The sequence below is a fragment of the Euleptes europaea genome, chromosome 1 (assembly GCF_029931775.1).
Source record: "Euleptes europaea isolate rEulEur1 chromosome 1, rEulEur1.hap1, whole genome shotgun sequence".
NCBI classification, from domain to species: Eukaryota; Metazoa; Chordata; class Lepidosauria; order Squamata; family Sphaerodactylidae; genus Euleptes; species Euleptes europaea.
In genome coordinates this window covers 52,380,356-52,664,918 of record NC_079312.1, presented here as the reverse complement: position 1 = coordinate 52,664,918, position 284,563 = coordinate 52,380,356, and the positions used below count along the sequence as shown (strand labels likewise).

Below are 284,563 nucleotides of genomic sequence, written 5' to 3'. Positions count from 1 at the left end.
GATGGGATCTGAATATAATTCAGCATTGGGGAACCAATGTGATGCAGCGATTAGAATATCAAAAGTAATTGTGGTGTTCCCGTTTGCTTGTAAATCAGGAATAGTGCACTCATGGAGGTTCCTGCTGTTAGGTTCATCCAGCAGAGGTGGTAGTGTTCAACATAACATTCATTTATTAGCAAGTTGATTCAGGGATGGGAGCAACTGGTTTCAGGACAAGGGAGCTCAATCTACAGTACTAACCAACAACTAAGAACTAAGGAACAGGGACTCCACCCTGCGAGACTAAACCAACAGACACAAATATCAGAGAGGGGAACAGACTGTTCCATTGTAATGTATGCAATAAATACACAGCACTAAGAGCTGGGATACTCAGATTCAGATCCTCCATCTGCATGTTTTTCAATGGTGGAATTTGGGCAAGTCGTTCTTTTCCAGCCTAGCCTACCTCACAAGGTGGTTTTGACAAAAATTGGAGGGGGGGAATCACACTGTCCAAACCTTGTTGGAAGAAGAATGGGGTAAAAATGCCTTAGACACTTGTAAGCAGGAACTGTATAGTTTTATCATAGCGTGTATATTTTATATTTTAGGCTGGCCAGTATAGTGTAGTGGTTAAGAGCGGAGGTTTGGAGCAGTGGAGTTTGATCTGGAGAACCGGGTTTGATTCCCCACTCCTCCACATGAGCGGTGGGTACTAATCTGGTGAACCAGGTTGCCAGCTGGTGACCTTGGAGGGGAGGGTGTTTGTAAGCCGGTTTGATTCTCCCTTAAGTGGTAAAGTCGGCATATAAAAGCCAACTCTTCTAATAATAATAATAAAGATGCCCATAGGCACTAGGAAACATAATATGACTAAAATGTGGGTTCTGATCTATAATGGACCTTTGGTCTGTTTCAGTTTCCTGCCGATTCAACATGTTTTAACTGTACAAGCAGTGTCCTGTATGAGAGACTTTGCTTCTTTATACACTTGCTCCATACACCACCATATTGATGCCATTTTAGGATCTCTATTTACAATATCTAACATTGATTTGCCAACCTAGTGCAATTTCATCATGTCTCAGAAGCTAAGCACCACCATGCAGAGTGCAATGGCAAACCACCTCTGAACCTCTCTTGCCTTGAAAACTCTACACGGTTACCATAAGTTGGCTTTGACCACCACCAACATTGATTTGAATCCTTGTTTCTTCAGCTGAAATGACGGAGTGGTCATTCTTTTTTTCCACTTTACCTAGCTGCTAGTGAATGCTGGTAGTGTATGTTCTGCAGTCCATCTTGAGTAAAAGATCTCTCCCCCCTGCCAGAAAGAACATAAAGCAGAGTCTTCATGGGAGTGTACCATTTATGAATGAATGCACGTGGAGAAATGTTTCCCCAGGCAAAATATCCCTGCACCTGGACAGCTTACAAACCTTGTAAGCAGTCTACATGCAGGAATACTTGGATGTCCCCGTGGGCATTAAAAATCTTAGTGACTCAAAATGGCCGAGCACACGCTTACTTATTACCTGCCACTCAAAAGACAAAGAGAACCAATCTCTCTCTTATACCAGGATCCCAACAACCCACCTTAGTCAATGACTAAAACCAAGCCAGTGAGTAATCAGAGTTAAATATTTAAAGGATCCTTTTGGTGTTTAGAAGTTCTCTCCAGGACAATGAACAAATCTTCCTCCCATTATTTTGTTTTTGCAATGTGTCCAGCAAGTCAGCTTCCACCACTTCCTTTCCAGTGAGTCATAGTTATTCTTGTCCCAAAGACCAGCCTTTTTATCTCTTCTTTGATTTGCTGAAGGTGTTTGTGTAGTGTGAGATGCTTCCTTTGCTGGCCCATGGGAAAGTTTGCTATCTTGGCACATGCAACCCATGAGGATCTTGAAGGACAGAGACCAGAGTTCTTGCATCCTGCATAGATAAATGGAGGATTTTAACATAGGGATTAGAAGGAAGTCACATAGGAAATGCTCCTTTGCCAAAGGTCTAGTAAGAGCTAGAGTTTCCTGTCCCTATAAATTCCATTGACTGACAGTGCTGTCCTAAGCAGACTTAGACCCTTTTAAGCCTACTGATTTCAATGGACTAAAGGGTGTGGAGGCAAATTCCATGCTGGCCATAATTAGACAAGAAATAGAAATAAAACTGCTGCTATCATACTGCCCTTGTACAAATCTATGGTGAGACCACACTTGAAATATTGTGTACGGGTCTGGTCACCACACTTAAAAAAGGATATTGCAGAGCTTGAGAAGGTGCATAAAAAAGCAACCAAAATGATCAGGGGGCTAGAGCAACTGCCCTATGAGGAGTGGTTAAAACCCTTAGGGTTGTTTAGCTTGGAAAGAAGGTGGTTAAGGGGAGACATGATAGAGGTCTATAAAATTATGCATGGTATGGAGAGAGTGGACAGGGAGGAGCTTTTCTCCCTCTCTCATAATACTAGAATGCAGGGTCATCTGCTGAAGCTGGAGGGTGTCAGATTCAAAACAGATAAAAGGAAGTATTTCTTCACACAACACATAGTTAAACTGTGGAACTCCCTGCCCCAGGATGTGGTGATGGCTGCCAACGTAGAAGGCTTTAAGAGGGGAGTGGACATGTTCATGGAGGATAGGGCTACTAGTCAAAATAGTACAAAACTACCCATGGCTACTAGTCAAAATGGCTACTAGTCATGATGCATACCTATTCTCTCCAGGATCAGAGGAGTATGCCTAATTATATTAGGTGCTGTGGAACACAGGCAGGATGCTGCTGCAGTTGTCTTGTTTGTGGGCTTCCTAGAGGCACCTGTTTGGCCACTGTGTGAACAGACTGCTGGACTTGATGGACCTTGGTCTGATCCAGCGTGACTTTTCTTATGTTCTTATGCTTAGGATGACACTGTAAGCCTCTTTTGCTACAGGTTAAAAAAGGCTGCCATGTCTGATAGTGCTTATTAATGCTCTTGAAACTATTTAGTGTTGGCTCCAGAAGGCTGAACTGGATCCTTACGACCCTTTTACAAATCGCTGTAGAAGTATGCATATCCACTCAGTATGTTCCTGCCTATACCCTGTGATGTATGAAGTAGTGACCCAGACAAGCCTTGGTGGGTTCCCCACATGTAGAATTTAATTTGCTAACAGATTAAGTTCACAGTGGACCGTATTTGAACTTGAAGTCACTTTGCTGAAGTATGGTGACTTAGAGGTGGCAAGAGTGTCCAGGGACACTGAAATGTTATTACAGTGATTTCTGAATATTGCCATTTTAATATCAGATTTTTGAATTTTTTTTCTTTGCCTTGCTTTGATTCCCCCCCTCCCCAAGTAAAATAGCTGGTGAATTTGTCCTTTCCAGATAGGGCAAAAAGGGCACTGATTGGTGGAAAGATCCTACTGAAAGATGCGCCAAGAGAATGAACCCTTGATGGCATAACTGGCTTTATTAGATTTAGTAACAGTGTTGTCTGAGAAGATGTGGGGAGGAAACTGCCAATGGGGTCTTGTTGTGGGGCCAAGTTCTTATATTTGACTCTATCTGCGCACTATTGATATGCTGTAGATATCGTTTGAAATTTGATTTTCCTGTGTAGGCAATCCAGTTGCAAATGACTGCTATGCATAACAATAGGACAACATCAAATGATGAGTGGACGCAGCCTCTTTCTTTGACACCTGGTTGGCCACTGTGTGAACAGACTGTGGACTTGATGGGCCTTGGTCTGATCCAGCAGGGCCTTTCTTATGTTCTTATGTTCTTAAGTGATCTGCTGGAAGCTGATGAACTGTTGTCAAGAAACCGAACATCCAACACCATGCAGAAGAGGAAGGGAGGGGAGGAGTTGGTTTTTATATGCCGACTTTCTCTACCACTTAAGGAAGAATCAAACCAGCTTACAATCACCTTCCCCTCCCCTCCCCACAACAGACACCCTGTGAGGTAGGTGGGTAGGGTTGCCAGGTCCCTCTTCGCCACCGGCAGGAGGTTTTGGGGGCGGAGCCTGAGGAGGGCGGAGTTTGGAGAAGGGAGAGTCTCCAATGCCATAGAGTCCAGTTGTCAAAGCGACCATTTTCTCCAGGTGATCTGATCTCTATTGGCTGGAGATCAGTTGTAATAGCAGGAGATCTCCTGCCACTACCTGGTGGTTGGCAACCCTATAGGTGGGGCTGAGACAGCTTGAAGAGAACTGTGACTAGCCCAAGGTCACCCAGCTGGCTTCATGAGTAGGAGTGGGGAAATCAACCCGGTTCACCAGATTAGAGTCCACCGCTCCATACCACCGCTCTTAACCACAACACCACACTGGCCCCTTAGAGTGCTGTTGTAGAAAAACTCATACCAAACATGATTGAATGTAAGCTAGAACACTCCATGTGCCCCTAAAGCCTGAGGTTCAGTGCCTTGCAACATGATGCAGGGCCTTCTCGGTGGCAGTAACAAAGTTGTGGGCTGTCCTCCCAAGGGCAGCTCATATGTCCTCATTGATTTCATTTAGGAAACAGGTTGAGACAGCTGTGTTTTAGCAGGATTTGGCTGAATTTATTTTTAGCTGGATAACTGTTTTGGGGGAGGGGGTTTCTGTGTAATAGTTTTTTCCTATTTTATATTGGGATTTTAATTTTAGATTTTATATTGCTGTAAGCAGTCTTGAGGACCTGCTACATTTAGAAGGTGGGATATTAATATTTTACATACTGCCTACTCTGCCTGCAGCACTCCAGGGTCTCTGCCACAAATCTTTCCCAGCATCTGTTACCTGAGTTCCTTCAACAGGAAATGCCAGGGATTGAATCTGGGACCAACTGCATGCAAAGCCAACACTCTATCGCAGAGCTATTGTCTTTCTCCTCTGTGCCTCCAGTGGTAACTTCTGGGGGGTTGGTTGAGCTTTCTGCTCGTACAAATATGTCTCTTGTGAATGAAAAAATGGAGGGAAAAGTAACACCTGTGCTGCCATTCTTACAAATTATCGGGCAGTTGTATATTTTTAAAGAGGGAGAATGACTCAAAGCATGGGCAAACTTAATAGTGTGTGTGTGTGTGTGTGTGTGTGTGTGTGTGTGTTAAGTGTGTGTAAAGTCTCTTCAGACTCATGGCGACCCTATGAATCAATGTCCTCCAAAATGTCCTATCTTTGACAGCCTTGCTCAGGTCTTGCAAATTGAGGGCTGTGGCTTCCTTTATTGAGTCAATCCATCTCTTGTTGGGTCTTCCTCTTTTCCTGCTTAATCATAACAGGTATTATTTCTTAGAAATAATTCCTGCATAATATGGATTTAAACGCATGCATCCTTTCTCATATGGAGCTCAGGGCTTTGCCCTCCTCCATTTTATCCTTGCAACGACTGTAAGGTAGCCTTTAAGATGTCACAAAGCTCTTTGTTGTTTTAACTAACACTTATTGTAGCATAAGGTTTCATAAGCCAGCTCCCACTTTGTCAGATGCATGAAGCGTTATGTTAAGTTGGCAGCAAGATTTATACCAATGCTACAAACAGTGAAAGAACAGCAAAAGGGAGGGGGATAGCAAAAGGCCCGGTGTGTGATATTCCATTGCAGAGCACAGATGAAATCAAGAGCCAGTCAAATGAAATAAATGATTCACTCAGAGGGGTTGTGAACCATTCTCAACTGGTGATGAAATGATAAAGTAGGATGGGAAGCTTTGGTAGAAAACTCTCTGCCAAGCCAAAGTAGCACTGAATGTAGCATCTGATAAAATGAGCTCCAACTCTGGGGAGCTTATGCGGAAAGAAATTTCAAGGCCCAATTCTGATCGTGACTGTAGCATGACCCGAGGGAGAGTTTAAGCCTCCCACACACAGATTGATTTCCTGATCTGAAATGGCCCTGAGGAACTGCTATTTGCCCTGTTGGAGAAACATCTGGATGCCGATAGGGTACTTGTATATTTGCTGCAATGGGGCAAACAGTGCCTGAGGCCATTTCAGTGTAGAAAAAAAAATCTGTGAATGGGTGGCAAAGGGAAGGTTTAACCCCTCTTGTCACAGTGCAACATTAATTTTTTTTAATGTTGATAGTTCTGCTCATAGAACTTCCCATGTTACATTTAGCTTAGCTTTCTTGATCCTACATTTGAACCTAGGCCTCCAGAGACCACCACCACCCCAACCCCTACATCATACCAGCTCTCGCACATGCAAATATTATGCTAAGTAAGCATCTCTTATTTGGGGGGATTTGGAATCAGTAACCTGGCTGGTTGTTGACTGGTTCTGGGAGGTACAATTGCGAGGGTAACCATGCACCATCCCGAAACCTTCATGTATAAGCATATAATATAGTGCATTAAAAGAAAATCATGTTTTTTGATCCCAGGGAGTGATGAAGTATTGAGGAATTGTTCATCCAGCCATTTCCCTACGCATCAGACCACCCACATTTGCTTCTCTTAAACAAACTAGCTGCTTTTCTTTTTCCTTTTCCATTGTGTGTTTTCAAAGTACTGTGTGGGTATGTGGGTCCCAACGCTGTTAAATGCAGGTGGTCTGTTTATTGCTACCAAATGGAGCTTTCCATTGTCAGCCAATCTCTTTTCCTTATATTATTCCACTGGGGTTTAATATGCAGGTGCAACCGCCAGTTTCTTCAATTCTGGCGGAAAAACCTAGAAGAGAAATCTAAGCACACCTAAATCCCAGTGAAATCAATTGATATTAAGGGCCTGTTTTCTTTATTGATTTCAGTGGGACTTTGGTGTGCCTTTGTATTAATGTCTGTCCACCGGGCTGGCCATGTATCCCCTGAACTACTGTGGCATAATGTTTCAGACCTGGGAGTAGCCACCTGTTTAGAATTAAATTTGCAAAGAGTCAAAGGGCAAGAATCAAATACAATCCTATAAATATAAAAGCGACAGCACTGCTATGAAAACCTTAAAACAATTCCACCCTAAAAATAAAAATAAGGCATCTACCAAGCATGATGATCCAGGTCTCTGCCAGTCTGCCACCGCTCTTCGGTGAAACATACCAGATGACCTTAGGCAGTCATGCTCTCTAAGCCTAACCTACTTCACAAGGTTGTTGTGAGGATAAATGCCAAGGAGGACTAGGCCCGCCACCCTGAGCTCTTTGGAGGAAGGGCAGGTTAAGAATCTAATAAATAAATCATTGAGAAGAAGAGGAGGAGTAGGAGTTGTTTTGTATATGCCGACTTTTTTTACCACTTAAGGAAGAATCAAACTGGTTTACAATCACCTTCCCTGTGAGGTAGGTGGGGCTGAGAGAGCTCGAAGAGAACTGTGACCAGCCCAACATCACCCAGCTGACTTCATGTGTAGGAGTGGGAAACAAATCCAGTTCACCAGATTAGCCTCCGCCGCTCATGTGGAGGCGTGGGGAATCAAACCCGGTTCTCCAGATCAGAGTCCACTGCTCCAAACCACCGCTTTTAACCAATACATGCTAGCTCTCTTGACAACGGTTAGTACATGCTAATCACAAATTGGTTTCGGGGTGTTTTTTTCCCCTAGGAAGTGTAGCAATCTGGAATGCAACTCTGAGTTTTCTGTTTGCTCATTCATGAAAGGGAGAAAGAGAGACTTGAGCTTTCTAGAATGTCTTGCTTGTGGAGAATTGGGTAGACCAGCCGCTTTCTCACTGACCTCTGTGTTACCACTAACAGCAAGCTTCACAAAGTTTCCACCACATTCTCATGACACTTGCAAGTTCTTTATCTCGGAGGAAACAACCGGGCACCGCTTAGGAAGTCAGGAGCCAGGCAGCCCCTTTGCCTGGGCAGTGTGAATGGCTGATAACAGCAGTGAGAGTGATAACGGGTCTCTCTGGGGCTGGCAAGATAGCAGAGGGCGGCAGAAGGGCTGTTTGGTTTCATGCGGCAGTCCGAGAACAGCAATCAAAGGAAACAATCCTAGACAACGCTGCTTGGGGTCAGTTCTGCAGAACCACCAGTGCCACTTCTCAGAAATTAAGAACTTAGAAAAGTGACTTAACTATTCCACATAGCCCAAATATTAACCTCCCCACCCCCCAGGACAGGATGGATTAATATGAATTCAATTGAGAGTCAGTGTAGTGTGTAGAGGTTAGAGTCCTGGACTAACACCATCAAAATTGTGTTCAAATCTCAGCTTGCCATGAAACTTACTCAGTAACTTTGGGTCAATCGTAAGGCTACAATGGATGGAATGGTCATGTACATTGCATTTTATTTATTTATTACAACGTTTATATTCCACCTTTCCTTATGGTTCAAGGTGGCTGATAATACCCATTTAAAACATTTTCAGTTTGAAGTCAAAAATAATAATTAACAAACCCCATATCTAAGTGGAAGGGTGGGATAAAAATGCACTCAAGAAATAAATCCTGGTTCCTCTTTGGAATCATTGGTTCAGGAAACATTACTTATAGTGAAGAGGTTATAGTTTCCTTCACACAACATTGCAGGGACAATTAATATGTGTATTGGGGGGAGGAGCCCCCCATGGCTTAGAGTGGTAGGCTGCTGTATTGCAGTCAAAAGCTCTGCTCACGACCTGAGTTCGATCCCAACAGAAGTTGGTTTCAGGTAGCCAGCTCAAGGTTGACTCAGCCTTCCATCCTTCTGAGGTCGGTCAAATGAGTACCCAGCTTGCTGGGGGTAAAGGGAAGATGACTGGGGAAGGCGCTGGTAAACCACCCAGCAAACAAAGTCTGCCTAGAAAACGGTGGGATGTGACGCCACCCCATGGGTCAGGAATGACCCGGTGCTTGCACAGGGGACCTTTACCTTACCTTTATTGGGGGTGAGTGAGGTGGCAAGCTATATTCCTGGAATTTTTTTTTTTTTTTACATGTGGAGATGAAGCATCATTTTCTCCTGTTCTGCATCGGTGCCAAGGCATATGTGAAGCCTCCATTTTCTTCTGGGAAGAAATGTGTTCTGCACATTATAGGGAATCCCTGTTTGAATATAGAGCATTTTCTTTCACAGAAAGGAAGGTTAGAAAGTTTAGGAATCTGCCTGGTTTGAGTGCATAGAAGCCAAGGGCTCATTCAAAAGCTAGGAGATCTGGGGGTGGTTGGTTTGCTTTAAAAAACAACAACCCCAATAACACAGGTTTCTAGATGACGTGGTTGTGGGGGAAATGGTTTAGGAAAGTATAAACATGGTCCTATAAGGGTCAAATGCTAAGTGAGGTCTACATGGGGTTTCTCGTGGTCACAGACTGCAGCATCTGCATGCTTCATTGAGACTTCCTGTGACTTCACAGATCCTTCTTCCTTTTGGAACACACATAGTGATATACCACCCATTGTGATACACCCCCATTATCCCGCTTGTTATTTCAGTCCTTCTTTCCTTTTTAACTCTTTCTGGTCTTTCCAATACTGTCAAGCCACAGACATGGCATATGAGATAAATAACAAATCTGTGTGATGATTTTAATTACTGAATCGGGGATTTCAAGTTGTCACTTTGCAACACTGAAAATTAGACTTCTGGCTAGGGCTGCCAACCTCCAGGTGGCAGCCGGTGATCTCCCGCTATTACAAGTGATCTCCAGGAGAGAGAGGTCAGTTCACCTGGAGAAAATGGCCACTTTGGAAGGTGGACTCTATGGCATTATACCCGATTGAAGTCTCTCCCCTTCCCAAACCCTGCCTGCCTCAGGCCCCACCCCCAAAATCTCCAGGTATTTCCCAACTGGGAGCTGGCAACCCTACTTCTGTCATGCCTTAAGTATGTCATATGTTAGTGCAATGTTAAGAATGTGTAGAAAACAGAGGAAAGAAACCATCACCACTTATTGTTCATTCCAAAAACAAAAGTCATGTAATGAACTGGATCAGCCGAAACAGAATGGAAGATTTGAGTTGCCCAGAGCTCTCCCTTGGGCTTGCTGTTCAGGTCAAAAAAAAGAGGGGAGGGAGAAAAAGACATGTCAAGGCATGATGGGAAAGCTTCAGTCTGCAGTTTGTAAAGATGGAATAGAGGATGTGTTACATGTTGTTGGATGGAAATAGGCTACTGTGTCAGATAAAAAGAAGAAAAAGTCAGCAGTTAATTAGATCTCTTCCTGGTACTAACTAGAATGAGTGGATCTCTTGAAAACAGAGAGCAGGAAAGAACATAGTAGTCCTTATATTAACAGTTTAATTTCAGATGACTAAGTAAAAAGACAATAGAAGACAAATTAGCTAACATTATCTAGTTGTGGGAGGGCAAACACCAGAAGGCAAAGTAAGTTCCATTTGAAAATCATCTTCCAGTGGGCAGGATCTCTTCTTTGACAGCCAAATTCAGTACTTCCCAAAATGACAAAGATTGTATTGTCTACAGAAAAATTCCAAACACAGAACGTGTGTAATCTAAAAAAACTAAATCTGTTGGTTATAGCTGAGGAGATTAAAAAGCTGGTTTCACATGTGCCATTTCAAGTGATTTCCGCTTCTTTTCTGTTGGAATACATATGTGAAAAACAGGTAGGTTTACATGGGCAAGTGTTAAGCTTCTGAACCGACTGAGGCCCAAATAGCAAAGTTGGCTTACAGTGGCATTTCATCCTCCTAGCTCTTTATGATGTGTGTGTGATTTTGGTGTTTGACTTTGCTGGATAAGACCAAAGCTCATCTAACCCAGTATTCTGTTTCTGACAGCAGTCAACCAGATGTCTCTGGAAGCTCTTAAGCAAGACATGAGTGATGGCCATCTTTTGCTTTCTGTGACAGCCCCTGCAATTTAAAGGTGTACTTCTATGTAGATATTCCATTTTACTTCCAAAGGCTGACAGGTACTGATATATGCATCTTCTTGAATTTGTCTAATGCATGGTGTGGAATTTGGGCCCCTAAGCTGTTCTGTCTTAACACTGGAGCACATAATCCTTCTTTCATATAGTTACATATGGCTTATATATTATGAAATTGCATCAGCTGCAAGCCTCTTTTTTTGGAACAAAACAGAAGGCAGCCTCTTCTGGGAATCTATCTTTTCATCCTATTTCTGTTAACACTTTTATTACATGACATGCCTGCATGTTGTTTGGATACATCATCCCTTCTTTTCCTGATTTCTTTTTGTGCGGGGACGTGTAATCATTTCAAACTATTTGTGCTCTCTGAGGGTTGGTTGTGTGTTTGTGTGGTGTAGTGATTAAGAGTGGCAGACTCTGATTGCCCGCTCCTCCACATGAAGCCTGCTGGGTGACCTTGGGCCAGTCATAGTTCTCTCTTCCAGCCCCATCTACCTCACAAGGTGCTTGTTGTGGGGAGGGGAAGGAAAGGCGATTGTAAACCGCTTTGAGACTCCTTACAGTAGAGAAAAGCGGGGTATAAAAACCAACTCTTCTTCTAAATGCATCCTGCATTTTCTTAGCTGTATGCTTTTGAGGCAGTTTACAACAATTATTATGTTAAAAACATAATTAAAGCATTAAAATTAATTTAAACATGAAACAGTTAAAGATCACTAACAATGTGCACTTAATCAATCTGAAGACCAGACAGTGGCCGAGAAGGGAGAATAATCAATCCCAAGCCTACGGTGGATAAAGAAGATCTTCACCTGACCTTCAAGTCAAGTCAGGTGGAAGGCAAGCTGCTTTGGAGAAGGAGATCCACAAGCATGGTGCCACCACACCACTGGAAAAAGAAACGATCCTGTTGCTGGTAGCTACCCAGATGACTAAGTAATAGGGTTGCCGACCTCCAGGTGGTGGCTGGAGATCTCCCACTATTACAACTGATCTCCAGCTGATAGCGATCAGTTCACCTGGAGAAAATGGCTGCTTTGGCAATTGGACTCTATGGCATCGAAGTCCCTCCCTTCTCCAAACCCCGCCCTCCTCAGGCTCCACCCCCCAAAATCTCCAGGTATTTACCAACCTGGAGCGGGCAACCCCACTAAGTAAAGATGGAGGCCCACCGTGTAGAGTTTCTTTTTAAGGTATTAATAGACGGGGAAAAGATGCATGTGGGAAAAGATGGTCCTTTAAGGACCCTGATTCTGAACCATGTAAGGCTTTAAAGGTAATAGCTTGCACTTCAAATCATGCCTGAGAACAAATGGACAGTTTCCTTTAGAACCTCTGAGATGTATGTGTTCCCAGTGTTTTGTTCCAATCAGCAGTGCCTGAATATGTTCCAAGTGGCTGAAACATGCTGAGTGCCATGATATAGCCTTACTCTATCATCACATGGTACTTTCATCATCATGGTCACAGCGCAGTGCCCCGTGGGTACTGCACCTGCACAGGCCTGCCATGGAAGAAACTTCTAGAGGTTTGAAAGACTTGAGTGCTCCCTGACCCTCCCCTGCACTGGAGTTTTCTGCCATTTTCCAGGCGCGAGGAAGGGATGGGAAGTGGCATCCCTCAGTTCTGTCTCAGCCGCAGCAGAGAGCTGACACTTCTCTTCAAGCACTTTTTGTTTCTGACTTTTCCATATTTCCCTTTCTCTGAGGGAAGATATAACTCTAAAGACCTCCATGGCTGTCTACGATTCTTCTTCACCTCATTCTGGAGTCTGAGAATTTGTTTTTTCTTTAACGGAAAATATACTGAGGTTTTTAACTTTTTCATTATGGCAAAGGGAAGTCTTCAGATCATGTTGAAGATGGCATGATAGGGGCCTGACAGATTACCATTCTCTGTGGCCTGTCTGCCTGGAGAGTGAAAATGGAGCTATCTGGTTCTGTCTTGAGCTTACCCAGAAGGCATGATTGATAGAGCAGAGTGCTCTTTGTGAAAGGCTTTGGCTTTGCCAGCCTGATTATGGCATTCCTCCTCCAGCAGGTCAGAGCTGAGAGCCAAAGTAAACATGATGGTGGGACAAGGGGCACTTGTTTCCCCCCCCCCCAAATACTTTTTCAAATGCCAGAATACCCCTCCCCCATGGCTCTTACATGGGGTCGCCAGGTCCCTCTTCGCCACCAGCGGGAGGTTTTTGGGGCAGAGTCTGAGGAAGGTGGGGTTTAGGGAAGAGAAGGACTTCAATGCAATAGAGTCCAATGGCCAAAGCGGCTATTTTCTCCCGGGGAATTGATCTCTATCCGGCTGCCCTCTGCCAGGTTTTCTTTTTCTTTTGATATGATGATTTATCGTTAAATTGTCAAATATATAAATAAAAATTAAGACAGAGGCAGCCAAGACTAAGATCCCCTCCCCCCGCATTTGGGTGATGGGGTGTGTGAGGGAGCATTGGACCTTAGCCTCGACTAACTCTCTCTTCATTTTTATTTATATTTTTAATGATTTAACAATCAATTATAATATCAAAAGAAAAAACCAATGGAGGGCAGCCAGAAAAGTAAGCAGCCGCAAGGAGAAGAACTGAGAATCACATTACAAGAGCATCGGGAAGACCTGGAGAGAGTGCGAGGTGGGCGCGAGGTCAACTCTGAGGGACTGAAAACTCATGCCTAACTCCGAGGAACAACCGAGTCAGTCTGGGGGCGAACGTGAGTCAAAGTACCCATGCATAAAAGACCATAGTCTTAGCACACATTACTTTCTTTCTACCACTGAAGGACACTGACCCTCCCTCCCCTTAGCTGATTCTGTGGGAGAGTTCTGACTTTTCTATGATTCAGCTTGTTTCTGGAGTCATTGTAAACAACTTTGGCCCCATTAGGGAGAGATATGATGAATATTTACACTAAACAAATAAATGACTATTAACTCCATGCCCATTCTCTTTGAGGGACACACAAACACATGAACACATTAAGCTGCCTTAAACTGCCTGAATCAGATCTTTGGTCCATCAAAGTCAATATTACGTACTTGGATTGGCAGTGGCTCTCCAGGGTCTCAGGCAGAGGTCTTTCACTTGCCTAGTCCCTTTAACTGGAGAAGCCAGAGATTGAACTTGGGACCTTCTGCATGTGAAGCAGATGCTCTACCACTGAGCCACTGGCTTCTCCCCCACTTTATGTCTCTACTCAAGTCACCCAGCAAGTTTCCATGGCAGAGTGAGGGGTTCCCATATCCTAGATAATCCATGACACCACACAATGTAATATACTACTGTTTTTTTTTGTAGATCTGTTTCCCACAGACCAATATGGCTGCCTATTACTGTATCTATATTTTGAACAACAAGGTATTATGCTTCTCCTTTATCAGCTATAGTGCCAGAAGGAGAAACTATGTACATGAAGCAGGCGTGAGTTCACAGGCCTTTCCTCTGTTTCCGTCTGGGCACACCCAGGCAAGTCAAATTCCCTAGCTGAACCACTTCTCCTTGTTTATAATATGCTCTTCCTCTTGATGCAGCAGTTGTGAGACGAGAGATTACATTCTAGCCTTGACCCATTATGTTATCCAAACATCTTGCTGATATTGCCATAGGCCCCTTAGTCTCCTCACTTCTACAAACATGTCTGGAAACTCTGCTTCCTGTTGATTGGCCATGCAGGGATGTAGCCCGCAGCATGTGGGAGGGGGAACAAAACAGAAAGCATGAGCCATTTCCACTTGGCCCCCAGAATTCAGGGAGGTGTTCCACTCCTGCAGAGTGCTAATGTCTGGTCTGGGAGAGGAAGGGAGGCGGCAAGTGCATTATTTTCCATACTCTCAGAAATGGCATCCTTTCTGAAATAGACCGTAACACTGCCATTCTCAAAAATATGCTAATAACCATAAGAAGCAAACAAGCTATTACAATAGCACAGTCCATACGCTAGAATGAAGGTTGCCAGGTCCCTCTTCACTAGTGGCGGGAGGTTTGGGGGGCGGAGCCTGAGCAGGGTGGGGTTTGGGGAGGGACGTTAATGCCATAGAGTCCAGTTGCAAAAGCAGCCATTTTCTCCAGGTGAACTGATCTCTATCGGCTGGAGGTCAGTTGTAATACCGGGAGATCTCCAGCTAATACCTGGAGGCTGGAACCCTAGTAAGGAGCCCCAGGTGTCTATGCTTCTTGGGGTGTATGTGATACATACAACTCCCCCTGAATTGAAAGTTGGATTAGGGCTTGTACATTATCTTTCAAAAAATGAGTCAGATTCTTGAATACCAGAATTAAATTAGTCATTTCTGGATGGAATTCCCCCACCCTACCACCTTCATCTCGTTGGGATAAATTCCCAGAGATTTGCATCCATCACCAGTGGAATGAAGCAATGACAGGCAGAAGGTGGAAATGATGAGCACGAAACTCCAACTGGGCTGATAGTGCTCCTGTGTCCCTATCATGCACATATCTCTTGAAACTGAAGATCCTCTCCCCTCACTGCCTCCTATGTTTTACGGCCCAGGAAATGAAAACTAGGCTGCAAGGTACCAGAATAACTATTAGACAGGAGGGTCTGCTCCCTCTACTCTTCTCCCCTGTAGTCTGCTCCCAGTTGCCAGAATTAATTTTATTTGTATTCAGAACATTTCCGATATTTACGAATAGACAAAGGGCTCAAATCTTGATTTAGTTAATTCCCAGCTACACGTTCCTACAGGAAAATGGTGCCAGAGGAAAGGGTTAAGAAGCTTCTTCGCCCCCCGCCCCCTCCCTCCTTTCAAATCATGGCCTCAGTGGCTGAATTGCTTTTTTAAAAAATCCTTTAAATGCATCACACACACAACATGCAATTCCTTCTTGATCTGTTGCTTCTGTCTCAATCAGCCAAGCATGAGAGCCAGTGTGGTATAGTGGTTAACAGCGATGGACTCTAATGTGGAGAACCAGGTTGGTTTCCCCACTCCTCCGCATGAAGCCAGCTGGGTGACCTTGAGCTAGTCACAGTTTTCCCTGAACTCTCTCAGCCCCACATACCTCAAGGTGTCTGTTGTGGGGACAGGAAGGGAAGGCCATTGTAAGCCGGTTTGAAAGTAGAGAAAATCAGGGTATAAAAACCAGCACTTCTTTTTCTTCTTCCTCTTCTTCTTCTTCTTTAAATCCTGGCCTTCTCTGAATCTGTTTGCCCTTTCTATTCTTTACTATCTGTTGGATGTGTCCCTTGCACCTTCCTTCCCTAATGTACCTAATCAGCATGGTATAGTGGTTTGGAGTAGTGGACTCTGATCTGGAGAACCAGGTTTGATTCCCCACTCTTACACATGAGCGGTTGTCGCTAATCTGGTAAACTGGATTTGTTTCCCTACTCCTATACATGCAGCCTGCTGGGTGACCTTGGGCTAGTCACAGTCTCTCAGTCCCTGCTACCTCACAGGGTGTCTGTTGTGGGGAGGGGAAGGGAAGGTGACTGTAAGTCGGGCTGAGTCCTCCTTAAGTGGAACAGAAAGTCGGCATATAAAAACCAACTCTTCTTCTTCTTCTTCTTCTTCTGTAACTCATGACCCAAAATTTCCTACAGGTGCAATAGCATTTAGCAAGATCCTTTGATTCTTATTCACAGCATTCAAACGCCCTGCACACTGCAAGTCTGGGTTTCCCCTGTTGCCCCCTGCCACACAAGGCAAAGAAAACCCATGACATTAGTTTCCTTCTGCAGCCATCTGATATCCTGAGCATGGTGCATATTGGCTCTTACATAACTGTCATGCCTCATGCTACGCAGGTCCACAGCTGGAGATTTCCAGCATTGAGCAACTCATACAGTAGCGGCTACCCACGAGCTTCGGACCAATTTTTCATATGACAAGAACGAGAGATTAAAGGCTACTCCAGATTTTGTTCCTTTCCAGCAAAAGCCTTTCTCTGTTTTTGAAGAAGTTACAGGGGGTTGCTGAACCATCTACTCATTAGTTCATGTTTGGTTATGGTGCTGACTGATAGTTAGGGTTGCCAAGTCCCTCTTCACCACCAGCGGGAGGTTTTGGGGTTAAAGCCTGAGGAGGGCGGGGTTTGGGGTGGGACCAATTGCCAGAGCGGCCATTTTCTCCAGGCGAACTGATCTCTATCGGCTGGGGATCAGTTGTAATAGCAGGAAATCTCCAGCTAAGACCTGGAGGTTGGCAACCTGACTGATAGTGTGGCATTTGTGTTCCAGTTTCCAGCACATCCTTCCCATCCACTCCCCGCCCCCATTCTTGCTTTCCAGTGCAGTGCGTTGACTGTGGCAAACCTCCCATGAACTAGAGCCTGTCTCTTCAGGCTGTCTGTGATCCCAACAAGCTCTTAAAGGGAGACAGCTTTTCTGCCTACATACTTATACTCAACAGTGTCTGGCCAGCAAGTATTGGTGGGAAAGGCAGTCTTTTTGTATTCCTGCCTTCCTGATGAAATCAATACAATAAAGCATACTATCTGGGTTTAATAAATCCATGGGCCAGCTCCAACCAGCTTTTCCACTGGTTAAAAAAGGAGGACAAGTCCCCTTAGACACCAAAAACTATGCGGGGGATGGGGGGTTTCTGAGATGTATGTACAAAAATATAGGAGCTGTAATGAGGTGGAAAACTGGGAGAGAAGGGCACAGATATTTTTTGCCTGCATTGTAAAATGGGGTATCATTTAGTTCTGGGAAGAAAAAGTACACTAAAAGGATTCAGTGGTTTTCTATCTGTTAGAATGAAGATTTATCTTTCAGCTGCTAATGGTGGTTTCTGAAAGGTAAGGTTTCCCCACTTCTATGATTAAGGCATCAAAAGCAGTATTACAGCCAGTGGAAGCGATGCTGGCACCACCCACAAGCTGTAGCTTTTCAATAAAGAATACCACTGGTCTTCATAGCACATGGCCTCCTGGGAAGTATTCTGGCTGATGGTAGCTGCCCCAAGCATAACTCGCTTTATTTTGGGTGGCTGTAATTTATGTCAAAATCCATATCAGAGATACTCCCAAACCAAGTGTCTGCCCCCAATGAAATCACAAATTCCCCTGTTCTGATATTAGTGTACAAAGGATTTCAGAATTCTCAACAGACCTGGAGAGCCCGGGCTAGCCTGATCTTAGCAGAAGCTTAGCAGGGTCAGCCCTGGTGGTCAGAACTTGGATGGAAGACCACCAAAGAAGTCCAGCGTTCTGAGGCAGAGGCAGGTAATGGGAAACTGCCTCGGAACGTCTCTTGCCTTGAAAACCCTCCGGGGCTGCCATAAGTCAGCTGTGATTTGACATCAAAAAGGAAAGAAAAAATGCTTCTATACCTTCGATTCCTTCCTCTTAAATCATTTCTACATGTGCCACTGAAAAATCAGCTTGGAGCCACTCCCTTACTATTTGTGCCATTTGTGACTATTGTTAATGAGGGGAAGAGAGAGAAAGCAAGCGGAAAAGAGCTGTTTTAAATTGATTGTACTTTCCAGCTAATTAGGTTTTGCATATGCATTGCAGAATGTGGAAACACATAAAGCACTTTATTGTCATGTGTGAAAACACTCTTAATCTACACTGAAAGGTAGATCCTTGTTCCCTTTGATGGTGCAGCCATTACTGAAATGTATTCCTATCCCTCCAAAAAGCCCCTGAGGGAACAATACCAGGGATTAGAAACTGAAGGTTTCTAATGTTTCCATCCATTTCAGCAGTCGAGTTTATTCTGATTCTGGTATCCTCTTATTGCTGTGACCTAAAGACCCTCACAACTAGAGAACCTTCCAGTCTAATTTATAAGAACCAATGTCATTTTGAAAACAAAGCTATAAACAAAAGGAACTTCTCTGGCTTGGCTTCACATCACTGAGCTCTACAGCAGCATCAAGAGATTAAAACTCTGACTGGGGGGGGGGGATCATGAGTAATGTCCAAAACAAGAGCCCCATTGATAACGCCTGAGCAATGTTCAGCCTCTGAGAGTTCAACCCTTTGGTGTCTACAGGGGCTGGATGCTGAAGGAATCTTATCGCCAAGGAGACAGTGTGTTTCTGTGATAGCAGATAAAACCTTGCCCAGTCATTTACGGAAGACAGGGGATCCAAAAGGTCTCGGGCTCAATCCACCAAGGACAGCCATTTCACCCATTTCCAAGAACCCACTGAAATTAAAAGAATTTATGCATTCACTGAAAGCAGCATTTTGATAGATTATCCTCATTGCTAGTTACTTGGCATAAAGAGGACGAAAGGGGGAAGTCTGAGGTTGGGGATATAGTCATGTGAATGCTATTAGTTCTTTCTGTTGGAGACTGTTTACATAGGCAAGAGTATCAAGACAGGTCCTCAGGCAATCAAGGCGAGTATTGTCTACTATGACTGGCGGCAGGTTTTCAAGGGCGGTGGTCTTTCATATGACCTCCTACCTCAACCTTTTAGCTGGTGATGCTGGGGACTGTACTTAGGACCTTCTGCATGGATAACTGATTTTGATAGACCCCGTGGTCTGACTCAGTATATAAGGCAGCTTCATGTTCCACTGGCGGGGAAGAGGAAATTATCATAAGGATATCAAAGCACTGGGCAAGGTGAGCCAGAAATTATGGGGGAAAGGAGATGAGTATGCCGACGGCCATTTTTCATAATCAGTCTTGTGCTTTTTGCAAGAGCCAAACTGCATTGGCTGGAACATTGGGTTTGGATGGGAGGAACTCCAGTTCAAATCCTTGCTTGTGCTCAAAGTCCAGTGATTTAGGGGGGAGGATCACTTTCTTAGCCTCACAAGTAGGGTTGCCAGGTGGGTGATTTTGTGCACACAATGACATCACTTCCAGTTTTACTTCTGGAAGCACTGCATCACTGCAGCCAATTTAACACTCAACCCAAAAAATTGGAGGTTTGAGTGTTAAATCAGCCACGGCGATGAAGGGCTTCCGGAAGTAAAACCGTAAGTGATGTCATCATGTGTGAGCCCTCACTCATGCCCGCGGCCGCCCCAACCCAGCCTTCTAAAACCTCCTGCCGATGGGGGGGGGGGGGCTGGCAATCCTACCAAGGTTGTTCTGAGGTTTAAATGCCAAATTGCCAGACTGAGGTCCTGGACGGAAAGGCAAATACAAAGGCATCTAATAAGCAACACTTCCAGTTCCAACACTGAATTGTTTAGTATTTTTCCTAAGCTGCAGCACCTGGCAGGGTTGGTCCTTATCCTTTTTATTTTTAAACCTGGCTGTCTTGTTTCCTTCTCTTTAACGAATCTGACTGTGAGGTGTGCACGTGTGATGAATTGCAGCTCTCCTGGGCAGCGCTTCAGTTGGAAAATAACAGGTGCCTTAGGAATAAGTGCAAAGAAGGGGGGATTCATCTTTCATGTTAAGTTACAGCCAAAGATGAGAACTCATCTATTCATCATTGTGAAGCTGGATGACACCCCCCTCCAACATTCTCTTTATTGTTGCACAAGACGTTTATGCAACTTTGCCTCTGAAATAGAATCCAAATCTTGAGTTAGAGCTAAAGCAGACAAGCAGAAACTTCATGGGAGGTGTCTGATGTTGGGCTGCACCTCTGCAGATGGCAAGTGTGGGATTAAAAGTCTGAAGTGTTTCCCCACATTCTGAAAAACCTACTCACATAAACTAAACTAAAAAGCTAGCTTAGAATCTTTTCCCCAACAAAGACCTTTTCTGCACACTGGAGTTACTCCTGATTTTCTTGGCAGTCGATCCACAAGCTTTGGAATCGGTCTAGGCTGGGCTCTTCTGCACATTTGCCCTCTCTATATATTTTTACAGTTACAGGGTCAGTTTATTGTCTTCCACACATGGCTTAAATAACAAGGATTTTCCAGGGAGGGTGCTGTCGTCATCGGTAGGGCTGTTGATTCGGTTCGGCCCGAACTGAAAATCAGCCGAATTTCCCCTGATTCGGTGGTTTTTAGTTCGGGAGGAACCGAACTCAAAACTGGTGGGCAACCGGGGGGCCGAATTCAGCGAGTTCGGGAGTTCGCGAATAAATTCAGTGAATTCGGCCCCTTTAAAAAGATCTCTGTTCCCCCCCCCCCCAGTGCCTCCAGGGAGCTTCCCTGGAGGCGCGCGGCGGGCCCTTTAAATAGATTTGCGCCTCCCGCCCGGGAGGCACAAATCTATTTGAAGCCTCCCCCCCAGCCCTGCCGGGACTTGACAACCCCCCCACCCCCTTCCCCAGAGTCCCGGCGGACGGGGCGGGGGGTCTGGAAACCCCTGGCTGGGCACAGAGGTTTCCAGACCCCCCGCCCCGTCCGCCGGGACTCTGGGGAAGGGGGTGGGGGGGTTGCCAATCCCCTGTGCCCAGCCAGTGTTGGCTGGGCACAGGGGTTTCCAGACCCCCCACCCCATCCGCCAGGACTCTGGGGAAGGGGGTGGGGGGGTTGCCAATCCCCTGTGCCCAGCCAGTGTTGGCTGGGCACAGGGGTTTCCAGACCCCCCGCCCCGTCCGCCAGGACTCTGGGGAAGGGGGTGGGGGGTTGCCAATCCCCTGTGCCCAGCCAGCGTTGGCTGGGCACAGGGGTTTCCAGACCCCCCGCCTCGTCCACCGGGACTCTGGGGAAAGGGGTGGAGGGTTGTCAAGTCCCGGCAGGGCTAGGGGGGGAGGCTTCATAGATGTTTGCCTCCCGGCCGGGAGGCACAGACCTATTTGAAGCCCCTCCCCCAGCCCTGCCGGGAGTCCCGGAAGGGCAGGTGGGGGGCTGACAGGACCCTCTGTGCAGAGGGTTTCAAGACCCCCCCCCAGCCCTGCTGGGACTCCCGGCAGGGCTGGCGGGGGGCTGGCAGGACCCTGTGCGCAGAGGGTTTCCAGACCCCCCCCCAGCCCTGCCGGGAGACCCCTAAATCCTTGGCAACCCCCCACCCCCTTGCCCAGAATCCCGGCGGACGGGGCGGGGGGTCTGGAAACCCCTGTGCCCAGCCAACGCTGCCTGGGCACAGGGGATTGGCAACCCCCGGACCCCCTTCCCCAGAGTTCCGGTGGACGGGGCGGGGGGTCTGGAAACCCCTGTGCCCAGCCAACGCTGGCTGGGCACAGGGGATTGGCAACCCCCGGACCCCCTTCCCCAGAGTTCCGGTGGACGGGGCGGGGGGTCTGGAAACCCCTGTGCCCAGCCAACGCTGGCTGGGCACAGGGGATTGGCAACCCCCCCACCCCCTTCCCCAGAGTCCCGGCGGACGGGGCGGGGGGTCTGGAAACCCCTGTGCCCAGCCAACGCTGGCTGGGCACAGGGGATTGGCAACCCCCCCACCCCTTCCCCTGAGTCCCGGCGGACGGCGCGGGGGGACTGGAAACCCCTGTGCCCAGCCAACGCTGGCTGGGCACAGGGGATTGGCAAACCCCCCCCCTTCCCCAGAGTCCTGGCGGACGGGGCGGGGGGTCTGGAAACCCCTGTGCCCAGCCAACGCTGGCTGGGCAGAGGGGATTGGCAACCCCCCCACCCCCTTACCCTGATTCCGGCGGACGGGGCGGGGGGTCTGGAAACCCCTGTGCCCAGCCAACGTTGGCTGGGCACAGGGGATTGGCAACCCCCCACCCCTTCCCCAGAGTCCCTCTGCGCTGCCTGCGCAGACAGCGCAGAGGGGCTTGTTTAAAGGGTCCACCGCGCGCCTTCAGGGAGCTTCCCTGAAGGGTCCACCGCACGCCTTCAGGGAGCTTTCCAGCTGGGAGGCGCAGATCTGTTTAAAGGGCCCCCGCGCGCCTTCAGGGAATCCCCCTGAAGGCGTGCGGGGGCCGAATTTTCCCCCGAACTCCGGATCCCCCCGAATTTTCGGGGATCCGAAGCGGGGGAGTTCGGACTTCGGCACGGCCCGAATAAAAACGGGCCGAATTTTGCCAAAGCCGAACTATACCAAAAAAAATTTTTCAACAGCCCTAGTCAGCGGTGTTGTTATTGGTGGCATCAAAGCACCCCCTTATTTTTTCAAGGCCCTAAAATATCGATATAATGCTGTAGTGTTGTCATGATAGTTCAACCAGGTTCTCTGAATTCTCAGCATTCATTTAAAAAAATGTAGGTCTCTACCTCTTATCTCACGGAGATATGCCTTTTTCCTTATATCTCCGCAAGGGAAGGTACTAGAGACTTACTTTTTGTTGATGAAAGCTGGGAATCCAGAGAACCTGCTTGAAGTATCATTACAACACTATAGCATTATATCAATATTTTATGGCCTTTAAAAAAACTCATCTTGGGTGGGGGAGGGGATGGTTTAACAATGCTGACAGTCCAGTCTTTGAACAGTGGGCTGGAAATGCGGTGGGACAAAGAAAACCAATCGAAACATTTCGCACTAGGAAAAAGGCAACTCAAAATCAGCTTCCAGAAAAACATTGAGGTAAAAGTAGTCTCAAAAGAGCCACGAAAACCTGGGGAGGGAACAATAAAAAAAGAAGAAGGTAGAAGTCAGGGTAGAAGCCAGAACTAATAAAGCAGCAGAAGCAGCAGAAGAGTTGGTTTTTATACGCCGACTTTCTCTGCCACTTAAGGCAGAATCAAACCGGCTTACAGTCACCTTCCCTTCTCCTCCCCACAACAGACACCCTGTGAGGTAGGTGAGGCTGAGAGAGAATGACTTGCCCAGGGTCACCCAGCTGGCTTCGTGTGGAGGAGGGGGGAAACAAATCCAGTTCACCAGATTAGCTTCCACAGCTCAAGTGGAGGAGGGGGGAATCAGACCCAGTTCTCCAGATCAGACAATCTTAACCACTAAAGATTTGCACATGTAGAAAACACTGTGGATGGGGAAGAATGGGGCTGTTCCCAAGTAGCTGGCTTGGCAGCCTACCCATTCCTATGACCTGTGAAGTTCATGGCAAGCCTGCTTTCAGTTTGCACTCAACACTGGCCCATGGAGCTAATATAACCTTATATTAGGTACAGTCCTATGTCTTATAATGAGAATTGCAACACAGAGTGAGTGTGTTCATCTTGCTGCTTGACCACTGATTTACTGGTGGGTGTGTTCCTGCTGCTGTGTGGTTGACATATGATTGACTAGCAGTAGTTTACTGTTCAGTCGCAGTTGGAAGATGCATGCATAATAGTTCACTGCCGTTTCCCCTTGACTGCTAAAAAGAGTCCATGCAGTGGTTCAGGGGTAGAGACCACGCTTGCCTTTTCTTTTCAGAAATATGTTGTTTTGAGAAAAGCACAACAAGCACAATGCTTGGATGCTAAGGAGCCATTCTGTTGATGCAAGTGCTGCTCCTCTGGTAGAAGAAGAGTTAGTTTTTATATGACAACTTTATCTACCACTTAAGGAAGAATCAAGCCGGCTTACAATCACCTTCCCTTCCCCTCCCCACAACAGACACCCTATGAGGTAGGTGGGACTGAGAGAGGTCTAAGAGAGCTGTGACTAGCCCAAGGTCACCCAGCTGGCTAGGCTTCATGTGGAGGAGTAGGGAAACCAACCCGGTTCACTAGATTAGCGTCCACCACTCATGTGGAGGAGTGGGGAATCAAACCTGGTTCTCCAGATTAGAGTCTACCGCTCCAAACCACTGCTCTTAACCACTAAACCACACTGGCTCTCTACGCTGGAATGGAGGAAGGGGCCATAGAGCATATGCTTAGCAGGCAGAAGATCCCAGGTTCAATTCCCTCCATCTCCAGTTAAAAGGATTAGGTGGTAGGTGCAGATCCACTGCCCAACAGAGTAGACCATTACTGACCTTGATGGACCAATACTTCGATTCAATATGAGGCAGTTTCATACGTTCATGTGTATTCAGTGGCTTTTCCACTGGATACAGGGGCTTATTGTCAGTTCCCCCCTCCTTCTACAGACTCCCAGTTGGCTGTTTCTTTGGGTCCACTGACCTGTAGGAGCACAGTCTTGGGTGGTACAGAAGGTTGCAATGAGAGGGGGGTAGGCAGGGAAGTTGCATTCTTCTAGCGTAACCGCTCATGCTCCTTGGGATCCAAGCCAAAAACATCTTCTGTACTTAACCAGAGCTATTTACAAAAACTGTCTGGAAGAGAGAACTCACACTGTGAAATCAGATTATGAAACACACATCGTTTTCCAGCTTGCCCGTTTGGAGACCCAGGTCCCCCTATGTCCTTCATATGAAAACCCACTATATACAACTCAAAATAATCTCTCTCATATTGACTCATAGTGTTGATTTGTAGGGCACTCGGGAGAGACCAGTCACTCTCCAAGCAATTCAAAGTAGCTCTCCACCCCTCCTGCAGTGTTGCTGGAATCTCTTGATTATCCTTCCCTTAGCTACCGCAGCAGCTTCTTTTTCTCTCTCTTTCATGTGAAGTAGAAGGAGTTACAAACACACATGTGCACCTTTGTTCTGGTTGGGCAAATGACATCACCAGCACTCTTTCCCATTAGCCTCTCTTCCTCTGGACGAGAAAGGAGCGTGCTGTTGACTTTTCCCTCCTTTATCAAAGCCATAATTTGCTTCTTTTAGGGAAAACACAGAGGTAGCTGTAATTTCCCCCCTGCAGGGCAAGCAACAAATTGGGATGGTTCTGATTTGCTTTGGGAAGGGTTTCTCCATCCAAACACCACTATGGTTACCAACCTCCAGGTACTAGCTGGCAATCTCCTGCTATTACAACTGATCTCCAGCCGATAAGAGATCAGTTCCCATGGAGAAAATGGCTGCTTTGGCAACTGGACTCTATGGCATTGAAGTCCCTCTTCTCCGCAAACCCTGCCCTCCTCAGGCTCCACTCCCAAAATCTCCAGGTACTTCCCAACCCGGAGTTGGCAACCCTAAGCACCACTGTGAAACACTAAATTTTCCACAAGCCACCATTGAGTGACTGGCTCCATCCACTAAGCTGCCATTTTGCAAATGACTCCACCCACTGAGCTGCCATTTTATAACTGGTCGCTCCCAAAGCTTTTGAAAACTAAGTAGCTTCCAGAAACATAAAATCTGCCCTTCCCTGTCATAAGGCCCATCAGCGATCATGTCCTTTAAAAACAAAAACAGTGTTACATGTGTACCCCACTGCAAGGGAATTTTTGGCTTGAAGATGTAATAGAGCAGAACAACTTTGTTGATGGGGCAGCGCAAGCGGAACTTAACTGATGAATCCACCAAAGCAAGATGAACTTGTCAAGCAATATTGCTGCAGCTAAACCAGTGAAGTTCTTCTGTACACTGCCACAGTTGCATCCATCTCTAACATCATAATGCGCAGTTACCCCCATCCATCTCCTGATGACTGCTATAAAAGGAGCACGTTGAACATGTCCGTCACATAATTGCCATGCTCTTTTGACAAGAGGTATATTTCTGGTGCAGTCAATACTTTAGCCCTGAAAACTAGGGGTGAACTCTATTACAAGGGTGGTGTTCTGAGAAATGGAGAGACGGCCATAGTGGCAGAGGTGCCTCATCCTCATATTTTATTTTTGTTTACTTCATTTATACTATGACTTTTTCTCCAATGGGGACCCAAAGCAGCTTACATCGGTCTCCTCTCCTCCATTTTATCCTCACAACAGCATTGCTGTGAGGTGTGTTAGGTTGAGTGTGTGTGACTGGCCAAAGGTAGGGTTGCCAGCCTCCAGGTAGTAGCTGGAGATCTCCCGCTATTACAACTGATCTCCAGCTGGTAGAGATCAGTTCACCTGGAGAAAATGGCCACTTGGCAATTGGACTCTATGGCATTGAAATCCCTTCCAAAACTCTGCCCTCCTCAGGATCCGCCCACAAAATCTCCAGGTATTTCCCAACTCAGAGCTGGCAACCCTAGCCAAAGGTCACCCAGCCAGCTTCCATGACAGAGTAAGGATTTGAACCTCAGTCTTCCAGGTCCCAGTCTCGCTCTAACCATTACATCACACTGGTTTTCTGAAGTGGCGTTTAAACTTTGCCACACTTCTGTTTCCTCCATCTGTGGCATCTGTCTACTGAAGTGCCAGTTCAAACGGCTTTTCATCGTGTTGTTTTCTCATCTTTATTAACTTTTTGTTTTTGTTTTGGCAGTGATTCATTTCCTTCCTCATTGCTTTTCATTCTTTGGTGCATTTTAAAATAACTCCCATTGCAAATTTCCCATCCAAATGTTTGGCGGAGTACTTACTGCCTGACCTGCTATTATTTGTTGATCTTGCACTTCACAAAGAGATTAAGTAAGTACCCAGCAATTACTTAAAAGACGGGACCAGGATATCGCCAGTGTTCTCCCTACCTGGACTTCCAGAGTTCTAAAGCTGAGCCAGACTGCCGAGCATTGTGAGAAGCTTGTTGACTTCCTTTTCTTGTTGTCTTTGTTTTATTTTGTTGTGCATGTTGGCCCCGGATGTTTGCATTCTTCACAAAACCAAAGCATCTGCAAATCCTGAAAATTGCAGGCCAGGCAATTATTATTTTTTTCTTCATGTACGCATGGTCTTTTCTCACCTCACAGCTAGTATAAATTCTAAACTTGAAAGCAATTGTAAATACTTGTGTGGGGCCTGCTTCGAAGCAGAATCCATGCCTGGCCCCTGACATCCACTACAAGGCTATGTGTGATTCTAAGGTAAAAGAAAGGTACCGTGCATCTGGTCAGAGGCCCGCACGGATGTTGATGACAATCCAAGCCAACAAACGGGAACAAGATTCAAGATTCAGGCCCACGCTGGCTTTGGAAACAAATCCCACTCATTATTGTTCTGGCTAGGGTTGCCGACCTCCAGGTAATAGCTGAAGATCTCCTTCTATTACAACTGATCTCCAGCTGATAGAGATCAGTTCACCTGGAGAAAAATTGCTGCTTTGGCAATTATTGGACTCTATGGCATTGAAGTCCCTCCCCTCCCCAAACCCTGCCCTCCTCAGGCTCCACCCCAAAAATCTCCAGGTATTACCCAACCCGGAGCTGCATGTATGCTGGAAGTTTCCCTGCTTTCCAGACATGCAGAGGCCCAATTCGATGGAGACCACGGCATGCATGGAGAAGGGTCTTCAGCCTTCGCACGCATACACCCCGTGCTGTTTCTCCTGCCTGAAACAGCTCCAGGGAATCACTATTCAGATATTGCCAGTCTTCAAGGGAGTTGTTAAATTGTACTGTCTTACCACTTACTTTGACCCCCCCCCCCTTGAAAACAGGTGTGGGGAAGTCGAGGTAGGATTTGACCTGTTCACAATCTTCTCACACACGCTGATGGGATGAGGGTTTGGGGCAGGAATTGCTGTGGTTCTGTAGAGAATAAACACCAGAATGGATCTTGCTTGTACCTGTGGAGTGGCTGTGACATCCCAAAAAGGGCAAATGAAGCTGAACTCTGCGGGCCCGATGGCTGGTGACAACCCACTGCCATAGCTTGCTGCAATCCACATTGTACATTTCTTGTAGGCTCCTGTCTTGACCCTATGCAAGAAAGGAAGTATGTATACACAGCAGAAGATTGTTAAAAAAAACAACCCTGTGTAGAATGGAGAATTTTATCTAAAATAACGCCTTTAACTAGCTGGGGTATTTGTAAAATAAGTCCATTGTATCTTTCACACTACAGTCAACTACACTGTCTGTGATACTGAGGGCATTCCCAGAATATGGAGAAAACACCTTATATGCGTAGCCTTTGTGAGTCCTTTCCATGGCTGGTTCCAAGCTTTGGGGAGGGCTGCCAGTGCCCAGGGACTAGGGTTGCCAACTTCCAGGTAGTAGCTGGAGATCTCCCGCTATTACAACTGATCAGTTCACCTGTAGAAAATGGCTGCTATGGCATTGAAGTACCTCCCCAAACCCCACCCTCCTCAGGCCCCGCCCCAAAAATCTCCAGGTATTTCCCAACCCAGAGCTGGCAACACTACTAGGGTCCCCCTCCCTTCTTCCTAGGGTTGCCAACCTCCAGGTACTAGTTGGAGATCTCCTGCTATTACAACTGATCTCCAGCTGATAGAGATCAGTTCACCTGGAGAAAATGGTCGCTTTGGCAATTGGACTCTATGGCATTGAAGTCCCTCCCCTCCCCAAATCCCGCCCTCCTCAGGCCCCGCCCCAAAAACCTCGCACCGGAGGCAAAGAGGGACCTGGCAACCCTACTTCTTCCTTTGACCCCCCCCCCACTCACACCTCCCTTGCCCCATGCCCTCTGGCTTGCTTGAGCACCCTACTTCCTACACTCACAGCTGCCCACATGCCCTTTCTCTGGGTGGTGCGGACAGCTGGGAGTGCCACGGCCTGAGCCTCCAGGAGTGTTTTTGCCCCCATGCACAGCCTGCATGCCCTTCCCTGGCAGCACTGGATAGCACATTCACCTGAGAATATGGGGGGGCAGAGAACCACAAGCCAGCAGGCAGGGGAAAGGGAGATGGCAGGGGAGGTACGTAGGGGTGCAGGTTGGCAGTGCAGGGCCCACCAGAAGCTGTGGACCCTCACAGCTGCCTGACCTCAGGATATCCTGGCCCTGGCCCTTTCACAGGCACAACCTGATCTAAGGCTGCTGATTCGAAAGCAAATGGCATTGCTTTCAATAGCACATTTCTCAGCAAGTGGACTTAAGCTTGCAGCCATAAATGTTCCTACAGTAAAAGGTGACCACAGCTTTGCTTGTTCACCTTGATTTACAATCTGTTAGTACAAGGCTTGGTCTCCTGGCTCCATTCATGCCACCTGTTGGTTCTAAAGCACTTCATCAGGAGAATCAGTCTTCCTGGACAATGCCTTTATCGCAGGGCTGTCTTGTGTTGTTCTCTCTTCCTCTTGGTCTTTCTGTCATTCCTGGCTGCAGTGAGCTGTCTGGGAAGGACTCCAATTTGTTTCCATCTGATGTGAGCTTGTCCCACTTCAGTCCCCGTTGGCCTTCGGGTCACTATGTTTATTGAGCCCCTCCTCTGGCTTTCTAAATTCAGCCTTCAGTGCCCTTTGGTCTCTTTTCATGTCATGAGAGGCGTGGTGAATAGCCAGCTGTACAATAGCTGTGGAACTATTTGTTTCATAGAATCATAGAGCTGGAAGGGACCACCAGGGTCATCTAGTCCAACCCCTTGCACAATGCAGGAAATTCACAAATACCTCCCCCCCCACACACACACACACAGTGACCCCTACTCCATGCCCAGAGGATGGCAAAAAAGAAAACCTCCAGGATCCCTGGCCAGTCCAGCCTGGAGGAAAATTGCTTCCTGGCCCCAAAGTGGTGATTGGCATTTCCCTGGGCATGTAAGAAAGGGCCAAGAGAGCCAAACACCTTCCTGCCCATTTCATAATTGTTTGTCACGGTTGTGCTTGACCACAGATTAGACCAGCAGAGGGCAAGGAAGGTCACTGTGAACCGGGATTTTCTAATAACCTTCCCACTACACCGTGCCGGTGGAAAAATGTGAGCAATGTGTTAAGGTACAAAAATACACATAGCTACATGCCACCTGCCCTGACCTGGATGGCCCAGGCTAGCCCGATCTCGTCAGATCTCAGAAGCTAAGCAGGGTCACCCCTGGTTAGTATTTGGATGGGAGACCTCCAAGGAATACCAGGGTTGCTGAGCAGAGGAAGGCACTGGCAAACCACCTCTGATAGTCTCTTGCCATGAAAACCCCAAAAAGGGGTTCCATAGGTTGGCTGTGACTTGACGGCACTTTACACAAACACACATGCCACCTAAGGGGAAAGATCAGATATAAATTGAATAAATAAATAAATTGCAAGTCAGACATAGGTTTCCCAAGGGTTCAAAAACATTTGCAGGGAAGAGTTTGTGGGTGGGATAGAGGGGTTCCTCCCTTCTCTTGCCCACCAATTGTCCCCTGCAATCCGTCCCCTGTTCTCATTTTTACTCTCCATCCAACTCCCATCCCCAGACTGGCTTTAACTAGGGTTGCCAGGTCCCTCTTTGCCACCGGCGGGAGGTTTTGGGGGCGGGGCCTGAGGAGGGCGGGGTTTGGGGAGGGGAGGGACTTCAGTGCCATAGAGTCAAATTGCCAAAGCGGCCATTTTCTCCAGGTGAACTGATCTCTATTGGCTGGAGATCAGTTGTAATAGCAAGAAGTTCTGCATTTAGGTAGGAAAAATCAAATGCATAATTATAGGATGGGGGAGACTTGTCTGAGCAGTAGTGTGTGTGAAGAGGATCTTGGGGTCTTAGTAGACTGAACACTGAACATGAGTCAGCAGTCTGATGCGGTAGCTAAAAAGGCAAATGCGGTCTTGGGCTGCATTAACAGAAGTATAGTGTCCAGATCACGCGAAGTGATGGTATCGCTTTACTCTGCTCTGGTTAGACCTCACCTAGAGTACTGTGTTCAGTTTTGGGCACCACAATTTAAGAAAGATGTAGACAAGCTGGAACGTGTCCAGAGGAGTGCAACAAAGAGGGTGAGGGGTCTGGAGACCAAGTCCTATGAGGAAAGGTTGAAGGAGCTGGGTATGTTTAACCTGAAGAGGAGAAGACTGAGAGGGGACATGATAACCATGTCCAAGTATTTGAGGGGCTGTCATATAGAGGATGGTGCTGAGTTGTTTTCTGTTGCTCAAGAAGGCTGGACCAGAACCAACGGGTTGAAATTAAATCAAAAGAGTTTCCGTCTAGACATTAAGAAGAACTTTCTAACAATTAGAGCGGTTCCCCAGTGGAACAGCTTCCTCAGGAGGTGGTAAGCTCTCCTTCCATGGAGGTTTTTAAGAAGAGGTTAGATGGCCATCTGTCAGCAATGCTGATTCTGTGACCTTAGGCAGATGATGAGAGGGAGGGCATCTTGGCCATCTTCTGGTCACTAGGGGTGTGGGGGAGGGGAGGTAGTTGTGAATTTCCTGCATTGTGCAGGGGGTTGGACTTGATGACCCTGGTGGTCCCTTCCAACTCTATGATTCTATGAAATCTCCAGCTAGTACCTGGAGGTTGGTAACCCTAGCTTTAACATTTTAAAAAATCTGGCCTGGGAGAAAACTGCCTAAAGGAAAGAGTTGCAGGGGGAAATTCAGCTAAGCCAGTTCTCTGATGCGAATACCCCCCTTCTCATCATTTCTGTTACCTGGCAAATATATGGGGTTATATCCTATGGTTGCTTCATTGGAAGGATTTTCCCTGCCTTTCCCTGGAGAGCCAGTGTGGTGTAGTGGTTAAGAGCGGTGGTTTGGAGCGGTGGACTCTGATCTGGAGAACCGGGTTTGATTCCCCACTCCTCCACATGAGCAGCGGAGGCTAATCTGGTGAACCGGGTTGGTTTCCCCACTCCTACACATTAAGCCAGCTGGGTGACCTTGGGCTTGTCACACTCTCTCAGCCCCACCTACTTTACAGGGTGTCTGTTGTGGGGAGGGGAAGGGAAGGTGATCATAAGCCGGTTTGATTCTGCCTTAAGTGGTAGAGAAAGTCGGCATTTAAAAACTAACTCTTCTTCTTTCCATCTCCCAGCAGCCCCCATCCCCATTCACCCTGAAATCCCTCAGCTGAGAGTCATGGACATTTGTAATCAAAATGCCCCGTAGAATATTGGTCTGCACTAAAGAGGGAGAATTGTGCAAAACTGCCCCCATCTTCCCCCCCCCACCATTGTGCCTAGAGTTGCCAACCTCCAGGTACTAGCTGGAGATCTCCTGCTATTACAACTGATCTCCAGCCGACAGAGATCAGTTCACCTGGAGAAAATGGCGGCTTTGGCAATGGGACTCTGTGGCATTGAAGTCCCTCCCCTCCCCAAACCCCAACCTCCTCAGGCCCCGCCCCAAAAACCTCTTGCCAGGGGCGAAGAGGGACCTGGCAACCCTAATTGTGCCAAGTGTTCAGGCAAGGGTTATTCATTCTCCCATCATGGCTGGCTTTTAGTTGATAAATAGTGCACCTTTTTGAGCTACCAAAGGCAACATGAGAGGAGTTACAATGAAATGAGCAACCACTTTACTCACATTGTCATAGGCTGCCTCTAATATGTCTTTTAATTCCCCATTACAGTACCACTAGAACCAACATAGCCTCTCAGAAATTAACATATTTGCTGGTCACTTCCAGTTTCACCAATTAAAATTGCCCTGGTTTGTTTAAACAACTAAACCTTTAGTTGATTAATCTGCCAATTCAAACAAATTAAAGGTTGCAGCCCTGGTTTCCCCCCGCCCTAAATACACATCAAACTATCCAGTGACATTTTCATACATTTTAAGAGACAGACCGTGAAAGGTATTGCTATTAAAAGTAGTACTGGAAGGAGTCTTTGTTCATTCCAGGTGAAAGTTCTGAAGACCCTTTGATGAAAGTTGGTGGGATTTTACAAGGGGAACAGCTGCAAAACTAAGCCCAAACATAGCAGACTCTGTTGTTCCATCTCCCTGATTCTCATAGGAAGTCCCATGGCTCTGAGTCACATCCTAATTCTAAAAGGCCTGGGTGTTATCGGTCACAGGCCCTGACATTTTGCCAAGTAATCTGTCTGTTGGTTGAACTCTGGAAAGAAGAGGGCACTGCTCCTTTAAGGCTACAGTCCTAACTGGAGAACCTTGGAAATAAATCTTATTGAAATCTTTGTGAGACATTTCTAAATTAACGTGGATAAGAAAGGGCTGTAAGTGTGGCTCAGGCTGGAAGGCTAGGCATAATTATTGAGAAACAAGTCCCACCGGTGGACTTTTGAGGACTTACTTTTGAGAAAACATAATGGTTTCGGATTATTGTTTTCCAGGTTTGTAGGACAATCAGGGAAAAAATCTTCAACCTTTCATTATTTTAATCCTGTGGGGAGGGTGGCTGCTTGCCTGAGATACTGAGTATAGCCAAAACTACCAACCTTAAATATCAGGAAATGCTTCAGTATATTATTGATCTTACATGCATCTTGGTACTCCTACAATAAAGAGTCTTGCTTGTGGCAATGTCCACCTCTCCTACTTCTGACATTAGTCAACAGTTTTGAAAACCCACATTTGGATAAAAGTCTAGAACTAGATGTTAGGGGGGGGTACTATGTGGTTGCCACTGAAAGCTGAATCCCTGCATCATTGCCATTCTCTCTCCCACTGGAATGTATGATATCATGGTGACATCACTGTGGGTTTCCCCACCCCATAAGTAGCATCCAATGAAATGGAACGAGGGAAGAGAAGAACACAGATTGATAAAGGAAGTGTTGTATTACCTGGGGGAGGAGGAAATGCAAGGCATTTGGCAGCAACCACACGTCCTTCATAATGTCTAGTCCCATTAGGGATGCCAGATCCCTCTTCACAACCGGCAGGAGGTTTTTGTGGTGGAGCCTGAAAAGGCCGAGCTTTGGGGAGGGGAGGGACTTCAATGCCATAGAGTCCAATTGCCAAAAACGCCATTTTCTCCAGGTGGACGGATCTCTATCGGCTGGAGATCAGTTGTAATAGCAGGAGATCTCCAGCTAATACCTGGAGGTTGGCAACCCTAAGTCCCATCCCAATACGGTTTCCAGAATTCAAGAATGGAGTAAATGTGAAGCTGGCAGGAACCTTTGGTGAGTAAACTGAAGCCCCCGAATTGACCTGCGCTCAGAAATAAATGGGGAGCTGGTACAGATCTTAGAGCACAAGTATTAACAGCTCCCAAGATGATGAGTGGGTTGCTGCAGTCTGAACTAATTGAAATACTTTATAATAATATTTAGTATGTCTAGAGTACTTTCCCCTAAGTGCTCAAAATTCCTCACGTACAATTATATTAGCAATTGTTATGACCATTCCGTAAAGTGCCTTTTCTTTACTCATCTTGTTTTTTTTCCTTTCCAAAGCTAATAACAACACAGAAGATGGATGTTGGTTTCAACCGGTAAAACTGCACAGGGATGGAAAGGTTAAATCTCTCTCTCCTCCTCCCTTCCCCCTCATTCTCTGTTGTCCCAGTCTTAATTAGGACCTAATTAGTAGTCATTCGTCTTTTTAGAAATGCTGTGAAAAACTATGGATCTCCTAATTTGTTTTGGTCCTGAGAGCCAGACTAAATGTGAGTTGTGGTTGCCACCACAAAAAAATATGTATTTATGTATCTGAAACATTTATTAGCTGGCTTTCTACCTTGCAGAACTCAAGGTGGCTTAAAGGCAAAGGTAGCCCCCTGTGTAAGCACTGGGTCATTACTGACCCATGGGGTGATGTCACATCCTGACATTTACTAGGCAGACTATGTTTATGGGGTGGTTTGCCATTGCCTTCCCCAGTCATCTTCCCTTTACCCCAGCAAGCTGGGTACTCATTTTACCAACCTCTGAAGGATGGAAGGTTGAGTCAACCTTGAGCCAGCTACTCAGGTCGTGAGCAGAGCTTTTGACTGCAGTACCGCAGCTTACCACTCTGCAGCACAGGGCTCCCTCAAAGTGGGTAACAACATAAATAAAACAACAATTATAAAAACTTCTAAAAGACCCCAATTTAAAATCTCAGTTAGGACTACGAATAAATAAAAAACTAAATTAGTCAAATACAGTCCTAAATAAAACTGTAGCGAACAGTTGTGATGTCATTGTGGCAGGATGGGTCCTTCAGGCACCTCGGTGCTACCAAGATGATGTGGAATTTATCCTACTGGCCCAGGTCTCAAGTAACCAGCGCTCAATGAGGAGTTCCTCTTCCAACACCATTTCACTATCCTCAACAGAAATGAGAAACTTCGACTGCTTATCACCACCAGAAGCTTGTTCAGATGGACTAGTTTAGTCCTTCTCTGTTTGTTTCTTTTTGTCTCTTTAAAGACTCTTCTTCCGAATAAGAATGCCCGGCTTTTCCTGGCCACATTCCTTGTCCTTTAGGTAGTGCGGGACAAGTGAGGTGTTTTTATACAGGGGAACAATTGATCAGAATAAGACACCAACTTCATGAAAAGAAAATGTAGCTTTACTTGTAATTAAAGCCATCGATCACAAAAAGAAAACACACAGTAAGCAAAAAAAGTCCAACTACAGAGCCAGGGGGAAAAAGAAAAGAGAATATAAACACAATCATCTTTCCCTAGGTCTTAAATATCTCCCCTTTGGATGGTTATTGGAGAAAGAGGACAAATAAACATATAATTGCCCTGTTTGTTGCCATCTTTTCCTGTGCTGGTTCCGTCCAGGCCTCTGAAAGCCATGTTTGTCTCCTCGCCAATCAAGTAAAGAGCCAAAAAAAGGGGGGGCATCCCTTTCTGGCATTCCATGCAAAACCATCAACAAAGGCCCCTTTGCCCTTTTTTAAAGCACCGCAGACACTGTCCCTTACCTCGTAGAACGCCCTAATTTTCTGGCTCCATTTATGTAGAAGTAACCCCATTGAATAAAATGGAACTTACCTCTGAGCAAAGATACTTTCTTCTTTAATGATACTGCTCATTTAGCCTACAAGCCTTGAGCAATGACAGTGAAGATACACAGAACGGCACTGCAAGTGACCTTTTGCCTGTATGGTGTAGTGGTTAAGAGCAGTGGTTTGGAGCTGCAGAGTCTGATCTGGAGAACCGGGTATGATTCCCCACTCCTCCACATGAGCGGCAGACGCTAATCTGGTGAACCGGGTTGGTTTCCCCACGCCTCCACACAAAGCCAGCTGGGTGACCTTGTGCTGGTTCTCTCCAAACTCTCTCAGTCCCACCTACCTCACAAGGTGTCTGTTGTGGGGAGGGGAAGGGAAGGTGATTGTAAGCCGGTTTGATTCTTCCTTAAGTGGTAGAGAAAGACGGCATATAAAAACCAACTCTTCTTCTTCTTCTTCTTTATTTAAGACAGCTCTATTGTTTTGTGGGTTATTCACCATTAATATACCAATTTATATACCAAAATATACCAATATACCAATTGTAGCAGGCTGAAAGATAACGAGAGAGCCAAGGGGCCTCTGTCAATACATCAGTCCCACTGCCATAGTTCTATGAGGGGCGAGTGTGAGGATCCTTCAGTAGACAGAGTAATAATTTCCCCAGTGTCTCTTTTTTGATATGGTCTCTTGGGACTTCATGAAAAAAGTTTTGGGAAAAATGAACTTTGGTGAACGATTTATGAGAGGCATAACAGCAATATATACATCACAACAAGCTAAAATTTTGGTTAATGAATCTATGTCTGATAATTGTTTAATACAAAAAGGGACAAGACAAGGCTGTCCACTATCCCCATTGCTGTTTATTTTAGTACTGGAATCCTTGTGCTGTAAGGTAAGAGCAACAGAGGCCATCCGTGGATTACAAATAAAAAAACATGAATTCAAAATGAGAGCATTTGCAGATGACCTCTTATTAATTTTGGAAAACCCAACACAATCAATGGGCAAATTGATGGATATTTTGAAGGCGATTGGGCATGTCTCAGGGTTTAAGATTAATCAAGAAAAAACACAAATATTTAAGAATAAACCTGAAACCGAACAGAGAGACTTTGTATCATACACAGGATGGGAAAAGACTAATAAAGTTAAATACCTGGGAATTTGGATTTCTACAAAAAACAAAGATTTGATTGTAAATAATTATATTAAATTATGGGAGACTATTAAGAAGGATATGATATCTTGGTCAAATAAGAAACTCTCCTTTTTGGGACATATATCAACAACTCAAATGAATATTTTACCAAGGATACTTTTTAAATTTCAGAAACTGCCAATTGTTTCTCAGGTAAAATATTTTGATGTTTGGAGAAAGGACTTATTAAATTTCATTTGGCAAGGGAAAAAATCGAGAATTGCTTATAAACATCTTGTGGACTCTAAAGATAGAGGAGGTTTTGCACTCCCTAACTTTCAATTGTATGCTGAAGCGGCTGCTTTGGTATGGCTTAAGGACTGGATCAACTTATCAAATGCACGATTGCTTGACTTAGAAGGTTTCGAGAATATAAGTTGGATGGCATGGCTATTTATGGTATGATAAAATTAAGATACAAATATCATTTCGGAATCATAGAATTAAATCTACGTCATTTAGGGTATGAATGAAATATAAACATCTTCTTGAACCAAAGACACCAATGTGGATATCATCACAAGAAATGCTGACATTACACCCACTTAGACCAGAACACTTTGTTACATACCAGGACCTATTGAAATGGGATGGTAATAAATGTTACTTAAAAGATTACCAGGAGGTGAAAGATGTTTTAACCTGGTTTCAATACCATCAGATTAACTAAGTTTTTTTACAAGATATGAAAACAGGTTTTTCTAAAAACAAATAAACTTTTCACAAATCTCTACTGGATTACAATAACCAGCTTATTTCCAGGATATACAAATTATTATTGGAAATTTATTGTGAACAAGAAAGAATTAAACCTACTATGATCAATTGGGCACAAACTTTGGGTCATGATATTCCTTTGGATAAGTGGGAAAGAGTGTGGACTCGAGATTTAAAGGGTATTTATGCTCAATCAATGAGGAAAAATGTTTATAAAATGATGTATAGGTGGTACCTAACACCTAAAAAGATGGCGAAGATTTATAAGGTGATATCCCCGCAATGTTGGAAATGTAAAACAGAAATTGGTTCATTTTACCACATCTGGTGAACATGTGTTAAAACTAAAGAATTTTGGGACATGATATACAATAAGATAAGACTGATTATTCAAAATAATATATCTAAAACACCAGAGATGATGTTACTTAGTATGATACCGAATAACATTTTAACTCAAAGAACATTCCTGATCTATGCCACAACGGCTGCAAGATTGCTTTAGGCAGCTAAATGGAAATCGACGGATATTCCAGAGAAAAAAAATTGGATATTAAAAATGCTAGATCTGGTGGAGATGGCGAAATTAACTGCAATGATTAGCCAAAAAGACAATGTGCAATTTATGGGTGAATGGGAGGCTTGGAAGAACTGTTGTGAACAAGAATTGCATATGGGGAAAATGGAAAGATACTCTTTGATCTGATCCATAATGTAGTATTCATATAATTGATTAAAAGAAGATTTAGGTATATTATAAAGTAGTTAAAGGTAAAATGGATGAAATGATAATATTAGGATCAGAAGATATAATCGATAGAATATACAATTTTATTCTGAGGTAGAAGGAGGTGGTGGGGAAGTCAATATATTGGTTAATTAATTTATATTGTAACAATAATTTTTGGATTATTTTTTATTTTTATGCCTTATCTTTTTAATTGTTGTTAAATTGCAACATATATTTGAAAAATAAATAAAAATTATATTTAAAAAAAATTTCCCCAGTGTCTCTGAAGTGGCACTGTGCCAAGCTCAAGCCTATCATGCGCCATCATTCACTGCAGCTGCAAGTGACAGAAAGCAAACAGACGGCCTGTCTCCTGAAAGGTGCCTGCCTGCCTGCCCTTTTTGATTTGAGAGTGATGAAAGCAAAATCACAACAGCAATTTTGTCCCTGAACCTGTCACTTAATTAGCAATGATTGACATCCATTAGTTATAATCAACTATCCTAATGGCTTATCCATTATACTATTTACAGCTCTTTTTGATTCTTAAGATAACAGTAAGCAGACGAAGATCTTGTAATAATGTGTTACTGTTGGAAACACACAGGTCATTTTTCTTGAAATCTGAGTCACCCCAAAGATGATATTTTATGAATGTGCCTTACAATACATAATTTGCCAGGTGTTCAGAAAGGATGATGTCTCCAAGGATCTAAGACAAATGGCCATGTATTTCTAGCCTAATATTCTATTCAGCAACCAAGAACACCTTGTGAAGTAGGTCATAAAAGCTCTATTCAAATATGATACCAGGTGGGTAAAGAAACCCTTAGCCTTGCAGGTAAGAGCTGGTGGCGCATCGAAACTGGGTCGCTTGGGGGACATGCTGCGGCTCAGTAGAAGAGCCTCTGCTTTGCATGCCAGAAGGTCTCAGGTTCAATCCCCACAATCTCCAGTTAAAAGGATCAGGCAGTAGGTGATGTGAAAGACCTCTGCTCTGGAGACAAGAGCTGCTGCCAGTCTGAGTAAACAATACTGACCTTGATAGACCAATAATTTGACTTGGGATAAGGCAGCTGCTGCATGTCTTCATATGTTGAGGGGGGGAGGTAGTTGTGAATTTCCTGCATTGTGCAGGGGGTTGGACTTGATGGCCCTGGTGGCCCCTTCCAACTCTATGATTCTATGATTCTATTCTATGATTCTATGTACCTGGCTGTGTAGTGTGAGCACATTGGGGGTCTATTAAATGATATCTCCTTCATATTGGAGTGATAATAGCACTGTTTATTCATTATACAGCAACCACATGGTAACATTTGGGTATTTTTACACATCCACTGTCACATTTCAGCCAAGTAGCTGGTGAAAATGCAAGTAACATGAGCACATTATGCAGCGTTTTCAAAAGCTGCTTCCCAATTTTTGGACCACCCCACTTTTTAAGGTCCACTAAAGCCTCAGTATATTCCAGAGAAGATTTTTCTGTTGGTATGGGAATCTAGTGTCTGGTGATTGTAAACTTTTAAAAATTAATATATTTTAAGAGAGTGTGCTTTTCTAGGTATTTTTGATCTTCAGAATTCATCGAGGAGGCTTTTCTACGCAGGCAACAGGGTAGCACAAAGTTACCTGGATAAATGACTGGGGACTGGGAGGGTCTGTGGCTTAGTGGTAGAGCATCTGCTTGGCATGCAGAAGGTCCCAGGTTCAATCCCCAGCATCTCCAGTTAAAGGGACCAGGCAAGTAGGTGATTAGGTCTTCTGAGACACTGAAGAGCCGCTGCTGGTCTGAGTGGACAATACTGCTGGACCAAGGGTCTGATTCACTATAAGGCAGCTTCATGTGTTCATGGGACTGTGGTCTGTACCACTGTGTATAGTTTCCTGTGGGTTGTCTCCCATTGTGCAACTCTGCATCATTTAATGTGTCACGTTAACACTTATGCCTGCTTCAGTTCTGCTTTTTAGACTTCTGGTTTGTTCTACAACACAAATCTTATTTCGCTGTTGATCGAATGTCCCATCTTGTCGATTGTATTGGCTCCTTCTGCGTGATCCTCTTTGAGTCCCAGTGAGAAAGGCGGGCTATAAAGAACGTCAATGAATAAATAAATGTTTTAAATAAATACATTTGAACTGTGCTCACGTCTCCCTCCTCCACACGTGGGATGCGCAAGCACCACCTATACAAACCCAAGCCCTGGAGATGGACATTCGTTTCCTTTTGCCTTTGCCTTCTGCACAGCAGTGGAGCCGATCCATGTGCAGAAGCCTCTGGCTTTTCTGATTGGAGTAATTATATTCTGTGTTTTAAAAGGTTGTCATCCCCCCCCCCCCCGGGAGCTTTTGTGGATGGGCAGGATTACAGAGCTAAATAAAAATTATGAATAGTATGGGAATAGACGAGTTCTGCCAAGTCAGATCAGCCTGCTCTGAAAAACAAACAAACATTCTTTGCACAAGTCTGTGCTTCCGCTGTGCTCTATGGATGCTGCAAAGCTGCACGATCCGTTTGTTTTATGGAAGTGGATTGTCAACAACAAAAAGCAGGCTGGGCTATGAATCACTTGAGCTTGCACAGAGCGTTTGTTTCACACCGATCAAAAAGGCAAAAGCACAGACCAGAATGCCTGAAGCACAGGGGCTGTCAGACAGCTGTGCGCAACCACTGTCCTCTCATTCTGATACAGATGTTTTCTCTTCTCCAGTTAACAAATGGTTATAATTGAGCACGCTGGGACTAGCAACAATTATACACTGGCACGCACGCGCACACACACGCACATATATATACTTTCACATCAAAAATCAAACCCAGCCGTGCATCAGAATCTCAATTATTGGGGGTGTTATTAGTTGTACATGCTGACATTTTGTGAAAAGGTCTCTTTGCCATTCCTCTGTACTGTGAAAATGAAGAATGCCATTTCTTCTATTCTGTAATTTTTTTAAAAAAAAATGTTGCTTTGTCATAAAAAATCAGGAGAGTATTAAAAATCATTTTGATAACCCACTTCTCTGGCGACTTTGTGAGAAGGCACTGTAACCTGTCTCTAAAAAAAATCACTATGGATATTTACTGGCCAAGTCATAGGTTCTTTTTTCCTAACCCTTTACCAAAATCATTGATCCTTTAAAAAAAAAAAAAAAAACCTCTCTTTTTATCAATATTACGGTAAGTTTAACATTAGCTAGAACTGGTAAATTATGGGAGGCTCAGAATCTAGCCAGAATCTTTTCTTTTTTTTTTCTTTTTATATTGTATGGAATTATAACAACACTAAGTCAGAATTGAAATTTTATATTGTTATAGATGTTGTTTATAGCAATGGAAAATTTGTAATATAAAACCCAATAAAATTTATAAAAAAAAAAAAAAGAATCTAGCCAGACTTACCACTTGGGGTGTGTCCACACACTACAAGGAAACTTGTTCCTTCGTGCTATGCTACTAGCTTACATCGCTTACTGTGCCATCCTAAGCAAAGTTGCTCCCTTCTAAGCCTGCTGATTGTCAATGGACTTGGAAGAGGGAAACTCTGCTTAGGACGGCACTGTTAGAAGTTAGATAATATGGGAAATTGCGCGGGACCTGATCATTACAGAGGAATGACGGTCTGGTCAACTTCATACTTAAGAGAAACCCTGCACTTTCCCCCCTTCCTAACCATCTACATGAGCATATAGATTTTTAAAAAATTAATCCTTTTGCATATTACAAAAAAATTAATTTCATTTTTAAAATATTTCTCTAAGTGCAACATTGCTTGGAGCATTTCAGGGGAGGGGGAAATGTGGTAATCTGCAACAGCTATGCAGAGGCTGGTCCCATTTGTGATAAGGGGGGGTGTTTCAGAAAGTTGTTCCTGCTACGGCTTGAAATGTACAAATCTGAGACAACAAATTGACAAAAAACATGACAAGGATCCTACAATAACCACACCTACACTAACCACTACTACCTCCAAGTGTCTGAACAGCCATGAGCCACAATACAATGCAGATTGAAGCATGCAAATCCCATTCATTATAGGCCCTAATGTAATTGTATTTGAACTTTTTCCGTGCACCACTTTCCACCAATATAAATTGCCATATCAAGTTTCTCTTTGCTGAGCCAGCGTGGTGTAGTGGTTAAGAGCAGTGGTTTGGAGCGGTGGACTCTAATCTGGAAAAGCAGGTTTCATTCCCCACTCCTCCACATGAACGGCGGAGGCTAATCTGGTGAACTGTATTTGTTTCCCCGCTCCTACACACGAAGCCAGCTGGATGGCCTTGGGCTAGTCACGCTCTCTCAGCCTCACCTACCTCACAGTGTGTCTGTTGTGGGGAGGGGAAGGGAAGGTGACTGTAAACCGGTTTGAGTCTCCCTTAAGTGGTAGAGAAAAACAGCATATAAAAACCAACTCTTCTTCTTCTTCTTGTCATCATTAGGGCATCTACTGGTCCAACCTGTGGATGCCGATGCCATTTTAGAGCTGAACTTGGCTGTTTGAAAATGCCACGAGGGCCCAATATGCAGCGTGGCAGAACCACGCGAACTTGTTCCATCATCCCCATGAACCTTTCCGAGCACTGCAACAGCTGTAGGTGCAGGGGGTGGGGAATGAGAAGGTCACCTAGTCCCACCACACTGTGAGCCCCATCAGGATCGGGTCTTTGCATCATTTTTACATGGCATTGGCATTCACGGGTAAGAAGAAGAAGAGTTGGTTTTTATATGCCAACCTTCTCTACCACTTAAGGAAGAATCAAACCGGTTTACAATCACCTTCCCCTCCCCTCCCCACAACAGACACCCTGTGAGGTAGGTGGGGCTGAGAGAGCTATAAGAGAGCTGTGACTAGCCCAAGGTCACCCAGCTGGATTCATGTGTAGGAGTGGGGAAACCAACCCGGTTCACCAGATTAGCATCCGCCGCTCATGTGGAGGAGTGAAGAATCAAACCCGGTTCTCCAGATCAGAGTCCACCGCTCCAAACCACCGCTCTTAACCACTACCCCACGCTGGACCAGTGGATGCAGTAACGTCTAGTTTGGCCCTCATTGTGTTCGGGGGGGGGGGGGATTGGTGCGTATATTTTCCCATGAAGCAATTGGCAGCTGAGAACAAGGGTAATTCAGACCATGAAAAAAAAAACTTAAACGTCCACAGCCCCTGTTGCTTCCTCGGTCCAATTAAGCAAAACCACCCACACAAGGCTGCATTTAATTGAAACAAATATAAAGAAACCATTAATAGGTAACATGTAGTTTCTCTAGTTTTGTTGCATCTGACGAAGGGAGCTTTCTCAAAAGCTGCTTATGCTCAAAAAAATCTTGTTGGTCTGTAAGGTGCTACTGGACTCGCATCTAGCTGTTCTACTGCAGACCAACATGGCTCTACCCTCATAAACTTTCTCTAGGTCAGATCAGTGATTTTGATGGATCTGCTACAAGATTTCAACCGGATACGTTAATATTTGCAGCAGATATCAGGATTTGGAAGGGAAAAAACTGGCTTTAAGCTTTGACTTATATTGCCTCCTTGGAATATACCGACACCCTCCCCTCAAAATTTATACCAGCAGCTGATGTTCAGTGGCAGCAAAACGATACGTCTGCTGCTACTGCCTGTGGTATTTTTACTCTATGGAGAGAAGCTTCAGCCTCAGGGGCCTTCAGACTGGCACCACCAGCTCGCATGATATCCTTGCAACACCCACAAGGAACTGGCAAAATATTAATGTATTCTCCTTGCTCGTTCCATTCCCTAATTCTATCATTTTCTCAGCTGCTTCCTTTGGGACCCCTCTTCTCCCAGTGCCGACTTCCCTCTCCAATTAATGCCTGTCGAAGTTACAGCACACGCAAGGAAAGGTGAATTGGCTCTTGGGGGCTCTGAAATCTGGACCAGGGCAGCTGTGATTACAAGATTGCTCCCCAAGAAGTGAAATAGTAAAAGGGTAGAGAAGAAGACCCAATTGACATGTCCTCTAGGGGCATTCATTGTTCCTGGATGAACGGAAGGGGGAAAGGAAACAGGATATGTAATTATCTTGTTTTTCCTGTTCCTCCTGCTTATCTGTCTTGCCAGAAATTGATCATTCTTGCATATCCTCCCCAGCAAGCAGGTGCTTACCTTGGTCTGCCTCTGTGGAGAATGCTTGCAGGTAATTAGAGAGGGTTCACAGCTTTGCAAAAGTCAGGTCCCAGGATCGAGCCTGGCATCTCCAGATAAAGGACTGCCGCCGCAGACAGAGTCAAGGGAGAGACAGTGTGTTGCAATGGTTAGAGTACTGGATGAGGACTGGGGAGACCGGGTACAAATCCCTCCTGACTGGTGGCCCATCCGATATCACAGGAAGAGCTGCCTTAAGTGCACTGGTGGATGGGTCAGGGCTAGAGTTGCCAGGTCCCTCTTCTCCACCGGCGGGAGGTTTTTGGGGTGGAGCCTGAGGAGGGCGGGGTTTGGGGGGAGGGACTTCAATGCCATAGAGTCCAGTTGTCAAAGCGGCCATTTTCTCCAGGTGAACTGATCTCTATCGGCTGGAGATCAGTTGTAACAGTGGGAGATCTCCAGCTAGTACCTGGAGGTTGGCAACCCTAGTCAGGGCTAGGGTTGCCAGATCCCTCTTCGCCACCAGTGGGAGGGTTTTGGAGCAGGGCCTGAGGAGGGCAGGGTTTGGGGAGGGGAAGGACTTCAATGCCATTGGGTCCAATGGCCAAAGCGGCCATTTTCTCCAGGGGAACTGATCTCTATCACCTGATCTCTATCAATTGTAATAGCAGGAGATCTCCAGCCACCACCTGGAGGTTGGCAACTGTAATCAGGGCCCTTGATTCAGGAAAATTCACTCCCTGCACACATACTTACAAACATCTGAACTCCTTCCTTCCTTCTCATTCACCCAGACACAAATAAGCATCCCATCCTATGCTCTTCCTTCCTTTTTATTCTTCCCATTTCAACATGTGAGGATTTGTGAACAGCTTGGCCAAGCAGGAAGGGGCATTCAGATCAGAGCTACATGGGCGCAAGTGGGGTTTTAAACCTTTCTTTCTCCCCCCCCCGCCCCACTCAGTGTGCCATTTCTTGAACTGTCCCCTTCCCTTGGCTACCGTGAGTCCTGGGAGAGGTAAAAGTCAGGTTGTCAACTCGACAGGGATAAAAATGTCATGCCTCTATTAAAGGGGCATGACATTTTTATCCCAAGTGTGTGTTAGTGGGCAGTTGAAGGTTTTCATGGCAGGGAATTAAATCACATCATAATTGCTGCAGAACAAGCTGCAATTAAAGGGACAGCTAGAGGGATCAGTTTTAAAGTTGGCAACTCTAGGTAAAAGACAAGCAAAGAATGAGAGAGAGTGTGCCAGTCATTTTTTTCACCCTGTCAAAGCTAATAACGGGGGGGGGGGAGGCGGGGGGCAGGCATTGGTCTTGACTAGGGAAATAGCATGGGGAGGATTAAAATTCCTCCTCTGCACTAGGAGCCCGATCTACCCACCCACCCACTCACTATTGCTACTATTTCCCTTTCCAATTCACTGACCCAGATCTCCTAACATTTCCATATTTCTGTTTTTGATTAAAAGCAGCCTTGTAGGGAAGATCAGATCAGGACAACAGTGATGGTGGAAAAGAGAGCCTAACTTCTAATATGTATTCCCGGCTAGTTGACCCATCTAAGCAACTTCTAGTCCCCCCACCCCCGCCACAAAAAAACCCCTCAAACTAAAAATAGAGAAGTCAGCACTCCTTCCCTAATTCTTTGCAGCTTGGCTCTGCTCAGGTCATTCTGCTTCCAGCGTGCCTTCTGGGTAAAGGGCAGGCTGCAGCGCGAACACAGTTCCTTCTTGCCTCTCTTGCTTTCCTGCTCTCAGCTGAATGGAGGTCATAGTACTACACAGCCGCCCTCCACAGTTAGATAAGCAGACTGGGCTGGCAAGCAGGCAACCAGGAAGCAAGTCACAGACAAAACCCACAGACAAAAGGGATGTAGGGGCAGCGTTGCTGCTGGTATGTGTGTTAAGTGCCATCAGGTCGCTTCCGACTTACTGCGACCCTATGAATTAATGACCCTATGTATTAATGTCCTGTCATTAACCACCTTGTTAGAGGGGAAGAAGGAAGGAAGGAAGGAAGGAAGGAAGGAAGGAAGGAAGGAAGGAAGGAAGGAAGGAAGGAAGGAAGGAAGGAAGAAAGAAAGAAAGAAAGAAAGAAAGAAAGAAAGAAAGAAAGAAAGAAAGAAAGAAAGAAAGAAAGATGGTTTTTATATGTGCCGACTTTCTCTACCATTTGAGGAAGAATCAAACCGGCTTACAATCACCTTCCCTTCCCCACAACAGACACCCTGGGAGGTAGGTGGAGCTGAGAGAGTGTGACTAGCCCAAGGTCATCCAGCTGGCTTCATGCAGAGGAGTGGTGAAACAAATCCAGTTCACCAGATTAGACTCTACTGCTCATGTGGAGGAGTGGGGAATCAAACCCAGTTCTCCAGATCAGAGTCCACCACTCCAAACCACTGCTCTTAACCACTACACCACACTGGCTCTTATATGTTTTGTTGGCAGTGGGTGGTAGGCATCAACCCTTTTTGTCCACTGGCTACAGTGGCCTTGGACACAGCATCGTTGCGAAGATACAATGAAGGAGGAGAGAACTGCATAGGCTTCCGTGAGCTCCCTTAAATAAGGGCAGGATAAAATAAATGTCATGCTTTGGTGAATGAAGACCCTGATCTTCTTCTTGATGGCCAGGTGCCAATTCATCTGGGTGGAAAATGGATTGTTTTAAAATTAGACTTTTACAACCTGAAATTAAACCTTTTGGATTTATATTACATTTCAAAGCGTACACTTGCAATGTCTTTCTGAAACCACTGCCCTCTTTCAAGCATGTTGAATTTAAGGTTCCTTCTCTAAGTAATTAAACAACCATGAGGGGGAAATATCTGCCTTTTGAGGTCAAGCATTATCATTGAGGTATAGTAGGTTGTCTATTATTATGTTATTTAAAGACTTGCAAAATTTCACAGGTGGCTTTGGGTTATCTGGAGAGGAGGGTCTACCTGTATCAATGTGTCTCTAGGCGAAAACGCATGGTCGCTTTAGCCTTCTTTATTCCCTGTTTCAGCCAGGATTTAGCAAGGATCGAACGCACGTTCGGCGAAACGCATGCTGAATCCTGGCTGAAACAGGGAATAAAGGAGGCTAAAGCGACGGTGCGTTTTTGACCTCTGACACATGGAAATCAGTGCATGACACAGAAAGACTGCTGGAAACTGGATGGATTACTTGCTTTGGACATGATAATGGAATTCATGGTCTGACAGGATCTCACAGGAATACTGAGCCCCGGCTCCTGATACGAGCTTGCCTAGGTCAGGGGTCTGCAAACTGCGGCTCCCGAGCCGCATGCAGCTCTTTGGCCCGTTGAGTGCGGCTCTCCGAACTTAGTTCGGAGCCCCTGCTCTTGCACCCGCTCGCGCCAGCAGCCGGGCTGCGGAGCCAGCAGACCTGAAAGAGAGAGAGAGAGAGAGAGCGGGCGTGCTGTCTCTCTCCCCCCCCCCGCCCCCGCAGTGGAGAATGGCTGGGTCCCCCTTTCTCTTGCCCTCAATGGTTGGGAGGCTAAAGCCTCCCCTCTCCTCTAGCCGCGCGATTGCTGGGCGGGAGGCTCGGCAGTTCCTGCCCCCCCGCCTATCAGCTGTCGGGCAGGGCGGGCTTCCTTTGGTAGACCTGGCCTCCGGCTGAGTCCCGTTGGGAGGCCATGTCTACCCACTGGCTTTCTTGGCGGTAGACCTGGACTCCGAGGAGGGGAAAAAGTCCCCCTTCAGAGGCCAGGTCTACCCATTGGCTTCTATGGGCCTCCAGAGGCCAGGTCTACTGCCAAGAAAGCCAATGGGTAGACCTGGCCTCCCAATGGGACTCAGCTGGAGGCCAGGTCTACCAATAGGCTTTTATGGTGGTAGACCAGGCCTCCAGACAAGGACTCAAGATGGGGAGGGGGAAATGGCAGGGACTTACAATTTAATTTTTATCAATAAATAAGATCACTATTAAGTATGATATCAAGTTTTATTCAGTGTACCTATATAATTAAGACTTTAAACTTTAATTAAAGTTTATTAAGTTAATAAACAGTGTACCAACCTATATAGTTTAAGAAATTTGGCTCTCAAAAGAAATCTCAATCGTTGTACTGTTGATATTTGGCTCTTTTGACTAATGAGTTTGCCGACCCCTGGCCTAGGTGATCTGATGCCTTCTGTCTTATCTTGAACTCTGCAATGGTATCAAATTACAAATATATATATATATATATATATATATATATATATATATATATATATATATATATATATATATATAAACTTTAGCTATCTTAAAGACTAACAACATTTCTGGCAGGGTATGAGCTTTCGTGAGTCACACCTCACTTCTTCAGATACCTCCTTAGTACTGTAAGGGTTCTATTGAACTACAGGCATGCCCCAAGTCTCAGTCACCACATCTGATCAATCATGTCCCCCTCCCCCCAGTCCAGAACTAAACTCGAAATGTGTACAGCATGTCTTAAGCTGCCTGAACTATATAAAGACAATCTTATCCTTGCATTCCAATCAAGGTCTAGATAGTGCTAAACAATAAGCAAGATATTTACCCCCTTTCCCCCATCCTTTTCCATCGATAGAAACTGAACATTGAACAATCTGCAGATGAATTTACTTTCATTTACATAATATTTACCCATTGCAAAATCTATGATTTTGTTTCCATATTTGGAGTTGCTAATGGGAAAGGAAGAGGGGGGGATGCACAGAAGGCAATAAAGACACAGGATTAGGTGGAAGGGCGGACGTGAGGTCATGCAGGATGCAGGTGTTTGGTCCCCTTGCAATGGACCTGTCCACCCACTTCCTTTTTTATATCGGAGCCTTTGAATTGTGATTTTTTAGCACAGACAACTTTGCGCGTATTTCCAAGGTTTCCTCTTCAGTCTAAACTGGGAAGTGGCTTTGGCGATATGGTGTGGGTGGGCACTTTGTAATGAAAAAGATTCAGGATTCAGAAAAGGTCAGCAGATTCCATGCCAAACAAAAAATCCCACAATTAATAAACCTGATTGTCAAATACTTTCTGAGCCCAGAACATGAGAAAAGAAAAGAAAGAGGAGTGTAATATTTTAAAATCATCGTGACCAGAAAGCTTAAACTCCGTGATAAGGATGAATGTTTTTTTAAAAAAATATATCAGGGAAATTGAGATAATTGTAATTATTTTCCTATCAACACAACATCTGGACACTGAGAAAGTTTTTAGTGTGTGACTGCAGGGTAAAGGACAGGAAAGACTAGATAGGTTTTGAGGGGACAATAGATAGGTATGTATAAAGTGAAAGGAACTGGAAGCTGTAGGGCTGCCGAATACTGCCCTTTTGATAGAAGTTTAATGAGTGGAAATAGGCCGCTGAAGCCAGCATCGTGTAGTGGTTAAGAGCGGTGGACTCTAATCTGGAAAACCGGGTTTGATTCCCCACTCCTCCACATGAGCAGTGGACTCTAATCTGGTGAACTGAGTTGGTTTCCCCACTCCTACACGTGAAGCCAGCTGGGTGACATTGGGCTAGTCACAGCTTTCTCAGAACTCTCTCAGCCTCACCTGCCTCACAATGTCTGCTGTGGGGAGAGGAAGGGAAGGAGATTGTAAGCTGGTTTGATTCTCCTTAAAAGGTAGAGAAAGTCAGCATATAAAAACCAACTCTTCTTCTTTTCATGGCATGAAGTGAAATAACCTCACCTGATAAGTTGCTGCTGATATTAAAAGGATCAGTTTAAAAGTTGGCACCCCTTAAAGAAGAAGACCTGGGGCGAGGATGGCTGTCTAGTATCCACTGTCTCTCTCCCTTCTGAATGATCCTAGATGTCGGGTGAAAACATACAAATGTCTTCAGTTGCCCTGTAACAAACTTCATACCAGTTAGCTAAGCTGCTACTGAAAATGATCATAATGGGCCCCAATGGGGCCCATGAATGGAGCGCCACACGGAGTTCATCGCCACTAGGGTTGCCCTCTCCAGGCTGGGAAATACCTGGAGATTTTTGGGGTGGATCCTGAGGAGGGCGGGGTTTGAGGAAGGGAGGGACTCCAATGGGGTATAATGGCATAGAGCCCACCTTCCAAAGTGGCCATTTTCGCCAGGGGAACTGATCTCTGTCACCTGGAGATCAGTTGTAATAGCAGATCTCCAGCCACCACCTGGAGGTTGGAAACCCTAATTGGCACCCCTAGTTTTAGCTGTGGCCTGAGACTCTGGCCTGCAGAAACTGACTGCCGCTGCCCTGCCTTGGCTAGAAAGACACACACGCTTCCAGACACAGAGACCTTTCGCTACGTTTAAGAGGGCACAAGAATAAAAACGAATAGCGGTCTGAACTTCTCATGGTTGTGTGCCAGCCGGTTAATTTGGGAACAAACAACGTTTCTGTTCTGAGCGATGTTCACTGAATGACAGCCGAGCTGACTTTGTCCAGAAAAATACTGAACTCATGACTCGGACATCTTTTAGGAACATTGTTGCAAGGAAATATGAAGCTGGAGACAGGCAACTGGTTTGGTTGGGTTTTTTAAGAGAGAGACTTGAGTGGAGGGGGCGGGGGCGAGAGAGAAGCTCTGCTTTCCAGGGCCCTCGCAAATACTTCTCCAGTCCCACGGTTGCCTTGTCAAATAGGTTTTGCAGATTTCTGAAACAGCACAAAGGTGAGAGAGCGCAATGTGTGCACAAACCATAAGCCGCGCTTCTTCTCACCGCATTCGGCTTTTTGGAAAAGCTATTGTCTGTCTCCAGCCTGAACTACAAACTACTTTTTAAAATAACCAGTAAATTAGGTACACCTCTTTTCTCTCTTGCCCCTCATTTGCTCTTCGGAATCCTAATCGGGCGGAGAACAGATAAGAGCCAAACAAACAAGTCTGTCATTGAATTAGCTAATAGAGAGATGACTTTAAGCGGAACATGGGCAGGTAGGGAGACTTGCCAACAGAAATGCCCACACGCCCATTCTCTTTGTTTTTTGGGGGGGGGGTGTGCAAAGAGATGAGGCAAGATGCACATTTGCATTCAGTCTCTGACCCAAACTTCCAATTGCAGGAGTTCTCATGCACAGAAAGAGCTGGAGAGGGAAAGAAGTCAGGACAATTATACTCATTTGTCTGACTTGCTTTTACTGAAATCATTCAGACAAGGAAAATTGCATTACTTTGATTCTCTAAGGTATAATTTAGGCATGAGATGTTTACAATCAGGCCTCATTTACATCAGTACAGAGGGAGGAAATATGGGTTTCTGTGAGATATTTCAATTGGTGGGTAATTTGCCAGTCTACACACTAATGTTTACTTACATTGCTGCACTTAAGCAAATTATGGGCCTGATCCTGTATGCGTGAGCAATGTGAGCAGTCCCCATTAACATTTCATGTATGGAGAATAGTGAGTCCTTCTGGAGGACAAAGCATGGGAGCTTTGTGGAACTCCCTGCCCCAGGATGTGGTGATGGCTGCCAGCTTGGAGGGCTTTAAGAGGGGAGTGGACATATTCATGGAGGAGAGGGGTATTCATGGCTGTTAGTTAGAATGGATATTAGTCATGCTGCATACCTATTCTCTCTAGTATCAGAGGAGCATGCCTATTATTTTGGGTGCGGTGGAACACAGGCAGGATGGTGCTGCTGCAGTCGTCTTGTTAGTGGCTTCCTAGAGGCACCTGGTTGGCCACTGTGTGAACAGACTGCTGGACTTGATGGGCCTTGGTCTGATCCAGCAGGGCCTTTCTTATGTTCTTATGTAGTTTTGTGTGGTTGAGAAGGTAACAAACAAGCATGCCTACATAGGAAGGCAGAGTTATTCCCACTTCCAAAGTCACAGGTGCACCTCTGGAGGGCCCTCCCCTGAGCCCAAAATTACTCCCCATCTAGAGTTGCCAACTTGGGGAGGGAAGGCAGCATGGTACAGCCTGATCTCGTCAGATCTCAGAAGCTAAGCAGGGTCAGGGCTGGTTAGTATTTGGATGGGAGACCACCAAGGAATACCAGGGTTGCTATGCAGAGGAAGGCACTGGCAAACCACCTCTGCTAAGTCTCTTGCCTTGAAAACCCCACCAAGGGTCGCCATAAATCAGCAGCGACTTGATGGCACTTTACACACACACACACACACACAGTTGCCAATCTCCAGGTGGGACTGGAGTTCTCCCAGAATTCTACTTCCATTACAGTACCAATCCTATGCAGAGTTACTCTAGTCTAGGCAATGCATTTCAAGGGGCTTGGAATAGAGTAACTTTGGTTAGGATTGCACTATTAATGACAGTTTCCCAATGCATACTGTCCTGTCTAAATGATGAGACTTTGAAAGGGGAAGGATAAGAATCGTCCTCCTATTTTTCCACGTCACTTCATATAACCACACAAGTGTGCGAAACACTGCATTCATTCAAAGACAGACATGAAAGTGGGGAGGGAGGAAGATAGAGAGAGAGCGCGCCAAAAACTATTGCATGCATAGTAGGGATGCTATTGGGCAGGTTCAGATGGTTCTGGAGGTGTAGGAGAGGTGGTGGTTTGGCGACGTATTTGCTAAAGAAATGACTGTATCTTGCATGATTGAGAGGGAGGTAGGGAGGTAGGGAGGAAGCCTGAAGGATAAAGAAGAGGAAGGCCTTTGCAAGCATAGGGAACTGCAACCAACACTCAGCAGGGGGAAGGAAGGGATGAAGTTGGTCCAAAGGTCGACAGACAAACAGTGAAGGCGGGGGAAAGAATGACCACAGCAGCAGGAACATACAAAGCTGGCTTATAATGGAGTCATATCACCTTTCAGTCTAATGCAGCACTGTCTGCCCTAATTGGCAGTAACTCCTCATGTCCTCAGGCCTAGGTCTTTCCCAGCCCTGCCGTCTGAGATCCTAGGGATGTCAGAATTGAAACCCCAATCTTTGGGGTCCCTCTTTGCCACTGGCAGGAGGTTTTTGGGGTGGAGCCTGAGGAGGGCAGGGTTTGGGGAGGGGAGGGACTTCAATGCCATAGAGTCCAATTGCCAAAGCTGCCATTTTCTCCAGGTGAACTGATCTCTTATCGGCTGGAGATCAGTTGTCATAGCAGGAGATCTTCAGCTAGTACCTGAAGGTTGGCAACCCTAGAAACCAAGAACATTAGCAAAGGTGAATCAAATGAAGAGGAGATATAATACAGGAAGAAAGGCCAGCAAGGAAAAGTTTACAGTACTTTAAAGAGCGTAAGAGCACTAGAGAATGGACAAGGGTTTCTTTGCATCTGAGCATGTATGTGTGTATGTAGATACAGAGAAGTCTTTTTTTTTAAAAAAAATATTTTATTCATTTCAAAGTGGGAATACAGAGGGGGAAAAGAGGGAAAGGATAGGGAACCATCTGCTATTAAAATACATTTATAGAAAATAATGAAACGTTTTAACATAAAAAGGAAATACATCATGATTACCACAACTGTTTCTCTAATTGATTAGATAAAACAACTTGTTCCACTAAAAGATATTCATTTTGCCATAATCAGTAGTTGATCACCATGATTGGGTGATCATGGAAATCTGGGAAGAGAAAGGAAAGGGTGGATTCAGAGATGAAAACCCCATCAGTGATGCTGTTGGGAAGCCCAAAAGACAACGAAGACTTAGGGTTGAATCTGCAAGAGGGATATAAGGACTCAGAGATCAGAATTAAAAAAAAATTAAGTACAAGCTCCAATCACCATGTCAGGGGATTTCTGACCCAACATACTATCTTTTATGATATGTTTAAATTATTGTTCCCAATAATTGTTTTGTTTCCAGATTTCATGGCTTCTCCTTTATGACGAGAACATACCAGGCAGTTGTTGTTGTTTTTAAATCATATTTCATATTTCCCTCTGTAGCCCTGCTATTTTGCAAGTGGGCTTAGAGTGGTATGTCTGAGTTGTAAATATTGAGAAAAATATGGGGGAGGGATATCATCCTGCATTTGTATAATCACTTCACCATAAGACATACATGACTCATTCTTTAGAAGAACATCTATTGGATTAGATCCCACCAAACATTTCTACAGATGGAAGGGTATTCTTTCCATGGAGCACAATTTTCTCCCTTCCCACTGCAGCACAAAATACTTCCCAAATGTTGCTCCTGGGGAAGAGAGAACTCACAGGAACAGCAGCAGTGGGGAGTTGGAGGTCTGTAGTAGGAGGGGGGAAATCAGTGGGAATCACACGAGTTCCACCCATTGAAATTCCCTGCAGGATCCAAACCATGGTTTACAACCCAGACAATTTCTAACACTTTGTTTCACCTAGAAATAACAGATCTACAATTTGGTAATTAAAAAAAAAAGTTAGTGGCAAAACACCCAGACTAAGTTTAGTTTTCCAAATATATAATAATTTAAAATTAGCTGCAACTGGCCAAAAGTCACAGTTCTAAATCCTAGGTTGAAACCACATAAGATAGTTTAGTGTTAATTTTGCTCAGATACTTAGTGCTTTGACATTCTTTCCTGCTTTCAGCATGTATTTCATGGCTGCTAAACTTAATAGACCTTTACATCTAGGGTTGCCAACCTCCAGGTGGTGGTTGGAGATCTCCCGTTATTACAACTGATCTCCAGGCGATAGAAATCAGATCCCCTGAATAAAATGGCCTCTTTGGCAATTGGACTCTATGGCATTGAAGTCCCTCCCCTCTGTAAACCCCGCCCTCCTCAGACCACCTCCAAAATCTCCAGGTATTCCCAACCCAGAGCTGGCCACCCTATTTATATCAGATTTACAAGGGGATGGTCATGTCAATGTGTGGTAGCAAAATAAAAGTCCAGTGGCACCATTTGTTTGTTTGTTTGTTTCCCATCTTTCTCACTGAGACTCAAGGTGGATTACACAATATAAGTCAATACAGTCAATAGGATGGGACATCCAATAAACAGTGCAATAGGATTTGGATTACAGAAAATGTGGAACCACGCAGAAATCTGAACAGGGCTGAGACAAAGCATAGGCATTAACATGACACATTAAACAATGTCAAAATTGTTTGAGATCACACTTACAGCAACAGACAGTTTGAACCAGACACAGTCATACAGTCCAGAGCCCCTGTCCCTTCACAAAGCATCTTTCTGAACCATTTTGTTATAGTTCAGCCCTCTTACCTGTGGGAAAAGTCCTCCTGAATAATTCAGTTTTGCATAGTTTACAGAAAGCCAGCAAACTGGGAGCCTCCTAACCTTGTCAGGTAGGCTAGTTCACAAAGCGGAGGCCACAACAGAGAATGCATGTGTATAGTTGTTGATTTTGCCCATTTGAAGGGTAGCACCTACCAAGCTGCCATGGCAAAGCATAAGGGGATAGGCAGTCCACAGATATGAGACAGCAAGGCCATGAAGGGCTTTGTATGTGATAGCCAATACCTTGAATTGAGCCTGGTAACTGATGGGTAGCTAGTGGAGTGACTGCAGAATAGCAGTAATATGCACGCTTCTCCTAACTCCTAATAATAACTGAGATGCAGTGTTCTGCACCATCTGGAGTCTCTGAGTTGACTTCCAGGGGAGACCAATATAGAGTGCACCACAGTAGTCTAGTCTTGATGTTGCTGTGGTATGGATCCAGGTGGCCATGTCAGGGCAGAAGACCATCTTCTGGCCTAAACTGATTTGGAATAAAGTTTGGTGTGGTTTTTTTTTTTTTTTGCTTCTCCAGCAGTAATATTGGCTCCAGTATAGTTCCTAGGCTCTTAATTTGAGTCAGCAAGGGTCTGCTGAACCCCATCAAGAGTACGGTAAACAATGTCCTTCAAGACCTCTGCCTTCTCAACCAGCATGATCTGCAATTTCCCCAGGTTTACTTTCTATTTGTTCACTACAGACTAACAATATTTATTTTAGCACAAAAACATAAGAATATAAGAAAAGCCATGCTGGACCAGACCAAGGTCCATCAAGTCCAGCAGTCTGTTCATACCACCAACCAGGTGCCTTTAGGAAGCCCACAAACAAGATGACTGCAGCAGCATCCTGCCTGTGTTTCCTAATATAAGAAGCATGCTCCTCTGATACTGTAGGTAAGCATCATGACTAGTATTCATTTTGACTAGTAGCCATGGATAGCCCTATCCTACATGAACATGTCCACTCCCCTCTTAAAGCCTTCCATGTTGGCAGCATACGCTTTCCTGTGATGGAAATATCATACTTTATATCTGAAAAAGAGATCCGTGACTGATGAAAACTCATATTGAAATAAATGTTAGTCTTTGGAGCCAACTGAACCAAACACCACTGTACCAACAGCACCCTCATCATGTCCCCACCTCCCTGACTCCATCGGTTGCCAGTGGTTGGCTGGCAAAACTAGCCTTGCAGGATCAGACCAGTGGTCCATTTTGTCCAGCATCCTGTTTCACACAGTGGTTAATCAATTGCCATGGATGCCAAACGGGGCACAGGAGTAAGATCTTCTTCTGATGTTGATTCTTAGCCAATGATATTCAGAGGGTTATTGCTGCTGAATGTGGAAGTTCCCTGTAGTCACTATGTCTAATAGCTGTTGATGGACCGATCTTCCATCAGCTTTGGATGATGAAGTCTATGCCATTGGCATCACACCCCTAATGAGCTCCCTACAGCCCCCAAACTATGTCCTCCCCTAAATCTCCAGGAATTTTCCAAGCCAGAGCTGAAAACCTTATACATCCACTGGCAGTGAATTCCACATTTTAATTAGGTGTTGGATAAAGAAGTTATTTCCTTTTGTCTGTCCTGATAAGATATCAGGCTTGGTTTTTGGTCTGGTCAGAGCAGCTGCTCCTGCTTCTCCTCATCTTCACCTTCCTGTGTCCCTGGCCATAAATTACCTCATCTTTCCTAACCACTAAGGTTACCCACTCAACAAGAAAAAATGTCCTGTCCCATTAACAGAGGTTTAATGACTAGAAATGGGCAGTTGAGGTTTTTCATGGGACAGAGCTAAATAACGTCATCTGATCACTGCTGAAGACCAAGCTGATATTAAAGAGAACACTATAGGGACCAGTTTAAAAGTTGGCAACCCTACCACAACACAGAATCTAGCCTTTCTCAGAAGATGTTGGGCTTGACTTGGCAGAGTCCGGTTCTGACAGTCAGAAAGGCAGGGAGGGAGGGAGGGAGGGAGGGAGAGAGAGAGAGAGAGGGAGAGAGAGAGGGAGAGAGCGAGAGAGAGAGGGAGGGAGGGAGGGAGGGAGAGAGAGAGAGGGAGGGAGGGAGAGAGAGAGAGAGAGAGAGAGAGAGAGAGAGAGAGAGAGAGAGAGAGAGAGAGAGAGAGAGAGAGAGAGAAATATGCAATAAAAAATTAAAAGCAGGTCTCCTCCCATGTTGCTGGCTATGTTTAAAGGCATCTTGGGCCTCAGAAAGTTGCAGTTCAGCTAATCATGACATCAGCGATTTCAACAGAAGAACAATGTGGTAGGTAATCACTGTGACAAAATGAGAATTTTTTTTTAATGAGGTCTGACTGGATTTGGCAAAGTTTAAAAAGGGCACATAGTTAAAATGTGAAAACAAATCTGCCCAGAGGCACCCTGAAGGAAACATGCGCTAGATACTCAGTGGAATGATGTTAGCCCTGATGAACAAGGTTGAACCAGCATGTTTTTGGTGATAGAATGCAAAGCACAGGATGAGAGATAAGATCTTGACAATACATTGGGTCCGACCTCTACTCTGAAAACTTTGACACACTGTTCAGCTTGTGGTTCTGTCTGCAACAGTGGTAATTTATGCCAGCTGGAAAGGTCTGTGACAGTGTTGACATTGGTCCACTGGGATCTGACCTGAGGCCACCAACTAATTTCTCACCATAAAGAACTGTTTGAGCTGGTAACTAGCCAGGTTTTGAACTGTGATGGAAAGACTGATCACCAATATATGGGAAAGAGACTCTGTATTTCATTTTATGTTCACAAAGCAGCCATCCAAATGTGTATGTTATCATAATATTACCTCTGATATTCACTCTTATTCACTTCTCCACAGAATGTCTAGCATGACAAACCCATTAGTCATTAATGTCTGAAGTAATAAAGGGTTCAAACTAAAAACCAACAAAAGGGGTTTTACCACAGCTTTAATAGCAGCAAATGTTCTTCACTCATATAATTCTTAAATGTTTGCCTCTACAAAATGAGAAGGGGAGTGGTTCATATGTTACAGATCCTCTTTGAGATGCCCTACTTTCTGCCCTGACCTGGATAGCCCAGGATAGCTTGAGCTCGTCAGTTCTTGAAAGTTAAGCAGGGTTGGCCCTGGTTAGTATCTGGATGAGAGACCACCAAGGAAGTCCAAGTTCATAACACAAAGGCAGGCCATGGCAAAACACCTCTGAAGTCTGTTGCCTTGAACACTCTACCGCATCGTCATAAGTCGGTTGCAACTTGATGGTACTTTCCACCACCATCACCACCACCACCACTTTCTGGAAATCTGTGAACACATGTGTTACAGGCAAATATATTGTGTTAGCAAAGTAGCATTTTGGGTTGCTGGTCCAGGAGGACAAAAATGAGGCAGGAGGATCAGTCCCCATCACGACTAGAAGTATTGCACACAGTAGTCACTAAAACCAACAGTCAAAACAATGTTAGGGGTAGAAGCCTACTGGGCATAGGCCAAGTTATGTTCTTTATCAAGGCTGAGCAGGGCCGTATCTGGATCTATAAGGGGGTGGTCTATGGTTTCAGTCAGCTCAGTGTTCAGTTGGAGGCTTTGTGCTATTCCTGTTACCTTTTGCATCTGAGCAAAACACTGAGGCCTGAATGCAAACTGGCCCAGATAGTTTACTTGGCTAGATTCAAGCCCTACTCTCCCTGACAATGCCTCATGGGGAATTCCTAGTCTCCCCTCAACCATACAGCATCAGTTCTGCCAACAAATGTTGTAGACTGAGCTCGTAGTTCTCTCTTATTGCCCACCAGCAAGGACAATGATAGGCTGCCCTTGTGGATTGAACAGTTGGTACAGAATACCGTGGCTGGAATGCTCACTGGATATGGTTGTAGGAACCGTACAACTCCCGTCTTGTTCCACCTATACTGTTGCCAACCTCTAGGTGGGACCTGGAGATCTCCAGAAATTACAATTCACCTCCAGTCTATGGAGATCAGTTCCCCTGGAGAAAATGGCACCACTGTAAGTACAGTTGCCAGGCCCCTGCTGGGGGCAGGGGAACCCCTGCTCCAGGGCCTCTCCCCTGGTGCCAATCAGCTGGCCAGTGGGGGAGTTACTGGCAGCAAAAGGATGCCTAGGCCTGCATCATTGGCAACATAATGACGTCAGTTCCAGTGCACATTGGAAGTGATGTCATCACATCGCTGGCAACGCAGAGGTGCTCTGTTATTTGGGTGAAAACTCTATGGTAAAAATAACTTCTATCATAGAGTTGTTGCCCAAAAACCAGAGCATCCACATCGCCGTCAAAGTGATTATGTAATGCGCTGGAAGTGATGTTGCTGCATTGCCAGCAACGCCAGCCTAGGCCTGCCTTTGCTTCCGGTAAGTCCTCCACCCCCCACCCCCCACTGATTGCCAGGGGATACCTGGAAACCCTATTTGGAAGTAAGGTTGCCAGCCTCCAGGTACTATCTGGAGATCTCCTGCTATTACAACTGATCTCTAGCCAATGGATATCAGTTCACCTGGAGAAAATGGCCGCTTTGGCAATTGGACTCTATGACATTGAAGTCCCTCCCCTCCCCAAACCCTGCCCTCCTCAGGCTCCACCCCAAAAACCTCCCACCAGTGGCGAAGAGGGACCTGGCAACCCTATCTGGAAGGTGTCCTCTATGGCAATATACTCTGCTGAGATCCCCCCTTCCCCCAAACTCTGAACTCCCCAGGTGCCACCACCCCAAAATTTCCACAAATTTCCCAACCCAGAGTTGGCAGCCCTACTACACTGGCTCCCAATTTACTTCCAGGCTCAATTGAAGGTGCTGGTATTGACTTTTAAAGCCCTGTATGGCTTAGGGCCAACATACCTTAAGTGCTACTCCCTGACCACTTTGGTCATCTTTGGAAGGGCCTTCTCAGTCATGGCATTAAAACATTGGAACTCCCTCCCAAGAGAGATTGGCTTGTTTTTCACTATTATTGACTTCCCCCCCGGAGGGTGAAGACTTTTTTGTTTTGTTTGGCATTCCCCCACTAACTCTTCTAGCTCTCCCCCCTGTTTATGTGTTTTTAATGAGTTTAAATGCTTTATATTTTGTCACATTATGAGAAGACAAGAGTCACTAGAAAAGACAGTCATGCTAGGAAAAGTCGAGGGCAGCAGGAAAAGGGGAAGACCCAACAAGAGATGGATTGACTCTTTAAATGAAGCCACAGCCCTCAGTTTGCAAGATCTGAGCAAGGCTAGGACGTTTTAAAGGACATTGATTCATAGAGTCACCCTGAGTCGGAAGCAACTTGACGGCACTTAACACACACACACACACACACACACACACACACAAATGCTTTATTTAATTGTTTTAAATATTTTATATATTTTTGTATTTTAAATTATTTTGAATGTTTGAAACACTGCTTTGGGGGACCCCAAATTGGGTGGAATGGTAGCATACAAATGTTTTAAATAAATAAATGCCTTATCCTATACCAGTAATAGGCTATCTCTGGCCTCTTCTGTTTGTCGCACACCTCTCTGATAGGGCACTAGCCATTTAGTAGTGAAACTTCCGATTGTGTAGACTGAGACAATGGGATTACTGAAAGTGTGAATTCAATTTCCCATGCCTGCAAAATTTATTCCAGCCAGCTGTTATATGAAGAAGACGCGGAAGACTGCCAATCAATATATATTTGCCTGTGAGAAGTTTTGCCAAAGAGTGGATATTGGCATTTGGTAACTGCATATTTGATAAGGCCAAATGTACTTCCTTGATCAATAATAACACTGAAGGAGAAATAATTTTGGAGCAGAAGGGAGAAATTTCCCTTTGATAAGAAAATTCCCATTTATTACAGCTATTGAAACCACAGAGCCTTGTGTGACGGTATCCTTCCATACCTGGACTATTGGCACACCTGGACTATCTTACTGGACTAAGGGGGGATGCAGAGAAGCACACCGCAGCACTCCAAGGCACAGGAGCAACACAAACACTGCACTGGACTTTGCTGTACGGAGCCAGCAGGACCCTGCAGATGGCAAGCAGCACTTTGGACCCAGGAAAGGAAGTGGCCTGAACTCCATCTTGGATGTGGTTGCACAGCAGAGCAATGACCCTCTCCTGCACCCCTGCCTATGATTAACCTCTGGAAAGGTTGCCTTCATGGACGCTTTGTATAACCAAGAAGGTGGCCAGCATATCAAGATTCCCTTAACGACCTCCAAACAAGGACAATGGCATTCCCCTTCCACACCTTGAATTCCATCCCTGGGATAGTCTGAATTTAGGACTAATCCCATCTCCCCTATTCATCCTCTTCCTCCGCTCACACACCAGTTCCTGTTGGCTGCTCAATATCGCAATCACTCAATACTTGACAGCTATCAGTAATCCCATCAACTCAGCCCCCTGCCTTTCTCCTCAGAACTCCCCTCCACTTGAGAAGCAATCTTACCTTTGTGCCCCAAGACTCACATCACATGCCTGGTGAGTTAACCTGTTCAAAGAACTCCACAAACACGGACGTAGTCCTTTTGCCAATGAAAGAGTCCCTCCTCAGTTAGGACCTGACCTGGAGCTGATTCACAGTCTTGGACCACTGAGAGCTGGCAGCCAGGAGCTGGTACTGAAATAATCATCTGTTTCACTTGTTCTGTGGCTTGGTTTCAATTAGATTAGTCATATATTTTATGAACATTAACATGCACTTAAGTGCAGATAAGAACCAGTTGAATGTTTGTTTTTAGCTGAAAGGCACAGAATCATCACAATCCACATTTCTTGGAACAAAGGGAACTGGGTATTAACTGCTTCTAACCAGACCAAAATGAGCCACCAACATTGAACTGCAGGGAGCTGGTCAGTTGGTAACCCTCCAACAAAAAACTGATTGTGTTTCCGGGATAAATCTTTACAGTGGTCTTTATGACTAGTCAGACTGGGTTGTGTGTTCCACTGGCTCACAGTACCCCAGAAGGCAAAAGAAAATATAAAACGTATTGTTTTAATTCTTGCCATTTTGAAGGCAATCTCAAAAGTCATTTTCAATTTGTTTCACTAGAGGGATGGCAGAAGGGAGGGAAGGGCCGGTAACCATGGCTATGTGGGGCAAGATGAGCTTCCACAAATGGCACTGATCCAATTTGCTGCTTCGGGAAGAACAATCCAGTCTGTTCTCGCTCACAAAACATCAGACCCAATTCCCAAATCTGTGTGTGCTCAGCCTGCGCATACCTCAAGTCTTTTCTGTGGTTTTCCCATGGTTGCTTCCAGCCAGTATAAGAAGTATTAAAAAACAAATTAGGAGGATTTTCAAAAACCGCTTTCAGTTTGGTGACTGGGATCTGCTAAAGCAGAAAACTGCAGTATTGTTCAACTGTGCATGCACTATCTTCTTAAAAAGGTAAAGGTCCCCTGTGCAAGCACCGGGTCATTCCTGACCCATGGGGTGACGTCACATCCCGATGTTTCCTAGGCAGACTTTGTTTACGGGGTGGTTTGCCAGCGCTTCCCCAGTCTTCTTCCCTTTACCCCCACCAAGCTGGGTACTCATTTTACTGACCTCAGAAGGATGGAAGGCTGAGTAAACCTTGAGCCGGCTACCTGAAACCGACTCCCGTCGGGATCGAACTCAGGTCACGAGCAGAGCTTGGACTGCAGTACTGCAGCTTACCATTCTGCGCCACGGGGCTCCTATCTTCTTGTATATGTGCAATTAACTGTAGTTTAGAACACAAGAGGGGAGGGAGAAATAGTAATGTCTGACTGTGGAAACTTTTTCAGGAGCCACATAGACCTTACTCCACAGCAAAAGGAAACTCATATAGCAGTGCTATATTCACAGTAAAGAGCCTCAGGAAAGGTCACCCATCAGCACCAGAATCAGTCAAATGCCACAGCAGCAGACAGCTGAATCTTACAGGGAATGGCGTCAAGTTAAAATTCATACGTTTCAAGAGCCAACAACAATCCGGGCTGACAGATTTTTGAAAAGCTAATATGCTTTCCTAATCATTAAAGCGCCTTTCTAGCTTTTCTCGCTAGATGACAAAGCTACAACTAAGTGGAACATACAGGTCCATTTAGACATCCTTGAAATGCATGTGGGGGTACAGTCCTCCTTGAGGGTTTGTGATTTCAGGTATGGGCTGTGCATAGGTTTGCCAACCTCCAGGTGGTCCCCACAAACATACACTAAGTATACAATACCAGAAGGGGAGTGGTTCCAGGTACCAACCTCCAGGTGGTGGCTGGAGATCTCCCACTATTTCAACAGATCTCCAGGCAACAGAAATCAGTTCCCCTGGAGAAAATGGCCGCTTTGGCAACTGGACTCTATGGCATTGAAGTCCCTCCCCCTCCAAATCCTGCCCTCCTCAGGCTCCACCCCCAAAATCTCCAGGTATTTCCTAACCTGGAGCTGGCAACCCTAGCTGGGCATAAACGTTCCACACAACAAAAGCTCCCTACCTGCAGATACTCATGAATATATAAAGCAGTATCGCACCAAGTTAGATCCTTGGTCTATCAAGGTCAAATTTGTCTACTCAGTCAGGCAGCAGATCTCCAGGTTCTCAGGTAGAGGTCTTTCACATGACCTACTATCTGATCCTTTTAACTGAAGATGGCAGAGATTGACCTTCTGCATGTAAAGAAAATGTTCTGCTACTGAACTTCCTCTTCTCACATCACGAAGGGTTCTAGCCTAACCCTAGGGTTTGGTAAGGTACTGAAAAACCCCTCACAGAACTAGAAATCTTATAATGTCCTCAGACAAGATGAGGTCTCTGAAACTAATCTAAAACTACAGCATAGAAAACCCCTGAAAAGACACACAGCGGTGGTGTGGGAAGCCCACTTGTACCAACTGAGCACTGACAAGACTTATACCAGCTGTACTAACAAGGATTGGGCTTCCCATTAAAAATATAAAGGAAAACTAACCACTCTCCCAAGGTTTTATGGCTGTGATATAACAGAATGCAGAATTTCACCTTTAGTTTAGCCAGTTTTGAGACGAGGCTCTCATTGCTAGTCAGGCCCTGGGACATTCTTAGATTCACAGAAACAGTGGCTTTTGTGTAGAGGATGTTTGAGTTGCAAAAAAAAAAAAAAAAACCACAACCAACAACCCATACTTTTATGGTATACCTGTGAAATCTGCAAATATTGCACTTTAGCAGTTGTTCCTCATTGTACAGACAGCCGGGTGTGCTAGGCACTGCAATAAATGCACACAGCAAACCTTAATCCAATCCCATATGTTTTTAAGCTAATGCCACTTGGCAGTTTCCTGTTGATACCTCGCCCATTAAACTGCTGGCAGCCAATATGAATAAGTGTACAAAGCTCATGTTCTAGATATGATTCTAGCCACTGACTTAATCACAGAGGAGATGTCAAGGGAAAGATCAAGCTATTCAGATCTGTCAAAAAGATATGCAACGTTAGATGACACTCGACAAATGACATTACAATGTGGAACATCTATTAATGTGAATGCAAAACACATGCTGCCAGGACTTTGAAAGGTCAAAGATTTATCTCCATGCTGGAGACAGTGGCGTCTTCTAAGATTAGGTAGGAAAACATTTTGCTTGTCCTGGTGGAAGGAACAGCGGTGCACAGATTCATCACAAAAGCACATGAGGAGATTTTAAAGACCTCAAGCTTCTGGAGGTAGTAATTTTTAAAAACTTTCTTTATATGCACAATTAAAGGTTCTGGGTCTGAGGCAATTAAAGAGGGTTTATGGCCCAGTGGTACAGCACATACCTTGCATGCAGTTGGCGCTTGGTTTAATCGCTGGCTTTCCAGACCAAAGGATGAAAAAGACGCTAGAGCTTGACGGGACAAAGATCTAACTTGGCATAAGGCAGCTTCATACTTTCAGTCCTGTGGGGAGTAGAGGTAAGGCTGAGAGAAATTTATCAGCTGGGATTACATACCTGAAGAACTGCTTCTTCTCATGTGATTCCACTTACCAGTTACAGGACAGTAGGCCCTGTTGGTGCTACTAGGTTATGGTTACTCAAAGTGAGATCAGTGGTATCCAGAACCAGGCCTTTTAGGTAGAGTTGCCAACCTCCAGGTAGTAGCAGGAGATCTCCTGCTATTTCAACTGATCTCCAGCCGGTAGAGGTCAGTTCACTTGGAGAAAATGGCCACTTTGGCAACTGTACTCTATGGCATTGAAGTCCCTCCCCTCCCCAAACCCCGCCCTCCTCAGGCTCCGCCCCAAAAACCTCCAGCCTGTGGCGAAGAGAGACCTGGCAACCCTACTTAGGTCATGGCCCTACATTCAGCTCAGCATGTTTTTGCCGGCTATATTTGATCCAGGGGATTCGTTATTGCTCTTTCAGTGTGTTTGGCTGTTCTATTGAATTGCTTTCGATCCTGGCTGAATCTTGGCTGAAACAGGGAATAAAGGAGGCTAAAGTGACCATGCGTTTTCGCCCATAGACTCACTTTGTGGTCTCAGGCAAGCTGGGACACCTCCACTCCATCGTTCCAGCTATAAATAGCTGCCCACTCTCAGAGAATAATTCTGAAGACAAATACGAGAAAGATTTTCTAAATCAAAAGACATATAAAAGTAATAGCAAAGCATTAACAAATAGTGAACCTGATTAAGTAGTTCATGGTTCTTTCTTATTTGGCATGATATTGGGAGGTTCCTATTAGTAATGTAATATTTTTGTATCCAAATAGTGACCTCAGTCTCCATCCCCCACCAATACATTGTAATTACTTAATTATGCTTAGCACTTAGTATTAGCTTATGAATTACCAGCACTTTGCTCTACCAAGAAAGCATGCAGTTCCACGTAAGGATTCAAGAAGACAAATTGAGTCTGAATTCACCACATGGAAAGCATCTTTTAAAAATACAAAGTAATTTTAATGTAGTAACAAAAGCTATAAAAGCCCAACCATTGTACCTAAAGAATAACTGTCTGGTTTTCTGTTTACATACCCAATTTCAATCCTGTATAGTTATAAAAACGGCCAGTGAGAAATGACTGGCTAGTGCTGGAGCTAGAGTTCGTTTGGAAAAGACAGAACGTTTATCACTAAGCTTTGACCTTTTCCTCCTTTTGTTCGAACTACTTTTTCAGGATCTAATATTGCCCCTCAATAATACAAATTATATATTGTTCAAGCATAAGAGCACTTATTCATGAGTAATCCCACAGGAACATTATCAAGTAATTTTCATCAATGGCACCCTTCTGACTGGAAATACAGCATGGCTGACAACCTGATCCACAGCCTTGCAGTGCCAGCATAAAATGTATACTCCAACAGAGTGTCATGAAACGCATTCTTCTAAGTGTACAAATGATGATTTCCCAATAACCGAGAGGTCCCAGGGAGCACTGCTAAATTTTGAGAACATTCTTGATAGGCTGAAACACAGCTTCAGCAAAACTGTTTACTACACATTACTTACAGCGGTGTTTTTGTGTTGCTCTCCAGCCGATGAAGATTAGGATTGTGGAACTCTGAACACTTAAAGAAAGGATGCGGTATTGCTCTGCTTAGTTACAATGGCACGTGCCCAACCATGGATGGGCTTGGAGAATGGGGACTTTCCCACTTCCTTGCCCTGTTGTAGCCCACTGAGAGCCCTGAAATTTTGTTCCTCGGTGTCAGTGGGTCCTCAGGAACAATGTAAGGGGCAAAGCAGGGGTCTACAGTAAAAGGGAAAAGTTGCTGGGAATTGCTTCTCCTTCTTCCAAAGATTTAAGAACCATTAAGTCTTTGGAATTAGGGGGTTGGATAATATCAGTATTTAGACTGAGATTAGACTATGGATGCTCAAACACCCATCAGTTCAGCTCATGCCCTGGCCACCAGTTACAAACACGGAGACAACTTTTCGACAGACTGTTTGCCTGTTCGTCAAGTGTTCATGGCTCTTCTGCCTGGTTGTTTCACCATATTCCTTCCTAATAGTGCAGTACCGGCTTTTCCTGCCTGTGTGTTCTCACACAACCCGACTGATTTCTACTCCCCCTGTCCTTGATATGCTGCTTTTCTCACAAAGACTCAAGGAGGATTAAATACAGTGAGTCCGTACAATCAACAAAAATGAGATATTCAATAACCAATGCATTAGAATTTCAGAAGTCTGGAACCACCAGAAAGAACAGACACATAGCACAAGTATTCACATGACACATTAAGTGGTACAGAAATCACATAAATAGGATCCTCCATACAATAAGCTATACACAGCAGTAAAGACCACAATCCTTAATCATTTATCCAAGCAAGTTTGTAAAACCATTTTGTTCAGTGCAACCCTATTACTTGAGAAGAAAAGCCCTCTTGAATAGCTCAGTTTTGCACATTTTGCAGAAAGCCAGGAGATTCATGGCTAATTGGGATTTGAGCCCAGGCCTACTCTGGCTTTCTACCACCCTACCTCACTAGCTCTCTATTGCCACTCCCCTTTGTTAGTCTCTGTTTTCATAAAACACCTTCCCTGCCCATCTTCTTTGCAGGCTTCTGTCCTTCTGTCTACTCCTCTCTCGTATTCATGCATCTTACCGCTGTCTGATTTCCCCCCCCCCTCCATCCTTAAGTCGTTCTACTTCTTGGCTCTCTTGTCTATTTCTGGGACCTTGTTTCACACAGTTTTTCACTCTGCAACTTGTCCCACAATGTTACTCTTTCAGATCTATGTAAAGTTTCGAGCTCACACCAACTGACCAAACATTCTATTGCTGACAGTTTCATACCCTCCGTGAACACTCTGGCATTAAGTAACTCACTGATTGAGGTTTCACTGCACCATCATGCAAAACCTCTCAGACCTCTGCTGTATGGATATACTGAGCAAGTAGATCCTGTATTTTAATGCTTTTAACTAAAATTGGTGCTTTTTCATGGGGTCTTTTGAGGAGCTAATTTGAAAGTGCCAAGGGGGAAACAGATCCATTGCCACTCATTTACCAGATGTCTCTTATCACTCCTTTCCCCTAATTCTGGGAAACACCTCAATAATCTCTGAATCACAATAACTGGTTTTTAAAATGCCAAACCAATTAAAGCCACGATTGGCAAATTTCTTTCGAAAACAGCAAATTGCTTCTGGCATGAATTACCTACCGACTGGCATGTTTCAAGGCAGATGTTGCCAAGCTATCCTATTACAGTTCCAAAAATAAAGGTACTGTTCAGAAACAATAGCTAACTAGCTTGAGATACAGGATATATTAACTCTCTATCAGTGCCATCCTAAGCAGGATTACTCAGTCAATTCAGTAAGGCTTACTCTCAGGAAAATGTTTTTACGATTTCACTGTATAGCATTTTTATCCCACTCTTCCTTCAAAGGGCTCAGGGTGGCTTATATGGGTTTTCCCTTTTCTATTTTATCCTCACAAGCATTTTCTGAAGTAGGTTAGGCTGAGCCACAGAGGAAGTAACTGGCCCAGCATTACCCTCTGAGCTTCATAGCTGAGTATTTGAACCCTGAACGTCCAAGCAGAGAAATTCAGCATTTTTCAGATTTGGGTTTCATGGAGGGCATAATTACTGATATTTCGGGTTATTTGTGTCCCTAATACCAGGTATTAAGATTCGGTTTTTTACAGAATTCTGAAATTATTTGAGTCCATTATTCCCTATGGGTGTAGTGGTTAGGAGCCTGGTGAAGTGGTTAGGAGTGGTGGAATCTAATCGGGAGAACCGGGTTTGATTCCCCACTCCTCCACATGAGCGGTGGACTCTAATCTGGTGAACAGGGTTGGTTTCCCCGCACCTACACACAAAGCCTGCTGGGTGACCTTGGGCTAGTCACAGTTCTCTCTGAACTCTCTCAGCCCCACCTACTTCACAAGGTGTCTGTTGACGGGAGAGGAAGGGAAGACGATTGTAAAATGGTTTGGGGCTCCTTAAAGGTAGAGATAACCAGGGTATAAAAGCCAACTCTTCTTCTTCTTTCTGGGGAGCTGGAGTGGCTGTTTTTCAAGCAAATGACACCAAAATTACAGAGGAGGCAGTACTGCTTATCCTCTGAAGACTCCCCAAGTTTCAAGTACATTAAATCAAGGAGTTCAGTTTTATGGGCCCTTGAATAAGGTGCCCCCAGCCATTTTCCATTGTTTCCTATGGGGGGAATTCCAGGGCAAATAAGCCAATAGGCAAACAGACAAGAATAAGCAACTACTGGTCAAAAGCCTTCCAATGCAAAGAAAACTAACAAGCTCAACATAACTGAAAGCAAACTAGAGAATCCAAGCCAAACCAGCTTAAGCAAGGAACACCATTGCAAGCCCAACAGAACTAATGTAAAACCACTGGCAAAGGCAATCCAACCTGGCAAGCCAACACGAAGACCTGGCAAGAAAACAGTGACACAGACACATTATAACATTGAAGAAAAACAGTCCTGGGGGCCTGCTGCCCCCAGATATTTCTGGATATTCCTGAATATTTCTGCAATTTTTTGGCTTTAAAAAAATATTACATTTTCCAAAACTGAAAACCATCATCCAAGCAAACAACAATAACAACAACAAAAAAAACACCCCACCTTTAAAATACAAAATAGAAAGGTATTCAACATCTATCTAAGCCCTTCCTCAGATTATGGAAAAGGAATTAAGTACAAAATATATAAAGCATTATTTTTTTAAAAAATCCCCAATGCCATCAATTAATTTCTCTCTTATCTGTAATTGTAAGATACATTGAAAATGTGTTAAATACTAAGTCCTCTGTCAATAATTTGGTACAACTTAATTTTTTGTTATATTGTTTCTATGTTTCTGCAATTTTTTGGGACTTGTTTACTAGTCACTCGAAAAATCCTGGATACCATCTGGATACCCAATTAGATCAAAAAATACTGATAAGGTGGGTTTTGGATATATATCCAGACCAGAAATATCTGAATGCACATCCCTACTTCAGTTCAAAGTCCTACTCTTACAGCCTAACAACTAAACTACATAGGAGCCATACCGGCTACCATGTCACTGGCTCACAAATTGATTTTTAACAAGTCCCCTTATTCCTCGGTGTTCTAACCTCTCCAGGAGCCTTGAGTGTTCTGATCTCTCCGGGGGCCTTAACAAAACATTTTGTTTCCCAACACTTGTTCAGACATGATGAACTTTTTTTGGGGGGGGGGGTTAATTGGTTGCCCTCTACCTTGTTGAAGCTGTGGGCATGTTTGGAATTTGAGAACAGGGCACCACAATATAATGGCAGCCGTGGGAAAACGGAACCAATCACAAAATGACAGCCTGATGGGAAAACCTTGGGGAGTTCTACATAATGTTATGAAATTCCGAAAGAAGCATCCTCCTGTCATGGAGGTATTTGTTTCCAAATGGGTGTGCTCCCTGCAGATACATAAATGATAATGCCTGGGCTCTTCTCCTACTCCATTGAAGTGAAGGAAAGCAAGAATTGTCTCTTTGCTTTGATGAGATGTTTTAGGAAGAAGCAAATGGGTGCCAAGAAACACATTGGCAGGTGCCATCACGCCCACAGGCACCATATTGGGGATCGTTGATTTAAAGCATGATTTCTACAAAAAAAAAAACCTCTGGTAGTCTGCCCAATGTAATTAACAAATGCTACTTTGTGCATAAATCCCAGGTTATCTACTTTGTGCATCTCTTCCACCTCTCCAAAGAGTAGGGCGTTCTTCTTTTATTGCCATCTCTGTCAACAAGAAGTGGTACAGGGTGATGCTATTCAACCGACTGTGGTTTGTAAATCTGGACATTACAACAAATCACACTAACTGTAGCTAAAAAAAACTATCTGTAAATTCTAATTGGACATCCTGATTGTTTGTCTGCATTTTAGCCCGAAACATATTTACAAGGAAGTGAGTCCCAGAGATCTCAGTGGCATTTACTTCTGAGCACCATTCTTGGGACTGCAGCATTTATGGCTTGTTGTGCCTTAACGTCCTCTTACAGTACAGCGCTGAGCACGGTTACATCCTTCTCAGTCCATGGAAGTCAATGGGCTTTGAAGGATGTCACTCAGCTCAAGTTAATCTCTGACATCTTAAAAGTCAACAAAACAGTAAATGAACCTTGTTTTATGGAGATTAGATGAGATGGGAAACTTGTGTCCGGATGGGGAGATGTCGTTCAGTTTGCTCCCAGAGCATCTCATGGCTATGAACGTTAGTGTAAGACTTTTGTCCTAGCATCTTTGGATAAGATAGGTATTTGGTATGTGGCAAATGATCTGGGAAATCACCTGTGTGGTGTAGTGGTTAAGAGCAGTGGTTTGGAGTGGTGGAGTCTGATCTGGAGAATCGGGTTTGATTCCCCACTCCTCCACATGAGTGGCGAAGGCTAATCTGGTGAACTGGATTTGTTTCCCCACTCCTCCGCATGAAGCCAGCTGCGAGACCTTGGGCTAGTCACCGTTCTCTTAGAGCTCTCTCAGTCCCACTTACCTCACAAGGTGTCTGTTGTGGGGAGGGGAAGGTGATTGTAAGCCGGTTTGATTCTTCCTTAAGTGGTAGAGAAAGTCGGCATATAAAAACAAACTACTACTCCTCCTCTTCCTCTTCCTCTTCTACTACTCCTCCTCGTTCTTTACAAAGAATCCACAACCGGATCTGTGGTCTGCCTTGGAAAAATATTTTCAGGGTTGCGATCTGTATCTGTGCAGTCTTTTCCCCCGTGGCTAGATGTTTCCTTTTGAATGTATTAGAGCAATGTGGCCAGGAGACACGGCTCTGACTGATCCGCTGCATTAAACAGCTTGTAAGGCTCCTCGTTGCATCAGAAAAGGCTCATCTTTTCAACAGAAGGACTTTGGGGGGGGGGGAACCATGATTCCACTCAGAAATTTCCTCGGGGTCCCTATAAATCACCGTCTCGTTCAAAGAAGCACTCGCAGGCTGAGGCTTTGTGCCATTGGAACCACACTGATCATACGTGACTCCTCTGCCCTTGGAGCAAACATCTGCGTGATTTGTTTGTAACGAAGCCCGAGACCACACTTTGGAGACTGTTTAGAATGGAAACACTCTGGGAGAAAAGAAGCCTGACTAACTGTTACTGCTAAGTGCCTTGTGCACTGCTGGGGTTTATAAATCATTAGTATTGACAACTCACAAAATCTGCCTGATTTAGCTGTAAGTTAATGAAAATTCAAGTTAATCATACACTAGAATCTCTGTGATCAGCTGAAGAGTAGCAAACCAACCAATCAGTCAGACAGACTATTATATCTCTTTTATTTCTGGATGTCTGGTCATGTGTTACTTTTCCCCCTGACGTTTTTAATTGAAGGGATAGGTCCAGCTGCAAGGATGTTATTTTTTCTCAACCATGTTATAAGAGAGCACAGATGACAACGTTTTGGCATACAACCCTAATCCTATTGTATTGTTTATTGAATACCCCATCCTGCCGATTGTATTGACTCACTCTGCAATCCGCCTGGAGTCCAAGTGAGAAAGGTAGACTACAAATGACACAAATAAATAAATAGCTCTTGTGAAGGATGGTCTGAATGGGAAGATAGATTACAGGGCAGAAATACGGACTCGGGCATAGCCAGGACAATATTGTGGGTTTTGTTTTTTTGTTTTGCAAAAGCAATTAAGGAATGGAAGATTTTACCTCACACCGCGTCCTTTCCTCTTTGCATGCAAGAATCGCTTGCAGTGGCTGCCCACCACCCTGCATCTATAGGAGGAATGCATATATCCATTATATCTCTCCTTTGTAGGAAAGATTTTGGATGAAGGCCCACATCTCTGGGCTTTTGTGCTTTGGGAAAAGGTGCAGGCGATGTGGATGTTCCATGGCCACTACAAAGCAGCAATGAGAACAACACAGAGGCCATTTACGCAGGGTCAATTTTGACGCTCGCTCCAAGCTTTTTTGAAATGCGACCTTTAAAATGCCTATTCTCAGTCACAATGCAAAAGGAGAAATCCCACCCCCCACTTGCCTGCTCCTTCGTTCCTGTTTGCATAGCCATTAGCATGTGCATAGCTAACATGCAGCTGTGATTTTGCATGCTTGCTTGAGGGGATTCTTCGCAGTGGAGGAGGAGCAAACACAAAAGGTTGCATTAAAGGGGCTTTTAAGAAATGCAAAGCAGGTATGCGCCAGCTTCGCAGTCACTTCCTGAATGATGGTTCCTCGTGAAAAACTCAAAAAATATGCAGGGTAATTCAGCCTGGAACGCGCTGCTAATTACCAAGCATAAATGGCCAGACAATCATCCCAATGTGGAAGCAGCCCTAACCCTGGGTTTCTTATATGTACTTTTATGCAGCGTTCAGCTCTGAAAGGTATCCTATTCTCATTGACTGTTTAAATTCTCTGTGTTGTTACCATTGCTGCTTTGAAGTGGCAACGGGACATCCGCACCGCCTGCACCTTTTCCCAAACCAGACCCTGCACAGCTGTTGGTGAACAGGGATTGGGGAGGTAGGAATGGGGCTAAGTTCAGAATGCCACTCATGGGATCACAGTGGAATGCAAAAGACTCCCAGAGCTTGCAACTGGACTCCAATGTAACGTGTCACTCATTTATTTACCACAAAAACAATGGTATTTTTGCTAAAATTTAAATGAGATTTTCTCAGGAGGTCACATACCAACTCCCAAACCGTGTTTTGTTCTGGATTAAGAAATTGAAACTCAGGCAGATTCAGATGGCAGCGTCGCTAGGAAACTATTTTCAGGGCCGCTTTTCAAAATTGGCCTTGTCTTCCCTTTGAGGTCTACCTGAGTATTTTCTGAACAGGCGTTTGGTGGCAGAATTATTTGGAAGGGGGGGGGGAGCTTATTTTTCTACACCATTTATAGTTTTTTTAAAAATCTTTTAATAAACTATAAACTACCAGCCTTTTGGACAGGACTGGGAATAAATTCTGCATTAATAAATCTTCAGTTTTGTCTCCATAGATTCCAAGTGGCCTTTGAATGCAATATTCTTTTCTTTTTCTTTCCCTTTTTTTGTGGTAATATCTCACATGGATAGACTAAAGGGACAAAGTTAAAAAAAAGCAAAACGCCACACTGTTGCTTTAGCCACTCCAAATGTACCTTTTAAACTTGCTGGCGTGTGTCGGAACTATTCTGCTCTCCTTGATTTAATGCAGCTCATGCTGGTTTTCTTTTGTTGAGCATCTAGCACAACAAAGTGGAACCAAATTAGGCACTGCTGGGTGGCGTTTGGAGCTGTTAGTACTTAGGAGAATAAATGGCCTGCCCCCATGGTGTTCCCCCCTTCCAAGGCTCTGATGCATTGATTCTTCACATCTTATCCCCGTGAGCCACATAGCAATCATGTGCGACCTGTACTGTCCTCTGGCCATCTGAATGGCAGCCTTGAAGAATGGGGAACACATGGCACTTTGCCTTTAATGCAATACACATGGGGAAGGCCTGACATAACCCTGTGCAACATAGTTGTAGTACTCTGGGAAGCCTTGGTAGGAAACACTGCTCTACCACCACCACCACATAGGTACCACAGTGAAATTCACCTATTCAACCCCCGTCAGTTTTCGTGACAAAGGAGAAGGGGAATGTATATCAACCAGATGAGATAGGAGAACCATATGGCTTCTTTTCTTGTCTCTTCCCAGACAACAAATGAATTCTGCACATATTTATTTCAAATACCTGTTGCTATTCCTCCTTCTACATACTCACACTCACAGCAACAGCATTTAATTCAGGGAAACTGCCAACTACTTCCAGATTTCTTAAAAAAAAAAAAAAAAGCATGCCCTTGGATTCAGGTATAACATACTGCTCTGAAGAGAGCTGAAGCAAATTGTACTGAAATCTCCACTCAAGAAACGACAAACTCTATTCCTTTGTTGTCTCTGTGTATGTGAACCAAAGAAAGAGATGCAATCTATTCTACTGAATTCTATATACTAGGCTTCTATCATGCTTATTGACTTGTTAGATCAAGGAGCCAGTCTTTTCTCCCCTTCCCAACTGCAGGTGATTTAAAGTGCATATAAACAGATAGGCAAAGTAAGACTTGCTGCAGCTTTTTCCTCCTGTGGCCCGCACCCAGCTAATTAACACTCAAAATCAAGGCCACAGTATGGCCACAAGATAGGAACTGGAGCAAATCAGGTGTGCTATGTAAAGGCCCCTGCTGAAATGATACTTTGGGTGTCAAAACAAGTGAACCATTGGTGATCTTTCTTCTTGAATCCTTTTCACAATTAAAAAGAAAATTGCCTTAGTATATATGTCTTCTAACAGAAAAGCCAAACAAACTTGTTCTATATAGCGATATGGCAGGGGTGTCAAACATAAGGCCTGTGGACCATATCTGGCCCCTTGAGAGCTCTTATCCGGCCGGCCCACAAGCCAGCCGAAGTAGCCACCCTCTCCCACTCTCAATCTGGGCTTGCAAGGAATGCCTTGGCCCCCATCAAGTGACATTTATGTCATATCCGGCCCTCATAACAAATGAGTTCGACACCCCTGTGCTATGGCATTTGTCATCGTATGGAGACATTGCTGCTACAGGGAGATCTCAACCTTTCTCTAAAACAGGCCTTCTTCCTGCAGTATCATCATCACATGGAAGGCATTGTGGTCACTTTCTGACAGCCAAGTTCTGTATTGTCTGTCATGAGGCCGCTCAGCTGTTTTGCACACTGATTGGTGCTTTCTGAATGGGCAGTATGGTGATGTCATTGGTGACCAGCGTGGTGATTGGTGGCATCTCAATTTCCTGAAACACTAAGATTGCTTCAGCATAATGTTTCCATGTTATGCTTTGATTGCCACTGCAAATGCAAAGGCAATGATGCTTCCACACTGAGATTTGCTCTGAAATTTCCCCTCCCAGCTACCATTCCTCCCCTTGTCAGTGGTGGGTTTTTCACCTGGCTTTAGAAAATTATTGGTAGTTGGGCTATCACTGTAGGGTTTTAACACCACAACGATACCCTAACTATGGACAATTATTTTTACTTGCAAAATGCCGACTGATGGTGGAGGAAGGGAAATGGGGCCAAAATGTGGACATGGAAATGTGGAAACCCACACCTTCCCTCCTCACACATTTCAAAATCCGCTTTGGGTATGATCGTCTGTAAAAGATTGTACCAAAGCAGGTTTGGGGAAAATTACAGCGGAACTGCAGAAAAGTGGGAAGGCTGGCAGAAACGCAGCAATGTTGTTAAAAAAAGGTAAAAGTAGTCCCCTGTGCAAGCACCAGATCATCACTGACCCATGGGGTGATGTCACATCCCGATGTTTACTAGGCAGACTATGTTTACGGGGTGGTATGCCAGTGCCTTCCCCAGCCATCTTCCCTTTGCCCCCAGCAATCTGGGTACTCATTTTCCCAACCTCGGAAGGATGGGAAGGCTGAGTCAACCTTGAGCTGGCAATCTGAAACCAACTTCCGTCGGGATCGAACTCAGGTCGTGAGCAGAGCTTTTGACTGCAGTACTGCAGCTTAACACTCTGTGCCACGGGGCTCTTCTATCAATGTTGTGGGGAAGGCAAAATTAAATCTGCTGTGATGGGATGGAGAGAGAGAGAGCAAGATCTCTGTGCAGAAGAACTAAGTGTGTTGTTGGTGCTGCCATGTTTTGTGGGAGCCGGGGGTTCGGGGTCCCGGGTCCTCTGCTCTTCCGCTTCCCGCCCTGGCTGAGCCCAAGGAGCCTCCTCGGCCTCAGACCAGTCAGAGGGAGAGTCCGAATCAACCGCTCCCTCTGACGAAGCCAGAGTCCCGCCGCTGTCAGCTTCCAGCGGGGAGCCCTCTGACTTCTCTCCTCCCCGGCCTCCGCTCCAATGGCCTTTATAAAGGCCAGGCTCCTCCCTTTCCTCCTTCTGACCCCGCCCCCTTAGGCCATAATGCAGGCCATCGGGCTTCTCTCGCCCCTCCCCCGCGGAAGTAGGCTGTTCCCTCTTTGCCCTGCCCCTCGGTTGGGCTTGGCCCCTTGGCCCGCGCCTCTTCCCTGCTAGCGGGGTGGGCGAGGGACTGGCTCCTGCCGTCGGGCGGCGGAGGACCTCCGCGGCCTTGCCCGGGCCGCGCCCGCCCGCCTGTCAGCTGGGCCGCGGGGAAGTCCCCCAGGCCGCCCGCGGAGAAAGCCGGGCAGCCGCGTCTTCCGCGCCCGGCTGCTGCTCGGGCGTCTTCTTCCCTCCTCTGGCCCCGCCCTCCCTCCATGCGGCGCCAGCCGGCCTCCGCTTCCCCGCTCGACCCCCCGGCCCCGTCCTCCTCCCCAGCCGCCTCTTCTCCTGTCGACGAGCCTGAGGGAGAGAAAAGAGAGCCAGGTAAGGGAGCAGCCACTGGACCTCCCCCGTTTCCCTCCCAGGGTGTCCTCCCTTCCTGTGTGTCCCTGAGTCTGTCAGAGCCCGGTAGTCCCGGATGGGCCGGCTCTGGGTCCATCTCGGGACACACACCCCCTCTTAGAGTGTCCGTAGGGCTGGCTGTCTCATTGCCAAATACTCGCGACATGTAGTCGGCTAGGAGGTGCTTTTTTCCTGGGTTATGTTGGATTGTGAATTGAAAGGGTAACAACGAGATGTACCAACGGAGCACTCTGGCATTGTGGTTTTTCATCGTAGCCATCCATTGCAGCGGTGCGTGGTGGGTTACCAACACGAATGGGTTGTGGGTGAGATAAAACTGAAGAGCTCCCACGGCCCATTTCACGGCTAGGGCCTCTTTTTCTACCGTAGCATACCGTTTTTCTGCTCCTTGCAACTTCCGACTCAAGTATAAGAGAGGATGATCTTGACCGTTATGCTCTTGCAATAGGACGGCTCCCAGTCCAACATCTGAGGCATCCGTGTGCACTTTGAAGGGTTTATCGAAGTCAGGACTTTTGAGTACGGGCTGGCGCGACAAGGCTGCTTTTAAGTCTTCAAACGCTGCCCTTCGAGCCTCAGTCCATCGGAGTTGATTTGGTTCGTACTTTGTCAGGCAATCCGTCAGGGGAGCAGCTCGGCTGGCGAAGTGCGGGACGAATCGGCTGTAAAACCCGACGATGCCCAGGAATTGCCGTAGTTGTTTCTTCGTCCGAGGGCGCGGGGCTGCCTCCAATGTTGTTACCTTATCGGGAACCAGGCGGAGGTGGCCATTCCCCACGAGGTAGCCCAAATAACGGAGCTCTTTGAAGCCTATGTGACTTTTGGCCAGGTTGGCTTTAAGGCCGGCGGCGTGTAACGCCCGTAACACGGCCTCTAGGTGCTGGAGATGAGAGTCCCAGTTTGGACTAAAGATGACGATATCGTCAATATAAGCCAGTGTAAAATTCCGACAATGGGCTAATACCGTATCCACCATACGCTGAAAGGTGGCCGCTGCCCCATGGAGCCCAAACGGCATTACTCGGAATTGATACAGGCCGGAGGGGCTTGCAAAAGCCGTCTTCTCGCGATCTTCCGCTCGAATGGGTATTTGCCAATACCCCTTTGTCAAATCTAAAGCTGTAATGTACTTAGCGTGTCCTAGTTGTTCCACCAGTATATCTGTACGAGGCATGGGGTAGGCGTCGAACTCAGCCAGCTTGTTCACTTCCCGATAATCAACGCAAAAACGGACCGATCCATCGGGCTTGGGGACCAGGACAATAGGACTCCTCCATGCACTCCGGGACGGTTCTATGACCCCCATGCTGAGCATCTTAGTGACCTCGTTTTCTACGATCTCCCACAATTTCCGAGGTACGGGTCGCCACGGGGCGCGGGCCACTTTACCCTCGGGGGTGCGGACGGCGTGTTCTACCCACGATATCCGTCCAGGTTCCTTGTCAAATACTGGGGGACATTGCCCGATAAGGGTCTGTACCTGACCTCTCTGTTCGGGGGACAAGGTGTCATCAATGCGGGGGCCAATGACAGCGTTGGCAGTGTCAGTCCATGGTATTTCCCCCTCTAATAATTCCAGGGGTTCCTCTCCGAGGTGACAACTGGCCTCCGGGACGCTATGCTCTACCCACTCTTTCAAGTCGTTTACGTGGATTTGTTTTTTCTGTCGGCCTCGGGTCCCGCATTGTACTTCGTAGGTACAGGGACCTATTACGCGGGTCACTACAAATGGGCCCCGCCATGGGTCTCCCTCCCTTGTTCCGAAGATGCGAGCTTTTACAAGCACTTTACTGCCGGCCGTAATTGTTCGTTCGCGGGCTTTCCTATCGTAATAGGCTTTCTGGGCCTCCTGGGCCTGCCGGAGGTTACGCATGGCCACCTCCCGGGCCAAGGTCAGTCGTGCTTTCAGCTGTTGAACGTATTCGGAAGGCTCTTTCCCCTCCTCTATACCGGTGTTCCCCTTCCATTCTGCTTCTACCAAGCCCATTATGCCCTGGGGTCGCCTGCCGTATAATAGTTCAAAGGGCGCATATCCCGTGGATGCCTGCGGGGTTTCCCGTACGGCAAAAAGAACGGGATCTATCAACAGGTCCCACTGATTTGGGCGTTCACTCGCTACTTTACGTAACATGGTCTTCAGGGTTTGGTTGAATCGTTCAACCAGCCCATCGGTCTGCGGATGGGCCACTGATGTGAAGATTTGTTGCACCCCCAGTGTCTGACACAATTGCCTCGTGACGGTGCCCGTAAATGACGCCCCTTGGTCCGATATCAATTCTCGGGGTAACCCCACCCGTGCAAACAATTGAACCAACACCCTACACACCCCATTGGCCTGCATATTCCTGAGGGGAATGGCCTCGGGGAACCGTGTGGCATAATCTACGATTACCAGGATGAACCGGTTTCCCCGGGGGGTCCTGGGCAGAGGACCCACAAAGTCCATGGCCACTCGATCGAATGGGGTGGTGATCAGGGGCAATGGGTGTAGGGGGGCCCGTGGGGGTGTCCTATGGGTATACCTTTGACATTCAGGGCAGGAACGACAAAAGGCCTTAACGTCCCGCAAAATGGCGGGCCAGAAAAACTTTTCCTGGAGCCTCGTTAACGTATTCTTTACCCCCTGGTGCCCTGACCAAGAATGATCGTGACTTAATCTTAGCAACCTATCTTGATACTCTGTAGGTACCAAGAGTTGCTCCCTCTCCCCTCCAGCGTCCCTCACCACCCTATACCATAGCCCTTGCTTCTGCACTACCTGGGGCCACCGAAGGGCTCTACGGTCGTTGAGGACCTCTCCCTCTTTTATCGCTGTCATACCTCTCAGGGCCTCCAATGAGGGGTCTTGTTGCTGTAGTCTGCCAAACTCGGGGTCACCTTCCCACGATGTACGCGGATCTTTGTCGCCTGACTCGGGGTGATCCGGTAAGGTTTGTGCGGAGGTTCCAGGGACCTCGTCTTCCTCGTCCCCCATGTGGGTCTCATTTGTTGGAAGGAGCCGCCGCATCATTTCCTGGAAGCACGGAGCATCTCGCCCGATCAAGGCCTGATAGGGCAACTGCCGTACTCGGGCCATAAGGATCTCGTAGTCCCGTTGTTCCCACTGTACTCGCACTTTCACCACGGGCAGCTGTTCTACATGCTGGTGGAAACAGGCGACGGAGGCTATACGTATGACTGGGACATCCGGTGGTAACAGTGAGCTGAGGATCATGGAGATGGAAGATCCGCTATCGACCAGGGCTCGTAGCGGAGTGTTGTCCATCTGTAACTCAACCAGTAACGGGGCAGGCCGTCCACCCCAGGCGTCTGCTTGCATGGTCTGTTCCCATCCGAGGTCACATTCCATCAACGGACATTCACGCCGGAAGTGACCCCATTGGCCACACGTATAGCAGGGGCCCTTGCCGGTGATGTCGAGGGTGCTTCCTTCCTTCTTTAGACTTGTTCGGGGACCCTCGGCTGGAACGTTTCCTGGGGCGGCGTTGGCCTGAGGTGGGGCCCCCCTGAACCGGGGTCCCCCGCCTGGCAATACCCGTGGCGGGAGACGGGCTCGTCCTCCCCGGCTCCCTACCCCAGCGGGGGACCGATATTCTCCTTTTGGGGGTTCTCCCCGTGCTTCCAGCGCACAGACGTTATCCAGTAGCGTCATCGCTTCTTCCAAAGTCTTGGGTTTATTGCAGATCAGCCACTCCTGAGCCCGATGCGGTACGACTCGTACTAGCTGTTCTAGCACGACGCGTTCAACCACCGCGTGGCTGTTCAGCACTTCTGGTTGTAACCACCGGTTGGCCATGTCTTTCAAGGCTGTCACGAAGGCTCGCGGTGGTTCCCCCTTCTTCCATGACATTTGTCGGAACCTTTGCCGGTAAGTTTCGTCCGAAATAGCATATCGAGCCAATATAGCCGCTTTTAATTTTCCGTAGTTGGCACTATCTGCTTTGGGTAGGGACCTCAGGGCTATTTGAGCCGGACCGGTCAAGTGAGGCCCAATAATAAATGACCAGCGCTCCTTGGGCCACCCGGAAGCTTCGGCCGTGCGTTCAAACGCCTCGAGGTAGCCGTCAATATCATCCTCGGGGCCTAGTTTGGAGAGGGGGATGGGGGGACCCCTTGGGGTGCTTCCCCCTGTGCCGTCCCCGACCCCACCTCTAGTACCCTCTAGTGTCTTACACACATCTCGCAACAGACTGGCTTGAGCTTCTTGTTGTTGGAGAGACATTTCTCGTACTAGGCGGTGTTGTGCATCTTGCTGCTGCTGCCACATCTCTTTCATCAACTTCCCTTGCTGCTCCAGCATCCATTGGCTAAATTGGCCGAAATCCATAGCCGGCGGTGTGGTCTTTTCCGCCGGTTCCATGGGAGGCTTGGTGCTGGTCGGGAGCTTCAATAGGGGTGGCCTTAATACCGGCCAACTCGGCCGCCACCCAGCGGCAGCCGGGATTCGAGGAGGGGGTCGCTTGGCCCCTCCCCCTATGCCCGCATTCTCCACCACTGTGGGAGCCGGGGGTTCGGGGTCCCGGGTCCTCTGCTCTTCCGCTTCCCGCCCTGGCTGAGCCCAAGGAGCCTCCTCGGCCTCAGACCAGTCAGAGGGAGAGTCCGAATCAACCGCTCCCTCTGACGAAGCCAGAGTCCCGCCGCTGTCAGCTTCCAGCGGGGAGCCCTCTGACTTTTCTCCTCCCCGGCCTCCGCTCCAATGGCCTTTATAAAGGCCAGGCTCCTCCCTTTCCTCCTTCTGACCCCGCCCCCTTAGGCCATAATGCAGGCCATCGGGCTTCTCTCGCCCCTCCCCCGCGGAAGTAGGCTGTTCCCTCTTTGCCCTGCCCCTCGGTTGGGCTTGGCCCCTTGGCCCGCGCCTCCTCCCTGCTAGCGGGGTGGGCGAGGGACTGGCTCCTGCCGTCGGGCGGCGGAGGACCTCCGCGGCCTTGCCCGGGCCGCGCCCGCCCGCCTGTCAGCTGGGCCGCGGGGAAGTCCCCCAGGCCGCCCGCGGAGAAAGCCGGGCGGCCGCGTCTTCCGCGCCCGGCTGCTGCTCGGGCGTCTTCTTCCCTCCTCTGGCCCCGCCCTCCCTCCATGCGGCGCCAGCCGGCCTCCGCTTCCCCGCTCGACCCCCCGGCCCCGTCCTCCTCCCCAGCCGCCTCTTCTCCTGTCGACGAGCCTGAGGGAGAGAAAAGAGAGCCAGGTAAGGGAGCAGCCACTGGACCTCCCCCGTTTCCCTCCCAGGGTGTCCTCCCTTCCTGTGTGTCCCTGAGTCTGTCAGAGCCCGGTAGTCCCGGATGGGCCGGCTCTGGGTCCATCTCGGGACATGTTTGTTTATGCAGCTATCATATATGGCTACTGGATGGGCTTAGCTACATTAAACCAGCATTAGCCTTGACACAGTACCTGTTCATAGCACTGGGACCATAGTTTGCCTTGTTATGGTAGCTTCTTCTGGATTTCTTCTTGGAACGACAGTATTGCTTTCTAATTTAAAGCAATCTGATTTTTTCAGGAGACACCATATCTGAGCTAGTGTTGGTTATCCAGCAATGAAAACTCCACAAAGCACTAATGATATTTGAAAATGTAGGAGCTGGTATCTTACTGTTTTGTGAAATGGGGCTAATGATTCCTCTGTAGCTCAGCTGGGCATCGTAAAGTTTAATTAACTTATGCTTTAAAATTCCACTGACACTTCCCAATAAAAGGTGTTAAACATAAGGTGTTATTATCTTCAAAACACTAATGTTTATTTTCCGCACACAGTTGGACTTGAAACCCGGAAATTGAAAATATAAAACCACAGCAATTATATATATTTATAAAAAGTTAATAACTCTATTAGGAATGTGATTAACATGAACAATGAGGCAGAGGGGCAAAGAAAGGGAAAGGAAATCTGTTTTTAATTTAACACACATTTTCGGTGGACATGAGCTGGCCACTGCTGTTTTGTATTAATTAGTGCTCTGAAGAGAGAGAAAAGGCTAGGAAGAGGGTGAAGCAAGCTGGCAGGTGTAGAAATAAGATTAGACAACGGCAGAGGGGTATTTCCCCCTATTGTGAACACAAGTCATCCAGAATTCCTATCAGTCTGGCTGGTATGTTCTGTACATGTGAAATTAACTTTGGAAATGTGAGATTGGGGTAGGCACAGAGAAGACTTGGGGGCTGGAAATGGGTTTCAGCACTAGCAAGCTGACCGTTTGCAGGCAGGTGATTTAGTCCTAACATTGCACCAAGTATGATCCACAAAAGCAACTCTTGTCTCACTGTTGAAATCACAGTTTTCTGGAGCCATTTCTTAGCATTCCTCCTTTCAAAAGAACCAGAAATCTCAAGAGTGTGTGCTGGGAGTGGAACGTATGGGACAGTGGATATTACTGTGTCAATGTTCAAAAAGCCAAGAATAACTTCCCTCACACAGCAACAACATTAACACTATTCATGAATGTTGCAAGGAACACCCATTTTGGGGAATTGTGATTATTTTTATTTTGTTTCCGAGCCTTTAGGGGACACTGCTGTCACATTATTTTATTTTTTTCTCCACATGCCTCTGGAGAATTGAAATACTGTGTGAAAGCTGCACAGAAAACGTCCATGATTTAATACAGTTGTGATTTTAAGGTTAAGAAACCTTTCCAGTCATGTGACTTCTGATGAGATGCCATTGTTGGCAACTCCATGGGCCAGATAGGGCTCATGGCGAAAAATATGGGTCTAGTTTTTCTTCCTATGATCAAATCAAATAGTGAGAAAGCTTGATATGCCATCTACTAGCCACCTCCCATTTCCTAAAGGAGAACATTCTGGCCAAGTGTCAGCATTTGCTTCTCTAAATACAGAAGCTAACAGAAAAATGTGTTTGTGTGTGTGTTTTTCCAGGCCATGGAATCATAAAGTTGGAAGGGATCTTACAGGCCATCTAGACCTGATCGATGCAGATTAGCCTAGAGCAGGGGTGTCAAACATGAGGCCCATGGGCCAGCTCCGGCGCCCAGAGGGCTTTTCTCTGGCCAGTGAGCTGAGGCAGCCAGCCCCCCTCCCTTTATGGGTTTCCTGGGGCCGCAGTGGCCCCGCTCTGCAAGCCAGCGATCCTCCCCCGCCCCATTCTGAGTAGGGCAGCTCCATGCTCGCTTGCGCAGCTGGCAACCTCCCCCCATCATTTCTGGGTGCAGTGAGGCCCCTCGGGCCTTGTGCGCCCACCTACCCATCTCCCCTAGTCATTTCTGGGCACAGCGAGGCCCCTTGGCTCTCGTGCGCTTACCCACCCATCTCCTCCGTACCTTTCCAGGCGCAGTGAGGCCCCTTGTACATTACAAAGTCCATGTGTCCCCCTACATGGACTTTTTTTTTGACACACGTTCTGGGAGATATCTGCCATGAACTTAATTCTAAAGCCTTGCCACCTGTTTTTTTACCAACCTGAAATGGCCCTTAGGAGTTGTTATTTGCCCACTGGGGAAACTGATGCAATTTCTCAGTGGGGCAAATGCTGGTTCCCTGGGGCTGTTTCAGCTTGTCGAAACAGAGGAGGAAAGGGGGCTTAAGCCCCTTCTTCCCACACACCATGATCTTGATTAACCTGGGAATTAAGTTTCCAGTAGGGAACTCCCAGTGTATGTCTGACTTATAGTTCTTGTGGTGGCCATGGTGGTTATTTGGATGTGTAAATCATCCCAGATCAGTACTTTCCATTGAACCCTGAGCTATGAAGGGGTATTCATTGAGCTGTAAAGGGATACTGACTTGGTCAGCCTGTATGGCCAATTGTCAAGCTGAAGAGGGGCCATCGGAGATTGTGCATCTCTCCCCTGGACATCACAGACTCTTCTGCATATCACACCTAATCCCATCAAGCCTGCTATTCACATTTACATACTGTTCCTCTACTTAAAGACCGATGGATTCACATTCTAGCTGTATCTGAAGAAGTGAGCTGTGGCTCACGAAAGCTCATACCCTACCAGAAAATATTTTTGTTAGTCTTTAAGGTGCTATTGGACTCTTGCCCTTTTTGACTACTGCAAACAGACTAACACGGCTACCCACTGTGAATTAGCAGAAAGGGTTCCTGAAATCTTTCCATTTTTCTCCTTTAAAATTGTCCTCCATGCTGCTGTACCACGAACAGAAAAAAATATATGCAAGACTTTGTAAGTCCTGAGGGAAAGGCACAGGGAAAAGGTGGGCACAGAAATCTTTTAAATAAATAAATAAATATCTTTTTCACCAGTTAGAAAATCAGCTAGGGACTGATTCTGAACAGAAAAACAACCAGAGGCAAAAAGGGTTAAACAGCCCCTCTATCCTATCACTCCTCAAATTCAGACTCCCATTACTGCTTTTTTAAAAATAAGGTTTGTTGCCTCCAGCCATTAAATGTTACCTTAAACTATAGCTCAGTTTGATTTAAACTTATATTTGCTTGTGTTTATACGCTAGAGAGAACGGTAAGTTATTTAAACAGCACGCTCAGTACTTGTGCCTAAATCATCTCCATAGAGAAGAATGTAGTGATTTGTCTTTGTTTGCATGAATGCAGCCTGATGGTAGGGTAGAAAGTTATGCCGGAAACCGACAGGTGAGGCAAGTGAATGCTGGGAGTCTGGGAAAGTGGCATGAAGTGATGATAAGAGCTGAGAAGAAGAGTTGGTTTTTATATGCCAACTTTCTCTACCTCTTAAGGGAGAATCAAACTGGCTTACAATCACCTTCCCTTCCCCTCCCCACAACAGACACCTTGTGAGGTAGGTGGGGCTGAGAGAATGTGACTAGCCCAAGGTCACCCAGCTGGCTTCATGTGTAGGAGTGGGGAAACAAATCCAGTTTACCAGATTAGCCTCCACCACTCATGTGGAGGAGTGGGAAATCAAACCCGGTTCTCCACATCAGAGTCCACTGCTCCAAACCACCGCTCTTAACCACGACACCACGCTGGTGTGTGTGTGGGGAAGGGTAAATAGCAATTCAGCAAGAGGTCTGAAGCACACGAGAAGCATGGAATGTGATAGTTCCAAGCGCTTCAAAGATATCAATAACTTCTACAAGGGTAGTGTTTTAAAATACATATGTTGATATTATATTGGTATTCTACTTCTTTAAGCAGCTCCTACAATGCAGCGTACATGGCCTTTTCCCATATGAACCTCTCAACAACCCCAATAAAGTTAAGTTACAATAGCAGGTGACCCGCCCTGCAAACTATGTAGTTATTGGTGATTTGTATAGACGTCTGTCTGGTCTCTATCCTTATGCCATGGTAACTTTGAACCTCTATGGTAACAGATACTACCATGCTAACAATGTGGTGTAGTGGTTAAGAGCAGTGATTTGGACTCTGATCTGGAGAACTGGGTTTGATTCCCCATTTCTCCACATGAGCGGTGGAGGCTAATCTGGTGAACTGGATTTGTTTCCCCACTCCTCCACATGAAGCCAGCTGGGTGACCTTGGGCAAGTCACAATCTCTCAGCCCCATCTACCTCACAGGGTGTCCGTTGTGGGGAGGGGAAGGTGATTGTAGCCGGTTTGATTCTTCCTTAAGTGGTAGAGAAAGTCGGCATATAAAAACCAACTCTTCTTCACATGTATTTAGTGCCAACTAGTGTGTCAGGTACATCTGCTGAAAATGGGCACCCTGCCCTCAAAGGAAGGATGATCAAAAGGAGGTTCCTCTAACAGCAAGGAATACTGCTGGATCAACAAGAAGCAAACCCGGCCATGGAGTTTCTTGGGTGAAAGAAGATCCCAAGACTGTGAACTTGGCAACGCATAAACAAGGCAGCTGAGTACATTCTCAAGGATTAATTGAAGCACCCTCTCCGCTGTATGGTGCCAAACGACTGAAACACAGTGGGACTGAACTAATTCTCCCCTCCCTCATCTTACATGCTTGGCATACTTGTCCTCTTAATTTATTCCTGACCCCCAAACCCCAGACAGCCTGACCTCCCCTTCTTTGTTATCCTTTCTTGTAAAACCCTTTTTATGAAGAGGGCAGCACTTCAAGAGGATTGAGAGTTAACTTATTTTCATTGTGGGGTGAGAGGAGGGGGGGAGAGAGAACGGCTATAACCAAAAAACGCCAGTTAGTGCTGAAATTAATGTTGTTTGGTCAGATCTATTTTTACCCCAGCATACTGTTGCGTCCTTTAGGTCTGGAGGAGAAAACTTTCTATCTCTTTCTCACCCCCCCATGTGTCTTTTACCTTTTTTAATTTATACTAGTTTTACAGTTTTATTAAGTCAGATCATTTGATGTATCAACGTTTGGCTGGTCGAACAGACCGTATCCATAAATATATATAACCCCCACCCCCCAATCTAGTGGAGTCCTACACTCTCCCTTCCTAACATTAAAAATAAAATAAAAGCAAAGGCAACAGTTCATCGGTTCTTGTAGGTTATCCGGGCTGTGTGACCGTGGTCTTGGTATTTTCTTTCCTGACGTTTCGCCAGCAGCTGTGGCAGGCATCTTCAGAGGAGTAACACTGAAGGAGTGTCTCTCAGTGTCAAGTGTGTAGGAAGAGTAATATATAGTCAGAAAGGGGTTGGGTTTGAGCTGAATCATTGTCCTGCAAAAAGTAACAAAGGTAATGTGCTAATCATTGTCCTGTAAGTATCAAGATAATGTGCTAATGAGGGTGTGGTATGTTAATGTGGAACCATTGTACCCTGAAGTGATCTGTTAATGTGTGAAATCCAAAGCTAATCCGCATGGCTATTGTGGATTGTAGTCTTTGTTAGTCTGGAGGTTTCTAGGGCAGGAAGCCAAGCCTTATTATCGTCGAAGGCTTTCACGGTCAGAGTTCATTGGTTCTCGTAGGTTATCCGGGCTGTGTGACCGTGGTCTTGGTATTTTCTTTCCTGACGTTTCGCCAGGAGCAGTGGCCGGCACCTTCAGAGGAGTAACACTGAAGGACAGTGTCTCTTATTCATTCTTAAAGCCTTATTCATTCTTAAACTCTCTTCGTTTCTGCTAAAGTTGTGCTGCCGTTTATGAATTTCAAAGGCAAGAGTTGTTTGTCAGCAAAGAAGCCGGCTATCAAGAAGTGCCCCCTTTGTCTTTTTTGGCCGCTTCGATGACCGCCTTCTAGCTTGGGTGGGTGCGTGGGGGGAGCGGCTTGAACTGAATCACGTTCACATGACGAACCCTAAATAAAAAAAGAGTGATGCAAAAAAAAAAAAAAAAAAAAACCAGGACGTCGGAGAAGTCGGTTGTCCTCCGGCAGAGAGAGCGAGCGAGAGAGCTGTCAGACTTAGGGGAGGGCGCAGCTTTGCTCAGACGCGCAATTGTAACCCCGCTCGAGAGAGAGGGGCCGGTCCAGCAAGGAAGCCAAGGGCTGCCGCTCGCTTGCAACAAAGGCTCGGGACTTCCCTCTTGGCACTGGAGCCCAGGCGGGCGAGAGATCCGCGGCAGGAAACAGGTTCCCCCCCCCGCCTCTCTCTCGCTCTCTCTTCTCCCCTTCGGCGCGTCTCTCCGTCCCTTCCTTCCTTCCTCCCTTCCTTCCCGCCGGGCGGGCGGGCAGGCGGCGAGAGCCCGGCTTGTGCCCCATGCTCTGCGCCGAGCGGCAGCAGGATGGCTCCTCGGGAGCGGAGAGGCGCTGACCAGGTGCTGCCGTCCCCGCCCGCCGCCGCCGCCTCCTACCTGCGGCTCGTGCTGCTGCTGCTGCTGCTGGTGGTGGTGCCGGCGGCGGGGCTGCGGGTGCAGCGGCGGTTCGTGTCGGCCACGGCCACCAACAACTTCGCGCTGGACGGCGCGGGCCGGCGGCTGTACGTGGCGTCGGTGAACCGGCTGTACCAGCTGTCGGGCGGCAACCTGTCGCTGGAGGTGGAGGAGCGCGTGGGCCCCCGCGAGGACAGCCCGCTGTGCCACGCGCCCCAGCTGCCCCAGGCGCCGTGCGAGCACGCGCGCCGCCCCACCGACAACTACAACAAGCTGCTGCAGCCCGACCCGCGGCAGGGCGTGCTGGTGGTGTGCGGCTCCGTGTACCAGGGCCTGTGCCAGCTGCGCAGCCTGGACAACATCTCGGTGGTGGCCGTGGCCTTCCCGCCCGGCGGCGAGGGCGCGGGCGAGGGCGCGGCGGGGGCCGTCTTCCCCAGCATGCTCAACGTGGCGGCCAACCACGCCAACGCCTCCACCGTGGGGCTGGTGCTGCAGCAGGGCGGGCGCGGCACGCGGCTGCTGGTGGCGGCCACCTACACGGGCCTGGGCAGCGCCTTCTTCCCGCGCAACCAGAGCCTCGAGGACCACCGCTTCGAGAACACGCCCGAGATCGCCATCCGCGCCCTCGACGCCCGCGGCGACCTGGCGCGCCTCTTCACCTTCGACATCAACCCTTCCGACGACAACGTCCTCAAGATCAAGCAGGGCGCCAAGGAGCGCCACCGCCTCAGCTTCGTGCGCGCCTTCCTGCAGCGCGGCGGCCGGGCGGCGGTTGGGGCGGCGGCGGCGGCCGTTGGGCCCGAGGGGGCGCGCGACAGCGCCCCCGGCGGCCGGGGCGGGGAACAGCGCCCCCAGGCCCGCCCCGCCGCCTCCTACGCCTACCTGGCCCTCAACAGCGAGGCCAACGCGCGCGAGAAGGAGAGCCGCTCGCAGAGCCTGCTGGCCCGCATCTGCCTGGGCGACGCGGCCGAGGAGGCCCTCAACGGCAGCAGCGGGGGCGGCGAGGCCAAGAAGCTGACCGAGTCCTACATCCAGGTGGGCCTGCAGTGCGGCCAGGCCGGGCCCGCCGGCGGCGGGGACCTCTTCAACCGGCTGGTGTCCGTCTTCCCCGCCAGCGCCGCCCTGCAGGCCGCCGCCGGGAGCGCCCCGCCGCCCCGCCTGCAGGAGCTGCTCTTCGGCGTCTTCGAGAAGGCCTCGTCTGGGCCCGGCGGGCGGCAGGCCCCGGCCCCCGCGGCCCTCTGCGTCTTCCGCTTCGCCGAGGTCGAGGAGGCCATCCGCAGGGCCCGGCACTCGTGCTTCGTGGCGCCCGACGCCGGCCTGGTCGCCGTGCTCGACAGCGTGGTGCAAGGCACCGGGCCTGCCTGCGAGAAGAGGAACATCCAGGTAGGCCCGGGGCAGAGAGGGCCATCCCTGCGTGGGTGGCTGGGTGGGCAGGTGCGCTCAAGCCTCCAGGCTGTTCTTGGGCCTCATCCGGGCCAGACCTCGGCTTCCTTCCAAAGGCCACATAAACACACATGACTGAACCAGCCCCTTGGTCCATCAAAGTCAGTATTGTCTCAGGCAGAGGTCTTTCACCTACTCACCTAGTCCCTTTCACTGGAGGTGCCGGGGATTGAACCTGGGACCTTCTGTATGCCAACAGAGGCTCCACATGACGCTGCCTCATACTGAACCAGCCCCTTGGTCCATCAAAGTCAATATTGTCTACTCAGACCGGCAGCTGCTCTCCAGGGTCTCAGGCAGAGGTCTTTCACATCACCTACTTGCCTAATCTCTTTAACTGGAGATGCTGGGGATTGAACCTGGGACCTTCTGCATGCCAAGCAGATGCTCTACCACTGAGCTACAGCCCCTCCCCAGAGAGGCCTTCAGACACCCCCTCACCCTTCAGTTCCAAGACTCAGTTCTGATATTTGTGAGGGTCTATAAGAAAAGTGCCCCTGACAGCAAGCCAGTCGCCTAAGTGCAGCCATCCTCTAGGCAAGCTTGAGGCTTGGCATGGCTTCTTTTAAAATGTAGGTATTGAAGTGGGAAAGTCTGAGGGTGGGTGGACTTTGTTTATGGATTTGTTTAGAAATCTCTCTGTAGTTAGCAAACTGCGAGGTGTGAAAGGGATTTTGATGGAGACTGTTTCCATCGTAAGGCGATCAAGGAGGTTGATACTCCTTCTCTGTGAAGGCAGGCTAAAAGCCTCGGGACTTTTTGGTTTTGTAAAATGATGCCTTCTGTGAAACCCAGCACATTCTGGACAGGCGATAGAAAGTACTTCCTCACACAATGCATGATTAACCTACAGAATTTGCTGCCACAAGATGTGGGGATGAACACATGTTTAGGTGGTTTTAAATGAGGAACTCGACAAATTCATGGATAATGTGGACATCAGGTGCTATTAGAAACCTTCTGAGCATGCCCACAGAACTGTGAAAGCATTTAGAGGCACGTGCCTTTGAATACCTCTTGCAGGTGAGAAGAGGGCAAACAGAAATGGATGTTGCCTTCTCTATCTGCTTATGGGCTTCCCAAAAGCATTAGGCTGGTCATTGTTGGAAATAAGATGCTGGACAAGATGGACATTTGGTCTGACCCAGCAGGGCTCTTCCCTCAACCTTTAAGAGGCAGATTCCCGTCATAGATCAGGAGTGTCAAAAAGAACTGCAGAACTATCTGTGATCAGACTCCTACGACAATAACCACTACTAACTACTAACTAGATAAAGAGCAATGCATGGATTTTGGGGGGAATGTGGGTAGAACAGACAAACCTCTCTAATGTTCCTTGAAGCAGTCTTACTACTGATTGAACATCAAAAACATGGTATTTTGGGGGAATATTTTGCTATGTTTCCCTTGACTGGATGTGACTCTCCTGTGTTTTGTTCGTTCTACTATGCTGGTTCTGTAAAGCTTGCTCAGGCAAAATTCCCACGATAGTCTGTGCAAGAATTACATGTAGTACATGGTACTCAAAAGACCATCTGACTAACTTATAAAAGTTTCAAAATTTACATCAAGGGAATGTTGAATGTCCATAGTAGTATGAAAGTTAAAGATGGAAAGGACATGTTAACTCAGAAAGTCTTTTCTAGCTCGTTGTTCAGTACTTTCCTTGTTTTGATGTTTCTCAAAGAAGACTTTTTTGTATGTACTGACAGCATCCTTGACATGGGGCCCAAATATGCTTTCAAGGGTTGATTTAGATCTGAAGTACTTAACCCTTTATAGACTTGATTCTGCATCCTAAAATAATAGCAGAGTTTTCTTGACTTTGTGTTATTATCTCTTCTGGTTATAATTAAAGTTCAGATTCTTAAGCTGATCTCTATATGTTTGTTGGAGTATGCATTATGAGGATTACACTCATGACATTTATTTCTAATTTGCAATTAAGTCAAGCTAAAAGCATTCTCAGATGATATTTCTACCCTGTCCCCAGAACTGTACCTGAGTAAAAATTGGGTGTGGGCTGTACACTCCTTCGTTTACCCCCTCAGTGTGGAAGGAAATCAGTTACAAAACTGGGTTTCCTGCGTTTATTTGAATGCAGGATATCCCTGACCCTGTAACAGGGTGCCTGCTAGAAGGTGAGTTTCACAGTGCAATCCTAAGCGGAGCTACTCTCTTCTAAGCCAGCTGACTTCAGTGGACTTGGAAGGGTGTAACTCATGTTCTGATGGCACTGTCAGTTACAAATCAGGGATATCCCAAGTTCAGATAAACTCAGAATCATAAGCAGATCATTCACAGCCCTGCAAAAAAATTCAACACATGCAGTGGTTTCTAGAAGAATGGGAAAAATGATCCGTCCGGTGGTAAACTTTCCCCACAAGGTTTATATTCATGCAGTACTGCATCACGCACTGTGAAAGCCATTTGGATTTCTTTTCAGTGTACTGTGAAGCCAAATGTGCGGTAGTTATATGTGCACACATAAACAAAGAATTTGACCCTCTCTTTTATCAAGAAGTGCCTTTCTTCCCAAGTTTTCTGTCCCAAGTGAACCAGTGGTGACTCACAGTATTGTTCAGCCCTCCCCCGTCTGCTCTTTGGGTATTTCTCTCTGCACAGACAGTGAGGGAAGGAAGCTGTAAGAATGTGCGTTCCATTACAGTAGTTCTCTTCCCACATTCCCCTGCGTACTCATGCAGTGGGATAGTTCTTGATGTGTAGAGTTCAGAGAGAGGGGACACAGGCTGTCTTGTTTGACTGCTTGCCGAGTGAAAGTTTGCTATCGTCCTGATTTGTTACCAAGCACATATAAAATGTTAATGGCAGCTGAATGAGCCTATATTCCTTCCCCAAAACTTAAAATCAGCTCAGAGTAGGATTGTTCTGTTTTCTTCTCTGGGAAAGATGCAGAGCACATTTCTACTAGAATCATAAAACATCTGTTTGATTTAACAGGCAAGATAGACCATGAAAGTTTGGTCTCTGCTCTTTTGACTTTCTACTGGCAACGTTAGAAAGCCTTTCTGTCTGCTAAACAAAATGAATTTGGCATGGCAGATTCCATGCTGCGTTAAAATTTCTGTCCTCAGTGCAGTAACTCAAATATACGCTTTATGAATGTTGAACTCTTACTTATATACAGGTTTTAAGCTGCCAGAAAGCCCTCTCCCAAAACAATTGGTTGGTGTTTGAGTTAACTCCTTAGAGGAGAATGTGCTGAATATTGTGTCCTTGTACAGTCACACTGTACAAGTCCCACTACATCAAATTTCAGCTGTGGTTCTGATTTTTACAGTGGCTGAATGGTTGGTTTCAGCTGAGGCCATGGGTGCTTATCCTCCATCAGAACTGGGCCTCCAGTTCCTTTCAGCATTTTAAATGGGGCTTAATGAGAAGGAGGTGGACCATGCAACTGACTCTAGTGTTGATGCATAGTGGTCACAGCTATAATAATGAGGCATTGATAACTTAGATGAGTTTAGGCACATCATAGCCTTAATATACTGTATAAGAATGATGTGTGCATTAATTGTCATATACAGGGCTGGAAACGAAGTCACAGAGCTAAGAATACAGCCAAGATATAGAGAAATGTGTGCATGAACTGTTTATTCAGTCCATATTTCTTAGATTTTTTTTAATTCTAAAGAAATCAAAGCGGCTAAAAACACTTTGGTGTTTGGTACAACCTTAGAAGACATCTAAGAAAAAATGGCATGGCAGTTCTTCCTCAAAATTCTTTCACCAGATCTTACCAAATTCTTACCAATCTTACACCAGAGCTACAGACTTTTCTTTTTTTTTAACTCAAGGGAGTTTATTAAGGCACTTTAGAGAAGTATTCAGCTCTGAACTGGAAACTCTGAAATCAATTAGGGCACGCTTAATGATTGTGTTCCAGACCTTCCCTTTTATTTTATTTTTATTTTTTTGCTCATAGTCATTCAGTAGGTATCCCCTACTGCCCTTTTAATGTATAATGTATATAAACACACATTTTGTGACTATAGACTTTGTTAAGGATTAGATCAGGGGTGTGAAACATAAGGCCCGTGGGCCGGAGCCGGCCCCTTGAGAGCTCTTATCCAGCCGAGGCAGCCACCCCCACACTCTCAATCTGGGCTGGCGAGGCATGGCCCGGCCCAACCAAGAGACATTTATGTCATATCCAGCCCTCGTATCAATTGAGTTTGACACCCCTGGGTTAGATAGTTTGGATAATTGTTTGTTTAAAAATCAGTGGATATCTGCAGACTGCAGGACAGGTAAGTGCTTTTTGTATGAGACACTTATCCAATATTCATGGAAGGTTTTGCATTGGATTTGCCATTCTTTAGATGCACTTTCCCCCCATCCATATTCTCAAAACTCAACAATAAGCCGCCATGCAGAGTTTTGAGAATTCAGATGGGGAAAATGTGCATCTATAGAGTGACAAATCCAATGCAAAACCTTCCATGAATAAATGGCCACTAACTCCCATGCCAAAAGGCTGAAAAAGGAATACAGGACAGAGGTGAGGGAAGGACTGTACTTAGAATCATAGAGTTGGGAGGGACCACCAGGGTCAACGCACTTGATGCATTCCGATACTAATCATACTCAAAATAAGTGTCAGTACATCTTAAGGGCCAAACTGCACATTAGAAGAAGAGGAAGAGTTGGTTTTAATACCCTGCTTTTCTCTACTTTAAGGAGTCTCAAAGCAGCTTACAATTACCTTCCCTTCCTCTCCCCACAACAGGCACCTTGTGAGGTAGGTGAGGCCGAGAGAGTTCGGAGAGAACTGTGACTAGCCCAAGGCCACCCAGCAGGCTTTGTGTGGAGGTTTGTGTGGAGGAATGGGGAATTGAACCCCATTCTCCAGATTAGAGTCTGCCACTCTTAACCACTATACCATGCCGCCTCTCATTACATACAGTTGCATGGACTTTTCCCTGAACATTTATGTTTTAAGCAAAAAATCTACACAAGGCTGTAGTTGGGAGTGGAGGTTTGATAGGTGGTGATGAGATAATGCTTAAGCCTTATCCTCAGGGTTGCCAGGTCCCTTTTCGCCGCCTGTAAGAGGTTTTGGGGTGGAGCCTGAGGAGGGCAGGGTTTGGAGAGGGGAGGGACTTCAATGCCATAGAGTCCAATTGCCAAAGCAGCCATTTTCTCCAGGTGAACTGATCTCTATCAGCTAAAGATCAGTTGTAATAGCGGGAGATCTCCAGCTAGTACCTGGAAGTTGGTAAGCCTACTTACCCTGACAGGGGAAACAATGTGGATACCTGTATTTTTTTCTTAGTAGGTGGAACAAAAATGGCCGGGTGGAATTTTAAATAGGAGGGAAAGAAAAGGAATTAATTATATGTCCTCTCCTCTGCTTCTTTTCCAATCAAATCTGTAGATTCCTGCTACTGTGGGTTTTTTTTTTAAAGAAAAGAAAGTCTAGGGAAAGTTGCATGTGTGTAGTTTAGCCCTCAGTCTAAAGCTTGAATAAAAGAAGGAAGGAATGATCAGTTTGAAGTTTAATTTGTACATACTGTTGTGAGATGTGAGTAAATTTGTGTGCAGGGCAGGTGCTGCCTTTTGTGATTGAGTTGATTATGTTAAGAAAAATTTTAAAGCTCCAAAATGGTTTAGGGCCATTCTTATAGTTTATGGCCCATCATTTTTTATTCAGACCTAGAGCCCGAAGGCTGGTATACTAAGAGATTTATTTGAAAGTAGGTTCCATGGATATTAATGGGACCTATTTCCAATTCAATTGGTTTAGGAGCTGAATATAAGTTACTGTGAGGCCTTTGAAAATAACACCCGTAAAATTTAATAGATTTAAGAGCAGAACTCAGTATCTCATCTAGTTGTCATAGCAATTAGAAATTCTTTGACAATTACACAGTTTCATATGCAAGAGTCCTTAGCTTGTTTTCAGTACCTGGAAGAATTGTATTATTAGAATACAAATGTAGGCTTGTAAGATTCTGTGGAAAGTAGAGGGATGTCCACTACCAAGAACTGGAGCCACATTTGTATTTCAACAAGGAGAGCCCAATTTCAACAAGGCCAGCCCAATCCTAACACTCCATCTCGCATTGCCAATGCTGGCATGGTGCTGGCACACTACTAGTCTGTACAAAGTGCACCCTCCGCAGAGGGTAAATATGGGAAAGAAACACTCTTCAACAAAGTACAGAGAGTGTAGCAGTTGAACTGGAGTCCATAGCAACCACACTAGAAGCCATAAATCACGGAGTGGCTTTCTGATTAAACCCCCATGACAGGTAGATGGAGACAGTCAGTGTGCATGTGAATACAGCCACTCTGTCTCCCCAAAATCACACTGCTCATATGCAGAACACACCTTTTGTTCCTTCCATTGGCCTGTTCTGTGTATGGATGGTGATGGGTTGGCTTCAGGGAGGCTTGACCACATCAGCTCATACCGGTCGGCTGTCTCCATGGGTTTTGATCCTGCAAGACAGTAGGCATAAATGTTTCATCCGCACTAGCATAGAGTAGAGCTGCTGATAAGCCAACTAAGACTGCAGTTTTGCTTCCTGTGCCTCCCACTTGCAAGTGAGGAGCATGAGGTTGTGCTAACAGTGCGGTGATATAGGGCCAGCACACCTGCAAGCCCCAGCCCATCCCCCCTTTCTGTACTGCATACTTACTGATAGCAACTGTTGAGGGAGAAGCTTGTTGAGGACAAACACAAAGTAAATACATGAGGGAACAGTTACAGCAGCCACAATCTGAGGCAGGAGCTCCCTTCTCTTTGCTCATCTGTGCGGGGTCCACTGTCCTTTGCACCCTCAGCTGGAGTAGAGGCTCCCTTTTTGTTTCCCTGTCCTTTGGATCTGAGCAAAGCAGTCTTAGCAATATGCTACAACACAGCCCGGATAACCTACAAGAACCAATGCTACAACAATGTCTGTTCTCCCCTTAACCTCTTGGTACCTCTTGGGAGGTAGTTTGGAATTTCCTGCCTTGTGCAGGGGGGTTGGACTTGATGACCCTGGTGGTCCCTTCCAACTCTACGATTCTATGAAATGCTCCCTTTTTGTGCAAAGGATTTTTGTGACATGGATTCAGGTATAGCACCATGTCATACATGCCGTCATCTGCCCTATGGGTGTTCTGGCTGATGTTTAAATGGCACTTAGTAGGGCTGTGATACGCTAGGGACTTAGTTGGTCTCAAGCTGAGCAGGGCTGGAAGCAAAAGTGGTACAGTGGAGGAGGGGCTTGTATTTTTACCCTGCTTGCAGTCCATGTGAATGTTTAAAACTGCACCAGGGTTCTTGCTGGTGTGTTATGCCACACTAGGAGCATGGCTGGGGCTGGAGAGGCTTAAGATGCCAACACGTTTCTGACATCACCCAGGTTTATACTGGTGCTGGAGCTGCAGTGTCCAGCACAACACCATACAGCTTGGTGCTGGAATATTTCCATATATGCTAGTGTATCTTCAGGATATGCCATGGTAAGGCTTAGTTGCCACCTTAAGCCATGCTGAAACAAAGGTTAGGATACTGCTGTCAAACTATTAGGAAATAACATTGAAAACTTCACATTATTAGCAAGAAAACAAAATCCTCTGTAACTTTCCCATCATTTGAGATCAAAACATGAAGATGCGTATACACTGTCTATGTACAGAGAGAGGAGAGAGAGAGAGATGAGGGTCATGCCAAAGAGATGATAAATATGAGTCAAAGAATATTTACCTGGCCTGGAATAAAGCATGCTGGGAACTTCAGTATATTTTAGGGGAAAGTAACCAGAGCATTTAGAAATCAGCTGGACTAGTCTGGCCTCTGGCTACTTTAACCTAGTCAGTGGGCTTTTCCATGACTAAAATATTCTAGTCCACTTATTCTTACTGGAGAGATCCTTTGTTACCAGTATTTGTTACTAGTTTGACTGCTGTTAAAAGATACAACATTAAGTTGGCATACTGTGAGTGACAAACTGTGCCTTTGTATCAGAAAGTAAGTATAGTCCTGGGTCCTTGGAAACATAATATCCAACAGGCTTTCTAATTTTAATCAAAATAACACCCTCCAATATTTGAAACTTTACGGCAAGTCCATTACATGTAGTAGAGTGTACCTCTGTTCCTATAACCCCTGCACCATCGAGCAGTTCCACGCAATATAGCACATTGAGGCGTGGGCTGAAGCCCATTGGTAGCGTATCTGCTTTGCATGCAGAAGTACCTAGGTTCAGTCCCTGGCATCTTAAGTTAAAAAAGAGTAGGTGGGTAGATGATGTGAAAGACCTCTACTTGAGACCTGGAGAGGTGCTCCATTCAGAATGCCTCCTTCCATATACTTCCCCCTGTGCACCAAGATCCAGGGAGAGTCTCCTATGAGTGGTGTGATAGCTGAAGTATTATGGATGGGTACAAGACTTTGAGCTTTCTCACTTGTAGCACCTCACAGGGGAGCTCCCTGGCTCAGGAGGTTCACTTGATGCTTTCCCTACTGTGTTTCAGGTGGCAGGTGGAAACCTTTTCATCTCAAAGAGCTTTTAATTGAATTATGCTTTTGGGTGGGCATGTTCTGTATGTTTTTTAAAAAAATTCCTTGCTCATTTTGTTTTTATTTGTATATGTCTTTTTTATCATGCCCCTCTCAGTGAGCTCTGCTGTGGAGTCATATTCACATACAAAATAAATATATACATAGAAACAGTATAGTTTAACAGGGGTTCAGCATTATGAGTCAGCATGACTTCAGTTTAGCAATCATTTCTTCTAGAGGAGCTTTATGGCATTCTACTGCAGAAGTCTGTAGGGAGATATGAGTTGCCCTTTGTATGTCCTGAGTAAGCCTTCCAGAATAGAAGTTGCACAATAGAAGTTGCACTTCCAAGTAGTGTGAGGAATAGGGTAGGCTGCTTGAAGGACTGTGGCTTAGTGGTGGAGCATATGCCTTACATTCAGGATGAATCTCTGGTATCTCCAGTTACAGGTCCTTGGGTTGTATGGCTTGGAAACACCTTTCTCTACCTGAGAACCTGTATACTCTCTGCCAGTCACAGTAGATAATACTGAGCTAGATGAACTAATGGCCTGATTCTGGATAGGGCAGCTTCAAATATTTATATAGATATAAATGATGTATAGATATACAATGACAGGGAAGTCACCTTTTCTGTTTCTTTCCTGCCTTTGCAATGCTCTGATAGGACCTCTAGGGGTTCTGCAGGGGTTGGGGGGGGGATCAGGGGCTCAAGGGACCATAAGTGGCCTTGTTCATCTTTCTGTTTCTTTTTTATTCCCTTCCAAGCTTAGAAAAGGCCCTTGCTTGTGAGGAGTACTTCCCCTACCCCAAACAAGGTCAACCCCTGGAGCAAGAACTTTGGTCCATTACGTTTTCATCCTGCCTTCCCTTCAAGGAGCTCAGGGTGTCATGCATAGTTATTTTCCTCCCCCATTTCATCCTCACAACACCCTTTGAGATAGATTAGGTGGAGAGAATGTGGCTGGTCAGGGTGACCATGAAAACTTCTTGGCAGAGTAGGGATTTGAACCCTGGTCCCCCCAGATCTTAGCTCAACACTGCTATACCACATTACCCCAATTTAGTTCTGGATCTTGTGCTCTGCTACATATGATCAGAAGAGCACAAAATCGAGCAGTTAGACTTTGATACACAAACAGTGTACTTTAAACCAGACATATTAAAATTAGCTGGAATATTTTGGAGGAAGAAGGTGGTGAACATCACAACCTATCCTACTTGAGACTTTTTAAAAGAAAAAGCAGCCACATTCTCAGCATGCTCTGGTTCTCTGATCTGTTTGAATAACCATGTTATTATTACAAAGCCTGCCTCACTGGGTGAAGAGCATTATGTTTTGAAGTCTTTTGATGATTTTTAGATTGAAGATTTTGCAATGCCCACTGTGGAGTAAGCTATTTTTCCCCATTTCTTAATATATTTTTCTGTCCCATTAACTAGAACTCAGAGTTTTCAGAACCAGTGACCAGGTCCACTGGAAGCCCCTTTGTCCTCTGTCCGCTTGAAAAGAGAGCTTTTTTCATTTTTATCCCTATTTTTCTTAATGATCATGATTACCAGTGAGCTAACAAACTGCTTTTATTTCTGTCTCTTTGAGCTGCCGCAGGAAAAAGGGAATTGTAATGTTGTGTTTCTTTGCATTGAAGTGTCTCACATAGGTTTTCACCTTTGAGACAATGAAATATTCTAATTCATTTATTTTCCAGCTCTGAAAGCACAGCAGGAAAATATATTGCAATAGTAGCTGTCATGGCATTGCAGTTAAGAGTCTATCTGCCTTTCTATTATGTGCCATTTTTCAGCAGTTAAGGAGTTTCCAAGTTTTTCTTTGCCCACACACTATTTAAGTGCACACCTTTTTTTGAAAAACAACTCTGTAGGTTAGTTTGTTTTGCTTAATTAATTGAAAAGACTAGTAGATCTGCATCAAAATCTGTTTTAGGGTAAAGCAGAGATCCTCAACTGGATGGCAATCTTTGCATTGGACTGAGTACATTACAGGAGAGGGAAGGAATGAAGCATCCAGTGTAGTTTGTTTTCTTTTAGCAGGGATTCAAGACAGCAAAAACAGAGAGCTAATGTATTGACCCCAAACACTGGCAGTCACCATGCAATAGGGGCATTCAGCCCCCACCGTGTTCTGCTTGGCAAGTATAAAGGGAATGAGTGAACCCAGCTAATAATAAAAATGTGAGAACCTGTTCATTTCGCCCAGCAGGGGTCAAAGTAGCTCAGGAGTGGCTTTTTAAAATCAGAGCTGTTAAGTTTCCCTAATGAGGCAAATGCTGGTTTTCTTGGGCAGTTTCAGATTGGAAAAATGGTACTGGGGAAAGGCTTAAACTGTGTGCTGCAGTCCTGATCTTCACTGGGCTGGTGCACAGCTAAGGAATTAAGTTCCAAACAAGGAACTACCAGAAGATACCTGTTGCCAAGACACATGGAGTACTTGATGACTTTGTAATTTGTGATTAGGCTTAAAAGACAAGGGACATGTAAAAGTCCACCTTTTTATACCTGTGTAATTATTTTTGTGTAATTACATACAAGACTGGTTAAACACCGTCTGAAGGATCTTTGAGGATAGTTCATCTGTTTCAAATCTTGAAAATGCCCTCTAATGGCGTATCCAAACAATGGATTGGGTTAGTTTTATTTAACTGTTATTGGTGTTTCCCTCAAAGAATCCTGGGATCTGTAGTTTGATCTGCATGGTGTAAATTCTTAGTGAGCAATCTGCACCTCACAGAAGAACAGTTTGAGAAGGAGAGGGAGACTATTAAACTAAATATGTAGTATAGATATTCCAATATCCGGTACACCATTACTCTGCATGTACAATTGCAAGCAAGACTGCAGACCAAGACTCTATATTCTTGCACTTTTCTACCTATAAAACACCATATCCTTATAGCGATAAATAAATATCAGCAACGATCTTCATTTATGGAGAAAAAAAATGGCTGCTAGAAAGGTAGTAGTAAAAGGTATAATTTGCAGAATGTTGCTCCTGCTTTTAGCAAGCTACTTCAGCTTTTCCCATCGCTGGTGCTTATTAACTCATTGTCTGCCATATCTTTTACATAATCACTGTAATCACCATAGTATCCAATCATCACATTCACAATACACCAGTGACATAGAGGGATGTGGTTAATCCTATTTTATAATTGGGAAGCTCCTCGTACTCCACAGTAACTCCACTGAGTACAGTTGGTTTACTGTAGGGTAAGGTAGAAGTTGAAAAGCCACAGTTCAGGCCATTGGCCTACTGATAAAAGATGAATAATGAAATGGGGGATTGAACTTCATGATAACCTTTCAAAAAAATAAAAAAACCCAGCTCATTATTCTTTTGTTGCGCATTTTCTGAGAAACATTTTTTCCTATGCTTGATTTATGTTTGCGAATAAACTGATTGAAATTAGAATGAATTATAGGTTGGGATATTGGAGTAATGCTGCCGCTTAGCCTTGTTTGCCAGGGAGATAAGCTATTTCACAGGAGATAGAACAGTCTGAAAATTGCTCTAAGCAAGGGGCCATGCAGCGTTATCTTGTCAGTGTGGTGAGTCGCTTTTCTGTGAATGGCTTCTGCTTCGCTGGGGGGTAATATCTAGATTGCTCAGTTGCAGGGGCAGAGTTTGTTCGCTTGGGTCCTGACCATGGCATTGGTACCCTGTAGGAATTGCTGGGGGGGGGGGGATATTTACTTTGTGGGAAAGATAATGTGATTGACTTTTGCCCATATAGTTGTGTTGTATAAGCATTGTCCCAGCTGAACAAGAGCTTCACATGGACCTGCATGAAGAATTTATTTATTTATTTATTTGCTATCAAGAAGAAGAGTTGGTTTTTTTAGATGCCAATTTTCTCTGCTACTTAAGGAAGAATCAAACCGGCTTACAATCACTTTCCCTTCCCCTCCCCACAACAGACACCCTGTGAGATAGGTGGGGCTGAGAGAGCTCTTAATAGAACTGTGACTAGCCCAAGGTCACCCAGCTGGCTTCATGTGGAAGAGTGGGGAAACCAACCCAGTTCAGCAGATTAGCGTCTGCCGCTTATGAGGAGGAGTGGGGAATCTAACCTGGTTCTCCAGATCAAAGTCCACCGCTCCAAATTACCGCTCTTAACCACCACACCACACTGGCTGTTTCGCAGCTGACTTATGAGATTGGGCTAGGTTGGCCTATCCAAGTAAGGGCATAAAGGATTTAAAGGGCATAAAGAATTTAAACCTTACACAAAACAGTAGAATACTGAAAAGGTAAAGGTCCCCTGTGCAAGCAACCGGGTCATTCCTGACCCATGGGGTGACGTCACATCCTGACATTCTCTAGGCAGACTTTGTTTACGGGGTGGTTTGCCAGTGCCTTCCCCAGTCATCTTCTCTTTACCCCCAGCAAGCTGGGTACTCATTTTACCGACCTCGGAAGGATGGAAGGCTGAGACAACCTTGAGCCGGCCACCTGAAACTGACTTCTGTTGGGATCGAACTCAGGTCGTGAGCAGAGCTTGGACTGCAGTACTGCAGTTTACCACTCTGTGCCACGATTTGATCTTTGGTTTAAGAGGGAGTACAGAAGGATCCACCCTGACCTGGATGGCCCAGGCTATCCCAATCTCAACAGCTCTCAGAAACTATGCAGGGTTGGCCCTGGTTAGTACTTGGATGAGAGACCACCAAGGAAGTACAGGGTTGCTACCCAGAGGCAGGCAATGGCAAACTGCCGCCGATTGTCTCTTGCCTTGGAAACCCTATTGGGTTGCCATAAATTGGCTGTGACTTGATGGCGCTTTCCACCACTACAGTAGGATCCAGTACTGATGCCACTTCTGATACCATGTTGTTCATACCAATTTGTGATGAATTTCTTGTGTCGTAGTTGTGCATCAGCTACAGTTGTGTAGTTGTACAAATGAGAGTGTTCCTAGTATGCCTTGTGCAGGATTATTTACACTTTGGGATGTATTTGATTCTTGTAGCTAATCACCTGTTAGTTTATGTGTTTACTACCACAATGTAACAGATTAATTTTCCTTCTCTTGAGTAGGACATGGATTACTGAAAGTAAAGGTGTATCCCTATCCTAAATGAGAGAACTAAGTTGAAACAAAAATGTTAGTAAAGTTTCCCATTTGTATTTGGTTTCCGAGCTATGTTTTCAAATGCTAGAAATGTTTTCTAATGCTAGAATGGTTCAGGGGAATGGTGTGTGTGACGCTGGAGGCATTTTAGTAGCATCTCTGAATTTGATGGTTCTTGTGGTTCACTGCCAGGCCTTGCATATCATTTGAGAACGGTGTTCTGTGGTTGAATGATTGGATAGCCAATAGTGACTTTTACAGTAAAGAGTTGTTAAATAATGTGTATTGGTCTGGTAAATTGTATAAACATTTTCAATATAAGTCCATTTGGGTTTTCAAATAGAACCTAACCCCCCCCCCAAAAAGTTCCTAAAATAAAATGTCTCACATAGGAATATGATAGAGCATTGTGTGTGTAAAGTGCCATCAAGTCACAGCCGACTTTTAGCAACCCCTGTTGGGTTTTTCAAGGCAAAAGATTAAGCAGAGATGGTTTGCCATTGCATTCTTCTGCAGAGTCTTCCTTGGAGGTCTCCCTTCCAAGTACTGACCTTGATTAGATTCCGAGATCTGACGAGATCAGGTTTTACCATGCTGCCTTCCCTCCTGGGCATTTACTTACTGTCCAAATAATCTTAAACCTCTCAGCTGGACTGGGTTTTGAAGCAAGAGTGTTACTTTGAAGTGCTAGTTTATACTAATCCAGAAACTCAAAACATTAGGTTTAATTTACATTTCTAACTGAATTTCCAGGAAAAGGAAAATGGAAATTTACACTTAATTTAAACATAAAGAATAAAGCAATAATTCCTATAACACATACAGTTTCATGCTTTTGGAAAACTCATTTTTTAATGTTGCTGACATAGTTTCAGTTCACAATAAATATATTTTTCTGTTCACACAAATAAATAGCAGTGCCACTTTTCTGAAGTGTATAATTTGTAATTCTTAGTTCCAGAGTGAGTTGTTTAGATTGATCCTTCTGTTTGCTTAGATCAGATTGCAGGATCAAGATTCTGGAGTAAAAGAAAACTTTGAATCAAAATCATGGCTATAGCTGTTTCATATAACAAGAGTGGGAAACATTACTCTGTTTTAAAATCATGATTTCCTTCTGTTCATTTTTAGAAGATAGTCATAAAGCTGCAAACTTATGAAATGAATGGAAGTTCATCACTTTTGCATGATAAAGTTCCACTCTGACTATATCTGAAAACGTTTTGAATTTAGTTTGAAGCTTCAAATTATAATTTGGCCTAAAAGATTATATTTCACTTTTAAAATTAAACCTGGAATTCTTATTTGAAGGCAGAACTTGTTGGGTGCTGTAAAAACCATGTAGATACTCAAGTATTTTTTCTATGATTATACTGACCCAGTTGCTTGGATGTCCCTCAGGTATTACATTGCATCAGTAGTCCGCTAATGTTTCTCTGGGCATGAGAATACAGGGGCTAGAAGGACATGATGAGGTAGAATGTATTGAAATTATCAAATGATATTATGATGATATCTCTCATCCACCTCTCTGAGGAGAAGCATAACCATGCTTCCTTGAATAGTTGGCTATAACACCCCCACTGGCAGATTCTAAGTTCCATTCCTGTTCTGATGTCCTATGTTAGGATGGAAGGAACATGGCTGTTATTGAGCTGATTGTAGTTGAGAAGAACTGGGATTGTTGAGGCCCTTTGGTTTCTGCCAACTGAGACTTCTATAATGGGTCTTCTATTGGCGCTTGAGGTCATAGCCCTTCCTTGTCCTTAATCTCTACTACTATTTCATTCAAATTATTTCTAAAGAATTTGCTCCTCTCCCTCTGCCGCTGAAGGCAGGAGAGGCCAAATTTACTTTCAAAGGTTCCTGTGATTTTAACCATAAGTTAATCTAGCTACCATTTCTGACACCATGGATTTATATAAACTTGAGTGCGTCAAGGCTGGTGTTTGCTATGAATTTGCCAGTATTTGAAGACCGTTGTTTTATATTCCTTATAAGCTTCTTCAAGGTGTTTGTGAGACCATAAATAGGAAGTTCTAATAAATAGAATGGTGGGTGACAGTACTGTTATGGCAACTGAGGAAGTTTTGTGCACTTTACACAGCAAATTCACTCTTTCTTTGTCTTTCCCATCTCTTAGAGAAACTTCTCCATATTTTTGGCCCATGGCCCCAAGACTAATGACACAGAATCTGTCGCTGGGGTTTGAATCATATTTGGGTTGCTCTTGCCACCAAAATACAGTTTCTTAACCATCCTAGTGATAGATTTATTTGCTAAGATAGGTGCTCATCCCCTTCTTTTCTACTTCAAAAAATTCAGGAAGATGAAACATATTTTCTAATGCACTAGAGTGGGGAAAGCCCTCCTTGATGTAGGTCGTTTATGCATGGGAGTTTTACCTGAAGTTCGATTCTCGATCAACCCACACTTCTCTGTTGCAAATCCAAAAATTGCTATGCATCCATCAAAATCACCAAGCTCAAATCCAGAAGCTTCTGAGTCGCTGCCCCTTGTAAATGCTGCTTTGTAATTGACTGTAGGGCTTACTGTGAAAAAAATGTCACTCAGCCACTCCCCCAACTCCCCAGTGCCCCACTTTGGCTTAGGTATGGAGATGAGGACGATTTCAACCAGGCTCATCTCAGGGAAGATCGAAGAATCGGGTTTTAACAGGAGCGGGAATACCCGGAATTTTCAAGGGCTGAATGCAAGGTCATCTCTAATGGACGGAAAACTCATGCATAACTCCAAGGAACAACTGAGTCAGTCTGGGAGTGAACATGAGAGAAAGTACCCATGCATAAAGGACCTTAGACATTTTCCAGGCTGCCTGATTGTTGTGGTTTAGACTCTCATTTTCTTTGGATTTTTTCAGAGCTCCCTCACAGCTTTGTTTATAACATCCCTTGCTGTCCCGTGCTTTCCTCACTGTTTCTCAAGCCACCTTTCTTCTGATGCTTCCCACAGATAGACATTGGAACTGTGTTTTTATTTTTAGCTTTCATTCTGAAAGGTCTAGTCTTTTTCAGAAGGTTTCACCCGGTTTGTTGCCATTTTTAGTGGCGACGGGGGATGGCAGAATTTGTTTTTAAAAAATAATAATATTGACATTTAAAGAGGTTATAATGGGGCACATGTCTGCTTTTTAACTTTTAATATGTAAACTCTTCATTGTTGCTGCGCATGTGTGGTTCAAACAGGGGAGTGGCCCTATTTGGGGTTTAAGGCATGTCAGTCTGCTGGTTTAATTCCAGGATTTCTAAGGCTCTGCAGGGTAGAGGTTGAGAACCCACTTGCGGGAAAAGTTAAATGAAGGGATGTTCCTGCTGCAATATTACAATATCTGACAGTTCACTCTCCTTGTCTAATCTGGGCTCTGGCACCTCAGATTCAGCCAAGAAAACAACTCAACATCTGGGTTCAGAATAGGAATTTTAGTAGAACATTTCTGCTAGCTGACTTCTTTACTGGGTCAGGACAGCCCCTGTATTGCTAGACAGGGCCAACTGAGAATACTGCTGTAATTGAGAGGCAGTGGGAGGGGTTTGTTTCACTTTTAAAGTTTACCACATTTTTGTGTTGTCTACTGTTGCTGTTTGAGAAAGAAGGAACACATGAACACATGAAGCTGCCTTGTACTGAATCAGATCCTTGGTCCATCAAAGTCAGTATTGTCTATTCAGACTTGCAGCAGCTCTCCAGGGTCTCAGGCAGGGGTCTTTCACATCACCTACCTGCCTAGTCCCTTTAACTGGAGATGCCGGGGATTGAACCTGGGGCCTTCTGCAAGCCAAGCAAATTATCTACCACTGAGCTACAGCCCTTCCCTGGGAGCGGGAGAAGAGAAAGCATGGCATGGAGCATGGTCTCTTTTGCTTTCCTTTCTTTGACTTGCGGTGTCCTGGGCAGACACCCTATCCAAAACAATTAATATGGGCCAATCAGTAACATCCTGGGGGGAATGTGTGTGTGTTAAGTGCTGTCAAGTCACTTCCAACTCATGGCGACCCTATGAATTAAAGTCCTCCAAAATGTCCTATCTTAGACAGCCTTGCTCAGATCTTGAAAATTGAGGGCTGTGGCTTCCTTTATTGAGTCAATCCATCTCTTGTTGGGTCTTCCTCTTTTCCTGCTGCCCTCCACTTTTCCTATATGACTGTCTTTTACAGTGACTCTTGTCATAGCAGCATTCACCCTTGATACAGTGCTGGCCACTATTCTGCCTTCGATTAGACTGTTGCCAGGGCTGGACGTGCCCCTAAAAGGACCTTAGTAACGCTGATCTGAAACAGGCTGGCAGGACAGGCTGCCTCTACTGTTGGGATTTGGTAGCGTCCTTCTCAAGGTGCTTTTTGAGAAAATGATTGATGGAATCTTCTTGTCAGATCACCAGGTGCTGCAAAATGTGGCAAGGAATTCAGTCTCACTGTGCTTCTTAAGGGCAGGGAAGATAAGTGAAGCACAAATCATTTCATAGGTGTGAAACTTATTGATTTGAAAAAGAAGTAAGTTGTTTATTGCTCCATAAGGAGTGAGTGTCATAACTGAGGCTGTCAGAGCTCCCAGCTACCTACTCTGTGGATACCCCTGTTTAGTTCAATATAAATTATTGATGCTGGTGGAAAATGCTGTCAAGTCACAGCCATCTTATAATGACCCATAGGGTTTCCAAGGCAGACAAACAGAAGTGGTTTGCCATTGCTGGCATCAGTGTAGGAACCCTGAACGTCCTTGGTGGTCTCCTATCCAGTACTAACCCTGCTTAGCTTCTGAGATTTGATGAGATCAGGCTAGCCTGGGCCATCCAGATCAGGGGGGAAATTATTAATAGGTCAGGATATATAAGAAGAAAGCGTGGGAATCTTTAGGGCTGAGATTATTAACTTTCAGGAGTTGCTCTTGGTAAGCCTAGAATTAATTTCTCTATTTGCTGAGTTATCTCTCCTCTTCACCAACTGGGAAGAAAGAATTGAAAGTAACTAGTGTGTCTGAACAATCAGTTTGAAAAGATCCTGCTCTTACAGAAAGTACTGGAATTTACTGACATTTGACCAGAAGGAGCAGCAGTTTTGGTATTTTGTTGGGTTCTAAATGCAGGTAGCTGTCGGGAATCTCTGGAAATTTTTCAGCAGAAGATGTGGACTTGTAGGGCATATCAGTGAGTGCTCTTAAGAAGCACAGTGAGATTTAATTTATTACTGTTTGCGGAGGTAGAACCCATGTTTTAATAAATAACAAATACATAAAATAAATACAAAGTGAGGGAAGAATTGTGTGACTGCACCTTTCTTTTGGATTCTTTGTTCAATCTGTTGCTGTGCTGAGAGTAGGCGTGTGGACATTTTCTTTTAAATAAATTCCTTATAATTTTGAATGCTGGTTGTTCTCTGTACCACATAGACCTCCACTTTTTGAACATACTATTTAAAACAAGCAGGAGAAGGAGGGCGGTCAGTTGGCAATTGCTAATTCCCCAATGGTAAGCAAGTGCAGTAAGTTGTCCCTCTGGTAACCAGATGCTGGATAGCGGTGGCCTCAGGCACAAGGTGGTGCTTTAGAAAAGCAATGCAGGGAAGGGAAGCTGGGAGCTCTGGTTCTCTCAGGGGGTAATTCCTATAAAGGTTGTTTGGTGGCAGTGGTATCAAAAGAGGGAGAGAGAACCCCTGTCAGGGTGTGGAAAACTGGGAGAGTGGCACATTGCCAGGTGGAGACTCGGGTGACCACTGCTGCCTCGGAGGGCAGGATGGAGTAGTGCACACATGTCGGGGGCAGCTCCTCCACAAGTGGTACATATGAAAATATGTAGGCAACCCTTGGCAAAATGTCAGAAGGTAGACAAGGGAGGATTTCCAACGGGTAAGAGTCACTGCCTTGCATATTGCACCTGGTTGTTCTGTTTCTGCTACTCGTAAGGTAGACTTCTGTAAAAGCATAATATTTTATTTATGCCACTAAACCAATATGTACAAATTAGTTTCATTTCTGCAGTTGCTAAAACACTGCTATAGGATTGTTATAACTATGTTCAGGAGTGAGGCGATCTATGCTTCAGAGGATTCTAAAAATAGGTAATTCATATTCTGCGCCAAGAAAACCTGAATTTTGCAACGAGGGAGATAGCTGTACTAGAAGAAAGGTCTATGCTGTTCGTTTATCCTTTCTTTCCATATCTCTCTTCCAGTTCTGCTTCCTTGTGTTGTTTTCCTCTGTGTTCTTTGGTTGGAGGGACAAGTGATTTATTATCACTCATATTAAATATGTTGTCCGATAGTTCGTAGACTTCCAAACATTCAGACGAGGGACTGTTAGAACCATAAAATTTATCACTGAAAAAGAAGTGGAAGCTAGAGGTTGCCTATGAATGAATATTTGGAATAGATTCCAGATTATCCGAGGCCCAGTTTAGGAAGAACCCGGATTTGTATCTGTTAAGGTTGTTAAGGATAAGAGATGCCAAGAAAAAAAACTTACAGAAGATTGCAGATGCTATAAATCTTACAGCAACAAATCTTGTGTCACTGGCAGGTAGTTTGTCAGCAGAACTGATCATGGTTTTGGATGGAAAAATTATATATAATTAACATTTTAGTATATTTTTAATGAAATCACTTAATGTTTTATTTCAAATTCAGATTTTAGAAAAAATTGCGTTGACTTTGAGCTGTTTAAACTTAATTTTGATAGCAGAATGCCAAAGATATTCACACTTTGTTCATTTTCTGATGCCACAGATTTTTAAAAATTACTGTATCCAAAATTTACCAGAAAAAAATGAATATGGCTGGTTGTTTGCTCTGATATGGGAGCATTGTCATATTTTCTTAATCTGCATACTTATATACGTTAGAAAATAACAGCTCGGTTTCAAAAGATATGAGGCATAGGTAATGATTCTCATTTTAATTTATTTACCCATTAATTAAAAATCAGATGGGTTTGTTTTATTATAATAGGTATTGCATTAATTGCTGATCTTTATTGTTTTTTGGAGGACTTTCATTCATAGGGTCGCCATGAGTCGGAAGCGACTCTACGGCACTTAACACACACACACACACACACACACACACACACACACACACACACACACACACATTGTTATGACCACCAGGTTAATTAAAATGACTGGGAGAAACCTGGGCTTCTTAACCATGGGAGGGGGAAGAGTAGGGTTGCCAGGTCTCCCTTTGCTACCGGCAGGGGTTTTTTTGGGTGGAGCCTGAGGAGGGCGGGGTTTGGGGAGGGGAAGGACTTCAATGCTTTAGAGTCCAATGGCCAGAGCGGCCATTTTCTCCAGGTGAACTGATCTCTATCGGCTGGAGATCAGTTGTAATAGCAGGAGATCTCCAGCTAGTACCTGGAGGTTGGCAACCCTAGGGAAGAGAGAGCGAGAGCTGGAATATGGCAAAAATCTGTATCGCGAGCTCTGTGAAAGGAAGCTATAGTTAAACAAGCTTGCAGACAATGGCTTGGGTCCTGTACCTTCATTTTATGTATGCTTTTCCATCTGTTACAGAGGCATTCCTCTGCTGTGGAGCATATTCGTCTAGCTCTGGGCACTTTGGGCCTCCTTGAAAAACATTGGTCTTGTAGAAGCAGAAGTGTCTAGTGCCAGAGAATGTGTTCTTCACAGTGATGGACAGCCGCTGCAACAGAGGAAAAGAAGTGCACACACCAACAAAGGCATAGAACCCAAGCCATCATTGGCATGTGCTTGTCAGATGATGGAAAAGAAGGTCTTCTGCCCTTTCCTTGTACATCTTGCCATACATACACACAAATGCCTTTCAGTGCAATGGTGTGGCAGAATTCCTTCCAGGTGTGCTGTATTGTGGAGTAAAAAAGAGAGGGCCAGCATGGTATTGTGATTAAGAGCGGTGGACTCTAATGTGGAGAACAAGGTTCAATTCCCTGCTTCTCCACACAAAGCCAGCTGGGTGATCTTGGCCTAGTCACAGTTCTCTCTGAACTCTCTCAGCCCCACCTGCCTCACAAGGTGCCTATTGTGGGAGGGGAAAAGGGAAGGCGATTGTAAGCCGCTTTGAGACTCCTTAAGGGTAGAGAAAAGCAGGGTTTAAAAAACAACTCTTCTTCCCTTTTTCATAGCCCTGTTCACATTTTATAGTTATACCTTCTTTTTTTAAAGCCAATAAGTGTTCACTTTATAAATGAAACTGTGGATCAGTACCTGGATAAATGTAGAGTTTAGATCACACATTCAGCTGTAAATGCATTGATTGTAACATGGGAATTACTCAACGCATGTATAAAGAAAATCAGTGCATGGGTTGTACAGGCATTCATTGTAATTTGTGAAAGGGCTCACCTGACGGACAAAAGGGGGAGATTGCGTTGCACAGTTCTGGGGCAGCTGCCATTCAAAACTGGTGCTGCTTCTTGCCATGGAAGTCCTAAGGAAGAAAATATTTAGGGGCATTTAAGAAACCTTTGGTTTTTTAAAAAGTAACCATTACATGTTAAGATTGCAATACAGTGTAGACTATTCAGTTGGGATCACGATTCCCCTAGTAGCTTGACAAGGATCCTAGTTAAATAATAGGAAAAACCCAAGAGGCCTGTTTTTGTTCTTATGTGATTTATGTGGACTTTAACAGCAGCATGAGAATTTGAACAGGCAAAGTTCTCTCAATTCTGTAGCTCCATGGCAAGAAAAGCAAGTTCTGTTGAATTTCTGCCTTCCTTCCTATTGTTAGAGGCACACAAATGTAACAGGAAACTGAGGGCATAACCCTAGAAGGTCCTGATAAAATTATTATGAACTAATACATTTATTTTAGTAAAGCAGTACATTTTTTCCTGTAGTATGACTTGAGTTCTATCTCCTGGAGCCATCTAGGTGGGCTCCAGTTAGATTTGTTCTGCCTCAAGAATTTATAAACTGTAAATACCAACTTTAATGTGGACATGTTATCAGAAATCTTTAGTGAAACATTTGGTCTTCCTTATTTTTTCGGTAAAATAAGTGACTCTTCCTATGCTGTGATTTAAGTGACTGATCTATAAAGTTCTAAAGTATAGTATGTGAATATGAAATGGAACATTGCCTCTCATTCCTCTCATAAATTTCTCCTGATTTTATTGAGATCTCATACCAGAGAGATTCTGGTTTTCATGAACTTCTTAAAGATCCTTGAAAACATCTGGTTCTGTAAATCTTGGAAACAGCAACAGAGAAGTGCTGGGAAAATATGGAAAAAATGTTCATTCTCATCATTGTTGAATCTAACTATAATTATTCTTATTTACACAGACTTTCAACCAATGTGCTATGTGGTTTACAGTCTTTATCTAGTTTGCACTCACTACACGTTTTGTGAGTTGGTCAAGGATTGTTCTCATTTTACAGAAAGCAACCTTAAAACAAAGACAGCAATTTATCTTTCATTACTCAGCAAGTCTATAACTGAGAAATGATTTGAATCGTGGTCCAAGCCCAGTGTGCTGTTATTCCACTCTGGTTCTGTTGGAGACGTAGTTTTAACCAGTTTTAGGATGAAATAGCTAGATGCAGAAATAATACCTGTACATAATAGTAAGTACAATACCAAATAATGATACAATACCATTAAGCGGTCATGTCTGATTTGTGTACCCTGCAACGTTTTGGCTCGGTTGATCCATATCTTCACTACAGAGTACAGCTGGTTTAACAACCCTTTTATCAGAGATGCAAAATTTCTGGAAGCTGTAGAAACAATCTTGTCCCCCTCTCCCCCCCTTTCCAGGAAAATGTCCACAGAGTCTATACATATAAAATAACGTACGCTCCATCTTTGGGGTCAGGGATGTTAGAAAAGCAGCATTCCCAGTCACTGGGACAGAGTCTATACTACTGTACTTACTACTGTACTGTGAGGCATACATGTAGGCTGGGCGGTGGGGCCTGCTTCCTCAGTTCCTCTTTCCCTTTACGCAAATAGATCTGTATCCACATATGATATATACCAGTCCATGATGAGTCCCTCTTCTGTGGAAGCCTAAGGAGTGGCTATTCGTTTGTTTATTAAAACATTTATTTCCTGCCATTCCTTGTAATTCAAGCTGGGTTACAATAATGGTTAAAAAACATTTTCAGTTAAGACAAAAAATAAAATAGCAAACCCCAAATCTCTCCCCCTGCCCCCCTTAAAAGATGCCTGTCTTTCAAACCCCTCAAAAGCCCTGGCAGTGCCTCCTGAAGATCTCCAAGGAAGGCCCCCCCCCCCTCATCTCTTCAGGGAACCCATTCCACAATGGAAAGGCTCTGGCTCTGGTCGATGCCAGACGGGCCACCCTAAGTGGTGGGATAGCCAACAAATAGATTCCTGGTGGCTGTAGTTGGTCACAGGGACATAGGGAATGAGACAGTCCTTCAAATGTGTGGGTCCTAGGTCATGAAGTGTTTTAAAAGTCATAACCAGCACCTTGAATTGAAACTTTTTCAAAATGGGCAACATCCATTCCTGGTGGCTAACCCCTGACAATAGTCAGGCTGCTGCATTCTGGACCATTTGTAGTTTCTGGGTTGTCTCCAAGGGAAGCCCCACGTAGAGTGCATTGCTGTAATCCAGAGGTTACAGAAGCATGGATCAGCATGGCCAGATTGGCTGAGTCTAAGTAACAATACTGTCAGTTACTAAAGCAAACAGGGATTCTTTGGAGGAAGCTAGAGTGAGCTACTTCAGGATCATAGCGTAATGCAATTAACCACACAAAAGTCAGGGCATCAGAAATCTAATGCTGCTGTTTTACAGACTCATCATATGGCCTCAGGCAAATTATGTAATCTGTGTGTTTTTGTTTTGATTTTTTTGTGTTTCGTTTTTATAAGTCTTCACAATAAAAATACAATATATTTTTATTCACTTTCCAGTGCTTTTTCTTGTATTCCATATCACTTTCCACTCTTATACTCCTTTTATTTTTACCAAAGTATTGAAAACATGATAATAATGTGATAATTGATAATTGCAAATTAAGAAATTATGGAAGAATTAAAAGAGAAATCAATCCAGTTGTCAGCAACTAGTTCCCATTTGTGAATTGTGCCTCACCCCAGAATTGTAGTGTATTGCTCTTACCCTTCCTCATCCTTACTTTGGGAGTGTGTGAAGTGCTGTCAAGTCACAGCTGATTTATGGCGACCTCAGCAAGGGGCTTCCAAGACAAGAGAAGCAGAGGTGATTTGCCATTGCCTTCCTCTGCTGAGTCTTCCTTGGAGGTCTTTCTTCCAAGTACTGACCCCACTTAGCTTTCAAGATATATGAAAATCAGGCTATACTATGATGCCTTGCATCCCTGTCCTTACTTCAGTGTTTACATATTACTAATATTTTTCTTTGGCTTTTCTGATACTTCTCCTGCACCTGGGTATTCCCTTTCATGGGGTTGGATGCAGCCAGCTTTTTTACTCCATGTCACCCAATTGCCCTCCTTACTACAACCTTCATTCCACATCTCTTATGTACATGCAGGTCACAGAATCCCCAACATAGGATGTTGAGGGGGAGGAATGGTCAAAGGGTGTTCCCATTTTTCACCCTCAGAGAAACTGGTTGGTTTCACGCCACCATGAGTGGGGCAATAGTCTGGGTTCAAGTCTTTTTGGAGGTCGGCCCATGCTCTGGAAAAGCCTTCGAGAAGAGGTCAGGGGAACTCTTACTGGCTTTTCAGCAAGGTTGTAAAAATGCTCTTCTGGAGAGCGTTGGGGGCAGTCTGAGTCTGTGCAGAGGGGAATACCTGTGAGTGGGTGGCATAAGATGATTTTATACTGGTTTTAATCTTTTTACATCTTTTGTGCTTAATCTTTGTTTTATAAAATTGTTTTTTCATGGTTATTATCCCTCTTGGGTCCTAAGATACTCAAGAGAAAGGTGGGGATATACGTATTTTAAATAGATAAAATAAAAACTCGGGCAAAAGAGAAATATTTTAGCCTGGCACCTAAATGACAGTAGGATAGGCACCAGGCAAGGCATTCAGAGGTGAGGCCCCACTGAGAAAACCCTGTCTCTTGTTGTCACCTATGTCACTGAGAGCAAGGCTTGAGAGGAAGATTGGCAGGCTGGATAGCATAGGAGGAACAGTCCTTCCAGTATCCAAGCCCTCTGGGTCTTAAAGATATAAACCAGCATTTTGAATTATACCTGGAAACAAATGGACAGCTGGCCCAGATTGTTCAAGACAGGAGTGATAATGAACCCTGAATTAAGCACCCAGTATTAAATGTCGCCATAAGTCGGCTGCGACTTGAAGGCACTTTACACACACACACACACACACACACACACACACACACACACACACACACACGTTAAATGTTTATACGAACACGTTTATCCTTTCTCTTTTGTTGTCCGAGAAGACGATTTTGCCCCCTTCCCGCCTTCCAACTGCAGCCTCCTAGCTGTTAGAAAATGTGGGTCCTACAGCTACAGGAATAAATTTTCCCAGGGTTGGAATGGGTTGCTGCTGGGAGGGAAATGCGGGAAAGATCCTTGTATCTGTGGATCGTTGGATCCAACCCCAAGACGGGGATCAGTGAATGATTGGTTTGTTCTCCCGCAGGGATGTTGAACTCAGTTGTAATGAGGGCCAGATGTGACATAAATGTCACTTGGTTGGGCCGGGATATGCCTTGCCAGCCCAGATTGAGACTGGGGTGGGGGGTGGCTGCCTTGGCTGGCGGGCCGGATAAGAGCTCTCAAAGGGCCGAATCCGGCCCTTGGGCCTTATGCTTGACACCCCTGCCCTAAAGCCTATTGTTTTGCTTGCAAAAATAATGGGACTACATTATTAGTACTGTGAACTATTATGTGCGTTGAATGTAAAATACATGCTGTCAATCAGAAAAGAGGATTCTTGGTTTGCCATTTTCGCCTGTAACGGTAACGTTGATTTTCCTTCAAGAAATATCCTGCTTTTATTTTCTTTCAAATATATTGATGTATCTGAGGCATTTTTGTGTCTCACCACTGTGAAAAGAATCTGTCAAGAAATGATCTCACTAAACCCCTTGTGGTATCACTTCTCAGTATTTAATAAATGATATAGTTTGAGCAGTAATGAAATTTTGAATCTTTCCCATAACTCTGTTGATTGTGCAGGATTAGCCAGGAGAGATGTGCAAAGATGTGCATTTTACTAAACTAAACAACCACATGATTAAGTACAAGCAAGGAATAGTGCTCGTGACTACAAAGATGTTATTTGTACATGGGCATTTTTCAGAACAGAGCTGTACTTTATTGCTTCTGAAGCACTTTGAAGATCAGAGGCATAGTGTATTAGCTGTAGTATTAAGAATATATCTTCCAAAGTATAAGAAGCCAAGTTTACTGTCATTCTGAAATTTTGTCCTCTGAGAAACAAGATATTTTGATGTCTGTTACCAAAACTAAATATAAATGAGAAAAGCAGCTTGAACAGTAAAAGGGGATTCTCGTGAGAACAGAGCAGCTAAGAAAATACAGCCTGAATAATACAGTATAGCCTGAATAAATGAGATGACTTATTCCAAACAATTTCACAAATTACATTTTAGCACGGCTTTCTAAATTGGTAGAATGCCCTTGCTAAGTGGTGCTGTGACGTATAGTCTCCTGCCCCAGGAGAGCATGGGCAGAAAAACAGCGTTTTCTAGGAAGGGTGATTTCAGAGGACATACAGGATTTTGTTGCTCAAAACATACACTATTTTGGCTATAACTTCCCTGTTAGCGTCTGTTATTCATTAAACCATCAGTCTTTGTTGTTCAGATATTTCATTTGTATAATATGAAAAGTATTAATGGGGGTAAAGAATAATAAGATTGTCTACTCTGCATAGCAGTATGAAGGATACATTCCCAGGAAAGGGCAGTCTTATCCCCAATAGCTGTAATTATGTTGAGTACTGTGTTTCTTAGTTACACAGAGATGAAGTTCATCCTTCCTACTCCTGTGTATGCATGTTAAGTGCCTTCAAGTCACTTCCAACTTTTGGTGACTATATCAATTAATGACTTCCAAACGTTTTTTGTTTTTTAATTTTTTTAAAATAAATATAAACAGAACAGAAAAAAGAGAAAAACAGAGGCCCTTTCACAAACAACAATTACATCAAAGAGGGCCATGGCTTCCTTGATTGAGTCAATCCATCTCACATTGGGTTTTCTTTTTTTCTGCTGCCTTCAACTTTTCCTGGCCTTATTGTCTTTTCCAGTGACTTGTCTTCTCATAATGTGACCAAAGCCTCAGTTTAGTCATTTTAGCTATTAGGTAAGTTCAGGCTTGATTTGATCTAGAACCCACTTATTTGTCTTTTTGGTGGTCCATGGTATCTGTAAAACTCTGTCCAGCACCACATTTCAAATTAATCAGCTTTCTTCCTGTCAGCTTTTGTCAACTTTCATACCCATACATAGTAAGGGGGAATATTATGGTATGAATTATCCTGCTCTTGGTTGCCAGTGACACATCCTTACACTTAAGAATGTTACCTAGCTCCTTCATGGCTGTCCTTCCTAGTCTCCATCTCCTTCTGATTCCATGGTCTCAGTCTCCCTTTTGGTTGATGATGGAGCCAAGGAATAGAGATCTTTAACAATTTCAAGTTCTTTGTTGTAGACTTTGAAGTTGTGTGTCATTACTTTTGTCTTGTTGCTGTTCACCTGTAATCCTGCTTTGGCACTTTCTGCTTTAACCCATATTGGTAGTCATTTCAGTTCTTCACTATTTTCTGCCAGTAATGTGGTAGGAAAAGTTGAAGACAGCAGGAAAGAGGAAGACCCAGCATGAGATGGATTGACTCAGTAAAGGAAGCCATGGCAAGACCTGAGCAAGGCTGTTAACGATAGAATGTTTTGGAGGACATTAATTCATAGGATCACCATAAATTGGAAGCGAATTGATGTCACTTAACACACACACACACACACACACACACACACACTGTGGTGTCATCTGCTCTTTTATTTGTTTGTTTTGTCAATCTTATAGCCCAACCTCCCCAGGATAGCCGGGCTCAGGGTGGCTCACATAACAATAATTATACAATAAAACTTCATAAGCTCATAAAACCAATAAATTAAAACAGAGGCAAAGTTTTGCATCATGTGAATCTGTTTTTAACCTTTTGATGAAAAATATCTTCCCATAGGATCTCAACACTACTGTGTATTACTGTAACTCAGTCACTATGCATCACTGTAACTGTAATTCTTTCTTAATAAACCTTTAATTTTCATACTGTTTTGCACAAAATAATTTATATTCCATAAAATTTTGCAAACATATGCACATCATTTTTATTTCATTCTCCTGACTGAAAACAGTGGCTTATTTCAAATTTTGATTTGCAGGGATTGCCAGGTTCACATGTAACAGGGAACTATTGTGAGCCACAAAGGAAACTTATCTGATATATCTACGTGATCCTTTTTATTAGTTGAATTATCTTTTTCCCATGATTATTCATCCCATTAACATTTACAGACATTAATTTTAGTATCTTAATTTTATTAGGCTCTTAAGTTATTAGTATGTATCTAAACAGTGTTCTAAGAAGAAGATACTTGGACATAGAGTCCTTTACAGTATCTATTTTCTGTCTGACTTCAATATTTTTAACTTCATTTATTTCCTGTTTATATTATACAAGCAGTGTGAAAGACATCGTTCATCTGTAGCATATATTTTCTTCTATAAATCTGATTGTATAAAAGTTTAACTCTTTTTTACTTTTATTATTTTTATTAGCCGTCATATCTAAATCCAAATCTGATACACTCTCAATCTAATTTTTGTTAATTTTGTGCTTATTTCTATCCCATATCTCCTGTATTTAATTTTCAAGCCCAGATTTTTGTTATACGAAACCTAGTGTTGTTCTGATGTAATTCTCATAGAATCTGTTAAGATAAATCTCACAATTTACGATTCTAAAGGGGCTTATAAGCACTTGTCGGTGGAAGAAAGCTAATGAGAGAAGAAAAACAAACAAGAGAATGAAAGCAAACACTTTAAAGTCACTTCAGCAAATGGAATTCTTTCATCTATTAAGAAAGCTAGGCAGAAAATGGTGAACTGAAGAAACAGCTATTCGTTTTTCTCAACTAATTCTTCTGATTTTACTTCATGTCACTGGCTTTTGTACAGTGAATGCTCATTTGTAAATACAATGATGATTCATCAGCGACTGACAGAGGAAATTGGCTAATGATTTTGCACAAGCAATTACATTCTTGCAGTGAGCCATTAACTCTTCTGACTTGTATTTGTTAGCTCCCATTTTAAATATCTGTCATTTGCTTGTTTTTATAAGGTGGAATATAACCTTTATTTTGACAAAGGAAAACATTGTCTTTTGCTGGTAAAAATGTTATGCCGTGAATAATATTCAAAAGAAATGGGTGTTTGGTCCAGTAACACAGTTGATATTTGGGCTGTTTTTCATCATGTACATAAAGATTTCATTAACTCTTAGGGGTTTAAAATATTAGGTTATTGAAAGCTGAAATTCTTTATACCTTCCATCCAAGAATCCCCGTTACCTTGGAATACTTTGAATTATGGCTTGTTAATGGTCAAAACTTGGGGCATGAGGTATTTCATTTTTCTATACAGAGTGATACTGTAAAAGATTTACCTTGGCACTCTGTTTACTTTCTGGAAAATAATGTTTTGTAGTAAGTGAAAGGTCAGAGTTTCAAGTGAGAATGTGACTGCAGTTTATTTGGGTAGGAGGTCCCTGTTCTCACGCTTGGATCATCCTTGCATTGTTGAAGGGTTTTTTGCCATGGCAGGCAGAAAGGCTTTTATATTTCCAGAATGCAAACTCTGTTAATTCAAACCATGCATTAATGTTCTGAACTATCATTGCCCTCTCTCTTCTTTATTTCTGCTCTTGGCTGCCAGTATGGGCAGCTCTTTCCCCTTTACTCTTTCTTCCCTTGTTGATCACGGGGTAGGGTGGGTGGAAGAGTTAGAGAGTTAGCTTGTTGTTTATTTTTCCCACAGATTAGCATATGCAACATCTTAATGAAAAAAAAAACAATTATTCCACTGTAAAATTGTAAATCACTATTGTCAAATTTTGTATGATAATGAGAAAGCTGCTCTTTCTCACAGGGATAGGTAGAATACCTGGAGTTTTGGGCAAATCATTCTTTTGAGTTACAAAACCATTCTTCCCTCCCCCATCATTCTTTTAAGAAATATATTGTCTCCAGTTTAGTAGTCTTCTTGAATTGAACCTTAATTCCAAAGGTTTACATTAAGAGAGTCAAGAGATAAAATTTGGTTCTTTTATCATAAGGATTAATAGAAATGTCAGTTGAGTAGAAGCAACTGCCAAATATTGAACCTACGGAGTCTATAAGATCCCATAAATCTACAAGTTCAGAATAGATAATCTGATGCTAGTTGTGTCATTTTCCCAGGACATGAAGCATGCTGGGAGCCAGCAATGTAATCCTCTGATAAGATTAATGAGCAGGGCTAGAAACTCCAAGTGACTTGTGCATCATACCATTTTTTCCTTTGCAGCAATGGAAGAAAATGGCTGACCCAAACATATATGTGTAGGTTTCTCAAAGAAGCTTAGTTTTGGTTTGTAAATATACACACACCAAAGCATTTCAAAAACAGCAAGAATTCTTTTAAGATCAGAAAACACAGGAACTAAAAACATCTGTACAATTAATGTTTTATTCCTAGTGTTGTCTCCTCTTCCTTTCTGTGTTTCTTTCTGAAACTGACTTCCTGAGAACTAACCTTTCTTGTCCAGTTTAATTATTTCCCCCCATGGCAGCAATTCTGGTCTTTTGTTTTACTTTGAGATTTAAGAAAAAACAAATACTTGGTTCATAAAGGACCTTACACTTTTGATAGGATGAGCTTTTCTTCATCCCCAAAATCATATTCAGAAGTTAGATGCTTCACAATGGTGCCAGTCAGTTTGCACATTTTTGTTAACAGCAGCAGTGCTAAAAATCTTTGCCCAATTAATACTTTACTAAAAAGACAAATAAGAGGGTTCTCAAACAAATCAAGCCTGAACTCTCCCTAGGAGCTAAAATTACTAAACTGAGGCTGTCGCACTATCATCACATTATGAGAAGGCAAAACTCACTGGAAAAAACAGTAATGCTAGGAAAAATTGAAGGCAGCAGGAAACAGGAAGACCCATCATGAGATGGATTGATTCAGTCAAGGAAGCCATGGCCCTCAGTTTGCAAGACCTGAGCAAGGCTGTTAATGATAGGACATTTTGGATGTCATTCATTCATAGATTCGCCATAAGTCGGCAGCCACTTGATGGCACTAAACACACACAACAGGCTCTCTGTGTTTGTAGATGTGGCCAGCTGGCCCCGCAGGGCATGTGTGGTGGTAGGATGATTCCCTCAGCCTGTGGCGGCAGGATGATTCCCGTCTATGGAGAGATAGCAGGGGGATCCTGAATTCCAGCAGTGGCAAGCCACAGATGGCTCCTTGGATGGAGTGAGGGCTCAGGTTGCAGTCCAGGAGGGACAGGTAAGGGACCCATGTAAAGCCACCTGGGTACCCTGCTTTATACTAGAGGGGAAGGTTGTGGTGAATCACCTAGGGAACAGCCTCTGACCCCATGGAAGTAAGGCAGTTAGTAGCACGCCAACAGGCAAGGCCCTTATCCTTTCCCAAGCGCATTACAGTGCGTGGGCTGGGCACCTTGGCTAGGAAGAGATGCCAAGAGGTTCTTTTGGCCCAGAGGTTCTTTTGGCCCACAGTGATGGAGGACGTAGGTAATTATTGTAAAGTATGCCCACGCTATCAGCGGGAATCCCAGTGGGGTCCACTGCCCACCCCACTGGAACCCCTACCAATAATCATTGAGCCCTTTGCCCGAGTGGGAATGGACTTTGTGTGTCTGTTTGTGTTAGCTGATGAAGTGTCAAACAAACAGACCATCCCCCACTGGGATCATAGGGCTACCCCCCTACTGGAGATTCCATCAGACTCATTGTTGGCCATGCAACAAAAAGAATTGCTAGCCATGCTGGAAAAGCAGCAGGGACTCTTTTCACCCCTTCTGGGTATAACCCAATTGTTGTAGCATGCCATCGAAACTGAGACCAGAAAAATAATGTGAGAGTCCATGTGGCCTTTGCCCCGGAAAACATGGGAGGCAGGCAGCAAGAGAGAACAGTGTTCTCTCTTGTCAGTCAGCCCATGGAGGAGCCCCCTGGTACTTGTTCCTAAGCCTGATGGCTCTGCTTGCGTGTGCCTGGACTTTAGAGGAGTCAATAATTGTCCTGGTTTGATGTGTATCCATTGCTGAAGGTTCCCCAAATATAGGAGAGACATGATATTTAACGATACTGAATATGACCAGTGTACTGCCAGGTCCTTTTGAGGGCAGAAGATAGGGAGGAAAAGGCCATTGTGACCCTTGGGGCTTATACTAGTTCATCACCATGCCTTTGTGGTTCACAGGGGGGTTGGGCCTTCCAATGATTGCAGGACTGCCTTTTGGGACCTTGTCAAGAATATGCAGCAGCCTCTATTGATATCATATTCAGCCACTCCTTGGCCTACCATCTCTGGCACCTTGAGATAGTCCTCCTAGTCATAGAGAAAGCAGGCTTGCATCTGAACGTCTGCCGAAGTGTAATGGACAAGGGCATGCGTTCATTATCTAGGAGACCAGGTAGGAGGGGGTGCACCCAGTACAGGAAAAGGTGGAGGCGTTCCAATGGCTGCTCATCCCATAAACCAAGAAACAGACAGCCTTTGGTGCTGGCTGGCTACTACAGCCAGTTCGTCTCTCACTTCACCACCCTGCGTGCTCCATTGTTGGATCTCCTGAAGAAATGGATCAAAGAACCCCTACAACAGAGTCTGGGGTGTATATGTACGTTTCCTCAACAGGGTAAATAGCAGGTGCCAGGAGTCATTTGAGCTTGGGAATGTGGCACGGGGTGGGGAGGCTTAACCCCCATCGCCCTGTGTGCCACATTCTTGATCTGAATTGGGCCCACGTGCTATACTCCTGGAAATTCAGGCCCAAGCATGCAACTTTCAGATCATTTCTGATTGACGCAATCAGGATGGACACATGAGGAGAAGGGACGTGAGGGGTTTTTAATGTATGGATCAACTCTGAGATCATCATTGCAGGCTGTCCTCCATGTCCCTCTTTCAAGAGAAGTGAGGAGGGTTGCCACAACACAGACAGAGAGGGAGAGTCTTCTCTGTTGCTTTCCCCTGTCTCTGAAATGCCTTCCAGTTGGACGTGTGCGTGTCCCCCTTCCCTGACCTTTCAGTGGTAAATAAAGACAAACATTGAACTGTCTCAATTTGTTCTCTGGATTTTCTGACAGTGCTCTTATGCTGGTGATTATGGTTTTATTGATGGCGTTTTCACTGTTTGGTTTTATTGTAAACTGCCTCCAACACGTTGTGAAAACACCAGTGCTACCATCCATCTGGATAGAGCCAAAATATTAACAAAAGCATAAGAACTCTCAATGTGTGATTGGGTCACTTTCCCTGTGGTGTTCTTGCTGCCAGATATCAGCATTTTGAGCTTATCACACTGCCAGAAAATATTTCCCTGAGTTGCCATCATGCCTTCGTGGCTACAATTTTGCAAATCAATAAAACAAAAGAAATAATGTAGTCAGGCGGAGTGTCTCCACTCCTGCCTGTTTTTCAGCCAAGTCACCTCCGGTTCTACAAATGGCCCAAGCATTGCATTTCATGAGTTCTGTGTGAATGGCAAAGGCAGGCTGATCATGAACACAAGTGGGGGAAGGGGTGGGTGGAGGCAGGTTGCAACAAAATGGTGGCTTAATCATCATGGCAGTTCAAGGGTCTTGTAGCCTGCCTTCTGGGACTCATTGACATTAGGCAAAAGACATGTCCTATCAGTGGAGAGCCTTGTGAACTCTACAGTTTTGGAGTTAACCTGTAAAAGTTGTTGAACTAGGTTTGTTCCGCTAACTTTAATAGGACTAACCACTGTACGGAAATAATTTGGTTTAGTGGTGCAAGAGCCAGCAACCTGTTTGATGAGAAAAATCTCTGTAGCTATCACTGAAAGAACAAAATAGAAACTTGATTTAAATACATATACATATTTTGGCTAAATATGGGAAAGACCGTTAAATAAGAAAAATTAAGAGGTTTTGTGCATAGTAAAAGGGAATTGTGTTGCCCGGTTACAGGAAGAAATATAAATACTGCTTCGAGATTTTTTTTAAAAAAAGAGGGAATTAGAGAACACAGAACTGTAAAATACATTTTGCAAAGATCCTCATATTCATAACATACTATCTTTTCTGTTTATTGTCTTACAAATCGCCATATCCTTGAGCCGATGTTAGTCCAGTTTGGCACTTGTTCTAGCATTAAAGTTTTGTTTTTAAATCAGCCCTTTCCATCATCTCTTATTGTGACTTACAAAGTCAGAAACAAATGTTGTTTCTTTGGATAAAGCCTACACTTTAGTTTGTGGCGATAAATCTACATTTAAGCAATAGTAAAGAGGTTGTAGAAATCATTTGCAAGTTCTTAATTCTGACTTGGCAACGATTCAAGATCACAGCAGATTGTGTAGTGCATTTGTATATGAGGAAATAGCTTATCATTGCCATTCTTGGTCAAGGGCCACTGAAGACCTGTGTGAGCGGCTAGAATGATCTGTCTTGTTACAATTAACACCATAAACCACTTTTAAAAATCTCTTCGAAACCTTCCATGTGTTTATCCTAGTCCAACTCGGCAGTGTAGTAGAGCCAGTATCATAGAGAAATTGCTTTTGTGTTCTGCATTGACAAACTGTAAGCTTCAATAGATGAGATTTGGTTTGAGTTCATTCCTGTGTTATATTTGAATATGCAGGATTAATTTTCCTCTGACCACTGTTGCTTCTTCCCCTCCTCCCTGCCTCTCGCTGTTGCTGGCTCTTTCCTCCTGTGAGTTCTCCCTCCTTCCTCCACTGCCACCACAGCACCCCACCAACTCTCCTGCTGTTTTCTGTGCCCCCAGCCACTCTTTCTTTTAAAGCACCAACTGCGATCTCACAAGATTCAGTTGCCATTTGATTTTTAAGTTGTGATGCGTGTGTAGGTGCACACATTGCTTCTTCAGTTTTGTTTTAAACTCCCCCCCCCATTTTTTTTACTTTTTAGATACTCCTGCAAACCTGTGCCCTGGGTAGGTAAAAACATCCTCCCTGTCTGTTCCTGGCCTCATAGTGAAGATATTTTGATCTACACTCCAGAGTCTCATTCAAAATTAGATATTCAGATAATTTTACTGTTGTAGTTGCAGATAGGGTTGTCAACGTCCAGGTACTAGCTGGAGATCTCCTGGTATAATTTACAACTGATCTCCAGCTGATAGAGATCAGTTCCCCTGGAGAAAATGGCCACTTTGGCAATTGGACAGTATGGCATTGAAGTCCTTCCCCTCCCCAAACCCCTCCCTCCTCAGCCTCCACCCCAAAAACCTCCCGCCAGTGGCGAAGAGGGACCTGGCAACCCTGGTTGCAAAACAGGTTGTGACTATGCAGCTTGATTCTGGGCATGTTTACTCCGAAGTAAGTAACATGACATTAAATGGGGCTTACTCCAAAGTAAATCTCTGTTGGTTCACAGTCTTAAGTTTTTTTCATCCACTGAGACAAGTGTTATGCTTTGTTGCCTTCATATTGTGAATGAAACAGATAAAGTGATATAACTTATTAGAGAACCTTTTTTGATGCAAAGTTATGCAGTCATGTTTTACACTAAGCTTTCTCAGGCACAGTTAGAAAAACATATAATTCTCAGCTATATGTAAAACAGGATCATTTATCAATAAGACCCAATAAAAACAATTGAAGCACATCAAGCAATAGTATTATATAACATATTACCCAGCCTGTTGTCAGAAATTACATAATAGGATACTACATACAGCAATAGATAGTACATGCTCTACACAGTCTTTCCCTTTGTTAAAGCATTGTTCCTGAACCATTCCATTATAATAAAGCCCTATTTACCTTTGTAAAATGCCCTTCTGAATAATTCAGTTTTCTGTTATAGAGTGTGAAATATGGACTTGATTCTGTTTAGGGAGTTTATATTTGTGAGGCAGTGCTTCCTTCCCCCAATCTGTCTTGCTCCTTCTTTGCCCCTCCTCTTATTTCCCCCCTGGAGTCATCCCTGCTGCATTGTATATGTACAACATAGGGAACAGGCTATAAAACTTTTACCTTAATTTACAGGTTGGTTAAAGGCAGCTGCAGTGTCCAAGGCTGTGTTCACTAATGCGTCCTTTTCTTTTCAGTTGCAGCCAGAACAGTTGGACTGTGGAGCAGCACATCTCCAGCATCCATTGTCAATCCTGCAGCCTATCAAAGCAAGGCCCGTGTTCACTTCAACAGGCCTTACGTCAGTAGCCGTTTCCAGCGTCAATAATTACACAGTTGTGTTTCTGGGAACAGCAAATGGAAGACTCCTTAAGGTAAAATTTGCAGGGTCCCAAGGAGTTAATAAAGCACCTAAGGGACTCATGGTTTCACAATTAATGATAGGATATGGCATCTTTCATTTGTGAAGCCATTGGTAATAAACAGCCATGCTGGCAGTCTTTAAAAGCTCTTGGTAAAATGCCATTCTACCTTTATGTAGCTGTTGCATGTAGAGAGCAGGGTTATTCTGGCTGAGTTCCTGGATGGGAGATTACGAAAAGGCTCCTGAATTCAGAAGGAAGTGGTTTTAATGATTCATCCCTATCCCATTGTTATGGAGCACTGAACTGCTGAAGACATAAGTTTTTAGAGGAGATGGAAGAACTCCTGAGTGCTTGTGGTTGTTAAAGATCCCATGATGCTTTCCATAAACAGTGGAGTTGCTAATTTGTGCACTTTGGCTAAATAACAGTTTGTGTAGCTGTACTCCCTCTAAATCCCAAATTCCCCATGTGCTTTCTTTCCACGTACAGTAAAAATTTGATTATTGAATTCTGTTCCTTGAAAGTTTTTAGAGCAATTTCAGTCAGATCTTCCACCAGCCAGTTACTCTGTTGTAGCCTATGCTACCAGAATTAAATTGTAGAAAAGATTATCTGAGCATTCGGTTCATCTGAAACAATAGTTACCTTGACATGTTCAGGTCTGACTTGTCCATCAATCAATGTTTTCCCATAGGCCATTTGTTTTCCATTCTAGTTGTTTTATTTCTTATTGCAGTTTGATAGGATATTAACATTAAATTATATTTAAGCGATTTAAAACCCTCGTTTGGAAGGAGGTGCGAGATCACGTTGATATGATTATCTGAGAGATCTTAAATAACATTTGTGAAATCATTGTTAGAGGGAGATCCACTGAACATTATAAGGGAGTAAATTGCAGCAACCACAATTGGCATGCTTGTTGCCTGCCTTAGGAAAACTGTTGCCTGCCTATGGAGGAAATTAAAATGTTCTGTACTCTGCATTGGATTCTGCAGTATCTTGATTCTAGAAGAGCCCTTCCTCTTAGTTTGGTGATCCCAAGACACACAAGTGGTGGTATACTGAACCTGCACAGACTTCAATGGGCTGCACAAGCATGAATTACATTTATATGTCTATGGTAACATCCATAGTATCCAGCAGCTCCACCCTGCAGATATATTTTGTGTGGCTGCTGCATTAGGTGTCAGGGAGGAACTCAGCATCTACTTCTTCTTAGGCTGCAATGGTCCAAGCTTAAGTTTCTTCACTCTTCAGCTGCTAGCCTCCTGCTTCAGTTCTGCTAGTTATCTCCTGTCTGCAGTATTGGCTAATACGTATATAAACTCCCTGAATAAGATCATCTGCAGTTTTGGAGCTGATTATCGTCAATATGCTGATGATACTCAGCTTGATAAAAAAAGACTTTCAGATGCTGTAATCTGTTTTAGATCTGTTTCTGGATGCTACGGTCAAGTGGATGAGGGTGAACTTTTTTTTGCTGTCAAGTAACATCTGACTTACGGCGACCCTGTGGGGTTTTCAATGCAAGAGCTGTTCAGAAGTGGTTTGCCATGCCTACCTCTGCACAGTGACCCTAGTATTCCTTGGTGGTCTCCCATACAAATACTGACCCTGCTTAGCTTCCGAGATCTGATAAGATCGGGCTAGCCTGGGCTATCCAGGTCAGGGTGCATCCTACCGTACACCCTCTTAAATCAAAGATGGTGTGCAATAGTTAATCCCTTCAGTATTCTACTGAACATACTGAAATTGAATCTGGGCAAGGTGGGAGCTAGTTGGGAAGGCAGATTCTTTAGGGAAATTAGATCTGATCTTCTTGGATGGGCTGAAGTTGTTAGATTCTGTAAAGAGTTTAGGAAGGTACTCCATGATCCAGCTCTGTTGCTGGAGTAACGTATTGTAATGGTAGGAAGAATCACATTTACCACCATGGTGCAAATGCTGCTTTTGCTTTTATACTCTGTTGGACTTGCCACAGTTGTCTATGGATATGTAGTTTCTTGCTTGGATTACGGCTACTCCGCTCTAAAGCAAGTCTTTCCTTGAATGTACTTCAGGAAACAATTGGTGCAAAATGTGGCAGCCCACCTTTTGTCAGGTATCTTGTGCTGTGAGCACGTTATCCCAATATTAAAACAACAGCTTAGGTCAGAGGGGCTGGTTCTTATCTTTAAAGGCCTTCATGGTCTGGGACCCACATACTTGAGTAGCTGCCTTTCTCTCCATTTGCCCAATCACCAAATTGGATCTGCTGGCAAATTTCTCCTGTTAGTTCCATCAGTTCACCAGGTTATACTTGCCCTCAGTGAGGTCTCACTCCTTTACTGTGATGGTCACCACATGTTGGAACTATCTGCCAGAGGGCGGCCAGTTTGCTCCTTCCCTCCTCTCATTTTGGAGAGCCTGCCTGTAAATCTTTTTCATAGGATTGTAGTGTTGCCAGGTCCCTCTTCACCACCGACGGGAGGTTTTTGGGGTGGAGCCTGAGGAGGGCCGGGTTTGGGGAAGGGAGAGACTTCAATGCCATAGAGTCCAATGGCCAAAGTGGCCATTTTCTCCAGGTGAACTGATCTCTACTGGCTGGAGATTAGTTGTAATAGCAAAAGATCTCCAGCTAGTACCTGGAGGTTGGCAACCCTATAGGATTGAAAGTAACTCAGTGTTTTGAATGAGGATAATGCTGTTCTTTTTGTGGTTGTTTGTTGGTTTGTATACTTGATTTTTTTTTTTTGTGGTTATTATATTTTAACTGCACTGGCTGCAAGCCACATTGGTCTAATTTGGAGAAGCAGAATATATGTTTTAAATAAATAAATAAAATTCTTCCCTTTGCTTAGCCCCCCCAGTGGCCATTGTGTTATGACTCACTCAGCAATGTCTCCTGCGAAGTCCTGTCCTTGTCAGTCTCTTAAGGGAGCCTTGTGGTGATACTGAGACTAATCCCGAAGCATGTTCAGAGGATGGTAGGCCAGTGGTTCCCTAACTTTTTGTGTCATGGAGCACTTTTCAGGAGAGAAATTTGTCACGGAGTGCTAATTTTTACCTAGCACCTATATAATAAACCGCATGACAGTAGTATTTTTCTTTCCAATCTCTTCACAGAGTGCTAGGAGATGTTTCACAGAGCACCAAGTGCTCCGTGGAGCACAGTTTGGGAACTGCTGGCGTAGGCAAAGTTTGGCCTGATGGATCACAGTCCCTGCTGGGGATAAAACTAGAGAGAAATCATAAGACTGGCATGTCAATCCATGATTCTTTTCATTTAAACCAAGGGGGCGGGGGGAAGCATCAGTTGATAAGCTCACTGCCTCAGCTTTCATTCTTCAATAAAGAAGCAACTGGATGTTCCTTTAAAATGTTCAGTGATGTACAATATCTACTAATTCATAACTTTTAATCAGCATTCGAGGCTATAGTGCAATCAAGATTTCATTTAATATATTGTAGAAATAAATGTCTGTACTTGAAACGTTATAGCACAGCGTTTAGTTATTAACAGTCTTCTCTTATAAATTGTTCCTTGTCTTGATTGGTACTTGTGAACAGAAGTATACCCAGACCCACCCACCTCTTGGAATAAATACTTCCTGATTGGCCCTTGCTGGTGCTGAGCTCCACATAAGGCATGTGTCCATGTGTGTGATAATGCTCGTTCCATCTATGTTGAAACAATATATCAAGGACCAAGATTTAAGGCACTGTAATTTTCTCAGAACAGGAGCAGCCACCAGCTGCAGTAACCCACTAGGTGCCACTTGTTGAAGAAAGGGCTCGATATTAGCCCACCAGAGGAACTGTTCATTGTCGTTCCTGCAACAGTAGATGTTGACCCTCAAGGAAAGACGTGACTGGAATCTGCTTTATATCTGTCTGGAGATAATAACACATAATGTAGAAATATTAGATCAGCTTAAGGAGAGGACAGAAGGGAATCCAATTTCTTTCACTGCTTTCCCTAGCAGGAAGGTGGCAAAGATCTTGGTGGTCCTCCAGTTTGAAATTTGCCCCGAGGCACTGGTTAGACCACAAGAGTGCTAGGCAACTGCCATCAAGGGGTGGTATCTCTGTGGAGATACATTCCTCACACAGCTTGTGTTCACGCAACAGCTCTGCTTCCATTATCATATCAGGAAAGGCATCCTTATCTACTGAACCTCCATTAGAGAAAGGCTCCTGGCTGCTCTTTGCTGGGATAATTTGTTCAGATAGCCATAATCTAATTCTGTTACTCAGCTGTGCAACCAGATGCTTCATTTTTTTTTTTTTTTTGCCTTGGGGGCTCCTTGTTACTTGGCATGGAATATAGAATACTTGGTAGGAGTTATAATTCAGGTTTCCCATCCGAGACAAGATAGTAAAAGCGGCATAAGCAGTGTTCAGCCAGCTCCCAGTGCAGCAATTATGGTTTTCTGTCACCTAGGGAATTAATTTGATCTGGTAAAGTACACCTCAAAAGGGCATTTCACAGGAGCCATTATCAATGGTACATTCAAGAGAATCATTAATGGGAGAGCTGTAAGTGTAAAACAGCTATACTATGTATAAGAACAGCATATTAGAACACGCCATGATACAGAACTTTTTGGTCAAAGCATAGAGATGCAGTAATTTGCTTTTATTCCTGGAACAGTTCAGGCAACGTATGACCTACTTCCACCATTGGTTCTTGTAGGTTATCCGGGCTGTGTAACCGTGGTCTTGGAATTTTCTTTCCTGACGTTTCGCCAGCAACTGTGGCAGGCATCTTCAGAGTAGTAACACTGAAGGACAGTGTCTCTCAGTGTCAAGGGTGTAGGAAGAGTAATATATAGTCAGAAAGGGGTTGGGTTTGAGCTGAGTATTGTCCTGCAAAAGTATTGTCCTGTAAGTATCAAGATAATGTGCTAATGAGGGTATGGTATGTTAATATGGAACCATTGTATCCTGAAGTGATCTGTTAATGTGTGTAATCCAAAACTAATCTGTATGGCTATTGTTGAATGTTGTCTTTGTCTGGAGGTTTTTCAGGGCAGGAAGCCAAGCCTTATTCATTCTTAAACTCTCCTCTTTTCTGTTAAAGTTGTGCTGATGTTTATGAATTTCAATGGCTTCTCTGTGCAATCTGACAAAATAGTTGGTAGAATTGTCCAGTCTTTCAGTGTCTTGGAATAAGACCCTGTGTCCTGTTTGTGTCAGTCCATGTTCAGCCACTGCTGATTTCTCAGGTTGGCCAAGTCTGCAGTATCTTTCATGTTCTTTTATCTTTTAAAGACACAATCTCATTGATTAACCAGATTTTTCCAGAAGATATAACAGCCTTATTTCACCATTGTTTGACAACAAGTTATTTCCTATGGGATCAAGAATTTTATGAACAGATTGATGGAGTAGCTATGGGAAGTCCACTCAGTCCAGTAATAGCAAACTTTTACATGGAATATTTTGAAAAGACAGCATTAGAATCAGCACCTTACAAACCTACAGTCTGGTTCAGGTTCGTAGATGATACATTTACCATTTGGAGCCATGGTGAAGAAAAATTAATGGACTTTCTAAACCATCTTAATAATATCCATCCAAACATTCAGTTTACCATGGAAAAGGAAATTGAGGGTAAACTCCCATTTCTTGATACCCTTGTCATCCGTAAATCAAACCTTCAGTTAGGTCACAAGGTCTACCGGAAACCAACTCACACAGATCGCTACTTACACAAAAACTCCAACCACCACCCCCGACAGAAAAGAGGAATAATCAAAACATTAATGGACCGTGCAAGACGGATCTGTGAACCACAGTTTCTCAAGGAAGAAACTAACCATCTAAATCACGCACTGCTAGCAAACGGCTACTCCAAGAATGAAATCAGAAGGGCCATTGAACCAAACAAAAATCAGAAAACTCAAGAAAAACAGTCTCCCATAGGAAAGGTATTCTTGCCATTTATTAAAGGAGTCACTGATAGGATGGAGAAACTTTTGAAAAAACATAACCTACAAACAGTGTTTAAACCCACCAAGAAAATACAACAAATGCTACGATCAGCAAAAGACAAAAGAGACCCCCTCACCTCTGCAGGAGTATATCGTATACCTTGCAGCTGTGGAGAAGTTTACATCGGGACCACAAAACGCAGCATACAAACAAGGATAAAAGAACATGAAAGATACTGCAGACTTGGCCAACCTGAGAAATCAGCAGTGGCTGAACATGGACTGACACAAACAGGACACAGGGTCTTATTCCAAGACACTGAAAGACTGGACAATTCTACCAACTATTTTGTCAGATTGCACAGAGAAGCCATTGAAATTCATAAACATCAGCACAACTTTAACAGAAAAGAGGAGAGTTTAAGAATGAATAAGGCTTGGCTTCCTGCCCTGAAAAACCTCCAGACAAAGACAACATTCAACAATAGCCATACAGATTAGTTTTGGATTACACACATTAACAGATCACTTCAGGATACAATGGTTCCATATTAACATACCATACCCTCATTAGCACATTATCTTGATACTTACAGGACAATACTTTTGCAGGACAATACTCAGCTCAAACCCAACCCCTTTCTGACTATATATTACTCTTCCTACACCCTTGACACTGAGAGACACTGTCCTTCAGTGTTACTACTCTGAAGATGCCTGCCACAGTTGCTGGCGAAACGTCAGGAAAGAAAATTCCAAGACCACGGTTACACAGCCCGGATAACCTACAAGAACCAATGAACTCTGACCGTGAAAGCCTTCGACACTACTTCCACCAGTCTATGCCATTTATGTATGGCTGTTTCCTCATGGTCACCCCACCGACTACTTCGGGGCTTTGCTTTGACTATGCTTGCATTTTCTGTCCGTCAGAGGTTGCCTCCCTCGCCCTGCACATTTTCCTGCATTTTGCCCATGTTTTCTGGATGCTGGCTAAACGCAAATCCAAAAAGCGCAGGCAAAACTTCAAGAAGTTTCTTTGGCATTCTAAGCTGCATCCACGCATTGTAATGTTGGATATTGCACCAGAGCAATCATTCAGGGGATATTTTTTTCCTGTGGGGACAAAGCAATCCAGTTGTGAATTATTACTATAGTGCAACCATTTTGCAATAACCAGTGATGTAGGACTGCAACTCTGCCACAATGGAAGATCCAGTCTATGAAGTGAATCGTCAGCACCAACTTTGGTTCTTTTTCTTGGGTTTGCCACATTCTTACCTGCTTACCATACATGAAGATGGAAGAAAGTAATCAAGTCAAATCTGCACTGATTTCACATACATGGGATTTCATAGTTTTTGTGAAATCGGGTCAATTCAGTTATGCTCCCTAGGCCCCCGAAAATCTTTACATGATGGAAATGATTCATTTTTAAAGCTGAATTTAATCACACAAGAAGCATGCCATGTGAAAAATAGCTGTCAAACTGATCCATTTTTAAAAATCTAAACATCTCTAAGAAGAGTTTCTTTCTCTTCCTCAAAAAGCACTGATTGATGACCTTGTGAAATGTTTTCCTCTCTGACAGATTAATCTGAACAATGCTATGAAGGTGATCAGTAGAGAGTCGATTACTGTGGCTTATGGTGAACCTGTCCACCCTCTCATGCAGTTTGATCCTTCTGACTCCAGCTACTTGTATTTGATGACCTCCCATCAGGTAAGACTATTTTACAAACATACCTGCACTGAGCTGAAGAAATAGGTAGGAATAAAATATACTCTGGAGATCTGTGGAAATGAAAAAGTATATATTTTGATCATCAAATGCAGTCTTAAGTAGACTTGTTCTGAACTTCTCTGTCTAGCTCTTGATTGAGATCTCTCTGAATTTTTAGGATATTTAAGATGATTGCAACCCTCCTAGGAGGAGGTCAGTGGCTGTAAAGTTATTCATTTTGCATATTGGTTTCCCTGGAAATTTAAAGATAGTGGTATCTTTCACTTTTTGTTGAGTGGATCCTTAGTGAAAGCAAACAAGAAATTATTCTAGATGTCATTGGACATTTTAGCTCAATTCTGTTTTGATTTTAAAGTGTCATTATTAGATGTGGCTCTCAGTATGCATTTGATTGTATCTAGCCGATTACTTAACCCTGGCTCATGTGAGAGAACTATGAAACATAGAAAGAGATATATAACTATTTGCTTTCCTGTTGCATTTCAGCTAACTAGCTGAAGAGAAGCAAAGTTCAGCATTTGCTCCTAGCTGCAGTGGCTAACCTACATTCCATTTTAATCTACTGAAGCAGATGTGCACCCAGATATTTTGTACTTGGTGTTTAAACTCTCCAGCTATAATTCCCTGCAGAGTGTCCATTACCACTAAACAGAATTCAGGACAGATTCTTTTTTGAGCTATACATCAAGCCTTTTCTGTATCCAGTGAACACTTTGAATGACAACAGTTTACCTAATATATGCCTTGTCATGCTGTCACTAGTACTAAGCTTACAAGACATCAATTGACCTCTACTTTGGATGTCTCTACAAGTTGTTTCTTTCTCTCTCTGAGGTATTAGCTTTTTGTCCAGGCAAGTGTAGAGAATGCTCTAAACTGTGTATGTTTTTGACTTGAGTTCTGCATAACATAAACAAGAACAAAGCTCAACCATTGAAAACATGGCCAGTTCTTTGCAAATTGCAAGCAAATGTTAGCCGGATATTAGGGAAGTTGGCAAAATTCTGGAAAGTTTTGCAAAAGCCTGCAAAATTCCATGGCTGGGAGCTTTTACTATGCCTGATGTACTTCCATCTTTTTTTCCCCTTCCATAATTTTATAAACATCTCCCATGTCTCTCTTTAATCGTCTTTTTTTCTAAGTTAGCAAGCCAAACACACATTATATACTCATCCATACATGAGGGTGTAATCATGAGAGTATTCCTGGCTGATTTTAAAACATATGGGGAAAGGATTTCTCTTAGGTAGGTTATGCACAAGCAGTTGAGGATGTTATGGCTTCCAAACCAGTACTATGTTTTACAAGAAGAAGAAGAAGAAGAGTATTTTTTTATATGTTGATTTTCTCTACCTTTTAAGGAGAATCAAACTGGCTTACAGTTTCCTTCCCTTCTTCTCCCCACAACAGACACCTTCATAGAATCATAGAGTTGGAAGGGACCACCAGGGTCATCTAGTTCAACCCTCTGCACAATGCAGGAAATTCACTACTACTTCCCCACCCCTACCCCCAGTGACCCATACTCCATGCCCAGAAGATGGCCAAGATGCCCTCCCTCTCATGATCTAAGGTCATAGAATCAGCATTGCTGACAGATGACCATCTAGCCTCTGCTTAAAAACCTCCAGGGAAGGAGAGCTTACCACCTCCCGAGGAAGCCTATTCCACTGAGGAACCCCTCTAGCTTAGAAAATACTTCCTAATGTCTAGACGGAAACTCTTTTGATTTAATTTCAACCCATTGGTTCTGGTCCGACAACAGAAAACAGAAAACAACTTGGCACCATCCTGTACATGACAGCTTGAAGTACTTGAAGATGGTTATCATATCACCTCTGAGTCTTCTCCTCTTCAGGTTAAAATACCCAGCTCCTTCAGCCTTTCCTCATAGGACTTGGTCTACCTTGTGAGGTAGGTGGGTCTGAGAGAGCTCAAAGAGAATTGTGATTAGCCCAAGGTTACCCAGCTGGCTTCATGTGGAGGAGTGGGGAAACCAACCCGGTTCACCAGTTGAGAGTCTGCCGCTCATGTGGAGGAGTAGGGAATCAAACCCAGTTCTCCAGATCAGAGTCCACCACTCCAAACCACCGCTCTTAACTACTACATCATGCTGGCTCTCCAAAACTGGGATTCCTTGTATGGCTAGATAGTACTTGCTTCATAAAGGGTACCTATAAACAGCCTTCATATTCAGCAGCATTGGAGAAGACGTCAAGGCAGGCTGAGGTTCAGATCCTTGAAATTCCGTATAAGCCAAGCTGGTCAGCTACCTACATCCTGTTGACTCCTTTCCCAAAAGTGGGCTGACAATTTCACCTTTCTAGCCTGATAATTAAAAGTGAGACCACCATGGCGACAGACCCTGTTTTTGGTTCTTGTAGGTTATCCGGGCTGTGTAACCGTGGTCTTGGTATTTTCTTTCTTTACTTTTCGCCAGCAGCTGTGGCAGGCATCTTCAGAGGAGTAACACTGAAGGACAGTGTCTCTCAGGAAAGAAAATACCAAGACCACGGTTACAGAGCCCGGATAATCTACAAGAACCAATGAACTCTGACCGTGAAAGCCTTCGACAAGACCCTGTTTTATTTATTGCTTTTCTTAATGAAACTCAGTGCAGCTAATGAAACGTAATCAGGAAAAAACAATTCACAAAACAGCATAGAAATCATAAAACCAGACTACACCCAAATTTAAACGAAAACAGCGAGGGGATCAGCTCCTCTACAACACGCTAGCCATCAAATCCTTGTTGTGGCAAAATTGCTTTGCAGTCATTGCAGAAGGCATTAGAGAATAAGCACTCTGAAGAAGTGAGCTCTGGCTCTTGAAACTTCATGCCCATAAGATGAGCAAAGCCACCTAGATGACATAGTTAAATTGTGGAACTCCGTGCTCCAGGATGTGGGGATGGCTGCCAACTTGGAAGTCTTTAAGAGGGGAGTGGACATGTCCATGGAGGAGAGGGCTATCCATGGCTACTAGTCAAAATGGATACTAGTCATGATGCATACCTATTCTCTTTAGTATCAGAGGAGCATGCCTATTATATTGGGTGCTGTGAAACACAGGCAGGATGTTGCTGCAATCGTCTTGTTTGTGAGGCTCCTGGTTGGCCACTGTATGAACAGACTGCTGGACTTGATGGACCTTGGTCTGATCCAGCATGGTTTTTCTTATGTGCTTATGGTTAATGAAACATTGAGCTGGCTGTCATCATCACATTGATGACACCCAAACCCAGTCCTTTCAATGATCTTATTAAATGGCCAAATGCACATATTGAAAAGCATAACTGAGAACATATGTCCAAGGAGCTCCAAATCTCAGGTGTTACACTGCTGACTCAGCCTGTGTAATACCACAGTAATGTTGATAAAGATCTCCTTCTATTAACAGAGGAATGTGTTTCAGAGAGTTTGATAGTTTAGCAATTATTGCTGTTGTTTTCTTGGTTGCTCAGGTGGCCCGTGTGAAAGTATCTGCCTGTGATCAATACACCACATGTACTGAGTGCTTAGCTGCAGCCGATGCTTACTGTGGATGGTGCACCTTGGAGACCAGGTGACGTATTTTTTACCCGCCTCTCAGAACATTCTGAGGAGAAAATCGTTTTGTTCTGTATTGAGTGAAATTACTAGTCATGTCAATTTCAACACTCTGCTCTTGTGACAATGTTTTGGATTGTTGACACACATTTGAACAGCCATTTCTAATTTTAACAGCTTATTTTGAAACAGTAATTTTCATGGCTGAAATCTCAGCATTCACAAAGCATCTGAGAAGCATTTCATAAACAATTTGTTCTTCTTTGATAAACATAATTGTCTATGAAAAAGCCATTCATAAGTAATTGAAACAGTACATTATAAAAACAAGTGTTAAGAGATGGCATTGAATTTGACAAGATTTTTAAAAAGTCATGCAATGTAATTAAAAGCAGTACTGAATTACTTTGTGAGTTGTTTCTGTACCGTTGCGCTGTAAAACAGGTGTTCCACGAAGGAACCTATAAAGATCTTTTAAAGTGGCTGACCATTAAAGTAGGTGGTCTAAACAATCCTGGAAGCATTTCTGTGGTGATACTACGTAACTGACAATTAGGGTGATATAAAAACATTTACTAGGTATTTTAAAGGGACAATATACCACTGTAATATGTGGTTTAGGGGAAGGTGGCATGGTAAAGCAGGATCTCGACAGATCTCGGAAGCTAAGCAGGGTCAGTATTTGGAAGTGAGACCACCAAGAAAGACTCTGTGGAGGAAGGCAATGGCAAACCACCTCTGCTTCTCACTTGCCTTGAAAGTCCCTTGCCGGGGTCACCATAAGTTGGCTGTGACTTTGTCGGCACTTTACACACACAATCTCTGATTTAATTTTTCTTTTCTTTTTTTGTCAAATATATAACCCTCTGCAATAGACTTGCTCAGTGAAGCATACAGTCTTTTATTTCCTAGTATTTTTAAACTCCTATGCTAAACTGAAATTTAAATTGAATAATGGTAGAACTGTGCTTGTTTTAAATATTCAGGAATCTTGTGCACAGTGTAGAATCTTGACACTCCTGACTTTAAAAAGTTAAATTTGTGGTGTAGAAAACTTGAAAATCGGAAGTAAGCATTGTACAGAAACTTAGAAGCAAGAAAAGCAAAGCTTCTCATAGGTCCCAAGCACTGGTGGTATCGAGGGTAGCAATAGAGCTGCCATGTACCCCAGTAGTAGGTTTAGTTTACCAGCAGGAACAACAAGATCCTCCCAATTAGCAATGGCTTCTTCTGGCTATGTTCTGTGAGCAATCAGAATGGCTTGTAACAGCTAACCCTATCCACACAACCCTGCGCCTCATATTATCAATGATGAAGCAAGTTGCCTGGTAAAACACGATTGTGCTAGATGTCCCTGTCAGCATTAAGTTATAGATGGAGAGGTAAAATAGTGTGTCTGCCCATTTGTATATGCCAGCAGTCTGGTTGGCAAATTCAGCTGTGCCAACTCATTCTGCAGTTAAATATAAGGGCTATGCCACAGTGCCACTAAATGATGCGCCATCTTTTACTTATATAAGATACAAGTGGGGGGCTTGCTAGGCAAGGGAAATCCTCATTGCAGGTCCCTTCCTCATCTCCTCTTGCAGTGGCTCCGCCCCCACCCCCTTGTCCACTCAGTGGCTCCACCCCCTTGTCCACTCACCAGTTGTCCATTTCAGCTAGGGTTGCCAGGTTCCTCTTTGCCACCAGCAGGAGGTTTTTGGAGCGGGGTTTGGGGAGGGGAGGGACTTCAATGCCATAGACTCCAATTGCCAAAGCGGCCATTTTCTCCAGGTGAACTGTCAGCTGGAGATCAGTTGTAATAGCAGGAGATCTCCAGCTAGTACCTGGAGGTTGGCAACCCTACCCTCAGACACCCACCCGATTTTCCTCCCCCAGTTGTCTTTTCACTCTACTGTGAGGAAGCAGCCTAGAGTATAGTATAACAGCATAAGACTATGGAGCGGGTTTTCATGGGGATACTGGCCAGAACACAGTAAAGATTGTCTAAGCAGAGCAATCAATTTACTTTACTTGAACAAGGTATTTGTTTTAAGGGAATATCAGATGAACAGAAACAGAGTGAAATGAAAGGAGATTGCATAGTCGCTAATACACTGCTCTGAAGTTGTTAAGCCATTAGAAAGCTTAATTGGTGGTTTCCATGGGTTTAATATTCAATTTTTCTAAATCAAATATAGAATAAGAGTGTTTGGGAAATGTATAGAGAGACCATAAGGTGTGTACCAGCCTAATTTTTCTTGTGAACTTTGTTTTTGAAGGCGACATGCTGATATCATGGAGCATTGTGCTGATTATATAAAATGAGCATTGGGAAAGTAACAAATGAGGAGATGACTGCAATTCTTCAATAAAACAATTAGTAGTGTGAAGATCACATGCCATATATCTTTGTAATCATTTTTAGGTGTTCCATGCAGTATGAATGTGCTAATTTTGTTGAACCCAATTTCTGGATAAGTGCAAGTGAGGGAGTGCGTCAGTGCCCTTCGATGACCATAATACCCTCAGAAATAAACATTGATGAGGAGAACCAGGTATGTCAAATGAGAACAGCACTATGTAGATAACTAGAAGTCATAGATCTCATTCAGTGTGAGTTTAATACTAGATAATTAGGGGCCATTGTCATATTGCCATGTTACTACCTCTGGAAGCTGAGAATAAATTGGCCTTTTTAAGCACTGATATTTTGCAGTATGGAGGTTTTCAGACTTTTTTCTCAGTAAGGCAGCAAATTCATTCAAAAATATTTAATTAGGCACCAAGTAAAAGCTTTAGGGGTGTTTCTCTATTTATGAGAAGTCATGCTTTGAGAGCCGTCCCAGTTCTTAGATGAATAAGAATGAGCTGCCTAACATACCATAAAGAGCCATGCTTAAAGATCAGTTTTAAAAAGAATATAAGAACAAGGCCAAGACTAAATAGTTGGCAGGCTTAAAACTTGACCACAAAAGGCTAGCTATCTTGAACTATGAATATGGAAGGACACTGTTTCAAAGTTCAGCCACAGATAGAGTTTTCGTCCTTTTTCAGTGCCCAAAATGGTCTGTAATTTTTAGGATTTGTTTTGTTTTTAAATCATCATGCAGTTTTGAGAATAGGTCATTTGAACTTTGTTTGCATGCCGTTTTATTAACACAGCCAGAAAACAGACCAAAAGTCAGGGAGAGTCACTTTCTCTAGTGTCACTTCTGATCTAGGATCTTATTAGGTGCTACAAGGTCACTATTGTGATACCTTTCGTTGGACCAAATTCTGCGCATGCTTTGCTGTGCATGCTTGCCGGGCTCTTTCTCTTTTGGCTGACTTTTAGGGGAGTTACTGTGAGCCAAGTTTGGGTGGGCCAAAGATCGTCGCTATTTGCCAGCAAATTATGTAAGAGTTTTCTTTGTCTTCCAGAATCAAAATCCTCCCATGAGACAGAGGATTAGTTTAATGTAAGAGCCAGTTAAGAACATAGCCTTTCCCCCCTTAGAAACGACCATCGTAAAGCAACTAAATGAGTAACGTTTTTAAAAAAACACAACAAAGATTGTATGTTTTGTATATTTGTATATTTTGAAGCTTCTTTTCCAAGATTGGAGAGTTACTTTTTCTTTAACAAAGCAGACCTGGCCCTTCAGCGACATTACCTGTATGGAAATGTTTCAAATGAACACTTGGTACTTTCCATGGTGAAGTGCTTTCTATGTGCTTTGTCCATTAAAGGAGAATCCTCTTCCTTTAGCAATGCAAGTGTGCTAATGTGAACTAAATTCTGTGACCATTTCTGTACCCATAGAACAGTATTATTTTTGTGTCCTTCTCTTCAACTGCTATAAGCCACTATTTGACTGATGCTGTATCAGGGAAAGTGTACTTATGGGAGTGTCAGAGTAAGACCTGGGAGACTTGAATTAAATTCCCTACCCTACTGGGAAGCTCACTGGGCCCAGCTTGGCCCAATTACTCTCTTTTGGCCTCACCTGCCTCACCATGTTGTTGTGAGGATAAGGCATGAAGAAAAGAACCACGTGTGCTCCTCTGAGCACTTTAGTAAAATCTTTTAAAAATTAGTTAAAAGCTTGGGCTAGGAACTAGGAGACCTAGGTTTGAATCTCCACTCTTCCATGGAAGTTTGCTGAGTGGCCTTAGGCCAGTCACACATTCTCAGCCAGATTACCTCACATAGTTGTTGTGAGGATAAAATGGAGGAGAGGAGATCAATGTAAGCCACTTTGGTTCCCCCAGTGGGAAGAAAGCAGTAAAGTGAAGTAAATCTAATGACTTTTATAAAGACCAGTCAATTAGAAGTGCCCATTCCAGTCTACATTCCTTTGTCTTGTCTTTTTAGCACCTGAGCAAGTGCTAAAGCTTCTTCTTTTTTAAAACTAAAACTAGCCTGGCTACTGGATTTTTTTGTGCATTCTGTACTTGGTCTGAAACTGCTCATCACAGCTACTGAGCGCTCCTTCCCTTAGTTTTGGGGAGGTTGGCAACTTATAGATACTTTTATTTAACCCTCCCCTAGCATTCCCTTCCCCATTTTTCCCTGACTGGAAGAGATTCCCTTCCCAATCACCACATGAGATAGATTACATTCTCCAGACTGCCATCCAAGCTCCACTTTTACCCTTTGAGAATGTCTCTTACCATGTTATGTGTATGTCCATCCCCCTTTTTCACTGCTTCTAGTAAAGGTGCTACAACTGGTTGTTGCTACAGCTGGCAAGGAAATGTTGTAAGAAAGGTCCCAGCATCCAATGTTTTTGGTCTGAATCAATTAAAGTTTCTCACTATTCTCATAGGCTGTGTTTTAAAAAAATTATTGTTACTATTTGGGTTTTTTTTTTCATTTGGTAATTTGGTGGCAACTTATAGACACCCTTTTTCTGTCCTTCCCAGGTTTAAGTGGCTTCTAGCTTTTCCTTCCCCATTTTCCCCTGACAGTAAGACAGAGACTCCCAGTCTAAAGGCAGCCTGAGTAGCCTGTATGAGCCCAAGCTCCTCAGAGCTTGGAAACTAAGTAGGGTCAGCCATGGTTGGTACTTGGACGGGAGACCACCAAGGAAGACTTGGCTTGCTATACAGAGGAAGGCAATGGCAAACCACCTCTGCTCATTTCTTGCCTTGAAAACCCTACGGGGTTGCTGTAAATTGGCTGCAACTTGACAGCACTTTATTTTTATTAATTTAACAATAAATGAATGGATTGTAAGCCTTAAAATAACGAGCCAACAAACTCAATAAACATTTAAGAGAAATAAACTTTCTTCCCTGTGAGAATCGCTTCTTTTAACTTCCATTTTCAAACTTTAGAAATTATGGTACTCTAAAAAAATATAGACAGATTGGTCTGTTCTGTATGAATAAAAACACAAGTCATGCTGTGACACCTTAGAGGCTTAACAGATTTGTTGCTCTATGAAACCTTCAGATGCATGAAGAGCCCTGAAAAAGGTGGAGTGTGTGTACATTATATCCTGTTCACATGCTGTGTCATTAGATGCTTTCTTAGTCCATTTGAAAGATATGATAAAATAGCTTATTGCCCACTAACATTTATGCTACAACCCATTTGTCGTATTAGAAACCAAAAGCACGATCAGGCGCACTTTATTTGTTAATGTAAAATATCTATATCCCACCTTGTTTCCTCAAATTTAAGGCAGCTAACAAAACAGCAATGCTGTAAGGACACATAGGCTTGGATCTCATGAACGAGTTCCATACATGCTAGTCTCTGCTGCAGGGCGTGCTTCCTCTTCCACTAAAGCTTCCATTTGTGCAAGGGTGCATTGTGAAAACCATTGATCTTGGGGAAGCAGAAGTTATAGCAGAAGAGGAGGTGCACTCCATGGCAGAGACTATCTAGCATGCATGGAACTTATCCATAGGACCCAAGCCGGTATTATTTAATTTTGAGTGGTTAACCAAGTCTTGACACTGAGCTCATGTGGATGATACACTTGGAGGAAAACTCCCATTTATTTTAAAAGCGGTGGGTGAGAATACACAGAGCCCAAACCATTTTGGATTTTGTGTGCCAAGCAAGTTCTATGGCTCATGTCCAGGAGACTCAGGCGCACTGCTTCTGTCTGGAAACGCTGACGTGATATGTTTCTAGCAGCCCACCGATCAGGGAACGTACTACACTTTCTGACCACTATTCAGAGGCAGGCTTTTTAATTCTGAGGACAAGGCTTAGAAATCTGCATGGCTGCTTTCACACTTTGAAACAGCACAGTGGCTTCTTCACACTGAGGAAAATGCCATCTTTCACAATTTTTTAACATACATTAATTTTTTTAACATACATTAAATTGTATTAAATTGTTCTGGGAATGTTCTGCAAAAGGGACCTGATTGGGTCTGTAGTGGTGGGGCTAATTTGCTGTTCAGTATTCCAGATCCTTCTGTAGCAGTAGTTATGATATCACTAACCTTTCCTTGCTGAGTTTGCAAACTAACCGAGAGTTCAGGCACTTTTCAACTGTCAATGAACTTAGTTTGCTTTAAGTTGCTTTCATCTTGGACAGTTAATTGGAACAGTTACAGAAAAGTTAGATTAATTACTTTTCTATAGAGGTTAAGAGTTGAGATTGGTCTTCTTATCTTGCTATATCAAATGTAACTCATTGCATATGTGATTGGTTTATTTGTAATTACGTGGATTATGTCATATTTAGTTATGAACCAATCAGTTGTCTAGATGATAACCACATTATTATGATAGAACAGATTTAGAGACAGATAAGATTGATATGTTTCTATAAATATGCACTCCTGTGATAAGAAAATCACATTTCTCTGGGTGGAAGTCTCAAAAGTTGACTAGTCGAGGTTTTTTGGTGGGTAACTTGGGTTTCTGATAATCCCTAAAAGCAGCAAGACAACAAACTGAAACCTGATTTACTTTTAAAACTATTACTTGCTATAATATGATGAAGCAGTGCTAGGAACTTTGATAATTTTAGCATTTATCGTTACAGTAATTGTAGGGTTTCATGCATGTATTTTTTTCTGTCTTGCTCAATAAAAAGAATATTTTCTTTTCTCAATAAAAAGATAAACGTATCTACAGGTGTTTTGTCTGGTATGCTGGTTAATAGTTCAAGGAACCGAACTCAGGCTTACTCTTTTGTACTAACAGAATTAAAGGTTGTTTATCTCTTTTTAATAGATAAATCCTGGAGCTAATAGAGAAATCCTGCTGCTAAAAAGTTTTGCACAGGCAAAGCCTTTAAAAGTGTTTAGTGCAGGAGGGAGGATGAGGGAAAGAATCATTGTTACACTTCTTTGTAGTCCTATATGTAGTTTATTTCAGGCTGGCCTTCTGGTCTTAGAGTCTCAATACAGTGAATTCTAGATCCCCTGTATAAAAGTTGTAGTCGTTTATTCATTTTTTTTAACATACAGTCATCCTGACTAGAATGACACAAAATGGAAAAAAGTATTATCAGCCAACTACTCAGTATAGTTTAAAAGTCCTTTACTATCTCTTTTTTTGTCCCTACTTAGGCCATGATAATCCAGATACATGGGAATATTCCAAATTTGAACGGAATGAAGATGTCTTGCGATTATGGGAATGATGTCACCACTGTAGCTACTGCAGCTAAAGTTCCTGCAAATTCATGGAACCAATTTGTTTATTGCAACTTTCTTCCCAAAGAGAAATATCCAGCATTCCCATCGAATCAAGGTTTGTAGCAGAGAGAAGTATTAGCGTGCTGGAAAAAAATGTTGCTTTTCAACTGCAAAACTGACATTGGGGATGAAGTATCAGCTTTCCCCCAAAGTTATTCTTATTAAATTAAGTTGAGTTTATGCAGTCATGCAGTGACAAACATGGTGTAGGGGTTAGAATGTCAGGCCGAGGTTCAAATCCCCACTTTTCCATGGAAGCTCACTGGGTGACCTTTGGCCAGTCATTCTTTTAACCTAACCTACTTCACAGGGTGGATGGTGTCAGTTAAAAGGGAGGAGGATGTTGTAAGCCTCTTTGTGTCTCAACTGGGAAGAAAAGCAGCATATAAATATCAAGGAATGTATCATTAATTAATGCTAGGATTACTATTGTAGTCCCCTCCCCATATTGTGTTTGTGTTTGGGTACAAAGATGCGGCCAGGGGACTTACCCAAATGCCGACAGTTGCAGTCGCAGGGCAGTGGTTCCGCCCCGGAAATGGAGCCAGCAGCCAAGCATGAGTTTCCTGACTGGCTGTTCTGTCTGTTTCTCGGAGTCAGCCTATTGCGGCGAGGTAGACTGCTCGGGGGCTGGGGTATGGCATTATGTAGGCGCACCGACGTCGCCCCCGCCCCCCTTTTGCCTATCTAGGGCCCTCTCACCCACTGTCCGGCCTTGCGTGCCATCAACCGCCCTCCCTCCCTTTGTTCAATGGAGTGTCCTGCTCTGTTTCCTTCACAGCTCAAGGCAGTTTTTGGCATTGAGCCGGATCCATTTAGGAGGAAGATACACCTGTGTGCTTGCCTTCCCCCTTTGGGGACCCCCATAAGGGGTCTTGGGGTTGAGTCCTACTGCGGATGCCCAGCTGGGGGGCTGTCGTGTGGCTCCACTCTCAGCTGGCGAATGTACCACTTAGAGATTTATGCCCAAGTGGAACCACTAGTTCGCCACAGTTTGTCCCCCCCCCCAACACTTGGATTGGGGGATTGTTTCATCAGCCAACAGTGTGGTTGCCCAATGCCTCGATTTATTAATCGGCTGACAGGGTGGTCACCCGATGCCTGGATCTGTGCCCTATGCATCAGCAGTGCTCCATCTGCTGTAATCAATAAAGCCTGTGGCCTTTGTTAACCCATCTCTTGTGTATTTGTATTCATTCCTCCCCCCATTTCCTTTGCGATGCCGCTCATGCCCTTGGGATCACAAATACTGAGGTCTGTTTGGGTAACTTGCTTGGTTTTGACTTGTCTCTCGTGAATTTTTGCACTAAAAATTCCAAACGCATTAAATTTTTTTGAAATTTTACCAAAAGAAAACTAAATTTCCAAGTGTAGAGGAGGAAAAATTGTTTCAACATTATGAAATGTCATAGTGACAGAACTGTTTCTTATAGATGTGTGATACAAAATTTCTGTCTATGTCAAAAAGAGAAAACTGAGAAAGTACCTTCTTGGTTGTGACACTGAAATGTTGGAACTCCCTTCTCAGGGAGATTTGGCTGTCATTCTCTCTTGTCTTCTGCCAGCGAGTGAAGACTTTTAAAAATTTCTTTGGTGTGCTGTCACTATTCTTAGTGCTCCCCCCATTTGTGTGTTTATATATGTATGTGTTTGTTTGAAAGATTTTATATATATTTGTATTTTAAACATTGTTTCAATGGTTGAAATGTTTTAATGTTTGCTGCTGTAGGGATCATGATTTGGGAGGAAAAGTGGGATAGAAATATTTTGAATAAATAAATAAGAAATATTATTTAGTTGTTGTAATCCAATTGCCTGGTTTGGATAAATAGTTTAAAGCTATAGTTTCAAATGAGCAGATTCCAGTTCATTTCCTGGGGGAGAGGGGGAGAACTCTGAAGAGTTCCCTCCATTGGAGGGAAAAAACAGCAGTTTTGATACATTTTTTCTTCAGGCATTTATCTTGTCTTGAAAGCATGAACAAAGAACAATACGAAAGCAACTCTCTTGTGATCCAGTATCCTTTGGCTTTCTTTTTCTAGACCATGTGATTGTTCAAACTGCCGTGAGGGTCAACGGCAAAAGCATCGTGTGGGCCAATTTCACCATCTATGACTGCAAGAGAACTGGAAACATTTACCCAAAGACAGGGTAAGTGATCCCAGGGTCTGTAAATTACAGTGGAGAGGAGATGGGAGATTGCTGACAAACAGTAGGCTGTTTGGCTAAAAACTTGCATCAGAATCTGGGGCTGGAAAATCAAATCTATTTTCTGTTTTAGTTTCAGTAAGGGGAAGCGATTACCTAATTTGCATTCTTTAAAAGTGTGCATTCAACACCCGGGAGCCTTGATTGCAGTGGGTTAACTAAGCAAGAACCACTTTGTTGTCAACCAGATATTTCAGGCCCTGGGCAGGATTTGGCAGGGGAGACAATGCAGCTTGCCAGGGATTTGCAGAGGAAGGGTCTTAGTGCATTTCAGACCATCTGGACATTTTGATGTTTTTTGGCATTTTTTTCTCAAGTTTTTAAAAACATGAAATAACATTTTTTTTTAGTCTGAAAGCTTTTGAGTTAACCCTCAGAACTCTGTAATTATCAGAAGAAAAACAATCCCTATTTAAAGACAGATCAGTCTTTTGCACAGCAGAAGACAATAGCGGGGGATCCGGCAATGCACAAGCAGAAACATAAATGGACAGTTCCGCTTGCGCAAGTTCTTGTGCACACCAGTCACTTTCTTCCTTATATATTTTAATGCCCATAAATTGGCTGCCGAAGATCTTGCCCAAGCAGGAATGGAAGTGGGGATGCGATAAATGTAACTTAGCACAAGAGGATACCATAGTCTTTTTAAAATGTCTTCGTTTGCACTAGAGCTCTAGTGCAAGTAAAAATTTTGTGCTGGACCCAGCTCCGTGTTTGGGGATTCAGTAAATATACTGAATCTGAGGGCTATGCCCTTCTAATACAAACTTGTGGAAATAAGTAGAGTGTTCCTAGCATGTTAGGCCTCTGCACCCCCAACATCCCACTGTCATTACTCCGAGAAGTTGTCACTCCCACTTGCATGCACATCGTGCTATCAATCACAGTTACAGACAGCCATGGCAGAAATGCAAAGCATATTGCAGGAATTGGTCCCCCCTCTCCTGCGGGAGGTTTTTGAAGCAGAACTGGGGTGGGGATCGCGTGTGCGTAACTGTGTGCGACGCAAGTATGTCACTTCTGGTTTACACAGCATTTGGCGGGGGGGTTGAGTGGTAAAGCAGCCCGTCACGATGTGTCACTTCCGGGTATAAACCAGAAGTGACGTAATAGCGTCGCACGCAGCTGCGTGTGTGATCCCCACTCCTGAGCCCGCCAATGGATTGGCGGGCAATTGCCCACCAGTCCAAGTGACCTGGCAACCCTATGCAGGAAACAACCATGGAAAGAGTAAGTAAAGGCTTTATGGGAATAGGCAATTTTGGAGGTGCCCCGATGGGATGATATGGAATTGAAGAAGGCATAAAGGGCAAATGATTGTGTAGAATTAATTGGCTAGGAAATCGATCCAGGCTTGTTACCAGAGTAACTACTTAGCATGCTAATGGCGTAATTTTCTGCAAGTGCACGGGGAGGAATGTTTTGTGGCCACAAGAATGCCATTTGAGTTCATAGGTGGCCTTGTTAGCTACTTTTGAGAAATGTTACTTAAGGCCCACACTTGATTGATATACACTTTGCCTCCTACAAACCTCCTTATTTAAAAATTGCAGTTGATATTTTTCAGGTTTCTAGTGAGTAAATTGGTCCCATAAACATTGTTATCCAGGATGTCTGCATTATTTCTTTAATATTGGCTTTATGGTATGTAGAGGGGCTTGTTTGGAAATAGCAACAGTAGTCTCATTAGAAAAGAACAAGCCGATGTGGATAAATGGGGCAACTGCTTTACTAAGCAAAACTTGGCTGCCATTTTTCAGTCTGCGTATGTTCAAACTGTAGGTACTGAGGTTTAAAGTATCACTGACAGAAACAATCAGATACATTGTAATGTTGTTCTGTAGTTGCATCACATCCTGTATATTTTCTGAGTTGCTCAAGAGTAAACCTATAGCCCTCTGGATTTAATAGCCTCAGAGCGCTAGTTCTGCTCTGTGGAACTCAGTATAGATCAGAGGAGTTTGCTAATGCATCATTACAGTTCAGATGCCAACTTCCCAGTTACGGTAAGTAAAAACCACACTACTAAAAGCCACTTAAAAGCCACTGTAGCTAGCTAGCACCATGTGTCTGAAAGGAGGCACTCACATGCTGTAAAAGAAAAGGGTAATATGTTACATCCCATGTTAGCAGGAGGTTGGACAGCCTGGCTATAATGTTAGAACCCAGCTTCAACCATCTCTTTATCTGTCAATAAAAATATGTGGAGGGAAAGGGTGTTGATAAGGGTGTCCGGTTTCTACTCAAAGCCTGTTTGTTTCACTGCCTATTAATGGTGAAATTACGCCTTGTTAGCTTGAGAAAGCACTAGTCCCTGCAAAAGTCATTCCTGAAAAACAGGATAATGGAAGCAGCTCAAAAACAGATGTGGCACAATAGCTGATGGGTCAATGAATTAAAGTAGAATGACAGAAGAAAAGCCCCTAGGTCTCCTCACCACTCACAAAAAATGAAGTTTAGAGTCTTCCTTGGATGAACTTGTCATGTGTGCGGGCTTGTGCTGGCTGCTTAACTCAAGAGAATCATCTGTAAACTATGCTGAGTGCGTAAGCACATGCTTCTTTTATGTGTTTCAGGTGTATCAGCTGCCTCTCGGCTAAATGGAAGTGTTACTGGTGCACTCAAAGATATACCTGTGTCTCCAATGCCTCTGAGTGCGACGGTTCGATACAAATGAACGTAAGGCACATCTCACTGCTAGCTGTTAATTCAGTCCCTTTAAGCAAGACACTTCTCCTTTTTTATAGGTTCTTACCGTATATACTCGCGTATAAGCCGAGTTTTTCAGCCCCAAAAAAGGGCTGAAAAAGCTGAACTCGGCTTATATGCGGGTCAATACGGTAGGGTAGGGGAGGGGGGAACTTACTGCCGCCGCCGCTGGGCCTGCGCCGCTTCCTGCTGCCGAGAGCGGCCTGGGGCGGCCTTCTGCAGCTGCAGGGAAGCTGCCCCGGCCCTCGCCCGGCCGCGCCGCCGCTTCTCGCGGCCGAGAGCGGCCTGGGGCGGCCTTCTGCAGCTGCAGGGAGGCTGCCCTGGCCCTCGCCTGGCTGTGCTGCCGCCGCCGCCGCCAGGCCCGCGCCGCTTGCTGCTGGGAGCCCAGGTAAGCCTGGGGGGGAGGGGTTATAAGCTGACCCTCGGCTTATACGCGGGTGCCTAATTTTTCCCCATTTTTGGGGAGAAATTAGGCACCTCGGCTTATACGCGGGTCGGCTTATACACGGGTATATACGGTATCTCCCCGTGGGTACATGACTGTCAGTAGGAAAATGCAGATTCCGAAGTTTTACTAATATAAATTAAGTGGTTTATTGGAAGCCATTACTGCATAATACACTACAAAAGCCAACTGCAAACGGAATCAGATGCATGATATAGGAATACATATGAAAAAACACGAATACAAAACCATCAGAAAGATGCAGATGGCTACAGAAAATAATGTGAACAGATAAACACGCAGCGCGTAAGCATGAAAAGGTGTTGGTTGGGTTTGCGTTTGTCAGTCTTCATGCTTGGTCAACAGTCAGCAGTGCATTTTGGGAACTTCCAGTGATGAGGGTCAGACTGGGTTTCAAGGACAAATACTCCTGAATAATATGATTATACATGTAAACAGTTCAGGGGGGTTCTCTTCCCCTTTATGTGTGGAAGCCAGTCCTGTGAAATCTGGTTCTCATAACATCTCAGCAGCTGCTTCTTAACTCAGCCAGCAAAGTTAATATTCCAGTTGACACACCAGTTTCTCAGCTCCTTCAGCCGAGTGCACAGATTTCCCCAAAGCAGTTGAAACAATTTCGCAAAATAAGATAAAAAATCCAGTAAACCTATGCTTCTTCTCACCTCATAATATCATATAGGGTCAAACACAATTGAGATGGTGTGGTGGGAGGGGGTCTACTGTTGTAAAAATCCATTTGGACAAGTTTTAGGCACACACACCCCTGGTAACAAATGTCTTTTCTTAATAGTAAGAGGTGCCAGGTTCTGAAATCCATTTTGTTCAAAGATTGAGGCTGTAACTGGACCAATCCAGGGCTGAAAGGTTGCTGGATTAACACTAGCTCATGCTACTTTTTTCAGCTTAACAACACTTGGTTTGTTTCACCTTTGTTTTGGAGAAATAATGTAATATGATTACTATAGAAATGCCTGTATTGGGAAAGATGTTTGTGAAAAATGTACATGTGGTAGAGTGTAGTAGTTTCAGAAGACTAGGTCTTTGAAGAGGCAGATTTGAGTCCTGTAGCACCTTAGAAACCCTCAAGGTTTTGGGGAGTATAAACTTTTGAGAGTCAAAGTTTCTTTCATCAAATACAAGGAGGAATGGAGATTCCTGAGCCCTTATATCCCAGTCAGAAAGTGGGAGGGGTGTTGCTAAGAAGGGAGCCAGAATGCAAAGATACAATGCAAAATGTAATCAGCTTGATTAGAGCAAGGGAGAAATGCTTTGGAGCATTGAGATGTGTTGGGGAGTAATGTTGGGGAGGGGATTCGAGCACCTATTTAGCTAGAGGGCTAGACCTTTCCAGAGATGTTTTGTGCACTTGCACAAAACCCATATGTGTGACTGTATAGTTGACCACTCAAAGAATATCAGTTACAGATAAGCAACCCATTTTTCCTCATCCCTCTGGGCCTCACACTCAATATGTGTGAAATTAGCATTGTAATTCTTGATGCTTAACCTTGTGCTGTGTTGTAAGCTACTGTTGACATGCCTGCCTGCCTGCCTGCCTGCCTGCCTGCCTGCCTACAGAGAGAGAGAGAGCGAAAGAGCGAGCGAGCGAGCGAGCGAGCGAGAGAGAGAGAGAGAGAGAGAGAGAGAGAGAGAGAGAGAGAGAGAGAGAGAGAGAGAGAGCAGGATGTTTGCAGATATGGGAAGCTGGTTTTTAAAATAAATAACTGTTTGTATTTAATTAAGGTATTCCGTTTTCCTGATTCAGCAGGCTTTCTAGTCCGTTGTGGGACATTAATAAAATGGTCGCTAATCAGCTATCAGCAGTGAAATCACCACTTAGAAACAGACAATCACCTTTATCCCAAATGAATCTCTTAATAACAGAGAATCTTCTGCTGTTTGCTTTTTAAGTTTAAACTGAAGTTAAATTAAATAAATTGGTTTTCCAGAAATCAATGTACCAGGCTTTTATACTGTAAATTAGATACCTCTTTGGCACTGTGGTTCTGAAGCTTGAGTTGTAAATTATCCCCATTTGTTTTGTTCAGTAAGGACCTTGGGTCTTTGTGTTGTTCTTTTACTTTGTCAGTCACATCTCTGTGTATTACCCCTCCCTCTTTTTAAACACTGCCTCACATGAAAATGAAAATAATTCAGTCATGTCACATCCGTTGCCCTCAAAAGGAGCACTTTGCTGTGTACACTTCCCCCTTTGGCCCTCATCTTAGCAGGGGAGGGAGTTCTAGCACTCCTTTCCTCTTCTCTGGGTCCCACCGCTCGGCTGACCCTGTTGTCTCCTGGAAGGGCTGGAAAATTTGGCAAGCATGTCCTCCTATGCCTGGCGTGATGAGGGCCTAAATAGGCCTTCCAGGACTACTACCACCCTTCCCTCAGAAGTGTGGGAAATGTCTTCTACCTAGGGTTGCCAGCCTCCAGGTGGTGGCTGAAGATCTCCCGCTATTACAACTGATCTCCAGCCGATAGAGATCAGTTCCCCTGGAGAAAATGGCCTCTTTGACAATTGGACTCTATGGCATTGAAGTCCCTCCCCAAACCCTGCCCTCCTCAGGCTCCGCCCCCCAAACCTGGAGCTGGCAGCCCTACGTCTACCCCATGAAGCAGTTCTAGTGGTTCTCTTGGCTTCGTGCATCCTGGGCAGGTGCCATGACAACTGCCCTGACAATAACAACAAACCAGAAAGTTGGCCTCCGTCTCTTCTGGACACTGCTCCTTTGGCTGTGTCCGGACACAGCAGCCTCCTCAGTCAAATAAAAGTCAGCTCCTCAGGTGCCTCTCCGGCCTTGGCCCTGCCCGGTGTGCCAGATCCTTCTTCTCTGATGCTGTGGGTGGCAGGTAGATAAAACCCCATCAGAAGATCTGATGAGTTCCGTGTAACATTATTAAATATAGGCCTTTCCGTGTGAGCACTACATGGGTTCATAAAAAGCTGGTTCTAAAGTCGCTCTGATAAATTGCGTTGCCCTCAGTCTGTGTTAATTTCTCCCCTACTCCTGAACAGACAAGTAATTAATTGGTGTTTGTTTTTCAAGCCTGCAGATGAGCCAAATAATGAATCCTGTTTCTAAGCCTTTTCCTGAAAGGGAATAAATAGTTAAAGCAGGCACCATTTGTTTAGTTTAGCATGTTAGCAGTCTGAATGTGACATGTTGTGCCTTCACACTCATGCTTATCATGGTCCGTGTCAACTGCTTATGTCGTTCAAGTCTAAATGGGAGACAGGCTGCAAAGATGGCATTACACTGTTGCAGATGGTTAGGGCTGGACTATTACTTTGCATATTTTGATGTATATTACTGAGACTGAAGAAACAAAAGCAGGCTCCTGCAGGCTGTAGCTTAATTAATCGTATTCATGAAATGGGCCTCACAACCAGCAAGTATTTGAAAGCAGTTATTGCCACCCCCCACACACCCTTTTCCAAGTGACCCCTAACAGAGGACTCCCTTTTCAAATGGAAGTCCAGTCCTGTAAATCACATGTTACAGTGATCACTTAGGTTGAGGACAGCGACGGTTTCCATCTGGCTGGCCTCCCCTCCTTCTCCTTCTACCCGCCTCTGCTGTACATCCTGCTATTGTCTTGTTTTGTTGTTATTTTGCCATTTGGTAGTAGGTTACCTTTGCTGCTAAAATTGAAGGCATATTTTTTTTTATCACTGTTGAAATTTTATTGTAACTTAAATTGTTTTAAGTTACAATTTTAAATTATTTTAAATGGCTGTGAACCAGACTTAGTCTGGAAGAGCAGCCGAAAATTAATTAATTAATTAATTTGTGTGTGATAAACTAAATTCTGCCCATAATCCAAGCATGAATGCTTCTTAATTCTTTTCTAGGCTTGTTAACAGGAATCAAATAGATTTGCCACTGCTCAGTACAAGTCCTTTGCTGCTAGCAGCCAACAGCAGAGATCTGCTTTTAAGGAAGGTCTGTTAGATATGTCCAGAGACCTCTTCACCACAATGGGCGTGGATTTAAAATTATATTAAATAGAACTGTGGGTTCTACACCAGCTGCAGAAGGGCAGGAATAGCCAAAACCCAACTGTGTTGGCACAAATTGCCAGGGATTGCAGTTATTAGGGAACCTTTCCAGCTTGATTTGGATAACGGGCATTATAAGTAAATGCCTCATGTCACACTGAGAAATGCCGTAGGTGAAATGATTGTGATTTTAAAAGCCACAATAAGTACTCAACAGTGTATCTCATTATCCTGATAGAGATACAGATAATCACAAAACTATCAAATGTATGACATCTCTTTCACGATGTTGGTTATCACAGATGCTGCACCACAGCATTCATCCTGAAGTTAAACCAAATGATACTCTTGCATGATGTAGTGGTTAAGAGCAGTGTTTTGGAGCAGTGGACTCTGATCTGGAGAACCGGGTTTGATTCCCCACTCCTCCACATGAGTGGTGGAGGCTAATCTGTTGAACTGGATTTGTTTCCCCACTCCTACATGTGAAGCCAGCTGGGTGACCTTGGGCTAGTTACTCTCTCAGCCCCACCTACCTCACAGGGTGTCTGTTGTGGGGAGGGGAAGGGAAGGTGATTGTTAGCCGGTTTGATTCTTCCTTAAATGGCAGAGAAAGTCGGCATATAAAAACCAACTCTTCTTCTTCTAAATAATAAATCAGGGCTCCCCAACGCGTAGCCCATGCAGACAACACTTAAATTAAATTTGTTATTTCAATTGGGGATTTAAACATTTCAGATTTTAATGTAAACCTGGGGAGTCTCCCAAGTTTGCAGAAAAATTTGTTTAGTGTCTGTGTGGCCCTGATCCGCAGATTTAGCTATCCGCAGATGGAGGTCACATGTTTCTATTAGATATGTAGATTTGTGCTATTTATTTTACTGCACTCAAATGTGCTAGTGGACGTATTAAAGAATAGCTTCGATGCAGTGATGCGCAAATGGAAACCTAAACAGACTTAGCTCAGTTCTGCTTGTTCAAGATCTTGTACAACACCTGGCTCTTTTCACCTGTGTGTTATAGTGCCCAGAAACTGACTTCACAGCATCTTGTGCAAGAGAAATACAAGTGGGGATACAATATGTTTGACTTTTCTCAAGCAGCTACTGCAGTTATTTCTTGTATTTCCGCTAGTGCAAGTGGAAATTTTGTGCTGGATCCAACCCTGTAACATGAAGTTGGTTAGTCAAGTGTCCATTTCATAGCTGAAATGTGCATTAAACACATACACACACACATGCATCAGGCTGCTTCCACCAAACACATAGATCAGCACTAAAACAGACATGCAGCCCTTAGAGGAAGGGCCTTGGATCAATGGTGAGCATCTGCTTTGCATGGAGAAAGTACAACGTTCAAAAAGGATCAGGTAGTGAAAGACCGTGAGACCCCAGAAAGCTTCTGTCAATCAGAATAGACATTACTGACCTTGATAGACCAATGATCTGACTCAGTGTTAGGGAGATTCATATGTCCATGTGTATGTTCATTCACCTGAACATGCTTAAGTTATATTTACATATATCATTGGAAGTATGTCTTAAATTCTGTATCAGTAGAATATAATATGGGAATCTTTACTGATCTGGGTGACAAGCTGTAGTGAAAAATGCCCAGATTGAGCCATTATTTCAGTTGTATAGTACTTTTTGCTGATCCACCATGTCAATGAAGTTTGCTGAAAATAGGAATCTTGTACTTTGAGACTGGAGTTCTTTTCCTGCCTGAATAGCTTATTTGTGACCTTAAATGAATCATTTCGCTTTCCCCTGGTTTTTATGTTCCCTGTTGGATAATGAAAATCATATATTGCCCCCCCCATGCTGCCTGCAAGAATTAATGCCTTTTAAGAAAGCTGCTTCATAGCACAAGATTAAAGATACTGTTAAATGCATGGTTATAATAGATTTCCAAAGGATTGAACATGAAATGTGAAAAAGCCATTTCAGACTTAGCTGTTGAATATTTCAGGTACATTCAAGCAAACTATACCTGCTGTGCCGCCGAAGGTACCAGGTTCATCCATCTAGAATGTGTTTACTGGGCTGATTAAACATCAGGATGCGTGGGGCTGGACTGCAATATTCGGTTGGTTTTCTTGGATTGGAAACGAACGATAGGAACATTGAAAAGGAGGCAGCTGAGAATCAGGATTCAGTGGCTTCATAAATTACTCGCAATGATCGCTGTGTGCCTCTTACTCATGAGATGAAATTAGGGGCCCTGTTTTGTGAAATCTTTTGATCCCCTACCCTCCTGCCTTGGGGCCAACATCTGGGGAAAAGTGAATGTTTTTGCAATTGGAAGTGGCCCCTGCTACCATAAAGCAAGAAACCCACCCTTTTGGATAAAGCACTTGTCAAGAAAGGGGGAGGGAAAACTCTCTGCATTTTTTAAGTGCGAAAAGCGACGTTTTTGTGATCACTGGTTTGCCTTGTGAGATGATGTTTGCCCCTCTTCCCCCCCCCCCATGGCAACTTTTCCACTGAAAATCAAACTCCACTTTAGTCTTGCGGTCCATTGTGGGTCACGGGTGCCACTGCTGACACAGAGTTCAAGAAACAGTAGGTCCCCTATTTCTTTTAATGTCTTTGTCTGGGGGCACAGTAAAAAAACACTTTCCTCGGCCCTGAGGAGAACGGGGCAGTCCTTGCTCACAAGGGATCCAAACCATGAAGAACTTTGGCATGCATTATGTGCTTTGATTAATGTGTGATATATTGACAAATGATATATTATTATATTACCAGTGTCTTCACTTCTGCTGACAACTGTAAAATCCTACTGTGTCCTGAGATACTAGTTTGCTCTTTCTTGTGTCTAGAACAGCCATTAATTTGCAGGAGACAGCTAATGTTTTCTATGACTTAAGGAGATGGAAACTAAACAATAGAGGCGGCTCTGAAAAACCACTTTAAGCCCTCCCTTTCCTTTTTCCTTTCTGAGCGATTCTTTGGGAAATGGTTTTCCCTGTCATCTCCCAATTCTTATCCCCCCCCCCCAGCAAAGGTTTAATGGGAGAGGGAAGGAGGTGTCAGAATTATTATTAGGAAAATGCACAGACTAAGTACAAGAGTGGATGCATTATGGATGCCCACGCCCTTCCCTTCGACGCAGCAGCAAATGAGAGAAGCAGCTGAAAAGTTCGGTTTTGCGCACTACAAGGCTATGAGTTAATTGGCCTTCTGCTGTTTGTTTTTCTAGCAACCCGAACTGGCTGCATTGACATGCAAGGACATACAATGCTAAATTCAGTTCCCTTCTGAGACTCCTCTTACTCTTTTTGCTCATATTAAAGGGGGGGGGAGAGAGCATTGGCCATAATCTCCCGGCTCCTTCTTTGTTGATTTACTTCTCTCCTTGCATATCTCTGTAATTTAATCTCCGGCTGCCGAAGCAGCCCTGGAAGGTGCATGGTTAAGATCAATGTCCCGATAAACCCTGAAACATGTTTTCTCCCCTCAGACAAGCACTTTAAGATAATTGAGAAGCCTTGTAGAGGGTCTTAGGGGGAGTCCGGGGAGAGGCACCGTGAGTGCAAAGAGTTGCCACTGCTCGCAGTATTTGAGATATGGAAATGTTCTACTGTTTATCTTTTTAAGTGTTACAGGGGCCCAGTTTGTCAGCTGTCTCACTCTGGTATAAATCTGAAGCCAATCGATGACAAGAGATCAATCTTTGCACACTAAGGGACATGATGTTTCCTGAGTTTACCAATGCAATGTGTCAATGCAGATCGAGTTTATAGAACTTTAAAGTTAAGAATTTGATCTGATCTGTTTGAGAGAGACTTTAAAGATTTAGATAAACAGAATGGCTACATCATAAGGGCTGGGGATGTATAATAATATATGTCTACCAATTCTAAGTGATAAAATGTTGGGAGGAGTGAGAAAGAATTATCATTAAACTTTTCAGTATTATAGGTATAGTTTCTGTCTGTTTATTACATTTTTATTCTGCCCTTCCTCACAGGAGTGTATAGTTTACATGGTTCTACTCTCCCCTGTTTTAATATCATTATAACCTTGCCAAGTACTTGATTGACCAGTAGGCCCATTGAGCTTTGTGGTTGTGGGTTTCCCCAGACCTAGACTGACACTCTTAACTGGTTCACCTTATGCAGCCCACCAATGTTATAACAGCATAGTGAGCTAAGATCTTGGGCACCCACAACTTCACTTCCCAGCTTGCTTGTATCAAAAAAGAAATCCCAGCATCACTTATCCTTTCTCTGACCTCTCATTTTTCATTTCATTTCATTAACCTTTATTGGCATACCAAAAGACAGAGATAAAAAACAACAACAATATACCTCCAAAGGGCAATACATATAAGTTACAAGTCGGGTTAATAAAACTTTTCTTGTTCTTTAAGAGCTCCTGTAAGAAATTCAGCCACGGTAGCCGTAATTTTAGGATCATGATCACTCAAAAGAAATTTGCATTTCACTTCATTACTCCAGTATCTCTTGTACTGGAGCAAAGTAAATAGCAGTTTATCCCGCAGAGTCACATAGAAGGGGCAATCTAAAAGGATGTGGTCAATTGTATCCAACAAATTTAAACCGCATGTGCATAGGCGTTCATGCCTAGGGATCTGAAGGTATCGGCCTAAGAGCATTCTAGATGGGAATGCGTTAACCCTAGCTAATAGAAAAGTGCGGCGTTGAGAAGGTATCACTAGGTTATCTAGATACCTAGCCATTTTACCCGATCCATTATTAAGGCCTAGGGCCGCCGGAGAACAGATGGGGGGAAGAGCTGGGTTAAAATTCTGCAATTCTACATCAAGGAGACGTTGCTTGATTCTTTTAAAGATGTAAGATTCATTGGCCAGAGCAAGATTATCTAAATCAATTCCAATTTGGCAGAGTCTAGATCTAATCAATATGTCCCATGAGAAATAATGAAGTTCACTTTTCAAAAGATATAAAAGGGAACCTGGCTCAGTTTGAAAATATAATTTGAGCCAATATCTTATTGGTTCTTGTAGGTTATCCGGGCTGTGTAACCGTGGTCTTGGAATTTTCTTTTTGTTTGAATCCAGGCTTTGGTGGCAATCAAGTTTTGCCCGGTTTCAAGACAAATTGTAAAATATGAAACACATTTAGGTATCCCCAATATTTGTCTAAGAAATATGGCTTGAATGTTCTTCACTTCTTGATTAAGAGTTCCAAGCCATAAGGGAACACCAAACAGAAGTTGGGGGAATATTTTCAAATTCAGGATTTTGACCACTGCAGGAACACACTGATTCCCCTTCGCGTAGAAAAATTGCTTGAGTTGATTTAAGGAAATCCTGGTGGCTTTAATAGTAGTTTGTCGATGTATAGACCAATTGAGATTATAGTTATAAGTAATTCCCAAATACTTATAGCTTTTAACTTGTTCAATTGAATCCTTCCCAATATGCCATTTGTATAAGGACCATTTTTTGGAAAATACCACTACTTTGATTTGGAGGAATTAATAGAAAGTAAATTCGAATGGCAATAATTATTAAAAGCATCTAGATATCGTTGGAGGCCTACTTTGGTGAAAGAAAGAATGACGGTATCGTCCGCATAAAGAAGTAGAGGTAAAGACTGGGACCCTAATTTAGGTGGGTGACCATTAACTGAACCCAATGACTTCACTAGATCAGAAAGAAAAATATTAAAAAGTAGGGGAGCTAAAACACACCCTTGTTTAACGCCTCTTTGAATTAAGATTTTCTTAGTCAGTCCACCATTAAGTGAGTATTTAACTTGGCAGGTGGTGTTTAAGTGTAATTTCTTTAAAAGTATTAGCAGCCTGGGGTCAATTCCTAGATTTGAAAATTTGTCCCACAGTTTCTCTCTAGAAATAGAGTCAAAAGCACTTTTTAGATCTATGAAAGCTGCAAACAATTCCCCCCCCCCCATCTTCATGTATTTTTCCACAAGAAAGGATAAAACGAGACAGTGATCTAAAGATCATTTGTTCTTAGTGAATCCTATTTGCTCTGGGCCAATAATGGATTTAGCTTGAGACCACTCCGAAAGGCGGGTCTCAAGGTGTCTAGCATATAACTTGCCCAGTACTGATAGCAAGCTAATAGGACGATAATTTCCCGGTAGATTGGGGTCTCCCTTTTTATAGATTGTCATTAAGATTGAGTTCAGCCATGAATCAGGAAGGATACCATAATGATCAATTGATGTAAAAAGACTGGCTAGTAGTGGAGCCCACCAGTCAGCATATTTCTTAAAGAGTTCGACAGGGAGCCCATCAGGACCTGGTGCTCGACCGGTTTTTAGTTTCTCTGACCTCTCAGTTGTGCAGTAGTTTGAAGAATATTTTTTTTAAAAAGCAGTAGTCTTTTCCCATGTTTATTACTTTATTTAAACCTCAGTGGAATAAGAACGTGCCGGTTTCCTGCAGCTTCTCTAAACTAGAGCAAGGGAAAGAAGACTTCCTATCTATGCTGAGCCCACTGGCATGTATACTAATACTGTAGTTTGGAAAAAAGAGGAAGCAGCAGTAAGTTCTTGTGCTGTTTATTCTCTTCTTCCCATCTCCACCTCTCCCTGAGCTCTCTGGCGTACATACAGTGCTTGCAGACAGTGGCAGGGTCTTCTATCACGCTGAGGTTTTGACAAGATAAGAAACAGCAGGAGTCTGTCATGATTTATGTTATTTTCTCCGTAGCCTAGCACAAATGAGAGAACTCTGCCTCTTCCCCAGGTTCTTTGTGTGTGCCAGGGATTTGGGGCAGAGGTCAGTGTTGGTAGTAAGCTCAAGAGAGGCTAGCTAGTTAGTTACATCACTATTTGTGGACCTCTGTGTGATCTGGGTGTATGTTTAATGATTCAGATGATCTCTCAGATTCAATACTTGCCACTCATCACGTAATCCAGAGGTGACCACAGGAGCAGATTATTCTTCCTGCGGAACAGTGGGAGTGATTTTCCTCTTATTATTATGATGGCACTAATTCTCTTCCAGCCTCAATCAGCTTGAAAACTGTACAAATATGGGAGAGTCAATTTGCTCCATTTCCCTAATTGCAGCAGCTTAATCATGAAGTTGTGAATATTATGAAACCAGTTTATAAGAATCTTCTCCCCTAATTCATTTCTCTGCTGAGGAAAACTGGTTGTTGTTGCTGATGATGATGAAGATGGAGATCTGCATGGGTGCATACTATGAAGATGTGCATCCATTTTTTAAGAATTGAAAAAAATAGTTTTAAATAATTTTAAAAACAATCTGGGCAGGGAAGTGTGCGCTCCATGGGCACTGTCTAGTAGGTGCTTGCATAAAAAGGTACAGCTGCTTATGTATCAGCAGCAGTGCTTATTGTGCTTTTGGGGAGTTTATTTCAGCTTTTCTAGGCCCCTGCCGAAGTGCTTTGAAAACCTGGGAAACCTGGGAAACCAGTTTGACTCAGAGGTTATAATGGGGCACAAATAAATGCTCTAAGAGTAGCACCTCTACAGTACCACCTCCATGTTTTTTCAGGAGTTGTTGCCATATTTATACAATGGTGAAATGCATCAAAAAGTGCGCCCTAAAGCTTGAAAAGTTCTGTCTTTGGCGAGAGAAGCACACGTTCAGGATTTTAAGTTTCTCTACAATTTACTGTGTATCTTGTTAGTGTCATTTGGATCCTTTGGATCCTTCTAGTGGAATACTGGGTACAATAGCTACCGCAGAATGGCAGCTGATGAGAGCATATGGTTTTGCTTTCAGTTTGTGAGCAAATTAATTTCACTGTGAATCATCTCAGATTGATAACACCGTTGCTTGAAGCCCATAAGCGTCCTTGTTTATCCATAGGATAGAGCAGCACAAGCCTCACAAACTCATACCTCAGGGAAGGTGTTGGCGAAGCATCTTCTGTTTGCACATTAATATGTCCAGTGCAAATGACGGTGCTAGTTTGGGCTGATTATGGGGCTGGTGTCTGCCTAGTGAGTTCAGCATTGGCAATATTATTCTGTGTCGTACCAGCTAGCATATATTTGCTGAATCTTAACCAGTGATGCAGAGGTAAAAGACACAGACTTGTATTATTAAGTCTGTGAACCACAGGCTCTCCCACAAGACTATGTTGTAAAGTGGAATTAATAATCAGTAAGCTTCAGACTGACTTTATGAACCTTCTGGCAATGCCATTTTTTATGATGATGCTGTGTTGCCTCAGTGTTCAGGAGGTTCCATAGTCTCCATGTTAACCATTTTGTTTGTTTGTTTCCTGAAATACAGCAAAGTACTGATTGTCCACAGATCGTGTCTGCCTCTACAGCACCAGTGTCGACTGGGACTTCCCAGGACATCACCATTACCTTGAAGAATGCTGCTTTAGTAAAGGTAATTAAATAGGTGCTGCGGAAAAGTGTGACTTAGCTAAACAGGTGTATTCTACATTTGCATCGTGAGTCATAAAGTGGACCCTGTCACTAGAGTGGCGATCTCTGATTATAAGCAGAATGAAGTCAATTCATGACTCCTCATGGGGCAACTGCCTTATGAGGAGCGATTAAAACGCTTAGGGCTTGGAAAGAAGGTGGTTAACGGGAGATGATAGAGGTCTATAAAAATTATGCATGGTATGAAGAGACTGGACAGGGAGGAAGCTTTTCTCCCTCTCTCGTAGTAGAATGCGGGGTCATCTGCTGAAGCTGGAGGGTGAGAGATACAAAACAGATAAAAGGAAGTATTTCTTTACACAACGCATACTTAAATTGTGGAACTCCCTGCCCCAGGATGTGGTGATGGCTGCCAGCTTGGAGGGCTTTAAGAGGGGAGTGGACATATTCATGGAGGAGAGGGGTATTTATGGCTATTAGTTAGAATGGATACTAGTCATGCTGCATGCCTATTCTCTCTAGTAACAGAGGAGCATGCCTATTATTTTGGGTGCGGTGGAACACAGGCAGGATGGTGCTGCTGCACTCGTCTTGTTTTGTGGCTTCCTAGAGGCACCTGGTTGGCCACTGTGTGAACAGACTGCTGGACTTGATGGAACATGGTCTTATCCAGCATGGCCTTTCTTACGTTCTTATGACTTTTATAAAACTTTATTTAAAAAACCAAATAAAATAAAAAAGGGTCTAGAACAGAAATTACTAAATATATCACAACAAAATATACAAGCATAAACTAAACGTACATTCTAGACCAAAAAATTCCATTTTACAAACTTTTCAGGCTTTTGGCCATGTAAAAGACAGGTTAGTTTACTCAGACGAATGCACTCTGACAGCTTCTCCAGCCACCCCTCCTTCTTTGGGATTATATTTTTCTTCCAATTTTGGGCAAGCATTAACCTTGCCGATGTTACCGCATTAGGCACAAATCCATGGACTTCTTTCAGAAGAAAGCCACGCAATTGAACAAGAAAACCTTAGAGGATAATGGTAACTCTTTCTTTATACCTTATGAGAATTCACGACTTAAAAAAAAAAAAACCTCTATCATAACAGCAGAACTAGCTGTTGCAACAAAGGACCGTAATTGAAAGTGATCACTATGGCAAGTGACCAGGTCTGGGAGGGCATAATATGAAGAAGAAAATGTGCCTTCTATGCAGGCATTATCTAGGGATCTGTTACATGTAATGCAAGAACTTTCATGGGCCCGGTGCAGTAAGTAGATTTATAATATTGTAAAACTTCCATTTGAGCAGAATGTTTGGGAGGAAGGAAATGTGCTTCACATACTTGAAGACACTTTCCCCATATTTCACTCAGTGAGCTTTGCAGGTGCGCAGCTCTCACATAGAGCACACCAAACTATTTTCTCGCAACACCAAGAGCAAAACTTTTGAGAGATTAAATCAAATCATGTACTTTGGGTTGGCGTGTTTTGTTTTTAAAGAAAATGTGCGTTGCGTGCATATTTCTGACATGTGTATTAGATCAGGTAACTAATTGTAGAGTTATGGCTCCTGGAATGCATTCAGGATATATTCATAAACCATTCTCAAGCCAGTCTGAGAGGCAGCATGGCGGAGTACTTAAGGGTGGTGGCCTCTAATCTGCATAACGGGATTTGATTCCCCATTCCTCCACATGACGCCTGCTGGATGACCTTGATCTAGTGACAGTTATCTCAGAACTCTCAGTCTCACTACCTCACAAGGTGCCTGTTGTGGGAGGGGAAAGGGAAGGTGATTGTAAGCCGCTTTGAGACTCCTTACAGTAGAGAAAAGTGGAGTATAAAAACCAACTCTCGTTCTTCTTCAAGTATCCTTGGACTATAGGAAAGCAGGAATTATGGACATGCTTCATTAGTATCTTACTCTGTTCTGCTCTTCCTCTGAAGTATCTGAAAGAAGCTTTTATGCAAGGCTATGGAAAAATACCAGAACACTTGTACTGGGACAGACCAGCGGTCCATTCTGCCCACTGTCTTCTCACCTCCATACATCAGGGACAATTAAGTTGTTTCAGAACCTGTTGATTATGTGAGCAATGCCAGGCTCAGCCAGCAGGCAACCAGCAGCATTCTGTACTAGTTTGTATGCTGTAATACATGTTTCCAAATTAATTGAACCTTTGATGTTACTATTATTTTGTAATACGTTGGAGTAGCTACAAGTGATTAGATAAACGCCTTGTAACCTCTGGTGATTTGCATATTTTTTCTCTCTGTCTCTTATCAGAGGTTTCTCCCCCCTCTTTTTCTCTATGTTCTGGGAGCAACTGGCCTTGTACCAGTTGCACCTTCCAGGTGTCCTTGTACCAGTTGTGCCTTCCAGATGTTCTGGGAGCAGCTGACCTTGTACCATTCGCACCTTCCAGGTTGACTTTAAGGGCAGCCCCAGCCAAACTGGAAATTGCAGTGGCTTGAATCCACTTGGCCAGGTTCACTGCATCTAGAAGGGAGGACATGCTACCAGCCAGCCATAGATGGTACAAGGCAGCAGCAGCTGTTTCTCTCTCAATGAGGTTGAGACCAAGACCACCTCCAGGTTCCTCACCTGATTAGACAGGGTTAGTCACATTCCATCCAAAGCAGGCAAGGTCGGTTGCCCCAGAATATCAGCATTGCTGATTGCCATCCTTTCTGTTTTGTTTGATTTCAATTTCAACTTGTTTGAGATCTCATGTTGTTGTTTATTGTTAATCATCGTTGCTATTATTATTTACATTTTTATCCCAAGTAGGGTAAGTGTACTGAGTACCCTGCTTAAAGCGTCTTCTCTTCCTGATATCCCTGGGCTAGATAGACCACCATGCTTTATCAGTGTAATCAGGAAGTGCAAGTGGAATTAATAGAGAGGAAGAAATGTTTTGTTAAAAGCTAGTATTTGCAGAATGCTTCCATGTGTCATAGTGTGCCACATTTTTAAACAATCATTTGCAATTGCAGGCCTAATTTCCATGTGGGCTTGCCTGAAAAGCACTTCCCCTGTTTGTGGATGTGCATGCATATAGTTCTCCTTTTTTGTTCACAGCAAAACAGTCTATAAAAGCTTCTTGAAGGGCCTGTATTGACAGTTTTTGATGTAGTTGCAGTACCCAACAGTGGAACTTAACAAGTCTTAGACAAAGGCTCAGATTGCTTGCAACACCAGCAATGAAAACACTTTGTGCTGTAGCTTTATCACAGTTTCCTCCCAAAGGTCTGGCACTGGTAAATAAGGATGTGCCCCTACTCTGTCAGCAAAACATGGCTTCCTCTGAAATGCTGGAAGGTGACTACAGAGAACAGATTCTGTGTGTAACTCGGTAAGGGGTGGAATAAACAGGAAAGCTACTAAGATACTTTGGTTCCCAACTCCTGACATATACCTTCCAGTTGGCTTCCTCTCTCAGCCCATCTATAAGTACTAGATAAGATTACCAATACTGCATTTCTCTGGGGGAAAAGGTATAATTTATGATTACTTGGCTGGGGAGTTCATGCATTCTTGCAGTCAAAAATAATTGGTTGAAATTACATTAGATTGCTTTGGAATCTTCCCTCACTTCAGCTAATAGGCATGACCACAATTCACAAGTTAACACTTTTCCTGCTTTTTAAATGTCACTAAATCTTCTCCAGCTAGAGTGGAAGAAGACAGCCTCTTACTTTGCCTATTCTGCATGCTGGCCCATGCTACCCTCTCACTAGGCTCTGAGGCAGTCCCATCATTACCTGCTTGGACTCTCCCACTCCACCATTTCTGTCACCCTTTCTGGTCTCCTGTGAAACTGACAAGGTTGAGGGAAATGTTAGTCAATTTCATCAATGCTCTGCTCTGTTGTAATTTACATTTTGTGGGAAAGGTCTAAACAGTGGTTTTTTACCAGCTATCCCATCTTTTCTTCCAAAGGATGTGTATATGTGCACCAGTGGTTCTGTACATACTATTTTTTTTTAAGTCACGTTGCTGGAATTTACGAGGCTTTTCCACTGACTTTGTGAACTGCTTTGTCAGAAAGGCGAAGGAAATGGATGAGAGGTGATGCTCACAGTCATGAAAAAGGAAGAGGGATTCAAGAACAGCTGTGCCTTACCTGTTAAGAATGACTAAAGTCACTGTCATACAGGGAAGAGAGTTTAAATTTAAAGAGGGGGGAATCATTCTCAAGTGTGTCTGCCTCTATAGGAAACAATAGATATCAGACTAGAAATGAGCCTCTAAGAGAATGCATCTATTCCCAGGTGACACAAAAATACAGGAAAGCTGAAATGCAACTGTAAACGTACCTTTCCTGCATGGATTTCAAAACCTGGTATAAGCCCTTCTAAAACTGCATTTCTGTTTTTTTTAATATACAAACAACAATAGAGAGGCTCAAAAGAGATTTAAGTGGCAGGTGTGAAATCTATGCTGCTTGCTGCTGTTACGGCCAGTGAAGCTGTGTTAGTTTGGAAGCCAGAAACATTTGAGGTAAATTATTTGGAAAAGAAAGCATTTCAGCTGCCGGTGAATCAGCAAGCTCCTGCCATAAATCTGGAGTTCCTTTAACATTTAAAGATACTTTATAAAATCTGTTCATGGTTTTAAATGTTATTTTAAAATAGCATTCAAATGAGCGGGGAGAGGGTATGAATTTCAGCATAACTGAATTTGTCTCCTAGGGTAACCAGAGCAAAGGAAAATAGGTTTTGGTGCAGATGTTTTGTTCAGCACAACTGTGAGAAGGAAGCTGAAGTAATGACTATTTAGTTGTGTGGACCTTTGAGAGAAGTGGAGTATGCATTGTTAATTTTTAATTGTTAATTTTTAGTTATGCCATTTAGAATCAGCCACAGCTTTATTCAGGGTGTGATCTTCTTTCATTAAAGGGGAAACTGTCTAAACATTTCCTAATCCTGGAGACAGTTTTTTGTGCCTTTAAGAATAATCACAACAGTGACTAACTACGATGTAGTGTTCAAGATGTGTAATGCCTAAAAAAAGCTCACTGGAGCTCCTTTCATCAAGTTTATTTAGATAATCAACTGCGTTGATCATAGTTATTATTTTTGCTGTATATAGCAGTAAGTGAGACCCTTATACCACTCATTTCTTGTTCCTGATTGTGGGGGGGGGGACATCATGTCACAAATTCTTCCCTGTTTCTCATTGTCTAGGAAATGCCTTTGGAATGTCACTTTGGAGCTGACAGGATTTTTGAGGCCCAGTGGGTGAATGTATCGACTGTTCAGTGCAGCAATGTGCTGGTGAGTTCATTGCTAACGTGTGTATTTTTCTTCTCTTCTGAAGTCTGCTTTGCATGTGCTAGTAAGAGAGTCACAGGCCAGTCAGATAGTCCATCTCAATCCTTATCAGGATCTAGCCTCATACAACATATGACTGACAGTTCAGTTTTTTGCTCACATGAACATAGGGCACTGGATGATAAATTGTTCAACAGTGATTATCAAACTGCTGCCATACATTTAAGCTTTTCACAGTCACACTTAAGAGTCTTATACTTCAATCCTAAGGATATTATGTCAGAAGTAAGCCCCACTGAATAGACCTATGAGTACCTGCAGGACCGCCTCTCCTGGTATGCCCCCCAGAGAGCTCTGTGCTCGATGAATAGCAATGTACTGGTGGTCCCCAGCCTGAGGAGCGTGCGACTGTCCTCAACAAGGGCCAGGGCTTTTTCAAACCTAGCCCAAGCCTGCTGGAACAGCCCCCCTAATAACATCAGGGCCCTGCAGGACCTAAATGAGTTCCGCAGGGCCTGTAAAACAGAACTGTTCTGCCAGGCCTACGAATGAGGGCAGCCGCAAGTTTTTCCAATACCATCATTGCTGGCCTCCCCGCCCTCTCTCCCCAACTTAGGTTGGAGGTTACTGCCTGGCCTGGTTTTTTCAGTGGCTCTATTTCTTGAATTTTACTATTGCCATCTTGTTTTATTCGTTGCTGGGAAGTTGGTTTTAAGTATGTTTTAATCTATGTTTTTATATTAAATGTTGTGACCCACTCTGAGCTTGGCTTGCCGGGAATGAGGGTGGAATATAAATGTGAGGAAATAAAATAAATAAAAATATGTGGGTTTCTGAGTAGATCTGCTTAAGATGGTTGTCTTACATTTACAAACATCAGGCTGACCTTTTAGTTACCACACAGTTCTTGGATAGCAGAAATTTGCTTTCCTGGTTTTCACAAAAAGACTGTGTTTCTACAATGATTTCTCTGTTGCCAAGACTTAGTTAATGAAGATAGAACTATATCCGTCCTGCTGAAAATCTGAACCTCATATTCTAAGAAACATCTTCTGCTTTTGTGATAACAGCTGATTCTACCACTATGCTCTGGTTTTTTAGTAAATGGGGTAACTCTTTCTTCATACAGCTTTACACTTCAGAGAAAAGACACCTCTTTCCAGTAAACCTTCAACTGAAAGAAAAACCTGATAGATTTATCGACAGTCCACAGATTATGACAGGTATGCTTTAAAGCTATGTTTACCTTTTCTTATTGGGAGAGGGTGCTAAAATGAGCTAAAAAGATCTGATAAGCTTGTGACTAGTGGGATTTTTTAAAAACTCTCCTAAAATCTTCTTTGTGTATTATAGTAAAATCAGAGAAATGACAGATTTAAACTCATACAAAATATTGTCGAAGGCTTTCACGGTCAGAGTTCATTGGTTCTTGTGGGTTATCCGGGCTGTGTAACATACCACACCCTCATTAGCACATTAACATACCACACCCTCATTAGCACATTATCTTGATACTTACAGGACAATGAATAGCACATTACCTTTGATACTTTTTGCAGGACAATGATTCAGCTCAACCCAACCCCTTTCTGACTATATATTACTCTTCCTACACACTTGACACTGAGAGACACTGTCCTTCAGTGTTACTCCTCTGAAGATGCCTGCCACAGCTGCTGGCGAAACGTCAGGAAAGAAAATACCAAGACCACGGTTACACAGCCCGGATAACCCACAAGAACCATTAAACTCATACAGTTTGCACTCGCAAACATGACGTGACAATCAAATGTAATTTGTATTTTTGAAGACCATAAGAAAAGCCATGCTTGATCAGACCAAGGCCCATCAAATCTAGCGGTCTGTTCACACAGTGGCCAACCAGGTCTTTACTCATGTATGCAAGCATACATATTTTTGTACACAAACCAATGCAAGAGGGTACAAGTGGAGTTACATTGTTTACAAGCTACAAATACTCAAGAATAGGCTATACATACCACCAACCGACTCTTTTACTTGGCTGCAACTTAAATACACCCTGTTAAATATGCAAATGTGCAGCATATAAGTGCAGACAAATGTATCCATATAAGCCACACAGGTATACACATACACGGTAATTGTATAACACAGTGGCATGATCTACTGCTGTGTTCCTGAAGGATGGATTACTGTACAAGTGTAACTCAGAGATATTGCAGGTTTGTTTCCCGACCACTGCAATAAAGCAAACCTCTCAATAAAGCAAGTCACACGAATTTTTGGCACATAAAAGTTATGTTCACACTATACTGTAGTCTATTAAGTGTGCCATAGCATTATGTCCCAAAAAATGTACTGTAATAATAATGGAAAAGTTTGAAATATTGCGAGAATTACCAAAATGTGACACAGAGACACGAAGTGAGCACATGCTGTTGGAAAAATGGCGCTGATAGACGTGCTCAAAAACATAATACCTGCGAAGCGCAATCAAGTGAAGCACAATAAAACGAGGCGTGCCTGTACATGTTCTGTGTGGTGCTGCCGTTAAAGGCAACTTGGAAACTCCAGCTGGTGCAAAATGCAGCTGCCTGTTTGATACAAGTAGATTTGAGTGCCTAACACTAATTTTGAATAAATTATACTGGCTCCCAATTTGTCTGGTCTGATCCAGCAGAGCTCTTCTTATGTTCTTGTTTCTGGATTCAGTTCAAGGCGCAGGTTATTACCTTTTAAATCCTTTTATAACCTGGCACCCTCACATCTGAGGGACCACCTCTCCCATACTTAGGTCAGCCCATCTCTGGACCATCCCTTCTTGAACAGTATGGTTGGCCTTGGTGAGAGTTGGAGCCTTTATATAGCTGTCATCCCCCTCCCTATTGTGGAACAAGACCCTTTAACTAATGCACCTAATCCCAACCTTCTTAGCATTCAGAAAAGTCAGTAAGACCTGGCTATTCTAGAGTACCTTCTGATGACTGTTACTAGATGGTGAATGGACACTAATGTGTTGTTTATTTGAGTTATAAGATCTGCAACATCCTGAAGTTTGCATGTGGATGATGTTTTAATGTTTTATTATTCTGAGTCTTATTTTTTATTTATACATGGGTATAATAGTTGTATTTAATTCATGGTGTTAGATGTTGAGTTTTTGTTCCCCTGGAAGAGCAAGATAGGGGTGTTTGTTCCAGACTTTCCCCTTCAAATCTCTGTTTGCATGTTCAGAAGATCACTCAGGCAAAGTTCTCAAGCACCACACAGAAGATAAAGTAGCTGGATAAGACAGGGTAGTAGCAGTGTTAAGGGTGAATTGATTCCTCACCATCTCTTTTTGATACATGCCACAGCAGTGAGCAATTCTTTGGGGCCTCCAACGATGCTTGGGAAAAGAATAAGCTCCAGATAGAGTACTTATCCCCTTTCGTGCAGATTGTTCAGGCAGAGATTTTTAGCAGAGGCCACCCTATAGAATTCTAGAATGACCCCATCGTAGAGTATTAAATCTGTGGAATTCTACTCTTGTGTGTGTGCGTGTAAAGTTCCATCAGGTCGCAGTTGACTTATGGTGACCCCAGCAAGGGGCTTTCAAGGCAAGTGAGAAGCAGAGGGGGTTTGCCATTGCCTTCCTCTGCAGAGTCTTACTTGGTGGTCTCCCTTCTGACCCTGCTTAGCTTCCGAGATCTAATGAGATTGGGCTATACCATGCCGCACTTCCCTCCCATTTCACTGTTACACAAGTGAAATTGCTTCTAGCCTTTTTTTCTTTCAGTTGTGGTTTTGATTTTTCCAAACCTATGGGTGTTCAGTAGAAACTGTATCATATCCATACACTCCAAAATACTATGGGAAACAATGTTAACCAAGATAAATAAATCTAAGACAAAGCTCTCAGCAGTTCTTCTCTAATTAGAGCCGGGAAGAGCCTCTTAAATTTCATTCTCAGCTAACCCTTTACATACTTGCTTTTGGATTATGGAAAAGCAAGCAAGACTATAATCCTTCACTTCGGAATAATTCCGTTAGTTGTGATTTGCATATTTTATTATATGAAAGTTCTTTCTGCCTCTGTTTCTGAATGTCCTCTTGGAAACCCCCAGGAGTTTATTTTAAGGGTTGTGATTCTCTAGTACCTGTTTCAGTTACTTTTTTATCCTCCCCTTCCCCTAAAGGCCTCAAAACAGCATACAATATCCCAGCTTTCACACCCATACATAGTAATAGGGAATACTATGACATGAATTAACTTGATCTTGGTTGCCAGTGACACATCCTTACACTTAGGTCAATTATGCATGGCTGTTTTCACATTTGTTTGTCCCTGCCCTCACACCTTCGAATCCCACGTGTAAAAAATCGAACGCACGGGACAGGGACAAACAAATGAAGAAGGGGCAGCAGCAGCCCCTCTTTCTCCCCCTCTCCCTCCACTCCCGCTCCCTCCTCCGCCTCTCCCCACCACCAGGCAGCTTCAGCCCACCTCACAACCTGCAGCCTGCTACCCAAAGCCCCACGGTCTGAGAGTTGAAGCAGTGAGACGGCGACGGTGGCTCCTTCCAGTGCCAATGCTGCGCACTTCCAGCCGCCGCTTAGCCGCTTCAGCTCTGTGGGGCTGCAGGCTGTGAGGTGGGCTGAAATGCTGGCTGGTGCTGGGGAGAGGTGGAGGAGGTGCGGGAATGTGGCGGAGAGGGGGAGAGAGGGGCACAGGTGGGGGGGAAGGAGTCACCATTGCTGTTGTCATGGCCGGGCAGTCTTCTGGCTGGGAGTCGACCTGGGCGCCAAAAATGCACCGGCGAACGCCCGGAAGTGTCGTGCACTCCCCATTAAAAGTTGCAATAAGCCAGGACCTGGATAACCCGGAAATGTAGCGATAGGAGGTGGGTTGAGCGTGCGCGTGGGAGAAGGACGTGCATTTCAACTTCACGGATTTGCTACATTCCTGGGAGAATAGAGAGACAAAACAGCCATGCGTAATCGACCTCAAGAATCTTTTCTAGTTCCTTCATGGCTGCCCTTCCCAGTCTCAGTCTCCTCATTTTTGGGTTGCAGTCTCCCTTTTGGTTGATGATGGAGCCAATGAATTGGAAGTCTTGAACAATTTCAATTTCCTCATTGTCAACCTTGAAGTTGAGTAATTCTGTTTCGGAGGCCATTAATTCATAGGGTCAACAGAAGTCAAAAGTGACTTGACAGCACTTAACACACTTCTGAAAAGACCTGATCAGGATTGCTTCCTCTGTTGTCACTTAAAAGACAGCCTACCACAGAGCGAAGTTGGAGGGCTTCCTCCTGCCTAAGGAGCCTTCCTCCGACTTAATTGGCTCTTCCATTGGAGAAAGAGTTCCTCAAGTTGGAGGAAAGCTCCTTGGAGGATGGTTGGATCAACTCCATTGAGAAAGAGTTAAGTTCAACTGAAATCAGCCTTCTGATGAAAAGGCTGGAAGATGGCCAGGAAATGGCTGAATCGTTAGTCAATGTGTCTTGCCTAACAGCTTTTACAACTAGAGTTGTTCAATCTATAGAAGAATGAGGCTTGCCTCGCTGACAGAGAATCATCTGCAAGGATTGACCTTGCCAATTTTTTAGAATTTTTGTGTGAGTGTTAGCAGACATGTAGACAGTGGAAATCTGGTATCTATCAGATACTTAGATTTTCAAAAGCTTTTGACAAGGCACTCCACAAAGGATACTGAGAAATTTTACACAAAGTTCAGGGCACGCCCACTGCATAATTAGCCAATGGACACTGATTACCCAGAAGTGAGTACGGCTTAAGTCCCATGGAAATTAACCAACTTAATTTAATTACAGCTAATTAGTCTCATGAATTGGGGATCCTTCCATATTTATTGTTGCTTTATAAAATCTGTTCATTTGATTTCATTAGGACTTTAGTGGAAGCTAGCTTTCTCTGAATTAGAATCATAGAATTCATTAACACAGAATGTGGGACGGAGGCTAGGTGAGGGCTGGTTTCTGTCACCTGCAGCGTGATAGTGCCTTCTGTTGAGGAGCTTCTGCACAGTTGTTTCACACACCATTTTGATAACATGTCAAACGTTCTGTCCGCATGGTTCAGCCATATGGCATAATTATGCTGATACCAGTCACACACCACATAGCGCTGCAGGCATACCCATGCAGTGTGAGCAAAGCTCCTGGGCAGAGTGGCACGGGAACAAACTGCTGAAACAGCTTGGTGGCAGCAACCACGCTACTAGAGTAACGTGTAACTTGGCCCTCAAGGCACAAACAGACATGATGAAGATAACACATCTCCACTGGACGGTGAAAGCTAAATTGCATGCACAGCTGCTGTTTGAATCATGGCTGTCTGGGAAGGAGGGAAAGGGAATTAACTCTTCAATCCCCATTTAGTTTTGCTAATTGAAACTTGGGTCACTGTGCTATTTGTAGCTTTTTAAAGGAAAAGGGTTTTCTTTAAAATCTCATCTTCCCCCCTTTAACCCTGCCACACAAAAGCCCAGTTTTTATTAGGAAAACCACGGAGAGGGGGTTGAAGATTTAAACCTGAAGAGGAGAAGACTGAAAGGTGATATGATAACCATCTTCAAGTACTTGAAGGGCTGTCATATAGAGGATGGTGCCGAGTTGTTTTCTGTTGCCCTAGAAGGTTGGACCAGAACCAAAGGGTTGAAATTAAATCAAAAGAGTTTCCGTCTAGACATTAGGAAGAATTTTCTAACAGAGTGGTTCCTCAGTGGAACAGGCTTCTTCAGGAGGTGGTAACCTCTCCTTCCCTGGAGGTTTTTAAGGTTAGATGGCCATCTGTCAGCAGTGCTGATTCTATGACGTTAAGCAGATGATGAGAGGGAGGGCATCTTAGCCATCTTCTGGGTATGGAGTAGGGGTCACTGGGGGTGTGGGGGGAGATAGTTGTGAATTTCCTGCATTGTGCGGGGGTTGGACTAGATGACCCTGGTGGTCCCTTCCAACTCTATGATTCTATGAAATCTCCTCTCCCCATGTGGCCTCAGTCCATATGACAGCTATGTACCCAAGCAATTTACCTTTTATAGTCTGACAGAGAGATATCCATGTTCTTTGTCTCATCTTTTTGTGTGCTCAGATAGTCTGAAAAAAGAATAATCACATTCACAGAGGGCAAGCCTAATCAGTAGCTATGAGCCATAATACCTAAACAGAACTGCTATGTTCAGTGATCATGAGTTGCTGACGCCAAACTGTATGACATACAGTTCCAACACATTATGCTTCTGAACTTCCTACAGTCATTTGATAGGCCTCTGTTTGAGGCAGAATGCTGATCTAGTTGGTCTTTCAATTTGACCCAACAGGTTGATTCTCAAGTTTTCATTGATTTAGAGGCCCCAGTTTAGTTAAACACCCTCCCCCACATCAGTTGGTTATTGATTTCTATATTATTTAACTTTGTTCTGTAGCATGTATTGAAAATAATGTTCCCTAACACTATACACCATTGATTCATGGGTGAAAGGTATGAGACCGAGAAAGTCAAACGAACCAGTCATAAAAAGACAACATGACAGTGAAACAGGGACAGAAAGAAATAAGTTTTTTTTTTAATTCCAGGAAACTTGACTAAAGGATTATGGAATATTTGCTTAATTGTAACTAGCATGATTTGCCTTTCGAAAACTGAACTGATGTGACTCTCTTGCTAACTAAATGGAGTCAGCTGTACAGAGCTCCTAAATCAAGTTGAAGTCACTGGGTTTAGAAGGGAATAACTCTGCTTAGAATCACATTGTTAATCTCATCTGGTTATCTGGAATTTTTTAAAAAATGTAGAATAAATTGACAAAGGGTTTTTTAAAGTGCTAAATTGTGTTGCTGTGGGAACCAGCATCCAGAAATTCTGGGAATTGTTTAGGACCATAGCCAAAACTCCTTCAGTTTGATATATGTTCCAACTCTTCTGTTCCTCAGTTGGATTTTAAGTATTACATAGCCATGTGTCTATGTGTCTATGTGTATGTGTACACAAAGGTAAACAAAGTCATGCAATTCTCCATTTTAGAATATTTCTTTTTTTTTCTCCCACAGTGGAAATTTATAATTGTGCAACTGGAAGTGCTGATTGTTCTCAGTGTCTTGGGAGAGAAGATCTGGGTCATCGATGCATTTGGAGTGAAAGTAGTTCTAGTTGCAGACTAAATGCTGAATCCCTTCAGATACCAGGCATGTGCCCTCCTCCTGAAATTAGGAAGGTAAGGCCTCAGTGCAATGCAGAAAATTATACTCAACATCATTTTGCCACAGCAAGCTTAAAGAGCTGGGAGGTCTGAAAACAAAGAAAAAGTAATAGAGACACACTACCTCAGGGGACAATTGAGGAATCTGTTATCCTTGATAGAGGTTAAGGCGAGAACTTGCATACTAAGATAAATTTTAGGGTAACTGTAAACAATGGAATCGAGTTCAATTCAGGTGGGTACACCTGAGGATTACTTATTGAAGAATGAACACCTTGCCTGCAAACTCCAAATACGATATATCCTGAAGTCTGAGATTTTAAAATGGCGCTACACACTTTGTCATGTTATTCATGGAATCCTAGCTTCATTAAAATCTGTGTGAAATTGGCCATGGGCATAAATGGAACTTCAATTTCATCTACATATTTTATAGACATGTATGGACACCCCGTGCAGATGAAAAAACCTACACAATAGGGCCACCCGGGGCTGTGAGATAGGCTTCTGATAACCCAAGAGAAACCATGGGTTGCAGAAAAATAAGGAAAGTTTCAGGGCGGGGGTGCAAAATCCCCAAAAGAATCACTGTGCCATGTGCAGATGTAGCAGGCAAAAAAAGAAATTCAAACCAAAAGGGCTCCTGACAACCAGTCCCATGGTAAGCTTGTGAAAGGGGAAGCAGGAACAGGAAGATGCCAGAGGAAGAAGGAGACATTGCAGGAGCTGAGGATGGGAAAAAGAAAAGTGCAAGTAGGCAGGCAAACAGCTGAGGGAGGGAGTCCCAGTGGGTTGGTGGCCAAAGGGACGGGCAGGAAGGAAAGTTGGAGGGAAGGAGAAGAAGAAGAGTTGGTTTTCATATGCCGATTTTCGCTACCACTTAAGGGAGACTCAAACCGGCTTACAATCACCTTCCCTTCCCCTCCCCACAACAGACACCCTGTGAGGTAGGTGGGGCTGAGAGAGTTCGGAGAGAGCTGTGACTAGCCCAAGGTCACCCAGCTGGCTTCGTGTGTGGGAGTGGGGAAACAAATCCAGTTCACCACATTAGCCTCCGCCACTCAAGTGGAGGAATGGGGAATCAAACCCAGTTCTCCAGATCAAACTCCACCGCTCCAAACCACCATTCTTAACCACTACACCACGCTGGCAAGAGGAGGGGGAGCAAATCTATATCAAGGGAAGGAAGGAAGAGAAGCAGATCCAAGTGGGGACTGGCCAAGTGGAGGATTTTAGAAAAGAGCCCAAGTCATTAAAGTTATATCTAGAAAAGTACATTCTAAACACGGGGCTCATTGAAGTCATAATTAAGCATTTTAAGTCCCACTGATTTTAGTGGCATAGAATTCTATTATACAAGTAAAGTAAGTCATGTTTTAGAAGTGCATTCGAAAAATGCCTAAGAGCAACAGGATTCCAACATTTTTATCTCTTTAGCATAGTAAATTTTGTGTACACCACATACATATGATGATGAACATATATGTCTGTTTATCAATGCATGGTACAGTTGGGACTTCTCACCCCATATAAAGATCAGTGTACTTTCATCACTGCTGACAAGTCTACACTTGGAACCCACACAATATCCCACGCAGAAGTAATATCCACTTTTTCAGTTGTACTGTCAATAAGTCTCACAGTGGAAGAGAAACGCAAAACAAAAATAAACTAAAAGGCCTGCTCCACTCTATTGTGTAGAAGCCTTCCCTCCAGCTCTCTGCCAAAACAACTAGTGAGAAAAAAACCCCATAAGAATTACAGTTACAGCATGTCATGGGATTGAGATGCTATTTCCATAGCAGATCCTGTATATTCAGTCCAAATTCCCCATTTCAAAAAACAAACAAGCTTTTCTTTCAGTGCCTACACAGTTGTCTCAGGGAGGAGGAAGACAACTGCGAATCTATTGGGAAAGGGGCAGGGAGCTTAGCAAGAGGACATTATCAGCCCTCGCCAGCTTAGCGGAAGAAGGAGCCTCCGCTCTTGACCTTCTGCCCCTTGGTTGACGTCATGTGATGTTGGCAGCAGCTACAGTGAATGGCAAGCTGCAGCCTCTCTAAGTGCACTTTGAGGAAGGAAGGCGGCCGTTCCTGTGTGGCTTCATTGCCTTTGGTTTCCCCCCCCCCTCCTCTCCTCTTCTGAGAGGTTGTTTGCAATAAAAAGGCCTTTTCTAAATGTGAGGCATTAAGCTGGACCAGATGTCCAATGAAATCAAAGTGGCTTTGTGGCCGACTGCAGAACTAATGGTGACAAAAGGAAACCTCTCCTGAATATGCAGTAAAGTTATTGTTGCAGTCGTAACTCTGAACCACTGCTGCCCTCCTCCCAGTCCCATTTCAGCAAGTCCTGGGTAGCGGCATTTAAATGAAGAACCTCCAAGTCTAATTGGATGAGATGTTGGGAGATCTTCCAAGTACTTTTGAAATAGAAATTACAGCCACATGGGAAAAAATGTTTTTTACCTCCCACCCCTGTACGATTTTGTGAATTGAAATCAGTTTTCAGCCTGCCACACACACACACTTCCTGAGATTTGGAAGGGAAAAAAAGACAGGCACCCATCTTTTGCCAGTCTTATTCATTTGTAAGGCTAACAATAGCATGTGGGTGGATGGTCTGCTTTATTGAAACTGTGGGGAGATGGGCGAGTAAAACCTCCAAGGCCACACGGTTTTCGCCCAAATTGGGTATCCATAGGTTTGCTAATTCAGATTTTTTTTTTGTAAATAAACAACAACCCAGGAATATCTGATCATGGGTTTTACAGCGTCTCATCTAGTTAAGCTCTTCTGTGACAATTAAGCAGCCGTGTCTCTGAACTGGAACTGGGCCAGAATACATAAATGCAAAGTACTAGCATTCTGCTTATGACTATTATCATTCACATTATTAATTGTGGGAACATTAAAGACCTTAGTTGGAGGTTGATCTGTAGGCATTAATGGAAAGGTTGTCCCCAATACTACATTTCCCCCTGGTTTTATAGCGGTCACATCTTGTTTCTGTCCCTATTCCTAAAGTGTTGTGCCAAGTTTTAAGTACAGCTGGTTGTATTTTTCAGTGATGCATGAAAATTATATCTGTATGGGAAGAAAAGTACCTCTGAATTAAAAACTGCAATTAGCAATAACATTGAAGCAAGGAGTGCATGATAAGTCGATGGCTTGCTTATTGGACTTAGCAGAAAATGTAGGAGTCAGAGTTAATGTTTTTTTCTCTCCCTGTGTCTTTGTTTTTGCTCACCCTCATCAAATTCTCTTTAAACCTGTAGATTGAGCCCCTAAATGGACCCCTGGAAGGAGGAACTCTGCTCACAATACGAGGAAGAAATCTGGGCCGCAGGTTCAGTGATGTCGTTAATGCTGTCAAGTTAGGAAATGTGAAATGTTCACCGCTCCAGGACAGATATACAGTCTCTGAGGAGTGAGTAACTCAATCTGAATGATTTAAATGTCTGCAAAGGGAAAGGAGCGGGATCGTTTATTTCTTTAATGTTTCAGCTGATGGGTCCTTTCCAGTGGTCCTTCTTCAGAGATCTGGAACATGACATCCATGTGTGGATGTTTGCTTGTGTGTGTAAACTGAAGAGCGAGACTTTCAGTTAGCTGCAAGCCTCCCAGAACTTAATAGGAGCTGCTGCTATTTGCTTTCTGACCCAGTGAACCAACCTGAATGTGAGACCCGAGACAGGCTCTTCCATGATATATGAACATTACTTCTATGTAGGAAATTGTTCTCCATGTATAGACTGTCACTCGTCCCCTCAGCACTCCTAAAGGGTAGATAATTAAAAATCCCCATCTCAGAAGATTATGCCAGTGTGGTATAGGGGATGTAGAAACCATGGAGCATATTCTCATCCACCGCCATTACTGTGAAGATATTCGTGGCAAATTTATTCAGCCTTGGATTAACAGGCTCTCAGATTGGAGAGTTGGAGAGGACAAGGAAGTTGCTCTCAGATGAAAATCCAAGGGTTTCTGTCGACACTACTAAATTTTGTACCGCCGCATCCAAAATTAGGTGCAAATTGTTGGGATGACCTGCTTTATCTATGTATGTAGTAGTGTCCTTTTAGGATTTTATGTAGTATCCAGTGTATTTTATACTTGGAATTCCTGGTTTTAATGTTTAATGTTTTTTGTATATATCTGGCTATGTGCCATATCAATAAATGATTGACTGACTGTCACTAGTGGCAAGAGTGGAGCCCAGTAATGGCTGTGAGCTAAGAGAAAGTCATTACTGGGATCCCCCACACCCAAGAAATGTACTCCAGAGCAATAGATTTTGTAACCTTAAATTCAAATTTGAACGTTCATATTACTGGCACTCTGAGGTAGTTTTTTGAATTATTTCTTTTTCAGAGGGCTTCAGTCTGGGGTGGATTCTTCCTTCTAGTAAGCACAGAAATGACAGTCACTTAACTAGCCTAGTAGCTGCCTGTACCAAAGAGTTGAACTCCACAAAATGCTAATAAGATCTGTCTTGTCTCATACAAATGCCCTCAGCAGCTCAGGGTGACAAGTGTAATCAGAACTTGCCCAGCTGCTACCCACACAGTAGCTGTTTGGCAAACAATTGAGACCCTTCTTTACCACTATTGGGTACTGTCAAACCTTTCACAAACTTCACATACACGTTACTTTTTGTAAGGTCGTCTTTGTTATCACTACCAGGCAGGCTTCAGAGACCAGCTGAGGTGACTGTCTCAAGCCTTCTTTGCGATGAAATCATCCCCAAAAAGCCTAAGAGGCCTTCACAAGATAACTTCATATGGAAAAATCTTGCAAGCATGCCATGAATGATGCTTTACCACTGAGCTCCTCCCCAATATCTGCAGTATACATAGGAATTATCATCTTATATTTCAATAGCGAGGTTGGCCAAATCTGAGGATACTTAAATCTGGTGATGGGAGCTGTGAACAGGAAAGACAGATCTTTCTGCAAACCAGAAAAATGCCCCAGGTTTGCAGAAAATTGCAAACTCTACAAATATATATATTAGGATTCTTTTAAAAACCCAAAATGATAAAAGGAGCACCTGTAGCTTTAACAAACAGATTCCCTCAGTGGCCATTGTTAGGTAACCACAGCAGTCCAGGCTGGGTTTCTGCAAGTAAAAGTAGGGGTAGGGTGTAGGGTCCTTTCCAATGCTGTTTTGGCCTTTGAGGGAGGACTCAATGGGGCCAGGCCTGGCTAGGGTTACCAGCTCCAGGATAGGAAATTACTAGAGATTTGGGGGTGGAGTCCAGGGAGGGTGCAGTTTGGGGAGGGGAGGGGCCTCAGCCGGATTAAATGCCATAGAGCCGACCTGCCAAAGCAGCCATTTTCTCCAGGGGGACAGATCTCTGTCACATTGAGATCAGTTGTAATTCTGGGAGGTCTCCAGGTCCCCCCTGGAGGTTGGCAACCCTAGGATTGGCAGCAACCACTGGATGACTTGATACCACCTGATTTGCATCACTTAGCTAGCCCTAGCTGCTTGCTACTGTTCAACAGCAGCCACTCTTTGAAAGCCAGTGTGGTGCAGCAGTTAAAGCTTCAGAGTAGGGTCCCCATCTTGCTGTGGAAACTCACTGGGTGATTTTGGGCCACTCACATACTTTCAATCTAACCTGCCTCACAGGGTTGTTGTAAGGTTAAAAAGAAGTAGAAGAGAATAATGTAAATGGCTTTGGTCGCCGCTGTGGAGAAAGGTGGGGTATAAATGAAGCAAATAAATAATAAATATAGCTGAAGATGGGAGGTAAATAAAAAGTACCGTAGTTTGTTGAATGGCTGAGAAGGAGAAAATGAGGCAGGGACAGGGGAGAGGATATGGTGGTTGCCAGTGGGAGGGAAAGAGGAAATAGTGGGAGAGGGATATAGGGGAAAGGGGGGTGCCACCCCACAAGTTCTTGAGGGTTCCTTAGCATGCAAGTGGGCCTGGCCCAATGGCTGGCACCACACATCTGGGCTTTAGGAGGGGAAGAGTAAAGCTGAAGACAGAGGGGCAGAAAAATGTAGATTGGCTGTTGGGTGGTTAAGAGAGGTGGTTTAGAGCAGTGGACTCTAATCTGGAGAACCGGGTTTGATTCCCCCCTCCTGCACATGAGCGGCGGATGCTAATCTGGTGAACCAGGTTGGTTTCCCCGCTCCTACATATGAAGCTAGCTGGGTGACCTTGGGTTAGTCACACTCTCTCAGCCCCACCTACATCACAGGGTGTCTGTTGTGGGGAAGGGAAGGTGATTGTAAGCCAGTTTGATTCTTCCTTAAGTGGTAGAGAAAGTCGGCATATAAAAACCAACTCTTCCTGCTCCTCTTCCTCCTCTTCTTCTCCTCCTCCTCCTCCAAATATTGCTGCTCCTTGATTAATTCATGGAAGATAAGATAGACCTAGATTGTCTTACTGAAACTTGATAGATGAAGGAAGTGGTCCTGTTTTGGGTCAGCTTGTTCTAGCTGACTCTCATCTTTGTACTAGGGGATGGAGAGCAGATTGTTATGTTTTTTGTGTGGGGGGGGGGAAACGTCTGGCGCAATGTAGTATCTTTGAGTTAGTTCTGCAATGGTTTCAGTCAGCTTTCTTTGTCTGAAAGTACATGGGGACCCCAATTCTGAGGGCTGCTGCTGCGGAGGTGGTGGCCAGCTGCCGTCATAATAGCAGTGCTTCTGGTTGGATCCTGATGGACATTCTGTGGGGAGAAAAAAACAGCATGTGCTTCTCCACAAGGCACCTATCACATAGTGAGGGTGGCAGTATCCACTGCAATCCTGGCAACACCCACAAGTTAGGCAGCTGCCCCCAATGACATTCCTCTGAGTGGCATACGCAGGCATAACCAACCAATGCCGGCTGGAGTGGCCGCTACCCCTCAACGAAATTTTCAAAAATAGCTCTGTAGCTACAAATCAGTCCAAAGAATTACGCATGCAGCTTCCCTCTGTATCCCGATTCCAAGCTCTCTCCCATGGCGTTCAGGCTCAGTCAATCCCAAACAGGGAATAGTTAGTGAAGACTTGGTACCTTGATTATAGATCTCTTCATAGAAGCTTGCTTCATGCCGTGCACCAAGTAATATTGTAACATGAATATTTACATGAACATTTGGATTATGGACAAAGCAATGGGGGGAGAGGGTGATGAGGTCTGGACTGTGCTTAGTAGAAGGGAGTCCATTTTTATTGTGCCATGTTTGGGAGTATGTGCTTCCTTGACAGCAGTGGGAGCTTTCCCTCCCCAAACACTCAAGAGTGTAGCAGTCCTCTGATTCTTTAAGGCAGGCTAGTGAGAAAAGTAACAGAAATCTGCTTCTAGTGTGCATTAGTTCTGCAGGATACATGGGAATAGTATTCCTGTGAAAAGTTGTTATACAGTACCATGCAAAAAAATAATAAAAGGTAGAAGGGCTCTAGTTCCTGTTTGATCTTAATTTAAATTTGCATGTCGCTTTTCCTCCGGTGGTATTAGAACTTACTGTTTGACCCAGCCACTCGATCCATCCGTGATTTTATGAGGGCCTGCTTGCAGTCCAGACACATTTGTCTTCTGTTAATTGTGATCTTCATTTCACATAGAATTGTGTGCTGGACTGGAGAAGCTGCAGAAGAATTTTCTGACGTGGTGACAGTAAATGTGAGCAGAGAAGGAAGATCCAGGGAGCGATTCTCCTATGTGGTAAGTCATTTCCATTTCTTGCCTGAGTCATTAAGCTTGAGTTTGCTTCTGGGGAAAAAACTTCTGTTGTCTTCACTCACGCTACATACATACTGTCATATACAGAATAAGAAGGGGCTTAAGGCATTTTTTCAACTGTTACCATTGATTCCTTTTTTTGTTGAACACTAGAAACATTTAGGAGCACTATGGAGACCTGTATTTGAATCAGGCCCAAGTCTATTTTAAAAATCTGAAAAGTGCACTGCTGTGTGTGTGTATGTGTGCTAAGTGTCATCAAGTCGCTTCCAACTCATGGCGACCCTATGAATCAATGTCCTCCAAAACGTCCTATCTTTAACAGCCTTGCTCAGGTCTTGCAAATTGAGGGCCGTGGCTTCCTTTATAGAGCCAATCCATCTCTTGCTACCTTCAACTTTTCCTAGCATGATTGTCTTTTCCAGTGACTCTTCTCTTCTCATAAAGTGACCAAAGTACGACAGCCTCAGTTTAGTAATTTTAGCTTCTAGGGTCAGTTCAGGCTTGATTTGATCTATAACCCACGGGTTTGTTTTGTTGGCAGACCACGGTATCCGTAACACTGTCCTCCAATACCACATTTCAAAGGAATCTACTTTCTTCCTATCAGCTTTCTTCACTGTACCACTTTGAAAATACACTGCTGTCCCACTTTGAAAAGAAGTAATTTTTATACTTCATTTGTACTCTTGAGTTTCTCCTCAGTGGGGACCCAAAGCAGCTTGCCTTATTCTCCCCTCCTCCATTTTATTCTCACAACAGCCCTGTGAGGTGGGTTACACCGACTAGCCCAAGGTCAACCCAGCAAGCCTGCATAGCAGAGTGGGGATCTGAACCTGGGTTTCCCAGATCCCAGTCTGACACTCCATCCAATACACCACATTGGCTTTCAGTAAAGCCAGGGTCATGCATAGATGAAACCAAGTAAGGCAAGTATTCCTTATGCTTATATAATTGCCAGAAAAGAAGAAATCTGGAGTAATTAATCTCCAAACCACCTCCCCTCTTAACACAGTATAATTGAGGGCTGGGCAGGAGGGCAGTGGCATTCTGCTTGAAAAGAATGATATATGTACTGCTGCCAGAAGCCACACCGCTAAAAAAAAAGGCATCTGGTATGGAATCACTTTCCTAAGCCAACTATAATTCGATAACATAATACCAATGTGTATCATTTGGTGCTGGGCATTCTGCCAATATACCACTGTTGTTATTTTTCTTGGAGGAAGGGCATATAAAATATATGTATAGTGTAGCAGTACTTAAGAACATAAGAAAAGTCATGCTGGATCAGACCAAGGCCCATCAAGTCCAGCAGTGGTTCACACAGTGGCCAACCAGGTGCCTCAAGGAAGCCAACAAACAGGACAACTGCAGCAGCATCCTGCCTGTCTTCCACAGCACCTACCGTATATACCCGTGTATAAGCCGACCCGCGTATAAGCCGAGGTGCCTAATTTCTCCCCAAAAATGGGGAAAAATTAGGCACCCGCGTATAAGCTGAGGGTCGGCTTATAACCCCCCCCCCCCCCACAGGCTTACCTGGGCTCCCGGCAGCAAGCAGCGCGGGCCTGGCGGCGGCGGCGTCACAACCGGGCGAGGGCCGGGGCAGCCTCCTGCAGCTGCAGAAGGCCGCCCCAGGCCGCTCTCGGCTGCGAGGAGCGGCGGCGCGGCCGGGCGAGGGCCGAGGCAGCCGCCCCAGGCCGCTCTCAGCCGCGAGGTGCGCCGGCCCGGCCGGGCGAGGGCCAAAGCCGCCGCCCCAGGCCGCCCTCGGCCACGAGAAGCGGCGGCGCGGCCGGGCGAGGGCCGAGGCCGCCGCCCCAGGCTGCCCCAGGCCGCTCTCGGCCGCCAGGTGCGGCAGCCCGGCCAGGCAAGGGCCGAGGCCGCCGCCCCAGGCCGCCCTCGGCCACGAGGGCCGGGGCGGCCGGGCGAGGGCCGGGGCCGCTGCCCCAGGCTGCCCCAGGCCGCTCTTGGCCGCGAGGTGCGGCGGCCCGGCCGGGCGAGGGCCGGGGCGGCCGGGTGAGGGCCGAGGCAGCCGCCCCAGGCCGCTCTTGGCTGCGAGGAACGGCAAGCGGCCGGGCGAGGGCCGGGGCGGCCGGGCGAGGGCCGATGCCGCCGCCCCAGGCCGCTCTCGGCTGCGAGGAGCGGCGGCGCGGCCGGGCGAGGGCCGAGGCCGCCGCCCCAGGCCGGCCCAGGCCGCTCTCGGCCGCCAGGTGCGGCGGCCCGGCCGGGCGAGGGCCGAGGCCGCCGCCCCAGGCAGCCCCAGGCCGCTCTCGGCCGCCAGGTGCGGCAGCCCGGCCAGGCAAGGGCCGAGGCCGCCGCCCCAGGCCGCCCTCGGCCACGAGAAGCGGCAGCGCGGCCGGGCGAGGGCCGAGGCCGCCGCCCCAGGCTGCCCCAGGCCGCTCTCGGCCGCCAGGTGCGACAGCCCGGCCAGGCAAGGGCCGAGGCCGCCGCCCCAGGCCGCCCTCGGCCACGAGGGCCGGGGCGGCCGGGCGAGGGCCGGGGCCGCCGCCCCAGGCTGCCAGGCCACTCTCGGCCGCGAGGTGCGGCGGCCCGGCCGGGTGAGGGCCGAGGCCGCCGCCCCAGGCCACCCTCGGCCACGAGAAGCAGCAGCGCGGCCGGGCGAGGGCGGGGCGGCCGGGCGAGGGCCGAGGCCGCCGCCGCAGGCCGCTCTCGGCTGCGAGGTGCGGCGGCCCGGCCAGGCAAGGGCCGAGGCCGCCGCCCCAGGCCACCCTCAGCCACGAGAAGTGTGTCTACATATCCCATACTGGCTAGAACAAGATATTAGTGACCAAAACTTCAACTATTCATCATGGTTCTCCTTTAGTCAGGACTACTGTGTTTGCTTTGGGTAGCCAAGATAAGTTTCCAGCCAGCAATATCAAGATTGTTTGTTTAGTGTTAGAAATAAGCCAGTTTGGCTCAGCGCTTCTTAGCTGCCATGACATCTATGTGGCTGTTCCAGACATCTTGGGCCTAGCACATACCTTTGATTTGGTACTCTGCACAGTAGCAGAGTTAATTGTGCAGCAATGGAGATTCCCTCCCCCCCCCTACATTTTCCTCAAGAATGTGTACAATTTTCTTGGAGAGGTTTGATTTAACCACATCAGCCCTTGACTCTTATCCTTCATGGCCTATCCCATTTAGACTAAGGGATTTGCCCAGATGCGTCCAGGGGGTTGCAAATGCTTTAAAGGAGTGGGTAGCTCTGACTGCCTGAATAATATGGTCATGAAACCCTTTCTGAAGTGTTTCCCCCTGGGTTGTCTTATTAAACACTATCTGATAGTAACTATCCTGTTGGGACAAGGTGTGTGAGCTGGTGGTGGCTTGGAACTCCAGACTCCTATATGGGACATATTTCCTGGGCCCATTACCTTTAGGTTTGATTTTGGGACTGTCATGGTGGCCCTGATGGTTGATATTCACTGGGTGGGGTGGGGGAAACAGGGTAGGACTCTTTTTGTGAGTTACTTTATTGCATGCTCACGTCTTGTCTGGGATATTGACTTCTTACAGTGATTTTTAATTAACTGCATTCTGTTGACACAGCTGCTATTGTTCAATTTTATAAGCTGTTATCTGGTGTAATTGAATTCAGACAACATGCTGCTGCAATTATGATAGTTATTTTAAACAATTGTTTTAACAATTTATTGTTGCACTGTTATATTTTGTTATAAATTGTTATCCACTTAAGGAATCAATAGGCTGAGAGGTTTTTATTTAATAAAACAGAACTAAACAAAAGTTGAGCCTATGTACTATCTACTGAAAAAGTCAACTAGTATTATGAATTGTTCAATCTCAACAATCTCAACAATCTCAATTGTTCAAGTCAACATACATTGTGGTTAAACATACCCCAGTGAGGTAGTTATTTTAAATTGGAATAATGCATCCCCCCAAAAAAAGTAATCTTGTGACAACTTAATATCTACCGTAACTATAGTATGGACAGAACTTCATCAGAAACATGGCAATACATGAAGCACATTTTCAGTTTGTGCGTATACATATTGCTACTTTTTGGCGTTGGCTAGGCATGCTTTTCTAAGATTTTTTTTAGGACTCATGATGTAATTGTGTGAACATATATTTTAAGAAGTTAAAAGACCAGGCTGAAAATAGTGATACTGCCTAGGAGAAGCCGTTCCTGTTGGTTCTGGAAATTTCATAGTAATACAAAGTCATTCAGATGTATATCATGCAATAGATCAAATAAGAACTCAGAAAAAACAATAGTTGACAAATCTATTATGGTGGTGATAGAGAAATTAAAGAGGATGATTTAAAGTTGTTAATGGTGCTGGAGGAAATTACATCTTCAGGAAACACCTGCAGCGCTTATACCAAACAAAGAAGCAAAAATAAGTCACTGGCTTCAGTTTGAATGATTGGTTTAGCATTCACAGGCCTCTGCTCAGATTAGAAGACATATTCCTGAGGAGAGAAAACAAGTAAATGGATTTCCTATTCATCACATTAGAAAAACTTTTGGTAGCCTTGAACCACCGAGGAAAGGCAGAATGCAAATGTTTCAATAAATAAATAAATGCTTATTCCATTGTTCTAGATCTCCATTTTCCAAGCAATTATCACAAAAATGAGCAGATTACTGAAGATGAAGGCCAGGATGTATAGGAGAAGGCCTGGAGAAAGTGCCCATTTTAGTACTTAAAAAGATGGGGGTGGGCACACAGGAAATCTCCCCCATTGTGGACCCAATCCTTCATGGCATTTTTAAATGGCCAGATTTTTCTCTAAAATGGGTCAGACCCATGGTTGCTGTAACATCTACTTTTGCCCCATTAAATGCCTATTAAACCTTTGTCTTTGATTCAGTGACGCGCCAGAATCATTAACCGTTGGCTTTGAAATCCAGGATTTCTTTCCAGATTAAAACATTGTTGCTTATTTCTCTAATTTCTAACTGAATACATATATTTAGGTACAGGAATTTGATCCTACGTTGTTTTACTTCATATATTTGAACAATGTAGGATCAAATTCCTATAAAAATTTGGATCCTAATATGGATGGGGACTGTCAGCTGCTCTATTACATCCACCAGTCACTGGACAGCCCCCCCTTCTATATGCTCCCTTTGGTCCCCCTCCCCACTTACTTTGTGGAGGGTCTGTTATTCTTGGAAGTCAGCTCTGCTGGAAGATTAGGGGTCTTATTATTTGTTCTTTATGAATTTTAATCTTAATTGTTTCTGTTCTAAAATGTATATTTGTCTTGTTACCTGCCCCGAGTCCCACTGTAGTGGGGGAGAGGCAGGTTATAAATCTAAAATATAAATAAAATAAAATAAATAGTAATCTTTCCATTAACTATTTGACCCATTGGGCACATTCAGATGTCACAACAAACTTTATTTTCTCAAGACATGAACACAACTTATTTGCCATGCTCAGTTGCTCTCTCTCTCTCTTTCCTCTCCTTGTATGCAGAGCATGATGAAAAGCTTCTTGGTTTAATACGCCTGCAGTTGAACTCCAGCAGAGGTTTCTTTCTCAGACTAGGGAAGCTTTTGGTCACACTTCGAACTTTTCCATTCTTAGTGGAGGCCAGGCAATTCCAGGGAGGGAAGGTAGAGTGTGGAGGAAAGGGACAGGGAGGCGGAACCTGCGCTATGTGGTGGTGATGCTTGGAAATGGGCAGGACAAAATAGCCGGGGATTGAAGAACTCCCCACTAAAAAATCCAGCCAGTTGAAATCGACAAACAAACAAAAATTGAGGAAAAAACACATCCAGAAAAAGCGGGCAATCTCCACACAATCCCTGAAGCTGCAGTGAAAGCATCCAAGGCAAGTCTGGTTAGCAGAGCAAAGCCCAAAGCTTTAAAGGGCCGGATTCGCAGGGAATGCCTTGTGTGGAAACAGTCCTAGTTCACAAGTGAAAGAGGGAAGGGTGAAGAAGGAGAGAGCATAGGCTAGTGTCGCAAACAAGCTGTTTTTCTGCCCCTCATGAACAAATAAGATGTTTATTGGTTCTTGTAGGTTATCCAGGCTGTGTGACCATGGTCTTGGTATTTTCTTTCCTGACGTTTCGCCAGCAGCTGTGGCAGGCATCTTCAGAGGAGTAACACTGAAGGGTACTGTCCTTCAGTGTTACTCCTTTGAAGATGCCTGCCACAGCTGCTGGCGAAACGTCAGGAAAGAAAATGCCAAGACCACGGTCACACAGCCCAGATAACCTACAAGAACCGATGAACTCTGACCGTGAAAGCCTTCGACAATAAATTTGTTGTCATGTCTGAATGCAACTTATGTGTGGATTTATTTATTCTCCCTTAAAGAAACAGGAAAAAAGACTGGGAAAGTTTAGTTGACAAAAGTTCATTAGAGAGTTGACAGAAATACAAAGATTTACTTTGGGTTTCGTACACTCAAGACAACAAGAGGAATCAAACAGCTGTAACAGCTGTCCAAGAAAAATCAAGAGGACTGCTATAGTTCTTTAGTCTTCACTCATTTTCTGGGTAATTCTTTCTTAAGGTATAACACTGTAGCAAACAAATATTCAACCAGTTTATGAAGCACATTAAAAATAAGCATTGTATTATTACATAATATCAATACATATGCATGCATCCTGTCACCATAATTATTCATTACATAGAATTAATTGAGATACTAGCATTACCCAAGAAAAAGGTAAGTTTAAAAGTCTAGTTTATTTATTGTTTATTCATTATACTATTATATTCTTCCTCACTTCTGTGGTGCTGAATATGTAGAATTCCCAGGTTATCTCCCATCCAGACTCTGGCTAGAATTGGGATATTACTTTCTTTCTGTATTAGCAGAATTTTGGTCTCTTTCTAGAGAGCCAGCGTGATGTAGTGGTTAAGATCGATGGAGTCTGATCTGGAGAACTGGGTTCGATTCCCCACTCCTCCACATGAGCAGTGGAGGCTAATCTGGTGAACTGGATTTGTTTCCCCACTCCTACACACGAAGCCAGCTGGGTGACCTTGGGCAAGTTACAGCTCTGTTAGAGCTCTCTCAGCCCCACCTACCTCACAGGGTGTCTGTTGTGGGGAGGGGAAGGAAAGGTGATTGTAAGCTGTTCTGAGTCTTCCTTAAGTGGTAGAGAAAGTCGGCATATAGAAACCAACTCTTCTTCTTCTTCTTCTAGAGAACTCTTACATTACTTTTGATATGCACTAGTATGGTGCAAAATTGTCTGCAGCATGCCCTATGATGCAGAGGTGGTACTCTGTTGCGGTGCGTGTTCCCCCGATGATGAGCACTTTCTGGTCATTGCAAGACTCGGAGCAAAAAAACCTAGCACTCAAGGAGTACATTGTACCATAGAACATCACCACAATGGAGGGCGCACTGTGGAAATGGACAAAAGGATTAGGAGCCAAGCTTATATTTATAGGATGTCTGTATTACTGAACAATGTTACTGTAGGCTGAGATGCAAATCACATATCTATCTGATGAGGTGGGCTGTGACCCACGAACGCTCATATTGAAATAAATGTTGTTAGCCTTTCAGGCGCCACTAGATTTTTGTTTGGTTGAGAAACAAATTAACATGTCGCCTTGACATACCCCTTTTTTGCCTCTCTAGCTTCCAGTGGTTAAATTCATATCTCCATCAACTGGCCCTAAAGCAGGAGGAACCAAAGTAACCATCATAGGGAATAATCTCAATGTGGGGTCGGAGCTGCGAGTTCTGGTCAATGGCTCAAAAGAATGTAGAGACCTCAGGTAAGCAGCTGCCTTGGAGGGAACAATGACTGTGCTATGAAAGCTCAGCTGGTGCTAACTCTGCTATCTTTTAGGCACCAGCAAAAGCCAGTTTTATTCTCCCGAGCTTTGTGCTTTTGTTACTGCTGTTTTATTGGTTCTACTGTTTCATTAATTTTCATTGACTTGTATTCTTCTTGGATTGTATTGATTTCATTAACAAATAAATTGTTTGATTTTGTACTGGAAGGTAGTATAGAAAAATAAACCAACCTTAAAGTGAATAACGCACATTATTAGGTAACATGATGCTCATTGTAAAATAGCAGCACTGCCAAAGGTCACATAGGCTAGACTTGTGGTATTAATCCAATTTGCTAATAATTTTTATCTTCACTATGAAGATGAGCATCATAGCCCTGAGATTCTATTAGGTTTCAATCCAAACTGGGGGGAAAAACCCAGCGTGGTGTAGTGGTTAAGAATGGTAGACTCTAATCTGGAGAACTGGGTTTGATTCCCCACTCCTCCACATGAAGCCAGCTGGGTGACCTTGGACCAGTCACAGTTCTCTCTGAACTCTCTCAGCCCCACCTACCTCACAAGGTGCCTGTTGTGGGGAGAGGAAGGGAAGGAGATTGTAAGCCAGTTTGAGTCTCTTTAAAGGTAGAGAAAATTGGCATATAAAAACCAACTCTTCTTCCTCTTCCCTCGTTCTGACTCCAAGCTGCCCTTGACCCTGGTATGCAGTTGCAGCTACTGCTGTGGTGGTAGTAGAAGGAGGTCTACGTCTCTGTTTTCATCTCTACTCTTTGCAGCAGCAGCAGTGGAAGGAAGACAGAGTGAGAAGAAGTCATTGCCCTGATCACTGAGGTGGCACTGTTCAAGATGCCAGAGAGTTTGGGCAATGCACCTTTCCCCCTGATGTCCCAGCAGCATTCAGGACACCAGGGAGGAAGGGGAGCAGGAAAAGGAAGCCTCTTCCTCTGTTCCTCCCCACCACATCTCCTGCAGCCTGTTGGTTGGGAGTGGGGGTGGAGAAGCACCCCTCCCTCCCTTTCATTACTGCAGCCAGAGAAACAATGGCCACCACCTCCAGTGGCAAGTGAGTCGTTGGGGTGCACGGAGGGTAGGTGGAGAGCTCACAATGAGAGCCCTGCAATTTACAAGCAATTTTAGCACCCTCTGGGGGGGGAGCTTTCTCTGTGAGATGTCTCCAGTGTTTCTCACAAATTGCAAGGCCCTTTCCAGTCTTTGCTTTTGTGCCCATGATTGTTATAAATAGGCTCAGGCAGGAATCGGAGATATTTTCTGCATCTGTTCATCTGTTTTACTCAGCAGCTTGTTGTGTCTTTTCTTTTCTAGTCGTACTGACACTACCATTACTTGCACTATGCCAGGTGTGGAGATTACTACCACCGTGAGAGTTTGTGTCCAGTTTGAGAACAAGTCTTGCATCAGTGATAACTGTACTTTCACATACGAAAAAAATCCAGTTATTACCAACATCAGCCCCCAAAAGAGTCAGGTCAGGTAAGCCATTCCTCTCCTCTCTTCTGTGTGCTTAGCAAATGTGGACGGATCCTCTAGAAATGGTAATATGTCTAGCAAGAATTTGCAGGAGTGTCTCCTTGCAGATGAATGGTAGAAGGTTTGAGACTGTATATTCACAGAGGCCTGCATGTTGTCTACGGGCTGGAATGGGGAAATAGACAACGTTATACTGTCATCAGCCGGCATCCTGATTTGATGTGGCAGGGAAAACAGGTAGAGCATTGATGGAAAAAGGAGCACTGGACCTTATCACAGGCTAGAGCCCGTTTTAATGTCTAATCATCACAGTGATGACAGTGCAAAAAATGTCACTTTGTTGCCACTTGTATAGTTGCCCAGTGTTTTCTAGCTGAGCTTTCCTGAGAGGTTAGGGGGGATTACACACTGGCTCTCAGGAAGAAGATAGATTGGGCTTGGTAGTCTACTATGACATCTATGCTGAATGTTTCGTGAGAAAGATCATTTACATTTTCTCCAGCTTAGATGCAGTTGTTTTGTTGGTTGGTCTGAGAGGTACTAACGGTAAAGGTCCCCTGTGCAAGTACCAGGTCATTACTGACCCATGGGGTGATGTCACATCCCGAGGTTTACTAGGCAGACTATGTTTATGGGGTGGTTTGCCGTTGCCTTCCCCAGTCATCTACACTTTACCCCCAACAAGCTGGGCACTAATTTTACTGACCTTGGAAGGATGGAAGGCTGAGTCAAGCTTGAGCCAGCTACCTGAAACCGACTTCGGTCGGGATCAAACTCAGGTCGTGAGCAGAGCTTTTGACTGCAGTACCGCAGTTTACCACTCTGGGCCACGGGGATCTGAGAGGTCCTGCCACTTCTATATTGTCCTAGATTGATTGATGAATGTGTCTCATTTTCTGCTACCTGAAAATGTCATTTGGTGAGATTCTGCTTCTTGTGCCCCCACCATCAAGTTTGGCAGGTGGGCTACATATGAGAGCACTGAAATTACTCATTTCCCCCTTCCCCCCATTGAAGCACATCAGGCATCCTCTCTGCTTTCTTTCTCATCTGGATTGACCTGGATCTCACTGTCTTCTGCTGGTTGTTTTTAGGCCATTTTGTTCTGATCTTATCCTGGATTCCTAGTTTCTTGTGGTGATGAAAATGTACTTTAATAAAGTATACTTTGTAAATGAGATTCTGTTATGATGTAAGATTGTTTGGTGGGATTTTATACCAAAATAGACAAGATTGTTTTAATAAATAAAACGAGGCAGAGGTCATGAAGAACGCTTGTAAATAAAATCCTAACTAATAATGAGGAAAGAATGTAGAAATTCAGGTTATTCTGAGTTGCCCTGACTGCTGATGCAGAAGATACCGTTTGGAATTATTTATTCAAAAGAACCTGTGGGGCCGACATTTTTAATTTTAAAAACATGTTGCTCTCCTTGAAGTCCATGGGGGCTTCTTTTCCTTTTTGAATTTCTCCAAGACGTCACTCGTCCTGACTATGGACTTGGAATGTAGCAATGTGATATGAACAAAGACATATGAGAAACCAGAAAGTGCACCTTCAGCTCAAATTGCTTAGGAAGCACATATTAACAGTCAAGGCTTATGCAGTATTCTCAGCAGAAACTGTAATTTTATGATCACAAAGGCCATACCAAATTATGAGATGAGAGGAAAATGTTGGCAAATGAGCAATGGTAATACAGCTCGTTTTCTGCGCCAGATGTGCAGTTCTATCAGCCTTACGACTGTGATGAAGGAGAGAACCTCAGCTAAGAGGACAATACTAAGCAAAGCTATAAGTCCACTGATTCCAATTCACTTAGTATAACTCTGCTTGGGTCTGAGCTGCCTAATGCATAGTGGCTGCTTCAGGATGTAACCATTTAAATCAATCAGAAATTCCAAGCTTAACCTTTAAAGTAAATGTCATTTATACTTTGGTATACACATAGTACTTCTCCTGTAGAGCATCCAAGGAAGGCGTAGGAATTTGTACTGCAGGATTCCAAATTATCACTTCACCTTTCCTTTTGCCGCTGTAACGCTGCTTGTGCTCATTGTGGCGCCGAAGTTTGGCTCATCAAATTGATAATTGGATCTAGCGTGACTTTTCGGTAATGATCAAATACAATTCAGATGGAATTTCTTCTCGGAAGCTATGGACCGCAAACAGTGACAGGAGCTTCAGAAAGCCTATGAATATGCATAACGGCAGCATACTGAGGCTTTAGAGAGACCTAAATGACTTGTGAATGCTCTGCTTATCAGAGCCCGGTATGCTAAAGCTCTGGTTTTGAGTGTCTTTTGGAGGCAAAGGGGATAAATCTCTCTCTCTCTAAACTCCCTGATGAGCTACCTGATGTTGCAATATAATTAAAGCAAGTAGAACATGAAATGGTTGAAGTAATGAAAGGCCACATGCAGGGTAAAGTCTGGATGTAGTTTCTGGTAACCAATGGAGACAAGCCACTCCTCCCTCAGCACCAGTGACATGTGCTAGAGCCATCTCATTATTTTATTTAATTGATTTCACATTGGTAATGCCACATTTAGCATTCATCAGACAGCTTTCCCGGGGTGGGGGGGACCCTGCCCAAACCTTTCACTGTTCAACTGCAAGCATTTGAAAGATCTGGGATTCTTGTCAGTAAAACTACTTGGTAGTGTTGCTTTGAGTTTTCGGCGATAAAATAGATTCACAGTTTGTCTCAGTTTTAAGCTTGATGATGAAATAGTTACTTCGTTAATAATTAGCTGACTGGTTTCACTAACTTGTTTTCCCGAAGTCTGTTTGGGCAAGCTAACGAAACACGAGGCTTCCTGTTGGGCCCAAACTATAAATCATGGGCACCACAGATCCACATTGCTCTGGTAATATGTAGTGGTCAGGCCCAGGGTGGGTGACGGGTCAGACAAAATGATAATCTCCCTAGTCAAGCCAAGAGTCAGGCAGCCAGAGGGTCAGATATAGGCAACAAAACCATGTGGCATGGTAGAAGCATGTCCCTAGAGATAAGAACATAAGAAAGGCCATGCTGGATCAAACTAAGGCCCATCAAGTCCAGCAGTCTGTTCACACAGTGGCCAACCAGGTGCTTCTACAAAGCCCACAAACAAGACGACTGCGGCAGCATTGTCCTGCCTGTGCTCCACAGCACCTAATATAATAGGCATGCTCCTCTGATACTAGATAGAAATCCACAAGGCAGCCAAGGGCAGAGGCAAGACACAAGCTCAAAGAGGCAAGAACCAGCAGCAGCTTTATTCTCCTAGGTTAGATCTGATTGGACCGTTCAGTCAGCTGTTCCTAGCAGCTATTGTGAGGTCCCTCCAGGCAGGATGTGCTTCCTCATAAGAACATAAGAAAGGTCCATCAAGTCCAGCAGTCTGTTCACACAGTGGCCAACCAGATGCCTCTAGGAAGTCCACAAACAAGATGACTGCGGCAGCATTAAAAACATAAGCAAAGCCATGCTGGATCAGACCAAGGCCCATCAAGTCCAGCAGTCTGTTCACACAGTGGCCAACCAGGTGCCTCTAGGAGGCCCACAAACAAGACAACTGCAGCAGAACCATCCTGCCTGTGTTCCACAGCACCTAATATATTTGGCATGCTCCTCTGATCATGGATCACCACCTCTTGGGAAAGAGGCTGTGGTGCAGATGAGAACGGGCCACCAGCTCTCTGAAAGGAAGCAGCTCTGAGGGCAACACTGAAGAAGGGTTTAAAGCTGCTGGTTTCAGGATCTGAGTTCCAGCACTATGGTGCCTGACAATAGTTGGGGGGAAATGTGATGTCATTGCATAAATGCTTCTGAGTGACATAGAAAGGGGGGTGGGAATGCTAACACAAGAGCAACTTTACCACCCCCCTTAACTACAGGTTACCAAGGGGATGGATCAGGAATGCCCCCACGTACCTTCCTGCAACATATTCTTTTAGTCTTTCAACAGTAGCATTCCTAATGTGAGGCAAGGCTTCCCAAAGCAGTATAAGCAGAAGTACTGGATTTTCTTTTGTTCTTTCTCTCTCTCAGAGTTCAGTTTTGTTTGTGCTGTGACTGGGCAGCACACATGGAACGCTAAGGCACTTTCTTTTGGATCATTACAATATGTACGTCTCCCATCTTGACTGAGAGTCCTGGGTGTCAGTGGCCTCTGTTTCATAGTCTCTTTTTGTTTCCTTTTCTTTTTCTTTCTAAGAAAGGTCTTTGAGCCTCTGTGCCCCTGGATTTTAGAAAGAGCAGGCACTGCAGCCAACCCATCTTTCTTTGTTTTCATTTGAGAAGGGTAGAACAGATGGTTTGTGTTTTGCCTCAGAAAGGCTTGTGTGACAAAACCGGAGAACTGCTAAGGTAGCACATTGAGACCTTCATGCCTGTTCCTGATTAGCCTATCAGAAAGTATTTTACCTGCTCACTGTCTAAGTAGATATATGTACATTAATGTGTGATTAATATTGTGTCTATGATCCTCTTTCCCAGGCGTGCATAAAGGGAGGGTTTGCGTGCATGGTTGTCTGGGAGCGACAGGCAGCTTGGATGCTTCTAAAAATGGCTAGGCTGCCTCCTGGTAGCCAATGATCCAATGGTAGCCCAGGGAACTTGGACATGATCCACGCTGGTGCAGATTTGCCCCACCTATCTAAAGCTTAGCAGATTCTATCTAAAGCTTAGATTTGTCCCACCTATCTAAAGCCTAGTAGGCCTTCCTTATCAAATCTTGAATTCCGAGGTTTTAATGAGTCAGGAACACTGTGGTTGACTGTCCCAGGCTCTGAGCCAACTTGGGGTTACCTAGAGGTAGGAGGAGGTAGGCAGTTTAGCTTATGTGTGTGTTAAGTGCCGTCAAGTCGCTTCCGACTCATGGCGACCCAATACATCAATGTCCTCCAAAATGTCCTATCTTTGACAGCCTTGCTCAGATCTTGCAAATTGAGGGCTGTGGCTTCCTTTATTGAGTCAATCCATCTCTTGTTGGGTCTTCTTCTTTTCCTGCTGCCCTCAACTTTTCCTAGCATGATTGTCTTTTCCAGTGACTCTTGTCTTCTAATAATGTGTCCAAAATTCGATAGCCTCCGTTTAGTCATTTAGTTTAGCCTATGCTGCCTTATAAATATTAGCATAGGTATGCATGCTAGAAGGGTGGAGTTTAGTATGGTAGTTACGTGGTATTTTCCTATTGGAGATCTAGTTAATTTATAAAGTTATAGCTTGTTATCCATTCAAAACTATCTCTTCCTTGTGTCCACATTCAAAAGGCTGTTTTACATGTCATTTTACCCATGCACATTAAAACTGTATTTCAGGTGCCATATAAATCCATAACATACGCATACAGCAATGCTTTCTTCCATACATATGAGCCCAATACCAGAGAACCCATCTGGCCAACACAGCATGCTTATGAGTAAACATGCATATGCTGTGGGTTACTGGCACTGAGCTAAATGAAACCATAAACCTCATTCAGTACAAAACTGCACGTGTTTTTCTGTGGGCTCATCATCTTGCATGGGCAATCCCACATGAGATTTTTACATGTGCAGTTCTCATGTTCTCTAACAGTTAGGGCGGTTTCTCAGTGGAACAGGCTTCCTTGGAAGGTGGTAAGTGCTCCTTCCCTGGAGGTTTTTAAGCAGAGGCTAGATGGCCACCTGTCAGCAATGCTGATTCTGTGAACTTAGGGAGGGCATCTTGGCCATCTTCTGGGCATGGAGTAGGGGTCACTGGTGTGTGTGTGTGTGGGAAGGTAGTTGGGAATTTCCTGCATTGTGCAGGGGGTTGGACTAGATAACCCTGGTGGTCCCTTCTAACTCTATGATTCTATGCAGTTGATTACCTGCAAACATCAATTGCAGGTAACTTTTCATTTTGTATACTTCCTTGAATAACAGGTGGCCCTTTTCTCATCTGACATGTTACCTTTTTCTTTATGTCTTTTAAGTGGAGGCAGGATCATCACCTTGGAAGGAAATGGATTTTTGATGGCTCAGAATGTGTCTATGGTAGTACATGCTATTGGGAAAGAACGAACGGTAAGTCTTCAATACTGGAAAGGAAGGTTTGCAGTTGATAGAGGCACAAAGGTGCTGTGGAACACAGCCAGGATAACTGTGCTTCAGTCGTCTTGTTTGTGGGCTTCCTAGAGGCACCTGGTTGGCCACTGTGTGAACAGACTGCTGGACTTGATGGGCCTTGGTCTGATCCAGCATGGCCTTTCTTAAGTTCTTATGTTCTAAAGTCAAACAGGAATGAAGGACAAAGTAGAGGTGCCGCAAGACTTGGGGTGGGGGCTGCAGCTGACTGCTACCCCCATGGAATATGTTTTCCATATCAAGACAACAGCATGCTTACTGAAGTCTAAGTGTCCAGGCATGGGCCTTGTTCTTACAATAGATAAATAAGTTTTATTTGTGGCTAGTATGCCAGATAAAACAGGTAAAACAGAAACTGACCATACAGAGTAGATGTTTACAACCAAAGCCAACAAAATTAGGAATCACCCAATTTTACAGTTCCACAGATTAAGGGAGTACATTAAGGCGACGTAGCTTCATTGCTACTGCACAATATTTTGCGACCTGGGTGGTGATTGGTGAGCTGTCTCCCAGCAGAAACCTTTTGGTCCATTCACCCTCATCACAAGAGCCCATTTCCCTAATCAGAGGGCCAGTAGTATTGAAGCGGGCTGACTTGTAGAGGGGACATCTAAAAAATACATGCTCAATGGTTTCCAGCTCCTCTGTGTTACATGGGCAAAGTCTCTCCACCCTGGGGATCTTCTTAAATCTCCCTTCTAATATGGCAGATGGTAGGGCTGCACATCTGGCCAGTGTATAGGCCCTCCTATGTGTTCTTCCTCTGAATTGTTAGGCATTATGAACCTGACCATCCATATTTTAGATGATCTTCAACACCCTGCTCTGTCTCCCTTTGTCATCTGAAGTCAGGGTTGGGGTATCACATGAATGGAGCAGTACTGTCAGAAGAGGCAGTGCTTTCTTGGTGGCACAACCACCCTTATAGAACTCTACTCTTGGAGGTCACTTAATCCCTTCTAGCTTTTCGACAGTTAAAATAATTCTTGCTGTGAGGGATAATTGGATGTCTGATTAGTGTTTTCCTCAGTTGTCTGGACTGCTGGGTTTCTGAGAATTGTGGTTTTATAACTATAGTGTGATGTTGGGTGATTAGTGGGATTAGTGTTTTACCAGATGGTTTGCTGCTTTGGGTTTTTGTTGATGTTTTATTGTTCATTTATGTTTTGTGGCCCTTGGGGCCAACACAAATACTCTGAAGACATAAATATCATGCCATGTTATAATGAGAAAATGAACTCAAAGTGCAGACTGACTGACATAGTACAGGTTGAGTATCCGTTAACCGAAATGCTTGGGACCAGAAGTGTTTCAGATTTTGGATTTTTTCAGATTTTGGAATATTTTCATAAATATAATAAGATAGCTTGGGGATGGGACCCAAGTCTAAACACGAAATTCATTCATGTTTTATATACACCATATACACATAGCCTGAAGGTAATTTTATGCAATATTTTTAATACTTTTGTTCATGAAACAAAATCTCTGTACATTGAACCGCATGAGGTCAGCTGTGGAATTTTCCACTTGCGGCATCCTGTCGGCGCTCAAAAAGATTTGGATTTTGGAGCATTTTAGATTTTTGGGTTAGGGATGCATTAAACACTAAAGGTGTCTAAGCTCTTACCGTCAATAGTAAGTTTCAGTGATTCCCCCCCTTCCTTTGACCAACGCAGTACTCAGATGGTCGCAGGCCTTTGCTTAATCGTTAAGGGTTTGAGGCTGGAACTGTCGAGGCCCAAGTTCACACTTCTCCTCAGCTGTGCAGCTTATTGAGGGATCTGTGGGCCAATCATTCTCGCACTGTAATCTGTCTCATAGGGTTATTATGAGGATAAAACAGAGAAGGGAGAACCACGTATGTCAGTCTGACCTTTTTAAAGGATTTAGATGTCATAGTAGAGATCTGAAGGCCCGGGGGGAAACCTGGACAAATTTAGAAAAATGAGTTTTATTTTGTTTTTTTGAGGACTTCTTTCAATTTTTGCAGAGGAAAAATCGAGAAACTTTGGGGAGTACTGAAAAAAAAAGCTCCTATGAAGCACGTATGTGTGTTTTTACGTGAGTGAAAAGTTTTTAAGAGCTCAGAATAGAATTTCCCTACACGTTTTGCCCAAGAGGCTTTTACAGGGGAATCTGTAATATATAATATGTAATTACATTACTGAGTTTATAAAAGTAGTTATTTGGCTAAAATTATACAGGCAAATAAAACACTATCTTAAAAGTCAGAATGCAATCTGTACCATCTATATATAACTGCCATAGCTTATTTGTTCTTGAGATTGCATGGAGGAAAAAGAAAAAATTCTTGTAAGTGAGAGAGATATAAGATACAGCTGTATAGTACGTGACAGGTTTTAGCACAAATTTTTAATTTTTTAATTTTAAATTTTTTAATTTTAAAAATTTGTGCCTAAATGAATGCTACCAATTTTAACGTGTTTTGCACTGTTGGCCTCGGCCTTATTTTTGTCTCCTGTTAATGGTGCAACCTTTTTTTATTTTACTCACTCAACATGCATTCAGTTTAAACTGGGTAATTTTTCATTATTGGGAAATTTTGGATAACACCGAAAAAACACCTTGGGGAAAAACTCGAAATGAGTGAAACGGTTTATAAGACAAAGCATTATTCCCCAGAATATGTAGCATGAAAAAGGCAGAGCACTTATTTTTCAAATTTTTCTACTGGAAAAATTTGGAAATTGGAGGGAGCACTAAAAAAACTCCTATGGAACATATTTTTGTTTTGGATGAACAAAAAGTGCTAAGGTGGCATAGCCTGTAGCAGTTTGCAGCTTTCTCTCACTTGAACGTATTTCCAACTTTGCTTGTAGAAAACGAAATCGTTTGTACTGCTAAACTCCATAAATATGCCAGTTAATAAAACTGTATATGGCGAGTTATAAATTATGCATTTTGTGTTATTAAAGCAACAAAATAGGTTCAGGCTTGATGGGGAAGCTGGTTTACCTCATGTTTCAGTTTCCCCAAAATTTCCATTCCCAAAAGACATCCCCACCCGCCGCCTTCAAAATATCCAGAAATTGTACATCTCTGTGTAACAGACAGATTTGTTATTGATACAGCTTGAGTATATCAGTGTTTGATGTGCATGCTTTTTCCTGCTTTCAGAACTGTAAGGTTCACACCGACACTGTGATTACCTGCCCCTCTCCAGCTGCCTCCAACCTCACAGTGGGGAGCAAGCCAGCACCTGTGGACTTCTACATCAATGGACGCCTGTATGCCGATGACAGCCTGTTCCCCCTTGAACCCCCTGAGGACGCCGTGCACATTAGCAAGTTCCACCTGGAATATTATGCAGACCCCCAGTTCTTCACAGCCAAGAAGGAAAAGTGGATCAAACACCATCCCGGAGAGCCTTTGACACTCGTCATACATGTAAGAACATAGACTGGCAACCCCAGTGAAGTAAACAAGGAGATCAGTGCAAAGTTGGATTGAATAGTTTGACCAAGAAATGATACTAGTCGTAGACCACTGTGTACTGCAGAATGCCCTCATTAAATACCATGAAGTTCAAAAGCATTAACAGTTGAAAAACACCCAACAGTGAGCAATCTAAGCATCATCTTCCCTATTTCTCTCACAACATTCATAAACAGGATTATGATTCTTTAAAAAGCTATCATTTGCTTTGCAGAATTAGAAGATCAAAAGCGTTTGCACTAGCCCATAAGAGTTTTGGGCTTCCCCTTTGGGGAAGTGGAAAGGCCCTGGAAACAGTGAATGGGAGGAGGAGAGTTTATTATGCTGCCCTGGAAATCAGGAAAATGGCAACTGAAAAAGCAAGCTTTGGAGAGAACAAACATGTTGAGACTTCGAGTTTAGTGGAGCTTCAAGAAGTGGCCAGCATGGGGAAAGCAGCATTTGAGAGCGCGGTATAGTGGTTAAGAGCAGTGGTTTGGAGCGGTGGACTTTAATCTGGAGAACCGGGTTTGATTCCCCACTCCTCCACGTGAAGCCAACTGGGTGACCTTTGGTCATTCAGTTCTTTGAACTCTCTCAGTCCCACCTGCCTCAAAGGTTGTCTGATGTGAGGAAGGGAAATTGATTGTAAGCCAGTTTGATTCTCCCTTAAGCGGTAGAGAAAGTCGGCATATAAAAACCAACTATTATTAATATTATTATTATTATTATTACTATTCAGTAAGATAATCATTCTGTTCTCTGTTTCATTATCAGAAAGAGCCTGACAACCTTGGTCTGGAAAGCAATGAGTATGAAGTCAAAATTGGTCTAATTTCCTGTGAGATACAAATAGTTTCAGACAAAGTCATTCACTGCTCTGTCAATGAGTCTTTCAGCACTTCAGAAGGACAGCTCCCTGTTACGGTAAGTCGCAGAAACCTGAAAGTATTCACTAGCATGTATGTAACCTGCCTCATAGCCCACATGTGGCTCAGTGGTAGAGCATCTGCTTGGCTTGCAGGTTCAATCTTTGGTGTCTCCAGTTAAAAGGATTCGGTAGTAAGTGATGCATAAGACCTTGGCTCTGGAGAGCTGCTGCCAGTCAGAGTATACAGTACTGACCTTGATTGTCTGTGGTCTGATTTACTATGAGACAACTTCATGGGATCATGTGGCAGTCTGGCTTCAATCACAGTGTCTAGGCACCCAGTACTGAGGAATCCCACTTACATTTCTATGAAAGAGTACATGTTATGTGCAGGGGGTTGGACTAGATGATCCTGGTGGTCCCTTCCAGCTCTATGATTCTGTGTCTTTTAGATAATGTCAGCTCACTGAACATAGTGCCTGCTAAGCACTCCAACAGGAAACCAGAAAAGAGGTGATCCGAAACATCACACACTTCATTTCTCCTTCCCTTAACTGCTATACTGTTGTATAGCTAGGATGGAGTACCCAACCTACTATAGGTAACAGCAGCACTGAGATTTATGCTGATGCTGACTGGTGTTTGTGTCCAATAAATCACATAACATTTGTTTATTAAATCAAATAATACATAAATTTGGTTGGATCCTATGATCTGTGAGTGTGAGGACTTGGGGATCTTCTCCTCGTTCTCCTCCCCTCAGATATGTGTGATCCCAGAAAAGCTCATTCCTGTGTTTGAGGGACCTGTGTGGACCAATAATCACATGGGCTGGAAGGCTGCAGTGTTGAGGGGGAAGGGGGTGAAATCACAGAGCTGTGCTGTCAGAAAAAGCAGCAGAAAGGAAGATTTTGTCCCCTTTTCAGTGCAGCCTGGCACCCCATGGCTATTAGTCCATGCAGGCTATTAGTCCATTCCCTCCATGGTGATTAGTCCATTCCCTCAGCCTTGGGAATAAACTTTTCTGGTTTCAGAAAAGACTACTGGGTGAAAGGGAACATGGGAAAGAGCCACATCTGTCTCAACCTTCTGCTGGTGGATCTTGGGATCCTGTTCAGTATCTCTGTAGTTTCTACAATGTATTTCATTGTCATCATATTCATAGAATTTTGCACGTAGTAAAATCTTTTTTTAAAAAAAATTGCAGTAAACGAATGTCTTTATGCTTAATCATTTAATAACATGTCACAAAATTCTGGTGGTGTGTGGTGCTTCTCTTCTCCCACCTCACCCAGCTGCCTCTCCACCCTCTTGCCATGAGCCCTATGTTCCCCCCTGGGCCTCAGCCTTTGAAGCGGAGGGGGCTGCCTCACCTCTCTTCCACAGGCAGCAGCACTTGCGGCCTTGAGCGTGGCTGCTTCTCCTCTCCAGCTATCACCGGGAGCCTCCTTTTAACCTCTGCAGTCCCCAGCCCTTCCCCACTGGCACTGGGGCTGCGTTCCACCCAGCTGGTTCCTTGGCCAATCCCTGGCCTAAGAGGCCAGTGACCTTCATTTCCTCTTCCCCTTGCCTACACCTGGTCCTTGCCCTGCCCTTTTCTGACTCCTCCTTGCAACCAGGCAGGGTTCGAAGAGGGCTACTGGGTCTCTGGGCCCTTCCCACTTTGCAGTGATGCCGCCCTCCTGTTACTTCCAGCAAGCTTGGCCTTCTAGCTGGACAGTCCTCCACCGGAGCCTGCCCTGGTGGCACCATCCTCAGCTCCGCCAAGCTGGGCCTGCCCCACCAGTGCCGGCCTTGCTGCTGGCCTTGCTGGGTGAGGGCTGCTCTTGGCTGTTTCGACATCGGCCCCATTCCCGGGACACCAGGAAGGACATGCCCAGATAAGCCTTCATCAGTGTGAGCAGGGGAGGCAAGCCTCAGTCCGGAGCTATCTCCGGACATGTGGTCTTCTGAAGTAGCAGAATGAGCTGTTCTAACAGAAATACTAGATAGTTATGTGCACGCAAACAGACAGGTGCTAAATATTTTTAGTGGTAGACTTAATTGTAGAGATCTTCTCAGCATCCTCTCCCTATGAAATGCCCGTAATTAGTGGAGGGGAATAGGAAGGGGGGAAATTGTAGCCATCCTTGCCAAAGCAAAATGTGAACTCATAGATTCATTGGACCTCCATGCTTTGTTTTGTTGTTTTTTCTCATAAGAAGGAAAGGTTTCCATTCACCTGTGTGGATTCAAGGTAGAGCGCAGTTGTATGGGAGAACCATAAGTGGGCGGCAACTGGGAACACCAGGTGAGGATTTTGCCCTCTCTGCCACCCTGTCCCCTTGTGTACTGCATTCCCTTTTCCCATAACAGTGAATGGCAGCAGTTCCTTTGTATGGCAAAAAAGTATAGGAGTGGCCTGAGGACTCATAGGGCAGGGGAGCTCAATCTGCTTCTGGCCCCTGGTGACCCATTGTCTGGGGTGGAGTACACGGTAAGCTTCCTCTTAACTGTGGCTTAAACTGGAGTCAGTTTACTTGGAGAGCCAGCATAGGGTAGTGGTTAAGAGCAGTAGACTCTAATCTGGAGAACCAGGTTTATTTCACCAGTCCTCCATATGAAGCCTACTGGATGGTTTGGGGCTAGTCACAGTTCTCTCCGAAATCTCTCAGACCCACCTGCCTCACAAGGTGTCTGTTGTGGGGAGAGGAAGGGAAGGCAGTTGTGAGCTGGTTTGAGACTCCTTAAAGGTAGAAAAATTGGGGTATAAAAATCAACTCTTCTTGCCCTTCTTCTTCCTTTTTATCTTGGGTTCCTTTGTCATCCTAGAGCTTAATGCCAAAGTGTGGCAGAACCTTGGAAAGAGGTACCGATAACGGAGTTGATCGCAAAAGAAAGACAGAGATTGCCCTGCAGGCCAAGAGTAACAGAAGCCCATTAATGACAGTCTAGTGACATCATCTCCAATTGAGAAGCCTCTGGCTCTGCTGAGGATAAACAGATGAAATGAATTAGTTATAGAGTTGAGCGAGTTCCCAAGTGGCAGTAATATAGTGTTGAATTGGAACTCCTGTCCATCACCTAATCCTTTCCTCCTAAAAAGCTTGCCCTTTCTTCACCTGTTTATAGTGAGTTTGGCAGCTCTCCATAGTTTATTACGTGCTGGCACTCTTGCTGTTGCTCTTGGCACAGGAGCTGAAGTTGATGTGATAGGTACTGTTGTAGTCAAGGGAAATGCATCCTGGGGGAGTGGTGTTGCAAACTTTGGTCCGTCCTGCAATCAAGAATTCTGTTCCCAGAATTCTTGCATGTGCGCCTTCTCTAGCCCCCTCATCAATGTATAGGCCCCCAAAAGACAGAGTCTCAGGTGCTGATACCACATTCTGGGAAGTTTTGCCATTTTTTACAAGCTTTCTTCATATTCATTTGTGCTTTTTATGTGCCTTCATTTCTGGTTTTTTTCCAGACTGTGTCACTAATTATATTCCTTTCTCTGTAGTTTCGTTTGCATTCTGTATGTCCCTTGGCTTTTTATAAGGGAGGGTAAAGCTGTTCACACTTCGAGACAGGTGGAGAGATTCTATTCAAGGCCTGACAACCTGCAGCTTTCTCTTTTTCCTCATTTCCAAATCCCAGTTTTTCCTTTTCCCAGTAAGCGTGTTATTATTAAATTGGCAGGAATATAAATGGCTTTCAGGGAGAGAGAAGGAGCCTAATGGGACTTGAGACGCCTCTGGCCAAATCTTCTCTAGCAGAAGTGCATTTCAAGAAACACAGGATGGGAACTTCTCCATGTGGGATAAACTGATGCTTCTTACACTGCTTCTGAGAGGAGAGTGTGTTATTCTTGTTGATTGTGGTTTTTCGATACGTGAAATTCCATTGCAAAACTAAACAAACACAGGCAGAAACAGCAGGGCCCTCATTTTCCTGACCCATCATTAAAAGGACTTTGAAAATGAGAACATTCCAAATTCAATGAAAACTTACTGATAAAGGGCAGAAGGGGAGGAAACTTTTGTGATCTAGTTTTGGAGACAGTGCAAGCAGTATGGTTATATACAGTACAACATACCTTGCTTTTCCATGAGTAGCATACTGTAAGGTAAATTTATGCCACTTTGCCAGGCCTGTCAAACTCACGGCTGCCAGGCCAGATGTGCCAAGTCAGCTATGTATTGCAGCTTTCAAGGTTTCTGATAAACACAGGTGATTTATCAAGCACCTGGAAGGCCATACTATATGACTTGCATGCCAATTATGATCCAGTTTGAAAAGATGTATTTCTTTCCCAGATCACATATGAATATGGCTGCTAGTCTTTGGAGGGGGTTTCCTAGCATCAGTTCTTGTAGCAGCCACAAATTCCAGCTAAGAGGGCAGGATGCTTCTAGAGTGAGTTCAGTCCCATCCCTGAGGTTCGAGCCAAATACATCTTCCTGTCTCCAGAACTCCACTGCCTAAATCATTCACTGTTCTCTCAGTTATTTAGACAATATGATGCTCCTTATCTCTAATGTCTCCACTGATTTTCCTTCAACATCCAGCAAAACTCTTTGTTGCTAAGGACTTTATGGGCTTGCCTCACCCCGTCATTCAGCCTTTCTCTCCCAAAATGCCATTGCTTATGATCTTCTCCTGCTCTGCCACCTTTTGCTACCTAAAAGTCAACTGCTCCCTGAAATAGCCTCAAGGTTTTGTTTTCTCTCTCTTGCTGCCCGATATGCCTAGAACGTCTTCTCAGTGGCCCTGTGAAGGACCACTCTGGATTTGGGACTGGGACAGCATTAGTAACTCTGGATACGGAACATTCATCCCTTTTTGTGTTGTTGGATCTGTCAGCTGACATTAGCACATTTGACAGTTGTATTTTATTGAAGTGTTTGGAAATTAGAACGGGGTAAAAGGAAATGGCACTCTGGTGGTTTCGGTTAGCAGAAATGCAGCTTCCTGATATGAACACATAGCATCTATTCCAAAACAGCTTTGTTGGTCACCCGTTTGCCTCTGGGATCAACTCGAGCTGCTGGTTCTTACTGTTCTGGATGACTCTGTTCAGGTCTGATTCAGCTATAGGCATGTCCTTAAGAAAACCTAAGTATCTAGTTGGCTTTCCTATGCCAGATCATTTAACTCCTAGCCAGAGGTACACCTCAATAACGCTATAGGTTCATTCTGGGTATGGTGGTGGTAATAGTAGTAGTAGTAGTAGTAGAAGCATCATCATCATCATCAAACCCAGTTCTCCAGATTAAAGTCTGCTGCTCTTAACTACTACCCCAGAGTAGCATACATCCCTTCTCCATTTTATCATCACAGTAACCCTATGAGATATATTACAGCACAAGAGTCTGCTTAAATTCTGTTTCAGAGGGCTTTCTGTTGATTTGGGGGTTGATGAATTTTTATTGAAGGATAGATGGATGGGATGTTAAGTAGTATAATTTATCATGATTGCATGGTAAATAGCTTGCAAATGATAGTGTTGTTTTTATGATTGTCGTTAATTTTAGACTTTAATATGCTATTGCATACTTTTTTGTAAGCTGCCATCCATTATGGGGTGGAAGGTAGGATATTAATATTTAAAATGAATGAATAGATAGGTTAGGTTAAGTAGCCTTTTTAAAAGCCATCTTTTCCGTGAAGCCTTTGGTTTATCCCTTTAGACTTTACTCCTAACTGAAATTAAATGCAAGCATGTGTAACTATATCTGTACTTGTTCATCTCATGTTACCCTTGTTTCTCCCATTCTTCCCTTCCTTTACTTTGTTGTCTCCCATACCATAAACATTTAGATTAAAGCCTTTGAGAGACAGAGTCTTTTATTTTTGTTTATGCTATCTAGCTATGCATATCGATGGTGATGGTGGTACTGTTATTATTAATTTTTTTTAAAAAGAGAACAAAAAGCACCGTATATAGATGAATCTTTTAATATGAAATCTGGGATTTTTGTACCTCAAAATTAATATCACTTCAGGGCAACTTGACAAGATTTTTTTTAAAAAATCTAGAATATTAAATTGAGGCTAACATTTCCGCATTGCAGTTTTCTTAGTCAAAAGTAATGTGAAAGCCTCGCAGTATTGCTTCTGCAAAAGAGCCACACTCTTAGCGTTATTCGATACACATATGTTGGCCTGTTCTGCTGAAACTGGTAAAGAGGCACACATGTGTTTGTGTGTTATCTTTATCTAATTAATAGGCAGAAACCTCTCTCTTTCTGTTCCAACAGACACATGTCCTAAAACTGGAAAATGTGAATTAGTAATAGGAATTAGTTCATTTGCAAAGGAGTGTTAAAAAGCAGAGCCACCTGATAATGTTTTCTCTTGCCAGATGTGGCAGGATGATCATGTTGCCAAGTAGCATTTTAAAACGCAGGGAAACTGTTAAACCCCTTCCTAAAGGAAATAAATCTTATCCAAACAATGATCCAGTGACAGATTCTATTAAGTTAGATTACACACAGCTAAATTATAAACATTGGCCCAGCACTGAATAGTGCCTTCACAGGGCATTAGGGAATATGCATGTTTGTTTATGAGTTTTTTAATGTCCGAAGCCCTTTTTCTGTTATTTTGTTTGCCATCTAGAGGTGATACCTAGTGCATTTTCTGGAAATTTATAGTAACCTCTACCAGAACTCAGGAACTATATGCAGAGTCCATTAGAAAAGCCAGGTTTAGTTCATAGAGTATCTCTGTTTCATAAGAGACTAGTGCAAAGTATTTCCCACTCATTCTCTATGTTTCTTTGGGGAAGTAAAACTCAAGTTTCTAGAAGCTAAACTTCCATGTATTTTTAGCTGTTTGGGGGTGAAGTTCCTTTCTGAACATATGAAGCTGCCTTATGTTGGGTTCTAATTCCATTCGTCTATCAAGGGGGGGGGGGGTTACCGCACTTTGTATTCCCAGCGATTTATTAAGAGTTTGAAAATGTTATAAAAAACATCGCTTTAAAAGGGTTTTTGGATACCACGGCTTATAAATGGTTGGAAGATGTCTTCATTAAATCCTCTTTATTTAAAACCTGGCAAAAATATAAACATATTTTAGAACCAAAGACACCATTGTGGGTTTCATCACAAGAAATGTTGACACTACAACCATTGAGGCCAGCTCAATTTATTACATATCATGACCTCTTAAAGTGGGATTACAATAAATGTTCGTTAAAAGACTACAATGAAGTCAAGGACCATTTGACCTGGTTTCAATACCATCAGATAAACTCCATCTTTATTCAGGATCTGAAAACAGTATTTTTAAAAAATAAATCAATTTTTCAAAAACTCTTACTGGATACAAATGACCATTTACGGTAATATCTAAAATGTACAAGCTACTGTTAGAGCTTTATTGTGAACAAGACCAAATAAAACCCACTATGATTAGTTGGGCACAGATGCTGGGCCATGATATACTACTAAATAAATGGGAAAGACTTTGGTCACGAAATATGAAACTCATACTTTCTCAATCATTAAGGGAAAATATCTACAAAATGATGTATAGATGGTATTTGACACCTAAAAAACTGGCAATGACTTACAAATCGATGTCCCCGGAGTGCTGGAAGTATAACAATGAAATAGGTTCATTTCATCACATGTGGTGGACTTGTGATAAAGCAAAAAACTTTTGGGACATGATTTACAATGCAATAAGGTTAATTATCCAAAACAATGTACCTAAAACACCTGAAATGATGCTATTAAGTATGATACCTGATTCTATTATATCTCAGAGATCATTTTTGATATATGCCACCACAGCTGCAAAACTAATTTATGCAGCTAAATGGAAGACAATGGAAATTCCAGACAAAAAAGACTGGATACAAAAGATGTTAGAAATGGCAGAAATGGCAAAACTTACTGCATTGATAAATCAAAAAGACAATGTACAATTCATGGGTGAATGGGAGGCATGGAGGGTTTACTGTGAAACTGAACTTCAACTGGGGGAATTTAAAGGTTACTCATTGATCTAATCCACTTTTTAAAGATATTGTTGAAGAAATGTGATACATTATCTTTGCTTTTAATTTTAAATAATTTCTTTAGTACTATATACAATGCTTAATAATTAAAATTTATAATTGTTATAATATATTTGGTTCAAAACAATGAAATAAGCATTTTTGGTTTGAAATAATCTGTAACTATAGCTAAATTGATATCAGGCAAAGAAACCATATTTAGTTCTACAATACAATATTAGGATTAGAATTTTCAATACAAAAGAGCAAATAGGTTTATAACAAGATGGAGGAAGATGAAGGGGAAGTTTTTTATATCTATTTAATAACAAAGATATATTTTCAACAATAATGTAATTTTTTTCTTTTTCCTACTGATAAATTGTACACATTGTTGAAATGTTTTGTTTATAATGTTATGAAAAATAATAAAAACTGTTTATATATAAAAAAGGAAGACGTCTTCACAGCTAAAGGGGCCAAACAAAGTGCGAACAGTATTTTTTATAACGTTCTCAAACTCTTAATACATCGGTGGGAATACATAGAAAGTGCGAACATATTTTTTATAACATTTTCAAACTCTTAATACATCGCTGGGAATACAAGTGCGGTAACACCCATAGTCAGTATCATCTACTCTGATTGGCAGATGGTCTCCAGGGTCTCAGGCAGAGGTATTTCACATCACCTGCCACCTGATCTTTTTAACTAGAGCTACCTGGAATTGAACCTGGGGCCTTTTGCATACAAAGCAGATGCTCTGCCACTGAGCCACACTCCCACCCGGGTATAGGGTGAGAATTGTCATGCCTACCCTTCTCCATCCCACTGTTCTTATTGTACATATGTAAAAGAGGGTTGAATGCAGTCACTCTAGAGCACTGGTTCCCAACCAGGGGTCCGTGGACCCCCAGGGGTCCGCGAGAACTAAATTAAGGTCCACGAAACAAAGTTATAAACCCATAATAAATTAATATTTTCAATTAAAAGTTCTTTATTATAATATATATATATTATAATATTATTCTAAGCTTAATGTTTAACTAACAGTTATGATTAAAGTTTATTTTCAAATTCTCGGAATTTTTAATTTGAACCTTGGGGTCCCTGCACTGAACAAAAAAGTCCTAGTGGTCCCTGGTCAAAAAAAGGTTGGGAACCACTGCTCTAGAGGAAATCATGTGTAGTGTCCTGGTCTCCTGTCTGTTTGGGTGTCTTAGACCACAAACAATCATTACTTCATCTGTACATGCATATTTACTTTGTTTTATAACTTGATTATACCTTTGACTTGGGAGTTTTCCAAGTTCTAGCTGATATTAAAAGAGCTGAACATTAGGTAATGGCAGATGATAGTTTATTTGAGGAATTCATAAAGGAGAATGAAAAGAGGCAAATGGTGTGTCTCTGTGAATTTTAAAAATCCCATACTGTGTACTTGTCTCAGAAAAGTCTTGAGTATTTTTCAGACCTTGGTCATTGATAGTACAGGTTGAATATCCCTTATCCTGAATGCTTGGGACCCAAAGTATTCTGTATTTCGGATCTTTCCATATTTTGGAATATTTGCATGTACATAATGTGATACCTAAACACAAAAATCATGTATGTTTTATATATATACCTTATACACATAGCCTGAAGATAATTTTATACAATATTTTTAAATAATTTTGTGCATGTGGGGCATCGTGGGGAACCTGCCATTGGCACAACCGGCCTGCACACCTGCCATTTTGTTACCCTCTGTGGACGCTCAAAAAGTTTTGGATTTTGGAGTATTTTTGATATCGTAATTTTAGATAAGGGATACACAACCTGTATACATAATATATCTTTACTTGGCCTTGAGACACAGATAGTGCTGTAATTCACAAATTTGCATAGAAGGGGCATTGCCATTTCTATCCATACATGTATAGGCCAATTGGAACCAGTATGAATTCTGTCCTCAGTTCCACTCGATACCTGATTCTGCTTGTAGTAATGTTTTATCAGTTATTTGTAATATGCCAAGCACTTTTCAGTCCTTCTCTATTTAATAGACCAATATTTTATTTTAGTTATAGTTAAGGTTAGTGTGCATTTCCTTTTTCTCTTCCAAATGAAATATTTGGAAACACTGGAAAATATTAATTATGCTACAGGATTTATGATTGGATACATTTTATTACATTACAGAGGTTGTTCTTGAGAAAGCATGAACAATTCCCAAAGCAGCTTAGATAACTGAGAGCACTTCTCATGTTGTGTTTAAAAGATACACGTTTATTCTAGGGAGTAACAGCCACATCTGAAGATTTATGGGAGTGTGATATCAAAATCATATCTGAAGAAGTGAGATGTGGCTCATGAAAGCTCAAACCTTGTCAGAAATTTTCTTAGTCTTTAAAGTGCTCCTGGACTCTTGTTCTTTTCTGCTGCTACAGACAAACACGGCTGCCCATCGTGATCTATCAAAATCATAGTGTATGCATCTTCTGCCTTGGAGAAAAGTTCAGATCTGGAGCTTATGAAACAGATGTGTTACTGCTGTTCCAACATTGTGCTTTCATTCATCTTTAGGCATGGATGTGGCCTTTTGAAAGTATACCCGTGTCTTTTAAAATCCGCACAAGCCAGGCAGGAGTTGAACAGGTTATCCAAAGCCTCGCAGTGAGCTTCTTCCTGAGCAGGAATTTAAATTCTAATCTTTCAGGATCATAGACTCCAGGAATATCAACAGAGGACCTCCACCACCATCACATTTGATGCCATTGGGTGTGAGGAGCGATTTGGTCCTTTGCTGTAGATGCAGGCACTGTGACAACTACCAACAGGCCTGCCGACTCTAATCAAAACAAGCCCTGCAATTAAATTACAGCACTGTGATTCATTCAGTATTGCAGAGCCAGCAGCTATGCAATTTAAGCTGTATTTGTCTGCGCAGAATATCCCTCCCCTGTAACCTGGTTTCTGTATTGCTTCTAGCTTCTCCTTAAACAACTTGCTGATGGTTCCTTCCTGTCCTTTCTTAGATCCAAGTTGGGAAATTTGTTCAGACTATTGCTATGCTGCACCTTGGAGGAAATGAGATGGCTATTACCGTTTCCATAGTCATCTGCAGTATCTTGTTGCTTCTCTCTATAGTAGGTAAGGGGCAATGCTTGAATCTCAGTGATATGTTCATCTAACCCTGCATTTTCAAAACACAGAGATTCCAAAGTTACATGTGTACCATTGTCTTTGGTATAAGTTTAATCCTAGAAGTGACTGTTTCAAGCTTTAGATGTTTTAAAAGCTGAACCCAAATCCAAGATCAGCCAATTCACCCGCCTTTATTAGAGCAATGGATGAAAAAATATGTAGTGTCAAACTATCTAAAAACCCTTGAAAAATTAACCAGAGCCACACTTATGCATTTTGACACTGAGCAGAATACTGAAATTATATTTTCAATTTATCCTGCTCCATGAAACTCTGAAGACTGGGAATCCTGATCTGGACTCTGATCTGGAGAACCAGGCTTGATTCCCCACTCCTCCACATGAGCGGCGGAGGCTAATCTGGTGAACCGGGTTGGTTTCCCTACTCCTACACATGAAGCCAGCTGGGTGACTTTGGGCTACTCACAGCTCTCTTAGAGCTCTCTCAGCCCCACCTACCTCACAGGGTGTCTGTTGTGGGGAGGTGAAGGGAAGGTGATTGTAAGCCGGTTTGATTCTTCCTTAAGTGGGAGAGAAAGTCGGCATATTAAAACCAACTCTTCTTCTTTTCATCCACCCTGAACCAAGAGGAGAGATGGGGTATAAATCCCATCCCACCTGATCGCTTCTCCTTTATGTTCTTCTAAATCTTTCTGCCAGCTGCCCTCTGCTGCCTCCTGGCTAAAACTTCATTGTTAGCCACTGAGCCAGTGCTAACAGCATGGATTCTAATCGGTCTTTGCTGCTTCGTGAGCCACAGTGTCTCCCTGCCATCGCTTGATTTAATTTGCATTTAATAAAAGTTGGTGCTTATGGCCTATTGATCACTCAAAACCCAGTTCTGGAGACATTGGAACTCTCATGATAATGCAGATTACTGGGGCGTTAAACCTCTTTAAATGGACTTATTGATCAGCCCTTAGGTCTTTCCACATATAATATCCAGGCTTAAATTTGATATGATGGTTACTGTATGCTCATTGTTTCCACCTCTTTTAATTGAATCATAGATAGTCAACACTTGCTTAACCAGCCATGCATTGATTTTGCAAGGCTAAGTAAATATAATTTATTATGTTTTGTTTATTGCCCTTTCACCAAATAAGTTTCTGCTAATCAGTTTCTGATTCCTGTTTTCACTGCTTAACATAGTATATACTTTTTCCGTCCCTTCTGTAAATTATCACGTGATGGTAAATCTTGTCAGGTTTTACTGCAAAACAATGGCTACATCTTAGAGAGTCTGATCAGCATAACAGATTTATTTTAGCTGAGGAAAACATTGATATATTGCAGGAAATGGCTTAGATTGAGTTTTGGGAGCATTTGCATCTATGTACAATGCCATCCTGTATTTCTTGCTGTATTGTTTTTAGTTGTAGTTGGCCCAGGTTTATTGAGCATCAGTTCTGACTACTGAGTGGGCTTACATCCTATGCTAAGCAAAACAGTGTTAAAGCAAGGACTATCTTAAGAATGTACATAAAGATTGCTATCATCACTTCTTATCGTTTTGGCTCTGGCCATTTTTCCTTTCATTTCTCTAGGCCTTTTTGTGTTTTGCACCAAGAGCCGCAGGGCAGAGCGTTATTGGCAGAAAACGCTGCTGCAGATGGAAGAGATGGAGTCCCAGATCCGGGAAGAAATCCGCAAAGGTAATTATTTGTAATTTAGGAGAGTGAAGGAATCGGTGAACATGAACAGCAGAGAAATTTGGCCTCTGAGCATTCTGAGGGAAGTTTTGCAGTCCTAAGACATCCCTTATAGTCGCTGTCACAGAGTGTTAACGAGAATGGACTTGCTGAGCCCCAAGTCCTGTGACTGAGATCAGCTAGCTTTGGTATTGCAAAATGGTGTGATTACTGTTAGCAAACGTGAAGCCGAGTTCTCATATTATGACTAAAATCCCCATGCTATTCTTTATTTTTGGAGGTTTGTGTCGTAATGAAGAAGGTAAATCCCAGCCTAGTGAGTAGGAATCTAGAGGTTCAAACAGTGTTTCTGTAACAATAATTTACTGCATGTATCTGGGGAAATCGCAAGCTTCTAGGCTGTTAGCATTAAACATTATAAATTGATAAACAAAGAATTCTGGGTTTAGAGTCTGGGAGTCTTGGCCATAATGCTGGAGTTCCATTTATTTTTATATTTCTATGCTGCCTCTTCAGAGACTTGCTCAAGGAAGCTTACAATTAAAACAGCATAACAATACAAAAACAAACCATTAAAGTAAATCACTGGATATGTGTGTGCGCGCGCGTACCCACATCATCAAGTCACAGCTGTCTTATGGCAACCCTGTAGGATTTTCATAAACAACTTACAAACTGTCTGTAAAACAGAATTCTTCATCATCAGTGATCATTTAATACAAGGTTTGTTGAAAATTACATATTGCCACTACTTATTATTGTGGTAGAATAGAGATCACCCTGGCTTGGATCGCCCCAGCTAGCCTGATCTCATCAGATCTCAGAAGCTAAGCAGGGTTGGCCCTGGTTGTTATTTGGATGAGAGACGACCAAGGAATACCAGGGTTGTTATGCAGAGGAAGGCAATGGCAAACCACCTCCGTTAATCTCTTGCCTTAAAAACCCTACTGGGTTGCCATAAGTTGGCTGTGATCTGACAGCACTTTACATATATACACACACACACTAAGTAGAGATCAGTTAATTCAACGAACGAAGGTGACTATTTGCTTTTGTGGTTTCTTTGAACCAGGTTTTGCTGAACTCCAGACAGATATGACAGACCTGACCAAGGAGTTAAACCGCAGCCAGGGAATCCCATTCTTGGAGTACAAGTATTTTGTGACCCGAACTTTCTTTCCCAAAGTAAGACTGCATGGCACACTTTGAGTTTTGTTTGTTTGTTTCTGTGGTTTTCTTTATACTGGTCCTAATTTTATCAGTTCTTTCACTAAATGTTTACATTGAAGTATAATACAACTTCTCCGCAATAATGACAAATGATAAACTTAAGCCTCGAAAAATGAGCACCTTTGGATCTTATCTTGTAAATGGCAGCATAGCTTGGTCATGTCTGGGGGTGGGGGCAACCCCATTAGCAAAATAGGACTTTGCACTCAGGAGTCGCCATTGACGTGGCCTCCTCAATCCAGACCAGGACAAATCAGGGCCATTATATGACATCAACACATAAGAATATAGGAAAGGCCATGCTGGATCAGACCACTGTCCATCACATCCAGCAGCCTGTTCACACAGTGGCCAACCAGGTGCCTCTAGGAAGCCCACAAACAAGACAGCTGCAGCAGCATTGTTCTGCCTGTGTTCCAAAGCACCTAATATAATAGGCATGCTCCTCTGATCCTGGAGTGAATAGGTATGCATCATGACTAGTAGCCATGAATACCCCTCTCCTCCATGAACATGCCTACTCCCCTCTTAAAGCCTTATGAGAACATAAGAAAGGCCATGCTGGATCAGACCAAGGTCCATCAAGTCCAGCAGTCTTAGTTATGTCTAAGATATGTCTTAGTTATGTCTTAGATATTTATTAAGCAAAGGTTCTCACCAGTTGTGTTGATTTATACACTACACCCGTCAGCATCACTTAACATCTTCAGTTTTCAGGAAGATGATTGGTTTTGCACTGGGATTTGCTTCAGGAACTCTGTTAGTGATGTCAACTTTGCATTCAAACTTCATCTAAGTCAAATCACATCTGGACATCCTGTTCAACCATGTCTGTTTTCAGATCCATTCATCACAAAGACATGACTATAACAGTACTTGAAGTTGTAGCAGGAAACTTTATTGGGAGGAATAAATAGCATTCACTGGCCTTACAACACCCTGGAAAACTTTTCACAGGTGCAAGTCTTTTCCCTGAGCAGCTCCAGTTCCATTCTGTCAACCTGAATCCAGTCATTAATATGACACCAGTTGCAACACTTTCTTTTTCCCCCAAAAAATGTATTGTTACTTGACTGCCTGGCATTTAATATCTTGCTGATTTAATTTGCTGTGTTCCTCCCCAGAAACAGCTGTTTTATTGATAGTGGGAGAGAGGTGCCTAATTTTTTGGGGGGCAAAGTATTCCATTCATTTCACTATGAGGCATATGCCTAGGTAAGATGGTAGACAATTCAGGGATAAAAGCAAGGCTGAAGATACTTAGCACATAAATTGAATCTGATACATTGCAAAAAAAATTGGCAATGTGACAATCTTAGATGTTATTTTTAGAAAGCAGATTTCTAGTTGTTGTGGCGGGGGGACCCTCAAATGTCTAGTCAGTGTCTGGTGGAAACAAAACAAGCCAGAAGGGGTATTTTTTGGTGGTCTTGGGGTGCCGCTTCAACATTCTGTGACTTGCCTGCTTTTCCCCCCAGTAGCAGCTGTTCCTTGAGAGGTGGGTAATATAAGGCTATTAGGAGGACTATTGCGATAATGGATGCTTTGAACACTGAAAGTGCGATACAAATGCTAAGTGTTGTTTTTATCTCCAACCATGTCTGTTCCAAATGTCTTTGACTTCCTCTCCCCCCCATTCTCCAGTGGTCCAGGGTGGGGCAGTCATCCTCAGTAGTGAAGAAGCTCCTTCCTGGAGGCAGTCAGGGCCGGTAACCTGTTTTAAAACGCCTAGCAAGAGGGGCTTCTCCCTCAGTCTCCCAGTTCCAGCCCTGGCTGGCTGGTTGTTAACTCCCCTTGTTAGGCAGTGCAGTGACTCCTTTTCTCCCTCTGCACTTTCACTGTTGTGGAGTCAGTTTATTTTCTTCCACACGTGCCTTCAATAATGGTGATTTTCAAAGGAGGATGCTGTCATCATTGGTGACATCACAGCACTTTCCTTCTTTAAAAAGGGCCCTAAAATATCAATATATTGCTAAAGTGTTGTAACAAAAGGCTTAGGTCCTGTGAATTGCCAGCTTTTATTTTTAACAAAGCAAGTCTCTAGTCCCTTCCCTCGTGAAGATATACCTTTTTCCTTACCGGTATATCTCTATGAGTCAACTTTTCTAGGATCTTAGGTGGTGGATATTTCAGGGTTGGCTTCAACAGGGATCTCTCCTAAGGGAACCATCCCAAACCATAATCACTGCAGACATCAGTCTTCTGGAAAGGTGGGCTCATTCTGTGGGGAGAGTCTCTCAAGGAACAAGCCAAATGGAGCAATGATCGCCTAGAGCTCTGAGGCATTTACCTTAGCCTTCTCGCCTTCCAAGACTCATTGGCAGAAAAGCACACAATCATTCACATGGACAGTATGACAGCAACAGCCTACATCAACTGCCAAGAGGGCATCAAATCAAAGTCCCTGAATTCAGAGGTGACTCAGTTCTTAAAATGGATGGAGAATTGTCTGGCCTCCATCAAACAGTCCATGTGGTGGGGTCATCCAATGTTGTGGCAAAATGCTTCAATTAAAAAAAACACTGGACCAGACAGAGTGGAAGTAGAACAAAGAGGTCTTTCATTCTGTTTGCCAATACTTTCTAAAGATGTCCATAGATCTTTTTGCATCAGCACATAATAATCAGGTCCTCAGCTTTTTATCAAGGACCAAATGCCCTCAAGCAATGGGAACAGAGTTCTAAACTGCTAGTGGCTGGACCAGCTGTTGCATCCCTTTCCACCAGTGCATCTTCTCCAGAGGTGGGTGATGGTCAAAGCAGAGCTAGTCCTGATACCAACATTCTGGCCTTGTCGAGCATGGTTCCAGGATCTGATTTGGTGGTACCGTTGGTCATCCTCACCTGGCCCTGTTAAAGCTGACAGCCTGGAGGCTGAGTGCCAGTAGTTTACAGAAATAGGCTACCTTTACCAAGTCATTAAGACATTGGCAGCTTCCAGAAGAAACTCCAGTAATAAAATGTATAATAACTCCTGGCAAGTCTTCTGGTCCTGGTGTGGGGAGAAGGCTGTTGTCCACCTCAGGATACAAGTCATAGATATTTTGAATTTTCTCCAAGCTGGGCTAGACAAAGGCTTGAGCAACTGTACCTGTACCCTCAAACAACAGGTGGCAGCCGTTCCTGCAGTAGTAGGGGCTAAGAAAATAAGATTTCTCTTCACACACCCCACATCAAGAGATTCCTCAGATAAACTCCACCGCTGAACCCTCCAGTTACTCATAGGTTTCCAATAAGGAATTTGAAAACTTTGGCCTCATGTCCATTGAAGGAACTCAATTTCAAAACTGTCTTTTTCAGCTCAGCCCATTGGATTTCTGAGTTCCATGTTCTTTCTGTGGATAAAGACCTTTGTGTCTTCTACAGTAACAAGGAGATGCTGAAGACGGACCTGGACTTTATTTCTGAAGTCAATTCCTGCTTTCACAAATTGGAGGATATCGTTTTACCTTTCTTTTGCCCTAATCCCAACATCCACAGGAAAGGGAGTGACATAACCTGGAAATTAGGAGGGCCCTGAGTTTTTACACTGATAGAACTAAGGCCATGAGTGTCAGACTCAGGTGTTTGTCTTTAGCATCCTTCAAGCAAAACCCATCAGGTAATGGCTCTGAAGCAGGTTAGACTTTATTAGGAGCAGAATTAGACAAAGTCAGAAGCTGGTTGCCTCCTGGGCATACAAGGCTACTAATGAGAAATCAGGGCAAGGATACATAGTTTAAATGCATGGCAGACTTCTACAATGGACAGGCAAAGGTAAACAGGCAAGCAGAAACCATGATAAGCTTTCTCAGGGTAGGCAGACATAAAATGGCTATGTAGTTGTGGTAGTTGAGGTAAACAGGATAGACATACCGTACTGGACATAGAAAGCAGGATACTGATACTGTACAAAGGCATGAGAACCAGGAGCACGTGACCAGGGCCTTGACTCCGAGCCAAACCCTGGCCTGCTCGGAGCAAGAGCCTGTGAGGAGCGATGTCAGGCTAAGGCCGAGAGGCTGGGCCTGACAATGAGGAAATCTGACACTCAGTTGTCTCTTTCAGCAAGTTCTATATGGGCTCCAAGTTTTTGGTATCCACCCAGGGAAGATAGATCAGGGGTTGGGTTGCTCTGGCCTATAAAGCTAGGGAGATGGAAACCCTGGTGGAAGTTATGGCTCATTCCTTTAGGCTATCTCCATAGCAAACAGGACATTTCCTTCTTTAGAGATGGTCTGTCAGGCAGCTACGTAGAAGTCAGGGCATACTTCCACCCAGCACTACCGTTGACAAGGAAGTATTTACTGGTACCTCCTTTAGGAAGAGACTCCTCTGACAAGCTCTGACAGTTTAGATGTCAAGTGGCCTGCCCTGGAGTACACTGCTTTTCTACGTCCCACTGATTGTGACTTTCCCACTCTGGACCCCCAGAGAATGGAACGTTTGTTCACTTACCATGACATTCCTTTTTCAGTGGTTCTAAGGTAGGGCAGAGTCCCAGAGGGACAGTATTGTAGCATGGCCTTTTGTTGTTTCTCTGGCTTCCTTTCTGTTTCATTTTAATCGTTGGCTGTTGGGAGTTCGTATGTTGTTTATAGTTAATGAGGAGCTACACAGCTTATGGACTGGTATGGGAGATGGAGGGAGAAACCCCTCCCGCTAGGAACCATGAAAAAAAAGTTTAACAACCCTTACTGCCGCCAGGGAGGAGCTTCATCTTCATTGGATGTGACTGCTCCACCCTAGGACCACCAAGAAAGGAACTTCACAGTATGCGAACAAACTTTCTGCTCCCCTTGCTTCTGCTTTCTCTGCCCCCCTCCTTGCCTTGACGTTCTTGAAAGTGCTCATTTTAGAATTGGAGAGCAAATAAGAAATAAGCATAGTTCCTTAATTTGCACATTTACAGAATTTAAGTCTTCTTCCAAATTATACACAGCTTCAGTTTAACCAACCGTATGAAATAGATCAGAGTGAAACAGCTTTCTCCTTTGCCTTGGGAGACCCAAATACTCAAAAGTCCAATAATCACTAATTGTGTCTTGGTCCTGCATAATTCTGCCTTTTCTGGAGAGCCATGAATATCAGATTAGGCATTTCATAACCTCCATCCCGTGAATGCCTTGTATGGCCCAAATCACCTGCCCGCCCCCCAAACCTAGACCTTCTATTTGTTCATTCAGAAGCCTATACCAAGAGCTTAGGTAAAGGTAGTCCCCTGTGCAAGCACCAGGTCTATACTGACCCATGGGGTGACATCACATCACGACGTTTACTAGGCAGACTATGTTTATGGGGTACCATTGCCATTGCCTTCCCCAGTCATCTACACTTTACCCCCAGCAAGCTGGGTAGTCAGCCTACGTGGTGTTGTGGTTAAGAGTGGTGGTTTGGAGCAGTGGAGTCTGATCTGGAGAACCAGGTTTGATTCCCCACTCCTCCACATGAGCAGCGGATGCTAATCTGGTGAACTGGGTTGGTTTTCCCGTTCCTACACACAAAGCCAGCTAAGTGACCGTGGGCTAGTCACAGCTTTGTTAGAGCTCTCTCAGCCCCGCCTACCTCACAGGGTGTCTGTTGTGGGGAGGGGAAGGGAAGGTGATTACAAGCCAGTTTCATTCTTCCTTAAGTGGTAGAGAAAGTCGGCAATTAAAAAACAACTCTTCTTCTTCTTCATTGCAAGTGACCTCAAGTTATGATGACATCTCTCCTTGCCGTTCTCTAACAATGATGCTTTGTTGGTATGGGGAAGGTGTAATGAATTCAGTCGTGACTCCTTTTTGCCAAACAACAAAATGCCATTTGAATTTTGCTTTGTTTTTCAGTGTTCTTCTCTTTATGAAGAGCGTTATATTTTGCCTTCCCAACACCTCAATTCACAGATGGGATCTCAGATCCAGGAAACACACCCATTACTGTTGGGGGAATGGAAAGTGAGTAACACCAATCATGAATGCAGTTTATTGATGGTTATATCTCCTGGAGTGCTGATGGATGTATTATTTAATTATATTGATTAAAGACTAAACGCATAAGAGGCTACACATGTTGCACGTAATAGTGGAAAGGGACAGATGAAATTCAGCTCCAGGGGAGTAGAAGCAACTGATTTCAGTTCCTCATGTTATGCTGAAAGCTGCAGAAAACAAACTGCTGCAAAAGGCAATAGAATAAACTTGTCTGCATTCAGTCTTTGGCTTACTGGTGAAGGAGCCAGTTACTATGTAGTTTGTATTTTTTAAGTCTAAGTCGGGTGTCAAACTCGTTACAAGGGCCGGATATGACATAAACATCACTTGGTCGGGCCAGGTCATTCCTCGCCAGCCCAGATCAGGACTGGGGGTTGGGGTGGCTGCCTCGGCTGGCTCGCAAATTGGATGAGAGCTCACAAGGGGCCGGATCTGCCTCCCTGGGCCATATGTTTGACACCCCTGGTCTAAGTGCTTTATCCACCATGTCACAAACCATTATTCTCAATGAGAGAATTGAGACTAGAGTACGGATGGCTACAGGAGGTACTGCAAGCTCTTCCCTCCGGCCCCCTACTTCTGATAGCCTGCATTTTTGTCACTTGACAACTATAATCTGCCCCAGTTTTCAGTGTGATTGGCAGGTAGCAGTAGATGGTAGATGGGGCTGCCAGGTGGTAGTACTACCGTTGAGAGCCAGCATGGTGTAGTGGTTAAGAGCGGCTGTTTGGAGTGGTGGACTCTGATCTGGAGAACCGTGTTTGATTCCCCACTCCTCCACATGAGCGGTGGAGGCTAATCTGGTGAACTGGATTTGTTTCCCCACTCCTACACATGAAGCCAGCTGGGTGACCTTGGATTAGTCACAGCTCTCTCAGCCCCACCTACCTCACAGAGTGTCTGTTGTGGGGAGGGGAAGGGAAGGTGATTGTAAGCCGGTTTGAGTCTTCCTTAAGTGGTATAGAAAGTCTGCATATAAAAATCAACTCTTTCTCCTTCCTTCCTTTTGAAAAAGAGGATGCGGATAGTATGGACTACCGACCAATTATAGCCTGTTGCTATTGGCATTTATCCTACCTTAGGCTGGAAGACGTTCTTCTAGCCTAATGAGGCTTCCTCCACCTTAAGTGGCTCTTTAACAGAAAAGCTGCTAAAGTTGGAGGAAGGCTTCAAACTTTGTTCAGTCGATTAGTAGGTTACCAAGTCTCAGTGAAACCAGCTTTCTTTTTAAAATGTTGTTGGTTTGACTGGGGGAGGTTTATTATGGTAGCATTTGAGGTCACTTTATCTGAAGTGGCTATCAAAGTCAGTTCTGACATGAGCAGATGGATCATTCTCATAAAAGGTGAATGGTGTCATATTTTTCTTTTTGTGCATATTAAAGTGTTTTATATTTAAATATGTAATTTTTTTTAAAAAAAACTGTTTTTCCCTTTAATTTTAAAGCCTATCAATAAAATGTATGGTTATTGCTATGCACCAATAAATCCCTTCACATGGAAAGGAGATAGAGAAAATGTCGACATAAATAAATAATAAAATAATATTCTCATTATTGCTTAAAATAAATTAGGCATATTTATAGCACCTGCTGTACATGGTATATACTAGTTTAAAACAGAGGAACCACTTAAGATGGGATTAACAAACACCTGCAAGGCATGTTGCTCTCATCCAGATGGCTGGTTTTGTTGCAGATCCCTGAGAATTGCAGACCAAATATGGAAGAGGGAATTGCATTGTTTTCCACCTTACTCAACAACAAGCACTTTCTAATTGTGTTCGTCCATGCTCTTGAGCAACAGAAAGATTTTGCTGTTAGAGACAGGTAAGACATTCCTGAGATTTTACAGTAACTTTAGATGTCATAAGATCAGTCCAAGTTGTCTGAATCTCTCTTCTACTCAATAATCCTGGATAAATCATGCCGTGATTTTTAGCACTGGAAAGCACATAGGTATCAAAATTGTTAACGAACATATTTATACAACCCGTATAAAGCTGAAATTTGGTATAGACGTAAATGAAGACACTGGTTTCTCAAAAAAATCAGAAAACACATCATTGTTATGCCTCTTGTCCTATATATTTTGCATGATTTCTGCCTTATAGAAGCAAGTCATGCTGCCTCGCCATCAGAGGAGGGTATAGGATTTCCCCATTACATATTTCATCAATCCTTGAACTAGTGGGAAAACAAGAAGAAGATATGGTTTTTATACCCCATTTTTATCTACCTTTTTAAGGAGTCTCAAAGCAGCTTACAATCGCCTTCCCCTCCCCACAACAGACACCCTGTGAGGTAGGTGGGGCTGAGAGAGCTCTTAATAGAACTGTGACTAGCCCAAGGTCACCCAGTAGGCTTTATGTGTAGGAGTGGGGAAACCAACCCCGTTCACCAGCTTAGAATCCACCACTCATGTGGAGGAGTGGGGAATCAAACCCGGTTCTCCAGATTAGAGGCTGCCGCTCTTAACCATTACACGATGCTGGCTCTCAAGATATGTTTTTAATTTCCCTGGAGAGTAAGATTGTCTCCATATCTTTGCAATACAGAGAAACCATGATGAAAATAATTTTATTTTCACTGCTCTTGCATCCTCTGTGTATTGCACTGTGGGTGGAGAAATTAAGGTCCTTTTAGCAGCCACTTACACCTCTAGAGCCACCAACATATCACACACTAGGCTCCATGACATCATCCAAAGTATGTTAGGTGTAAATGGAACAATACTGAAGTCCTGGCTGGTTGTCAGCAAACCAGAAATTAGGTCTACTTAATTCTGATATAAGAATTACCTTTTTCAAAGAAATAGTGATTAGGGTGAGTGCCTAAAGGGCAGAGAGAGGAAAAAAGCTGGGACAGTTGATTGAGTGTGCATACTAGTTAATGTAGAGAAGATCTGAACTATGGGCTTAGCATATCGAAAGATAGCAAAATAGTTCCCCTCGATTAGAACATCAAGCCTTCATGCCGTTGTTTTATTTCTTTAAAAAACAGAACTGTGCCATTTTCCAACTTGCAGGTGTTAACCTTCTCTGTTATCATACAGAGTGCCAGATTAGGGTTGTTGTTTTTCTTCTTCTAACCATTGGCATCCATTTCCATCTAAGGGTGGCATAATACAATGTGATTATGCACAGCTGTGAGACAAATGGTTTGAAACTTCGACGTTTTTTTGAGAGGCTTTGTGAAAACAATCTGGAATGTTACCATGGTTTTAATTTCTGCTAATGTTGATTGATGAATTCCATCTTGCGCTATCAGTCTCAAAATCGCTTGTTAACTCTTCCTCCAGATGCAACCTGGCCTCCTTGCTTACCATTGCATTGCATGGGAAACTGGAGTACTACACCAGCATCATGAAGGACCTTTTGGTGGATCTCATTGACGCTTCTGCCTCTAAAAATCCCAAACTTATGCTAAGGAGGACAGAGTCTGTGGTTGAAAAGATGCTGACCAACTGGATGTCCATATGCATGTACAGCTTTCTCAGAGTAAGGAAACAGGAAATCAGAGCCTTTCGCGATGTGGCAGGGATCCTAAGGGTTCGTTTGGGAATGGCGGGAAAGCCAGTAGCTGAAATGTTAAGTTTTCATAGCCACACAACTACCTGGTGACTCTTGAACAATTAAAGGAAAGCCTGGGCGGGGGGGGGGGGGATTGAATTTTGAAATTTTCTGAAAACGAAACAAATAGGAGAGAAGTTTCCCTTGGCGTAATATGTTCCTTTGGAAATTGTTTGTCTCAAGAGATGGGATTTCCCCCCAAGTTTTATTGGTTTAATTTTGAAGCGGATTATTCTGTCATCTTTTGATGAGTACTGCAAAGCACAAGCATTCAGGATGGGGTTGTTAAATTAAAGTTAGCCAAATAGGTCACTTGAGTTTAGATTTTGTGCAGGGATTTTTATAAACCTGTGACACTTCCTTGTACTGAGTCGGACCATGAATCCAGGTAGCTCAGTATTGCTGCTGGTCCCAGGCAGAGGAGAAAGATCTTTCCCAACTTCTAACATTTTATCTAGAGATGCCAGTGGTTGAACTTGGGTCATTCTGCATGCCTAACACACTCTGCCACTGTGCCATGGCCCAGTTGTTTGGTTATTTTTTGTTGTTTGGCAGGTTCTTCACAACCCTAACAATGGCCTGACAAATATTCAGAATATTTAGATTTCTTTCCTCTGTCCAAGAGCTTTTAGGGAATGATTGGAAGACGGGGGGAGGGGGAAGGAGGTTAAGATACGCCCTTATCTCATTTTATCCTCACAGCAAGGTTGTGAGACAAATTAAGTTGATGGGTAGCGATCTCCCAGGGCCACCCGGTAAAGCTTTTGACTGAGCAGTGGATTTCAGAGTACTAAAACAATAAATACTGTTACAGGATCCGTTGTTGACAGTCTCAAAACAATAGTGCATTTCATTAGGTGTCTCTGAACACTGGGGATTTTACAGTCCATAATTCTTTTTATCGAAAGAATTACAGTCTGACTTTGAGCAAATCTACCCGGAAATGTTCCATTTATTTCAATGGATTGTAGCCGTAATTGTTTTTACACTTAGCAGACCATCATCATTACCATAATAATGTAGTAAGATGACAGCATATTAGAACACAAGAAATTGTCTCTGTTTGGCATCCTATTTCCAGCACTTGCTGGTTCTTAATCTACAAGGGCTGGATTAAAAAAAAAAGATAAAAACAGTAATTCCCATTGATGAGGCTGTATGTTTCAGTTTTCTGGGTTTGTTCAAAATCGCTTAGGTTTCACAATACAATATTTACTAGAACTGCTGGTCTTGGCCCTCTTTCTTTCCAAGGGGCTTTTGTCTGCTCCTAGAAAATTGCTAGACTGATATTTCCATAGCCTAACTAATGAAGAAACCCAAACTGGAACACAAAGACGGCACCTGTTTATGCAAATTTTGTAATTGGCTTTAGTCGCAGATAATGCCTGCATGGGGTATGCCTGAGATTTTGAATTGGCAGTTGTTGGCTGCGAAAAGGTGGTTGAGGTTTGGAGTTTGCTTTCAAGAAATACACCCAAATTTAGTTATTCTTTTAAAAAATACATAGATTAACAAGTTTAAAAATAGAATACAACCAGTTGGAGTCTTGACAAGAATCACAGAGGAGTGAGATCAAAGTGGGATTGCCTGCTCCAGGTTGGGAAATACCTGGAGATTTGGGGGGGTGGAGCCTGAGGAGGGCGTGGTTTGGAGAGGGGATGGACTTTAATGGCTTAGAATCCAATTGCCAATGCGGCCATTTTCACCAGGGGAATTGATCTCTGTCACCTGGAGATCAGTTGTAATAGTGGGAGATCTCCAGCCACCACCTGGAGGCTGGCAACCCTAGATGAAAGGGTGGGTATTTCTACCCTTCAGGATTCCCTTCATTGTTAGGATCTTACGCCCATCTTATTTGTCCTTTTTCTCCCACCCCCCACCCCACCCTGAATTTGCTCATAACTGATCTCAACATTCCACTTCCAGTGAGCGTGCTCTACCCTTTTTTCCACACCTCTAGGGATTCCCCTAAGTATGCAAAAATCCCTGTAAAATGCAGTTGCCACTGGCAGGTTTGCAAGTGGCTTTGTGGAACACTGAATATAGTATAAATACTGATCCATGGTCCCCAGAACGACAAGTCCTTAGATGTTTTATAAAGGGAAAACATGACTGAGACCTCTACATTTGTTCAAGACCTCCACATCTCTTAGTTTTGGTATATACAAATATTCGTTATTTGTGTACATTTGGAGTTACCTCGCTTCCAGTGGGTAGAAAGGTTAAAAGTTTGCTCAAAATGCTACATTCTTTCATGTAGCAAGCATGGTGTAATGGTTAAGAGCGGTGGTTTGGAGTGGTGGACCCTAATCTGGAGAACCGGGTTTGATTCCCCATTCCTCCACATGAGCGGCGGATGCTAATCTGGTGAACTGGGTTTATTTCCCCACTCCTCCACATGAAGCCAGCTGGGTGACTTTAGGCTAGTCACAGCTCTCTCAGCCCCACCAACCTCACAGGGTGTCTGTTGTGGGGAGGGGATGTGAAGGTGATTGTAAGCCAGTTTGATTCTCACTTAAGTGGTAGAGAAAGTCAGCATACAAAAACCGACTCTGCTTCTTTTCCTTCTTCTTTAATGTTCTGCCTTCTAGGAGGAAGTTTACAGTACAGGTATAGTTGACCATCAATGGCAGAATTGAACAAAAAGTTAACATTAGTTTGGCTGAAATGCTGTTTAATGGGGGAAATAATATATTTGTAGCATTTGACTGAAGACATGCATCATCTGAAATGCTTCACATATTTAAATATAATTAGCAAATAAAGTTCATGATGGGAAAAATAAGATGACAAGACTTTACTCTCTCTTTTTTTTTGTACATGCAGTTGCAGACTATGGTGCTAAAATCTGCTGATGTTGCATATACTAGGCCTCCCCAATAAGAAAATGAAAACCTCTTTTGGGACTGGAAAACTCAGCTGGAATCTGATACAACCAGAATCCACTGACTAATTTCTTGTGAAGGTGGACATTATGCAAGAAAACATTTCTGGGAAAACTGAGCTTTATCTTATAGGACTTATGATTGGAGTGGTTTACTAGAGAAATCAACAATGAGTGCTGCTCTCGTGTGGTTTACATGTTCCTCACAGTTCTCTGTTTTGTCTTAATTTCCATACACGTGAAGAAAGGAACACAGTTTACCAGCAGCCTACAGCAAGGTCTCAGATCCTTCCATGTGTCTACAAGTTGAGGACATGTCTCAGAAAGGTTTGACCCACACAGCCAGGATAGAGAATACAGGGTTTTATAGCAGGAAAGTGAAACACAGATTTAGATTTCTAAACGTTAATCTAAAACATGAAGCTAGCTTGTACGTAATTTGTTCCCTCCATCTTAAACCTGGCATGGTCCCAGCTGGGACAAAGATAAAAGACAGATGTTGTGAACAGAAAGTGATTCTCCTTGTGGGCTGTGATAATGCTTTAATTCTGTGGCATTTTGTGAAGCAAGCAATTACTGGCTGGATCTGGAGAAAACCTCCCAGTAAACCAGACACTGAAGAAGAGGCTGATTTTAACAAGGGTGAGATAGCGCGGTCTCTCCTTCTGTTGTTTGTTCTGCTATAAAAGCTCTTGTCCATTTTGGTTTAGAACTAACAGGCATGGGGAAAGCATCATACAGATGGTATTGTTCTGGTCTGGTTTTATATATACCAAATTGCATGGCAGTTTTAATTAGGATGGGTGTTCAGTTTAGAAACAAAGAGGCCATAACAGACATAGGGTTCGATCCTGGAATTCATAGATCTTTTCCATGTTCTCCTCCGCCCAGGAGCTCAACTGATAGAAGAAACAGAAAGGAAGATTTTGCTTTGTTCCCCTTACCCACTGCAGCCTCCTTAGCCCTGAGTACTTCAGATTGTTTGTTCCTTGTATTCACAAGTTAATGTAGAGCACTTCCTGAAAATCAACCAATCTGTAACTCCAGGAAGTCACCCCATATCATTTGTATCTTTCAGGAAGATTGGTTTTCCACATTGGCCAGTAATATTGGACTTAGTGAGCTGTGACTCACGGAAGCTCATATACCCTGCTAGAAATTTTGCTGGTCTTTAAGGTTCTACTGGACTTTTGCTCTTTTCTACTTCTAAATAGAGTGTTTCTGTTCTTATTAAGGGTTCCTCAGAGCCCTGATAGAATTGTCCTAATAGAATGTTGCTGCCATAGTTGTAGAGATTCCTTTGACACCTAAAAGATCAACCACCCTCCAATCCAACTTCCAGTTCTCCAAAAGAGAAAGAATACAGCACTTACTGTGTAATTTTCTTTCTCTTTCATTGTTTTGGCTGCTAGGCATACAGCGTTTCAGCATTTGCTCTGTTTCCTACTAAGGGTATCATTTCCTTGGACCTTTGATATAATTCTTCGGTACTGGGTATTTCAAAGTATCCATGTCAAGCAACTGGTGTGTACCTTCTGGACATCAGGGACATAATTTTATTTAATTACTTCATTTATGCTTCATATTTCTTTCCAAGGACACAGTCTGCCTCAGTGCAAGGCATCTTTGTGAATTATGCATGCATATGTATGATATGTTATATTTAACTGAATGATCAACACAAGAACCTGCTGTATTGTCGTTGCTGCTGCTTCTAATTCTATGTGGTTTGGGACATTTTTGCAGATTTGGGGGCAGTGGTTGGGGAGGGTGGAGTTTTGGGGATGGGAGGGAGCTCAGTAGGGATGTGATGCCACTATAGGACGTCATTTCTGCTATTTACACCCTCCAAGGCTTCCATTTCCTCCAGCAGTACTGATCTCTATAGTCTGGAGAACAGTTGTAATTATGGGAGAACTCCAGGCCCCACCTTAACAGGAACATTGGTTTGGAGATAATGTACTCAGTGTCTGGATCCTCATGTCCACAGGCCCGGATGCCATTTATCAAAGGACATGATAAGGTGTGTGTGTGTGTTTGTTTTTTAAGAATGAGTAAAGTCCCAACTGAAAAGCGGAACAGAAGCTTTCATTTTCATATCTTTTTAAAGATGGTGGGAAGAACCCAAGAATTCCTGACATAGGTATACACTGAATTAAAACCAATGTTTTCATTCTCTTCATATCACTAAGTATTTCACACTGGAGAGAAAGGGGAATTATTAGTAGTGAGAGCCATTGTGGTGTAGTGGTTGGACTGGGATTGGGTAGGTTCGAATCCCCACTCTGCCCTCAAAGCTTGCTGGGTGACATTGGGCCAGTCACTGCCTAACCTAACACACATGGTTGTGAGGATAAAATAGAGGAGAGGAGAACAATGTCAGCCACTTTGGGTCCTTATTGGGGAGAAAGGTGGAGTATAAATGAAGTAAATAAATTTTAAATCATCTCTTTCCAAAATGCTTTCAAAAAAGGATAACATTAATGAAAAGGCAAAGTGCATGCTCAGAAGTGGTATAGAGCATGTTCACTGTGATGTTCAATGTGATGTTCAATGATCCACTTATGGTAACCGTTGAGAGGTTTTGTGGTATCAGTTTGTGGTAACAGTTGAGAGGTTTTGGTACACCCTAGTGGTAGTTACTACTGAGAAGATTTCTGCCTCGTGTTTACTGATGATGAGCCAGAATCTATTCAGCAGTTACGTAGGGCTACAGGAAAGGAACTACAAATGGCTACACATTTTAGAAGGCTGGCCTGTTGCTTTATGCACACTTGAAGAACCAGTGGTTGCAATAAGCTAGAAATAAATGTAGTAGGAGCCCATGAATACCCTCATGAATGAACTATGGGTTTTCAAAATAGTAATGCAATATTGTGGCGTAACTATAAATAAAGCAAATAAAACTGTAGAGTAAATACAAGATACGAAATCCCCTTTAATCGAAAGAACCTATGGTATGCTTTCCTACTGACAATACAAGAGGAAATGCCCAGATGATGAAGCATCAGCAAAGGTTTGCTCACCAAAACTGATTTTTGGCCCCCAAAAGTCCTGGGAAAGTCTGTCCCTGGAAGTCCTGAGAATTATAACCACTTTCCCCAATAGTATATGTGTCCCACTGTCTGCAATCTAAATTATATATAATAGTCAAGTGTCTCCCCTTATGCACCTCATTTCAGTGTAACAAACCTAGACAGCTTTTGGTAAAGACGTTTACCAGCCTTCCTTTAGCACTGGGCTGTGAGGCATATGTGACAATCGGTCTGTTTTTAGTTCTTGAATTATCCCCATTAATCACAACATCTATTTGAAACAGCTGCTGCAAAAGGTCCTTAACAATTGTGCAGTGGAAAAATTCCAGCTGCTTGTATTTTCCCCCCATAAGTTAGCATTACACGATTTAAACATTTGTTTTATATTAATAGTGTGCCAAACAATCCATCCATTTGTGCCGCAGAAATGGAAGGTTGAAGAACGAGCCGTCTGAAAATAGAAACATTCAAAATGGTCTGCCAGAGTCGCCCATGGTTTAAAGCAAGGGCACTTCAAAGATTGAGCCAGATAGCTGGTTAAAACTATAAGAAAAGTTCCATTGTAAAAAATGTTAAAAGAAGTTCTAGGATTTTACATGCTACATGTTACTGCTGCCCAAATCAAGCTGGCTGATACATAATGAAAGAGTTTCCATAGAATTCCCTAAGGCAACCCACAGAACAAACACTGCTTCAATTTTGACATCACACTAAACCATGGTTGACTTAGGTAACCTAATGGTTTGGCTAGGGTTGCCAAGTGCCAGGTGGTGGTGGGCAAACCCCCACCATCCACCTGGCCGCCCGCTGACCAGCTGAGGGTCGGCGGGCAATCTGTGCAGGCAGGGACAGGTCACTTCCAGTTCACATCCAGAAGTGCTGCATTGCAAAGGGCCAGTTTCCACTCAAACTCCCAGTTTGAGTGGTAAAGGCCTGTTGCAGTGCGGCACTTCCGGGTGTAAAACGCATCGCAAGGGGCCATTTGAGTGGAAAACGGCCCCTTGTGGGCCGTAAAATTCATGGTTACTTAAGGCAGATTTGTTAATGTCTGACTGATGGTAGGTGGGGGGCTTCCATCCTTTGAGTGCATCATTAAAGGCAAAGTGTGAGGATGCTAATCCAAAAATAGTCATTGTATATGTGGAACTTGGAGAAAACGTTCGCTCTGCTGGACTAAAGTACAAGGCTGTGATCTTGTGGATGTAGCATTATGTTTTGGACATTATGTGTGTGTGTAAAGTGCCTTCAAGTCGCAGCCGACTTATGGCGACCCCTTTTGGGGTTTTCATGGCAAGAGACTTAACAGAGGTGGTTTGCCAGTGCCTTCCTCTGCACAGCAACCCTGGTATTCTTTGGTGGTCTCCCATCCAAATACTAACCAGGGCCGACCCTGCTTAGCTTCTGAGATCTGACGAGATCAGGCTAGCCTGGGCCATCCAGGTCAGGGTTTGGACATTATATTAGCATATAAATTAGAATACAGATTTTCACAGAATATGGGAAGGGCAGAAATCTAGGCATACAAAGCAGAGATTTTTATGGTTTTTATACTGGCTCTTTAAATAGTTTTTACGAGGTTGGATTTAGTAAGTGTATATTTTTATGTCTGGAACCCTCTTCAAGCTTATATTAGGAAAAAGTTGGATCGAAAGATATTTAATGAATAAATATTATTCTGTCTATAATAGAATCCTGTATCTGAAGATGTGAGCTGTCATACCTTGCCAGGAATTTTGTTAGTCTTTAAAATGCTACTGGACTCTTGCTCTTTTCTACTGTAACAGAATTGTACAGCTGTACAAAGAACCAGAATACAAAGCCAACATGGTCACCTTCAGATCTTAGCGATTGTATTCTGTGCATTATTGTGAGCTTCCTTCCAATATGCACTGTGAATACCTTGTGTGAAACTATGCCTGCTGGGCCGCTTAGAATAGTTTCGCATATGTGTACCCTCAGGCATTTTGGAACCACCTAGAACACATTCCCAAGCCAACATCCTTAACATTGTATCGCTACAAAAGGATCAATTAAATCTACTTTTTCAGTCGTTCAGTTTTTCAGCTTCCTCTTTAAATCCAGGCATACAGAAACAGCTTCACACATCCTATGTGGAATGGTTCAAAGGACCCCAACCTTAACTTTATTTTCCATTAATACAAAGTTATTTTGGTACCCATGGTTATTTTTAAAGGCCTTATAACATTCTGATCACAAATCAGTAAAATCTTGTTAAAAAACAAATACAATAGGAAAACATGCTCTGTTAACATTCTCAGAAATGTAGTTTTCCCTGAATAAGCAAGTTAAATTACTCAAAAGAAAGCCTGGTCCAAGGTTGGTTTTGACTTATTTCCAAACCAGTTTCCCAACAATACACTTGGAAAAACTTCCAAGTTAGGCGTTTTGTCTGCAGTCCCTGACTGGCCACTTCCTTTCCCATCTTTAAAATACTTTGTCTTCATGTTCCTGCAGTTTTTCACAACACACAGTTTCTGGCAATCAGAGCCATAAAAAACAACGACATGTCACAAGCTAGGCCTTATAACTTTATTCCTTATGCGATAATTCTTGGATGTTTGGGCTGCATCATTATTAGCACAGCAGCAAGTGGCTAAAATGCTCATTTTAGATACTGTTTGCTGAGGCACGCTTGAACACAGGGGGGGAAAGATCTGTCCCATTTGCAGTATACACTATGCCTCAGCAATAAATACCTGCTCTGTCAGTGTGGCCTTCTCACAGAAAAAAAATATATTTATGGCTTTGGAAGGAGCTTTATGGTTCAGGCAAAGACAAAAGGGCTGAAGCAAATAGTCGCAAATTTTGCAACCAGGTCAGCCATGTGCTTTGAAGATGGGGCGGGATATACTAGAGAATGAACTCAAATCTGGAAGCAGATCCACACTGTATAATTGATCTTGCTTTCTCCAAATGACTGGATCTGAATTTCATCTACAGCACTTCTCCAGGTCCTACACTTGCATTTTACAATAAGGTAGGGATGCCAACCTCCAGGAACTAGCTGGAGATCTCCTGCTATTACAACTGATCTCCAGCCGATAGACATCAGTTCACCTGGAGAAAATGGCCACTTTGGCAATTGAACTCTATGGCATTGAAGTCCCTCCCCAAACCCTGCCCTCCTCAGGCTCCACTCCAAAAACCTCCTGCCATTGGCAAAGAGGGACCTGGCAAACCTACTATAAGGTGAGCCTGTTTTTAATTTCATTTTATTTATTTGTTTATCTCCTTTTTCTCTTTCTTTGCTTTCACATTTTTATCCCACCCTTCCTTCTAGGAGTTCAGAATAGTATACACAGGCTCTCTTCTTGGAAGGCTTTTGTTGTTGGTGGTGGTGGGTTTTTCCTTAATCTCTTATCAACAAACTCCCTTATATCAAAGGAAAAAATCCAAAGCAGGGGCAATCCACCCCACCCCCAGTGTTGACCTCACCTTTTGTTAAATGAATAGAAATGTTTTTTATGCCTTTCTTCTTTTCATGTATGCCTAGCCAGAACAGTACATCCAGAATTAATATTGCAGCCTCAGGTACAATAGCCCTCATCACGTCTTGACTTCAGAATCCCTAATATGCATCTTTTTCTCCCTTCTAAAAGAAGCCGTGAAGTATGAATTGCCATTTCTTCCACTTCAGTCTAAATGAGCCCGAATCTATTCTCCAATTTTTGCACAATTTGATTCAACATGTGCGTTGCTTTAAGCATGTTCTGTATATGTGTGTTCAGAATCACTCCATGGATTTCCAGTCAAGCTGTAGTTTCTCATTCTGTAGCAGTTCTACTGTTTGTGCAGTTGTTGTCCAACTTGTGTAGAAAATCCGACAAAATTAAATTCAAACAGTGTGACCTGGCTACCATGACAGAACAAGTTGTATGTGGGTATCTGAGAGATTGTTAAGGAAACTCTCCAAGCTAGCTGCTTTAGTGATGAGAATGTACTGAGAATGTAAGCATCATCCAGGCATACAAATCGATGATTGCTGCCCATTTGTATTTCTAAAATATTTTATAAAATGTTTGTAGTTTTGTTGTCCTAAGCAATTTCAGAAGAGGTTTATGTTTGTACGTGGAGGGAAGGCAGGCAGCATGGTATAGCCTGATCTCATCAGATCTCAGAAGCTAAGCAGGGTCAGCCCTGGTCAGTATTTGGATGGGAGACCACCAAGGAATACCAGGGTTGCTATGCAGAGGAAGGCACTGGCAAACCACCTCTGTTAGTCACTTGCCTTGAAAACCCCATAAGGGGTTGCCATAAGTTGGCTGCAACTTGATGGCACTTTACACACACACATATTTGTACACATGAGAAAAATTGTACTATAAAAATAGATTGAATTAATTGATATCTGGAAGTTAAACTTGATTAATTTGCTCTTGAATGTAATCTTAAATTCAGGAAAACTGTGCTGGGTTTGTGAATCAAGTTATCGTTATTCAGTTGCAGTGACACCAGTCTTGGTGTACTGTTGCATATTAATAAGAGTTCACGGCTGGGTGGATTCCAGCTAATATGGCTGTTAATCTTGCCAATCATCTGGATGTCAAGGGATATACATGTTGTGTCCTGGGCCCTATTGAACAATTATTTGTTGCAATTTGTGAGCACACACACTATTTCAGTTGTTTTATGTTGGTTGGGGTTTTTTGGGGGGATTGTGTGTGTGTTTTTGTGTGTGTTTGCTTTGGTTTGGTTTTTGCCTGAACGGGATCGTTTTATTTTGATTCATTAACATTTCCCCACTTTTAACATGCCGTTGCTTCCACACCTGCATCCTGCTCTGAATAGTTGTTTGCAGTGATGGGCGAACTCCCCTCAGCTTGATTTGGAATTGGGCTTGGCAAGCCAGCTTGTTAAAGAGAGAGGCAAAAATAGCTTGATTTATTCTTAGCACAATTCCTAAATTTAGACTCTTTCTCAAATGGGAGCCAAATGCCTCTCCCTAGGCCACCCAATAGTTCTGTATCGTGCACACTCAGCAAGGCACAAGAAGCCCTGGGACATTTACAGTACAATCCTAAGCAGAGTCTCCCCTTCTAAGTCCGTTGAAATCAAGGGACAGATATCCTGGGCACCGGGGACACTGCCTTTGCAACATTCCACACACTTAGGATGAAGATAAGTGGTAACTCAGACCAGGCCCCAAACAAGAGAAAAAACGGTTAGGAATGTGACATTCAGCCTATAATTCAGGCAACCATAAAAGCTTCCAAAATTTGTAACCAAACCAGGTAATTATGAACTTCAGCAGAATCTCTAAGTGCTTTAAGAACATTAAAAAAGCCATACTGGATCAAACCAAGGTCCACCAAGTCCAGCAGTCTGTTCACACAGTGGCCAACAAGGTGCCTCTAGGAAGCCCCCAAACAAGACAACTGCAGCAGCAGCATCCTGCCTGAGTTCCACAGCACCTAATATAATAGGCGTGCTCCTCTGATACTGGAGAGAGTAGGTATGCATCATGACTAGTATCAATTTTTACTAGTAGCCATAAATACCCCTCTTCTCCATGAACATGTCCACTCCCCTCTTAAAGCCTTCCAAGTTGGCAGCCATCACCACATCCTGGGGCAGGGAGTTCCACAATTTTAATGTATGGAACTATTACTTGATTTTGTAGGGTGGTGAGCTCCTCCTGTGGGTGAAAGCTGCCGCCACTCTCCAGGACTTTGCTTGCAACATTCACCACATTAAATAAAGCAGCATTTAAAGCCCAAGAGAGGGATAGTGCCGCTTGGAAGCTTTCACGTCTCTGTAAAGCAGGGGTGGGGAACGTCAGGCCCGGGGGCCGTATAAGGCCCGCGAAATCATTTGGTCTGGCCCTTCGTGGGTCCTGGCAGATCTCTAGCTCAGAAGGATCTAAGACTGGCAACCCACTCAAAAGCGAGTCGCTCTATGCGGCAGACACTCAGAGCCATCTCTGGTTGTGCCTCTTGGCTAAATGTCTGACCAAATATAGCAGGCTAATTTTTAAATTGATAATTTTGTATGGCCCGTGAATGATGTTATAAATATCCAAATGGCCCTTGGCTGAAAAAAGGTTCCCCAGCCCTGCTGTAAAGATACGAGCTGTGTTGTGGGAACTTTCTTTTAGATTATGAGTTCATTTCCCATTGTTTTACTTACCAGGAAACAGTTGGGGAGCCCTTCTTCCTTCTACTCTGTGCTATCAAGCAGCAGATCAATAAAGGATCGATAGATGCCATCACTGGAAAAGCCAGGTATACTCTCAATGAGGAATGGCTACTGAGAGAGAACATTGAAGCAAAGCCAAGGGTAAGAGAGTCCTATTCTTAAAGATATAAAGAAATCATTAACATCCTGACTAAATTTGCTGCATGAGAAATCAGAACCAGTTTTAGGATACTATGTGTGTGCTCCCCTCCATCTCCCAGCTGAGGCATGCGTCTGGTTTCTGAGCTGCCACAAATGAGATGTCTTGTGGTGAGGAGGATTTTCCCAAATGAAGCTGGTTTCCACTGATAATAGAGTCTAAGATGTTTTTAAGAAGCTTGCCCATAGATTTTTTAAATAAGAGCTTCATGGGAAGGTCATTAAGCTTACATGAGTCATTGGACATATAATTAAGGGGCAAAGAATTGCTTTTTGAGGCCGGATATGAGACTGATGTATAGGAACCCTGAAGACAGGCCCAAAGGAATGGGTACATTTACTTACTAATAAACAATGAAATCACCAAAGCTGGCAAATCAACCATTGTGGGGCAGGGGGTTCCCTCTTTTTTTTCCCATCACCTCCGCCCTGGATGTTGGAACTGCGTATTCTGTTTAATGTTTTAAAGTATGTTAAATAGATTAATGCAAAAGAATTTAAAAAAAAGATTTACAGGGAACTGCATGGTCTGGTTACATAGCATCCCGAGGGATTGTGCGTATCAGATATCCAAGTTTTCAGAACAGAAGTACTTCAGTCCCTTTTGAGCATGGCATTGTGGAACAGCATCTATCAGACTTGCAAAAGTGCCCACGGATACACATCAACCTTTTAAACATCTGGGCACTGTGACCTCTGAGGCAGAGGATATATTGTCTACCGAGAATTATGTCTGATTGGCTGAGATCCAGGTTATGCTAAAAAAAAAATGTGCCAGTATTGTTTGCTGTGCAACAATGAGGTAAAAAATAAGAGTGCCTCATCTTTACAACTTCTGGCAAAGCGGTGACTTTACGGCCAGTGAAAAAGGTTGTTGGTTGTAAAGCGGAGTCAGTGGTGTGAAGGTTTTTATATAGGGTGTTACAGGAATTGTGCTGAAAAGTGATGCTGTAAAATTCCTCTTTTGGGACTCACTCATAACTAAGAATGTACAGGCAGGGGGAATATGTTAACTTCATCCCTGACAGTAAATGCAGTCGACAGACTTTTATAAGGTCCAAGCCAAACTCTGCTTTTGATTACAATAGCGTAAATCTGGAGGAGCTCTACCAGTATCAGTGGGGTCACTTCAGAGCTATGGTCGTGTAAATGAGAACAGGTTTTTGGCACAGTATCCTTTGCAGCCTTACAGCAGATTCCCATCTGTAGTTTATGAGGCAAAGCTAAGGAGGTTAGCAGTAGGGCCCTCAGTATTAACTTCCTCTTTGCAGAGAGGATTATTATTCATATTAAATTTTTCAATTCTGTTACCGACTTTTCATGAAGCACAACCCAGTCCTAGAAAGCTGTGAAAGCACAAGCAGTGGTTTGGGCAAGTCTGTGGCAAACACATTATAAAAGGTTACTACCAAACATACCAAACATGGGGCTGATTCTGTGATGTCCAAAACGCCTTTGTAAATCCATGTAGATGAGACAACTCCAGCTCCGTTCCCTCTTCACCAAGTTCTTTGTGAACATATATGCTACTTCACACAAAGCCAGACTGTTGATCCATCTCACTTGGTATCTTCTGTTCTGACCACCAGATGTTCTCCCAGGATCTCAGGCAAAAGTTTTTCCCACCTCTGTTACTTGACATTCTTTTAAGTAGCAATGGTATGGATTGAACTTGAGTCTTTATGCAGGCAAAGCTTGTGGTCTACTATTGAGCTGGGTCTGCTCCCTATAGTGTGGAGAATTCTGCATTTCTCCTGCCACAGCTTTGAAATTCTTGAACAAAGAAATGACCGTAGTTACCTGTACTGCTTAATGCTTGCAATAGTAAGATATCTTTGTGTTTAAGTTCATACAACGGTCAATTCAGAGAAAGCATCCATTGCTATACCTTCAGGACTATTCACTCTGAGAATAAATAAGACTATTTTAGTCTGTAGAGTTGTAAAATCAGTTTTCACCAACTTCAGTTTTCACCAACCTCAGAATCAGTCTTTTCCCCCCTTAATGTAATGTGTAGTGTGAGTTCATGGTTCGCCACTTTTTTTTGTAAATCCTGCAAATCACACCCTAAACAGCCATCTTTCTCTGCAGAATCTTAATGTGTCTTTCCAAGGCTGTGGGATGGACTCCCTGAGCGTTCGGGTGATGGATACAGACACTGTCAGCCAAGTTAAAGAAAAGATACTTGAAGCCTTTTGCAAGAATATACCGTATTCCCAGTGGCCAAGAGTAGAAGATGTTGACCTTGGTAAGGAAAAACAAGAAACTTTATCCTTTTTTTCAGAATATAAATGACGTTCACAATTACACATGGCTTGTCTTCAGATGTGAACCACCTGCGCTGAATTTTGTGTTTTTCTGCCACTTTGGGATTAAGTAGTCCAAATGTATTTAGAATTATAATCCTCATTCCTTAGAATTAATAACATGGAGCTAAGACCAAGGGGGCTCCCGAGTTCAGCGCTTGTTTAGCACACCTACAGATAGAATCTACTGTGTTTTACAGGGATGAAAAATTACACTGGGTTGGGGGTGGAATAAATTATTAAATAGAGCCTGCACTAGTGACTAACAGAGTAATCCTAAAAAGAGTTATACTCTTTTAAGCACATTGGTAAATGGTTTTATAAGGGTGTGCCTGCCCTGAATAGCCCAAGTTTGCCTGATCTCATTAGATTTCGGAAGCTAAGCAGGATCAGTCCTGGTTAGTATTTGGATGGGAAGTCCAGAGGCAGGCAATGCCAAACCACCTCTGAAGTCTCTTGCCTTGAAAACCCTACTGAGTCGCCATTAAGTCAGCTGAGACTTGATGGCAAAAAACAAGAAAAAACTGCTTAGAATTGTACAGTGAGTGGCCCCCCCGGGCTCATCTTATCTCTGTCACTGATAAATGCTCTAGATAAGCACTAAGCATCCTGCCTTGCACTATTGTACCACATTGGTCTCATGATAAGGAGTAGGAGCTGCTGATTGGCCTATGGTCTATTCCATGGAAAGGCATCTGAGGATAAACAATGAAGTTGCTAATAACCACTCCCCAGACCTAACAAGATGGCTTTTGACAGTGGAGAAGGGCAAGTCTGTCCTCTCTAATCGAGGCAAGGACAAATGAGGTGAAATTTGTGAGGACCTCAGGAGCCCCCAAAACCTGGCATAAGGTATAATTGAGGATATTTGAATTACATACTAGGCAGAAAGTGTATCAGCTGAAACAAGAAAGCCTCACCTGCACTATGTAGTAGTGCAGCTAAGGTAAAGGGTTAGTACATCATTGAGAATTAGGTCTTCTTCTTCTTCTTACAACACTGTAATAGTTGCAGGAGTAATCTTTATTGTTTAAAATAATAGATAGTGAGCACATCAAGATGAGATTTTAATGAACAGCTTTTAGTATTGTTTGCCAGTATCTTCTTTAAGCTGTGATCCAGGACAGAGGGTTGGATCCTGTGATCTGTCAGCAAAAGACGCTGATGGTGACAAATATTTCCCGTGTTCTCCTACCCCACCAGTCCTTTCCAACTCCAGGAAAGTTTATTCCTGGAGTTGTGAGATCGACATGGACTAATACCCGTGTGAGTTGGGAGGGGAAGGGGAAAGGAGATGAAATCACCCTCCCTGCCTTATCAGTCAGTGCAAATCCACTGATGGAAGAGGACAAAGGGAGAAATTTCTCCTCCTCCCTGGTGCAGCCTCCTGACCCACTGTGGGGTCCAACCAACACACTGGAACTCAGTTGAATTAAATAAGCATGTTCAGAGAGATCCGTTAGTTTAATTTCTTTTCGAAAAATCCAGATACTTGGAGATCAGATGTTTTTATTTTGTTACCAGATTTCTTTCATTTACATGCAGTAAAAAATATGTGTGCAATGCTTGAATTGGTGCGGGATGTGCATGATGAAAAGGTGCATATAAATCAGAATAGAGTGCAGAACTTTCTTTTTTTTACCTCCTTGGCTTGACTTTGGAAGCTTTCCCACCACGAAGGCATCTGCATTTGGCCCTTAGAGGAGCAGAGCTTAGCACTGAAACACCTGGCCTCTTGTCAAAGGTGGCGTTGGAATAAGAAGTGATTTACGTACTTGCCGGCACAGGCTGTGCTCAGGCAGGGCTTCCATTTGTTCCATTTTCTGTATTTAGAATGGTTTGCCATGAGCACTGACAGCTACATCCTCCGGGACCTCGATGACACGTCAGTGATGGAGGACGGCAGGAAGAAACTGAACACGCTAGCACATTACAAGGTAAAAAGAGTGAATTCTCGAAGAAGTTCCCTTCCTTTGGGCCTTCTTTTCCTTAGGGACACACTAGGATTTGCTTTCCAAGCAGGATTAGCAGACGCAGGCAAGGAGGTTGCCATATCTCCACAAGAGCTTCCGGGGAACAGACATCTGCCCTGGCGAGAAACTCGTTAATATTGCAACACATCGAGACTAATTAAACGCTCTTCATGCAAAACAAGTTATTGCTGGGGGGGAAAGCCTCTTATTCCCAGTGGCTGCCATCCATCCTAATTAAAATCAAACCATTCCTCTTTCTGTCTAGTAGTGGTGACAGAGATCCCATTGGTCAATTATGGCCTGCAAACGGCCCATTTTCTGTTGTTTTCTTTGAAGAAATAATTTCCTTTGAAATACGACTTGAAGGGTTTAAGCTTGTATTTAAAGTTACTTCAGGCACATATCGTAATTTCGAGCAAACAGGTATGTCACGGGCAACTAAGTGCTGGTTCATGGGGAAGTATGTTCATACAAATAGCACATCACACCAAGCTGGGCCATGTTGTGTCATTAAACACCATGAAACAACAGGCTCCCTTTGCGAATTAAGCTACCTTTGCGAATTAGGCCTCGCCGTGTGATTGTTCCACAGTGATGCCTTGGAATGACTCCCGGGGAGGAATACACTTGCAAAACCTCACAGTGAAAAATTCACATTGGTTTTGTGTGAAGTCTCTGAAAGCAGGATATTAGATTTCTGTCATCTCCTGTATGAAGAACCTCCATGAAAAATCCACATAGATTTATCATTCTGATGTAATTCTTTCCATAAGAATTCTTCAGAGGAAGAAAAATATCCATCTGGAGCAACCTTTAAGAGTGCATCTTGATCAGGATTCCAATCACATTTTGTGTGTTTTGTCCATGCACACATCGTTGCATGCATAGACACACAAAAGTACAAGCTCAAGTTTTTAATGCTTGTCCTAAAATAGCATTGATTTTGTGCCCTTTATCCCAATACATTTAATGCAGTAGGCAGGAAAAGCACAGAATCTTGAGACAGGATCATTAAATAGCTGGGATATAGCTTAAAAAAATTCTGTGATGAATATGGTGCAATAGATAGGGTTGCCAGATACAATGTAATGGCGGGCAATTGCCCGCCAACTAAGTGGGCTGCCCACCACCCCTCAGCTGGCCAGCGGGCGGAAGCAGGCCAGCTGAAAGGGGGGCCATTAACGTCTCTAGCACATGCTAGAGCGGCCGTTGCTCTGATTCCCCCCCCCCTCCAGCCCAACCACAACAAAACTCCTGCTGGTGGCAATGTGGGACCTGGCAACTCTAGCAATATGGTATATTCATTTCAATGTTTTCCAAAAGCTCCAATAGAGAGGGAGAAGGAGGACCCTAGACAAGAAGAAAATCAGTGCCCAGAACATGTGTAGGAATGGTTGTACTTCTTTAGCAGAAGAAGAGCATTTGCGCCCATGCGCCCACATACACACGTAGAGAGAAACAGGAAATGGAGCTCTAAACAGTGGCAACAATAGATGTGTTGTGAATTATACCCGTTAGTCATGCAATTACCAATAATGGGTTGCACCAAAAAGTCCCAGTATGGTCACAACCTAAGCACAGAACTAGATGTTACAAAGGAAACAAAGGGATTCCAATTCCTCATGTGTCTAGACAAATATATGCACAGGAGCATTGTTGGGGAAGCATTAACCCATTCTTCACCTATTGATTATCTTCTACAAATATCCCTCAGCCTAGTCATTTCTTAAAGTTTTGCTTTCCTCCTGTCACAATCCTAAGCCCCAGAAGTGAATACAAGCGGGGTGGGGGGACCAGCCAGGGACAGAATATCCCCTCTCATTTGCTTTCTCACCAGTCTTCTCTATTTGCTGGTAGTGCTTTCACGTGCTCTTTATCTCTGTAAATTTAGGGTTGGAATGATATATTTGCCAAAATGATATCTAGGTTGAGTCCAAGTGTCTTTTGTCCACATAAAGACAAGGCTCATGCGGAGCTGAGTGTGACATCTTTCCCTCAAGAGAAATATTCTTCTCAGGTTTCAAACATACAGGGCTGAAAGGGGCATATTATTGTTCTTGTTTCATTTCTCTTAGCCTTACTGAAAGCATCACCTCTACATTACTACAGCATAAGATGTGTTCAAGCAGAATACAGAAAAGAATCCATTGAATTTTAATTGTCATATATTGGATATAAGAGAGTCACAAATAAGGTGCATGTCTCTAATACACTATTTCTTTATTTTCCCCTCATTGAAAGATCCCTGATGGTGCCTCCCTAGCTATGAGTTTAACTGATAAGAAAGATACCACTCTAAGCAGAGGTAAGTTTCTTTCAGCAACAGTCATTGCTTATTGTGACGAACTAAGGATTAACATCTGTCAGTGACTGTATATGAGAGGGACATACAGGGAGTGGGCGGAGCTTAAGGGAGAAGGCTGGAAGAAAGTGGTTTTTTAATCTGGGTTCCGGTGTGATGGGTTGTGCCTGGTGTGACTGGGGGGAAAACCAGAAGGGTTACAAAAGACAGAGTTTGGGAGGGGGAAAAGGTCTCTATTCTAGTTACTTGGGCCAGAAATACCTCTTTCCTCAGAGATTATTCCTCCTCCCTGTGACTAGAGTAGGGACTTTTTTTCCCCTCCCAGACTTTCTCATTCGTCACCCTTCTGGTTTTCCCCCAATCACACTAGGCACAACCCATCACACTGGAACCCGGAGTAAAAAAACCCTTTTTACCAGCCTTCTCCCTTAAGCTCTGTCCACTCCCTGTACATCCCTCTCACATACAGTTACTGACAGACATTAACCCTTAGACTGTCATACTTATGTTTTAGGTTTCAGGGTTTCTTGTTTGTTTTTCTCCAGAAGTATGGAAAATCAGATTATGCATTCTAACAGAGCATTCCTGACTTCTGAGGACAAAAGTCCGCAGGAGGCCAGGAAGGGGCTGCGCCAGAGTTGGGCCCCCCCACGCTGGCACCCAGGCTACTTACGCTGCCGTCACTGGAAAAGACAGTCATGCTAGGAAAAGTTGAGGGCAGCAGGAAAAGAGGAAGACTCAACAAGAGATGGATTGACTCAATAAAGGAAGCCACAGCCTTCAATTTGCAAGATCTGAGCAAGGCTGTCAAAGATAGGACATTTTGGAGGACTTTTATTCATAGGGTCGCCATGAGTCGGAAGCAACTTGACGGCCCTTAACACACACACACACACAAGTGGCCCCAACGCCGGTGGGGAGGCCCGGACGCAAATGTGAATACTATAGTAGCCAAAATTGCTTAGTAATGCAAATGTGAATACTATAGTAGCCAAAATGCTCATTTGCATCACAAATACCTCCCCTCAACCTTCTCTGCTACATTAACAGTGAGGAAACATTCATGTAAATATCACAAGAGACTTTTAAAAGTGATGTAGGCCTTGCATGTGAAGGTGCCCTTTGTTTTTCTGTTCAAGGTGAAGACATTCATGGTGCTGTGAAAAATTCCCGTTGTCTAGAAGTAATCAGCCATCATGACATTGCTGTGTTTGTAACTAGGACTTGGGAGATCCACATCTCCCGGAACAGTCACAGTGATTTAGCTGCAGTAATTTATGTCACTGAACCCTACCATTCATCTCAAAGCCTTCAACATCCTCCACGAAACCAAGCAGGATTGATGGCTAGACAAAAGAGACAGAAAGGCGGAGCAGAGACACTTAGTGCCCTGTTCTCTGCAATGCATGACATTCCAGCAGTCTGAAAGGGAGGGGAAAAAATCAGTATCTGAAGAGTAGCGAGGAGTATTTTGGCAAAGTTGGAAGAGGGGTGAGGCTTGGAGCTATCCATAAATGTCACATTGCTTTGGCCTTCAGACTAGTGACTGTGAGGTCATTCTCTTCACGATTCCTAAATAGTCTTGTTTGTTGACCTTTGTACTTGAATGGCTGTCATCTTTTCTTTTTTCTTTTGCATCACACGGCCTGCTAATCTCCACCCACCTCAGTGTGTGTATGTGTTAAGTACCGTCAAGTCGCTTCCGACTCATGGCAACCCTATGAATCAATGCCCTCCAAAATGTCCTATCTTTGACAGCCTTGCTCAGATCTTGCAAACTGAGGGCTGTGGCTTCCTTTATTGAGTCAATCCATCTCTTGTTAGGTCTTCTTCTTTTCTCACCTCAGACACTGTGTAGAATGGCTTTTAGTTGAGTTAGTAGCCTACAAATAGGTAGGTTAAAGTTTCAGCAGTCGCTATGGCACTGCATGAGTGAAACTCACAAACAGAATATTTCATAAGAATCTCAGAGTTCTCTGGCGAAGAGGAAAGCGCTACTTATGTGCTACTCTGCTTTTTTGTGGCAGAGTCTCAAAACATTCATTTGTGTGAAATATATGGACACCTGGAGAGAAAAGTCATAATGCTTTCCCTTAGTATGGAGCGGTGGTCTTTGACCCATGGGTCAAGATCTTCAGGAGGGTCGTGAAGCCCCATCTGCCTGGTCACAAACACCTGTAGAGCTACCATATTTCTTCTTGCTGCTTTCTGGAAGGGCTTGCTGCTAATGAGCATGTGTAGAGGGCAGTGGTGCCATGTTGGTAGGATGGTGAAGGCGAGGTCCTTTGGTGGTGCAGAGGATTCCTCCGCAACTCTGAACTTTGACTTCTTCCTCACTATGATACATTTCCATGCTTGGCTTGTGCTTCCTGTCCACACTTCTCTTGGAATTTTCCAAATGTTTCCAGCTTTTTTTCCCGGGCCTTCACATCTCTGTACCAGATATAAGATAAGCCTTTTTTATTTTCCTCTCTAATAAATGCTTACAAGCAACTGTCCTTAATTAAGCAGCTGCAGTATAAACAGAGCGCACCACATCTGATTGGTCACATATTTCATCTATCCTTTGGTGTAGGAATCCTTAGTGAAATGAATAAGCCCAGCTTTCCTTTGTCTCTGTTGATGGGGGCAGTGGTGGTAGAATATTGTTAAGATCTTCTTTTCACATTACATGCCTTTTCATAATGTATTGATATCCCTGTAGGCTAATGCAATGAATAAAAGAGGTTATACATAGATGCAGCAATTTTACTTACCCCCAGATGAATGTAACTAAGTAGACGGTGAGGAGTCTGGGACCTATCATCCCTTCTTTTCCAGTTAGTCAGATCTGATTCTCTCCAAAGTTCTGTTCATGCAGTTTCCAAGGAGTTGACAAATGTTCAGTGATGAAGAGCTGCCAAGGCCAAACGTTGCTAGTCTTGTATGTAATCCAGCCATTGGGGAGTAGAACGCTGGGAAGCCAGTATCTTCTGCATTCCCATCTCAGTTAAACCTGCATCAGGTTCTCCAATCATAAAACACACAAACTTCTCTATCATAAACCATGAAAATATCATCTGAGTTAACGTTTAATTGGTTAATGTTACTTGTGTTCTGTGTGCAGTAATTATACTATGTGTTATTGCTCCTCATTGGGTTGGATTTGGCAACGTGCAAGCGGAAACATAAACAGACTTAGCCCAGTTCCACTTGTGTAAGTTCTTGTGCGACACCTCGCACATTCTTCATTATATACAATAGTGCTCTGAAATTGGTTGCACAACATCGTGAGCAAAATGAAACACAAGTTGGGCTACAGTAAGTTTGACTTAGGAGAGGGTCTGTGACTCAGAGGTAGAGTATCTGCTTGACATGCAGAAGGTCCCAGGTTCAATCCCCGGCATCTCCTGTTAAAGGGACTAGGCAAGTAGGTGATGTGAATGGGCAAAAACGCATGGTCACTTTATCCTTCTTTAATCCCTGTTTCAGCCAGGATTCAGCCAGGATTGAATGCATGCGTTTCGCCTAATGTGCATTCGATCCTGGCTAAAGCAGGGATTAAAGGAGGATAAAGCGACCATGCGTTTTTGCCCAAAGACCTCAGCCTGAGACCCTGGAGAGCTGCTGCCGGTCTGAGTCGACAGTACTGACTTTGATGGACCAAGGGTCTGATTCAGTATAAGGCAGCTTCATGTGTTCATGTTACTTAATGCATGCGGCTACTGCAGTCTTTTTCTTGCATTTCCACTTGCACAAGAGATCTAATGCAAGCAAAATTTTGTACTGCATCCAACCCAGTATCTTTGGGAATAGCAGAAATGTCCAAACATTCCTCCTAAGAAAAGACTTGCTGTGCTGAGTAGCAAAACGTGTCAGTTTCTTCATTTTCGCAAATCTTATTTTTTTTCCCCTTCAGTGAAAGATTTGGACACTGAAAAATACGTTCATTTGGTAAGTATCTTATTCCAAAAGCAGTTGGGGATAATTACTCTTCCTCTGTGGCTGGGCCAAGCATATTTTCCGTAGGGGGTCATTTTCTTCTTTGCTCCTCTGTCTCCTCTTTATTTGGGAATTGGACCCCTACACCAAGAAAGCGTGTGACTGACATGGCACGCGCTAATTAAGAAAACTCCATCAATGTATGCACACAGTTTTAAATAAGGCTGTAGAAATAATTGCTTAACCAGAATGCTTTGGTGGGTGCGATGCAGGCTGACCTAGTCCAGTGAAAGTTGTCGAGTGTATTGGTTAGGAAACAAACTGCCGCCGTTCTCCCCCACCTTACAGCAGTTGAGCAGTGTGCAACTAAAGGGCAGTAATTCTGGACATAGTTTATCGTCAAAGGCATACCTTGGAATGCTTTCCATATGTACAGCGTATGTAGACTGATTCATTTGTCAGCCCGCCAGCTTGTTGGCCAACAGTCAGGCCTACTAAGGAGGAAGGGTAGGGCGATTGAGACCAAGGCAGTCTCTCTGCATTGTTTGTGTAATAAGATAATAATTGAACACATTCTGTTTGGCAGGATGAAGGGGAAAACTCATTTTTTGGGGGTCTTAATCTTGATCACAGTCTTGCATATATCTTTATAACATAACTTTATCTTAGTAAAAATTGCCAGTTACCAGAAGGGAAAAGAGTATTGTATCTGGTGATGTTTCAGACAGCTGAGTTCTTTGTAAACTGAACGTGAAGCAAAATTCTTTACTCATTAAGGGGGTGGAGGGGTGGGGAGGAGTCCAACACCACAGCTGGCAAACAGTGCGGTTTATGTTTAATATTGTTTCAGCGTTCATAATCTGAATGATCTGGTTTATAGCATGGGGTACCATTCTCCCCCGCCTCTTTTTTTTTTTTTTTTTTGTTATCTTTTGTAACACGAATGCTTCGTTGGCAGCTTTTTAAAGTTAATTTCAACCATATACAATCTTCTTTTCTTTCGATTGTTAGGTTCTTCCCACAGATGAACTGAATGAAAATAAGAAATCTCATCGGCAAAGTCACCGGAAAAAAGTCCTTCCTGAAATCTACCTGACCCGATTGCTCTCCACAAAGGTAGGAGATGCTCTGGCCCCGCGGGTGGGAAGAACGGTGGCCATCTTCTAACAACAGCGGCGCGAATCAGCCCACTTTGCAGCGGTCTGGCTATCAAATCCCAGAGGAGAGAGCGTGTCAAACTGGCTAGAAAGTAGAACCAGGGAAACACCTGATTGGGCACAACCTTAGGTTGCAATCCTGTGCATATGTACTTGGGAGCAAACTCAATGAACTCTGTGCTGATTTTACGGCCATACAGGATTTTATTAGGCTGCTTTCACAGGCCATATTTACAGGGGTGTTTTGCCCACATCTGTGTAATAACTCACATCAGAGAGACCCAAACTGTCCGTGTTGGAATGTTTTTGCACTTTCAGAATAGCCACTCACCTGCAACAAATAACCATCAGTTTTGGGTGATGAGGCACGAAAGATTTTGTAAACTGGAAGAGAGTTGATATTTATCCTTCATGCCCTCAGGCTATTCTTGTGGGCCTAGGCTGCTATTTTTGGACTGTATCTCATATTTTGTACCTTGTTTTTAAGAACTGTTTTGCGATGCTTTTATTGTAACCACTTTGAGGTCCTTGGCTGAAAAGCTTCCTATAATTAAATTAAAAATATGCAATAAATCCCTCATGGCCACTTTGGTTGGCTAGTGCGTTTGGCAGGGGGTGATAAGAACTGGGAGAGGGAGGGGATTTTTTTAAACTCTTGCATTGCCTGCCCCTTTTCTCCCTGCAGATCCTCCTTCCTGACACCGCTTTTCCTCGGGGGGAGGGGGGTCTAGGTACTAATCTGGTGCTCCACAGGGTTGGGGAGCAGCACTGGGAAGAAAGTTGCAGGGGGAAAGAGGTTGTCTACTTCCCCAGTTCCCTTTTCCAAATCAGTTCATCTGTGGGAAGAACCTAACAATTAAAAGAAAAAAATATTATATATGGTTGATAACCATCTTCAAGTACTTAAAGGGCTGTCATATAGGGGATGTTGCCGAGTTCTTTTCTGTTGCCCCATAAGGTCGTACCAGAACCAACGGGTTGAAATTAAATCAAAAGAGTTTCCGCCTAGACATTAGGAAGAATGTTCTAACAATTAGAGCGGTTCCTCAGTGGAACAGGCCTCTTCAGGAGGTGGTAAGCTCTCCTTCCCTGGAAGTTTTTAAGCAGAGGCTAGATGGCCATCAGACAGCAATGCTGATTGTGTGACCTTGGGCAGATCATGACAGGGAGGGCATCTTGACCATCTTTTGGGCATGGAGTAGGAGTCACTGGGCGCGGCGGGAGGTAGTTGTGAATTTCCTTCATTGTGCAGGGGGTTAGACTAGATGACCCTGGTGGTTCCTTCCAACTCTGTGATTCTATGATCCTCTCTCAAATCATATTTGCTGGTTAGGACCAGCGATTACACTTTTGGTGCACAAGCTGATATATAACATGCACTTCCCCCCTCAGTGTGCTGATGAATATGTGTGTCCTAGTGTGGTATGCGTCTTACTGTTAGTCTACATTTCCCAGCAGACATCACTCTTTCACAAAAGTCTAAAAAGGTATAATGTGGGGGAAGACCTTTCAGACACTTATATGTCAAGAAATTCTACTAGTTGCATTGTTGCCTAAATAGCATCAGCACTCTTGGGGAAACGTGATGCTTTCGATTGTGAAGGTAAGTCCTGTACTTAACAGTCAGGGAGAACAACGCTGATGTCATTAGGGGCTCAACCACAGAAATCCAATATAGCATCAGGCCTCCTCCAATGTGTGGGATTCTCTGGTCCAGTGTTACAGAAGAGTCCAGCCTGGATTGAGATTGAAAACCCACTTAAAGCATTAGGATTATTGCTCTTAACAAACTTGGACACAGGGCTTGGCTTTAAGCCAGTCTGTAATTCCATTGCTTTGTAATTAATAATTGGAGCAGAGATCATGAAAGAGCTGCCAGGGGTCTGTAACTTTTCTCACTGTTTACCACCCAGAATAATCACAGATGTGTTTTTGGATTCCAGCAACAGAGAAGGAGAATCTCAGTGCCAAAAAAGATTAAATGCAAACTAAGTGAATTATATTATTATGCACAAAATTAACCCTTTCTCTCCAGTCAGCTCTATTTTGCCTTCCCCTTCACTCAACCATTTTCCAGCAAGTTTTCTTCAACTTTATTGGGGGGGGGGGAATTAGGCATGTCTTAATACCTTAGTCTACCACAGATTCTGCTTTCTTAGACCAATTGTGAATGTTCTCGTTTGTCAGGGCACACTTCAGAAATTCCTGGATGACCTGTTCAAAGCTATTCTAAGTATCCGAGAGGACAGACCACCCGTGGCTATCAAGTATTTCTTTGATTTCCTGGAAGAACAATCAGAGAAACGGGGAATCTCTGATCCAGACACGTTGCACATTTGGAAAACCAACAGGTTGGGGAAAGACTATCTTTTTTTTTTTTAACTTTCACAAATGTCTGCTTGTAAAGACCTGATGAGGATGGGCTCAGTGGTAGAGTATCTGCTTGATACGCAGAAGGTCCCAGGTTCAATCCCCGGCATCTCCAGTTAAAGAGACTAGGCAAGTAGGTGATGTGAAAGACCTCTGCCTGAGACCTTGGAGAGCCGCTGCCAGTCTGAGTAGACAGTACTGACTTTGATGGACCAAGGGTCTGATTGAGTATAAGGCAGCTTCATGTGTGATCTACAAATGTATATAAAGAGCTGAAGGAGTATGGCGGGGGGGGGCAAGGATAATCATGTTAAGTGGAGAACAGATGTCATCATTTTTAAGGTACAAAGCTGGAGGTGCAACACCAGAACATGGGGGGAATCTGATTGTAATTTTAAATATGTTAAATATTACTCCTGAGCAAGTGACTCTAATTCTGATAAGAATTTCTCAGGAAAATTGGGGGAGGAACCAGAGATAGCTGCAGGAATTGTTCCAGTAGGGGAAAGTAAATGCTCCTCAGAGTCTGTCAAAGAGATGCCTTTGAAGTGGTCACAGAAGAAACAGCCATTTTAGCTCCAGCTTGCAAAAAATAAAAGTTGAGTGTCAGCAAATATTCAAATAGATGTAGGTTGCCACAAACCTTTAAGAAAATACATTGAGATCTATAGATTTTTCCCCTACTTGACAAGTGTAGGCAGGCTTGCTAAAGGTGAGAAGCAGAGCTTGTTGGTTACCTGGTCCCATTTGACAGTGATCAGTAGGGTTTTTCCCTGTAAGTTATTGTTAATGTGTCCTAAACAAATAGCTGCTCACATTACAACCCACAAGGGTCAGATGTGATGGAAATTCTGGTTTGAAAGTCAAGACATTAATAAACTATGGCAGCCTGGGAGATGTATTCATAGAATCCTGGGCTCCTGTTCTTTGTGCTGTAGTCATTTCATGGCATATCATTTTCCGGGCAGCCGGTCAGACACCTTTGCCAACTCTGACGTAACTTCCAGCAGATAAATATCTGTGCTGGCAAAAAGACAGAGCAGTTAGAATGCCGAAAGAGAGAATGAAGGTCAAACTCTTCAAGTTCATTCACAAAGAGCTATCTCAAAGGTATAATCCCAACAGCCCCTCACCCTGTTGCATTCAGATCCTGTGATTGTTGACTAGGCTTAGATTCTGTAGATAAGGGATTAAGATAATGTGTTCTAAAGCGTCACTGTGGTGAGACTCCAAGAAAAGAACTGTGTTGTTACCACCTTGGGTCTCTATATTTGGGAAGAAAAATAAGCTTACAGATACTTGAAAATAACTGTTTTAAGTGCATAAAACTACATGAGTAGTTTAAATAAGAATCACATATGTAACCAATGTTATAACCAGAAAAGTGAAATTTTGAATGAGCCAAGCCTGTTTCTACCCGTAAGTCAGGATTGTGCTGTAATCTACCTCATGAAACTCACGTGCATCTCAAGGTTAAAAACAAAAAGGCATATTGGTTCTGGATTTTGTAAAATTAGTACCAGCTTTATATAATTGGCTAAGGCACTTATTATGGTGTGAAAGAGACACAAACGAGGCACAGAATACATAGATTTGCAGAAAAGTAATGGTTTGGCCTACATGCTCCCAAAATTAAATACACTCAACAACAAAAAATTCTAAGGTTCAGTCTTTGAAATATATGCAGGTATTGAGTGTAAGAGTTCTGACCTTAGCATATTTAATGTTTAATATATCCAACTATAATTGGTTGCATTGAAGGTACGTCATCTTAGTGTATCTCCTCAATCTAATTGTGAAAATGTCAGGTGATTCTTAATTTTGCTAACGTTGGTCTGTAAATCTACTCCTTTTAAGGTCAGTTTCGGTTTTATCTGGCATAATAGCCACAAATTATCTATAACATTTATCAGCATTCCAAAATTCTAGGCACTTGTCCTAAGCACCAGATAGAGATATAGGTTGGAAGATGTGCAGAAAGGAGAGCAGACAGCACGGTCCCATTAGTAATTAACCCCCAGACAAACAGTGCCATCCTAAGCAGAGTTACATCCTACTAAGTCCATCGACGTCTGTGAGCTTGTGCCTCAAATAGTGGTATATGAGACAGAGAATGGGAAACAGAAACAAGAGGTGCGACAAACACGTCTGTGAACATTTGTGGTCTCCGCTTGTCCAAATGATGGCTGAAACCTTTTTTCAGTTACACTGATTTCCATCTTCCTTCTTAAAAAGCCATTTTTTGTATGTTTTACTATTTTCATCACCCTGTGATTGAGAGACAAAGGACTGATAATCATAACCATCTGTGCTTTGTGTTTACCCCTGCAGCCTACCTCTGAGATTTTGGGTCAACATTCTGAAAAACCCACAGTTTGTCTTTGACATCGACAAAACGGATCACATCGATGCTTGTCTCTCTGTAATAGCCCAGGCGTTTATCGATGCCTGCTCCATCTCTGATCTGCAGCTGGGAAAGGTATTTAACTACCAATACTTTTTTGTGTTGCTGTCCCTCACAAAAATGTCTTTATTGGTCTTTCAACTGGTATCAGTTTAGCCAAAAACCCAATGGGAACTATTTACAATTGCAGGCTAATGAAATGGAGAAAATGTTGGGGCTCTTGCATTGACTGCCCCCTTTCTCCCTGCATTTAACTACAGTTAAATGGAAAGAAGTATATATCCATTTAAAGGTATCTAAATGGATATATACTTCTTTCCATTTAACTGTAGTTTTTCCAGATGAAATCAATACTACACAGTGGTGCCCCGCACTATTTTAGAGGGAGTAGACAGAGCTGAACTCTTGACATGAATCCCCAATAAGTAGTCTAGCAGATCAGCCATATGAATGACCATCCAAACATTTTTATATTCAAAAGGTCTATACTCCACTTTACAATGTCACCAAGAAAATAGTTCCGCGAGAGAATTTATGTTCAGCCTGAAATCTTAATTTCTGTCAACTTTCTTTTGTTTATACTTCAAGGTCACTTCATCAGATTCTAGTTTGAGAAAAGGGAACAATGAAGTACTGATACCAGGCTGAAATGCTAATTTTAAATGATTTACACTCTGTTGAATTAAATCATGTCTCAGTTTTATTTTTATTTTTTGAATGGCCATTCGTAGGGCTGTTCTGAGATTGGCCTTTTCATGCCCAGTGCTGTTTTGGGCACTGGTATTGTATGCTGACTTGACTGTATGAACCGTTTTTAAAGTATACAATGCATTTTGAAGACACAGGCACTACCTGTTCACTTGCTACCGCCTGAATTCTTTTACAAATATGAACAGAGACAATCATCCTGTTATTAATATTTGTCACACCTATCCTGCTTCCCTTGTTCACAGTTCAAAGTGGCGGGGCCGGGGGGGGGGGTGAGGGAATGGGGTATTATGTATTCCCCATCCTCTTCCTGCCTCTGCTTCAGCCTGCTCTGCAATGTTCTAATGGAGTTCAGAAGGTTTCCCAGCCCCATGAACCTTAATCCTGATTTATGACATGGATCTTTGAATGCTACAACTGTTAACTACAACAAAGGCCTGTTTGGCATTGTTCCAACATTTAGCTAAACTACAACCAAACAGGAATATTTTGATTTTTTTTTCATGTTTATGTTGAGTTCTGTGCTTTGAGTCTCTTGTTTTGAATAAATCTCTTTTTTAACAATGTTTTGAGTATTCCAGAGATTTTACACAACTTCTTCAGAGACTACCTTACTGTTGGGCTTATATTTTAAAAGGCTCCTCCAGGAGACTGGTAGCTCACAGAATCTGTGCTGGAATGGGCTCAAGCATCCTGGGCAAATCACAGTTTCTCCCCACAGCTTGTTCTCAGGCCTCCAGAAATAATAATTTCACTGAAGGCAAAACAGATTAAAACAGGTTAACTCATGAGAGTGATTATTGTGTGGTTCTGAAGGAAACTTTGTCATAGAAGGTATGCAGTAAGGAGTACTTTTTCCCATATGAGCTGGGTATAGCTTACTCAGATAACTTCCTGTAAGCCAGGTAATGGTGGAAAGGTTTAAAGCTAAAACACAGCTAAAGCTAAAGTTTAATAATACTGTAGAGACCAATCCTTAGCAGGTCTAATGAGTTTCCTACTCAATTCTAGTCACATTCCTGACCTTGAGGGCTGAAAGTCCTTAGGAGGAGCACATGGGCTCGCACTGGCGTCCGTGCTCCTTACACTAGTAAAACAGGCATGGACGGTGTTGGGCCTCTAACGCTACTCTTCCCATGCTGTTGCAGCAGCGCAGCCTTGGGACGCTGGCTCATCCTCCCGCTGGCACCTTACGGCACACTTTTGTGCACCGTCTTCCCAGGGGGCATTCCCTGGGTAGTCCAGGGGAGGAGCCACCTTTAGGTGGCCTCCTAAGCCCTTTCAGGACGGGAATGCCCCCTTTGCTCTCACCTCAGTGTGTGTGTGTGTTAAGTACCATCAAGTCACTTCCGACTCATGGCGACCCCGTGAATGAAAGTCCTCCAAAATGTCCTATACTTGACAGCCTTGCTCAGATCTTGCAAATTGAAGGCTGTGGCTTCCTTTATTGAGTCAATCCATCTCTTGTTGGGTCTTCCTCTTTTCCTGCTGCCCTTAACTTTTCCTAGCATGACTGTCTTTTCCAGTGACTCTTGTCGTCTCATGATGTGACACCTCAATGTACGCCACCTTTTTAGGTGGCGTATCCCCATGGAACCCTATGGAGTGGTTCCACAGGGCTCAAGGGTAAGAGCAGCATTTTGGCTTTGGGGGAGGGGGGGCTAAATCCTCCTTTGGCGGCGACGTAGTGGTGGCACCACCAGCTCAGCCCTTCCCTTCAGGAATGGGGGATGTTTGTCCCAGGAAAGTGTTTTTAGGATTGCATTGATAGACAACTACACTAGATAATTCTGAGGGGTGGGGTAGTGCAGTCAGGGAGGATAAAAACGCAGTTATGGCATGGAAACCTTTGCATGCATCTTATGGCTGTCTCTAGATCAAGGCCACAGACTATTTGGCAAGGCCTTGTCTGGCTGGTTCTCTTGTATGAAGGCTCCAGCTTTTCCTCCCTGTATCCAGGGTCAAGCTCAATCATTCAGATAGAGAGTGAGTGTGTGCATGTGTGTGTCCGTCTTTATCCTCTGCTGATTTTGGTGTTGACACTGAAACTTTCCAGCATAAATACATTTTATTAGAGATTGTTGTAAATCACATCCCTCCCAGTGCTGGCACGCATACAGTGTGTGTGATGCAAAGCTGCAGAGTGGGGAAAGGGCTCTTGTGAATCACCACAGTGGAGCCGTTCCACTCCTCACCGGAAGCTCTGGGAATCTCTTTGCCAGGGTTAATATGGGATAAAGTTGTAATGAAAGGTATGAGTAGTGTTTTTTTTTGGGGGGGGGGGGTTGGTATATTTTTTTCATCTGCTACGAAGTGCCTACGGTTTTTCTTTGTCAAACTGTAAATTAGGCTGGAGTGGGTCAGCTGAGGTCAGACAGCAGATGGAAATGTTTTCAGAAATACAATAGCATAAAAGAAGGCATTGTGTGTTGAGCAAAGTGGGGGAAATGAATCACTAGTGTCAAAATAAAGTTACATGTGTATGCAGTATGTCGCTTGCTTTGTGGGCCCATTCTTGTTCTTTTGCTGGGATTAAAAAGCTGCTAACTTATATGTTGCCCTTCAGTGAGCTTATACAGAGGATCTTCTCCCTTTGTTCCACGTTAATTTTTTTGCTCAATCCACAATAGGTAAGAAGAGCACCGCTGGGCTGAAAAATGGAAATGGAAGCTGACGTGGCTGTTCAACTTTTGAATGCACTTGCAGTTTTCCAGCTCTTACTGGGATACTAAAAGTCCTCTCTGCAGTGCTAGATTTGTTGGGGTAACTGTATTTTTCAAGCAGTTAGAGGGAACTCCAGCTTCTGTCTTATATTACATACCCGTTTTGATAGTAAAGGTACCAATCATTACCCCCGACAGCCAATGAAATATCAATGGATTCTCTCTGTGTTTTACCCATTAGGATTCACCTACTAATAAACTGTTGTACGCCAAGGAAATCCCTGAATACAGAAAAATAGTGCAGAGATATTATAAACAGATTCATGACATGCCACCCCTGAGTGAACAGGAAATGAATGCACACCTAGCAGAGGAGTCCAGGGTAAGAAATCAGATTTTCCATGATGGGTCAATACTAGAATTTTTCTATACCTATTCGTACATGCTATGCCAGGAACAGCACAACATTCTGGAGTTTGGGAGCAAAGACTTTTAGTCACATCCAAGAAATAAAAATAATTATTTCACATGTATGTAAAGATACCCGTAAGTTCCATAGGAAAAAGATGTCAGGCAATATTTTTTAGAGGAACCCAGGGAAGCAAACTAATCCTTACATGAGCCAAAGCAAGCATATATCATTCAAGTGGTTGACCTTGGTTGCATTAGATTCATTTTTGTTTTTCACTGTTGGGAAGTTATGTACCGTATGCCACATATTAATTAACTAACTTAGAAGGGAACCAGAGTTCAAATATGCTGATGTTAGCTTACAGCGCAATCAAATTCAAGTACCATTTTAGTGCAATTGATTTCTGTCAGATAGAATGGATTACGCTTTGTATATGTTGATTAGAGTTCTCCCTGTTTGTTTTGTCCTTTATAGAAATGTCGGAATGAGTTTAACACCAATGTTGCCATGACTGAAATTTACAAATATGCCAAGAGATACCGCAACCAGGTAAACCAATTCACACCATTCAAGACTGATTCTTGTGACCATGTGCTTATATGAATGTATAATCTTCACCTCATGAATCAGTTCTGATTTTAATCATTGATCTAGTGATCTTTAAATTCTACGGCAAAGAGCATTACAGAATCCAGCCTATTTTCAGGCTGCCTGTGACATGTCCATGGGATTCTAAGCATTTGGCTGGTGCTGAGATAGTAACACACAGTTTTTAGTTTATTTCCTTTTCTAGCTGGCCTGTTTCAGTTTGGGTTAAAAAAAGGTTTAAGAGCTTGGTTCCAGATATCAGATTACACACACAAAGTTTTAAAAGGATCATAAGATTTCAATAGAAAGAAACCCAATGTTCATTTCCCTCTCCCCTAGCAATTTTCACCCATTTTCAGCTTTTACATTTCAGAGTTTGAGAGAGAGCTTAAACATACAACCAGAATATGTATCATCTACTCTGACTGGCAGCAGCTCTCCAGGGTCTCACTATGACATTTTTCACATTACCTACTACTTGATCCTTTTAGCTGGAGAATCTAGGGATCAAATCTGAGACTTTCTGCATGCAACATAAGTGGTCTACCACTGAACTATGGCCCCTCCTTGACAACAAATTTGTTGTTGTTTATATTCAGAGAAAACATAATTGTTAAGCTGTGCATATGAAATACTTAACTGGTGAATTTAGAGTATTAGCAGCTCACAACACCTGTTGTTTCTATATTGGATGACTCTCCTTATAATGTTGTAAAAGATTGCACAGCATACAACATGCCAACTCAATTACTATAAGATAAGTCATCCTGACCTGAAGGGTGATGATTTTGTAATATTATCGCATTGCAAAACAGAATGGTACTTGATACAGCATTCAACAAGTACTGTGCATGTAGAAAGAATCACTGGGAACAAGCCAGGACTAAACCCAGGTCAAACTAGGATGTCTGCATTCGTACTTCACACAAAACCTTAAGATTTACTGTTGTTAAAAAAAACAAAAAACAAATGTCAGATTCTGGTTTCACTTCTTAGTTTGATAGACACTAATCAACCATAGTTAGGCGTGGTCTGCATTGAGACAGTCACAATAAACCACGGTTGATTTAAGTAAACTGCTTTCATGCGACATCTGAACTAAGGCTGTGCATTTGAATTTGCAGCGGTTGTGTGTTTGAAACGGTAGAGGGAAAATAGATGGGTTTAAACAGCTGGGTGGTTTTAAATCCTTGAATGAATGAAAATTAAACAGCAACAATCTCAAAACGATCGCACATTTCTCACCAGTAATCTTTAAAAATAAATTCCTTGTTCCCTCAGATTGTGAACGCATTGGACTCCAATCCCACGACAAGACGCACGCAGCTGCAGCACAAATTTGAGCAAGTGATTGCACTTATGGAAGACAACATCTATGAGTGCTGCAGTGAGGCTTAAGCAGCGACCCGGACTCGCTTCCGCGTCTAGAAGTGACCTTCTCTACAGTGCACTGTCCTTTAGGGAACACCCTTTCAGAGTATCTGTGTGTCAATATGTAGCCTGTTGTATGTGTATGGTTATCTGAGAAACCGATGCAGCGGTGGGTCTGACCAATCTCCTTAAGCCATCTGGCGAAATGAGGGTTGTCCACCAAACAGCTTGAAACCCCTTCTGTGATCTGCACTGCATGACACCCGTAACTTATTTGATCTTTCAGACAGAGGCACAACACTTTCGCTGCCAAATGTAGTAGCTTCTTCTAAAGAGCGCCTGTGCTCGTTCAAAGCTGCTTGTCTTCCCCTTCATTTTCCCAAAGAGACTGTGGGGGCCAGGATATGAAAGCAAAGATGGGCTGGCTAAGGCAAAGAAGCAGAGAAACCGTAGGGAAGAATAACAGATGAAGGTTTTAAAAGGCCGTCGAAGCGACCGTAATATTCCCTCTGACGATGCCCCTCTTCTTTCTGTGTACTTTAAATTTCAGGGAATCCATTTACTGTACACAGCGTGCTGCATTAGATGTATTTTGTGCCTTTTTATTTTTGTACTGTACACGTAAACATAGCCACACCTTCGTCCGAAGTTGGAAAAAGGTGAGGAACTTGCAGACTAGGCAACGCAGTTGCTTCCTAAGTAGTCATGACATGTGCAAGCACTTTACTCTTAACGGAAATGGCTGTTACCTTGCTGGAGGGATCATTATTGTCTAGCAGACAGCATCGGAAAAGAATTGTGCAGCTGTTCCCATTTCCCAGAACTTCCCAGATGTTCGTGCACCGTGAATTTCAGTCAACAGATTCCTTCTAAATGCTCATCTGGCCCCAGGAATACTTTTCCCTAAAAAGAGGGGGGGGGAATATACACCACAGGGGTCAAAGGAAAGCACTTCCTTCCCTTTGTTTCCCCCCACCACCACCATTTTAGAGGGAATGAACGGAGTTGAACTCTTGGCTCAGCATAAATCCAAAGTTCACACCGTTGGTTTAACACAAGAACAGTGGTAATTTCAATAAAGCAAAAAATGGTGTCTGTTCCTAATCCTACTTTTAACAGCATAATGAACTTTTCATCATACGTAAGAGGGCTGCTTCCTATGTTATGTAGTTAGCATGTATATGTATCCTACACGCTAAAACCATACTGTTTGGTTTTTGGTTTGTTTTTTAAAATCAAGTGTGAAAAATGCAAGTTTGATTCAGAAACATGTGGCAGGGGACTCTGTTGTCAATAACTCCCTTCGTTGTATACCTGTGTGGGAAAATGTGTTTTCCCCAAAAACATGTGAAATGGATCTGAGAGTTTAGTCAAAGGTTAGAGGGCATAATAGGAAGACGTAACCAGGACGTTACTTACCATTACAGTGCTAAACAGAGTTGCACCTTTCCAAGCCCACTGAAATCAATGGCAGTTTCTCCCCTTTTCTGCTTTAAAAGTCTCTCCTCACCACCACATTTCCCCCTGTACATCTGAACTTCTCATAGTCACAGGTGGAACCCTGCAGAGGGCAAGGCAGGTTGGGAAGCCAGTTTGGAGTAGGGGAAAAGGTTAAATACCTTTTTTAAAACTCTTTTACTCCCAAACGTCCCCTCCAGAAATCCCTTTTGATATTTTTTGTAAAGACCATGGGGGTAATGTTACACAACTATCTGTAATCAGTGGGTAAATAAGCCCACTAATTTTCATCCTGTCCTCTATTCTGTATTTTGCCAGTACAATTAAAGTAGCATTTAGTCCAGAATGTAATTCCCGTAACTGTTCCTCATATGCCTTTGCATTGACTACAGAAGGAAGTGTTTGTTTATTTTCTTTTTGGCTGTAAAGCAGAACAACAACAGTGGTCCTGGGTGTCTCTCTCAGAATTTCCCTTTAGCATCTTAGGTAGCTGCCTGTAGGCAATAGCTATTGCATACAAGTAAATCCAAACTCAACACGAGAGCATTGTATTTAGCTAATGCTACTGATGACACCGAGCTCAGAAACTGCCAAATAATGCTTAAAAATATCACACTACCTCACAAAACACAAAAGGTCTAAAGGGGATTTGCTCCAGTTTGAGCCTAGGATTTAATCACTTGAGTGGGAACCAAACTTGTTTCCCCCCCCAACTGAAATTGTGTTGCTTCCTGTAGTTAGTCTGTCTTTATATCTTTTCCCAAATGCCTAGTGTATAATATTATATGAGGGATCAAAAGTGTCATGATGGGTTTTATATAGTGGTATATAAATACCGGTATATAACACATACAGTTTTTATCCAGCGCAAAAATAAAGAGGAATATTAAGACACGAAAAAGAGAAATGCAAAATATAAATAACACTCACTGAGGAAGTCTCTATGCGTTTGTTGAGAAAATGACTACAGAAGAGAAACGTTCAAAATGTAGCTGGGCTACATTAAACTTTGAAAGAGATTTTTTTGTTTGTTTCTTTCTTTCTTCCCCTTTCCCCGCCTTCCCCCCCACCCCACCCCGGAACTGTGAAGAGCTGCCAGTGACACACTTCCACACAGAGAGCCATCTCAGGAACACGGACAGAAAAAGCTGCTGAAGTTCCAGTTTGGAGGAAAGAGCTGAAAGCAAACAGACAAGATTGGTTGGTTACGATGCTAGACGAGGCTCTCGTTTGGGAGGAGGGGGTGTCTTTGGCACCTGATCACGAGTGCAGGAAGCCCCTGCTTGGACTGGTCCTTTGGCTTGGGAGACGCATCTCAACGTCTCCGTCGCCACTTGTTATATCCTGAGTGTGTGTGTCCGTGTGTGTGCGTGCGTGCTCTCCAAGCAATGTGCTTGGCTCGTGGGTGTTATGGCATACGCTTTATTATTTAATTCTTCGTCCAAATATTTGCTACAACCATTGAAAAGAAAGAAGTTGTCTACAAACCAGAAGCCGAGGGGTTGGTGCTGTTGCCTAGAACCCAAACCCCATTGTAATATATTTTTAACTTTGTCATGTTATATGTAGGAGTGATTTTTTTTTCCTTACCTGCTGTTTAATGGAAGTGGCAGAATCTTTGGAAAAATATCTTTGTAATAAAACAAGATGATCAAACACTCTGTGGGATGTTTCCATTACAAATGTTTAGAAGAGAAGCAAAATCATATTAATACAGTTTGTTCACCTGTAAAAATGATTCAGACAGCCTAAATTATTTTAATAGTATTAAATTATTACACTATTTAATAAGTTAGAAGCAGATCATAAAACAATTTGGAAAGATGGACCTTTTCAAGTAAAAGCCTGGATAAGAAGTGTTTGGGGCATGGCACTTAAAGGTAGGTGCCAGGTGAGCCTTGTGGGAGGGCATAAGCTCCCTCCACTGGAAAAGCCCTGTCTCTGGTTACCACGTACCTCACTTGAGAGCCAGCATGGTGTAGTGGTTAAGAGCGGTGGTTTGGAGTGGTGGACTTTGATCTGGAGAACTGGGTTTGATTCCCCACTTCTCCACATGAAGCCAGCTGGGTGACCTTGGGCTAGTCACACTCTCTCACCCCACCTACCTCACAGGGTGTCTGTTGTGGGGAAGAAAAGGTGATTGTAAGCCGATTTGATTCTTAAGTGGTAGAGAAAGTCGGCATATAAAAACCAATTCTTCTATAGGCAGAGGCACAGACAGTAGAGCTTGAGAAGAGTATCTTAACTGGCGGTCGGTATGGGAGGGGGTGTTCCTCCAAATACCTCAGCCCCAAGCCATTTAGGCCTTAAAGCTAAGAAGCAGCACTTTGAATTGTGGCCAAAAACATAACCTTTGAGTCAGTGCAGATCTTTGAGCACAGAATGACTACAATCCCTGTATCCAGCCCTCCACAGTAGCCTGGCTATCACATCTTGGGCCAACTGAAACTTCCAGAGCTTTTTCAAAGGCAACTCCACATAAAGTGCATCAGAGTAATCTGACTTGGATGTGATTAGAGTATTGTGCTGTTAAAGAAAACCTTAAGTAGTTGTGACCCAGCTAGCAGTTTTAAGTTGTGCATTGGTCCAAAGAGGTTAAATGACAAGGTAGGTTTTCCAATTATAGTTGGAATCACTGGATTTGCAAAACGCCAGCAACCACTTCTTGAGCTGCTATGGCTCCCTAACATTTGGCATCACAGACCCAACACTTGAATAAAGCTGTTAGCCGCTAATAGGCAATGATCTGTGTGATGTATATGGGGACCAAATAGAAAGGCAGGAAGGCTTGCTGCAGTGATGAAGAAAAGAGGTGTTGAGCCAGAGCAGCGCATCCCCTGAGAGAAGCTTCACTTATTAAAGTGAGGAGCCCTCTCGTAATTTGATCACCTCAGGGTGAATTCTAGCAGCAATTCTAGGAGCATTTTTATTCTAATATTTCTGCCCTGATTTTCTCCTTATTGGGGACCCAAAGCAGCCTGCAACATCATTCTCGCCTCTTCCATTTTATCCTTACAACAGCAACCCTGTGAAGTAGGTTAGGCAGTGAGACAGTGATCAGTCCAAGTCACCCAGCAAGCTTCTGTGGCATTGTGGGTTTCCCAGCTTCTCGTCTGACCACACCACACTGACTGTCATTGGCATCAAGTAAAATCTTGCCTTAAAAAGCATTTCACTAATTTCAAAAGCAAAAAAAAAAAAAATTCATAGGGTTTTTTAGTGTTTCCCCAAATTTCCCAATTTTTCAATCAGAAAAATAAAAGACCTCAGGAAAAAACATTTCTCCAGATTTGCATATGTCTAGGTAGGGATTACACAGACAAAAGCTGATGCGTGCAGGCTCTGTGCAAAGAGGTCCTGAACGTGTGACAATTGAGTAGAGTCACTAGCACAACCAGATTGTTCTCCACTGCATGCACTTATTTCAACCTAGATGAATGCCGGAGGCAGAAATATATTTGCAGAAGCAAACAAGAGGGAACTCCACAGAGTAGGCCTGTGTTGTTTCACCTACATCGTTGTCACTTTTTTCCAAACTAGGAAGAACAGCTGGTTAAAATCCTGAAGAGGTCATGTGGATCATTTCCAGGTCGCTGCTATCAGAGTACAGTTGCCTAAGGAGAATGCAGTCCCCACTCCAATGAAACCTGCATCAGCCAGGATTCTGAGCCAAGCTGCCGTCAAGATACACGATTTCACTCAACTCTCACTGAAATTCTAGCAAGCCCAACAGTTTGCAAAAAAAGGACAAGTTATGAGTATACTGACAGCTTTGGGTGTTCAGAAATCCCAGCAGGTGAAAGTGTTCACACCACCTCATTCCTCTTTTTTTATCATATAAAGAGTGTCTATAGTTTATCAAATTCATCCTAGCATGCCAAGATATACAAAACCCCTTCCAGTCCACCTGGCTCAGGGTCAAACTAGGTGAGATCTAAGATTAGCATCAGCCATATTTTTAAGAGAATTAAAGCAGCCAGAGAAGACATTGTTTGGATAGATGCTATTGTGCTGCAGTGAGTAACCCTTTCCCCATGCCATTTTTCTACTTTTCAATGCCAACCTTTCCCCAAGCTGTTATTTGTGCCAAGGAGAAAAACCATATGTTTCTCCCTCCTACAGGGCAAAGAACATCAACAGGCAAAATGGTGTGGTAAGAAAGGAAAGAGTTCATTTCCCCATGCCTTGGTCAAGTCCTTTCTCCCACAGCTGCTTTTAGCTTGGGAGGGGTGGGATAGGAAATCTTAATCACAGGCCACCCAGATCAAATTGTATCTGGTCCTTAGCTAATTAAGCCAGTTCTGAGTAACAGCCCCTGGCCAAGTGTAGTCCCACCACGTCACCCTGTCAGGATGTCAGTGTGGGGGGATGCATTTAGATGCAGTTCTGATTTACTCCTCTGGTCCCCAATCCAGCAAGCAATCCTTGTGCAGAAGCCTCCACATGCATGTAACACTTTTAACTGGCCTTGAACCAGAGAAACATACTGTGGATTCAAATTCCTGCTCAGTCAATAAGCTGTGTGTGACGACAATAAGTTCTACACATTCATCCTCTCACATTCAAACCCCCATCCCATTAAATGGCCTGTCTTGTAGGGTTCTTGTATACATATGGTTGCCAGGTCCCTCTTCACCACCGGCGGGAGGTTTTTGGGGCAGAGCCTGAGGAGGGCGGGGTTTGGGGAGGGACTTCAATGTCATAGAGTTTAATTGCCAAAGCAGCCATCTCTATTGGCTGGAGATCAGCTGTAATAGCAGGAGATCTGGAGGTTGGCAACCCTATGTATACAGCAGTTTAAACACAAGAAGTTACAGTTTCTGGATCTCTCCCTGAGTAACCCCCTTTCTTTTCTTTTCTTTCTTTCTTTCTTTTTTTTTTTTTTTTGCAGTAGTAATGACTGGCTGCTATTTATGCCTATGGGGAAAAGGCAACACTGCCCTTGGAGACTCGAAGTGAGGGCCTCTGCTCTTACCATGTAGACTGGTCCTCCTTGAAGAAGGATGTTTCCTTGAAGAAGGATGCTAGTGTGGTGTAGTGGTTAAGAGCGGTGGTTTGGAGCGGTGGAGTCTGATCTGGAGAATCGCGTTTGATTCCCCACCCCTCCACATGAGCAGGGGAGGCTAATCTGGTGAACTGGATTTGTTTCCCCACTCCTACACATGAAGGCAGCTGGGTGACCTTGGGCAAGTTACAGCTCTTAGAGCTCTCTCAGCCCCACCCACCCACAGGTTGTCTGTTGTGGGGAGAGAAGATGATTGTAAGCCGGTTTGAGTCTCCCTTAAGTGGTAGAGAAAGTCGGCATATAAAAACCAACTCTTCTTCTTCTTTGTGCCTGTGTGCAGAGATCCACTACACGCCCATTCTTGCAAGTCATGAATAAGTTCAGATTTTCTTGTATGCAAGCCTTCTTTCCACACCACATATCACCCATCATGGTTATGAGCCTTTTGCTACTATTTACTGATCAATCAACTCTACTTCTCAACTTTCTGTATTATAAAGAAACTGACAAAGAAACAGAATGTTGAAGGGAGAGATTGGAGAGGCATCAAAACCTCATTCTCTTTTTCACAAACTCTGCTCCAAATATGACCTGACTTTAAAGCAGAAGTCTAACAGTACCGCCCTAAGCAGAATTATGTCCTTCTGAGACCATGGAAGTAAGTGGGCTTACATAGGAGTCAGATCTACTTAGGAAGGCACTATAAGAGGACTAATGTCTTTCACACATTACTGAGAATATGGGGAAATAAGAAAGAGGAGGGAACAAATAAAACTAGCAACAGAGTAAGAAGAAGAGTTGGTTTTTATATGCTGACTTTCTCTACCACTTAAGGAAGAATCAAACCAGCTTACAATCACCTTCCCTTCCCCTCCCCACAACAGACACCCTGTGAGGTAGATGGGGCTGAGAGATTGTGACTAGCCCAAGGTCACCCAGCTGGCTTCATGTGTAGGAGTGGGGAAAGAAATCCAGTTCACCAGATTAGCCTCCACTGCTCATGTGGAGGAGTGGGGAATCAAACCCGGTTCTCCAGATCAGAGTCCACCGCTCCAAACCACTGCTCTTAACCATTACACCATGCTGGCACATTGACCATTACGTGTTGAGGAGGGCAGTGCTCGGCCAGGCCGTGTACAGCATGAGGGCAACAGTGCCCAGCCCAGACAAATTATGGTGGACTGGGCTTGGCAGGGCAGGCAAGAAAAATCTTTTCCCCTCCCCCGGGTGGTGGGGAGCCAAGGGACAGGGGCCTTTCAAGGGCCATTTTTCTTCCCTGTCTACCCATGTTAAGGAGTGGGGTGGAAACAAAAGTTTAGTAATGCGCAGGCCAACCATAGAGGCGAAACTTCCAAAGCTCTCCAGTGCTTTGTTTAGCATGAGGAGTGCTCCGTTGTCCCTTTTGGTTTCTTAGTGAAACGGGGGTGTGAAGGGGGTGGAGGTGGGAGCGCTTTCATTTGCCACCCAGGAGAAAGGCTTGTTCTGCCTTTTTGCTTTCCTCACAGTTTGTTCTTTGTTGGTCTTGTTCGGGTGCCTTTTTCCCCCCTCTTCCCCAGTGGCCCTTTCTAACAAGTGTGAAATGTGGCACCAAGATGTCTCAGACCAACAACCATAGCTTGTACCTGCTCAGTTTGGGAGAGGGGCACATTATGTGGGTGCTTGGGCCATTCAGAAGCAGTTTACCTTCCAAGGCGCTTAAAGAGAAATCCTGCTAGTTAAAGGCAGTACTCCGGAAGGAGGCTTTATCAGCACCACAAACTCTCTTATTGAAGTGCCACTCAGATGCTGAGAAAAGGGCCCTGTGGCAATTATTTTCGACCAGCTGAGGGGACCCACAAAGCCTCTTATGGTTTTGGGAAACCAGCTACTTTTAGAGCTCTAAACTAACCCCTCAGTTACAAGTGTAAAGGCTTTGTATCCACCCCCTTGAGGTACGTTTTGTAGCAAGTAAGTAGAATACAGAGATCACTGAGGCTGAAGGTGTATCTAAATAACATTTTTAAACATTTCTTTACAGGTTGGTTTTAAAAATGGAGGGAGCTTCAAAGGTTGAGCTAGAAACTATAAACTATAACAAAATAATTATATTTATTACAAGGTTTATTATATTTATTACCAGGCTATCATGAGAGGTTATCAAATGTTCCTTAGGATCTACTGGGATCTCTTGCCAGATGAGAAAAACCTGGCTAAGGTTATTCAAGCTAAAGGCATTCATCTGTGCTTATTCATGAGGCCACTGAAAAGAATTGGTTTTTAGACAGTTTGACCCCTTACGACATTCTCAGTGGAAGTGTTTATCTGTATCCATATTTACTCTTTATTCTTTGATTTATTTGATTTATTCTCTGAAGTGATGGTCTTATGACTCTAATTTGTTGAGGGGTTGTGAATTTGGCACTGGTCCTCATGACATAGCAGTCATGACAGATGCCTCCCTAGTGGGTCGGGGGCCCGCGTTGTAGTTAGTGTTTGGTCTATTAGTGTTTGGTCCCCAACAGAGTCTAGGTTACACATAAATTTCCTGGAACTTAGAGCTATTAGACATGCACTAATTTCATTTGCAGCTGTCCTACAAAGCAAAGGCATCCAGCTGGCTACCAAAAATATAACCGCCAAATACTACCTCGACAAGAAGGGGGGCACTGAGTATTTAGCCCGTGCACAGAAACTATCTGGATTGGTAACTAGGCTATTCCAGGGGAACATGTCCTTGGGAACTACCCACATTGTGAGCCTGTCAAACGGCAGAGCAAACTCCCTTAGCAGAACAATGACGACAAATCACAAGTGGACTTTCAAAGACTGTTATTTCACACCCATTTTTGAGCTATGGGGGTTTCCTTCTGTGGATCTATTTGTGGATCTATTTGCTACTCCAAATGCCTCCTTTTCTGCTCCGTAGCTGCTTCCAACCCAGTTTCTATTAGGGATGCCTTCCAGCTTACCTGGCAGGGAATGCTCTTCCACTCTTTTCCTCCTATCTCTCTCGGGTAGGGTGGTGTCCAGATTACACAGAGATCACTCTGAGCACATCCTGAAAGCCTCTGTCTGGTAGCATCAAATCTGGTTTCCCGTCCTATGGGCCTTGTCAAAGGGCAACCATACCCACTCCCTGTAGAAGAGGATCTAATTCACATAGGTCCCTTTTTTCATGACCTGCTATCACTGCATCTAGGGTAACAAGGGGTTTGTCCTCTAGGCTGTCCAAATTTTATTTCACTCTTGCAAACCCTCCACTCGCAGATCATAGGACACTAAGTGGTTAAAATTTGTTAGTTGGGCTTATGCCCCATGGGATATCCCTACAGTCCTGTTCATTGTCCTCTATTCTTGACTATTTTTTGCATTTAAGAGATATGGGGCTGGCAGTAACCTTCATTATTAAGGTTCCTTTGGCCATAGTTTCAGCATCTCATGCCTTTGTTGAGAGTTCAGCTGTTTTTTTCTGCTCACATTTCAAAATGATTTCTCAAGGGTTTGTTTAACCTCTGCCCTACCCACCTCCAACTGATCTGCAGTCCAGTCTCTCATTGGTTCTTACTAGTTTGATGCATAAGTCATTTGTAACTAGGGCTACCTATGAGTCCTTTCCTTTAAGATGTCTTTTTATTTGCCATCACATTGGCTCATAGAGCTGAGTTCCTTGCATTGTGGGGGGGGGGGCCTTCACTAAGCTTCATAGGGAAAGGTGGTCCTTCAACCCAGTTTACTGTCTCCCTAAGGCTATCTCCAGTATTCACTGTTCTCAGGATATTATTTTGCCAATCTTCTTTCCTGCACTATCCACACCAGCATAGTGCACACTACATACCTTAGTAATTAGAAGAGATTTACAAAAACTTCCACAAAGACCAGCACCTTTTTTACAGTTACAGGGGAACCGAGGAAGGGTTCTTCAGTTTCTCCTCAGTCCCTTTCTTGATCAGTGGAGTCTGCTTTCCAAGGGACCTGCACCCAGCCCAGCTGATCAGGTATGTCATGTGTGTGGCAAGCCAGGCATGCTATCTCCTTTGGGGGGCAGGGCAAGGGTGTGAGGACCCTTTTCCAGGGTTCTCCCCTCCATCTGCCTCTGATATTCTCTAGTGGTTCTGTCCCCTTTTCTCTTTACTCTTCTTAACGCAGGGCTGTAACGGGGGGTGGGGGGAGAGGGCAGCCGCCACCCCTGTGGCGTGCAGAGAGGGCAGCAGAATGGCCTCTCCTGTTGGCGCCTCTGTGTAGGAGAGGCTGTTCTGCTGCCCTCTCTGCATGCCACAGGGTGGGTGGTTGCCCTCCTTGCCTCCCCCCAGCCACAGCCCTGTCTAAACACTCTGTCTGATTCCTTCTCTGGGACCTGTTCTGTCTCCCCCTCCCTTAGATTAGGGTGTCTTCCCAGTAGGTTGCCAGGTCCCTGTTCACCACCGGTGGGAGGTTTTTGGGACGGAGCCTGAGGAGGGTGGGGTTTGGGGAGGAGAGGGACTTCAATGCCATAGAATCCAATTGCCAAAGCGGCCATTTTCTCCAGGGGAACTGATCTCTGTCGGCTGGAGATCAGCTGTAATAGCAGGAGATCTCCAGCTAGTACTTGGAGGTTGGCAACCCTACTTCCCAGGGATTTGGTTTGTTTCACTTGGGTGTACTTCGTAGCGGGAACTTGCCTCTTTATTCACTGTCCTAACTAGGGAGAGCCTCAGGTTCTGCCTTCCTTCCTCAATGTCAAGAGGCAAAGGCAGGTTTTATGCTCCCAGGTGCTCCCCCTTTAACTTCTTCCCTGCCCAGTTCCTTCCTTTTGATCAGACCTCTCCTTTGTACCTCCTAATCTGACAGGCTCCTCCTCTCTGCCTTTCTCTCCTCCTGCCAGCCTCTTTCATTCAGCCAGCCAAACTTGGGCTTGCTGAATGGCACTTGGGAGTGGTGTATCTCTCTCAACATAGCAACTATGAATCCTGGATATAGTGCAGCGGACCCCCCAAGACATGCTATCAGCTCTACAGAATTTCTGCCTGCTGAGGTTTGTCTTTTAAGATTACCACCAGCTGTCGATAATATGTATAATGATGCCTTGGGCTGATATGTATGATATGATATGTATGTTTGGGATGTGGAATGGTATAGCATAGCCCAGTCTCATTGGATCTCAGAAGCTAAGCAGAGTCAGTACTTGGAAGGAGACCACTAAGGCAGACTTTGCAGAGGGAGGCAATGGCCAACCACCTCTGCTTAATCACTTGGCTGGAAAACCTTATGGGGTCACCCTAACTCAGCTGCGACTTGACAGCACTTTACACACACATGTTTGCTTATTCCTTTTTGGAAGAACATCCTTTTTGGAAGAACATTACCACAGTTTCTTGATCTTAAAATTTCATAAAGAGATTTTATTTTTGCTACAGAACATCTTACAGCACTGCAATCTGTCCTCAAGGTGTCCATAACTGAGACAAAAGCAAATGTATTTATATCAACTAAAAGAAATCCTAAATGGTCATTTCCTTGAAATCCAAGAACCTTTAGGTATTGGCTACATTATTTGAGAACACAAGTAAACAGGAATGTAGAAGCCCATATGCTTTGGATTAATCCCTGTATACTCTCTAAGGCCCATCATAACCAGGCTAAATGTGGCCATTTTCAGCTTGTCACGATGGCACAAGTTTAAGCTCCATTCCCAGGGTCTGCATCTTCCTCTCCAAGGCAGATTATACTGTTGGTGATGTGAATACCATTCTAGCTCATCTGGCACAAAAAGGACTGAAGCTGTATCTAATATTGGCCAAACTCTTTGAGCAAAGATGCTATACAGGGAAGGAGTCCAGCCATTGTTTTTCTGCCTGGAGCAGTGTATATGTGTGTTCAGTCATGAAACAAACTGATGCTTCTCCTTTGGCAACAGAGGGCAATTAAGCTTGGGTTGTGTGTCATATGTCTTTTGCTTCCTAGAGCCAAATCCAACAACTCCCAAGACTACATTGTTTATTTATATTTTGTTGTGGGAACAGCAGACACAATCTGAGGCATCTCTTAGATAACTGGGAACTATTTACAAAACCCATTTGGAGGATCCAGGAGAAAACTTATCCTGATGCAATCAATCAAACAAACAAAAGCTGCTTACCTTATTCCATCTACCGTAAAGATTCCATAAAGCACACTACTGGGGGAAAACTGCAGTAAGACACAACTTTATTCCACTTGTCCTGTGCAATAGACTCACTGAAGCATCAAATATGAAAACCATCAGGCACCATAACATAAAAAACAGTTTGGATTGGAATACTCTCTACTTGGTCCCTGATGGTCTGTTCACAGAAGTACATTGTTAGGCAATGCCAGAGTCACCAGAATGATCATGCGTTTGTCAACCAGCGTCCAAACCCAAGATTTTTTCCTTTCAAAGAAGAAAGCGAAGCCAATGCCCTGACATCTTCTGCCTTCTCTAGACCACAACTTTAATATATTTATATGCACATGAGCACATGAAGCTGCCTTATACTGAATCAGACCCTAGGTCCATCAAAGTCAGTATTGTCTACTCCAACTAGCCGCAGCTCCCCAGGGTCTCAGGCAGAGGTCTTTCACATCACCTACCGCCTGGTCCTTTTAACTGGAGATGCTGGGGATCGAACCTGGGACCTTCTGCATGCAAAGCAGAGGCTCTTCAACTGGCCTACAGTCCCTTTTTCATTAGATCAGGTGCACCACTTTGAACTCGGCTGCATATCTGAATTTGTTATTATGTATTTAAAAGCTCTGAAGTAGCTAGGGTTGCCAACCTCTATGTGGTGGCTGGAGATCTGCTATTATAACTGACCTCCAGGTGACAGAAATCAGTTCCCCTGGAGAAAATGGCCGCTTTGGCCATTGGACTCTATGGTGTTGAAATCCCTCCCCTCCTCAAACCCCATCCTCCTCAAGCCCCACCCCCAAAATCTCCAGGTAATTCCCAACCCAGAGCTGGCAACCCTAGATGTAGCCCAGTCTACTTTGTTTGGCAGAGTGACCCAGCCTTTTGCTTCTAAGGAATATGAACATGGTTACCTGTAACGCATAAATGATTAGCCAGCTATCTGGATTATTGACCCTTTAAGAGAAAAAGCTATGACCAAAGAAAATGGCTTCTGGAAAGCTGACACAGCTAAGCATGGTCTGGCAGGAGACTGAAAATGAAGTGTGCGGGTAGGATTGCCAGGTCCCTATTCGCCAGAGACGGGAAATTTTGGGGGCAGAGCCTGAGGAGGGGAGGGTTTGGGGGAGGGGAGGGACTTCAATGCCATAGAGTCCAGTTGCCAAAGCAGCCATTTTCTCTAGGTGAACTGATCTCTGTCAGCTGGAGATCAGTTGTAATAGCAGGAGTCTCCAACTAGTACCTGGAGGTTGGCAGCCCTATGTGCGGGCCTCTAATCAGACGTTTTAATAAAATTAATCATCTGCTGCACATTCTGTCTTGGTGTCCTCCACTTCACCAAGCAGAGGACAACATCCTACCCTTGCACCACCAAGTGATTGAGTTTTGTTAATTAGTCCCATGTTATTCTTTCCTTGGGACTGGAAGGCTGCCATACACTTTTCAGCTTAGCTCCATTTCACCCAATTGGCATTTATCATTGTTCTAATTAGCAAGGGCAAGGGAAGATTTAATGCAACACAGCTGGCCCTGTGTTTAGGTTTCAAGCCAGCTTTCAAGGAAAAGCTAGGACAAGAAGAAAATGTTTCACTTGGTATTGCAGGGGTGCTATAGGACTACTGAATGACAATGGAGCTGTGTATATGATTTCCTGTACGGACCTAAGAGTGCCACCTTGGCTTTCTGCAAGCCAAAACAGGCTTCACTATTCAGAGCAGGCGCTTGGGGCAAGCAGACAAGTTCCCATAAGCCCCAGTGGGTGGAATGTGATATTTGGGGGTGTGAGAATCCAGGGTTCAAGTACATTTCTACCAGGAATTCATTGTGAGACTTTTAGCTATTACAGCTGATCTCCAGCCAATAGAGATTAGTTCGCCTGGAGAAAATGGCCACTGTGGCAATGGGACTCTGTGGCATTGAAGTCCCTCCCCTCCCCAAACCCCACCCTCCTCAGGCTCCGCCCCAAACACCTCCCACCAGTGGTGAAGATGGACCTGGCAACCCTAGTCTCCTGGCCCCACCTGGAGGTTGGCAGTCCTAATGATAGGACCCTACATATCTCTCTATCTCACACACACACAAACATACACACACACACACACTTGGCTTGTTACCTGTTTTAGCAGTCATTGCTTCCTCATAATGATAATGCGCTCTCAGTGGTTTTTTGTAGCCCCGCAATCTCATTCTGAAACAAGACTTGCCCTCCACAAAGGGATGCATGCCAAATACAATTCACTAAAATGCGAAAAGTGATTTTTTTTTTTTTACAGAAAGAGGGCTATGACCGCTATACCAGATCCTTGCCTGTACCGCCTCAGATAATCTTTCCGTATAGAATTTGCATTCTTTGAAGCTGATAACCCATTTACATGCATTAATTTCTCCCTGTGAAGGAACATTTTGTCTTACTCGGATTTCTCTTCTCACCAATTGGCTTGGGCTCCTTTATGCCTCAGTTGTTAATAGGAGAAATTCTATCCCCTGTACACAGTCTGAGTTATGAAAGAAATGTGTATTTTTATTTCTGAAATAACATAAAAAGAGTTGGGTGCTTTGATCCTACGTAGATTTTTGCGGGCACAAGGAAGGGGTACTGACACCTGGAGGATTAATGGTCAGTTCTCACAATGGCGGGATGTGAGCAGTGGGGTGCCTCAGGGATTTGTGTTGGGACCGGTGCTTTTCAACCTGTTCATCAATGACCTGGAGTTGGGGTTAAACAGTGTAGAAGCCACGTTTGCAGATGACACCAAATTATTTAGGATGGTTAAAACAAAATCGGACTGTGAAGAGCTCCAGAAGTATCTCTGCATACTGAAAGAATGGGCATTAAAATGGCAAATGAGATTCAATGTAAGTGTGAAGTGATGCATATTGGGGCAAAAAATCCCAACTTCACATATACACTGATGGGATCTGTGCTGGCAGCGACAGACCAAGAAAGGGATCTTGGGGTGGTAGTGGATAGCTCAATGAAGATGTCAACCCAGTGTGCAGCTGCTGTAAAAAAGGCAAATTCCATGCCGGCTATAATTAGTCGAGGAATAGAGAATAAAACTGCTGATATCATACTGCCCTTGTACAAGTCTATGGTGAGACCACACTTGGAATACTGTGTACAGTTCTGGTCACCACACCTAAAAAAGGATATTACAGAGCTTGAGAAGGTGCAGAAAAGAGCAACCAAAATGATTAGGGGACTACAGCAACTGTCCTACAGGGAGCGGTTAAGACGCTTAGGGCTGTTTAGGTTGGAAAGAAGGTGGCTGAGGGGAGACATGATAGAGGTCTATAAAATTATGCATGGTTTGGAGAGAGTGGACAGGGAGAGATTTTTCTCCCTCTCCCATAATACTAGAACACGAGGTCATCCGCTAAAGCTGGAGGGTGAGAGATTCAAAACAGATAAAAGGAAGTATTTTTTCACGCAACACATAGTTAAATTGTGGAACTCCCTGCCCCAGGATGTGGTGATGGCTGCCAGCTTGGAGGGCTTTAAGAGGGGAGTGGACATATTCATGGAGGAGAGGGGTATTTATGGCTATTAGTTAGAATGGATACTAGTCATGCTTCATGCCTATTCTCTCTAGTAACAGAGGAGCATGCCTATTATGTTGGGTGCGGTGGAACCCAGGCAGGATGGTGCTGCTGCTGTTGTCTTGTTTGTGGCTTCCTAGGGGCACCTGGTTGGCCACTGTGTGAACATGCTGGATTTGATGGGCCTTGGTCTGATCCAGCAGGGCCTTTCTTATGTTCTTATCCTCCCGCCAGAGCAGCATGTGGGGAGTTAGAGCTGCTACCAGAGGGAAGGTATTAGTAAAAAATACCCCCTTCCTTGTGCTTAGAGAAATTTAGGCAGTATCCAGCTCCATAGCATGAAAATGGGCTTGAAGCCTACCACAGGCCTCACGCCTGAATCTCTGGGCCAAGATAAAACGTATCTGTTAGAAATTGCCAGCTCCAGGTTGGGAAATACCTGGAGATTTTGGGGTGGAGCCTGAGGAGGGCAGGATTTGGGGAGGGGCTTCAGTGGGTTAAAATGCCATAGAGTCCACCCTCCAAAGCAGCCGTTTACTCCAGGTGAACTGATATCTGTCACCTGGAGATCAGTTGTAATAGCAAGTGATCTCCAGCCACCACCTGGAGGTTGGCAACCCTAGTGAGGAACACACAGATCTATACACAGACACACCATGCTTGGACGATACTGGAGGTTTATTTCAGCTTCCCAGTGGCATCTTTCTCCCCATTTACTGCTCTCAGTAATGTAAGGAGTCAGAGACTTCTTTTTTTTGGTCCCATTGGCCAGTTTGAACCAGGATGCTGTAAGTGTGCTCTGTTTCTTGTCTGCCTTTGGCATCTTTCCCCTTCAGCAGGCTCTCTTTGGTTTACCACGAGCATTGGCCAGCCTGCACATTAACATTGTGGTCAACATTGTCACAACAGCCCTTGCCCACATGCGAGCTTGGCTCCGCTTCCAAAAGGGCTCAAAGCTTTTAACACAGCAGATTTGCATCGGACGCAGTTAATCTCTCCTTCTGTCGTCATCCAGTCATTATGGAAATATCAGATCTAGCACTTCCTGCTTCAATTTGCAGCTCTGAGGGGGGGGGGAAGAGTTAGTACTTCAGAGCACCATCACAGGAAGCTGGTCCCTTTCCAACACTCCCCACACAGTCAAGTTCTAAACGCAGTTTGCAAAGCAGCTCCTTGTAATCCCAATCCAAGGCACTTACAGCACTGAGCAAGGCAAACAGATGGGAGGCCTTCGTTGGGCGTCCAAGACTTAACGTTGCTGGATTTTGCCTTAGCGGTTTTTTTTTCCTTGTGGCTTTTGGTTTCTCCTCCTTAGCATCTGTTGAAAAGATTTGGGGATGGGGAGCAGGAAGAGAAATACAGATGAGTCATTTACTTTTGTTTGCAAGAGAAGCTGTGCCATACGAAGCTCTTTCCATTTTTGTAATTCAGCCGATAGGCCTAACTTGTCGGTCAGAGCCATAACACCCTGACAACGGAGCTAGACTTGCCTCCAGCAGCTTAGACTCATGGAGGTTAATGAACTACCACAGTTGGGGATCTTGAACACAGCCAAATTTCAGTCTCTGAATAACACAGGAGCTTGATGAGGTCAATGCATCAACCTAGTGACACTGATCATGCTCAGCGGTAATGCAAACAGCTCCTGAAAAAGGGAACCATTGCCCACAACCGGCCAATGATTCAACTATTCTGTAGCATGGTTAGTAAATATACACAGTAAGACATTAGCTAAGGAGCGTTTCCATGTTGGTGTTATGCCCAGGCTAATTTCATGATAAATAGCAGAGGCTCAGCTGTACAAAGCAGAACCGATAACTTGGATAGTTGCCTTCAAAATGTAAACCTAGATGTGACACTTGAGACAGGGCTGCCATTGAAAGTGGCAGCCTGATGTCAGGTTCTCCCCACTCTGCCTGTAACATTAAGCCAGGCCATGATGCCATCACATAATACATTTCCCTGTGTCTGCTCCACATTATTGGCTGCCTTGCAGGTAAACAGCCTAAATGTTATGGAGAGAAAAGTGAATTGAACACAGGGCCGCTGTTTTTGGTGGCAGCAAGAGCTACCCTTTGTGAATGATTAATTCAAGCAAAGAGCCCTGCCAACCTGTTGGGCCAGCCAGCTACATGGGCCATACAAGGTTGGCAAAAATCAGTCTGTTATGCTCTATGCTTCTTGCAAACTCTGGACCAGCACCAGTTCTGCCTTGGCACTGGCAGGACCTGGGTTGCTTCCCAGACATTTCTTCCCACGTCTATCAATCTGTAAACAGATATTTTTCTACAGAGACACCACGTGACTCCAGCATTTTCCTCTGGATGAATCCACTTTTAGAAATGCTGCCCAGAATTTCCCACTGTTTACGAAAGGGGGAGGCCAATGGGTGGGTTTATCAGCTGTGTGCAAGTGTCTTTGTTATGGTGTGGATCCTGCCACTATCCTTTGAAATCAGAGCTAGCCTGAAGCATTTGCACTATTTACTTGCTCTACCACATGGGTAGCAATTTGGCAGTAATCTGCTGTTGTCTACAGTCAGAACCTTTGAGAGTGTCAGGATGGAGGTCTGATGCTCGAAACTTGGTGGCTGGTTTTAGAATAAAGGGCAGGAGGAATGATCGATAAGGATGTGTATTCAGCAATTGCATTGCACAAGGACAGGATTTGCACTGGGTGTCAGCCTCCTAACAATCTTTATTTTCTATTAGTTTAAAAAAAATGGTTTCTAGCCCCAGCCTGGTGGAACTCTGTTGAAGGAGACCCGAGGAGGGTTGCCAACCTCCTGGCTGGAGATCTCCTGCTATTACAACTGATCTCCAGCCAATAGAGATCAGTTCTCCTGGAGAAAATGGCTGCTTTGGCAATTGACTCTATGGCCCTGAAGTCCCTCCCCTCCCCAAACCCCACTCCGCCCCAAAAACCTCCAGCTGTTGGCAAAGAAAAACATGGCAACCCTAGACCTGAGCCATTAAAGATCTGGCTTAGTTCTGTCGGGCCTGCAAGACTGAGATGTTCCACCAGGCCTATAGCTGAGGACAGCAACGGTTAAATGGTCTATATGGCTATCATCATGTGCCAGCCTGGATTGTGGGACCCCCGCTGTTGTTTGCCACACAGTCCCTCCACCCAGCAGCCTTCACGGTTATCACCTGGGCTGCCACCTGTTGTTATACTCCCTTTGTAGAATCATCATTGATTTTAATCCAGGATGCTGATTTTAATGCACCATCTTTCATGGTTTAAATGTAATATATTGAGTTTATTGTGGTTTTAACTGTTTTAATTATTGTATCATATGTTGTGAGCCGTTCTAAGCCCTGCTAGACAGGGGAGGGTGGCATATAAATATAAACAAGTAAACAAATAAAGTAGACCATGTGAGCAAAACCTGGTGAAAAAAACATCAGAAAGAAGGGAGAAGCCTAAGGATTTCTGTCAGTCAAGCCTGGTTGTCAGAGTCATTTGTGGTTCTCCAGAACTGGCAATAGGAAAAGCATTCATAGGAAAGAATTCCTCACTAGAATGCATCTAACAGGCTTGCGCTTGGTTCAGTCTTTGGCACTTTGCTACAGATTACACATCGAGCCCCAGGTCAGACAGTGTGCACTTGAGAGTGCTCAAAGAACTTTAGAGCTTGCAGAGCCTTTGTCCATCATCTTCAAGACTTCTTGGAGGAAAGGAGATGTGCCACAAGACTGGAGGAGGGTGAATGTTATCCCAGTCTTCAAAAAAGGGAGGAGGGATGACCCAGGAAACTACAGGTCAATCAGTCTGATCTCTGTCCCAGGGAAAATACTTTAGCAGATTTTAAAGGGATCAATCTGCGTGCATCTGAAGGGCAACTGGATGGGGGTTGCATGCATACTGGATGGGGGATACACCTCTGGGTAGCAGTGTGTATGAACAAGATCTTAGGGTATGAATGAACTGTAAGATAAATATGAGAAGTCCATGTGATACAGCAGCAAAAAGACTAATGGGGTCTTGGGCCTTTTATGCCCGGGTTGTTCCCATCATGGTCACCCCCTGACTACTTCAGGGCTTCATTTTAATTATTCATGTATTTTCTGACCTTCAGAAGACACCTCACTCTCCCCTTGCATTTTCCCTGCATTTTCAGGATGCTGTTTTACCACGAGTTGAAAGTCTGCCTCAATCCCAAATCCAAAGCCGGTCCTGTGCATACTTGTCAATTCGGGTTTTTCTCCCCATGCCCATTCTCGCTTCTCCCTCCCACGTGTCTGTCCCCCTCATCCAACCCCTCCCCTAGAAGCCATTATCCAGTGCACTACCAAGAGAAACCATGATGCTGCTTATTTGGTCAATTTCACAGTGAGTGTGGGTCAGTTTCAGATTGAACAGTTGAGAAAAGGCTGAAATAATCACAAACAACATATGTGGCTGCTTTTGGTCAGCTTCACAGCTAGTGTGGGTCAGTTTCAGTTCTCGGCAGGTTGTAACAGAGCCGGGTGATTTGCCACCCTCCCCTTATACACGTCTTCTTATAGGCATGAAAGCCTTTTCCCCCCAAAGTGTAAGATTGCTGATGGGATGATGATTATCACAAATGAGCCTGCAAGTGTTTTTATGTTCTTATGACCTCTGCATTGAGTTATGCAGAAACAAATTGGGGGGAGGGGTTGTCCGGAAGCTTGTCTGCTTTGACTGTAAAATGACCGCTCGGTTCAGATCAAATGAAAGAATCCCGCTGCAGGGCTGGTGATGTATTTTTTAAAAAATACACCACAGCCAATAACAAATCAGCGTTTTCAGCAGGGAGAGACTCACACTTGGTTCAGAAGCTCTGCATTTTCTCTGGGGATGCATAATTGATCACAAGGTACTCCTGGAATTTCTTCAGGGCAAAAAGTCCCTTTGCATAGTGTTTTGAGAAGTCGACTGCA

At 43.7% G+C, this 284,563-nt stretch overlaps 1 protein-coding gene and 1 non-coding gene across 2 annotated transcripts; one reads left to right on the top strand and one right to left on the bottom strand.

Annotated features, from left to right (window-relative positions):
• Window positions 1-13,808: 13,808 nt before the first annotated feature.
• On the bottom strand, window positions 13,809-13,884 carry TRNAV-CAC (transfer RNA valine (anticodon CAC)). Its single transcript has one exon. It is a non-coding gene; the product is annotated as a tRNA-Val (tRNA).
• A 75,671-nt stretch (window positions 13,885-89,555) lies between these two features.
• PLXND1 (plexin D1) lies at window positions 89,556-263,659 on the top strand. The gene is made up of 39 exons (XM_056846862.1): window positions 89,556-90,405; window positions 90,514-90,758; window positions 90,807-91,025; window positions 103,873-103,878; window positions 127,997-128,173; window positions 135,674-135,805; window positions 139,290-139,390; window positions 141,785-141,914; window positions 146,881-147,064; window positions 149,052-149,160; window positions 151,794-151,896; window positions 164,627-164,731; window positions 169,931-170,020; window positions 171,147-171,240; window positions 178,055-178,218; window positions 181,478-181,629; window positions 185,772-185,871; window positions 193,486-193,625; window positions 194,970-195,137; window positions 201,081-201,171; window positions 204,376-204,645; window positions 205,450-205,599; window positions 216,533-216,647; window positions 218,248-218,355; window positions 219,425-219,537; window positions 225,389-225,496; window positions 227,230-227,360; window positions 228,832-229,030; window positions 241,172-241,318; window positions 243,467-243,623; window positions 245,515-245,618; window positions 247,896-247,959; window positions 251,855-251,889; window positions 252,889-252,993; window positions 255,222-255,385; window positions 257,736-257,883; window positions 261,421-261,561; window positions 262,066-262,140; window positions 263,461-263,659. The coding sequence occupies exons 1-39, from the start codon at window positions 89,556-89,558 to the stop codon at window positions 263,575-263,577; spliced, it is 5,811 nt and encodes a 1,936-aa protein (XP_056702840.1). The 3' UTR covers window positions 263,578-263,659.
• The last annotated feature ends 20,904 nt before the right edge of the window (window positions 263,660-284,563 follow it).

What these genes read in the sequence shown, in the direction of transcription:
- PLXND1 (XM_056846862.1), top strand. Translation starts at nt 89,556, where the DNA reads ATGGCTCCTCGGGAGCGGAGAGGCGCTGACCAGGTGCTGCCGTCCCCG. An exon ending in CTTTGACACTCGTCATACAT is followed by an intron (nt 204,646 to 205,449) that starts GTAAGAACATAG and finishes TTTCATTATCAG; the next exon opens with AAAGAGCCTGACAACCTTGG. An exon ending in CTGATCTGCAGCTGGGAAAG is followed by an intron (nt 257,884 to 261,420) that starts GTATTTAACTAC and finishes TTTACCCATTAG; the next exon opens with GATTCACCTACTAATAAACT.